This window comes from Emys orbicularis, chromosome 11 (assembly GCF_028017835.1).
Source record: "Emys orbicularis isolate rEmyOrb1 chromosome 11, rEmyOrb1.hap1, whole genome shotgun sequence".
Taxonomy (NCBI): Eukaryota; Metazoa; Chordata; order Testudines; family Emydidae; genus Emys; species Emys orbicularis.
In genome coordinates, this window is record NC_088693.1 from 833,090 (window position 1) to 1,081,132 (window position 248,043).

Here is a 248,043-nt window from a genome sequence, read left to right on the forward strand (position 1 = left end):
TCTGGTTAGGCCTCAGCTGGAGTATTGTGTCCAGTTCTGGGCACCGCATTTCAAGAAAGATGTGGAGAAATTGGAAAGGGTCCAGAGAAGAGCAACAAGAATGATTAAAGGTCTTGAGAACATGACCTATGAAGGAAGGCTGAAAGAATTGGGTTTGTTTAGTTTGGAAAAGAGAAGACTGAGAGGGGACATGATAGCAGTTTTCAGGTATCTAAAAGGGTGTCATAAGGAGGAGGGAGAAAACTTGTTCACCTTAGCCTCTGAGGACAGAACAAGAAGCAATGGGCTTAAACTGCAGCAAGGGAGGTCTAGGTTGGACATTAGGAAAAAGTTCCTAACTGTCAGGGTGGTTAAACACTGGAATAAATTGCCTAGGGAGGTTGTGGAATCTCCATCTCTGGAGATATTTAAGAGTAGGTTAGATAAATGTCTATCAGGGATGGTCTAGACAGTATTTGGTCCTGCCATGTGGGCAGGGGACTGGACTCGATGACCTCTCGAGGTCCCTTCCAGTCCTAGAATCTATGAATCTATGAACCCCGAGGTTGGGGGCTAAGTTCCCTACTCCCCAGAAGGACCTGACTGAGGGGTCCTGTTGATGCCGACAAGCTCTGGTGTGGACTGTGTTCCTGTCGTCTAATAAACCTTCTGTGTTACTGGCTGGCTGAGTCATGGGTGCAGGGCCTTGTCTCCCCCAAACTACGTGACAAGGGGGAACGTGCCCGGGGGCCGGGCACGGAGGGAGGCTGCCCCCGCCCAGCTGAGGGGCTCCTGTCTGAGTGTCTGCAATGGGCTCTGGGCAGTGTGACCCTCCACAGAGCTGTGACCCCTCCCTGGGGCGGGGGTGGGGGTGTGGCTGGGGGTTGTGCAGGACTTGGGGAGGCACCACAAGGAACTGGGGTGCAAGGCCTTCTTAGGGGGTGCAGAACGGAGGGTGCAGAATGTGGGGCACAGAAGAGGGGTCCTGGGGGCACAGAACAGGGGGTCCCAGGGGCACAGAATAGGGGGTCCCAGGGGCACAGAACAGGGGCCGGTGCAGGAGAGGTACAGGGGCTCACGGGGCACAGCACAGGGGCCGGAGTGTTACCTTCCACCAGGATGCGGGCGGAGTCGGAGCACTCCCCAAAGGTGTTCTTCACGGCGATGGTGTAGCGCCCCAGGTCGGCCAGCCCACCGTCCCGCACCACCAGCGCCACGATGTCGGGGTCCTCGAAGATGTAGCGGTACTTGGGCCCGTCCTTCAGCTCCTGCCCGTCCTTGGACCAGCGGATGAAGGGGTCGGGGAAGGCGCTGATCCGGCACTCCAGCCGGGCGGCGCTGCCCTCGATCAGCATCACGTCCTTCAGCTCCTGCAGCACCCGTGGGGGCCCCTTCTCCTTCAGCTCCTTGCGGGACCTGGTGGGAGGTGCTCACGTGGGTCCCCCGGCCCCCCCAGTCCCGCAGAGCCCCTCCAGAGCCCCCTGTGCCCCCCCACGCTCAACTTTCCCACGGCCCTCCCAGCCCTCCGTGGTCCCTTTGCCCTCCACTCTCCCAGAGCCCCCCGCACCCACCTTGCCCTCCATCTCCCTGCCACCCTCAAGGGCCCCTTGCACCCCCCAGGTTCCCTTGCCCACCAGCCCTCCCGGTCCCCCGTGGTTCCCTTGCCCCCCCACTCCCGCCCAACCCCCACCGCCCGCTGCCCCGTCCCCCAGGTCCCCCGTGGTTCCCTTGCCCTCCACCCCCACTGTCACCCCTAGGGCTCCCCAGCAGCCCTGCCCCAGCCAATGCTGGCAGCAGCCGGCAGCGCCCAGAGCCCCGGCCCCGTGGTGCCCGGGTGCAGCTGCAGAGCCGGGCACAGGCCCCATGTTACAGCTGGGACTCGCCCCCTCCCCGCCCCGGCCCCTCACCTGTGTCCCCGGTAGGAGGCCTGGATGCGGATGGCCGCGTTCTGCACCTGCGGGTCGTTAATGTCCAGGGTGCAGCCCGGGGGCGGCGGGGCCACCGCCTTCTTGGGGGCCGCTTTCGACATCTGCTGAGGGAGAGCTGGCTGAGTGCCTGGGTGGGGCCCCCAGGGACCCCAGAACCCCCCAGGGATCCCCTTCCCTCAGGCACCCCCAGGGACCCCAGAACCCCCCAGGGACCCCCTTCCTCTGGGGACCCCTACAAACCCCCCAGGGACCCCAGAACCCCCCAGGGACCTCCTTCCCCAGAACCTCCCTCAGAGACCCCCAGAACCCCCCAGGGACCAAACCCTAGAAACCCTTTCCTCCTAAAAAACCCTGGAACCTCCCCAAGAAACTCCCCCCCACTGCCCGCTGCCCCGTCCCCCCACTCCCGCCCAACCCCCACCCGCCCGCTGCCCCATCCCCCCCACTCCCGCCCAACCCTCCCGCCCGCTGCCCTGTCCCCCCCACTCCCGCCCAACCCCCACCCGCCCGCTGCCCCGTCCCCCCCACTCCTGCCCAACCCTCCCGCCCGCTGCCCTGTCCCCCCCACTCCCGCCCAACCCCCACCCGCCCGCTGCCCCGTCCCCCCCACTCCCGCCCAACCCCCACCCGCCCGCTGCCCCGTCCCCCCCAGTCCCGCCCAACCCTCCTGCCCGCTGCCCCGTCCCCCCCACTCCCGCCCAACCCCACCGCCCGCTGCCCCGTCCCCCCCACTCCCGCCCAACCCCCACCGCCCGCTGCCCCGTCCCCCCCACTCCTGCCCATCCCCTACACTGACCCCTATCCCCTTACTGTCCCCACCCTCTCATTGCCCCATCCCCCCACTTCCACCCATCCCCCACTGCTCCCCACCCCCTTGCTATCCACTTACTACCATCCCCCTATTGCCCCTGCCCCCTCACTGCCCACTACCCGTCCCCCCACAGCCTCCCACCCCCTCACTACCTGATGCCCCTGTCCCCTATCCTCCCACTGCCCCCACCCCCTCACTGCCCCTGTACCCCATCTTCCTGCTGCCCCTGCCCCCGCACTGTCCCTTTCCCCCCACCAGACCCCCACGCTGCCCCAGCCCTGGGTCCTGGGGAAAACGGGGCAGAGCCGGGAATGGCCCCACCCCCCTGAGCAGGGCTGGGGCCGGTGCTGGGGGGCTGAATGCCAGGTGTCCCTGCTTCTGGGGGGCCGGCTCTGCCCCATGGGGGGATTGTGCCCCACTGGAACTCCCTGGGACAGGTTGAACTGTGTCAGGCCCCCAGGTCCCCCCCCAGCCATGGGGCAGGCAGCTCCGGGGCGGCAGGGGCTGCCCAGGTCTCTCCTGCGACGGGCGGGGGGCACTTACCAGGGCGCCAAGAGCTGCTGTCGGGGCGGGAGGGGACTGGCCAGGCCTGGGGGTGACTGGAGCATCCCCATCAGGCCTGGCTTTATACCCCGGCCAGGGCGTGGCGCCGGGCCCCCGGGGCAGCTTCCCTGAGCCACCGGCTGCATTCCCGGCCTGACGTCGCCTTCTTTGGCCAGTCAGGGGCCCCCTCCCGCTGCGGCCTGGCCGGGGCCCCCCCACGCCCCAGCCCTGGCATTCCTTATATAGCCTGGCCACGGCTACCGGCGGGAATTGGGCCTGGCCGGATTGCAGCCTGTGCTGGCTCATCGCATACCGGCCGTCCACTGGGACCCCCCGCAGCAGCTGGGCAGCCCTGGGCCGGCTCTGCCGGCCGCGTGTGTGTGTCTGTCTGCTCCCCAACCCCCCCTCCACCCCCTAGCCAGCAGGGCTCCCCACCCCCCACCCCCCACTGCACCCCTCAGCCAGCAGGGCTCCCCATCCCCCGCCCCCCCCCACATCCCCAGCCAGCAGGGCTCCCCAATCCCCGCCCCCCACTGCACCCCTCAGCCAGCAGGGCTCCCCATCCCCCGCCCCCCGCTGTACGCCCCCACCCTTGTGCTGCTCCCCGCCCCCCACTGCACCCCCCAGCCAGCAGGACTCCCCATCCCCCGCCCCCTGCTCTACGCCCCCACCCTTGTGCTGCTCCCCAACCCCCCATCCTGCCGCCATCCCACACCCCAACTGCTCCTCAGCTCCAGCCCCAGATGCAGCTGGGACGGAGCAGTGCAGTGTCGGGAAGGGCGGGGGGGGGGGGGGGGGGCTGGGTGTGTGGCTATAGCAGCCCAGGGCCCCTCCCGCTTGGTTCGCACCTCATAGGGACCTTTGGGGGGAGCAATGCTGGTTCTCTCCCTGGGGGGGGGGGGCTGTGCAGCAGCACCAGCCCCATAAACAGCTGTGTGGGGGGGTGTCACGGAGTGTGGGGGGACACAAGGCCCTGCACCCCCGGCTTCCTGTGATTCACCATGACTCTCAGCCAGCCAGTAAAGCAGAAGGTTTATTTAGACGACAGGAACACAGTCCAAGACAGGTCTTGCAGGTACAGACAACAGGATCCCCCCAGTTAGGTCCATCTTGGGGTCCCCGGGCACCACAGCCCCATTGGGAGGTCAGAGCCCCGTCTGCCTCCCAGCCATGTCACCAGCCAGCCCTCAACTCCCCCTCTAGCCTTTGTTCAGTTTCCCCGGGCAAAGGTGTCACCTGGCCTCTAACCCCTTCCTGGGTTCTCATGTTACATGCTCAGGTATTCTCCGTCGGTCAGTCTCCCATCCCCCAATGCAGACTATCCCAGCCACACTCCCCTGTCAGCATTCACAGACCACAGTCAGAACAGTCCCAGTACGTGACAGGGGACAATACCAACAGGGTCACAGCTGGAGTCCCAGGCACATCTCTGCAGGGACAGACTGAGCCCCAGGGTCCACCCCCTCCTGTTCCCCCAGGGTCTTCTCCCCGCTCACCGTCCCCCCCACCACAGTGTCTCCTCCCCCCTCCCTTTCCCTGCCTGTCCCCCCCGCGCCAGGCTCCCCCCTCGCCCCCTCCCCACCGCAGTGTCTCCTTCCTCCCCCCAGCAGCTGTGCGGGGCAAACTCCCCCATTGTGATCACCTGGGCTGGCCTGGCCGGACCTGCCCCAAGACCATCCCTAGGGCAGAGAAACATCCCTGGGGGCGTTGTCAGGGGCGGAGAATCCGCCAGTGGTTTATCCCCTCCCTGCTGGCCAGGCTGAGTGCGTCTGGCTTCAGCTCCCAGCCCTGGGACGCATCAGACCCTCCTCTGCCCGGCTGAGCAGCCCGGGGCGAAATCACTGATCCCCAGGTGGGATCGTCAGCCCTTCGTGACGCTAACGAGACGTCGCTCCATGAGTCTCTCTCTTTTCGAACCCTTTAATCACTCGCGGCTCTTCTCGGCCCCTCTTCGATTCACCAACATCCCTCTGGAATGGGGGCACCAGAACTGGGCACCGGACTCCAGCCGTGGGCGCAGCAGTGCCACATACGGCGGCCAGATAACCTCCCTGCTGCTATTCCAGGCAGCTTGTGCAGCTCAGGGTCGCGTCAGCCCTTTGGCCCCTGCATTGCATGGGGAGCTCTTGTTTACCTGATTATGCACCACATGAGAACATCTGACCGGCCAGACTGGGTCAGACCAAAGGTCCATCTAGCCCAGTATCCTGCCTACCAACAGTGGCCAATGCCAGGTGCCCCAGAGGGAATAAACAGAACGGGTAATCATCAAGTGATCCATCTCCTGTCTCACATTCCCAGCTTCTGGCAAACAGAGGCTAGGGACACCATCCCTGCCCATTCCGGCTAATAGCCATTGATTGACCTCCATGAATTTATCTAGTTCTTTTTTGGATCCTGTTATAGTCTTGGCCTTCGCAACATCCTCTGGCAAGGAGTTCCACAGATTGACTGCGCGTTGTGTGAAGAAATACTTCCTTTTGTTTGTTTTAAACCTGCTGCCTATTTAATTTGGTGACCCCTAGTTCTTGTGTTATGAGAAGGTGTAAATAACACTTCCTTATTTACTTTCTCTACACCATGATTTTATAGACCTCTATCATATCCCCCCTTAGTCGTCTCTTTTCCAAGCTGAAAAGTCCCAGTCTTATTAATCTCTCTTCATACGGCAGCTGTTCCACACTCCTAATCATTTTTGTTGCCCTTTTCTGAACCTTTTCCAATTCCAATATATGTTTTTTGAGATGGGGCGACCATATCTGCACACAGCATTCAAGATGTGGGTGTACCATGGATTTATATAGAGGCAATATGTTTTCTGTCTTCTTATCTATTCCTTTCTTAATGATTCCCAATGTTCTGTTTGCTTTTTTGACTGTCGCTGCACACTGAGTGGATGTTTTCAGAGAACTATCCACAATAGTTCTAGTTATATTCCCGCAGGTAAGTGGGGAACATGGAGACCTGGGAGATGGGTCGGAAACGAGAGGGAGTGTGGGCTATATTGGCAGAGAGAAAGGAGGGTCAGGACAAAACTGGGAGGAAAGATCAAACCAGTATCTTCGATGCCTATATACAAATGCGAGAAGTATGGGTAATAAGCAGGAAGAACTGGAAGTGCTAATAAATAAATACAACTATGACATTGTTGGCATCACTGAAACTTGGTGGGCTAATACACATGATTGGAATGTTGGTGTGGATGGATACAGCTTGCTCAGGAAGGATAGACAGGGGGAAAAGGGAGGAGGTGTTGCCTTATATATTAAAAATGTACACACTTGGACTGAGGTAGAGATGGACATAGGAGATGGAAGTGTTGAGAGTCTCTGGGTTAGGCTAAAAGGGGTAAAAAACAAGGGTGATGTCATGCTAGGAGTCTACTACAGGCCACCTAACCAGGTGGAAGAGGTGGATGAGGCTTTTTTTAAACAACTAACAAAATCATCCAAAGCCCAAGATTTGGTGGTGATGGGGGACTTCAACTATCCGGATATATGTTGGGAAAATAACACAGCGGGGCACAGACTATCCAACAAATTCTTGGACTGCATTGCAGACAACTTTTTATTTCAGAAGGTTGAAAAAGCTACTAGGGGGGAAGCTGTTCTAGACTTGATTTTAACAAATAGGGAGGAACTCGTTGAGAATTTGAAAGTAGAAGGCAGCTTGGGTGAAAGTGATCATGAAATCATAGAGTTTGCAATTCTAAGGAAGGGTAGAAGGGAGAACAGCAAAATAGAGACAATGGATTTCAGGAAGGCGGATTTTGGTAAGCTCAGAGAGCTGATAGGTAAGGTCCCATGGGAATCAAGACTGAGGGGGAAAACAACTGAGGAGAGTTGGCAGTTTTTCAAAGGGACACTATTAAGGGCCCAAAAGCAAGCTATTCCGCTGGTTAGGAAAGATAGAAAATGTGGCAAAAGACCACCTTGGCTTAACCACGAGATCTTGCATGATCTAAAAAATAAAAAGGAGTCATATAAAAAATGGAAACTAGGACAGATTACAAACGATGAATATAGGCAAACAACACAGGAATGCAGGGGCAAGATTAGAAAGGCAAAGACACAAAATGAGCTCAAACTAGCTACAGGAATAAAGGGAAACAAGACGACTTTTTATCAATACATTAGAAGCAAGAGGAAGACCAAAGACAGGGTAGGCCCACTGCTCAGTGAAGAGGGAGAAACAGTAACAGGAAACTTGGAAATGGCAGAGATGCTTAATGACTTCTTTGTTTCGGTCTTCACCGAGAAGTCTGAAGGCATGCCTAACATAGTGAATGCTAATGGGAAGGGGGTAGGTTTAGCAGATAAAATAAAAAAAGAACAAGTTAAAAATCACTTAGAAAAGTTAGATGCCTGCAAGTCACCAGGGCCTGATGAAATGCATCCTAGAATACTCAAGGAGCTAATAGAGGAGGTATCTGAGCCTCTAGCTATTATCTTTGGAAAATCATGGGAGACAGGAGAGATTCCAGAAGACTGGAAAAGGGCAAATATAGTGCCCATCTATAAAAAGGGAAATAAAAACAACCCAGGAAACTACAGACCAGTTAGTTTAACTTCTGTGCCTGGGAAGATAATGGAGCAAGTAATTAAGGAAATCATCTGCAAACACTTGGAAGGTGGTAAGGTGATAGGGAAGAGCCAGCATGGATTTGTAAAGAACAAATCATGTCAAACCAATCTGATAGCTTTCTTCGATAGGATAACAAGTCTTGTGGATAAGGGAGAAGCTGTGGATGTGGTATAGCTAGACTTTAGTAAGGCATTTGATACGGTCTCGCATGATATTCTTATCGATAAACTAGGCAAATACAATTTAGATGGGGCTACTATAAGGTGGGTACATAACTGGCTGGATAACCGTACTCATAGAGTTGTTATTAATGGTTCCCAATCCTGCTGGAAAGGCATAACGAGTGGGGTTCCGCAGGGGTCTGTTTTGGGACCGGCTCTGTTCAATATCTTCATTAACGACTTAGATATTGGCATAGAAAGTACGCTTATTAAGTTTGCGGATGATACCAAACTGGGAGGGATTGCAACTGCTTTGGAGGACAGGGTCATAATTCAAAATGATCTGGACAAATTGGAGAAATGGTCTGAGTTAAACAGGATGAAGTTTAACAAAGACAAATGCAAAGTGCTCCACTTAGGAAGAAAAAATCAGTTTCACACATACAGAATGGGAAGAGACTGTCTAGGAAGGAGTACGGCAGAAAGGGATCTAGGGGTTATAGTGGACCACAAGCTAAATATGAGTCAACAGTGTGATGCTGTTGCAAAAAAAGCAAACATGATTCTGGGATGTATTAACAGGTGTGTTGTGAGCAAGACACGAGAAGTCATTCTTCCGCTCTACTCTGCTCTGGTTAGGCCTCAACTGGAGTATTGTGTCCAGTTGTGGGCACCGCATTTCAAGAAAGATGTGGAGAAATTGGAAAGGGTCCAGAGAAGAGCAACAAGAATGATTAAAGGTCTTGAGAACATGACCTATGAAGGAAGGCTGAAAGAATTGGGCTTGTTTAGTTTGGAAAAGAGAAGACTGAGAGGGGACATGATAGCAGTTTTCAGGTATTTAAAAGGGTGTCATAAGGAGGAGGGAGAAAACTTGTTCACCTTAGCCTCTAAGGATAGAACAAGAAGCAATGGGCTTAAACTGCAGCAAGGGAGGTCTAGGTTGGACATTAGGAAAAAGTTCCTAACTGTCAGGGTGGTTAAACACTGGAATAAATTGCCTAGGGAGGTTGTGGAATCTCCATCTCTGGAGATATTTAAGAGTAGGTTAGATAAATGTCTATCAGGGATGGTCTAGACAGTATTTGGTCCTGCCATGCGGGCAGGGGACTGGACTCGATGACCTCTCGAGGTCCCTTCCAGTCCTAGAATCTATGAATCTATTAATAACTCCAAGATCTTTCTTGAGTGGTAACAGCTAATTTAGACCCCATCATGTTGTACGTATAGGTGGGATTATGTTTTCCAATGTGCATTACTTTGCATTTATCAACTTTGACTTTCATCTGCCATTTTGTTGCCCAGTCACCCAGTTTTGTGAGATCCTTTTGTAGCTCTTCACAGCCTGGGACTTAACTATCCTGAGTAGTTTTGTATCATCTGAAAACTTTGCCACCTCACTATTTACCCCTTTTGTAGATCAGTTATGACTATGTTGAATAGCACCCATCCCAGTACAGACCCCTGGGGGACCCTGCTATTTACCTCTCTCCATTCTGAGAACTGGCCATTTATTCCTACCCTTTGTTTCCTGTCTTACTCAGTTACCAATTGTAACAATGCTGCTCTGGCGGGACACTTCTGAGAGTATCAATACAGGCCAAATTGCTCAGAGCAGGGCAGTCACAGTCCAAGGTTGGGGTCCTTCACTACTGAGGCAAACCAAACCAGCCAGACTAAGAGGACTTCGGTCTTACCCCTCTGGCTAACCACAAGTCACACAAGCAATTCCCTCAGACACTCCAGTTCCCCAGTATCACCACCAGTGCCACTCGTTATGGGGACAAATGGTTATGAAAACCAATACCCCAGTAAAAGAAAAAAGGTTCTCCTGATCCCAAAGGATCAAGCCCCAGACCCAGGTCAATCTACAAATCAGATCTTACCCACAAATCACGCTGTTGCCAATCGTTTAGAATCTAAAATCTAAAGGTTTATTCATAAAGGGAAAAAGATAGAGATGAGAGTTAGAATTGGTTAAATGGAATCAATTACATACACAGTGATGGCAAAGTTCTTGGTTCAGGCTTGTAGCAGTGATGGAATAAACTGCAGGTTCAAATCAAGTCTCTGGAACATCCCCAGCTGGGATGGGTCATTCAGTCCTTTGTTCAGAGCTTCCGTTTGTAGCAAAGTCCCTCCAGAGGTAAGAAGCAGGATTGAAGACAAAATGGAGGGGTTTCCAGGGCCTTTTATATTCTCTGCCCTGTGGAAGGACCCCTTCGTTCTTACTGTGGAAAATCCCAGTAGCAAGATGGAGTCTGGAGTCACATGGGCAAGTCACATGTCCGTGCATGACTCAGTTTGCAGGCCGAGGCCATTGTTTCCATGTTAGTTTGAACGTTCCCAGGAAAGCTCAGATGTGGATTGGCGTCTCCCAAAGTCCATTGTCAGTTCAGTGTTTCTTGACTGGGCACTTACTGAGAATTGTCCCTTCTCAAGAAGCTGAGCAAATGCTTCCCTGAGGCTACTTAGAATCAAACACATTGAGATACAAGTACAGAGTCAATATTCATAACTTCAGCTACAAAAATGATACACAAATACAGACAGCAGCATCCTAACCAGCGAATCATAACCTGTCCATAGACACCTTACCCGACAACCTTTGTACAAGAGTTGCTGCAAATATATAACAGTGGTTGCAACAATGATCTATACCAGTGGTTCTCAAACTTTTTTTACTGGTGACCCCTTTCACATAGCTAGCCTCTGAGTGCAAAAACATTAAATTAAAAACACATTTTTTTATATATTTAACACCATTATAAATGCTGGATGCAAAGCAGGGTTTGGGATGGAGGCTGACAGTTCGCGACCCCCCCATGTAATAACTTTGTGATCCCCTGTTTGAGAACCCCTGATCTATACCATCACAGGTTATGTCATTAACGTCACACCGATCCATGAGAGGACCTTCCCTCTTATCCCATGTCAGATTACTTTGCTTAAGAGCCTTTGGTGAGGGACCTTGTCAAAGGCTTTCTGAAAATCCAAGTACACTATAGACACTGGATCCCCCTTGTCCACATGCTTGTTGACCCCCTCAGAGAATTCTACTAGATTGGTGAGGCGTGATTTCCCTTTACAAAAATCACATTGACTCTTCCCCTAAAAATTATTATCCCCAAATCGTTTTCAGATTCCGTGTTTTCCAGGACAGAGTCCCCCATCCTGTGAGTGTGGCCTGCAGTCTGTGTTCCTAGTTGTAGACATTTACATTTGGCCATATTAAACACATATTGTTTGCTTGCACCCAGTTTACAAACCAATCCCAATTGCTCTGAATTTGTGTGTCATATTTCCAGGTCATTGCTAAAAAGGATAAATACCATAGGGCCAAGAACCAGTCCCTGTGGGATCCCATTGGAAATATACCCACTCAATGACGATTCTGCATTTACAGTTACATTGTGAGACCTATCAGTTAGCCAGTTTTTAATCCATTAATGAGCCATGTTAATTTTATATCGTTCTAGTTTTCTAATCAAAATGTTGTGCGGTACCAAGTCAAATGCCTTACAGAAGTCTAAGTACAACACTATTACCTTTATCACCCAAACCTATAATCACTTCAAAAAAAGATATCAAGTTAGTTTGAGAGGCTCTATTTTCCATAAACCCTGGTGATTGGCATTAATGATACTGGACACCTTTTAATTCCGTATTAACTGAGTCCTGTATCGGCTGCTCCATTATCTTGCCCGAGATCCATGTCAGGGAGACAGGCCTGTAATTTCGCAGGTCACCCATTTACCTTTTTAAAAACTGGCCCGACATTCGCTTTCTTCCAGTCTCTGGGAAGTCTCCAGTGCTCCAAAGCTTATTGACGGGCCTGTGAGCTCCTCAGCCAGCTCTTTCAAACTCTTAAATGCAAGTGCGCTTGAACCCCTGATTTAAAAAGTGTCTGACTTTAGTAGCTGCTGTTTAACGTCCTCCAGAGACACGAGTGGGATGGGAAGAGTGTTATCACCATATGATGAGACTATATGATCTGTTTTTCCCCCATATACAGAACAGAAACATTCACTGGACACTTCTGCTTTTTCTGCATTATTATCGATAATTCTACCTTTTCCATCTAGTAATGGACCAATACCATTGTCAGAATTCTTATTATTCCTAACATATTTTAAAAACTCCTTATTGTCCTTAACTCCCTTGGCCAGAGAGTTCTCCTTGTGTCCCTTGGCTTCCCTTTTCAGTTTTCTACAGTTCCTAACTTCTGATTTGTATTCATTAGTATCAACTTCCCCTTTCTTCCATTTGTTTTATACATATATAATTTTTTATAGCTACCTTCATTTTCCCTCTAAACCAGGCCGTCTTTTAACCAGCACGGCCTTCTTCCTCAGCTGTGGGATGGTGGCTTTGGGAATCTAGTAAGTGCTCTTAAATTAATCCCAATTATTATTCCCATTTTCTAATTAAATTTTCCTCCCAGGTGATCTGGCTCATAACTGTTTGCAGCTTTGTGGAATTGTCCCTAGTAAAGCTCCCAGTATCTCTCTCACTGCTCTGGACTTTATTCTGCTCACACATTACAAAGGTGATCAAGTCAGGATCACTCGTCCCTAAGCTCCCATTACTTGTAAGTGCTGTGATCGGCTCCTCTCTCTCTGCCACGACAAGGGCTCAGAGAATCCCCCGTTGGCTGCACCGCATCTCGAGTTAGCAATCGCCATCTGTTGTATGGAGAAATCCCCAGGGTGTTTCAGGGCCGGCAGCACGCGCCCCCCAGCGTGTGTTCCTCAGACCGAAGTCCCCCCCGATCGCGCTGCTTTCCCCCTGCACGGTGTAGATGGTGCGGAACGATCGGCTCAGCCTGGTCCCCAGGGGATTTGGGCTCCGGGGCAGACACCAGCTAACAGCCCCTCATGAGCGTTATCTGCCCGGACACTGAGCCAGGCGCATTCGAGGCCATTTTCTTCTGGGTGAGCAGCGCCTGGGACACAGGCACGGCCATTTCTGACAGTGCCCCTCCCCTTCTGCCCACACCATCCTAGGTCCTGAGCAGCGATTTGAACCCTCCGACCGTGTGACTCACCCACCAGGTTCAGTGACACCAACTAGATGGAATTTATGCTCCTCGATGAGCTATTCCAATTTGCCGTTTGCTCCCTGGCTCCCAGCGCTGGTGTCCAGGCAAGTCACAAATTTCTTCTCTCCAGGTCCTTTGGCTCCTCGATTTTCTTCGCAGCGTCTGGAGCTTGTGCTGGCCGAGTGCTTGGATCTTCCCTCTCTTCACCCTCCCCGTGGGCTCTCAGGAAAGCCCTTCTGGCTTCAGGCGGGGAAGAGAACACGCCACGTCCATTGCAGGACCCCACCACTGTCCTGGCGCATGTAGCTGCAGCTGGGAGGAAAGTCTCCCCACGCCCTCTCTCAGGTCGGCCAGCGTGGGTCACACCCATGGTCCTTCCCGGCCAGTGGGAGTGCGGAGCCGGTGCTCGGGGTGGGGGCAGCTTAGCCCACTAGAGCCAAGGCCAGCAGTGGTCACCCAGTCTGGGTAGTCCAGGCGAGACCTGCCCTGGATCAATTCCTGTCTGAATCAGAACAGCCAGGCTGGGCTCAGAGCTGCAGCCGGTGCTGGAGAATCCGCCCAGGCCTCGGGCCACTGGCCAATGTTTTATTGCTCTCGCTGCATCGCTGTAAAACCTGGCAAGCGTCACGCCCGGTGTCACAGCGAAGCAGCACAGCCTGTCCCAGCAAACCAGCCGCGATTAGTCACCTGCAAACCAGGATAGTGGGGAAAAGCTGAGCTCCTGTGAGCCTCCAGCCAGCAGCATCCGCTGCCCCTCTGGCCCAAAGCCCCCAGGATCCAGCCCAGTTCTTAGCCCTGAGTCCTGCGGGCGTGAACAGCGAATGCCTGGACCTGGGTCCCCACGGTCTCTCCCACGCAGCTCCAGCCACATGGGGACTGTTCTCGATAGTTCATTGCCGGCTGCCTACGGGACTCCTACCCAGTGCCCTGTCCTGGAGGAGAAATTAACCCCTTCACACCCACAGTGCAGAGTGAGTGGGGAAACTGAGTCACCTTTTTCATAAAAATATTGCAGAAATTTCCCACATTCTCCAATCCCCCTATTCCCTCCTCCCCACCCCCACCCCCATTCTTATCTGTGTGAGTTTCTGCCTGGGAGACAAGCTGCGCAGGGCGCCAGCACGTTACACCCCCCGGGGCGGCTGGGCAGAGCGGTGCTGGGTGCTGTTCAGCTGGAAGGGGTCAGTGGTTTCCATCAGCCGGTTCTTTGGTCTCCAGACAATGGCCGAGGTGGCTCAGCTGGGCCCCTGCTCACCAGCCGCTTCATGTCCCTTGTTCCACCCCCTGTCCCCGCCGCCCCAAAGCTCAGCTGGGGGCTGCCCGTCCCTGTGCTGGCCCCGAGTGGCGGCCGCATTGGGAGCTCTTGATGCGAGCAGGCCCCGCGTCGAGCACAGGATCTCACTTCGCGGCATCAGACATCGGGGCCTGTCGGGCTGCAGCGTCCAGCCACTGGCTCTTCCTGCCCGGCTCCACTGGGTTAAAGGGCCCCTTAGCGCCGGGTGTTTTCTGACCACAAAGGTCCAGAATCACAGCTTCCTGGCAATGAGGGGCTGGGGGGGGCCCTCGAGAGATCATCACGTCCAGCCCCCGGCGCTGAGGCAGGGCCAAGTAACCATAACCCAGCCGGACAGGGGTTTGTCCAGCTTGTTCTTCAAACCCTCCAGTGCTGGGGATCCCACAGCCTCCCTTGGACGCCTGTTCCAGAGATTAGCTACCCTGGGAGTTAGAAAGCTTTTCCCGATAGCGAACCTCAATCTCCCTGGCTGCAGATTAAGCCCAATACTGCTTGTCCTGCCTCCAGAGGAACATAAAAACACAAGACTGGCCAGACTGGGTGTGACGTTATGAGTGTGATATAATATCTCATTGAAAGGTGGCAGGGCTAGAAAGAGTTAATCAACTCCCAGACTGACCTGACCCATGGCCCAACTTTAGAGGAAGATCTGTAAATGAACAAAGCTTTGAAATGCAGCCAGCATTGTTAGAGGTAGAAGGGGAGATGTTTGCTCAGGGCTTGTGATGTAAGCAAACAAGTCTGTCTATTGCTATAGCTTTGATTCAAAGATCAAAAAAGGAATATCAGTATTTAGGAAGACACTTGAGGGAAATAGTAACAGGAGTACTTGTGGCACCTTAGAGACTAACAAATTTATTAGAGCATAAGCTTTCGTGAGCTACAACCCACTTCTTCGGATGCATATAGAGTGAAACATATATTATTGTCTCTATGTCTCTTTGAAGGTTGTGGTAACCTGTATCTGAACTGTTTCATGGCTAAATTACCCTGTGCTAATTGCCAGGATGTTTGGAAGGAGAATTAAGCCTATTGTTTTCTCAGGCCAAAAGGCTGCTGGAAATGTATAAGAACCCGGGGACACGATCCTGCTGCATCTCAGATCTGCTTTGGCTTTCAAGAGGGGGAAACCTTAAGCCACAAGGATTGAGATCCCCAGTCACTGACTGGAGCCACCCTGAACATGGACATTGGACTATAACCTCTGGACTATTTCTAAAAGGACTTTTGGCAACTACAGGTTCACCTCTGCTATGCATCTGAACCTCAAGAATTGAATTCAAGTCTGTCTGTATATTGATCTTTTAACCAACACTCTCTCTCTTTTCTTTTTTAATAAATTTTAGTTTAGTTAATAAGAATTGGCTATAGCGTGTATTTTGGGTAAGATCTAAGTTATAATTGGACCTGGGTATGTGGCTGACCCTTTGGAAGAACTTTTCTTTTATATGATGAGATAAGATTTTCAGTAATCATCATCATATCTGACAGGTGTGTCTGGATGGAGGCCTGAGGCTGGGCACTTTAAGGGAACTGCGTTGTTTGGACGTCTGAGTAACCAGTGAGGTAATACAGGAGCTGTTCTGTGCTGGTTGGTAAATCAAAAAGTATTGGAATATCCACCAGCGTTTGGGGTTTGTTTGCCCCGTCCTGTTTGCAGTTCACCCTGATTGAGTGACCTCAGCTGGCTCCCACGGGCAGCACCGTCACACTGGGTCAGACCAATGGTCCATCCAGCCCAGTGTCCTGTCTTCCGACAGTGGCCAGTGCCAGGTGCCCCAGAGGGAGTGAACAGAACAGGGAATCATCAAGTGATCCATCCCGTCGCCCAGTCCCAGTTTCTGGCAGTTGGCGGTTTGGGAATTAGGGACTTCCAGAGCATGTCCCTCACCATCCTGGCAAATAGCCATTGCTGGACCTATCCTCCAGGAACGTACCTAGTTCTTTTTTGAACCCAGTTATAGTTTTTGCACATGGAGAACAATCAATCCCTGTCCTTTCTGTAACACCCCTTCGCAGGTGGGAGCCTGTTCTCGGGTTCCCCCTCAGTCGTCTCTTCTCCAGACTAAACATGCCCAGGTTTTTCACCTTCCCTCACAGGGCAGGTTTTCTAAACCAACCTTTCCAGACAACTGTACCTCTTGCAGGAGGCTGATTTGTCCTGCGTACCCCCAAGTTTCACCTCATTGAACTACTCAAAACTCTTCTCAAAAACCTCAACATTGACTCGCTTACAAAATCAGACCTAACATACAGAAGTGTCACGGCACACGGTTACTGACAAATTGCTGACTTCCCCATATAATTATCAAATCAATGGATTGGAATGTAACTGTTGTACTTACATTGCAGCGTGTGGTATGTAGAGCAGTGGAAACAAGTCAGTGTCTGTAGGAAATGTTAGTTTGCACTGACATCGCTAGTGCTTTTCTGTAGCCAGCTGTAAAACTAGGCAAATCCCTAGATGAGCTGATGTCCCCCCCGGAAGACCCCTGCATGCCCCCAGGGTACGCGTACCCCTGGATGAGAACCACGGCTCTAAACCTTGGATCAGGTTTGTTGCTCTCCTCTGGACTCTCTCCAGTTTGCCCACATCGTTCCTGAAGTGCAGGGCCCAGAACTGGCCACAGGGCTCCAGCCGAGGCCTCCCCAGTGCTGAGCAGAGTGGAACAGTGACCTCCCATGTCTTACATACGACGCTCCTGTTCATACACTCAGAATGAGATTCGCCTTTTTCACAGCTGCATCACATTGCTGATTCATCTTCAATTTGTGATCCACTGTAACCCCCAGATCCTGTCCAGCGGTACAACCACCGAGCCAGTTAGTCCCAGTTTGTACTTGTGCATCTGAGTTTTCCTTCCTACGTGCACTTCCTTCCTGAGTGTACTTAGAATCACAGAATATCAGGGCTGGAAGGGACCTCAGGAGGTATCTAGTCCAACCCCCTGCTCAAAGCAGGACCAACCCCAACTAAATCATTCCAGCCAGGGCTTTGTCAAGCCTGACCTTAAAAACCTCTAAGGATGGACAGGGCCGGAGCTTCCACTAGGCGACCCTAGGCAGTCACCTAGGGCGGCAGGATTTGGGGGGGGGGGTGGCATTTTGCCGTCCTCGGCGGAAATTCGGTGGCAGGTCCCAGAGCAAGTGAAGGACCCGCCGCCGAATTTCCGCCGAAGACCCGCAGCGGAAGGACCCCCTGCCACCAAATGCTCAGAGGAGGAGCGCTGCCGCCTAGGGCGGCAAAAACCCTGGCGCCGCTCCTGAGGATGGAGATTCCACCACCTCCCTAGGTAACCCATTCCAGTGCTTCACCACCCTCCTTAGTGTAGATAAATCTCTGATACTTTTCATATGACTTTACATTGTGCCTCTTCAGATAACCTTGTAGTGGGTCTACCCACGTGTGACCTGTTTTCATGAGACTTTGTATCAAAGCCTCATATAGAAACCTTGTATTGATGAGCCTTGGTATATGGAAACTTGGTATCAAAGCCTCATGTAGAAACTTTGCATTGCCCTTGGTATAATGTTATAGCCCCGAAGGATAGAATAAGATAAAAGGAAAATGTCTCTTCGCTAAGAATAGACTAAGATTCCCCCCCCCCCCCCCCCATCAATTGCCCTGTTGAATGAACGAGGTGTGGATGAGGAAGGCGGAAGGCAGCACCTCCAGACAGCTGCAACAGTTGGAGAGGGGATGGAAGCCAGACCCAAGGACAATAAAACTTGTCAAGTGGGCTCACTGAAGAAGCTCAGACATATTGATGGCCTCGGGGGTTAGAAGCCAGCACCTTCCTTTGGAAACACCCTCTTTGCAGCATTGGGACAACACCCAGAGGGAGCAGCACAAAGGACCAATGGACACAGACACAGATTTTGGATCTGGTACAGATTTGCATGAGAGGGAAGCTGCTATAAATGTGAGGTGTCTTGCAGAGGACCCCGGGTCTCGTCTTGTCAACATGGGAGCATCGATCCGGATCGGCAGAAGCCTGGCTCCACCCTTCCCCCATCTAACTCACCTGGCCAGTGCAGTTAAGGGGAGCAACTAGTTGGTAACAACAACAAGATGGAGTGTGCTTGTGTGTGTGAGTGCATGAGTGTAATATATCTCATATGCATATGATACAGTGTTGATTGATACATGTAGTGTTGATTGATACATGATACATGAGAAGGCTTTGGATTCTTTGACCATGGGATGGTGTTCCAAGAAGGAGGAGTGCTAGACAGAGACGGGCTCCACCTAACGAAGAGAGGGAAAAGCATCTTCGCAGGCAGGCTGGCTAACCTAGTGAGGAGGGCTTTAAACTAGGTTCACCGGGGGAAGGAGACCAAAGCCCTGTGGTAAGTGGGAAAATGGGATACCGGGAGGAAGCACGAGCAGGAGAGTGCAAGAGGGGAGGACTCCTGTCTCAGACTGAGAAAGCGGGACAATCAGCGAGTTATCTTAAGTGCCTATACACAAATGCAAGAAGCCTGGGAAACAAGCAGGGAGAACTGGAAGTCCTGGCACAGTCAAGGAACTATGATGTGATTGGAATAACAGAGACTTGGTGGGATAACTCACATGACTGGAGCACTGTCATGGATGGATATAAACTGTTCAGGAAGGACAGGCAGGGCAGAAAAGGTGGGGGAGTTGCATTGTATGTAAGAGGAGTATGACTGCTCAGAGCTCCGGTATGAAACTGCAGAAAAACCTGAGAGTCTCTGGATAAAGTTGAGAAGTGTGAGCAACAAGGGTGATGTCGTGGTCGGAGTCTGCTATAGACCACCAGACCAGGGGGATGAGGTGGACGAGGCTTTCTTCCGGCAACTAGCAGAAGTTACTAGATCGCAGGCCCTGGTTCTCATGGGAGACTTTAATCACCCTGATATCTGCTGGGAGAGCAATACAGCGGTGCACAGACAATCCAGGAAGTTTTTGGAAAGTGTAGGGGACAATTTCCTGGTGCAAGTGCTGGAGGAACCAACTAGGGGCCGTGCTCCTCTTGACCTGCTGCTCACAAACAGGGAAGAATTAGTAGGGGAAGCAAAAGTGGATGGGAACCTGGGAGGCAGTGACCATGAGATGGTCGAGTTCAGGATCCTGACACAAGGAAGAAAAGAAAGCAGCAGAATACGGACCCTGGACTTCAGAAAAGCAGACTTTGACTCCCTCAGGGAACTGATGGGCAGGATCCTCTGGGAGAATAACATGAGGGGGAAAGGAGTCCAGGAGAGCTGGCTGTATTTTAAAGAATCCTTATTGCGGTTGCAGGAACAAACCATCCCGATGTGTAGAAAGAATAGTAAATATGGCAGGCGACCAGCTTGGCTAAACAGTGAAATCCTTGCTGATCTTAAATGCAAAAAAGAAGCTTACAAGAAGTGCAAGATTGGACAAGTGACCAGGGAGGAGTATAAAAATATCGCTCAGGCATGCAGGAGTGAAATCAGGAAGGCCAAATCACACTTGGAGTTGCAGCTAGCAAGAGATGTTAAGAGTAACAAGAAGGGTTTCTTCAGGTATGTTAGCAACAAGAAGAAAGTCAAGGAAAGTGTGGGCCCCTTACTGAATGAGGGAGGCAACCTAGTGACAGAGGATGTGGAAAAAGCTAATGTACTCAATGCTTGTTTTGCCTCTGTCTTCACGAATAAGGTCAGCTCCCAGACTGCTGCACTGGGCAGCACAGTATGGGGAGGAGGTGACCAGCCCTCTGTGGAGAAATAATTGGTTCAGGACTATTTAGGAAAACTGGACGTGCACAAGTCCATGGGGCCGGATGCGCTGCATCCGAGGGTGCTAAAGGAGTTGGCGGATGTGATTGCGGAGCCATTGGCCATTATCTTTGAAAACTCATGGCGATCGGGGGAGGTCCCGGATGACTGGAAAAAGGCTAATTTAGTGCCCATCTTTAAAAAAGGGAAGAAGGAGGATCCGGGGAACTACAGGCCAGTCAGCCTCACCTCAGTCCCTGGAAAAATCATGGAGCAGGTCCTCAAGGAATCAATTCTGAAGCACTTAGAGGAGAGGAAAGTGATCAGGAACAGTCAGCATGGATTCACCAAGGGGAAGTCGTGCCTGACTAACTTAATTGCCTTCTATGAGGAGATAACTGGGTTTGTGGATGAGGGGAAAGCAGTGGATGTGTTATTCCTTGACTTTAGCAAAGCTTTTGATACGGTCTCCCACAGTATTCTTGCCAGCAAGTTAAAGAAGTATGGGCTGGATGAATGGACTATAAGGTGGATAGAAAGCTGGCTAGATGGTTGGGTTCAACGGGTAGTGATCAATGGCTCCATGTCTAGTTGGCAGTCGGTATCAAGCGGAGTGCCCCAAGGGTCGGTCCTGGGGCCGGTTTTGTTCAATATCTTCATTAATGATCTGGAGGATGGCGTGGACTGCACCCTCAGCAAGTTTGCAGATGACACTAAACTGGGAGGAGTGGTATATGCTGGAGGGTAGGGATAGGATACAGAGGGACCTAGACAAATTAGAGGATTGGGCCAAAAAAACCCTGATGAGGTTCAACCAGGACAAGTGCAGAGTCCTGCACTTAGGATGGAAGAATCCCATTCACTGCTACAGACTAGGGACCGAGTGGCTAGGAAGCAGTTCTGCAGAAAAGGACCTAGGGGTTAGAGTGGACGAGAAGCTGGATAGGAGTCAGCAGTGTGCTCTTGTTGCCAAGAAGGCTAACGGCATTTTGGGCTGTATAAGTAGGGGCATTGCCAGCAGATCGAGGGACGTGATCGTTCCCCTCTATTCAACATTGGTGAGGCCTCATCTGGAGTACTGTGTCCAGTTTTTGGCCCCACACTACAAGAAGGATATGGAAAAATTGGAAAGAGTCCAGCGGAGGGCAACAAAAATGATCAGGGGTCTGGAGCACATGACTTATGAGGAGAGGCTGAGGGAACTGGGATTGTTTACTCTGCAGAAGAGAAGAATGAGGGGGAATTTGATAGCTCCTTTCAACTCCTAAAAGGGGGTTCCAAAGAGGATGGAGCTCGGCTGTTCTCAGTGGTGGCAGATGACAGAACAAGGAGCAATGGTCTCAAGTTGCAGTGGGGGAGGTCTAGGTTGGATATTAGGAAAAACTTTTTCACTAGGAGGGTGGTGAAGCACTGGAATGGGTTCCCTAGGGAGGTGGTGGAATCTCCTTCCTTATAGGTGTTTAAGGCCTGACTTGACAAAGCCCTGGCTGGGATGATTTAGTTGGGGATTGGTCCTGCTTTGAGCAGGGGGTTGGACTAGATACCTCCTGAGGTCCCTTCCAACCCTGATATTCTATGATTCTATGATTCTATGTATTACCAATGAATGTAGGGCTTTGCCTTATTCCCCCTGAAAATATCCTGTGCAATACTTTAAGTACAACACTAGGGAACCCATTCCAGTGCTTCACCACCCTCCTAGTGAAAAAGTGTTTCCTAATATCCAACCTAGACCTCCCCCACTGCAACTTGAGACCATTACTCCTTGTTCTGTCATCTAGTACACAAGAGCACACTGTTGACTCATATCCAGCTTCTCGTCCACTGTGACCCCTAGGTCCTTTTCTGTAGAACTGCTGCCTAGCCACTCGGTCCCTAGTCTGTAGCGGGGCATGGGATTCTTCTGTCCTAAGTGCAGGACTCTGCACTTGTCCTTGTTGAACCTCGTCAGGTTTCACACGGCGATTCAGTCACCTCTTCTGAGCACTAAAGGGATCGAGCTCTTTACGTCTCTCACTGTCAGGCATTTTCTCCAGCCCACAAGCCATTTTTGTGGCTCTATTCAGCACCCTCCCGTTTTCAAAATCTTTTATAAAACGTGGACACCAGGACTGGATGCAGGATTCCCCAGTGCTGTATGCAGAGGTCAAATCCCCGCCCTGCTCCTCTCGGTCCCACAGCCCCGGATCCCAGGCCTCTCCGACAGCGCCGCCTACAATTCACCCAGGGATTTGAGATCAGCAAATCCTTCCCCAAACAATCCAAGAGAAATGCTACAACCGCAGCCCCCAGCACCTTCTACATGGGCCCCAGGACTCTCGAACCTGGGACCCAGGCAGACCCAGCGTATCTGGCCCCACACTGTTACTGAAGGGGCATCAGGGCACCTAGAAACCAGCCTCAAACCACTCACCACACAAAGGGCCAGGACACAACCGACTTCCTCCCGAAACTCTGCAGCATTAACAACCTCCCCCAGAACACCGTCCTGGCCACCATGGCTGTCACCTCCCTCGACACCCACGTCCCTCACAATGGCGGCATGGCTGCCTGCCTCACACAGCTACGAGACAACGGACAATGCTCAGATCTCCACCCCAACCATGTCGCCAAACTCAGCCACTTCATCCTCACGCAGAACAACTTTACATTCAACAACAAAGGCTTTGTCCAACCCTGGGTCCTAGGATGGCTCCTCAACACGCCAACCTCTTCATGGGCACCTGGAGAAAGAATTTCTGAACAAACGCACCCTGGACCCACTGATATACCTGAGGAACATCAATGGTATTTTCATCCTCTGGACAAAGAGCCTGAACCCCCTCGTAGATTTCCACCACGCCTTCAACAGCCACCACCCGGCCATCACATGCTCCCACGCCGGCATCAGGTTCCTGGGCACCAAGATCAGCTTCAGCGATGGAACCCTACAGACAACTGTCTACAAGAACCCCCCGGATCACCCCACCTCCCTTCATCGCTCCAGTCACCAGCCCAGCCACACCGAGACCTGGTAGCTACAGCCAGGCCCTCAGACACCACAGAACAAGCTCCAAGGAGAAAGTCCGGGATATACACCTTAGAACCACCGTCACCAAACAAGGACACTTCCCCGTGGAAATAGATCACATTATGGAACGGGCCCAGCACATACCCAGAGAACCTGCTTCAGTATATGGGAAAACCCCCCAAAACAAACCCCCAGTCGCACAGTCACCTCCCACCCCACACTGGAACCTGCACGGGGCATCATCGAACAACTGCAAGCCCACACTCGATGGAAGAAATCTTTCCTGAGCCCCCCTCTGGCCTTCAGACGACCCCCAGCCTCTCCACGCTCAGCATCAGCAGCAGGCACCCGCAGACCAGGGCACACCCACCACTCAGAGCCGTGCCAGACCCTGCCAGAGCAACGGATGCAAAACCTGCCGCCATAGCTCCGCTGCTACGACGGGCAGCACCCCCCCCCCTGACCCACCTTCCAAGATCCCGGGTCCTACACGTGCCTATCACAACCCGAGGTGCCCCCCACCCAGCGCTCTCAATGCCCCAGTAACAGCCACGTGGGTGAAACCAGCCAATCACTGGGCTCGCCAAGGAACGCAGCAGCAAATGACCCCTGGCCCTGAGGGTGAGCACTTCTCACAACGCGGTCGCCCCATGTCTGACCTCTCCCTCCTCAGCCTTAGCGGAAACCTGCCCCACACCTGCAAAAGACCAGCCCGGGAGCGTCAATTCATAGCAGGGACCCTGGATTTATGGCTCATTGCAACAATCCACAGGGTTAGCACCCACCAGCAGCCGAGCTCCCCCTCCCCCCAGCGCTTCCGCCCCCCAGCCCCCTCCCACCCACCGCGGCTCAGCTGTTCCCTGGCGTGTGGGAGGGGCGTGCTCGGGGGAGGGGGCAGAACTGGGCAGGAAGAGGAGGGGCAGGGGAGGGCAGGGGTGGAGTGGGGGCGGGGCCTGGGGCTGAGCCCACTCCCCCCCCCGGGAAAACGTGGAAGCAGGTGCCTGTGCAACACTCTGTAACCCCCAACGCCCCCCTCCAGCCGCTCCCCCCCTTTTCTCCCGCCGTCTGGAGTGCGAAAGGCCCTTCCCCTCGGACGGGCCGTAGGAAACACACTAACTACGTCTGCTACACAGCCCCGCAGGAGAGCGCGGGGGGGGGAGGGGCTCCAAACTCGTCTCTGCCACCAGCCGAAGTCGGTGCAATAAAAGCGCTGACCTCCCCCAGCCTGGTCACCACGACGATCCCCCACTGAGATCCGAGATCAGCCAGGTCTGAACCCCGAGCATCCGCTCCAGGGACACTGGGGAGGGCGACTGTTTCCCTCACATCGACGCCCTCCCCTTTACCAGCCACCGAGTGCCACCGCCTTGGTCTGGCAGGCCCTGTTTTCCACAAAGCCTTGTCAGCTGCCATTAATTCCCTCCACAGCCTGAATCCTGCATCGGCTTCTCCGCTGTGGTGCCCGGCAGTGAGGTCAGGCTAATCGGCCTGTCGTTAGCCGGCTCATCCCGCCTGGAGCACTGGCACGCCCGTCGCACCCTGCCAGCCGTCGGCACCTGCCTCGCTGGTCCCAGTGATTAACACTAACGTCTGCAGGCGGCAGAGATCCCTCAGCCAGCTCCTTTAGAGCTCTTGGCTGAAAATGCTTCACCAACCGCGCAATACGAGCGCCTTGTCCTGCTTTCCAAACACAGACCAGCAACATTTCCGCGTTCCCTGCACCACCGGGCCTGGTCTCACCATCGACTAATGGGCCGATCGCTTTTCCAGGACTCATTTGGTTCCCTCCCTGCTGCTCCACACCTCAGAACGGCTCGTTTGGGGTCTCGTCCCCCTTTGTCCCAAGTTGCTCTTTTGTTTCCAACTGCTGCCTTCCCGTCTCCCGGCCGGCTTCTCGGCAGGGTCACGCGCCGTCTCTGCTGCGGGATCCCGGCTCCTTGGCCGGCTACGAACGCTTCAGGAAGGACAGCTCCTTTTCAGTCACAGTTTGTAGCCTCGGCGTTAGGCGCGTCACCTTTGAAGCCCGCCTGGAGCACCCGGCTGGGTCTCTGCCCACACTGACTGTGAGCGGGGGGGGGGGGGGGCGGGGGTCTGCCAGGCCCCCCCAATAACCACACGGAGCCAGGCCGGGCTGCTCAGGGCCTTTATTGCTTCTCAGGCACATGGCTCGTCCACACCCGAGCAAGTCCAGCCCCAAACTCAGAGCGCAGCAGGAGGGGCAGGGGGACAACGGATGGGGGAGGGACAAACGGGGGGGGGGGGAGCAGAGACACAAGGGAGGAAGAAACCTTGTCAGCAAGACAATAAATACGCCCTGTCGCTACAGCAGCATCTGTGCAGCAGCCGGGGTGGGGCTCCCTTCCCCGGCCCCCAGCCCCGGGCACTGGGCATAGCCCTGGCCGGCTCAAGGCCAGTCTCACTGTCCAGCCAAGGCGCAAGGGCAGCCAGGCCGTTCCTGCCCCCCAGCCAGCAGTGCCCCCGGGGGGAGATGCACCTGGGACACCTGGGCTGGGCTGGAGGCAGCGGAGCCTGCCCGGCAGGGGGGAGAGGACAGGCCCATGGAGGGGGCAGGGGAGAAGCCAAGAGCCCCTCCCCCTCCCGTTCACACGGCTCGACCCCTGCAGGGCACCTCGGGGCCAGCGAAAGCCCAGGGCCGCTGAGGCCTCGGCCAGTTCATCTGCAGCAGCTGCCCCCCCCCAGCCCCATACCCCTGGGGCAAGGCCCCGAACCTGGGAGGGGCGGAGGGGCAGGGCAGCGGGGAGGGGGTGGGAGCGCTGGGTGGCTCCGAGCAGGGCGCTGGGTCGAGATCCCCAGGGCAGGGCTCCCAAGTGAGCTCCGCCATGGGTCCCGTCCGGCTCCACAGCGCCCAGGGAGCCGGGGCCATTCATCCCCATCCTCCAGCCTGGCAGGACCCCCCCCAGGAGTGAACCCAGCCCCCAAGAGCGAGTCCCCCCCCCCCCCCCCGGGACTGGACAGTGGGGCACACAGAGCGAGCGCCCCCAGCCCGGCTCTGTGCTGGTGGATGGACCCCGGCCTGTGAGGGGAAATGTGCGTACATGGCGCTGAGTGGGCCTGGGGGCGCACACGTCGCTGGACGGGGGGGTCGGATGTCTGCGGGAGGGAGGGGTGGGGGGAAATTGTGACCGATGCTGCCACCCCATGTGGTATCTCTGGGGGCCGCAGTGCCAGGGTCCAGCCGAACCCCCGGGGAGGAGGAGGGGGACATGGGCCCCGCGCAGAGCGAGGGGATGGCTGGCGCAGAGACCTGGGAACTGCCTGGCGCTGGGCGTCGCAGGAAGGTGTATGGGGGAGTGTCGGTCTGTGCCGCCACGCTCCTTGTGGGTGTGCGCGTGCATGGGAGTGTATGGGAGTGTCGTGTGTATATAGGTGTGTCACTGTGCATGCATAGAGCATTGCTGTGTGTGTGTACAGGTGTGTCGCTGTGTGTGTGTACGTGAGTACAGGCGTCACTGTGTGTGCGTGGGATGTACAGGCGTGTAGCTGTGCGTGTGTACAGGCATGTGTGTGACGTAGAGGTGTGTCACTGTGTGTGTACATGTGTACAGGCGTCGCTGTGCATTCATAGGGGAGTCACTGTACATGTGAACAGGCATGTTGCTGTGCATGTGTACAGGCGTGTCACTGTGTATGTGTACAGGTATGTACAGGTGTGTGTGTACATGTGTACAGGCGTATGTGTGTACGTAGATGCGTGTTGCTGTGTGTGTACAGGTGTCACTATGTGTGTACAGGTGTCATTGTGCATGCATAGGGGAGTCATTCTACGTGTATACAGGCATGTGTGTGTATGTAGAGGCATGTCACTGTGTGTTTGTGGGGCATACAGGCATGTAGCTGTGTGTGCATAGGGGAGTCACTGTACATGTGTACAGGCGTGTCGCTGTGCGTGTGTACAGGCGTGTCACTGTTTGTGTGTGTACGTACAGGCGTGTCGCTGTGCGTGTGTACAGGTGTGTCGCTGTGTGTGTGTACAGGCGTGTGTGTACGTACAGGCGTGTCGCTGTGCGTGTGTACAGGCGTGTCGCTGTGTGTGCATAGGGGCACATGGGCTCTGCATGTCAGACTGTGGCCGCAGACAGCAGGTGACTCCTAGCAGCTCCCCAGGTGGGTGGGAAGGGGGGGGGGGGCTGCTCAGTTTGCCCTCATCCATAATGGCCACCAGCTTCCCTGACTTCCCATGGAACTGAAGCCATGGGCTGCCCTCAGTCAAAATGGCCACCCCCCCTCCCTGCAGTGAGGCCTCCCCCTCCCTGCAGTGAGGCCTCCCCCTCCCCCCCCCCCCCCCGGCTGGAGGACACCCTACGCCCCCCCCCCCGCCCCATGCAGGTGGGTTGTGGCCACTCTCTGGGGCCGAGCTGCAGGGGGGCGGAGGGGGGGGGCAGGGGGCGCTGGAGGCTGGGGATCACACAACCAGCTCAGCCATATTCAGCAAATGGCCTGGCAGCCTGGGGGCGTGTGGGGCAGGGAGGGAGCCCAGCGGGGGGAGAGGACGGCGAGTGGGGCCGGGACTGGCAGCCAAACCGGGGCGACAGCGCCCCCGAGAGGTGCAGGAGGCCGTGAGCACCACGGTGACACTAACGCCGGGGGTTTTACCCACGTCCGGCATGGCCGGGCGCTGCCAGGGGAGCTGCTGCCAGGACCCCCGAGAACGCGGCTCTGCTCCTCCCAGCTCCGGTTACAGGGCACGTGGGCAGCGTGGCGCTGGAGGGAGAAGGCATGCCGAGCCGGTTGCTGGCGGTGGAACCCCGCGGGCCGGGCCGGGCTCCCCCAAACTCGGGGGAAACATCTCAAAGGGCAAGCGATGCTGGTGGCTTCCCATCATCACGGCTCCTGTTTCCTGCCCCCCGTCCCTCCATCTCCCCCCTTCACAGTTTCACGCGCCGCAGAGGTTGCTGCTGGGCTCCCGTCTCCCCTGCCCCCCAGACACTCCCCTCCCCCGGCAGCCCGCCAGCCCCTAGTCTTGGAAGTCCAGCTGTTTGCGTAGCATTTCCTGTCCTCAGGCACAGCAAAACAGGAAGTCCCGCCCCTTGCAGCAGGCCCCCCGCAGGAGGAGCGGGAGCAGTGAGCCCCCGGCGGTGCCAACTCTGCTGGGCGGAGGGGCCCGTGGTGCCCGGGTGAACGCTCCTCTGCGGTCCCGAGCGGCCAGGCTCGCGGGGCGGACGCCAACGCACGTCCCGGCGGTTCGCTTGACCCCCGTTCCCCACCTCCGGGAACCTGCCGCCGCGGGCCCAGCCCCTGGAATGTTCCTTCGACTCCTCCGTCGCCGCAGGAGGTGGCGGGGCTACTGCGTGACCGGCGCGGGGGGCGGCTGGCTGCCGGAGCCGTGGTAGGAGCGGAGTAAGACCTTGTGCTTGGTGACGGCCTCGCTGCGCCGGCGCTGGTGCTCCACCAGGAACTCCTTGAGCCGGTTGGTGGTGAAGGTCAGGGTCTGGCGCCGCAGCTTCATCAGGTAGGCGTCCTGCAGCCAGGGGTTGGCAAAACAGTCCTTGATGGTGGGCCGGCTCCTGCAACAGCCAGGGAGAGCCCGGGGGTGAGGGACTTGCCACGTCTGCCGCTGGGGAGCCCAGGCAGAAACAGGGACTGGCTGCTCATCCCCCCGGCCCAGGCGAGGGAAAGGACAGGCCCCAAGCCCCAGCCAGGACTAGAACCCAGGAGTCCTGACTCCCACTTCCCCTGCAAACCCACTAGCCCCGTGGTTCTCAACCGTTCGGCCCGGTGACCCTTTCACAGAGCAAGCCTCTGAGTGCGACCCCCCTTATCCATTCAAAACACATCTTTGTATATTTAACACCATTATAAATGCTGGAGGGGAAGCGGGGTTTGGGGTGGAGGCTGACAGCTCGCAACCCCCCAGGTAATAACCTCACGGTCCCCTGAGGGGTCCTGACCCCCAGTTTGAGAACGAACCCCTGCTCTAGACCCCACTCCCCTCCCTGAGCTAGGACAGAACCCAGGCGTCCTGGCTCCTAGCCCCTCTCAGTAACCTCAGGACCCCCTGCCTGCACGTCGCCCTGTGCCAGCGCCCAGGCACGGTGCGTGCGGAGAGGCAGGCCGGGGCCTGGCATGTGGGGCTGGGCCGGGGCCTAGCGGGCGGGGCTGGGCCGGGGCTGGCTGGGGCCAGGCGGGAGGGGCTGGGCCGGGGCCTGGCGGGTGGGGCTGGGCCGGGCGGGCTGCGGCCTGGCGGGCCGGGGCCTGGCGGGTGGGGCTGTGCCGGGGCGGGCCGGGGCCTGGCAGGCGGGGCTGTGCTGGGGCCTGGCGGGTGGGGCTGTGCCGGGGCGGGCCGGGGCCTGGCGGGCGGGGCTGGGCCGGGGCCTGGCGGGTGGGGCTGGGCCGGGGCGAGCCGGGGCCTGGCGGGTGGGGTTGGGCCAGGGCCGGCTGGGGCCAGGCGGGTGGGGCTGGGCTAGGGCCTGGTGGGTGGGGCCGGGCTGGGGCCAGGCGGGTGGGGCCGGGCCGGGGCCGGGGCCAGGCGGGTGGGGCTTGGCCGGGGCCTCGCAGGTGGGGCTGTGCCGGGGCCGGCTGGGGCCTGGCGGGCGGGGCTGTGCCGGGTGGGGCGGGGCCTGGTGGGTGGGGCTGGGCCGGGGCGGGCCGGGGCCTGGCGGGTGGGGCTGTGCCGGGGCCGGCCGGGGCCTGGCGGGTGGGGCTTGGCCGGGGCCTGGCGGGCGGGGCTGTGCCGGGTGGGCTGCGGTCTCCCGGCCGGGCGCTCACCAGGGGTAGATGCAGAGCAGCTTGCGGATGAAGAGGGCGGCGCTCTGCGAGGCGTTGGGGTACAGCTTGAAGGCGTCGAAGCGCCCGGCCAGGATCCTGTTCTCAGTCTCGATGGGATCCAGCTCGAAGAACGGCGACCGGCCGCTGAGCCTGGGGACCGGCAGCAGAGTGGGTGAGGAGCCCCCCGGGCACTGCCCAGGGCCAGCGCGGCCCCAGCCCACCTCGGTCCCTGCATCACAGGGCTGCGGCCCCGGCTGGCTGCCACGGACACAGCCCAGCACTGGTGCTGCTGTCAGCCCAGGGCTCTGCTTCGACCCACTGGGGGATTAATGCTGGCGTCCCTTGAACCCAGGGCCAGGTCAGAAACAGCCCCAATCCCGGAGATGCCTCAGACTTTAAATGCAGGGTGTGAAGGTGCTGAATCCCCCAGGGACACCACCCCCAGGCTCTGCCGGTGCCCCTCACTCCCGACCCGCAGCCCCTGCTAGCCCAGCCCTGGGGCCTCCCCCCAGCTCTGCCGGTGCCCCTCACTCCCGACCCGCAGCCCCTGCTAGCCCAGCCCTGGGCTCCCCCCAGCTCTGCCAGGGCCCCTCACACCCGACCCACAGCCCCTGCCAGCCCAACCCTGCCCCCCACAGCTCTGCCGGTGCCCCTCACTCCCGACCCGCAGCCTCACTCTCCTGAACAGGAGCTGCTAACGATTGTGCCCTGCGTTAGACGGGGACCAGGTTGTACCCTGCCCTGCGCCTCGTTCCAGGGCATTAACCCCGCACCCCAGCTCCATGGGCGCCCTCAGCTTGTACGTCCACACTCAGCCCCCCAGCCCCGGCCCCCCCCCCGCGCCCGAGGGGACTCACATGATGTAGGTGAGCACGCCGACCCCCCAGATATCGGCCGCAGAGCCCACCGGGTCTCCCTTCACCATCTCCGGAGCTGCGGGGCAGAGAAAGGGGAGCGGGTCAGCCTCCGGCCGGGCGATGGGGGGGCGCAGCGGCAGGCGGGGGTCACTCACCCCCTGCACTAGCACTCACACATGTACTCCAGTGTGCCCACGCGGCGCCCCAGCCTGCGCAGCACCAGCGGGTTGTAGGTCTGGGCGCTGCCGAAGTCGATGATCTTCACCGCGTTGCCGTGGGCGACGACCACGTTGTCGGGTTTGATGTCCAGGTGCACGATGCGGCGCCCGTGCAGGTACTCCAACCCCTGCAGCAGCTGCAGCACGTAGCCGGCCACCTCGTCCTCCGAGTAGCGGAACCTGCGGGGAGGGGGGGTCAGCGCCCGCCCCCCCCCCCCCACTGGGCCCCCCCTGCAGGGCCCGTTTCCCCCCCACGCTGTGCTGGGCACACCCCCAACCCCCACTGGGCCCATCCCCACTGCTGTGCAGGGCCCAGCCCTGCTCCCCTCCCCATTCTGCCCCCCCCCCCAGCACAGGGCCCAGCCCTGCTCCCCTCCCCCTTCTGCCCCCCCCCAGCACAGGGCTCAGCCCTGCTCCCCCCCAGCCCCCCCCGCTGCGCCCACCCCCCCCCCCCGATGCACAGAGCCCAGCCCTGGTCCCCTCCCCCTTCTGCCCCCCCCAGCGCAGGGCTCAGCCCTGCTCCCCCCCATCCCCCCCCCGCTGCGCCCACCCCCCCCCGATGCACAGAGCCCAGCCCTGGTCCCCTCCCCCTTCTGCCCCCCCCAGCGCAGGGCTCAGCCCTGCTCCCCCCCATCCCCCCCCCCGCTGCGCCCATCCCCCCCCGATGCACAGGGCCCAGCCCTGCTCCCCCCCAGCCCCCCCCGCTGCGCCCATCCCCCCCCCGATGCACAGGGCCCAGCCCTGGTCTGCCCCCCACCTGTCGACGAGGCTGTAGAGGATCTCCTTGCCGGCGCAGTGCTCGGCGATCAGCACCAGGTAGCGGGGGGTGATGTAGGCCTCGTGCAGGCCCATGACGCGTTCGTGGTGCAGGCCCTTGAGGATCTCGTATTCCTGCAGGACGCTCTGCTTCTTCTCCGCCTCGTAGGGAATGATCTTGGCCATGAAGTGCTTCCCCGTGGCGTTCTCCTTGCACTCCCGGAGCACCCCGAACCGGCCCCTACGGGACAGGAGCCATCGGCACCGGCTGCGCAACGGGGCTGGGCCAGACCCTCTGCCGGGGGGAGCGCAGCCCTGTAAGGGGTCCTAGCCAGGGACAGCCCCCGGGCGCCTCTCTGGGCACTGCTGTGCGGACGCTGAGGGAAGGCAGATTCGCCAGGCTCCCCAGCTCCCCCCAAGTCTGGCCCCCTTCCCCCCCCGTGGGGATTTTCTTAATGTTGTGTGTGAATACTGTGTGTGCCTCAGTTTCCCCATGTGCTGCACGTTTGACTGGGGGAGGGGAAGTTGTTTAATCTCTGCAGAGACCCAGGTGTGATTGACGCCTGGATATCTAGTGCCCAGCAACTCCCGACCTGGGAACACCCACCCCTGTGCCGGAGACTGGCCCGTTCAGAGCAGCTGGAGAACAAGGGGCTGAGGTGGAGGCCAGGACCGTGGGGGGCAGGTTGGGTCTGCTGGGCGCAGGGGCACATCTGGACCGGGGGCTGCGAGAGCGCTCGGGGCTCTGGCTGCACTTTCCCGCTCCCTGGGCTGAGTTCCAGAGAGCTGGCAGCCCCCATTTACCGCGCTGGCCGAGCGGCACTTGGGGGGGGGGGAGGGGGCTCCTGCCGTTCTCACGGGGCAAACTCAGCCCTGGCCCTCCTGCCGGGCCCCACTGGCAGCAGGGAGCTCGGTGCTGGCCTGGAGCCTGGGGACACAGTGGGGTGGGCAGCCCCAGGGCCAAGTGCCCAGGAGGGGCCAGAACTGAGCTGGGGAGATGCAGGAATGGGGCGATGCCGGCTGGTTCCGGGGACGAGCCAGACCTCACCCAAAAGCTACGGGAAGAACCAGGCTGGGCCTGGGGGGATCAAACCCCAAACCCAGCAGGGAGCTGCCTCAGTGACGCCCAGCAGCAGGTGGGCAGCCAGCCGTGCCGGGGACGTCTCCTGGCAGTGACTGGAACCAGGACCTGCCCCACCCCACAGCAAGACCAGCCCAGAGCCAAGCCCAGTGCCTGGCAGCTGCTCCCCATGCCAGCGAGCCCAGGCTGTGGGGCAGGGCCTCCAGGGCAGTGCCCAGGAGCAAGCGGGGAGTGGCCAAGGGGGAATCGCTGGTAATATTTTTATGACCCTGTGCCTCAGTTTCCCCAATAAGCTGCATAGTTACGGGGGGGGGGGGCGGTTTGCTCCTGGGGAGGCTCACAGACGTGGGTGTGAATGTCGCCCGGGAGGGGTCATTAACAAGGACTGGCCCAGCCCAGCCCCGTCTCAATGGGGAATCCCAGCAAAGCCAGTCACAGGACACACGGGGGGGGGGGGGGGGATTTCCCCGCCTGTCCCCAGGGGGGCTGGGCACAATCCCCCAGCCAGCGAACAGAGGCCGGGGGGAGGTCGGAGGTGGGGGATCAGAGCTGGCTGCTGGCAGGAGTGGGGGCTCTCGGCTGGAGCCCACCCAAGGAGGTCAGAGACAGGGATAAAAGCCCCACGGCTTGGCTGCAGCTGGCCCGGGTCAGCTCGCTCGGGCTCGGGCTGCAGGACTAAACATTGCTGTGACCCATCAGGGTCGGGGCCCCAGAGCCTGGCCTCCCGCCGAGCCCCACGGTCTGCACAGCAATTCTTCAGCCCGGAGACCTGGGCCAGCCGCCGGCCTGGTATCCCCGCATGGGGACAGCTTGGGCCATGGGGCTCACTGCCTGTGGCTGGCCTCTGCACGATGCTTTAACCTCCAATCTCCGGGCTCCCCAGGGCTCCCTGGGCTGGTCCAGGTGACTAATAACCCGCCTGTCGGCCGGCGCTGGTTGCGTGTCCCTGCAGACGCTGGCAGAGGGGGCGCTGCCCCCCAAGTGGTACAAGTCTCCGTCGGGGTCTGTCTCAGGAGGACTCGCTGCCCGGGGGCAGCAGAGGGGCTGCAGGCCCAGAGGTCCAGCCCCAGGAGGCGATGAAGCCGCGTGGCTTCCCCTGGAGGAGGTGTGAGACCCCTCGGGGGCCTGGCCCACTGACGGGGCCTCCCAGAGCCTGTCCCCACATTGGGGCCGTGGTCCCGCTCCCGGGGGTCCGTGATGCCGGGACATAGGGTCAGGTGGGCCCCTCTGGATCGCTCTCTCAGACCCCCCCCCCCAGAGGCAATGCAGAGCCTGGCACACTGCAGGGGACCCCGGGAGCTGGTCTGGCCGAACCCTGGTGCCCGGCACTAACCTCGCTTTCTCCTCCAGGAAGGTGTAAGGCTTCTGGGGGACCCCCTGGCGCAGCGCTGTGCCCTCCTTTGCCTCTGGAGCCCCCGGCCCTGTGGGGCTAAGCCTGCTCGGGGTGGCACTCCGGCCCAGGAACCGCGTGGCCGATGGCACCACCTCTTTGGGGAGAGGGGACGGGGCGTCCGTGGGGGGCGTCGCAGCCGGCATGGAGACAAAGGAGGTGACCATGTACATGGGCGCCGCTTTGGGGGAGGGGGACACGGGCGTGGCCGATGCTGGAGAAATGGGGGAGAGTCGGGCAGGGGGCTGGGCTGGAGGGGCGGGCGAGCCCTGCACCGCCTGGCTGGTTGTGTGGGCAGCGGGGGGGCGAGGAGGCGCAGCCCTGGACGGCGTTAACACCAGCTCTGGGGAGCCAGACCCAGCAATTGCTGGAGGGGTGGCAGGGGGGCAGAGCTGCTCTTGGGGGGCAGGCTCTGCCTCGGCGCAGGGAGGCGGCTGGATGGTGGCAGAGGCACCCCCGGGAACAGGCGCCTGTGGTGCCCGGCCAGGCATGTGCACGACCCCTTTGTGCTTGCGGGGCGGGGTGGGGGGAGGGGCCCCCGCGGTTTGGGGCACAGGCTGGGCAGGAGGGGTCTGGGTGGAGCGGCTGGAAGCTGCTGTCTCGGGGGCAGCCACGTCCTTCTGGGCAGCAGGAGCCGAGTGGGCAGCGCTGGGATCTAGACAGGAAGCAAAACAGAGCAGTCGGCCAGTGAGTGCCCCACCCTGCCCCGCCCCTGGGGAAATGGGGGGCAGCCAGAGCCAGGGGAGCAACCAGGGCAGTAACCAGGATCCCACCCCCCAGCAGCCATGGAGCAGGGCAGCTGGGAGCCCCCCACCCCTCCCCACTGAGGCCAGCACATGCCCCCCTTCGGTGCAGGGCCCCCCGCCTGCTAGGGGAACCCCCTGCTTTAGTTTGGTCCACGACACACAAACGGGCCCCAACACCACCCAGTGCCCCACGATCCCCATGTCGGCGAGGACCAAGCCTGCGCCGGGGGTGGGGCTGGGACAGGGGCCCCCAGGAGCTCGCTCACCATCTGTCTCGATGGCCACCGTCTCCGAGGGGTTGCTGTAGGGCCCCTGGCCGGCCTTATTGATGCAGGCCACACGGAACCTGGCCGTGCTCCTGGCGGGCAGCTCCGTCACGTTGAAGTAGCAGTCGGCGATGCCCGAGCTGATGGTCTTCCACTCACGTTCCCCTGGGGAGGGACATGCAGCCGTCAGTGCCCGGCTGAGCACTCGGGCACTGGCTGCGGTGGGAGATCGACGCAGCGCTGGGATCTGCAAGGAGATGGTGCCCTAGGTCTGGGCAGCACGGGGCCCTAGCAGGGTCCCCAATCCCATCCCTGCAGCCCCCCCGATGGGCAGCAGGGGCACGAATACTGCCTGGGCAGGCACCCGGAGGTGCTGCTGGGGGCTGCCAGGTGCTCTCCAGTGTGGGGCCAGTATCGGGTGCTGCCTACAGATCCCAGAGCGGCGCAGGCCCCGAGGCTGCAGAGATCCTGTGACACACTGAACCTCCAAATAACACCCTGTAACCCCCATAGGCTTCATTCATATGCGGGTGCGATATCTCACACAAAGCAGGCCTTGTAAGCTATGATGTGAACGGTCGTGATCTGCTGCACCCCATTGTTCAGTCCGAATACACGTATCGTTAGTGAGTATGAAGTGAGGAGCTTTTGCTGAATGGTTGTTCCTGAAATACGCTGTAAACGTGAGAGTCTCGGCTCCCAGGAGTGTTCAAGGATCACTGATCAGCAGGGGAGTGGGACTCTGTGACGAAGTGGGACTGTTCTTAATGTTTCCTCTGAATACTGTGTGGGTGCCTCAGTTTCTGACCGACCCTCTGTCTCCTGGCAACTAATGGCCAGGCCCTTCCCCCCTGCAAGGGGATGCTAAAGGTGTGGGAGAACAAAGAGGTCAGGTGACCTCCTGGCCCGGGAAAGGGACAAAGCCCAGAGGAGGAGGGGCTGGAGGGGGTTTCAGTTTAGAGCTGGCTGGGGACGGGGAGTGAGGGCAGATGGGGGTGTCTGGCTCGCAGGACCCCAGAATGGACCCGGCTGAGGGGTCCCATTCTCTGTACCTACAAGCTCTGTTTTAGCCTGTGTTCCTGTCATCTAATAAACCTCTGTTTTACTGGCTGGCTAAGAGTCACATCTGACTGCGAAGTGGGGGGTGCAGAACCCTTTGGCTTCCCCAGGACCCCGCCTGGGCGGACTCGCTGTGGGACGCACACGGAGGGGCATATGCTGAATGCTCCCAGAAGAGACCCAGGAGGTGAAGCCGTGTGAGCTTCTTGCCCTGAAGACGGTCTGCTCCGAGGGAGAGGAGGCTCCCCAGAGTCCTGACTGACTTTGTGGGGAGCAGTTCCAGAGCATCGCCCGGGGACTCCATGACAGACTCAAGCAGTTACAATTCAATGACAATTGTGTAAAGCACCACACCGTGGGACTGCTCAGCCCGGCAACTCAGCAAAGCCCACCAGGCCTGTCTGGGCACACGGACTGAGGATATAAAATCGGGGGAGGGGGGGGCATCATGCCCTGGCCTTTCTCCTCCCCCACCTACACTGGAAGCCACAAGAACACGGAGAAGACAAAGACTTCAACTGAGGAGACTGGTCCCAGGCTGGAGAGAGAAGCCGGCGTATTGAGAATGTAACATCCAGTGGGGTGAGAAAACTGCTTGATCTAAATGCTGCCTGGTGTAGTAAGCTGGGCCCTACCAAATTCACCGTCCATTTTGATCAATTTCACGGCCAGAGAGTTGAAAAATTGGTTAATTTCACGTTTTCAGATAGTTACATCTGAGGTTTCACGGTGTTGTAACCGTGGGGGTCCCAACCCGAAAGGTCCCCAGAGGTGGGTCTGATCCCCCCTGCCCTGAGCAGCTGTGCAGGGGAAGGACAAGTCCTGTCCCTCCCCAGCCTGGCGGACTCGCAGCTAGGAGCCCCGCGGCTGGGACGCTCCCAGCGGCCTGGCGGAGAGGAGATTTCACAGGGGAGGGCTAATCTCCGGGCCCGTGACATTGACAGGGCCTAGTAATAAGGGTTAAGGTTTAGACTGGGCGCCTATCGGTTCTTTTCTCTGGTACCTGTCGCTCACTTTGTATGCCTCCCACTTCTAATCACGTCTAATCGACCTTCCTGTAGTGAATAAACCTGCTTTATGCTTTACCTAAACCAGCGCTTGGGAAATCTCAGCTCTGGTTACCAAGGCTGGTGCGTGTCCTCTGCACACTGAGGGAGGGCGACTGGGCAATGAACTTACACTGGTCGGGTGTCTGCCCGGGGCAGGATGGTGCAGCTCCGGGGTGCAAGGCTGGGAGCTGGGGGGATGGGCTGGTGCCTCTCTCTATGTGACCGGCTCTGGGAGATTCATGCAATCCAGCGGGGTGTGGGGCTCCACAGGCTGGTGGCTGAGTGATCACAGCACCTGGAGGGGTTTGCTGCTGGTCACTAGCAAGGCCTTGTGGGAGACAGCCCAGGCTGGGGAGTTAAGGGGGCCCAGCGGTCTCACAGTCCCAGGTTGTACCCCGGGGATCCGGTCACAGGCTGGGATCCAGCACCAGTCATGGGAGAGCAGCGGAGGGGGCAGCACAGGGCTGAGGGGTGCTGAAGAGGGGACTGACTAAGGCCCTGCCCATGGGCCCAAGCGGTGCCGGTTGGGCACGGGAGGCCTCGTACCGTTCATTTTGCACTCCAGGATGTAGGTGCAAGGGGCCCGGCTGTCTGCAGGCTTCCACAGCACCAGCACCGTGTTCTTGTACTTCTGAGGTATCTCCGGGGTGCCCGGCTTCCCCGGCAGGCCTGGCAGGGGAGACAGCGCGACCTGTAATGGGGCTGGCACGGGTGAGAAACTGGGCCAAGGGGGGAGGCAGGGAATGGAGAGGGGACAGGGGTTCGGATGGGGTGGGACAGAGCGGGGTCAAGGAGGGGGCCGGGCCAGCCCAGGGTCACCAGCAGCACTGATCCGGTTAGTGGCACTGGTGGCACCGGAGAGCTGGGGCCCTCTCAGGTAACTAGCACTTGCCAAAGGCCCCTGGGCTCTGCACTGTTGGCATTTGCCTCGTCTGCAGTGCGGGGGCCCCAGACAAACCCTCCATCCCTCGGCTCCTGCCCGAGTGCCCTGGGGCAGTGGCCGCAGGGGGGCCTGGCAGACAGGGCCTGGCTGTCCCCCCCACACCCCTGGAGCGCTCCCTGGACAGGAATGGGGCGCCTCCGATCCCGGCCGCCCCACAGGAGCTGCTGCAGCCAGTGCCCTCCCATGCCCAGGGCCCTTACGTGCCACGGCCAGAGTGCACGAGCTGGTGGCGGTGCCCAGGGCGTTGGCAGCGGTGCACTCATACAGGCCTGCATCCTTCTTGCACGTCCTGGGGATGGAGAGCAGCTGGCGGCCGTCCTTACACGAGACGATGTTCACCGCGGCGTCGGACACCAGCGACCGCTTGTCTGTGGGGAGGGAGGATGAGCAGGGCCGGCCGGCCACCCCCGCCACTCGCCCGTAGCGAGACCCCAGCCCCCGGCTCGGTCCCAGGCTGCTCGGCGTTCAGAGCTGAGCAGCGGCACCCCACCCGATGGCAGGCCTGGTACCCAAGCAACTTCCACCTGGGCATCAGAGCGCCCGGCAGGCGCCGGCCCGAGGGCCCTTCCGTCTGCCTCTGGCACTGGTCCTGCAGGCTTGGGTCTAAGGGAGATTTTGGTCCCTGAACAGAGCGATTGTCTTTACAGTGGATGACTCCAGGGACCGGCAGCACGGGATCACCGGGGAGAGGGGCTCAGAGAAATGGGCACCAGCCCAGGGCAAGGTCCCCAGGTCTCAGCCAGACGCTGACAGACAGGGCTGGGATCTGCCCGGCTCGCCTGCGGGTTACCAGCGATCGGACAGGGACCAGAACCAGGGGTAGCGTCTGGACTCTGTCGAACGCCTGCCTTAGTCTCACTTCCCCCGTCTGTTCCCGTGGGGCCGGGCTATCAAAGCGGGCACCCGGCAGGGCATGGACACTGATGGAAGAGCTGCTCTCCCACAGAAATGTTTATGCCCTCCCTGAAAGAGGAGACCCAGCGACAGCAGCCGGGCTAGGCTTGGATCTCAGAGCTGGGAACTCCCCACATCCGCATGGAGAAACCATCAACAAAAGGCCTAAAGACTCGTCTTGTTCCGTTCTCCTCCCCGAGAGCGACTCCACACATCCCTGAGAGCACCCGGCAGCGAACCCCAAACCAAAGGGACTAGGTGTGACAACCTGGGAATTCTTTTGTAATATTTTCATGAAGCCTATGCGTGCCTCAGTTTCCCCTATGTGCTGCAGTGACCTCGGGGATAGAAAGGCCTGTCGCTCTCTGGGCCGGCTAACACAGGTGTGACGGGCTCCCAGCTGTCTGGGCCCTTAGGTCCCATAGCAGTGGAGCTCTGAGACGACAATGGCAAATCCGACTGTCCAGACACGGACCCCAGCAACCAGCGACCCAGAGAGATCTGCACCCCCCACCACTGGGCAGGGGGCTGAGCCACATCCCCCCGCTCGGCTGGGGAACAAAGGGCTGGGGGGGAAGGGGAGGGGAGAGTTAAGTGTGGGCTGCAGGCAGCAGTCCGGGCACCTGGCCTGGGACAAGGTCAGAGGGACAGACGGGGCTTTGGGCTCCCTGGGCTGGTCCAGGTGACTAATAACCTGCCTGTCGGCCCGCGCTGGCTGCGTGTCCCTGCAGACGCTGGCGGAGGGGGCGCTGCCCCCCAAGTGGTACAAGTCTCCGTCGGGTCTGTCTCGGGGGGACTCGTCCCGGAGCTCACGGGGGGGGGGGGGGAGCAGGGGGGCTGCAGGCCCAGGGGTCCAGCCCCAGGAGGCTGTGAAGCCGCATGGCTTCCCCTGGAGGGAGAGCGAGACCCCTTGGGGGCCTGGCCCCTGACAGGGCCTCCCAGAGCCTGTCCCCACACTGAGGCTGGGGCCCCGATCCTGGGGGTCCGTGACACTGTGCTGCTTGCACTCAGTGTGTGTGGGGAGGTGTTTCAGAGCTAGCTGATCACAGCCCCTGTTGGCGTCTGTAACTCGGGTGTGTGGCTGGGCTCAGCTCGCTCGTGACCTCGACCCGGACGGGCCACAAGGCCTAAAGCGCACCTGAGCTGGGGTAAGTGACGGGCCGTGGGGCTGGAGGAACCTGAGCACCGCTGGATTCTTGGGGCCAGGAGCTCCGCTCCCCTGGTGAGAGGGACGGGCCGTGAGGAGTTTTCACGGGGTGCAACGTACCCTGAGACATCGCCACCGGGGCGGTGTGTGCCCGTGTGGGGAACACGTGGGACACTTTACAATAGTGTTGACACCTATCTCCTAGAACTGGAAGGGACCCTGAAAGGTCATTGAGTCCAGCCCCCTGCCTTCACTAGCAGGACCAAGTACTGATTTTGCCCCAGATCCTTAAGTGTCCCCCTCAAGGATTGAACTCACAACCCTGGGTTTAGCAGGCCAATGCTCAAACCGCTGAGCTATCCCGCCCCCCAAATTGTACAATTGCACGGAACGTGAGCAGAGCGGCTGTGAGGGGCCTGCGACAATCTTCCCAATTGCCAAGGCCGAGGAGCTTGTTTCTACGTGTGTCACTTTGTACGGCGAGTTATAGCTACTAGGGTAGGTCTGTGGCCCCCCCAAACTGGCATCAGCACTGCCTGGCCTGCTTGGCGGCCCATCGGCCGTACAACGACCCGTTGAAAGGAGCCGGGGACGCGCCTGAGGAGTCAGCAAGGCAGGGCAGGCCGGTGGACAGAGAAGTCCAAGGCTTTTCCAGGCCATGTGCTGGGCAGCTTGTTTGGGACACAGGAAGTACCAGCCACATGGCAAAAGGGCAGCTGCATCGTCCCCATTTTGTCTTCAATCTGCTTCTTACCCCGGGGTAACTCCCACAAAGCTCTGAGCAAAGGACTGAGTGACCCATCCGAGCTGTGGGTGATTCCAGGGGGACTTTCAAGCCAGCAACCTCCCCGCACTGCTAGGAAACTGAGGTGTAGACTGAAGTCTCTGTGATTGCTTCACCCGTTAACAGCTCCGCTTGTTCGTTCGTTTTTCTTTATAATAAACCTTTCGTTCGAGAGGCTGAAGGACGGGCTGCCCTGGCGACGTGGTGACCCTTTGGGGTCAGAGGAACATTTGGTTGAGGTGAGCAGAGTTTTCACACGACTTCTCCCTGTGCTGGACCTAGGTGCTGCCCGGGAGCCTGGGACTGGACGGCAGTGGCTGTGTGATTTCCCGGGCAGCGGCGGGATACCCAGTGTGGAGGATCAGATGCACGGCGTGTGACTGGCTGGGGAGCTTAACTTCTGCATTACCCACCTGGTTTGGGAGGAGCTGCTCTCCCTTTCACAGCCTGCCCTGAGCTTGGCATTTCCAGTGAGGGCTGCCCCAGGCACCCTGGGGCACATCCTGGTCTGCAGCAGCCGCCCTGAGGTCGGGGCTCATGCTCTTGCGTCCCCGCTGCGAGTGATACTGGGGGCACCCAGCCCTGGGGGTCACAGCGCTCAGCTCCACAGCATGCACCGCACCCAGTCCTGCAGGCACAGAGTCCCCAGAGCCTGGGCCCCCGGGCACCGGTCCTGCGGGCACAGAGCCGCCCCCCCAAGTCCCAAAGCCCCCCCCAATCCCATGCGCACAGAGCACCCTCAGAGTCCTGGCCCCTGGGCACCGGCCCTGCGGGCACAGATCCATGCCCTGGCCCCCAGGCGGCAGATCCCAGACCTACCCTTCATCCAGAGGATTTTGGGGGACGGGCTGGCAGCTGGCAGGCAGAACAGGGTTGCCGGGTCGCCCTCCAGCAGCACCTGGTCCTTCAGCTTGATGTGGAAAACGGGGGGAAAGTCTGGGGGAGCAGAGGGGACACAGCAGGTGTGAGGGAGGGTGGAATGGGGGTTCCCGGTGAGCACGGTCCCCCAGAAGGAGCGCATGGGGCTGCCAGCTGGGCCCCTGGCTCAGCGTCTCTCCCACCCCCATTGCTGGCCCAGGAGTGGCCCTGAGGGGCCCTGGAGGGACAGAGCCCTGCTCCCACTACTGGCCAGGGGCCTTGGTGGGGGGAGGGGATAAGTGTGGGACCCCCAGAACACAGATCGGCTGCTCCTCTGCTAAGTGCCCCCCAAGTCCCCGGCCTGGCCCCCCTCCCCTGCCCCTGCCCTCTCGTGTGATCGCAGCGGGACACAGACCACCCAGCGTGGGAGACAGAGCGCCGGGGCCGGGCGCCGCAGGGCCCGCTCCGCTGTGGGGGGCTGCCCCAGGGCCAGGCCGGACACTGGGGGGCCAGACCCTGCCCGGGACGAGGTGGGGAGGCTGCTCAGAGCAGGGCGCCATGAGCCCAGCACCCCGTACCCGGCGACCGAACACATGGGGCACTGCCTGGTGCCCAGCGCTGCCTCGGGCAGACTGTCCTTCGGGCCCCGCAGCAGTGCCGGGCCTGGCTCCGGAGCGCGGGTGGCGTCGGGTGCAAGGGAGCCAACATGGCATCTTTGCAGCCTTGGTTTCCCGGCTCTGCTGGGCTGCAGGGCCCCCCGCACAGTGCTCCTCCCGGCCAGGGGGGGCTGTGGGGCTCTGCCCCCTTCCCCTCCCCACACCTGCTCCCCAGCCACCTGTCCCAGCCAGCTGCCAGCCCCCCGAAATGGCCTCTCCCCAGACCCTCCGCCACCCCACATCCCCCGGGATACCCCTAGATCCCTGAGCCAGCCCCGCAGACCTGCCCGGCCCAGGACACGGGCGCAGCCGGACCTACCCGATGCGTTGCGCACGTACTGCCTGCCCACGATGGTGCCGTCCTCCTGCAGCAGGCTGGCCGGGATGTTGGGCTGCGAGGCCACCTTGTCCCTCTTGGCGCGGGACAGGCCCCAGCGGTCCCACCGGGAGCGTCTCTGGCCCTCGCTGGGAGCTGCGGAGAGAGGGGCCGAGGCCATGCTGACTACGCCTCGCCCAGGCGCCACCCGCGGTGCCACCGGGTGGGGGCCATGTGTCGGGACAAGCCCTGCCAGGTGCCCGCAGGTAACAGTGTACACGACCACCGCCCGTGCTCCCGGCCGGCCCAGAGAGGGGCTCTGGCTGCAGGCTGGAGGGCTGAGAGTGGGGGCTGCTCACACAGGGACCCCCCAGCCTGCTCCCCAGGGGCCCAGATCTGCCATGCAGGGGTGGGACGGTGCACAGCGGCCGGGGGGGCCAGGAAGGTCAGTTTCTGGTTTGCCCCAGGGCCAGCACAGGCCCCAGCCCTGGCAATGGGGTAGAGATGGCTGCCAGCAGGCACATCCCCAGGGGCCCAGTGGGCTCCGGGCCCCCTCCGCAGCCCCTGTCCCCGCTCACCTCGGGCACCCGCCTCCGAGCGGGTGCTGCTCTCTGACTGGAAGGACTCGGCGGAGGGCGCCAGGGCTGACTGTGCCGCCAGCTGGTTCTGCGGAATCCCCATCTTGCGCAGGTTCTCCCCCTCTGAGTTCGATCTCCGCAGCAGGGCGAGCAGCGGGCTCCGCTTCCCGGGCCCCTCTGCCTCCCCCCTGTCATCCGAGGGACTGCGCAGCCGCTGGGAGAGGCGCTCCATGGTGGAGCTGATCTTCCGCCTCATGGCCACGACGGGCGACTCCGACCCACCCTCACTCCTGCCTGGCTCCGATTTCAGGCTCGCCGAGTCCCGCTTGTCCTTGGAGCTGCCCAGACCCAGGCTCCAGGAGAGACGGCGGCCCCGGCTCGGGGGCTCGCGGCCCGACTCCTCCTCCTTGGGCTGCTTCCTCTCCATGGGGGGCGTGCGCCAGAGGCGCTGGGACATCCTGAGGATGAAGCTGGCCTCCTCCGGCTCACGCAGGTCCTGCACTGACTGGGCCCGCTGGGCCGGGCCCTTGGCGAGCTCCAGCGGCGCCCCGGCCGGGCTGGGCCGGTACATCCCCTCCTCCCGCACCAGCGGGCTGGCCAGGTGCCGGTCCTCCGAGTGGGGCCTGGTGAGCAGCTTCAGGCCGCGGCTGAGCGAAGACTCCCGGCCCCGCTTGAACTTGGCCTCGAAGACTTCCTCCGAGTCGATGTCCTTGATGGCCAGGGCGCTGCTGGAACGCAGCGGTGCCGCCTCCTCCGCGGGCACCTCCGCCTTGGCACCGCCCGCAGCGTGGGCTGGGGAGGGTGCGGGGTGCGGCTGTGGGCGGGCAGCGGGGGGCTCAGCCCGGGCAGGCTCCCCGGGCGCGGCGGGGAGCTGGATGGACTGTATCACCTGTGCATAGGAGGAGGGCTTGGGGGCTCTGGAGTCCAGGGCAGGGGGCTCTGGCAGGGCTGCTCTGGGCTTGGGAGCTGCCTGCAGGGGGACCTGGGTAGGTCTGGCAGCTGCGGGCCGCGGCAGACGCTTTTCTTGAGGCCTCTCGGCTGGAGGCTTCTTGCCCACAACTGCCAAGCTGGCTCTGGGCCTGGCAGTGTCCCCCGGACCAGGCCCCTGCTCGGGGGAGGCCTCGGGCAGCTCAGGGCCGGGTGGCTTGGAGGAGCTTTCCCGCGGGGTCTGGGGCCGGGACTCCGTCAGGGCGGAGAGCGAGGGGGACTCCTTGAGCCGCTGGGCTTCCAGGTGAGTCACGGGGATCTCCAGCGGGGCGCCCGAGCGGCGGTGCACCGTCACCGGCTCCAGGTCCCCCTGGCTGAAGGAGCTGCTCTTCTGCAGCAGGCGTGGCTTTGGGGGCGGGTGCTGCGGGGCTGCCTCGCTGGAGGCTGCCCGCACCAGCCTGGCCCCCGGGGGCGGCTGCTTTGTGGGCCGGGGGGGCCGCACCTTCTTCTCCAGGGTCTCCAGGAGCGGCCCCCGCAGGCCGCTGACCCTGGGCTCCACGGGACCGTCCCGCAGCAGGCGCTGGCGCACGAGCTCCAGGCGCTGGGTGCGCTCCTCCTCGGCCTGCCTGCGGGGCGCACCCCCCGGGCTGGGGCTCCGGCGCGGCAGCTCCATGGACGCCGCCTTCTTCAGCGCCTTGGGGGGCTCCTCGCCCGCCCCGGCCTCCGCCGGCAGGCCCAGCAGGAGGGCGCTGTCCGCAGAGCTGCCCCGCCGCAGCTCGCCCCTCCGGCCGGCCGGGCGCCCCCCCTCCGGGGACTCCAGGCTGGAGCCCTTCTTCAGGGCCTTCCGGGGGCACTCGGGCCGCGGCTGAGCCTCGGCGGAGTCCTCGTCCGAGGAGCCGGGCCCCTCCGCCACCGTGGGCCTCTTCCGCGGGCCAGCGCCCGTCTGCCTCTTCCCCGGGCCTGCCACCTCCACCTGCCACTCCATGGGGGCCGCCTCCTCCAGCGCCCCCTCGGCCTGGCCCAGGGCTTCGTCGTCCGTGGGGATCTCGTTGAGGGAGACGCGGGAGCCGGAGAACTCCACCTGGTGGGGCATGGGGAGGAGGGGCAGCTCGTCCAGCTCCTCCGAGTCCGAGGAGGAGGAGAGGGCGGGCGAGTCCTTGAGGTGCCGGGGCAGGGCAATGGAGAGGTGGCTGGACGTGTCCTCCAGCAGCTCCGGGATGGCTCTCAGCACCAGACTGCCTTTGTAGCTGATCTGAGAGCGCTGCGGGCAGACAGACGGGTCAGAAGCTGCGCTGGGGCCTGCAGGGCCGGGGGGCAGGGTGGGCGGTTGGGTTGGGGGGAGCCGTGGGGGGGAAGGGGAGAATCGGACAGGGGCTGGGGGGAACCGCGGGGGGAAGGGGGAGCCCCCTGGGGGGGAGCCGTGGGGGGGAAGGGAAGAATCGGACAGGGGTTTGGGGGGAACCACGGGGGGAAGGGGGAGCCCCCTGGGGGGAGCCGTGGGGGGGAAGGGGAGAATTGGACGGGGGGAAGGGGAGAATTGGACAGGGGTTGGGGGGACTGCGGGGGGAAGGGGAGAATCGGACAGGGGTTAGGGGGGAACCGCGGGGGGAAGGGGGAGCCCCCTGGGGGGAGCCGTGGGGGGGAAGGGAAGAATCGGACAGGGGTTTGGGGGGAACCGTGGGGGGAAGGGGGAGCCTCCTGGGGGGAGCCGTGGAGGGGAAGGGAAGAATTGGGCAGGGGATTGGGGGGGGGGGGCTGTGCAGGGGGACCGGAGGCCCCTGAGCTGCCAGAGGGGGTGGCAGGGGCTTTGCCTCAAGCACCCCCACCCCACAGTCCCTGGGATGGGAGCACAGGGGGCTTGGCCCCCATGGGGCTGACGGAGGGACGTGTCCCAGCCCTGCCACAGACTCTGGGGGCCGTGGGCAGCCGCAGCCTGGCTCAGCACCGGGACGAACTGCTCCCCACTGATCTCGCTGGGCCTGGCGCGGGAGCCCCACACCCCTCTCTGCTCCCCACGCAGGGGCCCAGCCAGGCTCCATGCACCCGCCACAGGAGCACAGGCCTCTGCACGGGGGCGTCATCCCCACTCGCTCCATCTCCGCCCCATGGCAGCATCGCCTGCCCCCAGCCCTCCCTGGGCCTCGGCCGCCCCCGCCTTTACCTGCCACTTCCTGCGGCAGATGAAGAGCTTCAGGTGGTCGGTGTTGATGGATTTCCCCTTGGCCAAGGTCTGCGGAGAGCGGAGAGGAGCATCTGGGGGCTGCCTGATGCCTCTGCCCCCCTCCCTGCCCACCAACGCCCCCTCCCACACACACACAACGGGCCAGCCCCCTTCCTGCCTGCCAACACCCCCCCGCCGGGCTGCCTCTCTCCGTGCCCTCCGACCCCCGGCCCACTGGGCCACCCCGCTCCCCCCGATGGGCCCGTCCCGCCGACAACCCCCTGCCAGACTGTCCCCCTCCCTGCCCGCCAACGCTCCCCCTGATGGGCCCGTCCCGCCAACAACCCCCTGCCAGGCCGTCCCCCTCCCTGCCCGCTGATGTCCCCCCACACTGGTCCGCCCCCCCTCCCTGCCCGCCGATGCTCCCCACCTGGTCCGCCCCCCCTCCCTGCCCGCCGATGCCCCCCCCCACTGGTCGGCCCCCCTCCCTGCCCGCCGATGCCCCCACACTGGTCCGCCCCCCCCTCCCTGCCTGCCGCCACCCCCCAGATGCGAGATCCCTGCCTGGGCTGGACACAGCTGACCACTCACCTTAAACCAGGGGTGCTCCAGCGTCTGCTCCGCGTTGGGTCTCCTACAAACAGGGCAGGGCCTTGGTCAGACCCGGGGGCGAGTCCCCCACTCGGCTCACGCCGACGCGGCTGCCCGTGGGAGCAGGGCCAGGCCTGGCAATGGGGTTGGCATCAGGCCCCTGGCAGCAGCACCGTGGCACTGCCTGGCACGCTGCAGGTCAGGGTGGGACATCTCCCTCTGGCCGGGGAGGCCAGCCTGGGGCGGTTCTGGTCCCTGAGCACGGGGGGACTTGGCCTATGGTGCTCCCTGCCCAGCTCCACCACCCTGCACGTGGGACCCTGGCGTGATGGGGTGCTCCCTCCCATCACTCCCAGCCCGGCGGTGGCAGGAGGGAGACCTGACCAGCCTGGGGGACGGATGGGACCAGTCCTGGGGGGGTGTGGCAGGGCCCAGCGGGCACCCACGGGGCCCCCCCACTGGGGCACCAAGGCCTGGGCAGGGACGTGGGCTGAGCACCAGGCTCCGTCACCGCTCCGAGCCGCGGCCCAGGGATCTCGGGTACTCAAGTATCTAGGTCCTGTTTTGGCCGGGACGGTCCCGGTTTTAAGCTCTGTCCCGGCCGACCCGTCTTTTTTGACAAAAGTGGGCATCTGTCCCATTTGCCCTTGCCAACGCCAATGGGAGAAATGCCCCCTTTTGTCAAACAAGAGGGTGCGGGGGAACGTGCAGGGAGTGGGGGGTAATGCCGGCCCCACGCGGGGTGGGGGGCAGGGCTCAGATGAGCAGCTTGGACCAGCCCTGTGTGGGGACAGGGAGGATTTGGGCTAGCGCTAGCCCCACACGATGTCCCGTTTTCCCTTGGGGAAATACGGTCATGGAACGGGGGTGTGATCGTTGCAGAGACCCCCTGGGGCAGGTGTGACACCGACTGGCTGCCTGGGCACAGACAATGGCCGACACCCTGTATCCCGGCCACTGACGGCCCGGCCCCTCCCCTGCCAGAGCCAGCCGGAGGGGCTGGAGACCAGAGCCCAGGGGCCCTGTTTGCCAGGGAAGGAGACAAAGGCCGCGGGGGGGCAGCCGGGGGTGACTGGGGCTGGGCTGCTGGAAGCGAGTCAGTCGCCTGGTTTGGGACCCGGGGGGGGGGCACTCTGGGCCCTGGATCCCCCCAAGCTGGACTTTGCTGCAGGTCCCTGATTTCTGTGCTCACAAGCTCTGTCCTACCCTGGGCTCCCGACTAAGAACCCGTCTGTGTCCCACGCTGGCTGGGAGTCACGGCTGGCTGCGGAGTGGGGGGCAGGGCCCTTTGGGGGGGTGGGAGACTCCCCAGGGGTCCCGTCCAGGGGGACTCGCTGCGGGAAGCTCCCGGGGTGAGCAGGGGGCTGAACGCTTCGAGGTCGGACCCAGGAGGGGCTGAAGCCGGGCAGGCTCCTTGCCCTGCTGAGGGGCCCTGAGGGGAGACGCTGCCCCCGAGTCCTGGCTGGCTTCACTCAGCGCGGGGCCCGAGCCCCCAGCCCGCGACTCCGGGACAAATGGCCCAGAGGGTGGGGGCAAAATTGGGCTGGGGACTGCAGCGGCCTTGGCATGAAGGGATGTGGCTTGGGGGGATGTCCCAGGGCAGGGGGTGTGGAGGGGGACGGCCCAGGGAGGGGGAGACGGCCCAGGGAGGGGGGGCCCGCGGCCCGGGCGGTGGGGGGGACGGTCCAGGGAGGGGGGGCCCGCGGCCTTGGGGGGAGGCCCAGGGCAGGGGGTGTGGAGGGGGACAGCCCAGCGAGGGGGGGCCTGCGGCCCGGGCGGTGGGGAGGACGGCCCAGGGAGGGGGGGCCTGCGGCCCGGGCGGTGGGGAGGACGGCCCAGGGAGGGGGGGCCTGCGGCCCGGGCGGTGGGGGGGGACGGCCCAGGGAGGGGGGGGCCTGCGGCCCGGGGTACTCACAGCCGGTCGTTCACCAGCACTTTGATGAGGAAGCCCTTGGCCTCCCGCGTCAGCCCCAGGAACATGCTCTCCTCGAAGGCCACGTTGTAGTTGCGGATGTTCAGCAGCGTGGTCTTGTCGTTCTCGCCCACAAATGGGGAGATCCCCGTCAGGCTGCCGGCAAGGAGAGCCCAGTGACGCCAGCCAGCCGGGGCGCCCGCGGGGGGGACGGGGAGTCGGGCCCCATGGGGGGAGGGGAGTCGGGCCCCACGGCGCCCCATGGGGGGGGAGGAGGAGGGGGAGGGGAAGGGGAATCGGGCCCTGGGGCGCCCTGCGGTGGGGTAGGGGGAGTTGGGCCCCAAGGCGCCCCATAGGGGGAGGGGGAGTTGGGCCCTGAGGGGGGAGGAGGATTCAGGGGGAGGGAGAGTCAGGCCCCAGGGCGCCCCACGGGGGGGGGAGAGGGCGGAGTTGGGCCCCACGGGGGGAGGGGTACTCGGGCCCCACGGGGGGAGGGGTACTCGGGCCCCACGGGGGGGGGGGGAGTTGGGCCCCGGGGCGCCCCACGGGGGGAGGGGAGGAGGGCCCTGGGGCGCCCCGCGGGGGGCAGGGCAGGCAGTGGCACACACGGGAAGGCAGAACACCACCACCAGGCTGGCTGCCTGCACCAGGCCTGGCCCTTTGCCCAGAGCCAGCTTGTGCCCAGGGGAGGGGCTGGGGGCTGGCTGAGCCCTGGGGAGTGGGAGTGGGAGGGGGGAAGGGAGGGAGGCTGACCCTGCAGCCCAGCAGCAGTTCCCTGCACCGCAGGGATGGCTGATATGTGGGGGCCCCAGAGAGGGGGCTCCCCATAGGCACCTGGTCCAGCCAGGGGCTGCCTCCGTCGCCGTGGCCTGTTTCCATGGGAGCGGTGTGGGGTGATTGGCACGGGCGCTGCAGGGGCAGCCGGGGGGCAGGGGCCCTTACCATAGGTAGGCGATGACTCCCACGGGCCTGCCGAGAGAAGGCGATGGTTACAGGCCAGCGGGCGCCAGCACGGAAGCCCGAGGCCCCCAGCCCCATGACGGGGGGTGCACCTGCCCCAAGTGCAGCGGGGAGGGGTCCCGGACTCACTCCAGGGCTTGCCCCCCGCCATGCCCCAGCCCCCCAGGGTTCCTGAAGAGAAGCCCCTCTGTGTTTCCTGGGGGTGCAGGGTCCCCGACCTCACCCCAGCCCCTCCTGTGGGCGTCCTGCACCCACCCGCCTCCCGAGCAGGGTCCCATCAGGACAGCCAGGGTTCCCGGGGGGGTCAGCCCCCGCCCCAATTGGCTGCTGGCCGGGGGCCGTTACCAGACGTCGGTGACGATGGACACGGGGCTCTGGCTGACGATCTCCGGGCCCACGAACTCGGGGGTGCCGTACTTGCAGTACTGGGCCCCCTCCGGCGCCAGCCGCTGCGCATTGCCGAAGTCGCAGAGCCGCACCTGGTCGCTGCTGCCCATCAGCAGGTTCTCCGGCTGCAGGACAGCCGGGGACAAGGGTCAGAGGGAGACGGCCCAGGCGAAGGCCCAGCCGATACCGGGGGCACAGGGCAGGGCGAGGGCCCAGCTGGGGGGTAGTACCATGGGGGGCACGGGGCCCTGGGACTGCACGGCAGCCAAGCCATGACCTGCCAGAGCGGGGTGGGGGCAGGGGATGGAGCCCCCAGCCCAGGTGCCCTGGGAGAGCCCAAGCAAAGAGAAGCAGTGGCCCAGCACGGCACTGTAGGGGAGCCTGGAGCCAGCCCCACTTGGGCACCGCGCTCGCTTGTGGGGGGGAGCCGTGGGGGGGGGGGGGTTCTGCACTGCGCTTGCTGGGGGGGCGGAGCTCTGCACTGCACTCGCTGGGGGGGAGCCGGGGGGGGCTCTGCACTGCACTCACTGGGGGGTGGGAGCGGAGCTCTGCACTGCACTCGCTGGGGGGAGCAGTGGGGGGAGGGAGCTCTGCACTGCACTTGCTGTGGGGGGCGGAGCTCTGCACCTCACTCGCTTGTGGGGGAGAGCCGTGGGGGGGGGCTCTGCACTGCGCTTGCTGGGGGGGCGGAGCTCTGCACCGCACGTGCCGGGGGGGGCTCTGCACTGCACTCGCTGGGGGGTGGGGCGGAGCTCTGCACTGCACTCGCTCGGGGGGGAACCGGGGGGGGCTCTGCACTGCACTTGCTGGGGGGTGGGGGCGGAGCTCTGCACTGCACTCGCTGGGGGGGAAACCGGGGGGGGCTCTGCACCGCACTCGCTGGGGAGGAGCGGGGGGGGGGCTCTGCACTGCGCTTGCTGTGGGGGGCGGAGCTCTGCACCGCACTCGCTTGTGGGGGGGAGCCGTGGGGAGGGGGTCCTGCACTGCACTTGCTGGGGAGGAGCAGTGGGGGTGGGAGGGGGCTCTGCACTGCACTTGCTGTGGGGGGCGGAGCTCTGCACTCACTTGTGGGTGGGAGCCTTGGAGGGGGATTCTGCACTGCGCTTGCTGGGGGGGCGGAGCTCTGCACCGCACTCGCCGGGGGGGCGCCGGGGGGGGCTCTGCACTGGACTCGCTGGGGGGTGGGGGCGGAGCTCTGCACTGCACTCGCTGGGGGGGAGCCGGGGGGGGGGCTCTGCACTGGACTCGCTGGGGGGTGGGGGCGGAGCTCTGCATCGCACTCGCTGGGGGGGGAAACCGGGGGGGGGGCTCTGCACCGCACTCGCGGGGGGGGGGCTCTGCACCGCACTCGCTGGGAGGGGGGGACTCGCTCTGCACCGCACTCGCTGGAGGGGGGAGCCGGGGGGGGGGCTCTGCACGGCACTCGCTGGGGGGTGGGGGCAGAGCTCTGCATCGCACTCGCTGGGGGGGGAGCTGGGGGGGGGCTAGGGGGGCTCTGCACCGCACTCGCTGGGAGGGGGGCTGGAGGGGGGAGCCGGGGGGGGGGCTCTGCACTGCACTCGCTGGGGGGGGGACTCGCTCTGCACCGCACTTGCTGGGAGGGGGGCTGGAGGGGGGAGCGGGGGGGGGGCTCTGCACCGCACTCGCTGGGAGGGGGGCTGGAGGGGGCAGCCGGGGGGGGGGCTCTGCACCGCACTCGCTGGGAGGGGGGACTCGCTCTGCACCGCGCTCACCTTGACGTCCAGGTGCAGGATGCTACAGCGATACAGGTAGCTGAGCCCCTCCAGCAGCTGCCGCATGTAGGAGCGAACCTGCGGGAGACAAGGCCGGTGAGCCAGCACCGCCGGGGGGCAGTGGGCAGAGCAGGCCCCATGAGCAGCCCCCCACGGGCAGAGGACGGGACCCAGGTTACTGCCCCGGTGTGACGCTGTAGGGAGCCGGTCGGACTGACCTGGCGATGTCGTCTGCTTTTACTGGACTGTCTGCATGGGGGATGGGAGAGCAGGGGGTGACTTTAGGTGAGGGACAATACCTGAGCCAAGGGGGGGTGGGGCCAGGTGACACCTTGGCCCGGGAAACTGGACAAAGGGAGAGGAGGAGCCGGGAGAAGGGGAGTGAGATGGCTGGGGGGGGTTTCAGTTCTGGGCTGGCTGGGAAGAGGCAGGGAACCCCAAGCCAGGGATCTAAGCTCCCAGCCCCCCAGAAGGGTGACCAGACAGCAAGTGTGAAAAATCAGGACAGGCCGTGGGGGTTAATAGGAGCCTATATAAGAAAAAGACCCAAAAATCAGGACTGTCCCTATAAAATCGGGACATCTGGTCACCCTATCCCCCAGAAGGACTCGGCTGAGAGGTCCTGGTTGTACCTACAAGCCCTGCTTGGGATCGTGTTCCTGTCGTCTAATAAACCTTCTGTGTTACTGGCTGGCTGAGAGTCCCGGGGAATCGCAGGAAGTGGGGGTGCGGGGCCCTGACTCCCCCACACGCCAAGACACCCGGGCTCGAGCCTGGGCCCCAGGGCTGGGTGCGAGGTCCCTGCCCCTGCAGTTCCCGAGGTGACCAGCAGGTGGAACCAGCCGGAGGGTGACGGGCTCTGCAGGCGGCTCCCGGCCCCGCACTCACCTCCCACTCGCACACCGAGGGCTTCCTCGCCATCCTGTCCAGCAGCTCCTCCCCCGTGCAGCTGGGGGCCCGTCAAGGAGAACAACCACAGCCGCCCGCCCCGCTCGCTCGCGCCCTGCCAGGACCCGGCCCCGCGAGCTCCCCTCCCACGGCCGCACCCTGCCGGGACCCGGCCCCGCGAGCTCCCCTCCCACGGCCGCCCCCTGCCGGGGCCCGGCCCCGCAAGCTCCCCTCCCACGGCCGCGCCCGGCCGGGACCCGGCCCCGCAAGCTCCCCTCCCACGGCCGCCCACGGCCGGGACCCAGCCCCGCGAGCTCCCCTCCCACGGCCATACCCTGCCGGGGCCCGGCCCCGCGAGCTCCCCTCCCACGGCCGCGCCCTGCCGGGACCCGGCCCCGCGAGCTCCCCTCCCACGGCCGCCCCCGGCCGGGGCCCGGCCCCGCGAGCTCCCCTCCCACGGCCGCGCCCGGCCGGGGCCCGGCCCCGCGAGCTCCCCTCCCACGGCCATACCCTGCCGGGGCCCGGCCCCACGAGCTCCCCTCCCACGGCCATACCCTGCCGGGACCCAGCCCCGCAAGCCCCCCCATGGCTGCTCCCTGCTGGGACCCCGGGGCTGTGATCTCCCTGCCCCCTCACGGCCGCGTCCCGTCACTGCCATCTCAGACTGCACCACGTGGGTCTGCAGTGCTGTGAGCTTCCACAGAGCAGTGCCCTGCAGGTGCCGGCGGGGACCCAGGCAGGCCATGGGGCTGTTCCCATCCCACGCCCCGGCGGATACAGCTCCATGACGATGATCACGGCGTTTTTCTTCTCGAAGGAGTCGTGGAAGTAGACGAGGCGCTCGTGGTCCAGCTGGGACAGGATCTGCAGCTCCCGGCGCGCCGACTGCTTGGCCTTGGCCCGGCAGGGGATGAACTTGGCAGCATAGTCCAGCCCGCTGCTCTTCTCCCTCACCCTCCGCACGTAGGAGAAGGCCCCCCTGCAACACACGGGAAGCTGCAGCCGGCAGGAGGGTGGGCCAGGCTCGGCGGGGGGCTGGCAGGAGCCTAGGACATGGTGTGGGCACCAATGGAGGGGCCGGCAGGAGGGCAGGGGCAGGAGGCTGGGATACCGTGGGGGAAACTGTCTAGGGAGGGGGGAATCTAGGACCCAGGGGCAGCACGTGGCAGGGGCGAGGGGGGGGCTGAGCACTGGTAGGGAGGCTCAGGTTTTCGCTCTTAGCAGCGGGTGAAGAAGCTAAGAACAGCTACCATGGGTCAGCCCCATGGTCCGTCCGGCCCAGCGGCCTGCCTCTGACAGCGGCCAGGGCCAGGTGCTTCGGGGGGACTGAACAGAACAGGGCGATTATCGTGTGATCCAGCCTGTCACCCATGCCTGGGTTCTGGCACTGAGAGCAGGGGGCTGTACTCCCGCCCATGGATGGACTTAGCCTTCGTGAACTTAGCGAATACTTTTTTGATCCCTGTTATAGTCTTGGCCCTCACAACATCCTCTGGCAAGGAGTTCCACAGGCTGACTGGGCGTTGTGTGAAGAAACACTTCCCTATTCACTCTCCACACCCGCCATGATTTTATAGCCCTCTGTCAGATCCCCCCTTCGTCGTCTCCTTCCCAAGCTGAACAGTCCCAGGCTTTTTCATCTCTCCTCCCATGGAAGCTGTTCCAGACTCGTCATCATTTTGTTGCCCTTCTCTGCACCGTTTCCAATGCTAATGTCTCTTTTGGAGACGGGGTGACCAGCTCTGCCCGCAGTATTTTAGGGGCAGGCGGACTGTGGATTTAATAGCAGCATTATGGTATTTTCTCTGTCTTCTCTCTCCCTTCCCTAATGGCTCGAACGCGCCGTTCGCTTTGTTGGCTGCTGCTGCCCATGGAGCGGATGTTCTCGGAGAACAGAGATCTCCCATGGTACCAGCGAGCCCAGCCCCATGGCTCTGACTGGCTGGCTGGCCCCACATTTCCCGTGTCTGTCTTTGCACTGTCGACGCTCCGTGGGTCACCAGACAGCCAGGGCTGCAGGGCAGGGGGGAGCTCCCCACCTGCAGGGACACCCCCCCCCCCCGCCCCCTGTGACTCCAATCTCCCACACCAGCCTGGGAGGTGCTGAGTCGGGCAGCCTCTGACTCCTCCCTCCCCCAAAATGGGCCTGAGGAGCCCCGGGCCACGATTCCCTGACGCAGGGAGGGAAGCCCACCCGCTGTGGGTGGGACGAGCTGCTGACCCCCCTGGGCTTGCCAAGAGCCATCCCCATGGGGGCTGTTTGGGCCCCCCAGCCCCGGCACCGAGCACTGCCAGGCTCAGGAGAGAAGCTGGAGCCAGGCCATGGACATGGAGCTGCCCTGGGCTCCCAGCGGTGCCCTGCTCTGGGGGCTGAGACACCCTGTCCCTGCCCCGGCCTGGCGGGAGACCCAGTCCTAGTGCCTGGGAGCAGGGACTCAGGGCCGAGCCCAGGTGCCAGACCAACGGAGGTCAGTGCCCTGCAGTGCGACCGCCTGGGGACGGCCCCTCGTCAGAGGCACCCGCCTCACCTCCCGATCTCCTCGTGCACCTCGTAGTCGTCCGTCAGCCGCCGGGCCGCGTGCCCCTCCTCCGCCACCACGGCTGCTGCCTCCGGCTGGGCTGGAAGGCAAGGAGAGCCACGGCATGAGGAGGGAGGGGAACGGCCATGGCACCAAGGGGGGCAGGGTGCCGGTCGGGGTGACAAAGCAGGGGGTTTTCTTGTTTTTCCAGTGGGTTGCATGCAGAGGGGGTGGGACTCAGTGCCCCTGGGTGTTACTGGTTTAACGAGGTGAGGGGAGAGGGAGTTTGTTGTTACACAGGACCGGAGAGGGAACTTGGGACCCCAGCCGATGGCGTGGAGGATGGAGACCCCAGCAACTGGTGACCTGACGACCCGGAGGCCCAGCTCATGAGTCACAGCCGGTTCTGGCCAGTGGGAGGACAATGGACTGTAAAGAGAGGACCCCGGTGACCTGACCAGCCGGTTCCAGCCAGAGGGGCCAGAGGACAGATGCGAGGAGAGGAGGCCCAGGAGATCCGGTTTATGACCCTGTTTACCTGGAGAGAAGACAATGGACAGAGGGGGCTGGGGGTATCAGATGCCCAGCTGGGAAGCAGGGGGCTCGGGGCTGGAGAGGGGGAGCAGGCAGAGCCCACCTAGATGCAGGGGAGACTGGGATGTGCTGGGCTGAGGGAGGCCAGGCCTGAGGCCCTGAGAGTTTCCGGTGCTGGGTTCAAATGCCCAATAAACCCTCCTGTTTTACACTGGCTGAGAGTTGCTCCGGTCTAGAGAACAGGGGGGCATCATCCCCTTCGGGGGTGGAGGCCCCGGGGGCCCAGAGCGAGGGGACTCCCTGAGGGGGCCCACGGAGAAAGACAGACGTGCTAAGGCTCAGAGAGGTGCGGCTCCAGGAGGTGGAGGGACCTGACCCCGAGAGAGAATGGACCCCCGAGAAGGGCTGTCTCACTGAAAGGGGCACCCTCCCATGAACCGCACGGGGCCGCGGGTGGGCACGATCTGTGAGTCCGTGACAACGTGGCAGCAGAGGATGGTTGGCGGATGCACCCTGTAGACGGTTGGCTGCAGGCGTTTTGCAGTGAGTGGCTGCCAGCGATAAAACGAGGGAATTGAAGGAACCAGCCTGGAAATGGCCTAGAACCAGCTCCAAAAGAGGGACCTGGCCCGTCTGTGCAGGGAGAGAGGGCTGAGCGTGGGGAGGCTGTGCTAAATAAAGGGGCGGGGATAGCTCCCTTTGATGGACACCGAGCCAGCCAGCTAGCTGTAAAATCCCTCTTAGTAGCTGTTCTCTAATTACTTTACCTGTAAAGGGTTAACAAGCCCACAGGTAAAAGGAAGTGAGTGGGCACCTGACCAAAAGAGCCAATGGGAGGGTTAGAACGTTTTACAATTGGGAAAAAAAAACTTCCCTTTGTCTGTGTGTTGTGGTTCTCCGGGAAAGAGGGGAACAGGGAGCGGTTACGCTGTGAGAAGCTTTAAGCCAGGTGTGATCGTAGATCATCAGATCAGACCTAGAACTATGATTTGGAACCCCCAGATGTGTAAGTAGATCAGGAATGTTTAGAGAGACGCGATTAGGTTTATTTCTTATGGCTAGTGGACTCCTCTGTGCTAACCCCAGGTGCTTTTGTTTGCTTGTAACCTTTAAGCTGAACCCCCAAGAAAGCTAGTTTGGGGGCTTAATTTTTGGAATTGCTCTTTTAAAATCTAGCAAAAGCCTAAATTCCAGATGTATTTTCCTTCTTTTTGTTTTTAATAAAATTTACTTTTTTTTAAGAACAGGATTGGATTTTTGGTGTCCTAAGAGGTTTGTGCACATGTTGTTTAATTAGCTGGTGGCAACAGCTGATTTCCTTTGTTTTCTTTCTCAGCTCTTCCCCGGAGGGGCTGGGGGGTGGAAGGGCTTGAGGGTAACCACAGGGAGGAATTCCCAAGTGCGCCTTCCTGGGCTCTCAAGGGGGTTCTGCACTTGGGTGGTGGCAGCATCTACCCATCCAAGGTCAGAGAGAAGCTGTAACCTTGGAGTTTAATCCAAGTCTGGAGTGGCCAGTATTAATTTTTAAAATCCTTGCGGGCCCCCACCTTCTGCACTCGAAGTGCCAGAGGGGGAATCAGCCTTGACAGAGGCTCACCCAGGAGCAGCTGATTGCCCAGCTGGTAGAGAGTGACCAGTCCGAGGAGCAAGTTCCAGATCCCAGCAGGGCTCTCGGGATGCCCGGAGAGCCAGAGAGTAGCCAGGGGGGCAGTCAGTGTAGCAGTCGGGAGTCTATCAGACCTGACTCCCCAGTCAGGTTCCTCCCTAGAGGAGCTGCGGAGACTGGCACTGCAGCTGAAAGCAAAGGAGCTGGAGCTGGAGGAGCGGAGGCTGGTGGACAGAGAGAGAGAACGAGCGGACCGTGTAGAACAGCGGAAGCACGAGTTGGAGTTGGACGAGCGGCGGGCCAAGAGGGCCTGCCGCGGGGTAAGTGGGGAAGGGCCCCGAGACGCCAGTGGTGTGGGGAATCTAGACACCAAACTGCTGCCCCAGTTTGAGGGGGGGGGGCGATATTGAGGCCGACCTCACAGCCTGTGAGAAGGCTTGTGAACCGAACCAGACTGACCCTGCAGACAGGCTTCGCTGTCTGACCCCCGTGCTGGGTCCCAAGGCCATACAGGCGTTCAGCCAAATGGATGGTGTTGAGACGGGGGACTCTGACCTGGTCAAACAGGCTTTGCTGCTGAAGTTTGAACTGACCCCCGAGGCGAACAGGAAACGGTTCCGGGGTGTGTGCAAGGCCTCAGGTGTCTCTTACAAGGAGGTCACCAACCTGCTGGGGGAATATCTCCGGAAGCCCAAAGAGCTGCGCAGTGCAGGGGTGCTGGCAGATGAGTTCGTGGACAGCGGATCGGGGGCAGGAGGGAGACCCACATCAGGGACTCAGAAGGGGAGTCACCCAGAGGCCTCTCCAAGGTGGGACTCCAGGAAGCCCAACTCAGGGGTGCCCGGGACTGCCTTGTGGGACTTGAGGGACACGAGGTGTAATTACTGTGGCCAAAAGGGGCACAAGGTGGCCCAGTGCCTGAAGATGAAGGAAGTGGCAGCCAAGCAGAACCTGCGGGGTGTTAACCGGGGGGGGGGGGGGAGAGGGATAGCTCAGTGGTTTGAGCATTGGCCTGCTAAACCCAGGGTTGTGAGTTCAATCCTTGAGGGGGTCACTTAGGGATTTGGGGCAAAATCAGTACTTGGTCCTGCTAGTGAAGGCAGGGGGCTGGACTCAATGACCTTTCAGGGTCCCTTCCAGCTCTATGAGATAGGTATATCTCCATATATTTGAAGCCCACCGAGAGGGGGCACTGCCGGTGCAGGGGGGTGCAGCCGAGAGGGCTGTGCCAGGGGGAGGGGACCGCCAGGCCAGGCCAGCAGGGGAAGGCAGGGCCCCAGATCCAGAGCGCCCATACTCAATCTGCCGGGTGAGCGGGGGACAATCGCCACATCATCCCCACTGAGGTGGGGGGAAGGAGCGTCCAGGGGCTCTGGGACACTGGCGCAGAGGTGACGCTGACGCAGTCCGAGGGGGTGGACCCAGACCAGCTAGTGCCCGATGCCTACCTGACCCTGAGGGGAGTGTTTGGGCGCCCCGTCAAGGTGCCTGTAGCGAGGATACCCCTGAAATGGGGGGCTGAGGGCCCCAAAGAGGTCAGCGTGCACGATCACCTGCCTACCGAGGTGCTAATGGGTAATGACTTGGAGAACTGGCCGGATGGCACTCAGAGCGCCCTGGTCCTTACCCGGAGCCAGAGCCAGCGAGGGACACAGGACCTCCGGGGGGGGGGGGGGGGCGGGGCACCAAAGCACCGAGGGTAGGGCTCGACAGGGCTGGGCTGAGCCTCTTTCCCAAAGTGGGAAAACCGAGGCACAGCCAGCCAGATGGAGCTGCACGAGGATCCCTCCTTAGAGAAGCTGAGGGCCCTGGCTGGCCACGGCGGTGCAGGGTCCCAGGGGGAGGACCGCCGGGAGCGATTCCTGTGGGAGAAGGGATTCCTGTACTGGGAATGGGCTGGTTCGGGGCAAACTGAACCTTGGAAGGTCGGGAGGCAGTTGGAGGTTCCCCAAAGGTACCGCCGCAAACTGCTGTACCTGGCCCATGATATCCCTCTCGCAGGGCACCAGGGCATCCGGCGCACCAGGCAGAGGCTGCTGCAGAACTTTTACTGGCCTGGGGTCTTTGACGCTGTCCGACAGTATTGCAGGTCCTGTGGTGGCTGTGGACATAGTGGGGCCCCTCAGCAGGGTGACCCGGTCAGGGAAGAAATACATCCTGGTGGTGGTAGATTTCGCTACGCGCTACCCCGAGGCGGTGGCCTTGTCCTCTATCGAGGCAGACACCATGGCAGACGCGCTGCTGACCATTTTCAGCAGAGTGGGGTTCCCCAAGGAGGTCCTTACAGACCAGGGGTCCAACTTCATGTCAACCCTGCTCCAGTGCTTGTGGGGTCCGGCACACCTGGGCCTCCGCGTACCACCCTCAGTCCAACGGGCTGGTGGAGAGGTTGCTAAAGATGATGCTGAAAACATTTATGGACCAGCACCCGCAGGACTGGGACAAGTATTTACCCCACCTGCTGTTCGCATATAGGGAAGTGCCCCAGGAATCCACAGGGTTCTCCCCGTTCGAGTTGCTGTACGGGAGGAGGGTGAGGGGGCCCCTGGACTTGATGAGGGCTGAGTGGGAGGGGAAGGCCTCTCCCGATGGGGAATCAGTGGTAGAGTATGTACTGACTTTCCGGGAAAAGCTCGTGGAGCTCATGGGCTTGGCTAGGGGGAACCTAGCAAGGGCCCAGAGGAAGCAGGTGGTCTGGTACGACCGCTCAGCACGTGCGCGCACCTATGCTACCGGGGACCAGGTGATGCTCCTCATCCCCGTGAGGAAGAACAAGCTACAAGCCGCCTGGGACGGCCCCTTCAAAGTCATCAGACAGGTAAACGAGGTGAACTATGTGGTGGAACTGTCCAACCGGGCTCACAGCCACCGGGTGTATCACATCAACATGATGAAGCCGTACTGGGACAGGGAGAAGTTGGTGCTGGCTGTGTGTGGGCAGTGGGAGGAGAAAGGAGAGGACCCCCTGGTGGGACTCCTCCCTGAGGCTGGGGCTAACCCCTCGCTAGAATCAATTCCCCTCTCAGACCAGCTAACCCCTGCCCAGCAGGCAGAGATCAGAGCCGTGCTGCATTCATACCGGCAGCTGTTCTCCAGCCGGCCTGGGCTCACTAACCTGGCTGTCCACCGGGTGGAGACGGGAACCAACCCTCCCATCAGGTGTGCCCCATTCAGGGTCACTGGGAAAACAGCCCAGGACCTGGAGAGAGAGGTCAGGGACATGCTGGCTTTAGGGGTGATCCAGCTGTCCACCAGTCCCTGGGCCTCGCCCGTGGTACTGGTCCCCAAGAAGGACGGGTCGATCCGGTTCTGTGTGGACTATCAGAAGCTCAATGCCATCACCGTGTCCAATGCCTACCCCATGCCTAGGACCGATGAGATCCTAGACAAGTTGGGGGGCGCCCGGTACCTCACTATCATGGATCTTATCAAAGGCTACTGGCAGGTGCCTTTGGACCCGGAGGCCAGGGCGAAGTCCACCTTCACCACCCCAATAGGGCTCTTCGAGTTCCTGGGCCTGCCTTTCGGCCTCAAGGGGGCACCTGCCACCTTCCAGCGCCTGGTGGATCAGTTACTAAGGGGGATGGAGGGCTTTGCACTAGCGTATATTGACGATATCTGTATCTTTAGCCAAACCTGGGAGGAACATGTGTCCCAAGTGAAGAGGGTGCTGGGTCGCCTCCAGGATGCGGACTGACCATAAAAGCTGAAAAGTGCAAGGTGGGGATGGCAGAGGTTTTATACCTGGGCCACAAGATGTGGGGTGGCCACCTGAAGCCGGAACCGGCCAAGGTGGAGGCAATCAAGGATTGGCCGCTCCCCAGACTAAGAATCAGGTCCAGGCTTTCATTGGGATGGCAGGGTACTACCGGAGGTTTGTGCCCCACTTCAGCTCCCTGGCAGCACCCCTCACGGAGCTGTGTAGGAAGGGAAAGCCGGACAAGGTGGTCTGGACTGAGCAGTGCCAGAGGGCTCTCTGTGCGCTGAAGGGGGCACTTACCCAGGGCCCGGTGCTGGTGAACCCGGATTTTAACAAACCCTTCCTGGTGTTCACCGACGCCTCGGACACAGGGCTGGGGGCGGTGCTGATGCAAACAGGTACTAAGGGGGAGAGACACCCCATTAAGTACCTGAGCAAGAAGCTGCTGCCCCGGGAGCAGCACTGTGCGGCCATAGAGAAGGAATGCCTGGCCATGGTGTGGGCCCTTAAGAAACTGCAGCCGTATCTATGTGGGCGGCGCTTCACCGTGTACACCGACCATTCGCCCCTGACGTGGCTGCACCAAATGAAAGGGGCTAATGCCAAGCTGCTGAGATGGGCCCTGCTCCTCCAGGGTTATGACATGGAGGTGGTCCATGTGAGGGGGAGTGCCAACGTTATAGCCAATGCTTTATCGCGGGGCGGGAACCCTGAACTTCCCCAGGTCACTGGCTAAGTGAACCTGCTCCGTTCAGCCTCGAAGGGGGGAGAGATGTGACGAAGCAGGGGGTTTACTTCTTGTTTCCAATGGTTTGCATGCAGAGGGGGTGGGACTCAGTTTCCCCGGGTGTTGCTGGTTTAACGAGAGGAGGGGAGAGGGAGTTCGTTGTTACAGAGGGCCAGCGAATGGCCTGGAGAATGGATACCCCAGTGACTGGTGACCTGGGGACTGGGAGGCCCAGCACAGGAGTCGCAGCCGGTCCTGGCCAGCGAGAGGACAATGGGCTGTAAAGAGAGGACCCCGTGACCTAACCAGCCAGCTCCAGCCAGAGGAGGGCGGAGAGAAGAGGAGGCCCAGGCGACCTGGTTTACGACCCTGTTTACCTGGAGAGAAGACAATGGACAGAGGCGGGGCCTGGGGCCGGGGGTATCAGATGCCCAGCTGGGAAGCAGGGGGGCTCTGGGCTGGAGAGGGGGGGGCAGGCAGAGCCCACCTGGATGCAGGGGAGACTGGGATGTGCTGTGCTGAGGGAGGCCAGGCCTGAGGCCCTGAATGTTTCCTGTGCTGGGTTCAACGCTCAATAAACCTCCTGTTTTACGCTGGCTGAGTGTCGCTCCGGGCTAGAGAACAGGGCGGGGGGGGGGCATCGTCCCCTTTGGGGGTGGAGGCCCAAGGGGCCCAGAGCGAGGGGACTCCCTGAGGGGGCCCACGGCAGAGACAGACGTGCTAAGGCTCAGAGAGGTGCAGCTCCAGGAGGTGGAGGGGCCTGACCCCTGAGAGAGAGTGGACCCCCGAGAAGGGCTGTCGCACTGAAGGGGGTTCCCCCCACGGACCGCACAGAGCTGAGAAAGAGCACGAGTCCTGTGAGCCCGTGAGTGTGGGACCAGCCATGGCACCGAGTGGGGCGGGGTGCCGGCGGGGGTGGGACTGGCCGGGGGCTGGGTGCCGGGGCAGAAGAGGACTGGGGGTGGGGGGGTGGAAGGGCCATGGCAAAGCCCTCATCACTACCCTCTCCCCCACTGGAGACAACCAAATGTTCCACAGTGGCGCCTAGATGCCAAGGTGATGGGCATCTGGACAGAGGGATGCAGCCCCCGGCTCAGGCTAGCTGGCATTGCAAAGAGCCCCTCCCCAAGGCCTCCGGGCTGCTCCCCCTCCCCAGGCCTGGCACCATGCCCCAGAAGTCGAGGGGCTGGGGGACCTGGCAGGGCCCTACCTGCGCGCACCAGCAGCTCGGCCTTGCAGGAAACCTCCCCGGCCAGGTTCCGGGCGGTGCAGGTGTAGACGCCGCTGTCGCGGGCTGTGGCGCCCAGCAGCACCAGGGAGCACTCACTGTCGTCGTAGACAAAGGTCAGGCGGCTGCTCTCGGCCAGCAGCGCCTCGTCCTGGGGGGAGTGTGGGCGTCAGGCACCCCCAGCACAGCCACCCACTCCTGGGGCCCGCATAACCATTGGCCCAATGCCAGGGGCGCCACCACCTGGCGTGGCAGCCAGGGGTCCTGGCCCCCCACAGCTGGGATCCAGCCCCCTTCCAGAGCACCCGGGACCCACCTTCCTCCTGGAGAACCCTGGGTGACCAGGACCCCTGTTCCCTTGGGGGGGCAGGGCTGGCACAGCAGGGGGCTGCGGGTCAGGAGTGAGGGGCACCAGCAGAGCTGGGGGTGGGGGCCGGGGTGGGGTAGCAGGGGGCTGCAAATCGGGATTGAGGGGCTGGGGAGCCCAGGGTTGGGTGAGCAGGGGCTGTGGTTTGGGATCAGGGGCACCAGCAGAGCAGGGGGGCAGGGCTGGACTGGCAGGGGGCTGCGGGTTGGGATCAGGGGTCCCATCCATTGACTGGCGTCCCTGGCTCCCTCACGCCCCAGGGAGGCCCAGGGCTCACCTTGTACCACATGATATCGGGCAGCGGCTTGCCCTCCACCACCACGGCGAAGTGCGGCGTCTCACCCTCCCCGACCTCCAGGTCCTCCATGATGGACTCGAAGCGCGGCGCCTCTGGGGACCGAGAGACGTTCCACTCCTGAGCGCAGGCAGGAGCAGGTGGCTGCCTCCTCGCCCTGGCCTGCAGGGGCCCAGGCTCCGCCCCCAGGCTAGGAGGGGTATGGCCTGCAGGTGCCCAGGCTCCGCCCCCCAGCTGCTGTGTGTGACTGGCTCAGCCCAGGCTCCGCCCCCGGCTGGGGTGTGTCGCTGGCTCATGCCCAGGCTCCGCCCCCGGCCGGGACGCGGGATAAGGACCCCTCACGTACCTGCCAGCTGCAGGCTGATGGAGCAGCTGTCCGCGCCGTGCCTGTTGCTCACCTCGCAGGTGAGCTCCCCAGCGTCCCCGCGGTGCACCTGGCAGAGCCGCAGGCAGTGCTGGTCGTCGTCAGCCATGCTCAGCTCACACGCGCCAGCCCGCTCCTCGAGCGCCAACCCGCCCCTGCCGGGGGAAGGACACCCCGTCACCCAGCGCCCCGCCCCCACAGCGCCCCCTGCTGGGAGAGGCCGGGCTGGAGTCACTGGGTAGCCCCACCCCCCGCAGCCAGGCCCCTCCCCGCCCCCCACAGCGCCCCCTGCAGGGAGAGGTAGGGCTGGAACAGCCGGGGGCTCCCCTCACAGTGCTTCCACCCTGCCCCCCACAGCACCCTCTGCTGGGAGAGGCCGGGCTGGAGTCGCCGGGACCCCCCCCCCCCCCCCAGCTGTGTATACAATTCAGCAATGGTTCGGGGGTGCAGGGGGGGGATTGGAGATGCTCCAAGAGGCACCCCCCGGAGCGCAGGGCCACAGGGAGCCCCCAGGGAGACCCGCACGGTGCTGGCTGACAGAGGCCCCAGTCACGCCATGGACGGCCTGGCTCACGCGCCCTGGTGCTGCCAGAGCTGGGGCTGGCGAAGCTGCATCCCACCTCTTCCAGGTGACCGTGGCCTCCACGTGGTTCAGGGTCACGGTGACGGAGGCTGGCTGGTCCTCCACTGCGTACACCATGTCTGGCTTGTCCAGGATGACAGGGGCCTCCTCCAGGTATGGACCTGCCAACACAGCCCCTAGTCACTACGGCAACCGCAGCCCAGCCCGTGGGGCCTGGCCTGAGCCCCCTTCTCCGCCCCTCTGCCAAGGCCCAGAAAGAAACCGCCCCAGCAGGGCCTGCTCCCCACTACCCCCCTAGCTATGGGGTTCCTGATCACTGGGGACGTGCCCCCCCACCTGGTTCCCCGGCAGCCCTGCCTGCTGAAGAAGGGACGGGCCATTGTGCCACGTGCCCTCCCTGAACCTCAAAGCAGCACCCCGGAACCGCCATATTCACCAGGGTCGTGTAATGGTGATCCGTTTTACACAGCCGGCCATGTAAGATATCATAGGAAAGGTCATGAGCTCCTGTAACCCACTGTTCTCTCCGAACACGTATGCCTGGGGCTGCCAACTTTCTATTTGCAGAAAACCGAACACCCTTGCCCCGCCCCCTGCCCCTTTTCCAAGGCCACCCACCCTGCTCACTCCATCCCCCTCCCTTCGTCGCTCGGTCTCCCCCACCCTCACTCACTCTGGGCCAGGGGGCAGTGAGGGCTCCGGCTGCAGGTATGGACTCTGGGGTGGGGCCAGAAATGAGGGGTTCAGGGTGTGGGAGGGGGATCCGGGATGGGGGAGGGGGTTGGAGGGTGGGGTTGTGAGGGCTCTGGCTGTGGGCTTTGGGGTGAGGCCAGAGATTAGAGTTTGGGGTGCAGGATGGGGCTTCGGGCTGAGGCAGGGAGTTTGGAAGGGGGTGAGGACTCTGGCACGAGAGGGCTTCGGGCTGAGGCTGGGGCATGGGAGGGGGTACAGACTCTGGAGGGTGGGGTGGTGAGGGCTCTGGCTGCAGGCTTTGGGGTGGGGCTGGAGATGAGAGATTTGGGATGCAGAATGGGGCCGGGGTTTGGGGTGCAGGATGGGGCTCCGGGCTGGGGCAGGGGGTTGGGAGGGGGTTCGGGGTGGCTCTCTGTGCTGCCTGCACCTGCAGGCACCGCCCCCTCAGCTCCCATTGGCTGCGGTTCCTGGCCAATGGGAGCCGCTGAGCTGGCGCTAGTGCTGGGGGCAGCACACACAGCCCCAGTAGCCATCCCTCCACCTAGGAGCCAGAGGGAGATGCCGGCAGCTTCCCGGGAGTCGCACGGAGCCAGGTTGGGAGTCTGCCTGCACCACCGATCGGGCTTTTAACGGCCCAGTCAGCCCCGCTGACCGGAGCTGCCAGGACCGGGCGTTCCGGTCGAAAACGGGACACCTGGCACCCCTGTGTCTAGCGTTCGGGTGTAGGAAGTTCTGGGATTTTGCTGGATGGTTGTTACTGAAATATGTGGTAAGTTTGAGAGTCTCAGCAGGGGAGTTGGAATCAGGGATTTACAATTCAATGGGGGCTGCCCAAGCACCACACTGGGGGACTGCTCAACCCTGCGACTCAGCAAAGCCCATCAGGACATGTCTGGGCTCCTGGGCTCCAGGCACTGAGGGGATAAAATAAGGGACAATGGCAATCCAGGAAGTTTTTGGAGAGTGTTGGGGACAACTTCCTGGTGCAAGTGCTGGAGGAACCAACTAGGGGCCGTGCTCCTCTTGACCTGCTGCTCACAAACAGGGAAGAACTGGTAGGGGAAGTAGAAGTGGGTGGCAACCTGGGCAGCAGTGACCATGAGATGGTCGAGTTCAGGATCCTGACACAAGGAAGAAAGGAGAGCAGCAAAATACGGACCCTGGACTTCAGAAAAGCAGACTTTGACTCCCTCAGGGAACTGATAGGCAGGATCCCCTGGGAGAATAACATGAGGGGGAAAGGAGTCCAGGAGAGCTGGCTGTATTTTAAAGAAGCCTTATTGAGGGCGCAGGAACAAACCATCCCGATGTGCAGAAAAGAATAGCAAATATGGCAGGCGGCCAACTTGGCTTAGCAGAGAAATCTTCGGTCATCTTAAACACAAAAAGGAAGCTTAGCAGAAGTGGAAACTTGGACAGTGACGAGGGAGGAGTATAAAAATATTGCTCGCGCATGCAGGGGTGTAATCAGGAAGGCCAAAGCAAAATTGGAGTTGCAGCTAGCAAGGGATGTGAAGGGTAACAGAAGGGTTTCTACAGGTATGTTAGCAATAAGAAGAAGGTTAGGGAAAGTGTGGGCCCCTTACTGAATGGGGGAGGCAACCTAGTGACCGAGGACATGGAAAAAGCTGAAATACTCAATGCTTTTTTTGCCTCTGTCTTCACAGACAAGGTCAGCTCCCAGACTGCAGCACTGCGCAGCACAGCATGGGGAGGAAGTGAGCAGCCCTCAGCGGTGAAAGAACAGGTTAAGGACTATTTAGAAAAGCTGGACATGCACAAGTCCATGGGGCCAGATCTAATGCATCCGAGGGTGCTGGGGGAGTTGGCTGATGTGATTGCGGAGCCATTGGCCAGTATCTTTGAAAACTCGTGGCGATCAGGGGAGGTCCCAGATGATTGGAAAAAGGCAAATATACTGCCCATCTTTAAAGAAGGGAAGAAGGAGAATCCGGGGAACTACAGATATGTCAGCCTCACCTCAGTCCCTGGAAAAATCATGGAGCAGGTCCTCAAGGAAACCATTTTGAAGCACTTGGAGGAGAAGAAGGTGATCAGGAACAGTCAACGTGGATTCACCAAGGGCAAGTCATGCCTGACCAACCTGATTGCCTTCTCTGATGAGATAACTGGCTCTATGGATGAGGGGAAAGCAGTGGATGTGTTATTCCTTGACTTTAGAAAGCTTTTGATACGGTCTCCCACAGCATTCTTGCCAGCAAGTTAAAGAAGTATGGGCGGGATGAATGGACTATAAGGTGGATAGAAAGCTGGCTAGATCGTTGGGCTCAACAGGTAGTGATCAATGGGTCGATGTCTAGTTTGCAGCCGGTTTCAAGCGGAGTGCCCCAGGGGTCGGTTCTGCGGCCGGTTTTGTTCAACATCTTCATTAATGATCTGGATGATGGGATGGATTGCACCCTAAGCAAGTTTGCAGCTGACACTAAACTGGGAGGAGTAGTAGATACGCTGGAGGGTAGGGCTAGGATACAAAGGGACCTAGACAAATTAGAGGATTTGGCCAAAAGAAATCTGATGAGGTTCAACAAGGACAAGTGCAGAGTCCTGCACTTAGGACGGAAGAATCCCATTCACTGTTACAGACTGGGGACCGACTGGCTAAGCAGCAGTTCTGCAGAAAAAGACCTGGGGGTTACCGTGGACGAGAAGCTGGATATGAGTCAACAGTGTGCCCTTGTTGCCAAGAAGGCTAACGGCATTTCGGGCTGTATAAGTAGGGGCATTGCTAGCAGATCGAGGGACGTGATCGTTCCCCTCTATTCGACATTGGTGAGGTCTCATCTGGAGTACTGTGTCCAGTTTTGGGCCCACACTACAAGAAGGATGTGGAAAAATTGGAAAGAGTCCAGCGGAGGGCAACAAAAATGATTAGGGGGCTGGAGCACATGACTTATGAGGAGAGGCTGAGGGAACTGGGATTGTTTAGTCTGCAGAAGAGAAGAATGAGGGGGGATTTGATAGCTGCTTTCAACTACCTGAGGGGGGGTTCCAAAGAGGATGGATCTAGATTGTTTTCAGTGGTAGCAGACGACAGAACAAGGAGTAATGGTCTCAAGTTGCAGTGGGGGAGGTTTCGGTTGGATATTAGGAAAAACTTTTTCACTAGGAGGGTGGTGAAGCACTGGAATGCGTTACCTAGGGAGGTGGTGGAATCTCCTTCCTTAGAAGTTTTTAAGTTCAGGCTTGACAAAGCCCTGGCTGGGATGATTTAGTTGGGAATTGGTCCTGCTTTGAGCAGGGGGTTGGACTAGATCCCTCCTGAGGTCCCTTCCAACCCTGATATTCTATGATTTTGCCTTTCTCCTCCCCCACCTATGCTAGAAACAACAAGAATGATGGAAAGACAAAGACTTCAACTGAAGAGACTGGTCCCAGGCTGGAGAGAGAAGTCTGCGTATTAAGAACTGTAACATCCAGTGGGGTGAGAAAACTGCTTGATCCAAATACTGCCTGGTATAATAAGGGTTAAGATTTAGACTGGGTGCTTATCTTTTATTTTCTTTGGTAACTATCGCTGACTTTTTGTGCCTATCACGTCTAATCGACCTTCCTGTAGTGAATAAACCTGCTTTATGCTTTACCTAAACCAGCGCTTGGGAAATCTCAGCTCTGGTTACCAAGGCTGGTGCGTGTCCTCTGCACACTGAGGGAGGGCGACTGGGCAATGAACTTACACTGGTCGGGTGTCTGCCCGGGGCAGGATGGCGCAGCTCCGGGGTGCAAGGCTGGGGAGCTGGGGGGATGGGCTGGTGCCTCTCTCTATGTGACCGGCTCTGGGAGCATTCATGCAATCCAGCGGGGTGTGGGGCTCCACAGGCTGGTGGCTGAGTGATCACAGCACCTGGAGGGGTTTGCTGCTGGTCACTAGCAAAGCCTTGTGGGAGACAGCCCAGGCTGGGGAGTTAAGGGGGCCCAGCAGCGCCCAAGTGGTGGCCCGGAGTTCCCCCCGCCCCTCTTACCCCGATCCAGGAGCTGCACTGGCTCGCTGGGAGGCGAGGGCTTGCTGCTGCTCCTGGGGGTGGCCGTGAGCACTCGGAAGAGGTGTCGCGGCCCCTTGGCCAGGCTGTGCAACGTGCCGCGCGTCTCTCGCAGGCCGGTGGCCACGATGGTCCATTGGCTGGTGCCCAGCACCTGCTGCTGGATGGTGTAGGTCACCAAGGCGGGGTCTGCGCAGAGGAGAGGCTACTGCCATGCTACGTTCTCAGGGCTCCCAGCCGGCACCACGGCTACGGCCCAGCCCAGCCAGGCCCCACGGCTGGGGGGCTCCCCATGCGGCTCAGCTCTAAGCTCCACCTGGCCACTGGCTCTCCCAGGCACTGGGGGGCAGCCCTTCTCCCCCTCCCACTGCCCCCCCATCCCCCGCCACTGCCCCCCTTCCCAGTGCCCCACAGCCCTGCCCAGCCCTTCTCCCCCTCCCACTGCCCCTCTGGCCTGGCCCAGCCCCTGCCCCTGCCCCCTTCCCAGTGCCCAGATCACCTATGGCTGAGTCGAGCCACTTGGGCTTGTTCCAGGTCAGCGTGACGGCTCTGCCGGTCACGGCCAGCACAGTGGGCGGCCCATCGGGGGGAGTCGGCACCACGTCTGAAAGAAACAGGCAGGCATGGCACGGGTGGGCTCAGCAGGCCCCACAACCGCTGGGCAGGCAGGTCCCGGACCCACACGCATGGCGGGCATGTGTGCAGAGCAGCTGAGAGAGGGGACCACAGGCCATGTGGAGAGACACACGGGACGGGACAGCCACCCCTCCCCACCCACTCGCAGTGCTCTGCTCCCCGCGCCCGTCCTACCCTGGCAGCCACCGGGCCACAGCAGCTCCAGTGACTCCCCAGGGCTTCCGGGGCTCCGTGTAGGGGCAAGACGCCCGGCAGTGCCCTGAAGACACAGACCCGGCTGCCTCCAGCGGAGTCACCCATAAACCACGGACACGTCGGCACACGCCAGCCGCTCGTCCCCGTGGTCGGCGCACGCCAGCCGCTCGTCCCCGTGGTCCATCAGAGGAGCATGGGAGTGTGCGACGACGGGACGGAGCCACGTGGCCAGGCTCTGGGCTGTGGTCGTGCAGCAAGCTCCTGGGGACAGCTGGCCTTCGGCACGGCACTCCGCAGCCAGACGAGCGCGGCCACCTGCGCCCCGGGGCGGGCCCAGCCCTGTGCGGCTGAGCTCCGCCTTCTCCCCCAGGCCGCAGCAGGGAGGCCCTGTGAGCCCAGCCTGGGGCGCGGGGCCCTCACCTGTCACGTAGAGGTGAGCGTAGCACGTGGCCTTCCCCACTCGGTTGGCAATGACGCTTTTATAGACGCCGGCATGGGCGTGGCTGACAGCCGGGAACAGCAGGCGGTGGGTGTCCTTGTCTGCGGGGAGACGGGGCGGATGAAAACCACAGTTGGACAGATGATGCTGATGTGTTATGCTCCCGAGCAGCCAATCAGAGCAGAGCACCAGCTGGGCATGCTGGGAACCAGGGCACAGTGCGCAGGAGCTGATGGGAGCACAGGGGTCGCTGGGTGTGAGGGGAGCTCCCGGCTACGCCAGTCCCAGCCTCTCCCAGCAGGGGGCACTGTGGGGAGCGGGGCAGGAACACCGGCTGGGGGGGGAGCTCCCGGCTACGCCAGTCCCAGCCTCTCCCAGCAGGGGGCGCTGTGGGGAGCGGGGCAGGAACACCGGCTGGGGGGGAGCTCCCGGCTACGCCAGTCCCAGCCCCTCCCAGCAGGGGGCACTGTGGGGAGCGGGGCAGGAACACCGGCTGGGGGGGAGCTCCCGGCTACGCCAGTCCCAGCCTCTCCCAGCAGGGGGCGCTGTGGGGAGCGGGGCAGGAACACCGGCTGGGGGGGAGCTCCCGGCTACACCAGTCCCAGCCTCTCCCAGCAGGGGGCGCTGTGTGGGGCGGGGCAGGAACACTGGCTGGGGGGAAGCTCACAGTGACTCCGGCCCGGCGTCTCCCAGCAGGGGGCGCTGTGGGGAGCGGGGCAGAGCGCTGGGTGTGGGGGAAGCTCACAGTGACTCCAGCCCGGCGTCTCCCAGCAGGGGGCGCTGTGGGGAGCGGGGCAGAGCGCTGGGTGTGGGGGAGCTCCCGGTGACTCCGGCCCAGCCTCTCCCAGCAGGGGGCACTGTGATTCCATTTACTTTGACCCCAGTTCTGCTGGCGGGTCCCCTTGGAGCAGCTGGCCGAGGGGCCCCCCCGAGGGGAGCAGGCTGGGGAAGCAGCCGGGCACGGTGTGACACCCCCCCACCCCCCAGATGAGCAGGCCCAGCGCGGCGCGGCCGGAGCCCTACACTGGGTCATCTTGCGGTCCTCGGAGCTGCGGATCTTGGTGCCGTTGTGGAACCAGGTGATGGTGGGGTAGGGCAGGCCGGCCACCTGGCACTCCAGCACGGCCTCCTTGGACTCCACCACATCCAGGTCGTGCAGGGGGTGGAGGAAGTCAGGCATGGTGAAGCGCTCCACCTCGTTCTCCGGCAGCTCCGGCTCCTCCGGGATGGACGGCATCTTCTCCAGCTTGGAGCTGCAACAGCCAAGTCATGCCCGCTGCACCAGCTGGCCCAGGCCCTGCAGGGGCATCTGGAAGCCAGTGGGGCAAGTACAGCCCCTCCCACTCTTCTGGGCTCACCCTCCCCCCAGAGCTGCCCTTTGCCCCTCACCAGAGCTGCCTTCAGAGCTTGGGGGCAGCGTGGGGCGCTCTAAGGGGACCAGTGTGGGGGCTGACGCCCACACGCCAACAGAAACCCACAGATCTTCCCACGGAGCCAGGGCTCAGAGCACCCCGCCCAGGAGGGCCCCCCGGGTCGCTGATGGGAGCCATCGGGACATGGGGGCTGCTCCGGGCCGTGATGGGGGCAGCTCCGCTCCGTTCCCAAGGTGCCCCCGCTGGCAGCTGCGTGAGGTCTGGTTTCTCCCGCCGCCCTGCAGGGACAGGCGTGCTGCCCCCACCCTGGGCTCCAGCCAGCCCAGCTGCCCCACCTGTGACTCATTCCGTGGCCGAGGGCTGCTCTGCCCCACGCGCTTCTGGCACCAGGCCTGGTGTCCTCTCTGCCCTGGGGCAAGGGACGAGGCAGGGCCAGAGCACGGACAGACCCACCCCGGGGCTGGGCCAGGATCCCCACCCCCATAGTACGGCTGGGGAGGGGACAGGACCCGCCCCAGACCCCCAGCAGCAGAGCTGGGTAAGCACCCGGGAGTGCTGACTGCCAGTCCACACTGCTCCTGGGGTGCCCACTCCGGGTCCAGCAGCTCCTCCAGCTCCAGGGACCCCTCAGCCACCAGCCAACACCTGCCCCCACTGGGACCCTGCCTCCCCCAGGGCGCTGGGGGCCGGTCCCTGCGGACGAGGGGCCTACTGAGCACCCGAATGGCAGGGAAGCCGCTGCCCCCTCCCCACAGCTCTGTCCAACGCACGGGGACTTGGGGCCAGACTGCTCCTAGATAGATCGATTCATGGGCTACAGAGCCTGGGCCAGGCACCCGGCGAGGGACAGAGTCGCCCCTGGGGTAGGGGCAGGGACTGGGCCCAGCCCCAGAGGGAGCCCGGTGGGAGCTCTGCCAGCGTGCGGGAGGCTTGTGGGCTGTGGCCGGGAGCAGATCCGAGCCACAACGTAGCCAGCACTCCTGGGCTGCCGTGACTTGGCGCGTTCTTGAAGCCAGAGTCCTCTGCAGAGCGACAGCGACCGGCGGCTGGGCCAGCGTCCCAGGATTGCCGGGAAACGCCGCTGGGACGCCCAGCACTGGAGACGGCTCCCGGGAGCCCCGCACATGGGGCAGCGCCTGGCCGCGGGCGATGCTGCCGGCCCTGGCTGCCTGGCCACTGCCCCACCCCGTGGGGAACGCAATGGGGTTCTAACTGTACTATGCTGCTCCGCCACTAGGCGGCGCTGTGCCCCCAATACCGTGTTTAGACGAACCTCAGCCAAACGGGCAGAGCGGCCAGGTGGGTCTAAGCAAGCTCTGTAGTAGAGCCCTGCGGGGGACCGGGATCCCACAATAGCAGGAGCGGGTGGGCGTGAGTTTCGGAACAGTCCCGCACGGGGCTCTGAAGCCAGGCCAGGTCCGGTCCAGGAGCACGGCATGGTGCAGAGTTGGCCTGAGGACACCCACAGATGGACCCAAGCAACGAGCGCTGCAGGATCTCGTCCCCAGCCGCTCTTCAGTGCCCCCGAGAACTTCTGCTTTGACACCTTTCCGATGGGCAGCCTGGAAGCCGCACTGTGCATGGCTCCCAAGCTCCACAAAGAAACTGGAGCTATGCAGGTGCCTTCATTCAGGGAGGGGGGAGCAGGCAGAGCAGGTCTTTAAATCCTTTGACTACTGAGGAGAGTCACCGAGATGACTAGGGAAGGGTCTGGCTATGTCTGAGGCACGCTCCTGACCTCAGAGAAATGGCTCCAGGAAAGTGCATGTTTTCACCAGAGAACTCAAGAACCAGGGGGACGGGTTCAGGGTTTTATAAGAGCTCCACATACGCTGGCTGAAGACTGGGATTTAGGGAATGTAAAACGTGCACAGGCTGGTGGCTGGGTTAACAGACCCAAACCTTTCACAGCAGCGACAATGGAAGAGATTTAACCTTAGCCACGGCCAGCCAGACAGCGAAGCAGGAGCAACCTGAAAAACCTGAAACTGTAAACAGACACTTGGGTGTTAAGTCATTATCCTAAGACCCCTGAGGCAAGGACAGAGAATCCCAGGCTAAGAGGGACAAATTCCAGCCTATGTACCCAAGGTGTGGAAAAAGTCCTATCCCAAGAGATGATGCATGTCCAGCCAGAGACGCAGTGTGTACATTTTGCAGCCGTTTGCTGCACCAAAGCAGTCAGGGAGTTGACTCGTATTATGGACAATGAAGAGCCGTTGTTTCTGGGATCTATCACTTGGAAAGACAGCAAACCTGCCTGGAGAGTGAAAGTGAACATTCGCGGCCAGGCTGTCGTAGCCATGAGGGCCCCAGGGCATTAGAGAAAGCGACTGCAAGTCCCTTCTGAGAGGACCGTGAAGTCTGCTCCTGAGCCAATTCTAAAGTCAATAGTCTTGCCATGAAGAGACAGCCGAAGCGTCATCCATGTCTGACTGTTCAGTCCTCAGCCTCAAAGGGAACCTGCACGACGCTTCCCAAAGACGAGCCTGGGAGCTTACGTTCATAACTAGCTAGACACTAAAAATCACGGACTGACCAGAGACACTGGATTTATGGCTTCTTACAACAATCTGTCACCCACTAACCCCCTCCCCCAGCTGCTTCTCTCCAGCCCCCCACCCCGCATCCTTTCCTCCCTATGACTGGAGGGGTGTCTACACTACAAAACTAAGAGTATGGCTACACTTGCAGAGGTTTTGCACTGTCAGTTTCACCAGTGATAGTGAACCGGTGAAAGTGAAGCGCTGGTTTGTGTACTCACTTACTTCCTCAGGCGTCAGAGAGTGTTTCCATCGGGGATGAGAGCAGCGCTCTAGGGCAGCTGTCCCACAGTGCAGCTCGCTCCAGTTTGACGATAGGTTTTGTGGGAAGGGGGGAGGGTGATCGCAGGGCACCCTGGTCCCTGCAGGGCCCTCTCTCCCCAGACACTGATCAGCTCCAGGAGCTCAGCATTGCTCCAAGCAGGGGATCCTTTGCTCCGAGTTTCAAAGTTCCCGGGGCTTTCCAGGGGAGGGGTGGACGTCTGTTTACCTGGCCGCAGAGCAGCAGAGCTGCTGGCCAGAGTGGTCACCCAGGCACTCTGGGAGACCCTGCAGAGGCTAAACGCTCTGTAAACAGGAAGAACATGTCTTCACTTGCACATCACCGCAAAAGCAGCCCCGGTAAGAGCCGTCCGCCTCTCGTGGAGCTGGTTTTCTGTTTGCGGTGAAACTGCTGAGTTTCACTGCAAAAAGTCATTGGCAAGTGTAGACGCTCCCGTGGTTTTTGCACAAAAATGAGACTTTCCGCTTTCAATGGCAAGTGTAGACATGCCCGAAGTTGAGCTAATTCACACCGGTGTGCAGCGCCACAGTCACTCCAGCGCTCCTGCGTGGCCACACTCGCTCCTTGCGTCCTCCCCAGGAGCACTTGCACCGACTGTACTGTCCGCGTGGGGCGCTGTGGGAAGGCGCCTGCAAGCCAGTAACAGGCAACGTGAGCAGCGCAGCATCTCCACGGACGCTGCGTCAACCTACCTCCATTGACCGGGACTCTACCCCGCGCGGGGAGGCGGCGTAGCGGGGCAGTTAGCGGCAGCTGCCTTGTGACCTAACCCTATAGTGTGGGGCAGCCCTCCGAACCCTGCCCAGCGCTGAACAGGAGCTCGAAAGCTGCTCTCTCTCCCCAGCAGAAATTGGTCCAATAAAAGGTATCGCTGCCCCCACTGTCTCCCCACTCATGGCAGGGCTAGTGCCTTTGGAAGTGACCCAGGAGCTGATGTCAGTCACCCCCGAAGGGACTTGCAATCACCTGCAGCCCCTCCCCGAGCTGAAGTCACCGGACCTCGCTCTGACTGGCCCTGGCTGGATCCGAACTGCCCGGGCCAGGTCAGCACAGAGGTTTCAAAGACAAAACTTTGCATTCAGAGTTGTGCGTGATCAGGGGACCGCAGACCAGCAGCCTTCTCAGCCACAGCACGGCAGCCGTGACGGGCCCGGTGAGAACGGTGGGAGAACTCAACGGAGGACTTGATGATAGTGGACTTTTGGAAGGAGATCCAGTTCAAAACATACAGCGTGCGAACACCCTACCGGTCAGACCTGGGAAGAGACAACGCTGAGCCATACAGCGTGCGAACACCCTACCGGTCAGACCTGGGAAGAGACAACGCTGAGCCATACAGCGTGCGAACACCCTACCGGTCAGACCTGGGAAGAGACAACGCTGAGCCATACAGCGTGCGAACACCCTACCGGCCTGACCTGGGAAGAGGCAACGCTGAGCCATACAGCGTGCAAACACCCTACCGGCCTGACCTGGGAAGAGGCAACGCTGAGCCATACAGCGTGCGAACACCCTACCGGCCTGACCTGGGAAGAGACGAGCTGCAAGTTCATGCAGATTCAGAAGACAGCACTACTTGGCCATTGTGGATTATTCTTCCAGGTACATAGAAATAATGCACTGGAAAGCCATAACACGTCGCAGCGTTATCGGGAAATTGACGCGCACTTTTGCTCACTTTGGTATTCCAGAACAACAAGCGATGGACAACGGCCCACAATCCACTGCAGCAGAACTGAAGTCATTTGGATCCCATTTCTAACAGCACGTGTTCCCCACCAGCCAGTGGAGAGGCTGACCAGCCAGCTAAGGAAATCCGACAGCAGGAGGATCCATCCCTGGCTCCTCTGAGTTACAGACCAATACCCAGAGCAGCTCCCGATGGCCAGGCAACTCAGAGCTACTGGCCAACGCTGGAAAAGAGCCGATCTGCAAAGCGGCCAGACACGAAGACAGCAGCCAAATCGGATGAAAAGGCAAAAAGACTCTACGGAGGCTTTTACAACAGACGCCCCTCAGCTAGAGAACTGCCGGGCCTAGACCCTGGGGACCGGGCTGGTGTCAAACTGGATGGGGAAAAGGGATGGAGAACTCCAGTTGCTGGAACTCAGCTCCCAGATCACGTGATTGAGACCGACCGTGGAGGGTCCAACAGAAACCATCGACCGACAGTTTGTGCCTCAGAAAGAACCATCCCCAGAGCAAACTCTGCAGACGCCCGGTGCAAAGGACAAAGCCGACGGCTCACGGCTTCCTAACCGACCACAGCCGGTCCCTGCCCGATGGCCCAGCTGTCATGTGTCGGGGTCATGCGATTAGAAACCGGTGCGGTTCCGAGACGCAGACCAGACACTCACAGGCAGCGCAGCGGTGTATGCGCTGGGAACGGCAGGGACACAGGCCGGGAAGGGGGCGATGGGACGGGACGCTGAACTGGGTTATGCTGCTCAGCCACTAGCTGGTGCTGACCTGGGCCAGGCCTGGCCGAGCGCTGGCCATGGCTGGGGGTAGCAGCGAGCTCCAGAGCCGGGACAGGAACACGACGGGCAGGCCCAGCACTAGCAGGACCCGGTGCTCACGGCTGCCAGCATCCCGGCCTGGAATAGCACGTCCCTGTCCCCTGGGGGGCTAGGGAAGCGCCCCCACTCCCCCGAGCCCACCACTTCTATGGACAGCTGGGTGGGCCCCCAGGCCAGACGCCGAGCGGCGGAGCAGACCATTGGCTGGTACTGACACATGGCCCCTAGGGAGATCCCCATGCCCCCTGCCCGTTCCCCTTGGATCCGTCACCCTGAGGGTCCCCTCGGGCAGCCAGGGGAGGGGGTCAGGCCACGCCCCAGCCGGCTCTTACCTGTGGGAGGTGGTGGCCGGGCGCGGCTCCTCCACGTACAGCTCGGCGGAGCACTCCACCTGGCCTTGCTCGTTGGCGGCACAGACCCCGTACTGCCCCTCGTCCTCGCTGTCCGCGTGCGCGATGACCAGCGAGTGCAGCCCCCGCTCCCGCTGCAGCCACACGTTCTCGCCTTCCTCCACGGGCTGGCCTGGAGCAGGGGGCAGAGAAATCCGCGTCAGCGCCCCCCACGCCCAGGGGGAGCAGGGAGCAGGGGAGGGGAGGAACCCGCAGCCTGGAGCAGAGGCCTGGCAGCCAGCTGCAGCTAGGGACAGCCCAGGGCTGTGCAGCGCGGCGGGGACGCCACAGGCAGATCAGAGCCCTGGCCGCGTCCGGAAACGGTGACTCCCAGCCAGAGCAGAGCCGGGGGGGGAGGGGAGAGGGGTCTCCTGGCAGGGCCCGGGGCACAGCCGGGGGGAGGGGAGAGGGGTCTCCTGGCAGGGCCCGGGGCACAGCCGGGGGGAGGGGTGGGGTCTCCTGGCAGGGCCCGGGGCACAGCCGGGGGGAGGGGTGGGGTCTCCTGGCAGGGCCCGGGGCACAGCCGGGGTGGGGTGGGGTCTCCTGGCAGGGCCCGGGGCACAGCCGGGGGGTGGGGGGTCTCTTGGCAGGGCCCGGGGCACAGCCGGGGGGTGGGATGGGGTCTCCTGGCAGGGCCCGGGGCACAGCCGGGGGGAGGGGAGAGGGGTCTCCTGGCAGGGCCCGGGGCACAGCCGGGGTGGGGGGGTCTCCTGGCAGGGCCCGGGGCACAGCCGGGGGGTGGGGTGGGGTCTCCTGGCAGGGCCCGGGGCACAGCCGGGGGGTGGGGTGGGGTCTCCTGGCAGGGCCCGGGGCACAGCCAGGGGAGGGAGGTTGCTACCAAAGTGGGTCCAGGTGACGGTGGGCGTGGGGGTGCCGCTGATCTTGCAGTCGAAGCGCGCCGTCCGTCCCTTCACCACGGCCAGGTCCTCCAGCTTGCGGGTGAAGAGCGGCTGGATCGACGGGCGCACGGTCAGCCGGGCACTGCAGGTCAGCTCCTCTGCAAGGCAGGACAGGGCAGGCTGTGAGCATCAGCACAGACGCAGCGGGCGAGGGGCTGTGTGCCTGTGACGAAGGGGGACTGTTCTTAATGTTTCCTCTGAATACTGTGTGGGTGCCTCAGTTTCCCCTATGCATTTCTTAAGTCTCCAGGTGGTGGGATAAGGGGGTGTGATTGTTGCAGAGCAAAGGGCCAGTGCACATAAATGGCCGACACTCTGTCTCCTGGCAACTAAGGGCCAGGGCCCTTCCTCCCCTGCAAAGGGATGGCTAAAGGTGAACAAAGAGATCAGGTGACCGCCTGGCCCGGGAAAGAGACAAAGGCCAGAAAGGAGGGGCTGGAGGGGGTTTCAGTTTGGAGCTGGCTGGGGACTGGAAGTGAGGGCAGACGGGGTTGTCTGCCTCGCTGGGCCCCAGAATGGACCCGGCGGAGGGGTCCCGTTCTCTGGACCTACAAGCTCTGTTTTAGACCATGTTCCTGTCATCCAATAAAACTCTGTATTACTGGCTGGCTGAGAGTCACGTCTGACTGCGAAGTGGGGGTGCAGAACCCTCTGGCTGCCCCAGGACCCCGCCTGGGCGGACTCGCTGTGGGAAGCGCACGGAGGGGCATATGCTGAATGCTCCAAGGTCAGACCCAGGAGGTGAAGCCGTGTGAGCGTCTTGCCCTGAAGACAGTCTGCTCCATGGGAGAGGAGGCTCCCCAGAGTCCTGACTGGCTTTGTGGGGAGCAGTTCCAGAGCATCGCCCGGGGACCCCGTGACAGTGCCAGGCCCATGGATACGTGTGTGTGTGTGTGGGGGGGGGGGGGGCGCTGCATGACAGGGCATGTGCTGCGTGTTGGGGGAGGGGCTGCAAGGGGGGTTGGAGCCTGGGGGAGCCTGCAGCACCAGTTCAGGAGGGGCTCAGGGCTCCCCTTGCCTCCCGGGGCCTGACACCAGGAGCCACTGGATGGGCTCAGTGGGTGTTCTCCACTCCATGGGGGGCAGTGGCTGAGGTGGGGGAGTTAGTGGCTGAGGTGGGGGGGTTGCAGTTTGGAAGTTGCAGTTTGGAGCTGGCTGGAAAATGGAGAGGGGTGCCCTAACGGGGCTGTGGCCTCCCTGGGGCCCCCAGATGGACCTAACTAAAGGGGGGCCTGTTGTCTGTACCGGCAAGACCTGTCTTGGACTGTGTTCCTGTCATCTAAATAAACCTTCTGCTTTACTGGCTGGCTGAGAGTCCTGGTAAATCGCAGGAAGCCGGGGGATACAGGGCCTGGTCTCCCCCACACTCTGTGACGGGGCAGTGGCTGAGGTGGGGGGGTTACTGGAATCAATTTGCACTAATTGTATCTGGGCCCCATCCCAGCAGAGAGAACGAAACCTCTGGGCAGGCTCCTAGCCACAAAGGGCTGGCCAGGCCCTCGCTAGCCATGTGGCCCAGTCCCTGTGTGTGGCTCTTCTTTGTCCACGTCTCCTGAAATGTGGCGCCCAGAACTGGACACAATACTCCAGTTGAGGCCTGATCAGCGCCGAGCAGAGCGGGAGAATGACTGCTCGTGTCTTGCTTACAACACTCCTGCTGATACAGCCCAGAATGATGGTTGGTTTTTTTGTAGCAGTGTGACACTGTTGACTCAGATTTAGCTTGTGATCCACTCTGACCCCCAGATCCCTTTCCGCAGTGCTCCTTCCTAGGCAGTCATTGCCCATTCTGTATGTGTGCAACTGATTGTTCCTTCCTGAGTGGAGGACTTTGCATTTGTCCTTATTGAATTTCATCCTATTGACTTCAGACCATTTCTCCAGTTTGTCCAGATCATTTGGAATTTTAATCCTGTCCTCCAAAGCACTTGCAACCCCTCCCAGCTTGGTATCATCCGCAAACTTTATCAGTGCACTCTCTATGCCATTATCTAAATCATTGATGAAGATATTGATCAGAACCGGACCCGAACTGATCCCTGCGGTACCCCACTGGTTATGCCCTTCCAGCCTGACTGTGAACCACTGATAACGACTCTCTGGGAACGGTTTTCCAACCAGTTTTGCACCCACCGTATAGTAGCTCCATCTAGGTTGTATTTCCCTAGTTTGTTTATGAAAAGGTCACGTGAGACAGTGTCAAAAGCCTTACTAAAGTCAAGATATACCATGTCTACCGCTTCCTCCCCATCCTCAAGGCTGGTTACCCTGCCAAAGGAAGCTCTCAGGTTGGTTTGACACGATTTGTTCTTGACAAATCCATGCTGACTGTTACTTATCACCTCATTATCTTCTAGGAGTTTGCAAATTGTTTGCTTAATGATTTGCCCCGTTATCCTTCCGGGTTCAGAAGTTAAGCTGACTGGTCTGTAACTCCCTGGTTTGTCTTTATTTCCCGTTCTATAGATGGGCACTAGATTTGCCCTTTTCCAGGAGGGGAGCCAGCGCCCCCTAGAGGGGACAGGCCCCGTGTCCCGACCCCCATCACTAACGGGGCAACAGAGCAACGGGAGCCGACCAACACCGGAGCCTCCCTCAGCACTGGCCCAACCGGCCCCAGGCCTGGGCCACGCTCAGCTCCTGGCCCCCAGGAGCAAGGGACAGAAGAAGGGCAGACCCAGCCCAGGCGGGTCCCTCCCCACAGCATCAGCCTGTAACTGGGGGGGCCAGGGCACCAAACCAGAGCCCCTCTGGGCCTTCCAGCCCCACCCCCCCAGGGCAGGCTCCAGCGTCGAATAAGGGGTTCCCAGCAATCCCTGGCCGGGCCCTAGGGGAGATCCCAGAGCTGGGGCCCACCCCGGGCCTGGCAGAGGTGCAGTGGCTGGCGAGGGGAGCCCAGAGGGTCTCCACGGACGGTCTGGTCCCTCGGGGATACCAGGAGGTGGGTGTCATGCCCCCCGCGGGTGAGTGGTGACCCCGCCACGCCGGGTGCGGAGCCCCTTACCCTTGGCCGTGTTCAGCTTGCAGGTGTAGACGCCGCTGTCGTCCTCGTGCACGGAGGTGAGCAGCAGCTTGCACTTGTGCCCGTCAAAGTGCATCTTGCACTTGAGCAGGGCGGGTTGCAGCAGCCGCCCCCGTGAGAGCCAGTCCACATCCAGGTCCGGCGGGCCCGTCACCAGGCACTCGAAGAGCGCCAGCTCCCCGGCCCCGACCGTCACGTCCTGCAGCGGTGCCACCACGGCCAGCGCCTGGCTCGCGGGGTGTGCTGGGGAGAGAGAAACGCACCTGAGCCACTGAACGGGGATGAGAGGGGGTGGGGGGCAGGGCCCCAAGAATTGCAGGGAGCAGGGGGAGGTGCAGGGCCCCCAGGGGATGGTCAGGACCCCCAGGGCACACAGGAATGGAAGAGGGGCACAGTGCGCTGGGAATGGGGGGGATGGGCAGGGCTCCCTGGGACATGGAGGGAATGAATGGGAGAGAGGCAGGGTGCCTGGGCAAGGGGGGGCAGGGCCCCCCGGGGACACGCCGGGAGTGGGGGGGCAGGCCCCTAAGGGCCCCGTGGAAGGGGTGCAGGACAGTGAGGAGGCAGCGGAGGGCAGGGGCCGCCGGCCCCACAGCAGAGGGTGACAAGGGTAGGAGGATCTGACAGGGCTTGGGGGTCAGTGCCACGAACAAACCACACAGCGCTTTACCAAACACACTTTATTAGAGCTACAAAAAGGTCCCGGCCCCCAGCCCCAGCTCCCTGGGGCCGCTCCCCCCACCAGGAGCCCCCAGGCCTGGGGACCCCCGGGGTGCCGCAGCGGGCCCTGCCAGCACAGTGCATTGGGGGAGCCATTTGTGCTACTTCACAGCCTGCGCCCGATGCTGGCTGGGCAGAGGCTGCTCTCCGGGGAGGGGTGGAGGGCAGTGGGTCTCCTGCCCCCGCCCCCAGGCGTGTTCGTCCAGGGCTTGCGTGGTCTCTGCAGAGAGGCTCCCCGCTCCTTGGCAGAGCTGAAGGGGAGCAGCGGGACACAGAGACGCGGACACACGGACAGACCGAGAGACAGACAGCATCACGCAGACGCCGGGTGCGGCCCGGCTGGGCCTGCAGCGCCCCCTGGTGCCGTCACTGTGCTATGCCAGACTGGCCCCGCCCACGCCCCGCGGCTCCGCCTTGGTTCCGCCTCCCCCGCCGGCCAGCAAGCCCCACGCCCCACAGTCCACGCGTTAGCCTTGGAGCCCAGAGTCCAGAAGGTGGCGGCGGGTCGGGGGCCAGGCCCGGGGCACCAGGCCCTGCCCCTTGGTCACTCCGTCCCTTTGGAGCAGAAGGCAAGAACACAAGGCGAGGTCCGGTGCCTAAGAGGTGTGGTGCTAAAGAGCCCTGAGGCCGCGGCTCTGAGGGACGCGCCCCCTTATCGCACTCCCCCTGTGTACAGACAAAAACCGCAGTCAGCAAGCGGCAGGGTTAGTGAAGCCGAGACGGGCACAGGACACGGGCACACAACACGGGCACACAACACGGGCACAAACAACATCCCTGCCTGCAAAGGGGCTGGGCGTCTGCTGGGGCCTGGCCTGGGGCAGCAGGCTTCTAGTCTGCCCTAGGGGCCCAGGAGCTGCCCCAGCAGGACAGGGGCCCAGGAGCCGCCCCAGGGGCCCAGCAGGACAGGGGCCCAGGAGCTGACCCGGGGGTCTGGCAACCCAGCTCGGACGTTGGCTACTAACTAAACTCCACCCCAGCAGGCATCAAACAGGCTCCGTCTCGCCTGGAGCTGCCGTGTGACCCGTGCTGGGTGGGAATGGGATGGGCCAGGCCAGTGCACAGGCAGCAGAACTGTCCCCCCCCCCCAGCCGGCCGCCTGAGAAGGCCCCAACAGGGAGGCCTGGGCCCAAGCCCTGCTGCTGGGCTCCCACTGTCCGTTTGCCGTCTGTAAGGGGGCAGCAGCTGGCATGGCCGGGAGGTGCCAGGTCTCCCAGGGATTGGTGCCACAGCATCCCGCAGGGCACTGCGGGGGCAGCGAAGGAAACGCACCAGAGCAGCAGGGCCAGGAGCCCCCGCCATGCTCAGGCCAGCACGGCCCAGCGAGCCACGGGCATCTTGTGCACGGCAAGGCACACGGGGACGGGGGGACAGAACCTGGCTGAGATGGAGCCACCCGTGTGCTCATGGGCACAGCTCTCCTCCCAGGAGGGACGCCACGAAACTCCAGCAGCAGACCCCAAACCCAAGGACACCACGCGTCCCGGCACTACAGGGCTGGGGTTGCAGGGGGCTGTGGGTCAGGATTGAGGGGGACCAGCAGAGCAGGGGGGAGCCCAGGGCTGGGACAGGAGGGGGCTGTGGGGTCGGGATTGAGGGGCACTGGCAGGACTGTGGATGGGGAGCCCAGGGCTGGGGTTGCAGGGGCTGCGGGTCGGGATCGAGGGGTGTGACAAAGTGGGACTGTTCTTAATGTTGTCTCTGAATACTGTGTGGGTGCCTCAGTTTCCCCTATGCATTTCTTAAGTCTCTAGGTGGGGGGATCAGGGGGTGTGATTGTTGCAGAGCCCTAGGGGGCGAGTGTGATGGTGTCTGCACAGAGAATGGCCGACACCCTGTCTCCTGGCAACTAATGGCCTGGGCCCCTCCCCGGCAAGGTGCCAACTGAAGGTGTTGGAGAACAAAGAGATCAGGTGGCCTCCTGGCCCGGGAAAGAGACAAAGGCAGAGGAGGGGCTGGAGGGAGTCTCTGTTTGGAGCTGGCTGGGGAAATGGAGGGAGGTCCAACACCGGCGTCTCGGCTCCCTGCCCCCCAAGATGGACTGGCCTGAGGGGTCCGGGTTTCTGTACCTACAAGCTCTGTTTTAGACCGTGTTCCTGTCGTCTAATAAACCTCTGTGTTACTGGCTGGCTGAGAGTCACGTCTGACTGCGAAGTGGGGGTGCAGGACCTCTGCCTTCCCCAGGACCCCGCCTGGGCGGACTCGCTGTGGGAAGCGCACGGTGGGGCAGAGGATGCTGAATGCTCTGAGGTCAGACCCAAGAAGGTGAAGCCTTTGGGGGGAAGGATAGCTCAGTGGTTTGAGCATTGGCCTGCTAACCCCAGGGTTGTAGGTTCAATCCTTGAGGGGGCCACTTAGGGATTTGGGGCAAAATCAGTACTTGGTCCTGCTAGTGAAGGCAGGGGGCTGGACGCGATGACCCTTTGGGGTCCCTTCCAGCTCTAGGAGATGGTATATCTCCATATAAGCCATGTGAGCTTCTTGTCGTGGAGAGTCTGCTCACAGAGAGGAGGTTCCCCCAAAGCCCTGGCTGGGTACTTAGGGAGCAGTTCCAGCGCATCGCCCTGGGACTCCGTGACAGGGGCACCGGCAGAGCTGTGTGTAGAGGGGAGCCCAGGGCTGGGGTTGCAGGGGGCTGCGGGTCGGGAGTGAGGGGCACCGGCAGAGCTGGGAGGGAATGGCGGGAACAGGGGTCAGGACAGATCTGACTTTTCTCTCGGTTCTACAGAGCAGTTTGTCCATCTCCAGTGGATCCAACACCCCTCCCCCACCCCACCCGCGCCAGTGCCGCCCAGGCACCGGTCCCCGCCGAGGGCCGTGGAGACGCAGGGCCGGGCAGCAGCAGAGCCAGGCAGACGTGCCTCACCCTGTCCTGGGAGCAGCTCCTCTCTGGGGCCCCCCCAGCCTCCCAGCCCAGCGTGGAGGGGCGCGGCCAGGCCTGGGCGTTACCTCGGACCTGCAGCTTGGCCTCGCACTGCTTGGTGCCGTACTCGTTGATGGCTTTGCAGGCGTAGAAGCCGGCATCTGCGCGCTCTGCCGCCAGGATGTGCAGGGTGCAGGCGCCGCCCTCCCCTTCCGCCACGGAGAGCCGCCGGCCCACCTTCACCGGCTGCCGGTTCCTCAGCCTGCGGGGGATGTGGGGGGGACGGTCAGAGCCAGCCCCGACCCGGCGGGCGCGTCCCACCTGGCACTGACCGAACCCAGGACTCTCACCTGCCTCCTGCCTCACCCAGCCCCAAGCCCAGTCTCTGCTCCTGCCCTGGGCAGGATGGGAGCCAGCGCCCCCTAGAGGGGACAGGCCCCGTACCCCATTCCCTGCCCCCTTGAGCCATCCAGTCCCTGCCCCATGTCCCATTCCCCGCCCCCCTGAGCCAGCCAGTCCCTGCCCTGTGTCCCATTCCCATTCAGACTGTTGCTGTCCTGTTGCAGGAGAGTTCCTGCAGTAACACTAATGGCCCGGGGGCCCGGGACTCCCCCCTGCCCGCCCCCCGTGCCGGAGGACTCACCAGTAGATGATGGGTTTGGGTTCGCCCCGGACCCGGATGCTCATGCTGACGTCCTGCCCCTCCAGCACCGACTGGTCACACAGAGCCAGCTGGGACGGGAAGCACATGGGGGCGGGGGTCAGACAGGGCGCACAGCGAGTGTCCAACTGCCCACGGGCACCAGAGCAGGGCGTGAGGGGCACCCCAGCAGGGCAAGACCAGCCAACAGGAGCCGCTGTCCCAGAGCCCATGGGGCAGGGCGGTGTCCAGGCTACAGCAGGGCTCAGGGGGAGGGTGACCCCGGGGCACCAGGACCTGCGGGCAGACAGGAGGGGCTCCCACCCCGGGACCCGCCCACTCACCTCAAAGGTGGGGGCAGCCTTGAAGTTGGTCTCCACAGGGCTGCGGGCGGCGCCAAGGTCGACTTTGTGCTGCAGCTTCCCGGCCAGCCGGTGCTGGGGGGTCCCGGACGCTGGGAATTCCTCCAGGGGGCTCAGGTACTCCTCGTCCGACGTGATGGGGCTGGCCAGGGCCAGGGGGGGCAGCAGGGACCCCTGGCTCTCCGCAGGGGGCGCTGGCTCAGGAGAGAGCAGGCAACAAAGCCGGTTAAGGGTGCCAGGTCCCCTGGGCATGGCAAGCCCCTGGCTGGGATGGCAGCACCAGGCGAGGTGCCAGGGACAGGACGGGCAGCGGGGCACCCAGGGGGGCAGCATGCACAGGGCAGAGCAGCCAGGGCACCGCTCAGCTCCATCGCCCCCCCGGCCCTGCCGTCTCTCAGAGCCCAGGCTGGGGCCAGCCTCACCCTGACACCCCGGCCCGAGAGGAGGGGATGGATGGGACCCTGCAGCAGCGAGTGTGGGGTGCGGCTGCCCAGCCCAGCGTGGGGAGAAGGCCCAGCAGACGATAAGGGGTTGAGATAGGGGCCAGGCTGGCTCACGAGGCAGCCGCCGTCCGTCCGCCCGCCTGGCTCTCCAGAGCTGAAGGTGACATTGGCAGCGGTGCTCACGCCAGCGGCGGGGTCCTGTCCCCTGGACCGTGCCGCAGAGGGGACCAGGCCCCGCGCAGGCCGGGTGACCCCCGGGCAGGGACCTGGGGCTCGTCTCCAAAGGCTGCCGGGGGCGGCAGATGCTGCTGACGAGGAGGCTGGGCCTGGCAGGCGAGCCCCCGGGCACTCCCGTCAGGCACGGCCCCCGGGCTTGCCCAGAGCAGTTGCCCAGAGGCAGGTGCAGCGGGATGCTGAGGGGCAGGGGCTGACGGAGCATCGCCTGTCCAGGGGCTCAGGGCTCAGGCCTGGCTGCCAGGGCGGCCCAGAGACAGGGCAGCAGCCAGCCCCTGGGCTGGGAGCACAGACCCATCCCAGCCACTCCTGTGCCAGGGAGCCCTGGCCAGATACCAGGGTGACAGGCTCAGGCATCTACCCCACAGGACAGGCCACGTGCCCGTTGCTCTGGGGAGCCGGGTGGGGATGACAGATCAAGGGCGCCAGGCTGCCCTGCCCGCTGCCCCCCATGTGCTCAACCTTCCACCCCCAGTGGCTAGTACACAAGGGGCTAATCGCTGCCTTCCCTTTTGTAGCACAGGGCGGGGGGGGGGGGGCAGCCCAGGCTGGAGGGGGCGCCAGCTGCAGGAATAGTGGCCCAGGTCAGGGCCCCCCCCAGAAAGAGGCAGGGGGTGCCCAGCCCGGGGGCCAGGGGCTCTGTGGCCTGGAACCACCCTCTGGGTGCGGGGCTAGGAGCTCAGCGCAGAAACACCCCTCGGGGAACGGCCAGAGCCCCAAACATCACGGGCCCTCGGGGGCCAACACTGGTGCGGGCGGGGGGGCAGGGAGCCGGGCACCCCCAGCGCGGGCAGAGGGATCCGGGGGGTGGGGGGGCAGGGAGCCAGGCACACCCGGTGCGGTCAGAGGGGTCCCGGGGGGGGAGGGCAGGGAGCCGGGCACAGCCGGTGCGGGCAGAGGGGTCCCGGGGGGGGGGAGGGCAGGGAGCCGGGCACCCCCGGTGCGGGCAGAGGGGTCCCGGGGGGGGGAGGGCAGGGAGCCGGGCACAGCTGGTGCGGGCAGAGGGGTCCCGGGGGGGGGGCAGAGAGCCGGGCAGAGGAGTCCCTGGGGGGGGGAGGGCAGGGAGCCGGGCACCCCCGGTGCGGGCAGAGGGGTCCCGGGGGGGGGGGCAGGGAGCCGGGCACCCCCGGTGCGGGCAGAGGGGTCCCGGGGGGGGGGCAGAGAGCCGGGCACCCCCGGTGCGGGCAGAGGGGTCCCGGGGGGGGGGGGCAGAGAGCCGGGCACCCCCGGTGCGGGCAGAGGGGTCCCGAGGGGGGGGGGGCAGAGAGCCGGGCACCCCCGGTGCGGGCAGAGGGGTCCCGGGGGGGGGGGGCAGAGAGCCAGGCACAGCCGGTGCGGGCAGAGGGGCCCCGGGGGGGACACGCCCCCTCCCCCGCCCGGCCGGTATCTGCGGGGCCCCAGCGCCCGCGGGCCGCACCGCGACTCACCCAGGGCGGCGGGCGGCTCCCGCAGGGGCGGGCGGCAAGACCCGGCCGGCTCCATCCCCGCAGCGAGCCCGGCGGGGGAGCGGGAGACCGCTCCGGGCGGGGCCAGGTCCGACGCCGCGGGGATGGGCGCAGCCAGGCCGGCCCCGCCCCCAGCAGCCTCGGTCCGCCCCGCCCCCGCCCTGGGTCTGATGGGAGCTGGTGTCCCCCCCGCCCTGGGGCCCGCACCCCCCGAGGAGGGGCCATGTCGGTGCCGTCAGGCGCTACCCCCCAGTCCTGCGCCCCCAGCACCGGCAGGATGTACCAGGGCTGGGCGCCCTTCCCGGCCACGCTGGCACGCCCAGCCCATGGCAGCTTTCCCGGCCCTTCGCCCCCCAGCCCACCTTGGCACGGGCTGGGTGAACCTGCTGCTGGTGGCTTGGCGCCCTGGGGACCTGCCCGGCCTGGGCTGGGCGCAGGCAGGGGGCAGCCAGGCTCGGCGCCCTGGGATGCCAGGTAGCCCCTGGGAAGGGAGCGCTTGGCAGCTCTGAGGGGGGAGCAGAGGCTCCGGGGTTTCGCCAGGGGGTGCCCGCAGGAGCCCGGGGCAGGGCAGAGCCCCCCAAGGAAAGTCTCCCCGGGGCCTTGTGCTGTACAGCGCAGAGGTGCTGTCAGCGCGCCAAGGCGGCGGGGTGCTGAGGAGCAGGGCTGGGGGCGGCGGGGGCAGTGCCAGGGTGCTGGGGGGCACCGCTGGGGATCCATGGGTGCGAGGAGCCCAGGCAGGCAGGCAGGCAGGCAGCAGGACCCTCCGTGCTCCCGGCTGGCCGCACGTCACGCCCGGCTCAGACACAGCCTTGTAGGGTAAGGGAGCCTGGTTCCTGCCAGCGACAGCAGGAGTGGAGTTGGGAGCCTGCCCAGTGCTCAGCCTCCCACCCACTCACCCCGGCTCCGGCCTGCTGCTCCTCCTCCCTCGGGCTGAGCCGCCCCCCAAGGCCAGGCCTGCCCGCCCTCCGCGGGCCCCGTGCCCCCCCAGCACTTACCCGGCTGCACAGTCAGCCTGGCGCTGCAGCACGACTCCCCCACCTCGTTGGCCGCCGTGACCGTGTACAGGCCGGCGTCAGCCCCCCGGGCGCTCTGCAGCAGCAGGGTGTGGCGCTCACCCTCCACTTTGATGGGGCGCCAGGCGCTGCCCCTCAGCAGGACGCCGTCCTTCCTCCAGGACACTGGGGTGGGAGAGGGCAGGTCACGGGGGAGAGCGCCTGGGTGTCCCCGGGGGGACTGAGCCCAGCCAGAGCTCACTGCAAGGCCCTGCCGGGGGGCAGGGCGCCACGCGCCCGTCATCGTCAGGGCCCCCCCCATCGCTGCCGGGGGGCAGGGCACCACACGCCCATCGTCGTCAGGGCCCCCCTGTCGCTGCCGGGGGGCAGGGCGCCACCCGCCGGTTGTCGTCAGGGCCCCCCTGTCGCTGCCAGGGGGCAGGGCGCCGCATGCCTGTCATTGTCAGGACTCCCCCCGGCAGGGCGCGGCGTGCCTGTCGTTGTCAGGGCCCCCCATCAGTACACTGGGGCCCTGCGGGGGCAGCACCGCTCCCTGTTATTGCAGGGGGCACGTTGCCCCCCAGGTGTAGCCAGAATCCGACCCGCTGTGGTTCCTGTGACTCTCCTGCCCCCTAGTGGCTGGTCTGGAGATGCGCTGCTGCACATGGCCCCGCGCCGGGCACCCCGTCTCTCTGGACATGGCCAGGGAGCGCTGCCCTGAGAACAGGGGGCTCTGCTCCCTCCCCTTCCCCCTTGTGCCCCTGCTGCCCACACAGATTCCCCTGCGCCCCCAGAGGGTCAGCGAGGGCGGCAGGGCCGAGCCCCCAGGCAGCCCCCAGCCCAGATACAGACAGTGGCTGGGACAGAGACTCTGGCCTCCTGACACTGCCTCAGTGTGACGCTGGGCAAGTCCCTTTGCCAGCCGGGGCTTTGTTCCCCTGCCCCAGATCTCGGGTTGGGGCTGCCCATAGAGTGCTGCGTGCGGAGCCTCTCCGTCACCTGCTCCTCCCCCCCACCCCCCGCACACCCAGCACAGCTCCAGCTGGCATCTCGTGCCATCAGCGAGGCCTTTCCTCAGACCCGGCCGCAGTGTCCGGGCATGAGGGGCGGCTCCACAGTGCAGTCGGCCATCACGCAAACCCCCTCGCCAGGGCTGCGGGAGCCGCTGTGGCCCCGTCTCCCAGTCAGCCCCAGCCACACTGCCAGGAGGTGCCCGGGGGAGCGCAGGCAGGGCAGCCCTGAGCCCCGGCGGCACGGACCAGCCAGAGCTTCACTCCCGGAAGCACCTGGCCCTGGGCTCGGCGGCGAGCACCTGGCCAGCTGGGTGGCTTCGGCCGGGGTGGGTGGCACAGGCAGACGGCAGGAGAGACCGGCCCGGTCCCCGTCCAGGTCAGGATTCCTGTGGTCTGTCTGCCACACACAGTGTGAACGTGCGCTAGTGACCCCCCCACTCTGCCCCCCCGGGAGGAAGGGAAGGAAGAATCACGGGGTGGATGTGACGTTCCCCAGGCCACCCACCGAGTCAGTGTCAGGAGGGGGCAAGCTCCTGATTCACTAGGCCCAGCTGGCCGGCACGCCACCAGCCCCTCCCGGCCCTGCCCAGGGCTCCGGCAGCCTGCGGCGCTCACCTTCGGGCATGGGGTTGGCAGTGACAATGCACTTCAGCAGCACCTCTGTGCCCACCGTCACCACAGCGTCCTGGATGGGGATCTCGAAGACCGGGGCCTCCAGGGGATCCTCGCCGGCGGAGACGTACGAATCGTCGGATGACTCTGAGCGGGGAGAGATCAGCCCGTGGCACTGAGCAGGGACAGGACAGAGGCTGTGCGGAGCCCCATAACGGCTGAGCAGAGGGGGCAGCAGCAGCTATGGGGAGCCCCCAGCCCACCTCCCCCCAGCAGCGATTCATGCACCAGGGTGGGAGTTGGGCCCACTCCATTGGCAATGCTGTAGTCGGGCTCTGCCCTGGGGTGCAGCCATCTCTGCTCCGAGCTACGCAGGGGAGAGGCGTCTCCTGCTTTGCCCAACTCTCCCATTGCGCCTTTGGGCTCTGGGACCTGAAACGCCCCTGGACTCCCACCCCTCCCCTGCCATGGGGGGCATCCCTGAGCAGCAAGTGGCAGCGGTCCCCGTGTGACACCTTGGCCAAGGCCAGGGACTGAACCAGGGACCTGCACAGCTGGGCATGAGCTGCTCCAGCCAAGGAACTGGGCGCCCTGGCTGGGGCTTGGGGACCCCTGCTCCAGGGGGGCACATGGGGGTGTATTGGGCACAGAGGCTGGGGCTAGGGGACCCCTGCTCTGGGGGGACACATGGGGGCACATCGGGCACATGGGTTGGGGCTAGGGGACCCCTGCCCCAGGAGGACATATGGGGGTGTATTGGGCACACGGGCTGGGGCTAGGGGACCCCTGCTCTGGGGGAGCACATGGGGGGGGCGTCGGGCACACGGACTAGCTAGCTAGCAGGTCCCGCCTGCAGGAGAGGAGGGGATGGCACCAGGCGCCCCCAGCCAGACCCACAAGGCTTCCCGCTGCCAGGGAGACGCCCTCCTCTGGGTGCCCCCACTAACCCCCCGCTAGCAGCAGCCAGGTTTATGGGCAAGCAGTTCCTGAGCCAGCCCCAAGAGGGCGCCTCATGCAAGGGAGAATGGCCTTAGGGAGCCATAGAGCAGGGCACGAAGAGCAGCCGCAGCAGGGTCCCTGCAGCAGGAAAGGGCCATAGAGAGACGCAGCAGGGAGAGCGCCCCCTGGTGACGGGGGCTGCTCACTGCAGCGCAGTGAATCCCAGCTGGGGGGGGGCTGGGTGTGCCTGGGGGGGCGGTCAGGGGGGTCGTTCCCCCGGGTCTGGGCCCACGCGCGTCGGACAAGCTCCCCCGGGAACCCCCACGGCTCACTGGCAATGCAGCCCCGTGCTGCCCCAGCAGCTCCAGCCCCCCAGCCTGCGGGCAGGGCCTGGGGCTATTCCGCGGCCTAGAGCAGGGCACCGCCCAGAGCCAGGGCCTTGCGCCAGGGCCTCGGCGCCGTTACGTTCCCCGCTTGGCACGCGGGCCTTTCTCCGCCCGTCCCAACGAGCGGGCGCGAAGGGCAGCGTTCCCGAGCTCCTGGCACCGCCCGGCACTGGCAGGGGGGGAGCTGGGGAGGTGACGGAGCGGGCGTCTGGGCACTCATGGGCGAGTCGGCCTCAGGGACTGGCCCCCTGCCGCACCCGCTGGGAGCTGCGTTAGCTTCTCAGCCCGGCAGCGTGACCAGGCCACTCCCGGCCCCCGTGCAGGGCAGGGGGGTTCTCAAGGGATCTGCCCCACACTCCCCACAGCAGGGCCTCCTGGGGGTTCAGTGTGCAGCTGGGGAGGTGCTGGAGCAAACTGTGCCCTCTCTAGCCAGGAGTCCAGGGGCTGGCCTGGGCTCAGGGCTGCAAAATACTGTGCCCGGCCAGGAAGGCTTCAGGGTCGTGCAAAGCCCAGTGGGCGTGCTCAGCTCATGCGCTGGCCAGGGAGGGCCTTGTGCCGCGGTGCCAGCCCTGGGGGGGGGGGGGTGATCCGTGTGCCCAGCATGCAGGGCCCCGAACCAACACGGGAAAGGCCGCAGGAGGCAGCTCTGGGCACAGCAGGTGCCCACTGGCCCTTGGGGAGGTGGTTTTCATTGCTGCCCAGGGCATGGCGTGCCTGGGCTCAGTCCCCATTCAGAGCTGTCTGGCCTTTCGGTGCCGGGCACCGGGCAGAGCGAAGGAGACCCGCCAAGCCAGGAACTAGCCACGCTGCCAAGGGCTCGAGACGGGAGCTCAGCCTGCAAGTGGGCCCGTGGCTGGCAGCTGGGCACGGCTGATGTGCTGGGACGGAAGGGGGACAAGGGGCTTCTGCGTCCGCCCACCCCCCCCAGCAGGGAGTGGGGCGTTGCTGTCAAAGGGGCAGGAGAACTGGGTTCCGGGTGCCATGGAGCCCAGGCAGGGCAGAGCAAGGGACCGACACCTGCTCGGGGAAGCCAGGGCATGGGCCCTGACAGGCCGGGCTTCGGGGGGTCCTAGCCCTGGTGAGTCTCAGTCTTCGCAGTGACCCACAGGGCTCCCCATGCCCATCCCATGACTCCCTTCTGGGGAGGACCCTTAGCCAGAGACTCCGGACCCAGAGATCCCCTCCTGTCCATGCCCCGGGGAGCCAGCCCCTCCTGGCACAGCTCCCATCCCATCCCGCCGGGCCCCGCACCCCTGATCCCTGCCTGATTCCCACCCTGGCTCTGAACCCCCACCTCACGCGCACCCCTGCCGATGCTCCTGGCATTGCAGCTCACGTCCCGCTCCCCTGTTCCCTGGGGCTGTCCACTCCCTCCTCCAGATGCCTGCACCCACCCCAGTGAGCCGAGCCCCCAGCCCTCCTCTGCTCCGCCTGCTCAGAGCACAACGGTAAATAACGTTCCCAAAGCCCCCGGGGTCCCACCATCGGGGCGGGGCAGGGCAGAGCACGGTGTGCCCAGCCCCAAACGCACCGTCTGCACTGGCCGAGCTCAGGAGGGGAACCCCCCACCCCCACTCCAGGGCCAGGGCCCCTCGTCCCGGGTGCTGCCCAGACCCAGCCTGAACGTACGTGCCCCCCCTCACTGGTAACGCTCCCCGGCAGGGGCAACAGGGTGCATTGGTGCCCGCCCCACCCTGCTAGGGAGGGGCACGGCAGGGCCCTCTGGGCACAGGCTCAGGCTGGGGTGTCTGATACTGTTGTTGGCCTCTCCGGCTGGCACAGACGGGGAACCCCCCGGCCCTGGCAGGGCCCATGGGGCAGCCCAAGCAGTCAGCCTCTCTGCCTGAGGGACTTGTCCAAGGAGTCGGTGGGAACTGAACACAGGTCTCCTGCCCCCAGCTCTGACCCCAAGCGCTCGGCTCTTTGGGGGGCTCCTGGCTGTACGGGACCGAGGGGGGCTGGCTGGGCCCTGTGTGTGGGTACTGGCGGCCCCCACCCGCCCGCGGGGAGGACAGCGGCTGCCCCTACCTAGCTCTGGCGAGGTGGGCCGGGGCCGGCGGCCTTTCCCCTTGCTCCGGATGCTTCTCCCTTCCTGAGCCAGCCGGGCACCTTCCTTCTTCTCTGTGACCTTCAGCTGCCTTTGCTCGGCATCCCTGCCTGTGCCACGCGGCCCTGCCCTGGCCCCCTCCAGGCCAGCTCCGAGCTCCGGCCCGGGCTTGGCCCAGGGTAAGAACCGCACCTCCTGGCCCGCAGCCCGCCTCCTATGCGGCCCGTGCTGGCCTGCTGGCCTGGTGGTCAGGGCTTCGCTCCCAGCCCCGGGGGCCCTGCCATCGCGGCTAGCTCTCGCCCCGACCGTCGGGCCCCCATCCAGGCATGCGACTGCTTCGGGGGGCCCGGCTTCCGGCAGGTCCCCCAGCCCCAGCGGAGTGACCTGCGATAAGGGGCACTGCTCCACTTTCCTCTTGCCCTCAGCACCTTCCGGCTCCCCACTCCTCCTGGCTCTGGCCTCCTCCCGGGGCTGGCTGGTCAGGGCGCAGCTCCGGAGCAGTGGCTTCCGCGTGGCTGCTCGCTCCGCCCCGTCTCCGGGCCCCCCCAGCCCCACGCTGGCCAGGGCCAGCTGCTGGATGCCATGTGCGTTCTCCACAGGCGGCGGGGCCTTGAGCCCCTGGTCTTTCGGGGCCGCGGTGGCTTGTGCCTCCAGCGCCCGGGGGGCAGAGAGCTGGCTGGGGTCCCGGGGTGAGGGGGCCTTTGCCAGCTCCTGCGACCTCATCAGCTGCTGCTTGGAGACGGTCTTCTTGATACGGCTCAGCTCCTCGGAGAACCTGTGCTCGATGTCGCCGACCCGGCTGGCGAAGTGGCCCCGCTCGTCGAACGAGGCGGCCTTGTGGCGGAAGGCCTGGCGCCGGCATGTCGGGCCGCCCATCTCTGACCGCACCCCGTCCCGCAGCTCCTCCCGGGAGCCGTCCGGCGTGAGCGGGCGCTGGCCCAGGTCGGGCTGGTCGAAGGAACGCGTCTTGCGCAGGGGCAGCCAGGCGTGGACGGGGAGGGGGCTGTCGCTCTGCTCCAGGCTCCTCCGGCGCTCCTCGAAGTACTTCAGCTTCTCGAAGATCTTGGAGCCGGAGCGCGCCAGCTTGGGCGAGGGCCGCAGCACGGACACCCGGCTGGAGGTCTCGCTCAGCGGGGTCTGGGGCCGGGACTCCAGCGTGCTGGCCTGCGAGTACCCCAGAGACTTGGGCTTCCGGACCTTCGCCTCGTACTCCTCGGGGACCGTGTCCTGGTACTCCGCCGGCATCAGGGCCGTCTTGCGGGGCGTCAGGGGCGTGGGGGAGGGGACGCCAGGACCTCGGCTGGCCGGCTGGGCCGGGCACTGGCCCACCCTGGGAGACGGCAGGCAGAGAACAGGTGGCTTGGAGGCCAGGGGCTGGGCTGGAGGCCTTGGGGGGTCTGCACCAGGCTTCAGAGAGAGCTCCGAGGGGTCGTCTCTCCTGTACCCGCCCTGGGGGATGCTGCTGCAGGCAGAAGGGAAAGAGGGGGGTGTCAGAGCCAGCCTCGCTTACAGCCTGGCATGCAGCCCTGCCCCCCGAGGGCAGCAGAGCTGGTCTGCCCAAGGCGGGGACGGGGTGTGAACGCAGGCGACCCCGGGGAGGGGGCTATCGGCGTGGCACAGGAGCTGGAGCGAGGCTGGATAAACTTCAGAAAGACGGGGGGTGGGGGAAATCCGTCTGGGAATGTCCCCCATTCCCCCACTCCCCGAGGGAACCAGAACCGGCCTGGGACAGCCAGCCCTGCCCTGCCCTGCCCTGCCCTGCCCTGGGAGGGGGGCTGGAGGAGCTAATGGGGCGTCTCCGTCTCTGGGCCGCGGTCCTGGCCCCCCCGTCTAAAGCCCATCTGAGATCTGGCGCCCAGGACGGAGGCTGGCACCAGGGGGATAAGCTGTCCCACTGCGATACCACCCGGGCGGTGCCCAGCAAGCCAGGGGTGCTGTGGTCTTACCATGCCCGGCGTGGTCCGGGGGCACCTGGGCCTGCACTCTCCCTGGCTCCGGAGCAGGCACAGCCTGGGCTCTGGGGGAGCCCGACCAGCTGGAAGCGTCACGGCCGGGCTGGTACGGATGTGGGTGGCAGTGAGACCAGGACCTCCTGGGGCTCGCTGGGCGGCAGCCCCCGGGGCCTGGCACGGCCAAGGCAGCTGGGGGTAGATAGAGCTGGAGCCCTGCTGGGGGGCTGCGGCGCCCACGACCGGGGAGCAGGCTCGGGCGAACTATGGCAGTCGGGTTACTCGGCTCAACGGCCGCGCCCTGGGCAGGACCAGCAACGGGGGGGAGGGGAATTCACCCCCCGCTGCCGCAGCACTCAGGCAAATCTCCCCAGCCCCGGGTCACACCCAGCCACACGCACGCACGGGCATGCGCACCCACACACTCATGGGCATGCACACATACACGCACACGTGGGCACGCTCACACACACATGTGCACACACGTGGGCACACCCATACACACACACACGGACACGCTCACACACACACACATACATGCACATGTGGGCACGCTCACACACACATGTGCACACACGTGGGCACACCCATACACACACACGGACACGCTCACACACACACACGCATGCACATGTGGGCACGCTCACACACACATGTGCACACACGTGGGCACACCCAGAGACACGCTCACACACACACACATACACGCACATGTGGGCACACTCACACACACATGTGCACACAGATGTGGACACACCCAGACACAAGCACACGTGGACACGCGCATGCACACACTCATGGACACGTGCACACAGACGTGGGCACACCCAGACAAACACACACACACACACACGTGGACACGTGCATGCACACACTCATGGACACCCTCACACGCACATGTTGGCATGCTCACACACACATGCGCACACACCCAGCCACACGCACGCACGGGCATGCGCACCCACACACTCATGGGCATGCACACATACACGCACACGTGGGCACGCTCACACACACATGTGCACACACGTGGGCACACCCATACACACACACACGGACACGCTCACACACACACACATACATGCACATGTGGGCACGCTCACACACACATGTGCACACACGTGGGCACACCCATACACACACACGGACACGCTCACACACACACACACGCATGCACATGTGGGCATGCTCACACACACATGTGCACACACGTGGGCACACCCAGAGACACGCTCACACACACACACATACACGCACATGTGGGCACACTCACACACACATGTGCACACAGATGTGGACACACCCAGACACAAGCACACGTGGACACGCGCATGCACACACTCATGGACACGTGCACACAGACGTGGGCACACCCAGACAAACACACACACACACACACATGGACACGTGCATGCACACACTCATGGACACCCTCACACGCACATGTTGGCATGCTCACACACACATGCGCACACACCCAGCCGCGTGCACGCACGGACACACACGTGGGCATGTGCACGCACACACTCATGGGCACGCTCACACGCACACACACATGGACACGTGCACACACATGTGGGCACACCCAGACACACACACGCTCACACACACATACATGCACACGTGGGCACACTCACACACACATGTGCACACACACATGTGCACACCCAGACACACACATGCACAGACACGCACACACGGGCATGCTCACACACACATGCACACACAAACAGACACACATACACGTGGGCATGCGCACACGCACACACACACATTCACATGTGGGCACACCCAGACACACACACACACGTGGGCACACCCAGACACACACGGTCTCAGCGGGATGCCCACGGACCCCCGAGCCCCGTGGACGCGTGGGGATGACCCGGCTGTGCCGGCGGGCGGGGGTCCGCGGGGGCGAGAAGCGGAGCGATGAAGATGATACCCTGGGGGAGCCTCGAACACAAGACAGCGAGATGGAGGTGGCAGGAGCGGGCGGGATGGGGCCCCTGAGCACAGCAGCCAGCTGGGCAGACGCCCCCCCCACCCCCCCGCCCCTGGGCCAGGCAGGTCCCAGCAGCCCGGCAGGGGCCGCAGCGGGGCTGGAATGAGTGTCCCCAGGGCCCAGGAGGGCCCTGCCCGTGGATCCCAGCCAGGGTCCATACATAGAATAGCAGGGTTGGAAGGGACCTCAGGAGGTATCTAGTCCAACCCCCTGCTCAAAGCAGGACCAACCCCAGACAGATTTTTGCCCCAGATCCCTCAAGGAGTGAACTCACAACCCTGGGTTTAACAGGCCAAGAGGCTGCTCTGGGACAGCGGGAGCCAGCCGGGGAGCAGGGCGGCCATGGGACTGGGGGGACTGGAGAGCAGCTCGCAGAGTGGGGCTGCGGTGCTAGGAGGGCAGTGGCTTTGTCCCCGTGCTGGAGTCAGCAGAGCTGGGGGGTGGGCACAGGGAATGGGGAGGGGGCAGGGAGCGTGACACTGCCTGCCGGGCCCTGCCACCCACGGCCCAGGAACGAGGGCTCTTTAGCCGGGCTCCACCCCAGAGCAGCTCCACCCTAGCTCCTGCTGCCCGGTGCACAGCTCGGCCCCCAACCCTCCCCCCAGCCCCCCGGCAGGGCCTGCCGTGCTCAGAGGCCCCGGTCCTCCCACAGGGATAAAGGAGGCAAAGAAAGACCCCAGGCTGAGGGCTAAGATGGCTGCGGGGGTCGGGAGGAGATGGCCCCAACACGATGCCCCCTCCGCAGCCTCCCCCAGCTACTTACACATGGATCGAGAGCGCCCGTCCTCTGTACAGACTGAAGGCGCTGCCGTAGGGGTCGCTGGCCACCGAGAGGCTATCCTCCGACCCCCAGCTTGTGCCCACCAGAATAGCACGCGACGCCCGTAGCAGCGGCTCCACCCCCAGGTGCCTGACCTCGGCGCCGCGGGGGGCCTGCGCGTGTGCTTGCCTTGGGGTCCCCTGCGGCTGCCAGCCACCGGGGCACAGGTAGGGCCCCCTCACTGGGAGGCCAGGCTCTGTCTCCTTCTCCACCACGGTCTGCTGGCTGCCCGACCAGCTGGAGCGCTCCTCCGCCTGCGACAGGCCCAGCGCCGACGTGGTCATGGAGGTGTCCACCAGCGTGTTCGACTCCCCTGCGCAAAGGAGAGAGGGGTGAACTGGCAGGCAGCGCCTGGAGGGGTCCGGCCAGAGCCCCTGTCCGCTGCCACCGGCCAGGCCCCCGCCCCGACTGCAGCCAGGACTGGCCAGGACACCCCCTGTGACGTTATTAATATAAACTGGGACGGTATAGATCATTGTTGCAACCAAGGTCCCGTAGTGGCACCAAATCTGGTACGAAGGGGGTCAAATAAGGTGTCTAAGGACCTCCATTAAGGACCATCAGCTACACAACTGACCCATTGAGAGAAGGCAGATACGCCTTGTGACTCAGCAAGGCAGGGACAGGCCTATGGACAGAACTGTAAGGTTTTTTCATGCCATGTGCTGGGTAGCTTGTGTTTGGAACAAAGGAAGCAGAGACCACATGGCAAAAGGACTGTAAAAGGAAGCTGCATCTTCTCCATTTTGTCTTCAATCCTGCTTCTTGCCTCTGGAGGGACTTTGCTACAAACTGAAGCTCTGAACAAAGGACTGAACGACCCATCCCAGCTGGGGATGTTCCAGAGACTTGATTTGAACCTGCAGTTTATTCCATCACTGCTACAAGCCTGAACCAAGAACTTTGCCATCACTGTACGGAATTGATTCCATTTAACCAATTCTAGCTCTCATCTCTATCTTTTTCCTTTTATGAATAAACCTTTAGATTTTAGATGCTAAAGGATTGGCAACAGCGTGATTTGTGGGTAAGATCTGATTTGTATATTGACCTGGGTCTGGGGCTTGGTCCTTTGGGATCAGGAGAACCTTTTTCTTTTACTGGGGTATTGGTTTTCATAACCATTCATCCCCATAACGAGTGGCACTGGTGGTGATACTGGGAAACTGGAGTGTCTAAGGGAATTGCTTGTGTGACTTGTGGTTAGCCAGTGGGGTGAGACCAAAGTCCTCTCTGTTGGGCTGGTTTGGTTTGCCTGGGTGTGCTAAGGACCCCAGCCTTGGGCTGTAACTACCCTGCTCTGAGCAATTTGTCCTGAATTGACACTCTCAGTTGGGTCCCGCCAGAACCAGCATCGTTACCCCCCCGCCCTACTGGAGCCAGGACTGGCCACAGCTACCACCCCACTCACAGCCCCTGCAGAGCTACCTTGAGCCCCCCAGCCGGCTCCCACTCACCTGTGGGGGAGCTGAAAGGCGTCTCGTCCTGGAGCTCACTGCGCTGCGTCCCCTGGGGGTCGCTGGCGTCGTCCTCGCCTGTCTCCGAGTCTGGAGCCGGACAGAAGCAGGCGGTGAGGGCGCAGGCTGGGCAGGCAGCGCCACTCAGGCCTCCCAGGCCGGGAACCCCCAACCCACCTAATGCAGGTCGGTGCTGGGAGGCGGGAGAAGGCGAGTGCCAAGGCCCCACCTGGGACGGGTGGGCAGAAGCAGACAGAGCCCGTCAGCCCCAGCGTCCCCAGTGGGGGGGCCTGAGCTGGGGGGAGCAGAGAGCAGCAGCAGGGGGGAGAGCCAAGCGCAGGGAGAGAGGAGAGCCAGCCGTGCAACAGGGGAGGGAGCAGCGTGGCCTGGAGGAGGGGGAGCAGCATGGGGGGGGTGGGGGTCCGGGGGGGGTGAGGCCGAGCGGTGTCCTACCGTAGCTTTGCTTTCTGCAGGAGCGGAAAACTTCGCTTCCATCGGGGCAGCAAGAGAGAGAGAGACATCAGCGCCGGTTATCGGCCCAGCCTGCCGAGCCATGGGCAGCCTGGCGGGGGCAGTGGGGCACTCAGCCAAGGGGGCGGGTCCCACGGGAAGCAAGGGCTGGGGGGGCGGGTCACAGACCCTGCACTCCCTGAAACACAGCACGCCTAGCCCCACCCTGGCTTCTCTAGTGAGTGTGTGCACACTCACAGACCTCCTGACACGGCCAGCCCCGCCCCGGCTCCTCTCACGAGCGTGTGCACACTCACAGACCCCCCCTGACACGCCCACCCCCCACCCTGGCTTCTCTAGTGAGAGTGTGCACACTCACAGACACCCCCCCTGACACACGGCACGCCCAGCCCCGCCCCAGCTCCTCTCACGAGTGTGTACACACTCACAGACCCCCCCCCCAACACACGGACACCCAGCCCCGCCCTGGCTCCTCTCACGAGCGTGTGCACACTCACAGACCCCCCGACACGCCCAGCCCCACCCTGGCTCCTCTAGTGAGCGTGTACACACTCACAGACACCCCTCCCCAACACAGCACACCCAGCCCTGCCCCAGCTCCTCTCATGAGCGTGTGCACACTCAGACCCCCTGACATGCCCAGCCCCCACCCTGGCTTCTCTAGTGAGAGTGTGCACACTCACAGACACCCCCCCGGCACACGGCACGCCCAGCCCCGCCCCAGCTCCTCTCACGAGTGTGTACACACTCACAGACCCCCCCCCAACACACGGCACACCCAGCCCCGCCCCGGCTCCTCTCACAAGCATGTGCACACTCACTGATCCCCCGACACGCAAAGCCCAACCCTGGCTTCTCTAGTGAGCATGTTCACACTCACAGACACCCAGCCCCGCCCCGGCTCCTCTCACGAGCGTGTGCACACTCACAGACCCCCCGACATGCCCAGCCCCACCCTGGCTCCTCTAGTGAGCGTGTACACACTCACAGACCCCCTGACACACGGCACACACAGCCCTGCCCCAGCTCCTCTCACAAATGTGTGCACACTCACAGACACCCGCCCCCTGCCCCCAACAGTCAGCTTAACTTCTGTACCCGGAAAGATAATGGAGCAAATCATTAAGCAAACAATTTGCAAACCTCTAGAAGCTAATGAGGTGATAAGTAACAGTCAGCCTGGATTTGTCAAGAACAAATCATGTCAAACCAACCTGAGAGCTTCCTTTGGCAGGGTAACAAGCCTTGTGGATTGGGGGGGGGAAGCGGTAGATGTGGTATTCCTTGACTTTAGTAAGGCTTTTGATACTGTCTCTACAAACAAACTAGGGAAATACAACCTAGATGAAGCTACTATACGGTGGGTGCAAAACTGGTTGGAAAACCGTTCCCAGAGAGTCGTTATCAGTGGTTCACAGTCAGGCTGGAAGGGCATAACCAGTGGGGTCCCGCAGGAATCAGTTCTGGGTCCGGTTCTGATCAATATCTTCATCAATGATTTAGCTAATGGCATACAGAGGACACTTATGAAGTTTGCGGACGATACCAATCTGGGAGGGGTTGCAAGTGCTTTGGAGGACAGGATTAAAATTCAAAATGATCTGAACAAACTGGAGAAATGGTCTGAAGTCAATAGGATGAAATTCAATAAGGACAAATGCAAAGTACTCCACTTAGGAAGGAACAATCAGTTGCACACATACAAACTGGGAAATGACTGCCTAGGAAGGAGTACTGCGGGAAGGGATCTGGGGGTCATAGTCGACCACAAGCTAAATATGAGTCAGCAGTGTAACACAGCTACAAAAAAAAGCAAACATCATTCTGGGCTGTATCAGCAGGAGTGTTGTAAGCAAGACACAAGAAGTAATTCTTCCGCTCTACTCCGCTCTGGTTAGGCCTCAACTGGAGTATTGTGTCCAGTTCTGGGCGCCACATTTCAGGAGAGACGTGGACAAAGTGGAGAAAGTCCAGAGAAGAGCAACACAAATGATGAAAGTTCTAGAAAACATGAGCTATGAGGGAAGATTGAAAAAATTGGGTTTGTTTAATCTGGAGACGAGAAGACTGAGAGGGGACCTGAGAACAGTTTTCAAGTATGTAAAAGGTTATTACAAGGAGGAAGGAGAAAAATTGTTCTTAACCTCTAAGGATAGAACAAGAAGCAATGGGCTTAAATTGCAGCAAGGGAGGTTTAGGTTGGACATTAGGAAAAAGTTCCTAACTGTCAGGGTGGTTAAACACTGGAATAAATTGCCTAGGGAGGTTGTGGAATCTCCATCTCTGGAGATTGTTAAGAGCAGGTTGGACAAACACCTGTCAGGAATGGTTGAGATAATATAGTCCTGCCATGAGGGCAGGGGACTGGACTACCCGACCTCTCGAGGTCCCTTCCAGTTCTAGGACTCTATGACACACGGACACCCAGCCCCGCCCTGGCTCCTCTCACAAGCATGTGCACACTCCCAGCTCTCTCCCCCCCCCCCCCGCCAGCCCTCCCCTGGCACCCTATACATGCCTCCCCTCCCCCCATGGTTCCCTTCACAGGTCTCCTTTCTGCCCCACGACAACCCCCCATATACACACACAGCACAGAGTACAGCCCCCCAGCTCCCCATACAGGCCCCCCCCACAGCACAGTATACAGCCCCCCAGCTCCCCATACAGCCTCCCCCATACTCACAGACCCCCTCGACACACGGCACGCCCATCCCCACCCCGGCTCCTCTCACGAGCATGTGCACACTCACAGACCCCCTGACACGTTGCACACCTGCCCCCGTCACAGCCCCACCCCGGCTCCTCTCACAAGCATGTGCACACTCCCAGCTCTCCCCCCACCCCCACCAGCCATCCCCTGGCACCCTATACATGCCTCCCCTCTCCCCATGGTTCCCTTCACAGGTCTCCTTTCTGCCCCATGACAGCCCCCCCATATACACACACAGCACAGAGTACAGCCCCCCAGCTCCCCATACAGCCCCCCCACACAGACCCTCCCGACACACGGCACGCCCATCCCCACCCCGGCTCCTCGCACGAGTGTGTGCACACTCACAGACCCCCTCGACACACGGCACGCCCAGCCCCACCCCGGCTCCTCTCATGAGCATGTGCACACTCACAGACCCCCCTGACACGTTGCACACCTGCCCCGTCACAGCCCCACCCTGCCCCACACCCATGCCGCGCTACCCCCGTCACAGCCCCAGCCTGCCCCACACCGGCTTCGCTCCCCACCACCAGGGAGCCGCTCCCCCCTGGCTGTCGCCCACATGCCCTGCCCCCCCCAGCCCAAAGCTCCAGCAGGGGCAATTCCAGGCTCACCCCCTTGCCCTGGCTGGTGGGGCCAGGCGAGTGCCCCATGGCTCAGCAGCAGCCCGGAGCACTCGGAGGCAGCGCTGGTGTTTGCCAGACCCACCCCCACCCCCCGGTGCAGCCTCACTCGGGGACCTGCAGGCCAGGGAAGGGACGTGGGGTCTGAGGGGGGCAGGGCCATCAGCACCAGCATCTTCCCTGGCTCCTTAGTCACTCCACACAGGAGCGGCAGACGCCGCCCCAGTGCGAGCGCCCCGGGTGGCAGCCGAGCTGGGGAGAGGGCCGGGGGTCCCAGGGGAGGGGTCCCAGGAACAACGCACCATGCGTGAAGCGCCCAAAGCGCCGCGAGTGGCCGGGTTTCTGCAAAGGAAAAGAGAAGAGCGTTACCGCCCCGGCGACAGCCAGCGCCCAGCCCCATGGCAGAGGAAATGGGGGCCCCCCAATGAGACGGGGGGTCCGGGGCAGTTCCCTCTGCAAAGCTCCTGGGAGCAGCTCATGCCTCCAGCGGTGGAGAGGGGCCCAGGACACCCCTCGGAGCCCATCACTGCAGCCCCAGCGCCCAGGCCGGCCGGGCCCCAGGGCTCGAGAGCACAGCGGGACACGGGCACAGCCGTGCAGGGCACTCGTGCCGCACGCAGGGAGGGCCCCGCACGTGGGCCCAGGAAGCCAGCGGAGAAGTTCGAGCTGGAAAAGCAGGTGGGGCCAGGGCAGTGACAGTCCCGGTGAGGGGGTCCCCAGCCTTTTCCCGGGGCCGATTCCCAGCCAGACCCAGCTCCCCGGCCCAGCTCGCATCCCCAGCTGGTTCTGAGATTCAGCCCAGGTCTCCGACGCTCCCTGCCCCCCCAACCCCCCGTGCGCCTGCTCCCAGGGCTGAGCTGGGGGTGAGACACTGGAAGTCGTCAGGGGGCCAATAACCCAGGTCTTTGATGTGCAGACAATTACAGAGGTGCCAGGGGCTCCGTGTCCCCCAGGCTGCCCGCCAGGGTTCACCCGCTGCGGCCGAGGACGGGCCCTGGCGTGCCGACATTGACCGGGGGCCGCGGAACAGAGACGCGCCGTGAGCTGAGTGCAGACCGGGGCATTCCTGGCCCATCCAGCTGGGCAAACAGCCACAGAGCAGGGGCAGGACGGCCAGCAGCTTCCGGGGCGGCAGCACCTGCTTTCCTAACCAACGCTGCTCTGCACGGCTCCCTGCGACGCGCCAGCAGGCAGAGCGAGCGGGCCGGGGGGGGAAGCTGGGTAACGCCAGTCCAGCTGCAAGGACGGGCCCGGGACTGGGAAACAGGCCCGGGGCTGCAGGGCGCTGCTTGAACTAGTGGTGCTATTCCTGAATGTGACAACGGCCTGTGTGTGTGTGTGTTACAGGTGTCCCGTGCGGGCAGGGATGGGTGTGTTACAGGTGCCCAGGTGTGTGCATGGGGTGGGGGGTGTTACAGGTGCCCTGTGTGGGCAGGGACGGGTGTGTTACAGGTGCCCTAGGTGTGTGCATGGGGTGGGGGGTGTTACAGGTGCCCAGGTGTGTGCATGGGGTGGGGGGGCAGGGATGGGTGTGTTACAGGTTGCCTAGGTGTGTGCATGGGGTGGGGGGTGTTACAGGTGCCCAGGTGTGTGCGTGGGGTGGGGGGGCAGGGATGGGTGTGTTACAGGTGCCCAGGTGTGTGCATGGGGTGGGAGGTGTTACAGGTGCCCCGTGCGGGCAGGGACGGGTGTGTTACAGGTGCCCTGGTGTGTGCGTGGGGTGGGGGGTGTTACAGGTGCCCCATGTGGGCAGGGACGGGTGTGTTACAGGTGCCCAGGTGTGTGCGTGGGGTGGGGGGTGTTACAGGGGTCCTGGGTGGGCAGTGATGGGTGTGTTACAGGTGCCCAGGTGTGTGCGTGGGGTGGGGGGATGTTACAGGTGCCCAGGTGTGTGCGTGGGGTGGGGGCGTGTTACAGGTGCCCAGGTGTGTGCGTGGGGTGGGGGGTGTTACAGGTGCCCCGTGCGGGCAGGGACGGGTGTGTTACAGGTGCCCAGGTGTGTGCGTGGGGGGGTGTTACAGGTGCCCTGTGCAGGTAGTGATGGGTGTGTTACAGGTGCCCCGTGCGGGCAGGGACGGGTGTGTTACAGTTGCGGGGTGTTACAGATGCCCCGTGCTAGGGTGACCATATTTCCCAAAGTGAGAACAGGACACTGTGTGGGGCTGGCCCGAGCCAGCTGGTGTCGCCACATGTTTGCCAGAAGCTGGGAATGGGCGACAGGGGATGGATCACTTGATGATTCCCTGTTCTGATCATTCCCTCTGGGGCCCTGTGACGAAGTGGGACTGTTCTTAATGTCTCCTGGCAACAAATGGCCAGGGCCCTTCCCCTCCCCCCCCAGGGGATAGCTAAAGGTGAACAAAGAGATCAGGTGACCTCCTGGCCCGGGAAAGAGACAAAGGCCAGAAAGGAGGGGCTGGAGGGGGTTTCAGTTGGGAGCTGGCTGGGGACGAGAAGTGAGGGCAGACGGGGGTGTCTCGCTCGCTGGGCCCCAGAATGGACCCGGCAGAGGGATCTGGTTCTCTGGACCTACAAGCTCTGTTTTAGACCATGTTCCTGTCATCTAATAAACCTCTGTGTTACTGGCTGGCTGAGAGTCACGTCTGACTGCGAAGTGGGGGTGCAGGACCTCTGCCTTCCCCAGGACCCCGCCGGGCAGACTCGCTGTGGGAAGCGCATGGAGGGGCATATGCTGAATGCTCCCAGGAGAGACCCAGGAGGTGAAGCCGTGTGAGCTTCTTGCCCTGGAGACAGTCTGCTCCGAGGGAGAGGAGGCTCCCCAAAGTCCTGACTGGCTTTGTGGGGAGCAGTCCCAGAGCATCGCCCGGGGACTCCGGGACGGGCACCTGGCACTGGCTGCTGTCAGAAGACAGGGTACGGGGCTAGATGGACCCTTGGTCTGACCCAGTCTGGCTGCTCTCATAATATATGGAGATATACCTATCTCCTAGAACTGGAAGGGACCCTGAAAAGGTCATTGAGTCCAGCCCCCTGCCTTCACTAGCAGGACCAAGTACTGATTTTGCCCCAGATCCCTAAGTGGCCCCCTCAAGGATTGAACTCACAACCCTGGGGTTAGCAGGCTATGTTGCCTGAGCCCCACACTGCCTGGGGTTGATCGCCTGAGCCCCACCACTGGGCGCCTCGTGTTACCACTCACCCCCCCAAACGTTCCTCCAGGCCCCCCTCCGGGGGCTGTAACGGAGCGGCCTCTGGCGGGACCCAACTGAGAGCATCAATTCAGGACAAATTGCTCAGAGCAGGGCAGTCACAGCCCAGGCTGGGGTCCTGCTGGAGAAGGAAGCTGCTGAAAGACAGAGAAGCTAAAGACGGAATGGCTGAATTGGAAAGAGCCGCTGCTGAGAGAGAGGAAAGGGCTCGTAGGGGCGTCCGGAGCGGCTGAGGAGCGTTCGCCAGATGCAACAAGAAACTGCCAGAGTTCAGCTCCAAGTCAAAAAAGCAAGGGAAGAACAGCAGAGACGGTATCCCCTTGGAGTCCGGTTTCTAGCAATGTTGGGATACTGGATAACTCTGGGCAGTTGTCTGTCTTTAACCATTGTGCTATGGCCAGGGGGAGGGGGACTCTAGCCTGGTGGGCAGTAGCTGTGTGTCTGTGCAGGAAAGCAGTGTGGCTGTGAATGGAGTTTCTGAATGTCTGTCTGATGTCTCAGAAGTGAATCTGGAATTAGATCAAGCACAGAAAGATCTCATTGGTCAGGAGAATGTTTCTCAGGAGCAGAGGAAAGTGGATGGTCAGGTGGAAGCCCTAACTGAGGGGGGAAAGGGTAGATTTTGGATGGGTGATGGATTGGTGGCTGTACAGCTCGTAAAAGTGAACCTGGAAAAGGTGACTGTGCTTTGCTGGAAGTAGCTCAGTGTAGTGTGGAGAACACAGTTTACCTGGTATGGAAGCTGCCCCACTCTTGGTATTTGTCTGTAACCAGCCCTGGGTTGGCAGGGAAAGTTTGGAGGAGCCTAGGCAGCCTTGTGAGCTGATGGCTTGGTCGAGTCAGCAGTTTGGGAAGGCCAGGAGAGTGGAAGATGAGTGTCCCTATCCCTTACCTGTTACCTGTGTGGAGAATACTGATAGTGAAGGAAATGTGCCTGTGTCTGTCAGGGGTATTGACTTGCCTATGGAGGAATCTACCTCGGTCTCCAAGCAGTTGTCTGGGAACAGCCCTGTGTGCTGGGACAAGGAAAATGAAATCCCAAACTGTGTGTCTAGTAAAGGAAAATGTGTCTCCAACTCTTCTTTGTCTGTGGAGCAGACAGAAGGTGCCTTTCAGCCTGTGATGGTTGAGAATAGTGCAGTTGTCTCAGAGTTGGGTCTGAATTCAACTCAAGCCCAGGAAGGGAATGGTCCTAAGTCTGTGTCTGCTGGGGAGAATGGCACTGGAACTAGGTTGCCTCCAGTTAGTGTCCTAGTGAAATCCCACAGACCAAACGATTCGGGTACTGTTGCTTTGCCTGTTGCTAGCGTGTGGCTGGAAAAGGGTGTAGCAACTCTGTCTGATCAGGGTGATACCGTAGCCAGGGCACAAGGAGAGCAGAAAGGTGATTTGATTGTGTTACCCACTGACGGTGTGGAAACTTGTAGCAAGAAGGAAAAGTTTCCTGAGCTTGTGTGTGGCAAAGGGAAGGAGAAGGCTTCTGACCCTTTGCCTATGAAATCGAGCAGTTTACCGGAAAGGGGATTGTGTAGGAATCCGCCTGATGGGCCAGAGGTGATTCTGGGTGTAAGTGAAACTCAGGAATTGGTAGTGGCTCAGCAGAGCGATACTTCTGTGGAGCACGGTAAAGGGGAATTGGTCCTTAGAAGGATTCCTGAAGAGAAGAATTTTCAGGGTAGGCTTTGCTGCAACTGAAGGGTGTGAAAGTGATTTAATCAAGGAAGTTTCAGTTCCTAACAGCCAGAAATGTTCTGCTGTAAATGGACTTTTGAAAGATCCAGTGTGGGTAGCTTTGAGAAGGTCTCAGATGGAGTAAAAGCTGTTAAGAAAGTTGAGCAGCCCTATAACCAAGTGGCTGTGCTTGGCCAGCTTGTGGGGAAGACAGTGGTGTTGGGACAGGACTGTGTCCATGCTGATTCTTTGAGTGAGGCGTCTGTAACTCAGGTACAGAGCAGAACAGCCTTGTGGCTGAACTCACAAGGATGCAGGGGAGAGCAGGCAAACGCTCACCCGTAGGTACTTGGAATTGGTTTGGTATCTCTTTAAAACAGAGTCCAGGCTCTAGATTGCTGGTGGTGGTAGATTCACAAGCAAGCAGACAGGAGAGTGTCTGTGTAGATGTTCATAGCACAGAGGGGCTGCAGTTGGTGAACACACCTAGCCAGCAAAGGAATTCCTGTGAGCAGGCGTGACGTTACTGACACGAACTGGGACCGTACAGATCACTGTGGCAACCAAGGTCCTGTAGTAGCACCAAATCTTGTACAAAGGTTGTCGAGTGAGGTGTCTATGACAAGGTTCTGGTTTGCTGGTTACGATGATGCTATCTGGGTGCATGGATCATTTTTGGATTTAAAGTTATAAGTATTGGCTCTAGACTGTCTGTATTTCAAACTTGTGCTGTGCTTCTGGGTGACACCCCAGACAATTTGGCGTCAGCTCTGCCTAGCCTGCTTGATGGCCCATTAAGGACCATCAGCGACACAACTGACCCACTGAGAGAAGCCAAATACACCCTGTGACTCAGCAAGGCAGGGACAGGCCTATGGACAGAACTGTAAGGTTTTTTTCATGCCATGTGCTGGGTAGCTTGTGTTTGGAACAAAGGAAGCAGAGACCACATGGCAAAAGGACTGTAAAAGGAAGCTGCATCTTCTCCATTTTGTCTTTAATCCTGCTTCTTGCCTCTGGAGGGACTTTGCTACAAACGGAAGCTCTGAACAAAGGACTGAATGACCCATCCCAGCTGGGGATGTTCCAGAGACTTGATTTGAACCTGCAGTTTATTCCATCACTGCTACAAGCCTGAACCAAGAACTTTGCCATTACTGTATGTAATTGATTCCATTTAACCAATTCTAGCTCTCATCTCTATCTTTTTCCTTTTATGAATAAACCTTTAGATTTTAGATGCTAAAGGATTGGCAACAGCGTGATTTGTGGGTAAGATCTGATTTGTAGATTGACCTGGGTCTGGGGCTTGGTCCTTTGGGATCGGGAGAACCTTTTTTCTTTTACTGGGGTATTGGTTTTCATAACCATTCGTCCCCATAACGAGTGGCACTGGTGGTGATACTGGGAAACTGGAGTGTCTAAGGGAATTGCTTGTGTGATGTGTGGTTAGCCAGTGGGGTGAGACCGAAGTCCTCTCTGTTGGGCTGGTTTGGTGCAAAGGACCCCAGCCTGGGGCTGTGACTGCCCTGCTCTGAGCGATTTGTCCTGAATTGATACTCTCAGTTGGGTCCCGCCAGAGGCCGCTTCGTTACTGTAAGAGGTCAGAAGCAGGATTGAAGACAAAATGGAGGAGATGCAGCTGCCTTTTATAGTCCTTTTCCCAAGTGACCTGTGCTTCCTTTGTCCCAAGGACAAGCTACCCAGCACATAGCATGAAAAAACCTTACAGTTCTGTCCATAGGCCTGTCCCTGCCTTGCTGAGTCACAAGGCGTATCTGCCTTCTCTCAATGGGTCAGTTGTGTCGCTGATGGTCCTTAATGGGCCATCAAGCAGGCTAGGCAGAGCTGACGCCAAATTGTCTGGGGTGTCACCCAGAAGCATAGCACAAATTTGAAATACAGACAGTCTTGAGCCAATACTTATAACTTTAAATCCAAAAATGATCCTTGCACCCAGATAGCATCATCCTAACCAGCAAACCAGAACCTTGTCATAGACACCTTATTTGACCCCTTTTATACAAGATTTGGTGCCACTACAGGACCTTGGTTGCAACAATGATCTATACCGTCACAGTTCATAATAACGTCACAGGGGCACACCCCACTTTTTTGGCAAAACTGGGCATTTGTTCCATTTGCTCTTCCCAACTCATACAATACTTAATTTTGCCAAAAAGGTCAGGACATTCGGGCCAGGGCTTAAAAAGGGGACTGTCCCGGCCTAAACGAGACATATGGTCACCCTACCACATGCGGGCAGTGATGGGTGTGCTGCAGGTGCCCAGGTGTGTGCATGGTGGGGTGTTACCAGTGCATGCGGCGAAGGGGTGTAAATGCACATGGTGCCCAGGTATGCGCGGTAACGGGTGTGCGTGTTGCAGGTGCCCAGGTGTGTGCGTAGGGGGTGTTACAAGTGCCCAGGTGTGTGCATGGGGGGGTGTTACCGGTGCATGCGGCGAAGGGGTGTACATGCACATGGTGCCCAGGTACAGGCGGTAACGGGTGTGCATGTTGCAGGTGCCCAGGTGAGTGCGTGGGGGGTGTTACAGGTGCCCAGGTGTGCGCGTGGGGGGGTGTTACCGGTGCATGCGGCAAAGGGGTGTGCATAGGGTGACCAGATGTCCCTATTTTATAGGGACAGTCCCGATATTTGAGGCTTATTTTTATATGGGCTCCTATTACCCCCCACCCCCGTCCCGATTTTTCACACTTGCTATCTGGTCACCCTAGGTGTGCATGCACCCAGATACGCGCGGTAACCAGTGTGCGTGTTGCAGGTGCCAGGTGTGTGCGTGGGGGGTGTTACAGGTGCCCAGGTGTGTGCGTTGGGGGGTGTTACCGGTGCATGCGGCGAAGGGGTGTGCATGCACCCAGATACACGCGGTAACGGGTGTGCGTGTTGCAGGTGCCAGGTGTGTGCATGGGGGGTGTTACAGGTGCCCAGGTGTGTGCGTTGGGGGGTGTTACCGGTGCATGCGGCGAAGGGGTGTGCATGCACCTAGATACGCGCGGTAACGGGTGTGCGTGTTGCAGGTGCCAGGTGTGTGCGTGGGGGGTGTTACATGTGCCCAGGTGTGTGCATTGGGGGGTGTTACCGGTGCATGCGGCGAAGGGGTGTGCATGCACCCAGATACGCGCGGTAACGGGTGTGCGTGTTGCAGGTGCCCAGGTGTGTGCGTAGGGGGTGTTACAGGTGCCCAGGTGTGCGCGTGGGGGGGTGTTACCGGTGCATGCGGCAAAGGGGTGTGCATAGGGTGACCAGATGTCCCTATTTTATAGGGACAGTCCCGATATTTGAGGCTTATTTTTATATGGGCTCCTATTACCCCCCACCCCCGTCCCGATTTTTCACACTTGCTATCTGGTCACCCTAGGTGTGCATGCACCCAGATACGCGCGGTAACCGGTGTGCGTGTTGCAGGTGCCAGGTGTGTGCGTGGGGGGTGTTACAGGTGCCCAGGTGTGTGCGTTGGGGGGTGTTACCAGTGCATGCGGCGAAGGGGTGTGCATGCACCCAGATACGCGCGGTAACGGGTGTGCATGTTGCAGGTGCCAGGTGTGTGCGTGGAGGGTGTTACATGTGCCCAGGTGTGTGCATTGGGGGGTGTTACCGGTGCATGCGGCGAAGGGGTGTGCATGCACCCAGATACGCGCGGTAACGGGTGTGCATGTTGCAGGTGCCAGGTGTGTGCGTGGAGGGTGTTACATGTGCCCAGGTGTGTGCGTTGGGGGGTGTTACCGGTGCATGCGGCGAAGGGGTGTGCATGCACCCAGATACGCGCGGTAACGGGTGTGCGTGTTGCAGGTCCCAGGTGCACAGGGGGTGGCTGTGTGTGCGTCAGGGCATGTTATGCAGGAAGCAAAGCCACTCAGGGGAGCACAGCCCTGGGGCCTGACCCTGGGGCGCACTCTGTGATGCCTGCGAGGTCCAGAGGCAGCTCAGCACCCCCGTGGCGAGGCCGAGGGGGAGCGCTAGGCTCCGGCCAAAGAGGCGGAGGACAGGAGACAATGCCCTGCGCTCCAGGCCACGGCATTTCAGTCTGCAACGCGGTAACTTTCGTCCTTGCCCCACACCACTCCAGGACTGGCAGGAGCGTCCTGGGCATCCAGGGGAGGAACGGGACAATGGGGACACATGGAGCCCCTGGCACCTGCCTCGCAGACCCCCAGCTTCCGCCACCTCTGTAATGGCCTACAGACCAAAGCCCCGGCCCCGGGACTCCCTGCACGTTCGAAGGCCCCTTTCCTGTCTCCCCGGCAGCTCTGGCTCCACGCAGCCCAGAGCCGGGCAGGCAGGTTCCCACTCCCCTGCCTTCTGCCGTTCCAGCCCCTGTGCCAAACAGGGAGAGACAGACAGGCAGTAGGGACAGACACAAAGAACAGTGTCACCCACACGGAGGCCATGTCTCAACATCCAGGCGTCAGTATCCAGGCCCCTAACTCAGCCGATGCCCCGAGGTCTCCCAGCACCAGCCGCTGCCCCCAGTGCACTAGAGTTTTTACAGAAAGCTACAAACTGGGAGAAGGTGCCTGGGGAGAGAGTGAGTCACACCCACACATGCACACGCCCACGCACACCCACGCATGCACACACGCCCATGCATGCACGCACGCAGACCCACACATACACGCACACATGCCCATGCACGCATACACACACACACCCATGCACGCACACACACCCACGCACATGCTCACCCACGCCCACTGGCATGCCGGGAAGAACTAGCTAGGCAGCGGCTGCTTAGTGGGGAGGAAAGCTAATGTTGTGCTGATTTTTAAACAGGGTAAAGAGGACGACCCAGGTAATCATGGGCCTGTCGGCCTGACATCGATCGCAGGCAAGAGAATGGAGCAGCTGATACAAGACTTGACAAATAAAGAATGAAAGGAGGGGCAGGTAATTAATGCAAAGCAACCTGGGTTTATAGAAAATAGATTCTGTCAAACTAACTTAATAGCTTTTTTGGATGAGATTCCAAATGTGTAATAAATGATAAAGCCAATGGCGTTGACATAATAGACTTCTCTAAGACATGACATTTTGATTAAAAAACTATAACACTATAAAATGAATCCAGCACCCATTAAATTGGTTAAAAACTGGCTAACTGATAGGTCTCAAAATGTAAGTGTAAATGGGAACTCATCATCGAGTGGCTGTGTTTCCAGGGGGTCTGTCATGAAGTGGGGATTTTCCCTTGGTAGGTTCTATGTGAGCCTATGTGAGTCTTACTGTTCTGCATGAATACTGTGTGTGCCTCAGTTTCCCTGTGTGCTGCAACAATATCTCGGTGGTGGGAATAGAGGTGGGTGACTTTTCCTGAGGCCCTCGGGGGCAGGTCAGGCTGCTCCAGCTGCCTGCACGTATGCTATGACCGGTGCCCTTCGTAACCTGAGACCCAGGAGGGGGATGCGACCAGGTGAGGACCAGGTGACTCTATGCCTGGAAGCGAGACAAAGACAAAGAGGAGGCGCAACGGGGGTGTCTGAGATCAGAGCGCAGGAAGCTGGCAGTCTGCTGTGGGGGACTGGAAGGGGGGGAAGGTCAGGGCATCTGGCCCAGGATTCCCCCAAGATGGACTTGGCTGAAAGTCACTGATTTCTGTGCTAACAAGTTCTGTTCTACGCTGTGATCCTGTCGACTAATAAACCTTCCGTTTTACGCTGGCCGAGAGTCACGTCTGACTGCAGGGTTGGGGTGCAGGGCCCTCTGGCTGCCCCAGGAGCCCTGCCCGGGTGGACTCGCTGCAGGAAGCACACGGTGGGGCAGGGGATGCCGAATGTGCCGGGGTCAGACCCAGGAAGGTGGAAGCTGTGGAAGCTTCTTGCCCTGGAGCCAGTCTGCTCCGAGAGAGATGGCTCCCCCGAGTCCTGGCTGGGTAATTATGGAGTAGTTCAAGATAAGGCTGTCAAGCGATTAAAAAAATTAATCATGATTAATTGCACAATTAATTGCACTGTTAAACAATAATAGAATACCATTTATTTAAATATTTAAATATTTTTGGATGTTTTCTACATTTTCAAAGATATTGATTTCAATTACAACACAGAATACAAAGTGTACAGTGCTCACTTTATATTTATTTTTGATTACAAATATTTACACTGTAAAAAACAAGAAATCGTATTTTTCAAATCACCTAATACAAGTACTGTCATGCAATCTCTTTATCGTGAAAGGTGAACTTACAAATGTAGAATTATGTACAAAAAATAACTGCATTCAAAAATAAAACAATGTAAAATTTTAGAGCCTACAAGTCCACTCAGTCCTACTTCTTGGTCAGCCAATCGCTAAGAGAAACACGTTTGTTTACATTTGCAGGAGATAATGCTGCCCGCTTCTTGTTTACAATGTCACCTGAAAGTGAGAACAGGCGTTCACATGGCACTGTTGTAGCCAGCATTGCAAGATATTTACGTGCCAGATGCGCTAAACAGTCATATGCCCCTTCATGCTTCAACCACCATTCCAGAGGGCATGCTTCCGGCAGAAAGGGATCTAGGGGTTATAGTGGACCACAAGCTAAATATGAGTCAACAGTGTGATGCTGTTGCAAAAAAAGCAAACATGATTCTGGGATATATTAACAGGTGTGTTGTGAGCAAGACACGAGAAGTCATTCTTCCGCTCTACTCTGCTCTGGTTAGGCCTCAGCTGGAGTATTGTGTCTAGTTCTGGGCACCACATTTCAAGAAAGATGTGGAGAAATTGGAGAGGGTCCAGAGAAGAGCAACAAGAATGATTAAAGGTCTTGAGAACATGACCTATGAAGGAAGGCTGAAAGAATTGGGTTTGTTTAGTTTGGAAAAGAGAAGACTGAGAGGGGACATGATAGCAGTTTACAGGTATCTAAAAGGGTGTCATAAGGAGGAGGGAGAAAACTTGTTCACCTTAGCCTCTAAGGATAGAACAAGAAGCAATGGGCTTAAACTGCAGCAAGGGAGGTCTAGGTTGGACATTAGGAAAAAGTTCCTAACTGTCAGGGTGGTTAAACACTGGAATAAATTGCCTAGGGAGGTTGTGGAATCTCCATCTCTGGAGACATTTAAGAGTAGGTTAGATAAATGTCTATCAGGGATGATCTAGACAGTATTTGGTCCTGCCATGCGGGCAGGGGACTGGACTTGATGACCTCTCGAGGTCCCTTCCAGTCCTAGAATCTATGAATCTATGATGAGTGGTTCTGCTCGATAATGATCCAAAGCAGAGCGGACCGACGCATGTTCATTTTCATCATCTGAGTCAGATGCCACCAGCAGAAGGTTGATTTTCTTTTTTGGTGGTTCGGGTTCTGTAGTTTCTGCATCTGCGTGTTGCTCTTTTAAGACTTCTGAAATCATGCTCCACACCTCGTCCCTCTCAGATTTTGGACGGCACTTCAGATTCCTAAACCTTGGGTCGAGTGCTGTATCTATCCTTAGAAATCTCACATTGGTACCTTCTTTGCATTTGGTCAAATCTGCTGTGAAAGTGTTCTTAAAATGAAGATGTGCTGGGTCATCACCCGAGCCCTGCTATAACATGAAATATAGGGCAGAATGTGGGTAAAACAGAACAGGAGACATAAAATTCTCCCCCAAGGAGTTCAGTCACAAATTTAATTAACACATTATTTTTTTAATGAGCATCATCAGCATGGAAGCATGTCCTCTGGAATGGTGGCCAAAGCATGAACGGGCATATGAATGTTTAGCATATCTGGCACGTAAATACCTTGCAATGCCAGCTACAAAAGTGCCATGTGAACGCCTGTTCTCACTTTCAGGTGACATTGTAAATAAGAAGCGGGCGGCATTATCTCCCGTCAATGTAAACAAACTTGTTTATCTGAGCGATTGGCTGACCAAGAAGTAGGACTGAGTGGACTTGTAGGCGCTGAAGTTTTACATTGTTTTATTTTTGAATGCAGTTATTTTTTGTACATAATTCTACATTTGTAAGTTCACCTTTCATGATAAAGAGATTGCATGACAGTACTTGTATGAGGTGAATTGAAAAATACTATTTCTTTTGTTTATCATGTTTACAGTGCAAATATTGGTAATACAAATAATAATATAAAGTGAGCACTGTACACTGTGTATTCGGTGTTGTAAAAGACATCAATATATTTGAAAATGTAGAAAAACATCCAAAATATTTAATACATTTCAATTGGTATTCTATTGTTTAACAGTGCGATTAATTTTTTTAATCAGTTAATTTTTTTGAGTTAATCGTGTGAGTTAACTGTGATTAATTGACAGTCCTAGTTCCAGAGCATCGCCCCAGTGACTCCGGGACAGGGTCCCGCAGGGATCAGTTTTTGGCCCTACACTAGTTAACATTTTTATCAATGACTTGGAAGAAAACAAAAACTCATCATTTGACAAAGTTTGCAGCAGACACAGAAATTGGGGGCGGGGTGAATAACGAAGAGGAGAGGGCACTGATACCGAGCGACCTGGATCACTGGTAAACTGGGCGCAGCAAACAATGTGCATTTTAATACAGCTAAATGTCAAGTGCAGATCTAGGAACAAAGCAAGTCGGGCAGACTCACAGCCTGCGGGACTACCCTGGGAAGCAGCGACTCTGACAAGGATGTGGGGGTCATGCTGGATAATCAGCTGAATGTGAGCGCCCAGTGTGGCGCTGGGGCCAAAAGGGCTAATGCGATCCAGGCCTGCCTAAGCAGGGGCATCCCGAGGAGGAGCAGAGGTTATTTGGCCTCTGTATATGGCACTGGTGCAACGCTGCTGGAATCCGGTGCCCAGTTCTGGGGCCGGCAGTTCAAGGAGGCTGTTGATAAATTGGAGAAGGGGCAGAGAAGAGCTGTCTATCACCTTAACCATAGAAGGTTCAGGGGTGACTTGCTCACAGCCTCGAACAATCCAGTCTGGCAGAGGAGGGTCTAACCCGACCCAAGGGGGGAGTCGAAGACTGGAAATATGATGTACATTTTTCACAGCGAGGGAATTAATCACTGGAACCATTTCCCCGGGTCGTGCTGGATTCTCCGTCACTGAGCATTTTAAAATCAAGACGGGATGTTTCTCTAACGGCTCTGCTCTAGGAATGATGGGGGGGGGGGGCAGGTCTCTGGCCCATGCTCTGCAGGGTCAGACCAGATGCTCGCGATGGTCCCTGCTGGCCTTCGCACGTAGGAATCTGTGACTCTGTATTTGGCCTGAGCTGGGCTTCCCCTCCCCGGTCACTGACTGCGCTGGCTCTGGCTGGGAGCCCAAGCTCCAGGCCCGGAGAAGATGTATGAGCAGATTAACTGCACCGTCAATGGATCATTCCTCCATTTAAAAATGAAAATGCAATCGCGTGCCATTAACAGGCGCTTTCCTGGCTTCCCTGGGGCTGGCCTGCCCACCTCCCCCTCGGGGACGGGGAAACACGGAGCAAGCCCAGCCCTGGCCCAGCCCCACAGCATCTCTCCCCGCCGCCCGCCCCCCGTCACAAAAAGCCCCTGGGAGATGCCAGGGCCCTGCTTTGGCAGTAGCTGGGGAGGCCACAGGCCAGAGCAGCGTGCGCCAGCAGCCCACGCAGGGCCCAGTGCTCAGGCCAGGCACGGGGCTGGAGCAAGGCCACCAGCCCCCACAGGAAACCCGCAGAAAGCTCCTCCGGCCTTCTGGGGGGGGCCAGGAAAGGGCTCCGGAGGTGGGCAGGGCAAAGCAGGGCAAGGGCCAGGCCCAGGAGCTGGGCACCCGACAGGCCCTCCCGGCGGGGACCAAGGTCCCACAAGTGCAAGCGAAGGCTGGATGAGACTCTGGGGTGGGTGCCTGGCGGGGCCCTCCCCCGACCCCTGGCCAGCTCTGCCAACAGGGCCCGTGGCCCTGCCTCCCGCGGCTCCACTCCCCGCCAGCCAGGGTGGCGAAGCGCCTTGAGCCCTGCCCACCCTGCCCTCCACCACCGGCCCGGGGCCAGGCCACACGCAGGCCAGCTGGGGTGCCAGCTACCTGTGCCGGGGGGGGGGGGGAGGGAGTCAAGGGCAGGGCAAGGACCCAGGCGTCCCAGCGTTGTCACTCGGGTAACCTTGGGCCAGACCCGTGCCTCAGTTTCCCCTGCAGTGCGAGAGGGGCTGGCCCGCCCAGGGCGGGGGAAGGGCTGGCGGGGTTTGCACCCGGGATCCCAGACCCCAGCGGGGGGGCAAGTGCCGGCTCGTGGGGCGGGACCCCGGGACCCGCTGCCCGCCCGGGGACCCGGCACCACCGGGCCGCGGGACGGACCGAGCCGAGGCGCCCGCGGGAGGCACCAGCCCGGCCCGGCCCGGCCCCGGGAGCCGATCTCCGCGCTGAGCCCGGCCCGGCCCCGCAGCACCCTGGAGAGCGGCCCGGCCGCGGCCTCACCTGCGCCCGCTTCTTCCCCCAGCGCCGCTTCATGGCCCGGCCCGGCCCGGCTCGGCCCGGCTCCCACCGCGCACCGAGCCGCCGCCGAGCCTGCGCAGGGAGCCGCGAGCGGGGGGGGCTGCCTCCGCCCCCCACCGACAGCCGGGGGGCCGGGGGAGGGGACAGGCGGGGGGAGGGGAGCAGGCAGGCGGGGGGATGGGAGGCAGGGAGGGGACAGGTGGGGGGGGGGGAGCTGGCAGGCGGGGGGAGGGGATGTATGATGGGACAGGTGGGGGAGGGGAGCAGGCAGGCGGGGGGAGGGGATGTATGATGGGACAGGTGGGGGAGGGGAGCAGGCAGGCGGGGGAGGGGATATACGATGGGACAGGTGGGGGAGGGGAGCTGGCAGGCGGGGGGAGGGGAGGCAGGGAGGGGACAGGTGGGGGAGGGGAGCAGGCAGGCGGGGGAGAGGATATACGATGGGACAGGTGGGGGAGGGGAGCAGGCAGGCGGGGGGAGTGGAGGCAGGGAGGGGACAGGTGGGGGGAGGGGAGCAGGCAGGCGGGGGGATGGGAGGCAGGGAGGGGACAGGTGGGGGGGGGGGAGCTGGCAGGCGGGGGGAGGGGATGTATGATGGGACAGGTGGGGGAGGGGAGCAGGCAGGCGGGGGGAGGGGATGTATGATGGGACAGGTGGGGGAGGGGAGCAGGCAGGCGGGGGAGGGGATATACGATGGGACAGGTGGGGGAGGGGAGCTGGCAGGCGGGGGGAGGGGAGGCAGGGAGGGGACAGGTGGGGGAGGGGAGCAGGCAGGCGGGGGAGAGGATATACGATGGGACAGGTGGGGGAGGGGAGCAGGCAGGCGGGGGGAGTGGAGGCAGGGAGGGGACAGGTGGGGGGAGGGGAGCAGGCAGGCGGGGGGAGGGGAGGCAGGGAGGGGACAGGTGGGGGGGAGCTGGCAGGCGGGGGGAGGGGATGTATGATGGGACAGGTGGGGGAGGGGAGCAGGCAGGCGGGGGGAGCGGATGTATGATGGGACAGGTGGGGGAGGGGAGCAGGCAGGCGGGGGAGGGGATATACGATGGGACAGGTGGGGGAGGGGAGCAGGCAGGCGGGGGGAGTGGAGGCAGGGAGGGGACAGGTGGGGGGAGGGGAGCAGGCAGGAGGGGGAGGGGATATACGATGGGACAGGTGGGGGAGGGGAGCAGGCAGGCGGGGGGAGTGGAGGCAGGGAGGGGACAGGTGGGGGAGGGGAGCAGGCAGGCGGGGGAGGGGATATACGATGGGACAGGTGGGGGAGGGGAGCTGGCAGGCGGGGGGAGGGGAGGCAGGGAGGGGACAGGTGGGGGAGGGGAGCAGGCAAGCGGGGCGAGGGGATGTATGATGGGACAGGTGGGGGGGAGCTGGCAGGCGGGGGGAGGGGATATACGATGGGACAGGTGGGGGAGGGGAGCAGGCAGGCGGGGGGAGTGGAGGCAGGGAGGGGTGTGACATTATTGATATAATCTGGGACCATATAGATCATTGTTGCAACCAAGGTCCTGTAGTGGCACCCAAATCTTGTATAAAGGGGGTCAAATGGGGTGTCTAAGACAAGGTTATGGTTTACTGGTTATGATTAGGCTGTCTATATGTGTGTATCATTTTTGTAGTTGAAGTTATGAATATTGGCTCTGTACTGTCTGTATTTCAAACTTATGCTGTGCTTCTGGGTGACATCCCAGACAAACTGGTGTTAGCTCTGCCTAGCCTGCTTGATGGCCCATTAAGGACCATCAGCTATACAATGGACTCATTGAGAGAAGGCAGATATGCCTTGAGACTCAGCAAAGTATGCAGGGACTGGCCCATGTGACTCCAGGCTCCATTTTGCTGTAATTTTCCACAGTAAGGACAAAGAGGTGTTCTTACACCTGGAAAAGACTATATAAGGCTGATGCCTCATCTCCATCTTGTCTTCAATCCTGCTTCTTACCTCTGGAGGAACTTTGCTACAAGCTGAAGCTTTGAACAAAGGACTGAGGACCCATCCCAGCGGGGGATGTATTCCAGAGACTTGATTTGAACCTGCAGTTTATTCTATCGCTGCTGCAAGCCTGAACCAAGAACTTTGCCATCACTGTATGTAATTGATTCCACTTAACCAATTCTAGCTCTCATCTCTATCTTTTTCCTTTTATGAATAAACCTTTAGATTTTAGGTTCTAAAGGATTGGCAACAGCGTGATTTGTGGGTAAGATCTGATTTGTATATTGACCTGGGTCTGGGGCTTGGTCCTTTGGGATCAGGAGAACCTTTTTCTTTTACTGGGGTCTTGGTTTTCATAACCATTTGTCCCCATAACGAGTGGCACTGGTGGTGATACTGGGAAACTGGAGTGTCTAAGGAGATTGCTTGTGAGACTTGCGGTTAGCCAGTGGGGTGAGACCGAAGTCCTCTTAGTCTGGCTGGTTTGGTTTGCCTTAGAGGTGGAAAAACCCCAGCCTTGGGCTGTAACTGCCCTGTTTGAGCAATTTGTCCTGAGTTGGCACTCTCAGTTGGGTCCCGCCAGAACCGCATTGTCACAAGGGGACAGGTGGGGGGAGGGGAGCAGGCAGGCAGGGGGAGGGGATGTATGATGGGACAGGTGGGGGGAGGGGACAGGGGAGGCAGGAGTAGGGAGGCGGGGGGGATGGGGGGCAGGGCTCTCCCCACCCCTTGAAGCTGATGGCAGGAGCTCCCAGCTCAGAGCAGGCAGGGGGCCGGGCTGGGTGCCCAGCGAGCTCAGGGCTGGGGGGGCCCCGTTCCCTTACCCCTGCTCACTGCACCTGTCCTGGAAGCGGGGGGCTGGGCCGGGGATCTCTGCCCATCCCGCTGACCAGTCCTGTCTCGCTGCTCCCTAGTGCTCCCCCAGCCGCCTGGCCCTGGGGGCTGCGTCTCGGGGAGCTGTATGGGGCAGGGCCTGTCTCTGTCTCTGTCTCTGTCCAGCCCCTGGCACCATGGGGCCTGCCGCACGACTGGGGCTCCCAGAAGCGACCGTAACACCCACCGTGAATCACAGTAACACCAGTGACAGTGCAGTGTGGGCATAGCCACACCCCTCCCGGCCCCACGCCTGCGCCAGCTGTCCTCACAGCCCACACGACCCCCAGAACAGTCACGCTCCCCCCAGCCCCACCGAGACAATCCTCCTGCGCCCCACTCCCACAGAGACCCCCCACACACACGGAGACACCTCCATCCTCGCCCCTCAGCCATGGGATCAGCACAGCTCCACGCCTAGTCTGATAACCGCCTGCCCCGGCCACCACCCATCCCACCACAGCCGGACACAACATCCTCCCCCGGTGCCGTTGTGTGTCTGCCCACAACAGACAGACAATAGCGATCAAATTCCATCCACCCACAACCCCCTGACTGCCCGGCACACGCCACCCGCCCAGCTCCACCAGGAGCATCCCCCTCAGAACCCCAGAGGCAGTAAACCAACACCCACAGCCATCCAACCCCGGACAGGTCACGTGCCACACAACGCCAGCAGCCAGCAGGCAGGGCACTAGGGAGCGCCCGCAGGGATCAGGCCCCGGAGCCCATTGCTGCCCCACGGGAGACGGAGCGAGCAGGACTCCTGGGTTCTGTTCCCTGCGCTGCCAGACTCGCCGGGCGCCCAGGTCAGCCCCTCTGTGCAATGGGGCAGTGACTGACCCTCAGCCAGGGGGTTCCGGGGGTCGTTGGCAGGAGCCAGGGCCAGGCCCAAGCGACATCCAGGGCTCCCATTCCGTATATTAACATGCCGGCTCCAGCCCCGCAAGCTCCGGGCTCAGGACCTGTCCGTAACCCCCAGCCCCGTTCATGGCAGCGAGCGGCCCCACCAGAGTCAGTAGCCTGGGAACACGCCCGCCCTACGGAGCCAGCTCCCAGGCTCCGGCGCGAGAGGCTGGCTGCCTGCTGGCACTGAGGTTTCTGTCCTGCCCAGGAGGCTCGGCCCTGCAGCGAAGCCTGTGAACCAGGCACACTGCGCGGGGCGCTTGGACCTGCCAGGGCTTCCCGCCCCCTGACGCTCTGGGCACAGCCAGGGCTCGGCGCGGGCGGCTCGACCGGACGTGCCAGAGACGGGGAATCACGAGCCGTTACCAACTGGGCTTTGGGGTCATCCTCAGGGGCAGCATGGGAACACGAGCTGCAGGAGCCGAAGAGACTAATGCCTCCTCCCCCGTGTACCCAGGCCAACCCCATGGGCCACGTCTGGGCTGGCGCGGTAGCTGCTGCCCGGTGCACTGCTGACGTGTGCTCTGCCACAGAGAGCCCAGCAGTCTGCATGGCTCTGGCCAGGCCGTGGAGGGGGATCCGTGAGCCAGCGAGCCGGACGTGGCTGGAGCCCATGGCCGGACGTGCAGGAGTGGGAAGGGAGGGGGAAACCCATCACTTCTCCGGCCGGCCCCAGCCCTGAGCGCTCTGGCCCGTGGGGAGAGGCGAGGGTGCCCGGCCTGCAGCCCGAGTGCTATATTTACCCCCCCCCCCCCCCCCCCGCGGGCCGGGGTCTCGCTCTCTCCCGGCATGTAACACAAGAGCCTGTTGCCCCGTTAGAATCGGAGGGGCTGGCACATTCCACGGCAAAAATAAATCCAAGCAGCGCAGCAAGAGTGACTGACTGGACAGCTGCAGGGAGCGCAGATCACAAGGAGGCCGGGCTGGCCGGCCCCAGGCACAGCACGCGAAGCACCCCGTGCAGCCGGCACTAGTCCCGCAGGCCCAGCGCTGCCCCCTGCCTGAGCCGGGGCTGCCGGGGCGCCTCCATCCACCGAGCCAGGGCCCGCCGTGGAGCTGCTGCGCTAGGATGGAGCGTGGTGGGCAGGGCCGAGTGGAGCCCCACAGCCAGGGGCCGGGCGCCCCCACCCCCCTCACGCCCTGCCGCGCTCTAGCTCTTCCGCAGCCCCCCAGCCGTAGCACCAAGCTCAGCCGGCCCATCACGCGGGCCCCCAACAAGCCCCCGCTGTCTCTGCCCTAGGAGGAGCACACAAGGCGGCCGAGCGGCAGAGGCCAGACGGGTCAAGGCCACGTCCTCATCCCGGGGCAGGGCAGGACAGCCCCTCTCTGCAGGGTGCCTGGCGATACTGCTCCTCTCACCAGCAGATGTACAAGGGGTGCGAGGCTGGCGGCACTGAGAGGTGGTGGCGGGGAGGGAGTCTCCTGTGGGTAATTCACTGCCTGAGCAGATAAGAGAGAAGGTTCTCTCAGGGACTGGTAACTGGGTAAAAGACAGGACACAAGGGTAGGAATAAATGGTCAGTTTTCAGAATGAAGAGAGGTAAATAGTGGTGTCCCCCAGGGGTCTGTATTGGGACCAGGCCTATTTAACATATTCATAAATGATCTGGAAAAAGGGGTAAACAGTGAGGTGGCAAAATTTAGTTAAGTCCCAGGCAGACTGCGAAGAGCTACAAAAGGATCTCACAAAACTGGGTGACTGGGCAACCAAATGGCAGATGAAATTCAATGTTGATAAATGCAAAGTAATGCACATTGGAAAACATAATCCCAACTATACATATACAATGATGGGGCTAAATTAGCTGTTACCACTCCAGAGAGATCTTGGAGTCACTGTGGCTAATGCTCTGAACACATCCCCTCACTGTGCAGCAGCAGTCAAAAAGTGAACAGAACGTTGGGAATCATTAAGAAAGGGAGAGATAATAAGACAGAAAATAGCATATTGCCTCTATATAAATCCATGGTATGTCCACATCTTGAATACTGCGTGCAGATGTGGTTGCCCCATCTCAGAAAAGATATATTGGACTTGGAAAAGGTTCAGAAAAGGGCAACAAAAATTATTAGGGGTATGGAACAGCTGCCGTATGAAGCGAGATTAATAAGACTGGGACTTTTCAGCCTGGAAAAGAGATGACTAAGGGGGTATATGATAGAGGTCTATACAATCATGACTGGTGTGGAGAAAGTAAATAGGGAAGTATTATTTACTCCTTCTCATAACACAAGAACTAGGGGTCACCAAATGAAATGAATAGGCAGCAGATTTAAAACAAACAAAAGGAAGTGTTTCTTCACACAACGCACAGTCAACGTGTGGAACTCCTTGCCAGAGGATGTTGTGAAGGCCAAGACTATAACTGGGTTCAAAAAAGAACTAGGTAAGTTCATGGAGGATAGGTCCATCAATGGGTATTAGCCAGGATGCGCAGGGACGATGTCCCGAGCCTCTGTTTGCCGTGAGCTGGGAATGGGTGACGGGGGATGGATCACTTGATGATTCCCTGTTCTGTTCATTCCCTCTGGGGCACCTGGCATTGGCCACTGTTGGTAGACAGGACACTGGGCTGGATGGACCCTTGGTCTGACCCACTCTGGCCGCTCTGATGTTATGTTCTTATCCCTGCACCGTCCCGGAACCCGCTACCAGGAATTGCTGCCGGCCTGCCCATGGCTGGGCACATGGAGAGGGGGAGATGAGACTAACACTGGGTCACTCTGCTCCAAAGGCAGCACCTTGGTGGGTGGTAAGAAGAAGTGCGGCCGGCTGCAGTGCATGACTTGTAGAACTCACTGCTGCAGGATAGCACTGAGGTAAACCCCAGGCAGAGTGGGCCAGGTCCTGGCTGGCAGAGCCCCGCCCCACTGAGTGCTGGGGGCAGGTCAGAAAGCCCTGGGAAGGCCAGGGTTACCCAGCAGGGCCAGGAAGCAGCTAGAGCCTGCTAGCCTTCCTGGGACAGCTTCCCCGGGCTGAGGGCAGGCTGGCCCAGGGCAGTCCGAAGGGCAGAGCGGGAGGAGGCTGCCTGGCCTCGGAGGCCTGAGACATCTCCAGAGAGCGGGCCGGGCTGGAGACCCCCTCCCCTCCAGCCCTGCATCCCAACAGGAAGGGCCCAGAGGCCCCATGGGGCAGTTATGGGATAACCTGCCCAGACGGGGCGGCTGCCTACCCCAGGATCCAAACACCCCCACAGCGTGCGCGGTGACACCAGCCGGGCGCGGAGTGACCAGGGCTGTCAGTGCTCGTGCTGCAGGGCCCGGCCGAGCCGGCCCCCCGGCGGGGAGGTGCATTGGGGGAGGGTACAGAAGCACTGGTGTCAAACAGGAGAGCAGAGACCAGGAGCCCCTGGTCGGCCTGGGGTGGCAGGGGTGGCACATGGGCCTGGAGAGCTGCTGGCGGCTGCAGGGAGGGGAAGTATCAGACGCAGGCCAGAGCTCTGCTCCCACGCAGCAGGAGGGACTCGCTGCCCACCGGGCTGCAATCGAGTGAAATCCCATGTTCCAGACGTGGCCATGGGGGGCTGTCTCCACTGACCAGGCGCAGTGATTGGACCCGACCCGGCTGCCCGCCTGCGAGAGCAGCGAGCTGCGGGGGTGGCAGGAGAAGTACACGCCCGAGCCAGGGCGCTGGGTCACAGCCAGCCAGGCCCGCACTCGAACACCTGGCCGGGGCGTGACAGGCAGAGGGGCACAGCCGGGAGCCTGGCTGGATTCCCGCCGGAAGCTGCCGTGGCGCCTGCGAGACAGGGAGGCTCTCCGGGAGCGTAGCCCGGAGCAAACCGGCAGCAACGTCCCCATTGGTTATAGCCGTGTGCAGAATGAGTGTTGATCTGTGCACCAATATGGAGGTGATGTGTGGTAGGGGTGGGGCCAAGGGGTTTGGGGTGGGGGGGGTTCAGGGCTGGTGCAGAGGGTTGGGGTGCAGGGGGGAGGGTTAGGGCTCTGGCTGGGGGTGAAGGCTCTGGGGTGGGGCCGGGGATGAGGGGTTTGGGTGCAGGAGGGGGTTCAGGCCTGGGGCACAGGGTTGGGGTGCGGGCTGTGGGGTGGGGCTGGGGATGAGGGGTTTGGCATGCAGGAGGGGGCTCTGTGCTGGTGCAGAGGGTTGGGGTGCAGGGGGTGAGGGCTCTGGCTGGGGGTACAGGCTCTGGGGTGGGGCTAGGGATGAGAGGTTTGGGTGCAGGAGGGGGTTTAGGGCTGGGGCAGAGGGTTGGGGTGCAGGGGGTGAGGGCTCTGGCTGGGGGGTGAAGGCTCTGGGATGGGGCCGGGGATGAGGGGTTTGGGGAGCAGGCTGTCCTGGTGCTGGGGCCAGAGGACTCCCCCCCAGCCCTCTTTTGCCGGCAGCAGGAGCTCTGGGGGAAGGGCCCCCCTCTCCCCAGGGCCGGCTCCAGGCACCAGCCCACCAAGCATGTGCTTGGGGCGGCACCTGGAGGGGGGCGGTGCGGCGGGGCCCCGGCCGGGCTCGCCGCCCTCCCCCCGGCGCTCTGGCTGCCGGGGAGAGCGGAGAGCCCCGGCCGGGCTCGCCGCCCTGCTCACGGCGCTCCGGCCGGTCGGGGATTGCGGGCCCGCGGCTGGGCTCGGCGCCCTCCCCTGCCACGCTGGGGGGGGGGGGGGGCAGCGGGTGGCTTTTTTGCCTAGGGCGGCAAAAAAGCCAGAGCCGGCCCTGCCTCTCCCCACCGGCAGCAGGAGCTCTGGGGCCGGGGGAGCGGCCCGCAGCACCCCTGCATGCCCCAACTTGCTCCCCGTCCACCCCCTACCTCTCTCCTCTCCAGGCCCCTGTGGCTGCGCGGCCCTTTGTAGCCGGCTGTCCAGCCGCGCAGCCTAGAGGGAACCAAGGGCCCCGGGCAGCAGGCCCAGGCAAGCGCGTGGCACAGCCATCACACCCCAGCCAGAACACCCGAGCTGGGACCAGCTCCAGGCAGCAAAGCCGACGCGGCACAAGTGAGGGCTGCTAAGGGGGCGCAGGGCCGGCCGGAGCAAGGCAGGACTAACCAGGAGCCAGCGGGGGGATTGGGCGAAGCTGGTGCTGGCGCTCAGGGCGGCCGGGGAGGAGCCGGGCAGGAGGGCAGCTGGCAGCGAGCTCTGGCCAACCCCAGCCAAGCGGGGAGCAAGCGGCGGACCCTCGGGACGCTGAGCATGCCCAGCCATGCTGCCACCTGAAACAATCCCCTTGGTCCGAATGTCCCACGTCACGCCCGAGCGAGACCCCGCGCCGGAGAGCGACAGGGCCCACCAGGCCAGGGGATCGGGGAACAGAGCCCGCCTGCAAACCACAACCACTGGCGGGACAAGTCAGCAGGGCCGGCTGGGGGGGGCGGTCAGGGAGAGGAGCTGGCACAAAAGGGTGCCTGGCGTTCAGGTGTGGTTAGATTTGCGTCTGAGCTGGAATTGGAGGCCCCCTGAGGCTCTCCCCAGCCAGCTGGGGTCCCGCCCTCAGCTCCGGACCCCACCGCACCGGAGACGCTGACAAATTCAGATTCAGAAACAAGCGAGAGGAATCACAACTAGGGCTGGGGAGACAGGCGCTAACTGGGTCTCGCTGGCTCAGCAGCAAGTGGGGGGACCGTGGAGCGGGCGTGCAAGGAGCTGAGGGGGTGACCCCAAAGGGAGGAGGGAACGAAGCACTGGAGGGGACAGGCTGCATGGCAGGGCCCTTTCCCTAGCACGGAGGTCGTCTGTGCCCAGAGAACAGCAGCCTGCAGCCCAGGGGACGATGTGGGAGCTGGGTAAGGAGGGGGGCAGGATCAGTCAGGTGCGCCCCATGGTGCGCAGGGTGGGGTGCTCACCCCCAGGAGCTGGGGGGTAGATCAGCTGGAATGGACCAGGCGCTCCCTGAGAGCAGGGGCAGCAGGGTCCTGGACAGAGGGACCCACTCGGAGAGGGGGAGCGACCTGCGAGCCCCACGGAGCAGCCTGGGGAGTCAAGTCCTTCAGGGAGCGTTGTGACGAAGGGGGATGTTCTCAATGTTTGCTTTGACTCCTGGGTGGGGGCCTGTGACGCAGCAGGGAGGGGGGAGTATGGACCTGGGCAGGTTGCAGGGGAGTTTGGCTGGGACTGGCTGCATTGGGGGATGGGAGACTGGCCTTGAGGGAAGATACCTGAGCAGGTAACATGAGAACCCAGGAGGGGGTGGAGCCAGGTGACACCTCTGTCCGGGAAACTGGACAAAGGCTGGAGGAGGAGCCGGTGGGAGGGGGGGCTGGGTGAGACGGCTGGAGAGTTTCAGTTTGGAGCTGGCTCTGGAAATGGAGGGGAGCCCAGATGGGGCTCTGGCCTCCCAACGGGGCTCTGACCTGCCTGCCCCCCAAGATGGACCTAACCGAGGGGTCCTGTTGTCTGTACCTGCAAGACCTGTCTTGGACTGTGTTCCTGTCGCCTAAATAAACCTTCTGCTTTACTGGCTGGCTGAGAGTCCTGGGGAATCACAGGAAGCCGGGGGTGCAGGGCCTTGTCGCCCCCGCACTCCGTGATTAGTGTCAGGGGCCCGTCCCCATCCTTGTGCCCCATCCCCTCAGCCTGGCTCCTCCCTTCCTGGAGGCTGCTGCCTCCAGCGTGTGCCCCCCTCTGCCCCCTTCCCAGCAGTGGGACACGGGAGCGGGGGGCAGTCTGCCCAGCACCGGAGGGGAAGCCCTGCTCCGTCCCCACCAGGTGCCAAGAGGCTGCAGTGGGGGCTCCCAGGAGCCCACTCCCCTCTCACACACTGGAGGGCTCTGGCTCCAGGTCCCCTCCAGCCCAGCCTCCCGGCTCGCCCAGGCCAGGGGCTGGCCCGGCAGTAATTCCCAGAGCAGCTCGCTCTAAAGCTGGAGGGCTGGAGAATGCACCCGGCCCTGGTCAGTGACTGTCGCCGATCAGCACAGCCGCCCGATGCCCTGCCGGCCGTGCCCAGCCCTGGCCGGGCGGCAGAGCCCCTGACCCGGGCGGCCTGGCCCAGGAAGGGGGAAGCCCTGTCGGGTTGGGATGCCGGCAACTTGCCTGCTCAGAGCCCACACGACGCAGCCCGGGCAGGTTCCTGCACCAGCCATGGGGGGAATGGGCTGATCTGACCCCCAGCCCCAGCTGTCTCCGGATCGCCCAGCACAATGCACTGAACGGGGGGTGATGGGGCAGGGCCTGAGGGCTGAGCGGGCAAAGGGCCTCTCCACCAGGCGTTAGGCACCCGCAGTACGGCCTGAGGGAGGCACGGGCTGTGGGGGAGCCAGGGTCTGCCATGGGGCCAGCCATGGGGGTTACCGACCCCCAGCTGCTGGCCCAGTCCCAGTCGCCCATGGCAGGCAGAGCCTGCAGGTAGACGCGCTCCAGGGAGCTGGCGGGTATTGGAGCAGGCTCCTGCTGAGGGTGTTCACAGTGCCTGGGCCAGCGTCACCGCTCAGCGCCCTGCGCTGCCAACAGGCTGCCAGGGACGGACACCGCAGGGCCACAAACTGCAGGGCCCTGGGGCAGTAACGGGGGGGGGGCAGGGACAGGGCCCTGGGCAGTAACCGGGGGGGGGGGGGGGGCGAGGACAGGGCCCTGGGCAGTAACCGGGGGGGGGGGGGGGGGACGAGGACAGGGCCCTGGGCAGTAATTGGAGGGCAGGGCCCCGGGGCAGTAACGGGGGGGACACGACAGGGCCCATGTGCAGAAGGTGGCACTGAGCCCTGGCACTCAGGCAATGTCTGGCCCTGCAGCTGGCCCGCTCTAGGGTGCTGGCAAAGGGCCCGACAGCCCCTGGGGCGTGTGTCACTGGGGGCAGAGCAGGCCCAGCGAGGAAAGGGCCAGGGCCAGGCTCTGGAGGCTGGGGGGAGACGTGGATTCCACCTGGCCCCTGCCCCCAAGGATTGACGCTGCAGCCCGGGAAGGGGACGGGGAGAGGCAGACCCGGTAACTCGCCCTGTCCCGGGTCTAGGACCCGGTGGCTGCCGCTCCCTAAGCGGGACCTGCCAGCCTGGCCCACGCATCCCACACCGAGAGCCACGAGGTGGGCACGTCTACACCCACCCTCTCCAGGCAGCCCCCCAAATCAGTCCGGGGGAGACCGGGGGTCCCAGCCTCCTACCTGCCACTTTGGTCTCATTCAGCCCAGACAGGGAGCGGGTCGAAGGCACGGGGTGAGCGAGGGCGGAACTCCCCGCTGGGAGCACAGGACGCTCGCTGTGCCCAGGTGTGAGCGGTGCCCACGGCGCAGGGCCAGCAGAATCAGGCTCCCCCCTTCCGCAGGCCAGACCCAGCCCAGTCAGACACCAGCTGAGCTCTGCCACACACCGGAGAGGGGCACGTCTCCAGGCGTTTGCCAAGGCAGGGCATTCCCTACATCTCCCCCTGGCTGCCACCCGGCGGCTTCATCTCCGCCTCCGTCAGCTGGGGGGCCTGCAGACGAAAGCGGGGGGGGGGGGCGTGAGAGGAACCCCCAACCCAGCACCAGCTCCGCCAGCTCTTCCAGTAAACAGCACCGGCATCGGCCCGGCCCCTGAGCCCTTCCTCCCCACCACTGTCCCCACTGCCCACGGGCACCACAGCCTCCACTCGCACTGGCTACCGCAGCTCCCTTCTCCGCAGCCTCCGGCCCCCCCAGAACGGGCAGGGCACGGCTGCTGCCGCCTTCTCCCGCCCATTGCACCGAGCAGCACTACGTCCCGTCGGCCCCTGCGCCTCTCAGGAGCTCGGCGTCCGAGCGCTCCATGGATTCCGCCAGCCCCCGCCCTGCCTGCGGCCCCTCGCTACCCCCGGCCCTTCACAGACCCCTCCATGCTCCACGCAGCCCGGGGCCCCCTTCTGAAGCAGCCACCTGCTGTAACGTTGCCAACCTGGGAGTCTCAGGCGTTAACGACCAATCTTGAATTAAAGATTACGTCACGTGATGAAATCTCCAGGACTCTGTCCAGCCAGGATTGGCCCCCCTAGCTGCTGTGATGGCTTCTCGCTCCGTGCTGGCAGGTGCCCGGCAGGCCCAGTTCTCAGGGAGAGTGGCCAGGCAGGATGACTTTCAAAGCCCACGTCCCGGCTGCTCCGCTCCTCAGAGTTGTGGCTCCGAAGGGCCACCTCACCGCGTCACTGGCTCACAATCCTGAGCGAAGGCAACTGCCCCAGGCCAGTGGGAACTGGTGTCAGGGGACACCACGCAGCGTCGCCCGGAGCCGTGAGGGTGAGGGGGAACCAGGCGCACACAGCACCTCAGGGAGAGCCGTCTGCCTCCATGAAAGGTGCCCCCACCCACAACAGACCGGGCGTCTCCTCCCCGCCGTGCACACAGAGCTCACAGTAACAAGCCCCCTCAGAGCCCCGCATGGTTCCCCCCCCCCGCTTCCTCCACACTGCAGGCACGGTCCCCCCCACGACACAGGGCCACACGCGGTCCCCCACACTGAAAGCACGGTCCCCCCAAGACACAGGGCCACGCACGGTCCCTCTGCACTGCGGCACGGTCCCCCCATGACACAGGGCCACGCACGGTCCCCCCCGCTTCCCCCACACTGCAGGCACGGTCCCCCCATGACACAGGGCCATGCACGGTCCCCCCCGCTTCCCCCACACTGCAGGCACGGTCCCCCCACGACACAGGGCCACGCACGGTCCCTCTGCACTGCGGCACGGTCCCCCCACGACACAGGGCCACGCACGGTCCCCCCCGCTTCCCCCACACTGCAGGCACGGTCCCCCCATGACACAGGGCCACGCACGGTCCCCCCCGCTTCCCCCACACTGCAGGCACGGTCCCTCCATGACACAGGACCACGCACAGTCCCCCCCGCTTCCCTCACACTGCCGGCACTGTCCCCCCATGACACAGGGCCACGCGCGGCCCCCTCACCCCCCACGACACAGTGCAAGGCATGGTCCCCTGCAGTCCCCCCAGTATAACAAGCCCTCCTGTCAGACTCCCCAAGGCAATACAGTCATCCCCTCCCCCACTAGATCCAGACTAACTGGGGCCCCACCAAATTCATGGTCCATGTTGGTCAATTACACGGCCATAGGATTTTAAAAATTGTAAATTTCACAATTTCAGCTATTTAAATCTGAACTGTCACCGTGTAATTGTGGGGTCCTGACCCAAAAAGGTGTTGTGGGGGGGGGGGTCGCAAGGTTATTGTGGGGGGGGGGGTCGCAAGGTTATTGTAGGGGGGGTTGCGAAACTTCTGCCCTCACTTCTGCGCTGCGGCTGGCGGCGGTGCCGCCTTCAGAGCTGGGCAGCCGGAGAGCGGCGGCTGCTGGCCGGGATCCCAGCTCCGTAGGCAGAGCCGTCGCCAGCCGCAGCGCAGGAGTGAGGGTGGCACGGGATGGGGTATTGCCACCCTCACTTCTGCCCTGCGGCGGGCAGAGCGCCGCCTTCAGAGCTGGGTGCCTGGCCAATAGCCGCCGCTCAGCTCTGACGTCAGTGCAGAAGTAAGGGTGGCAATACTGCAACCCCCCTACAATAACCTTGTGACCCCCCCTGCAACTCCCTTTTGGGTCAGGCCCCCAATCTGAGGAACGCTGGTCTCCCCCTGAAATCGGTCTAGTACAGGGTAGAAGCACACAAAAGACCAGATTTCATGGTCTGTGACGCGTTTTTCATGGCTGTGAATTTGGTAGGGCCCTAAGAATAACCCTGCAGCACGTGGTGCCCCCCATCCTCCCAGCGCCAGGCATGCTCCCACCTGCCCCACAGCGTAACAGTGTGAAGCGGTTTCCTCGTCCCCTCTCTCCAGTACAGCGCCCGCCCCACAGCCCGGCTCCCTGCAGCCCTGCCCCAGGTGGGCACCCCTCACTTCTTTGCCCGTCTCGGGGCGCAGCAGGCCTGCGATGGCTCTGTGCCAGGGTGCTATGTCCCTCCCGCAGGCCGACCCTCCCCGTAGGGAGCTCTGTGCGGCTGAGCCACGACCCTGCCCCGTTGCCCATCTCCTGAGGCCAGGCACTGGCTGCAGGGACACCCCAGACTGGCCCCCCTCGGGCTGGGGCTCTGAGCTCCTGCCCAGCAGGCCAGGCCAAGGCAGGGCCCAGTGCAGCCCCACAGGGAGCCACCAGGGCGGGGCAGCACTGCCAGGGCCTGTGCCACCCTGGGAGCCGAATCCCCCGGGGTCCCCAGGCAGCGGGCACAGGGGTATTCCCCACATGCAGTCAGGGACCCTGCGGGGAGGGGCTGGGAGCCTGGGACAGGGGCATGGGGGCGTGAGGTAGCGCTGGGGCTGGGGGGCCTGGACCCTCCACAATCCTGCCCCTTCACGTTGCCATGGTGCCAGCAGTGTGGTCAGCGAGGCAGAAGTTGCCCCCACCTGTTTCCACATCAGCCCCCATCGCTGGAGGAGTCACTGGGGGGGGGGTGAGACCAGGCATCGGGGCACGACCCCTAACCCTGCCATGCCCCATTTGCTCACCAGGCTCCCAGCTGCTCAGCGTGGCGGGCACAGCCCCAGTCCTGCTCCTCACGCCGGCTGCAGACCTGCCAGTGCTGGCTCAAAGCCAAGGCACTGGGCCCAGGCAGGCTGGGGGCAGCCAGCTGCCAGGGAAGGGGGCTGCGCCAGGCAGTGCCAGGCCTACCTGTGCCGGACTGGGCCTTACTCTGAGGTACACCAGGGTCCCGCCGTGATCCCCGAGCCAGGCAGGAGGCAGGCCAGGGCCCTTCTCAGCCAGCCGCAGCCCCTGCCAGCCCCAGACCGCTAGGGGCCGGGTGTCTCGGGATCTCAGCACACAGGGCCCAGCAGCCCGCTTCCCTGACACCCGGGGGGGGGCGGGTGCCATGTGCCCCCTGGGAACACTGGGCACTGCGAGCAGCTGACCGGTGGGCACGGCCCACTGCAGTGAGCCCCTCCCCCACTGTAACTGACCAATGGGCACGGCCCACTGCAGTGTGCCCCTCCCCCACTGTAACTGACCAATGGGCACCGCCCACTGCAGTGACACCCCCTCCCCCACTGTAACTGACCAATGGGCACCGCCCACTGCAGTGACACCCCCTCCCCCACTGTATCTGACCAATGGGCACCGCCCACTGCAGTGTGCCCCTCCCCCACTGTAACTGACCAATGGGCAGCGCCCACTCCTGTGAGCCCCCCCCCACTGTAACTGACCAATGGGCAGCGCCCACTGCAGTGTGCCCCTCCCCCACTGTAACTGACCAATGGGCACCGCCCACTCCTGTGAGCCCCCCCCACTGTAACTGACCAATGGGCACCGCCCACTGCAGTGTGCCCCTCCCCCACTGTAACTGACCAATGGGCACCGCCCACTGCAGTGTGCCCCTCCCCCACTGTAACTGACCAACGGGCATGGCCCACTGCAGTGTGCCCCTCCCCCACTGTAACTGACCAACGGGCATGGCCCACTGCAGTGTGCCCCTCCCCCACTGTAACTGACCAACGGGCATGGCCCACTGCAGTGTGCCCCTCCCCCACTGTAACTGATCAACGGGCATGGCCCACTGCAGTGTGCCCCTCCCCCACTGTAACTGACCAACGGGCATGGCCCACTGCAGTGTGCCCCTCCCCCACTGTAACTGACCAACGGGCATGGCCCACTGCAGTGTGCCCCTCCCCCACTGTAACTGACCAATGGGCATGGCCCATGCTGGTTCGGGCCAATGGGCTCTGCTGTCTGGCACTTGTCTCAGCCCCCATGCGGGTGTTAAACCCCCCCCATGGCACCCAGCGCCGGTAGCTCAGGGTCGGGGGGGCACCGTGAGGTGCACGGCCTGGCTGGGACTCACAGATCAGGGTTTGGTGCGCAGGCCTTGGCCAGCAGTGGCAGAGGCGGGGGGGCTCGTTTTCCAGAAGGGCCCCCCCCGGGCATTGCTGCTCTAACTGGGGCAGCTCCGAGTGGGGCTCAGCTGGCCCCACCCCCCTCGCCGTGCCAGCTGGAAGGTGCATTGGGGCTGCGGTGTCTGGCTGGCACCGCTGGCTTCCCCAGTAACTGCTGCACCACGCTCTCTCTCTCTCTCCTGCCCCTGCGCTCGGCTCTCCAGCTCCCAGCACCGGCCCCCCAGGTCCCCTTCCCCCACCCCTGGGCTCTCCCAGTCTCTGACCACAGTCCACCCACACGGCTTCACCACGCCAGCGCCCCCATCTCCAGCCCCATAGGGCCACATTCACCAGTATGACAACAGGCCTCAGCCCTGCCCCGGGGCACCTGCTCCATCCCCACCACGCCAGGTGCTCTGAGCTCTCCCGGGGCATCGCCTGCAGCTTATGGACCTGTGGCTGTGGTGCAAATTCACATGGCAAAGCTTGGCTCCAGCAGTTCCACTTGGATACCCAGTGTGGCCATGCGGCTGGTAAGAGGAGTTGTGTCCCACCCCAGAGGCAGCTGCATCGGGCAGGGTCCCCTGTGTATACACACGCTCACCCTCTTCCCAGGGCCTTGGCCTCAGACCCTGCTCCCCTCTAGCTTACCTTCCATGTCAATGATGGCCAGCACGGCGCTGGTCATGGTCTCGCCCTGCTCGTTCTGGGCCACACAGGTGTAGACGCCGGCGTCCTCCAGCTTGCTGTCCCGGATCCACAGGGTGCCGTACTCCTCTCCCCGCGGGGGGATTTGTGCCCCGTTCTTGTACCAGCGCAGGCGGGGCTGGGGGCTCCCAACCACAGCCACTCGCAGCCGAATGTCGCAGCCGGGGCCAATGGCCGCATTCTTCAGCTTCCGCACAAAGACTGGGGCTGCTGGGCGAGCTGCCCCCGCTTCAGGCACCGCCGTGACCTTGGCGCGCTTCGGGGGGATGCCGGGGCTTGGAGGGGCCGCTCCGGGCCTCCCCAGCGTGCGCGCCAGCCCCCCGGCCTCCTCCCCAGCCGTGCTCGGCTTTGCTCTGCGCCTGGGCTCTGCGCATGGCTTGTGGCCGCTGAATTCAACCCTCACTGGGTTTCCACTTGCAGCCCTGCCCCCTGCCGAGCCTGTACCCAGGGCCCCTGGACTCAAGGCAGCTGCAGATGGACCCCCGGGGCCAGCGCCCCACGATCCGTTTCTCCCTCTTGCCGCACAGGCTGCCCCCCGGCTGCTGGGCACGTGCCAGGGGGCAAGAGAGGAGAAAGGGCCGCTGCCCTGGTGCAGGTGGCGTTCGGTTCGGTGCCTGCCCAGCCGGACGAAGCCCCGAAGGTCGCAGCTCCGGGGGTGAGGGCAGGGTTATTTTTAGGCTGGGTCTCAGGTTGCTGCCTGCACAGTGGAGCCAGACGTGAGCAGAGGGGGCCCACGCCGCGACGCCAAGCCGGGAGCTGCACCGTGCCTGAGCTCAACCCCCAGCTCCGCTCCGTGACCCAGCACCTGCTCCTCTGCCTACCTGGGGCGCGGCTCCCTGCACCCCCGACGGCTCCCGCAGGCTCCCTCTGGCCTCCGACCTTGGCGTCCCCCCCCTCCCACTCCGTGGAGCCCGGCAGAACCGAGCTGTCTCTGCCCCCTCTCCTGAAGTAGCAGCTGCCTTCTGATGTGTCACATTCCTTGGCCTGGCTCCCCCCACTCAGAGCCGAGTGCGTGGCTCCGCACGGCTCAGCTCCACTTGCAAAGATAGCCAGGGCCCCCGGCCTTTCCATATTAGAGCCGCCAGGCCGAGAGGGAGCCACTGCGGCCCCAGCCCCCTGGCCGGCTCCGAGAGGCAGCTGCAGCTCCGTCACAGAGCCGCGAGGAAACATGCGAGGGGAACAGACACCGCACACTCCCTGCAGTGCGAGAGCCCGGCTGGGGGAACACGAGTGCCAGGCCAGGCACCAGACGCCCTGCTGTGCCGACCCTCACACCCCAACACCTACTGCACGGGCGGGGCTGGCTGGGGAAACCCAGCGCTCCTGGGAGCTTTTCCCATTTTCCCCCCAAATCGGCCAGTTCCCCGGCCTGGGGGCGTGCGAACCACAAGAGAGCACAGATCCTGAGTCAGAGGCCCAGGAAGCCGAGATTAGCCCCAAAGTCCAGAGCTTTTAAAAACCCCATCAAATGATCTGGTTAGTCGGGCTTGGCTTTTTCTCTTCCCCCCCATGTCTCGGCCAGTGCGGTGCGCATTTCGCGTTGGAAAGTCAACTGTTCCCACACTCCCAGAATGCAGGCCCAGTCAGCGACAAACTACGAGGGCTGGGAATTAAAGCTGGAAATTAGCACCCACACTCCACAGCCCCTCGCGAGCCTCCGCTCTTCCAATTAGCTTTCAACAGTCGTGTGAGCTGCAAAGACTGTGGGGAGAGCCCCAGCACCTCGCTCCCTGCTGCAAACCCCCTCCCCCAAGCAGGTTTTATGGAAATAGGTCTTGTCAAACAAACCTGATTTCACTCTTCAATGAGCTTACAGGGCTGGCTGATAAAAGGGAACTGCACAGACGTAATGGACTTTGACTTTTGTAAGGGCATTCGGCTTGGGGACGGCGTGACATTTTGATTAAAAAGCTAGAACGCTATAAAATTAACATGGCCCACAGTAAATGGATTAAGAGCTGGCCAAATCATAGGTCTCAAAATGTAATTATAAATGGAATATCATCACTCAACATGTTTGCTTCTCGTGGGGTCCCACCGGAATGGGTTCTTGGCCCTGCGCTATTTAACATTTTTATCAGTGCCCTGGAAGAAAACCCAAAGTCATCACTGAGGAAGTTTGCAGCAGACACAGAACTCGGGGGGCAGGTAAAGACTAGGGCCAGAGCGACCCGGATCGCTTGGGAAGGAAGGCACATGTCGAGGTCTGCGTCTAGGAGCAGAGAATGCCGGCTGTGCATACAGGGCGGGGGACTCTTGCCTGGGAAGCAGGGACTGAAAAAGATTTTGAGGTCATGGTGGAGAATCAGCTGAACATGAGCCCCCAGTGCGACTCAAAGGGCTCATGCGATCCTGGGCTGCATAAATGGGAATCTCGAGGAGGAGCAGGGAGGTTCTTTTACCTCTGTCCTTGGCACTGGTGTGACACTGCTGGAACCCTGCGTCCGGTTCTGGGGCCCACAGTTCAGGAAGGATGTTGATAAACTGAAGCGGGTTCAGACAGAGAAGATGGATTAAAGGATTAGAAAATCTGCCTCTAGATAGAGACAAGAACCCAGTCCATTTAGTTTAACAGAGACAGCTAAGGGGTGACAAGGTCACAGTCTGTAAGGACCCATATATACGGGATGAATACTGGACATTGGGCTCTTCAGTCCCAGCAGTGGAAGGTCAAACATGATCCCAAGGCTGGAAGTTGAAGCTAGACAAATTCAGACTGGAAATAAGTGCACATTTTTTTTGCGCGCAGCGTCGAGAGAGAAGCCCATAGCTAGGACACTGACAAAAGCGGCCGTTGTATTTGCCTTCAGAAGTTCATGCATGGTGACCGATGCAGTCTCTGTGAGAAGCCTTTTCTTTCCTTTATTTTTATGAGATAAGAAATGTGTTCCTGTGATCAGCATAATGAATATTCAAGAATTATATATTATTCAATGTCACAGAGTGTGGGGGAGTCAGGGCCCTGCACCCCCACTTCGTGCGATTCACCGGGACTCTCGGCCAGCCAGTAACACAGAAGGTTTATTAGACGACAGGATGTAACGATGCTGGTTCTGGCAGGACCCAACTGAGAGTGCCAATTCAGGACCAATTGCTTAAAACAGGGCAGTTACAGCCCAAGGCTGGGGTTTTTCCACCTCTAAGGCAAACCAAACCAGCCAGACAGAGAGGACTTTGGTCTCACCCCACTGGCTAACCGCAAGTCACACAAGCAATTCCCTTAGACACTCCAGTTTCCCAGTATCACCACCAGTGCCACTCGTTATGGGGACAAATGGTTATGAAAACCAATACCCCAGTAAAAGAAAAAAGGTTCTCTCGATCCCAAAGGACCAAGCCCCAGACCCAGGTCAATCTACAAGTCAGATCTTACCCCACAAATCACGCTGTTGCCAATCCTTTAGCATCTAAAATCTAAAGGTTTATTCATAAAAGGAAAAAGATAGAGATGAGAGTTAGAATTGGTTAAATGGAATCAATTACATACAGTGATGGCAAAGTTCTTGGTTCAGGCTTGCAGCAGCGATAGAATAAACTGCAGGTTCAAATCAAGTCTCTGGAACATCCCCCGCTGGGATGGGTCCTCAGTCCTTTGTTCAAAGCTTCAGCTTGTAGCAAAGTCCCTCCAGAGGTAAGAAGCAGGACTGAAGACCCAATGGAGATGAGGCATCAGCCTTTTATAGTCTTTTCCAGGTGTAAGAACACCTCTTTGTTCTCACTGTGGAAAATTACAGCAAAATGGAGTCTGGAGCCACATGGGGCCAGTCCCTGCATACTTTGCTGAGTTGCAAGGCGTTATCTGTGTAGCTGATGGTCCTTAATGGGCCATCAAGCAGGCTAGGCAGAGCTGACACCAACTTGTCTGGGATGTCACCCAGAAGCACAGCACAAGTTTGAAATACAGACAGTATAGAGCCAATATTCATAACTTCAACTACAACATTGATACACACATATAGACAGCATAATCCTAACCAGCAAACCAGAACCTTGTCTTAGACACCCATTTGACCCCCTTTATACCAGATTTGGTGCCACTACAGGACCATGGTTGCAACAATGATCTGTATGGTCCCAGACTATATCAATAACGTCACACAGGAACACAGTCCAAACCAGAGCTCGTAGGTAGAGACAACAGGACCCCCTCTGTCAGGTCCATCTTGGGGGGTGGGGAGCTTAGGACCCCAGCCCTGGGGCTCCCTCCGTTTCCCCAGCCAGCCCCAAACTGAAACCCCCCTCCAGCTGTCTCACTCCAACCCCCCTCCCTCCAGCCTTTGTCCAGTTTCCCGTGCGGGCAAAGGTGTCACCTGGCCCCACCCCCCTCCTGAGCTCAGCTTACTGGCTCAGGTACCGTCCCTCAAGTGAAGTCACCCCCTGCTCTCCCATCCCCCATGCAGACAGTCCCAGTAAAAACTCCCCTGCGACATCCCCAGGTCAATCTGCCCGCTCCCTGCCTCCGTCACATTCAAAGATTCAGAAATATAGAAGTATCTGATCTTACCCTGAATGTGCTGCGTAACAAAGACTGGTCACTGAACTGAAGATTACGTCTTCTTGGATAATAGCCTCTGAATTCTTGCCCAAAGCCCACCCGGTTCAGTTCTGAAGTCAAACCACTTACATATGAGAGGAGAATCCGGTTTCTCTTTCTTTCCTGGCTCATGCGCATTGGTCATCGTGATACAAATTATTTTCAAAGAGAAAAGGAATTCTCACAAGCTGCAGTTAATGCTCCAAACAACAAGACCAGGATAAACATTTCCAAAATACACGGGAAAGCCTCCGTTCATTGCTTGGCATCACCCACAACTTCTTCAAATTCTTTGCAAGTGCTCTTATCAGGGGTTTAAATCCAGCCGAACTTTGAACTTTCCCCTTCCCAATCTCTAAGCCAAGCGAGTCCCTCGAAGCCTGCAGCCAGCCCGGGTCCGAGGCGCCCGGAGAGCTGGTGGGTGGATTGCTGATAACTTGGAGCTTTTCTCCAAAAATCGCCTTGTAACTCACCACTGGGTTCGTCAATCAATTTCATGGTCAAGCTGGGACCTCTGGGGCTCATTTGCATTTGGGGATCCTGAGACGTGCCCCGTGACTAGGGCATCTGGAACATTTTGGGGCAAGACCTCAGTTTGGTGGCACAGTCACTGTCCAATCGCGGTGCCATCCAGACGGGGGGGGGGGGGGCGTCACCGCCTGCCCAGTGACCCCGGCTGTAGCTCCCCGCCCGGGCCGCTCGCTCACCACCAGCCTGCCAGCACGCAGGGCACACCCAGAGTGAGTGTGGGGAGCTCCAGCCGTGGGCCAGCAGCCTCTCTCAGCCCCATTCTGGCTTCCCCCCAGCCGGGGTTACTGCCAGCAGGGTGACCCCCACACACTCCCAGGCCCCAGCTTTCTCCGCCCCGGGAGCTCTGCAAGCTCCAGCCCCTCCCGGGCAGCTCAGAGAAATACCCAGGGGTCCTTGTTCCTTTAGAGACACAAACGCACAGCACGGCTCAGTGACTGCCCTGGCTGGAAAACACCCGGCCCTTCCCCACGCACTGCGCCGGCGCACGGAAAAACAAAAATCAATGTACTAACACAGTAGACACAGGAGTAAGTTCAAGTGTAAGGAGTGACACTGGAAAGAGTTACAAGTAAAACAAAGCAAAGCAAACGCTTAAAACAAAGCAAAGCAAACGCTTCTAAAAGTCTAAAACGTCATCTAGCAAGATGTTAGTCTCTAAGGTGCCACAAGTACTTCTGTTCTTTTAGCAAGATACAGGCTTTGTTCCCAATGGTTTCTTTCCTGTTGCTCTCCTGCCAACCCGGACCTTCCTCAACACACACAGCCCCTTGGCTGCAGGACCCAGTTTTCTCAGCTCACAAGAGCTCTGTGCCCTTGTGTCTGTCCCGTGATGGGGGCCAGAGACGGCTTCTCTCCTTGCTTGTATCGTCTAAAGTTCAATGACTTTGTTTCAAGAGGCAGGTGACCCCGGCCCGGGGGCTGCCCATCCCCTGGACGGTTTCTGTGCCAATGGGAATCCCTTTGGTTGATTCCACCGTGTTTCTTTGCCCTCGGAGCCAGGCAGAGCGCTGTGCCGGCCCCTGCCTGGGCAGCCGCGTTTCAGCGAGGATCCCCAGTGCCTCTCGGAGCGTTAATCCTGGTGGTTCATATCGTTGTGAATCTACGTGTGTCGTTAGCGCTCAGACCTCCCGCAGTGCACTCGTATAGTACAGCAACGTTGGACACTCCGATGATTATCGCTTGAGGTTCAGCCCCCATAGGCGCGGGAGCTAAGGGTGCGGGGGTGCTGCAGTACCCCCAGGTTTTACGCAGGGCTCTGCTCCCAGCTCTGCATGCGGGGTCCCTGCTCCACGCCCGGGGCTCTGCTTCTGGCCCCCAACGCGAGGTCCCGGCTGCTGGCCCCACGCCCAGGGCTCCGCTCCCAGCCCCACATGCAGGGTCCCAGCACCGTGCCTGGGGCTCTGCTATAGGCCCCACATATGGGGTCCCAGCCCCGCATAGGGTGTCCTGGCTGCTGCCTGGCACGGACTCACAGGTCGTGCCCACTCTTGGCCCCGTGCGGTCTGTGGGGGGAACCCCCTTCAGTAAGACAGCCCTTCTCGGGGGTCCACTCTCTTTCGGGGTCAGGCTCCTCCACCTCCTGGAGCCGCACCTCTCTGGATATTAGGAAACACTATTTCACTAGGAGGGTCGTGAAGCACTGGAATGCGTTACCTAGGGAGGTGGTGGAGTCTCCTTCCTTGGAGGTTTTTAAGGCCCGGCTTGACAAAGCCCTGGCTGGGATGATTTAGTTGGGAATTGGTCCTGCTTTGAGCAGGGGGTTGGACTAGATGACCTCTTGAGGTCCCTTCCAACCCTGATATTCTATGATTCTATGATTCTATGAGCCTTAGCACGTCTGTCTCTGCCATGGGCCTCCTCAGGGAGTCCACTCGCTCTGGGCCCCTGGGCCTCCACCCCCGAAGGGGACAATGCCCTCCCCCCCCCCCGCCCTGTTCTCTAGCCCAGAGCGACTCTCAGCTCGAGAGGGTTTATTGAGCGTTGAACCCAGCACAGGAAACTCTCAGGGCCTCAGGCCTGGCCTCCCTCAGCCCAGCACATCCCAGTCTCCCCTGCATCCAGGTGGGCTCTGCCTGCTCCCCCTCTCCAGCCCAGAGCCCCCCTGCTTCCCAGCTGGGCATCTGAGATCCCCGGCCCCAGGCCCCACCTCTGTCCATTGTCTTCTCTCCAGGTAAACAGGGTCGTAAACAGGGTCACCTGGGACTCCTCCCCTCGCTTCTGTCCTCTGTCTGGAACCGCCTGGTCCGGTCACCGGGGTCCTCTCCCCGCAGCCCATTGTCCTCCCCCTGGCCAGAACCGGCTGCAACTCCTGAGCTGGGCCTCCCGATCCCCAGGTCACCGGTCACTGGGGTCTCCATCCTCCAGGCCATCGGCTGGGGTCCCAAGTTCCCTCTCCGGTCCTGTGTAACAACAAACTCCCTCTCCCCTCACCTCGTTAAACCAGTAACACCCAGGTGCACTGAGTCCCACCCCCCCACCCCCACCCCCGCATGCAAACCATTGGAAAAACAAGGAAAAAAACAAGACAATCCCCCACTTTGTCACACCACCCCACGCCCAGGGCTCCACTCCCAGCCCCACACACGGGGTTCCAGCTGCTGGAAAGGCTTACTGGGCGGGGTGAGTTTCTTCAACAGCCCGTTGTGAGCCGAGTGTCCTTGATGGGCCATGAACACACAGCTGTCTGGCCCTGCTGTAAACCCATCCAGGGGCGTCACCCAGGAACAAAACGCCGGCTGGAGACACATGTCCACAGCCAGAACTTCCGCTGCGTGGATTTCACCCGGATAATTGCCCAGGATGGATTGTAACGTTTCCATTGACACTTGGGATGAGATTGATGGAAATGGTGTAGCAGTGCTAACAACAGTGATATAAGTGGCCACAGCATCCCAGCGTGCATCCATCACACCCGAACACCGGTGATCAGGGAGTTGTTAGTTTCAAGCAATGCCCCACAAGGCACTTTACTACAAGAAGGGGGGGGTAAACACGGGACGCTCAGTGGCACAGGCACGTCTTAATGTTGATGCTTCAGCACATGCATCTTTCAAAACAGGGGCTTGGATGAAACCTCAGAGAAAAGTCTTCCAACATCTCCCTGTGGTCGGGAAGTTCTCCACAGACAACAGTCTTCAATTCACTCCATTAGCCAGGCACGTTAGTTCCTTGGGAAGGGAATTGTTCACAGGAGCAAAAACTTTCCAAAGCATTCTCAGAACATCAGCGAAGAGCAAGAATTTGGATGAGTCTGCAACTTCCAACAGCCCTCTTGTTTCAACAGCCGAGTCGCCAGACCCATTCACAGAGCCCGACAGAATCCTCGGACTCTCTTCCCAATTACTGAGGGTTATTTCCAGTCCACCCAAGTCTTTGCAGGTGCTGGCCTTTGTACCACACAGTCACTTCATGCCTGCACAAAAAGTTGCGTAGAGACTTACAATTTGAGAGCACACAGCCCTGGCACTGCTAACCTCTTCTCACACATGGGTAACCACCTGGCAACTGGCGATTCAAGCAGTGTGTGGAAGGTATTTGCTTGTTTAATTTCTTTGGTAGAAGCATCTGTACCCCACCCGCCCCCTTAGCACCCCCCTGGCAGAACTTTGGCATCAAGCAAGAACACAAAGTAGTTTCAGAGTAGCAGCCGTGTTAGTCTGTATCCGCAAAAATAACAGGAGTACTTGTGGCACCTTAGAGACTAACAAATTTATTAGAGCATAAGCTTTCGTATGCATCCGAAGAAGTGGGTTGTAGCCCACGAAAGCTTATGCTCTAATAAATTTGTTAGTCTCTAAGGTGCCACAAGTACTCCTGTTATTTTTACAAAGTAGTTTGAGGGTCAAGACCCAGTTTGTGGAGGTCTTTCAGAATGAGTTGTGTAATATCTTCAGCAGTGAGGCCTTGCAACTGGGCTACTCCATACGTCTCTCCTTGGCTTTGCCACCAACAGAGGAGAGGGAGACGGGACGAATTTAGGACAGTCACAGCATCCCTTGGAGTGTCACGTTTCAGGCAGAAGAACTTGAATATCTTCAGCTCTATCTTTTCAGACCACCTTCCTCCCAGCAGCGATCTCACTCTGAATTGCAGCAGGCGTGTGCTTTGCCATTTTCGGGATGGTTTGCAGAGCAGCCTTGGATTTTGGACATTGGCCTGCAGTAAACAGAAGTAGTTTCATGATCATTTCTGATGAATTACTGGGAGTGAGAGCTGGGTCCTTGACGCTTATGATCTCTCAAGCTTCTGTCAGATGCAACTCAGGGATCATAGCAAACTGGGCAATTTTTGCTGAGGTTTGACATCGTTCCTGTTTCTTTCTGTTTGTGAGCATGACACCAAAGCAGCAGTTGTGGCACCTGAACCAGGAAGTTATGATCCATAAATATCAGATTCGCAATTCAGTAACATTATGAGCAAACGAATGAACTGAAATCACAAAATGTTTCGTACGCTGGATCCACCACGTCGGGCTTTGAAGCGTCCCTCGAGACGCAGGCTTCCAAGTTCAGAGGGGCTGGTGAAGAAGGTGTCGGAAGGTCCAGGACGTGGTGATGTGTGTCAGATTTTGTGCAGGACGAGGGTCTCTAGACCCCCGAGTTGACATTATGTGGCAAATCTCAACAGAATGACATGAAAATATACATGTGAAACCTAGAAACAAAGAATTATCTAGAGCTTCTCCTCTTGCTGCAGTTCTATCAGCCTCGCATTCGAGTGGACGAAGCAGTTTTCAGGTTCGATTTCCTTTGCTTGGAGAAAGTGCATTTTTCCAACTGCAAAATCCAGATTCGATACAAACCAGATCCGCTCCCATCCCACGGGCATTGCCAGGGTGCGTCCGCCGAGGCAAACAGCGATAGCAGAGTATTCTATGGCCAGTTCACCCCCCCCCCGCCCCCTTTCCACAACAACAATGCAGCACCTCCCCGATTGGTTTCAGGATAGTTCATTTCTGTCGAGCTGGTGTGGGAGCGCTGAGATCCGATGGTATCGAGGAATCGCTCCTGTACATCAGTAACCTCGCTGGGGCCTGTCTTACCCTCCGCAGCCGCCGGGGAGCTAGGTCGAGTTTCTACACAAGGTGGACGAATCACAAACGTGTCCCTTTTGAACCCTGTTTTGAAACTGCTCCCCCAGGTCCGAGAGTAGGGTGACCAGACAGCAAGTGTGAAAAATCGGGGCGGGGATGGGGGGTAATAGGAGCCTATATAAGAAAAAGACCCAAAAATCAGGACTGTCCCTATAAAATCAGGACATCTGGTCCCCCTATCCGAGAGGGGCTGTGGGCAGCGTGGTGTTAGCCTGCTGCAGGGGAGATGAGCTGGTGGGTCTCTGCAGTGAGCCCGGGGCCAGGCTCCAGAGGGTGTCTGGGAGGAAGGAAACCAGCCAGCAGGAGAGCTCTGGAGGGGGGTGGGAGAGGTGAATTTCCCCTCCAGCCCCTCTACTGAGTGGCAGCGGCTGCAGCTAACAGCTGCCGACTCCCCTACCCTCCTGGGGTCTCCTCCTCCTCTGGGGGCCCCTCCAGCGTCTCCAGCCCTCCCGGGGGGCTGCCGTGTTCCGATACCCGTCGGCCAGGCTGAGGCCACGTCCCCGACCCCAGAGCACAAGCGACTTCGTCTCCACTCCAAGGGCTCTGCCGGGAAAGCAAAGCCAAGTGCCCACAGGGCTCCACACCCCACCGTTCTCCCCACCTGCGGCCCATCAGCCTGGGACGCCCCCGACTCCGCAGCAGGACACAGCCCCTGGACCGTCCCCCGGAGGGGCTCTAGGGAAGCGTTCCCGGCGCGTCAGCCCAGCCACACTCCCTCGCCCTGCTCCAGCACAGAGCCTGTGCCCGATGCCGCCCCGCGCCGCCCCTCTCTGCGGCACCGGCTCACCGGGGGTATCGGGCTTTCTGCTCCCTGCTGGGGCGCCCCCTTGTGGCTCATCTGGGGATTAGCTCTCGGCTGCTCCGAGGCCCCCTCCTCCGGTCGCTCGCCGTGGTCTCTCTCTGCACTCGGTTGGTCCCTCTTCGTGGTTCGTCCCACCAGCCAAGTCACTCTAGTCCTCCCCTTCCGGGGTGTCAAAGACCCACTGGGCGACTGTCCCAGGCAGTCGTCTGGTCCACTGCCCGTCTGTGCCTTTCCCAGCGGCTGGGGGGGGAACCCAGCCTGCCCTCTGCTCCGGGTTCCAGCCCAGAGACCCTCTGCCCGGCGCCACCCCCTGCTCGAGCTCCCACCTCGCTGCCGTTCATTGTGCTGACCACCGGCTCTGCCACGGGTGGAGTGGACACCCCATTGTCCAGGGCTACACGGCATTTACTAGAGGAGCCAGGCATCGCTTCGCTGAAACACCGTCAGAAACTCACCCCGGCCCCCAGCCAACAGAACTGGGACAGCTGGTCCATGGCCCCCAGGCTCCAAGCACTCAGCCTAAAACTGGGGAAAACCCCAAAACAGTTTATTTCTGCCGGGGGTGGGGGGTCTGTGTCCCAGGGGCTCTTGGAAAAGTTTGCAAGGGCCGTGCTGGGTTCTCCATCCCCGACTGGTTTTAAATCGAGACTGGCCCTTGTTCTAAACAATCTGCTCCAGGAACGACCGCGGGGCCCTCTCAGCCTGAGCGACGCAGGAGCCAGTCGATGATCACGCCTGGCCTGGGAAGCTGCTCGGTGCACGAGGGCCGTCCCCGGGGTCGTGCCGGGCTCTTCAGCGGAGCGGAGCCGGGCAGACCAAGAACCAAGGGCCGGCAGCTGCAGCAAGCAAATCCCATGAGAAACGAAGCGATTAACCTGAGGAACAAGCTCCTGGGGTCGGCCCCTGGGCTTCTCCACCTCCAGCCCCTGGGCTTCTCCACCTCCTGGGACTGACCCTTGGAGGCGGAAACCCCCATCCGGTCTCTGAGTTGGACACCTGAGACTTGTCCCCCCAAAGGGAGCAACCCCCCCCCCCCAGGCTCTGCAGTGACTCTCAGCCAGCGGGTGACAGCAGAGGGTTATTGGGCGTCTGGCACAGCGCAGAAAGTGCTTGGTTAGCCCAGAGAACAGCAAGTCACAGCCTGGGCCAGCTGGGGCAGTTCAGCCAAATTGTCTTCTCAGATTCGCCCCAGACGTGGGGCCCAGGCCCCACACAGCTGGGCATTCGGCACACCTGTCTCCCTGGGACTCTGCAGAACATCAACAACCTGTTCCCGCCACCTAGTTAACATTGCAGCATAGAGGGGAAACTGAGGCACACACACTATTCATACAAAATATTACAGAAAATTACCACTCCGTCACAGGGGGAGCCCAGGGCTGGGCTAGCAGGGGCTGGGGGTCGGGAGTGAGGGGCACTGGCAGAGCTTGTCGGGGGGAGCCTAGGGCTGGGCTAGCAGGAGACTGTGGGGTCAGGAGTGAGGGGCACGGGCAGAGATGGGGAGAGGAGCCCAGGGCTGGGCTAGTAGGAGGCTGCGGGTCGGGAGTTTCAGCGTGCCACACTGCCACCTGCTGGAGATGGGCTGCACTGCCACAGCCACCTGCTGCCAGGCCCCCCTCCCCACCCCACCCCCCAAGCACTCGCCCCGTTAGTAACCCTGCTATAAATAGCGGCCGCACCCGCTCTGTGGGAACACATTGGCCACGTCACCGCGGGGTGAGCGTCTGCTCTCTGCTGTCACCCCACAGCTCTCCCCCTCCCCCGGCCGCTGGCCCCCATGGGCTCTGACCCTGCCCCCTGGGTCTCTGTGCTGGAGCAGGCGCCTCCCCGAGGGCCCCGTCTCTGGGGATCCCCAGCCCTGCGCCCCCCCTCCCCCCCAGCCTGGCAGCTCGGCAGCGCAGACCCTGTGGCCAAGTCGCTGTCAGATCATCTGCTTTGAAAACAAACTCCGTCTGCGTACTGGCACCTGGAGGGGGAGCCAGCGTCACGGCTCCCCGGCACCTGTGCTATGGCCCAGCTCATAAACAGCCCCTTGGCGGTTCCCCGGCAGCATGGCAGACCCCCCGTACCCCCTGCTCCTCCAGGACGTGCCGCAGCCTCAACGCCACCGACATTCCCGGCTCCTTCAGCCTCTGGGCAAGTCTGCGGCAGCTGCATGGAGGTTTGGCCTGGCTCCCATTTCCTGCTCCCATGTATTCACCGTGCCCACAGTTTCAGTGTGGCACAGATTCCAGCGCTGGGGGTTGGTCATTATCATTAGGGTTCAGAGTTAACGTACACCACGAGGCAACTCAGAGCAATTGTTCCAGGCTGCTGGTGATGAGGGGGGCAGAGGGAACAGCCTCAGCTGGGATGTGCCTGGGACACTGGAGTTCACACCTCCTGCCAACGTCTCCCAGGGTCTCCAGCAAGTCCAGCCGCAGCACTGCGGGAGCCCAGGGCTGCACCCGGGGAGGGACGGATGCTGCCGCAGTCGCAGCTTCTCCTCCCCTTTGCAGCCAGGCGGGGCGCCACGCTGGGCGGTGTTTGGGCCCGGGCTCCTTGATCCCTGGGCATCTGGCTGGCAGAGCAGGCCCCCTCATGCCCCCCATTTGGAGGCCCAGTCCCTCCAGCCAGCTCCTGGAGGGGCCCTTCCCCCACCTTGGTACCCGCAAGAGGGTGGGCACCCGTGTGGGGCCCTGGGCTGCGATTGCCAGCTGCTGGGCTCCCTGGTTAGCAGCACCGCTGGCTCAGCCCCGTGGCCCAGGCGCGGCGGGGCCGGAGTCACCCGAGGCAGATGCCCGGGATGCTGCGTGCAGTGCAGGGGCCGTGCCTGGCCACAGCCCTCTGCTCACTCCCTGCCAGCTGCGTTCCTGGGCGACCCTCAGCCCGGCCCTGCAGGCGCTCGCTGCCCCGCGGGGACCCCAGCACCAGGAGCTCCCGGCTCAGCAGGGCCCAGTTCCACGCGCCTGGCTGGGGGCGCATCCCCCCCCCTTGCGACTCAGCTCCCCAGCCAGGTCATTCAGACCCACCCGCCTGGGGAACACGGAATCGAAACAAAACCCAATGTCTAACGACCCGGCCTGCAGCCCGTGCCCCGCACCCCCACGGCTCACGCTGCTGTCCTGCAGGAACCGGTGGGGAACCCAGCACCTGGTGTTACGCACGTCTGGCCTGCGCCTCATGATCCCTCGTGGCGGCTCCCGCCTCAGCCTGTCTGCGAGCCCCTGCCACAGCCGTGCGTTGCCCCTTCCACCCTGGAGCCCTACGGCCCACCCAGCCTCCTCCTCCTCCGCTCCTGTAGGACTTCGCCCTGTCCCTGCCCAACTGCAGCCCTCTGGTGAACTGGCCACTGAGTCGCAGCTGTAGAAGGATCGAAGCCCTCAATTACCCCTCATCAAGCGGGAATATTTTTTGAGTTTGGTTTGTGCCTCAGTTTCCCCTATGTGCTGTGCTGTTATCCAGTGGGCAGAAGGGGGCTGTTTGCTCTCAGAGCAGGCCAGGAGACGTAGGTGTGGGTGTCACCGAGCCGCCAAGGGCTAGGTCCCCATAGCAATGGAGCATTTGAGGAGACAATGACAAATCCAGTCAGTGTAATGGCCTGGCACCCACCTCTCACAAGCGCCCCCTTCTGGTCAGGTGTGTCCCCGCCCCGGTATCGGGCCGGACGCCCAGGTGTCACCCTCCTGGTCTAGTCTGGCCCCACTCTTCAGCTGGGCCCTAAGGAGTTCAGACCCCTTCTGGGAGGGGTTAATCGCTGTCCAATTGTAGGTCACTTCACTGAGTGGCCTATGGGGGGAGCCAGGCCCACCCCCTTCTCTGGGCCCCAGCCCAGGGACCCTAAAAATAGCAGATACACACCACTGTGTCCCTTAAAAAAAACCACACACAACTGCTTTCAGCTCCCGGGGCCACTTCCTCGCAGCCCCAGCCTTTGCCCCTGCCCCACCCTTAGCTCAGGGCCCAGCCAGCCAGGGGGCTCCTCCTCGCTGCCCTGGTCCCTGCCAGCACGGAGCTGCCCATGGTGCCACAGCTCCCTTTGGCCAGCCAAGCACCCCACCTGCACTCCTCTAATTTCAGCAAGGAGCTGCCTCTAGGCCGCACTGCAGTGCCTTTTGTACTGGCTTGCAACCCTCGGATTGGCCAGGCCCTCCTAGCCGCCCCCTGATTGGCGGCTTCCTGCAGAGTCTCTCTAGGCCGCTGGAGGACTTAGCTCCACTGCTCCTTTCCTGGGACGGATGTGGCAGGATCCTGAGGCCTCCAGCAGGGAGCTCCTGGGCCTGGTCCACCCTGTCACACCCCAACACTCACACCTCGCAGCCAGCGCCCGGGAGGTGACGTTATTAATATGAACTGGGACCGTATAGATCATTGTTGCAATCAAGATTCTGTAGTGGCACCAAATCTTGTATAAAGGGGGTCAAATGAGGTGTCTAAGACAAGGTTCTGGTTGGCTGGTTAGGATTATGCTGTCTATATGTGTGTATCAATTTTGTAGTTGAAGTTATGAATATTGGCTCTATACTGTCTGTATTTCAAACTTGTGCTGTGCTTCTGGGAGACAACCCAGACAAGTTGGTGTCAGCTCTGCCTAGCCTGCTGGATGGCCCATTAAGGACCATCAGCTACAACTGACCCATTGAGAGAAGGCAAATACGCCTTGTGACTCAGCAAAGTATGCAGGGACTGGCCCATATGACTCCAGACTCCATTTTGCTGTAATTTTCCACAGTAAGAACAAAGAGGTGTTCTTACACCTGGAAAAGACTATATAAGGCTGATGACTCATCTCCATCTTGTCTTCAATCCTGCTTCTTACCTCTGGAGGGACTTTGCTACAAACTGAAGCTCTGAACAAAGGACTGAGGACCCATCCCAGCGGGGGATGTTCCAGAGACTTGATTTGAACCTGCAGTTTATTCCATCACTGCTGCAAGCCTGAACCAAGAACTTGGCCATTACTGTATGTAATTGATTCCATTTAACCAGTTCTAGCTCTCATCTCTATCTTTTTCCTTTTATGAATAAACCTTTAGATTTTAGATTCTAAAGGATTGGCAACAGCGTGATTTGTGGGTAAGATCTGATTTGTCTATTGACCTGGGTCGGGGCTTGGCCCTTTGGGATCGAGAGAACCTTTTTTCTTTTACTGGGGTATTGGTTTTCATAACCATTTGTCCCCATAACGAGTGGCACTGGTGGTGATACTGGAAAACTGGAGTGTCTAAGGGAATTGCTTGTGTGACGTGTGGTTAGCCAGTGGGGTGAGACCAAAGTCCTCTCTGTTTGGCTGGTTTGGTGCAAAGGACCCCAGCCTGGGGCTGTGACTGCCCTGCTCTGAGCGATTTGTCCTGAATTGATACTCTCAGTTGGTCCCGCCAGAGGCCGCTTTGTTAAGGGAGGGGGGGGGGGTTCCCCACCTCTCTCCAGGGAAGCTGAGCAACATCCCCCAGCTGAAGAACAAAGGCTGGGGGGGGAATCAGAGCTGGCTGCTGGAAGGAGTCGGGGCTCTCAGCCGGGGGGGGGGGTCAGAGCTGGCTGCTGGGAGGAGTCGGGGCTCTCAGCCGGGGGGGGGGGGGGGATCAGAGCTGGCTGCTGGGAGGAGTCGGGGCTCTCAGCCGGGGGGGGGGGGGGGTCAGAGCTGGCTGCTGGGAGGAGTCGGGGCTCTTAGCTGGGGGGGGGGGTCAGAGCTGGCTGCTGGGAGGAGTCGGGGCTCTCAGCCGGGGGGGGGGGGGGGATCAGAGCTGGCTGCTGGGAGGAGTCGGGGCTCTCAGCCGGGGGGGGGGGGGGGATCAGAGCTGGCTGCTGGGAGGAGTCGGGGCTCTCAGCCGGGGGGGGGGGATCAGAGCTGGCTGCTGGGAGGAGTCGGGGCTCTCAGCCGGGGGGGGGGGGATCAGAGCTGGCTGCTGGAAGGAGTCGGGGCTCTCAGCCGGGGGGGGGGGGATCAGAGCTGGCTGCTGGAAGGAGTCGGGGCTCTCAGCCGGGAGGGGGGGGGATCAGAGCTGGCTGCTGGGAGGAGTCGGGGCTCTCAGCCGGGGGGGGGGGATCAGAGCTGGCTGCTGGCAGGAGTCGGGGCTCTCAGCCGGGGGGGGGGGGTCAGAGCTGGCTGCTGGAAGGAGTCGGGGCTCTCAGCCGGGGGGGGGGTCAGAGCTGGCTGCTGGGAGGAGTCGGGGCTCTCAGCCGGGGGGGGGGGGGGATCAGAGCTGGCTGCTGGGAGGAGTCGGGGCTCTCAGCCGGGGGGGGGGGGGTCAGAGCTGGCTGCTGGGAGGAGTCGGGGCTCTCAGCCGGGGGGGGGGGATCAGAGCTGGCTGCTGGGAGGAGTCGGGGCTCTCAGCCGGGGGGGGGGTCAGAGCTGGCTGCTGGGAGGAGTCGGGGCTCTCAGCTGGGGGGGGGGATCAGAGCTGGCTGCTGGAAGGAGTCGGGGCTCTCAGCCGGGGGGGGGGGATCAGAGCTGGCTGCTGGGAGGAGTCGGGGCTCTCAGCCGGGGGGGGGTCAGAGCTGGCTGCTGGAAGGAGTCGGGGCTCTCAGCCGGGGGGGGGGTCAGAGCTGGCTGCTGGGAGGAGTCGGGGCTCTCAGCCGGGGGGGGGTCAGAGCTGGCTGCTGGAAGGAGTCGGGGCTCTCAGCCGGGGGGGGGGAGGGGGATCAGAGCTGGCTGCTGGGAGGAGTCGGGGCTCTCAGCCGGGGGGGGGGGGGGATCAGAGCTGGCTGCTGGAAGGAGTCGGGGCTCTCAGCCGGGGGGGGGGGTGGAGGGGGGGATCAGAGCTGGCTGCTGGGAGGAGTCGGGGCTCTCAGCCGGGGGGGGGGGGGATCAGAGCTGGCTGCTGGGAGGAGTCGGGGCTCTCAGCTGGGGGAGGGGGGGATCAGAGCTGGCTGCTGGGAGGAGTCGGGGCTCTCAGCGGGGGGGGGGGGATCAGAGCTGGCTGCTGGAAGGAGTCGGGGCTCTCAGCCGGGGGGCGGGGGGGGGGGGATCAGAGCTGGCTGCTGGGAGGAGTCGGGGCTCTCAGCCGGGGGGGGGGGGTCAGAGCTGGCTGCTGGGAGGAGTCGGGGCTCTCAGCCGGGGGGGGGGGATCAGAGCTGGCTGCTGGGAGGAGTCGGGGCTCTCAGCGGGGGGGGGGGGGTCAGAGCTGGCTGCTGGAAGGAGTCGGGGCTCTCAGCCGGGGGGGGAGGGGGGTCAGAGCTGGCTGCTGGGAGGAGTCGGGGCTCTCAGCCGGGGGGGGGGGGGATCAGAGCTGGCTGCTGGAAGGAGTCGGGGCTCTCAGCCGGGGGGGGGGGGGGGGATCAGAGCTGGCTGCTGGGAGGAGTCGGGGCTCTCAGCTGAAGTCTGGCCAAGGTGGTCAGGCGGAGTTTGAACCAAGAGGTCACTGCAGCTGGGCTGGGCTCTGGGCGACCAGCATGGATAGGGTTCCATATTTTAATAGTCCAAAAAGAGGACACTCCACAGGGCCCCGGCCCCGCCCCAACTCCACCCCTTCCCCAAAGTCCCCGCCCCAACTCCGCCCCCTCCCCTGAACGCTCCGCCCCCTGCTCCTCCCCCTCCCCTGCTTCCCGTGAATCAAATGTTCGCGGGAAGCCTGAAACAGGCAGGCAGCAGGTAAGCTGGGGCGGGGGCGGGGGTAAGGAGGCGCGGCCCAGTCCGGCCCCCCCAGCCGAGCGGCTCCCTCCGGCGGCCGGCCCCGGCCAAGAGGCTCTGGTCCCGGCATCTCCGGTCCGGCTCGGCTGGGGCCCTGGGGCGCCGGCCCCGGCCCTGGCCGAGCGGCGCCGGCCGGCAGCCGAGCACCCCCAGCCCCGGTCCCAGCGGCTCCGGCCCGGCTCGGCTCGGGCCCCGGTTCCGGTCGAGCGGCCCCGGCCCAGCCCCAGCCCCGGCCAAGTGGTGCCGGCTGGCGGCCGAGCACCCCCAGCCCCGGTCCCAGTGGCTCCGGCCCGGCTCGGCTCGGGCCCCAGTTCCGGTCAAGCGGCCCCGGCCCTGGCCGAGCGGCACCGGCCAGCGGCCGAGCACCGCTGGCCCCAGCAGCTCCGGCTCCGGCCCCAGCGGCTCCAGCCCGGACCCAAGCTCCACGACCCCTCCCTATTTTCCCGGACATGTCCGGCTTTTTTGAATTTCCTCCCGGACGGGGATTTGAGGACCAAAAAGCCGGACATGTCCAGGAAAATCCGGACATATGGTAACCCTAAGCATGGACCCTGCTTTAGCCTTCATTCCAGGGGGCCCCCCGCAGCCTCCCGGGGCTGGGGCTGGGTAACGGCTGCCCCGCCTGTTCTGCCCATGCTGTGCGAGTGCCCCGGCAGACACCGGGCGAGGTGCATTAGTCCCTGAAGAGCGGCCAAGTCTCCCTCGGGGTCTGTCACGCGGGACTCCCTGGGGGGGATCCAGCCCCAGGAGGCGATGAAACCACATGGCTTCCCCTGGAGGAGCAGCAAGGCCCCTCGGGGCCCTGGCCCACTGATGGGGCTGCCCCGAGCCTGTCCCCATGCTGGGGCCGTGGCCCCGCTCCTGGGGGTCCGTGACATACCCCTTTCTTGGCTGCTGTAGTGTGGGGCCTTTAAATCCCTCCACAGTCCATTGGCAGGGACCCCAGCTTGGGGCAGCCATGTGCTCTGGGGACCTGCCGATTATCTGGGGGCTTGGAGAGACTGAATATTCCTGGTTGATTTCACCAGTCACACACTGAGGGGAAACCCCCGCGTACTGCGAGGGGGCGGCGGAGATGCTGCCGAGACCGCACTCGAGCCGACTTTAAGGACAGGCCCTCGGGGTGTTTGTGTTTTAAAGCTTTAACTGTGTGAATAGCGACAGCGACCGCCATTAAGTAGTTACTGTCCGACCCCCCCCTTGCCCGACTGCCATGTCTGGGAGCAAAGGAGGCAACCCCCCGGGGACCCTAGAAAGGGGAGGGGGTTGGGGGAGCCCGGCAGGCCCCACTGAGCTGCTTCCCAAGCCGGGACAAGCCAGCTCCCCGGGGCGTGCCGGGAGATGCTCAGCTCCGGTGTGGGGAGCCACGGGCTGGCCGCTCCGGCGCTCCCAATCCACCTCTGCGAGCGCGGGGCCCTTGGGTGCCCCCCAGCTGGCTCGGCTGCCCTGTCTGGAGGGGGCGAGTCGCAGGGTTGCCCCAGGAGAGGGCTGGCCCGGGGGTGCCCGGAGATCCGCCAAGCGGCCGGCAGGCAGGCGAGTCCGCCTCCGCAAGCAGCACTCAGAGGCGGGGTCGTGCTCCATTGTTTATTTCAGCAGCCTGGGGGAGTCGCGTACACGCTGCGGGGCGGGGGCCGGGTGGGGGTGCGGTGCCCCCAGCCCCTTGGCCTCTGTCCATCTCTCTCGGCCTCTCTCTCCCTCTCCTGCTTCCTTCACTTACACGGATCCTCTCTAGGCTCCCGCGGGTCCCACCGCACCCTGCTCCCGGCCCGTGGGGAGCCTCCTGCAGACTCCCCCAGCCTGTGCCTGGCACACACTCCTGGGGGGGCTGGTCCCCCCATCCTCGCCATCCCACGGAGCCTGCAGCAGCCCCAGTTCCCCAGGCGATGGGCACTACTGGGAGCTCCATGGCTTTGGTCCAGGCTGGGGGACGAGGGGGGCTGGCCAGTCTCCGTCTCCCCTCCCAGGCTGAGCAGGGCCGGGCACCACTGCGGTCTGCCCAGGAGAACCGCCAGGCCCTGGGGGTGCGGGGAAGGTGCGCGTGAGTACAGGGGGCACGGGGGTGGGATGCAGAATCTGCTGCTGGGAGCCTGCAATGGCCCCCCATTCCCCCACCCCTGAGCCACGGCCCTGTGTCCCCCTGCTCCCCACACCCAGCCCCACTCCTGACTCCGGGGGCCCCGGGCAAGCTCCCAACCCAGCACTTCAGAAGCAGGAGAGAGACGGGGGTGTGGGGGGAGACGGGCGTGGGAAGTTATGCCCTGGGGACAATGGAGGAGGGGCTGGGGCAGGAGGGGGCGGGACGGGGGCGTTGACGGGGACGGACGGTGCCAATCGTCTCTCCGCAGCCGCTGGGCCGGCGCCGTCTACAGCACCTCGTGCTTCTGCTCCGTGGCCTCGCTCACGACCTGCTCGGGAGAGAGCCCTGGTGAGACGGGAGCCCCAGGGACTGGCACGGGGCTGCCCTGGGGGCTGGCGCAAGGGGCAAACGCCACCCTCCCTTCCGACCGGGTCGCCCTGGATCTCCGTCCTGCACAGAGACTGGGGACAGCCCGCGCCAGCCGGCCGCGCTGCCTGCCCACGCCGGGCCCAGGCACATGGGTGGCAGGAGCCTGGATCCCGGCCGAGGAGTCTGATTAGGCGGGGGGGCAGCACCGAAAACCCCCACTGGAGCCAGGAGCGACCCGGCTTGGGCCAGGACAGATCCAAGCACCCCACCCGGAGCCCAGAGAGCCCCCACTCCTTAGGCGACCTGTGGGGAGTTGGGGCTTCTCACCCACCCCACAGCCATGGCTAGAGCCAGGTCAGCCCCTGCCCACGTGCACGGGCCCCTGCTCACCTCCCCATCACGGGTCTCTATGGTCTTGATCATCACGGTCTTCTTGGTGTGAACCTCTGAGCCGCGCTGCTCTGGGCTGGTCTCTGCAGGTGGGAGGAGAGTCAGCCTGGGGCAGGGCAGGGGGAGGAGTGGCCAGGGGTGGGGGCAGGGCTGGGCCCTGGGACGTACGGGTGTGACGTTATGAGTGTAATATAATATTTCATTGGAAGGTGACAGGGCCAGAAAGAGTTAATTAACTCCCAGACTGACCTGAGCCATGGGTGAACCTTAAGGACTGGTTAGGAAGATCTGTAAATGAACAGAGCTTTGAAATGCAAGTCTGTATTGTCAGAGGTAGAAGGGGAGATGTTTGCTCAGGGCTTGTGATGTAGGCAAACAAGTCTTGTCTATTGCTATAGCTTTGATTCAAAGATCAAAAAAGGAATATTAACATTTATGATGATATTTGAGGGAAATAGTATTATTGTCTCTATGTCTCTTTGAAGGTTGTGGTAACCTGTATCTGAACTGTTTAATGGATAGATTACCCTGTGCTAATTGCCAGGATGTTTGGGAGAAGGAGAGTTAAGGTATTGTTTTCTCAGGCCAAAAGGCTGCTGGAAATGTATAAGAACCCTGGGACATGATCCTTCTTCATCTCAGATCTGCTTTGGGTTTCAAGAGGGGGAAACCTTAAGCCACAAGGATTGAGATCCCCAGTCATTGACTGGAGACACCCTGAATATGGACATTGGATTATAACCTATGGACTATTTCTAAAAGGACTTTTGGCAACTAGAAGCTCACCTCTGCTATGTATCTGAACCTCAAGAATTGAATTCAAGTCTTTCTGTAAATTGAGCTTTTAACCAACACTCTCTCTCTTTTCTTTTTTAATAAATTTTAGCTTAGTTAATAAGAATTGGCTATAGCGTGTATTTTGGATAAGATTGTGACGAACTGGGACTGTTCTTACTGTGATCTGTAAGTGCTGACAGGGGAGTGTGGCTAGGATGGTCTCCATTGGGGGATGGGAGAATGACTGAAGGGAAATACCTGAGCCTGTAACATGAGAACCCAGGAGGGGGCTGGGGCGAGGTGACACCTTTGCCCGGGAAACTGAACAAAGGCTGTGGGAGGGGTCGCTGAAGGGAGACTCGGGGAAGCTGGCTGGTGAGGTGGCTGGAGGCAGGGGGGGCTCTGACCTCTGGAGGGGGCCTGGGGTGCCCGAGGACCCCAAGATGGACCTAACGGAGGGGTATCCTGTTGTCTGTGCCTGCAAGACCTGTCTCGGACTGTATTCCCGTCATCTAAATAAACCTTCTGCTTTACTGGCTGGCTGAGAGTCACAGTCGATCTCAGGAAGCCGGGGGTGCAGGGCCCTGTGTTCCCCCATACTCCGTGACAACTGGTGGCAGCGGTGGGATCTACTGCACCCCGTGGACGGCGCTTCCTGCAGTAAGTGACTGGGGAGAAGTAAAACGAAGGGGGATTGACGGGGACCAGGCGTGCTGAGGAGTCAGAGAGAGACGGTTATCACCCCTGGGAGTGTGTGACCAGCGAGAAGGACTTTTGCAGTAACAGGGTCCCCCGGGGGATCGCAGCGAGTGGTCCCAGGGGCGGAGGAGTCTGCAGCTCGACCCTGGCAGAGAGGTGGTGACCTCGAGAAGGGCTGGCACACTAGGGGTCTCCCTGGAGACTGTGGGGAGCGGTGAGCACACAGGCCTGTGAGTGGCCAGCAGGAAGATGTATGCCAAGCGGCTTAAGAGCGACCTGGTGGAGCTGTGCAAGCAGAGGGGGGGTGCACATTGGGAGGCTCACCAAAGAACAGCTCATTGCCCAGCTGGAGAAGGGAGATCGCGCGAATGAACTGATCCCTGTCTCTGAGGGAAGCAGTCTGGCAGATGCAGCGCAGGCCCCAGTGTCTGTCCCATCTGGGAGTGGTCAGCCGGCTGCTGAGGGCTTCCCGAGACCCCTCCTTCCTATGCCTAGGGGAAGGGTGGGGAGGAGCCCAGCAAATACCGAGGGCGCAGGGACCCCCCCGGCCAGCAGGGGATTCTCCCGGCAACGCTCGCCGGCCAGCAGGGGATCCTCCCGGCCACGCGCAGCATCCGTGGAGCGGAATGGGCTGGAATGGGAGAAAGAGCTAAAACTGAGAGAGCTGGAGGATCGTGAACACGAGAGACAGCATGAACGGGAGGAGAAAGAGAAACTGAGGCAGCATGAACGGGAGGAGAATGAGAGACAAAGGCATCATGAACTGGAACTGGCGAGGCTGAAGGGCCGCGAGCCCCCGGCTGCGGTGAGTGAGGGGGGACCCAGGACTGCACGAAGCTTTGATAAGTGCATCCTGGCCCCACGTAAGGAGGGGGAGGACATGGATGACTTCCTGGATGCCTTTGAGACGGCCTGCGAGCTGCACCAGGTTCATCCTGCAGACAAACTCCGGGCTCTCACCCCCTTACTGGACCCCAAAGCCGTGGCCTTGTACCGCCAACTGGAAGAGGCGGAAAAAGGGGACTATGAACTATTCAAAAAGGCCCTGCTACGTGAGTTTGGGCTGACTTCTGAGATGTACCGGGAAAGGTTCCGGAGTCAGGATAAAACCCCGGAGATCTCATATCTGCAACTAGCCGTCCGCATGGAAGGATACGCCAGCAAGTGGGCTGCTGGGGCCCAGACAAAGGAGGACCTGGTTAAACTGCTGGTACTGGAGCAACTGTATGAGCGGTGCCCATCCAACCTGAGGCTGTGGTTGGTGGACAAAAAGCCAGAGAACCCGCGACATGCAGGCCGGCTGGCCGATGAGTTTGTAAAGAGCCGGTCAGGGGCTGGCAGGGAGGAGTCCCAAAGGAACAGTCCCACCTCAATGCAGAGCGAGAGTCACCATGGGCCATCCCAGCGGGAAAATGCGGAGAAACCCCACCAAAGGGGAAGATCCAGCGTCAGGTCCATCCAACCCACTCGAGGGGACCCCTGGGACATGGTCTGCTATCACTGTGACCAAAGAGGTCACATACGGGCCCAGTGCCCCAGGCTCAGGGACAGACTGAGCAGACCGAACCCACAGAGGGTTGACTGGGTAGAGACCCAGCCGGGCGAGAGGCAGCATTCCCAGGGAAGGAGGGCTGGCAGAGTACCACCTGCTAAGGAGGGAGGAGAGCTCCAGGCCTGCTCCTCTGCGGGGCGGGATGCTCCAGACTCAGGGTTTTTGGTTTATACGGTGGGCGCGGGGCGGTCCCTCCGGAAAGAGTACCTCGTTCCCCTGGAGGTGGATGGGAGGAAGGTCGATGGATACTGGGATACGGGCGCAGAGGTGACGCTGGCCCGGCCCGAGGTGGTGGCCGCAGATCAGGTGGTGCCCAACACCTACCTGACCCTGACGGGGGTGGGCGGGACACCAGTCAAAGTGCCCGTGGCGAGGGTACACCTGAAGTGGGGGGCCAAGGAGGGCCCCAAGGATGTGGGGGTACACCCGTATTTGCCCACTGAGGTGTTGATGGGGGGGGACCTGGAGGACTGGTCAAGCAGCCCACCAAGTGCACTGGTTGTGACCCGCAGTCAGAGCCGGCGAGGGGCACGGCGCCCTGGCCTTGGGGAGGGTGCCTTGCCTGAGGCGCAGGACCCTAACCTGGTGGGGAGGGAACACCCAGGGACACGGCTCAGGGAGGCTGCGGCCTCAGACCCAGCCGGCGAGAGAGAACAGGTGGCCATCCCTGTCCCAGCTGCTGAGTTCCAGGCCGAGGTGCAGAAAGATCCCTCCTTACGGAAGATAAGGGACCTGGCCGACCTCGGTGCGGTACAGGCCATGGGGAGAGGTGGCCGGAAAAGGTTCCTGTGGGAGAAGGGGTTCCTGTACCGAGAATGGGCTCCCCCAGGGAAAATGGAGTCAGGGGGGTTCAGGAGGCAGCTGGTGGTACCCCAGAAGTATCGCCGCCAGCTGCTGTACCGGGCCCATGACACCCCCCTCTCAGGGCACCAGGAAACCTGGCGTACCCAGCAGAGGCTGCTACGGAGCTTTTACTGGCCTGGGGTCTTTGTTACTGTCCGGCAGTACTGCCGATCCTGTGACCCCTGTCAGAGGGGAAGGAAGGCCCGGGACAAGGGGAAAACGGCTTTAGGACCCTTGCCCAGCATAGAGGAGCCTTTCCAGAGGGTGGCCAAGGTTAAAAGGGGGGCTCTGAACCAAGAGAGCCCGAAGCACAGACCTCCAGACTGGAGCGCTAGGAGAAGACCGCAGCCCAGTTGGAACCCCAGGGGTATTGGGGTGGGAAAAGGGCACAGGCCGCATAACCCTTCCCCCATGCGAACTGCAAATGCCCTCGAGCACCCCCAACCTAAGGGGGGGAGTGAAACTGGAGGGGCCTGGTGTAATTCTCACCCAGGAATGGGAGGGATGCGGGGGCATCCATGGGAACGGGGGTAGGTTCGAACTTCCCCGGGTCACTGGCTAAAGTGACCCCGCTCAGTTCGGTCTCGAAGGGGGGAGATGTGACGAACTGGGACTGTTCTTACTGTGATCTGTAAGTGCTGACAGGGGAGTGTGGCTGGGATGGTCTCCATTGGGGGATGGGAGAATGACTGAAGGGAAATACCTGAGCCTGTAACATGAGAACCCAGGAGGGGGCTGGGGCGAGGTGACACCTTTGCCCGGGAAACTGAACAAAGGCTGTGGGAGGGGTCGCTGAAGGGAGACTCGGGGAAGCTGGCTGGTGAGGTGGCTGGAGGCAGGGAGGGCTCTGACCTCTGGAGGGGGCCTGGGGTGCCCGAGGACCCCAAGATGGACCTAACGGAGGGGTATCCTGTTGTCTGTGCCTGCAAGACCTGTCTCGGACTGTATTCCCGTCATCTAAATAAACCTTCTGCTTTACTGGCTGGCTGAGAGTCACAGTCGATCTCAGGAAGCCGGGGGTGCAGGGCCCTGTGTTCCCCCATACTCCGTGACAAAGATCTAAGTTATAATTGAACCTGGGTGTGTGGCTGATCCTTTGGGATTGGAAGAACCTTTTCTTTTATAGGATGAGATAAGATTTTCAGTAATCATCATCACATCTGACAGGTGTGTCTGGACGGAGGCCTGAGGCTGGGCACTTTAAGGGAACTGCGTGGTTTGGACGTCTGAGTAACCAGTGAGGTACTACAGAAGCTGTTCTGTGCTGGTTGGTAAATCTAAGTATTGGAATAACACCAGCGTTTGGGGTTTGTCTGCCCAGTTCTGTTTGCAGTTCACCCTGATTGAGTGACCTCCCACGGGCAGCACCGTCACAACGGGGTGAGGGGCTAGGGGCAGGGCTGGGCCATGGGGGGGACGGGGTGAGGGACTGGGCCATGGGGGGTATGAGGTGAGGGGCTGGGGGCGGGACCATGGGGGTACGAGGTGAGGGGGTGGGGGCAGGACCTGGGCCATGGGGGGGACGGGGTGGGGAGATGGGGTGAGGGACTGGGGGTGGGGGTCAGGGCCTGGGTGGGGGGCTGGGCCATGAGGGGGATGGGGCGATGGGCTGGCCACGGCGGGTAAGAGGGCGGGGCACAAGGCGATGGGCTGGGGGCAGGCGGGGACTCCAGCACTGGCTGGCCTGGGTAAAGCAGCAAGCCGGCGGGCTGGGCCAGGCCAGGGCTGGCCGGGAGCATAGACAGCAGCCATGGGGCCCTCCCGGCTGGGGCAGCCCAGCTGCCTCCTGCAGCCCGCCCCACTCGCCCCATGGCTTATGCCAGGCATGCCCCACCGCAGGGGGCTCAGGGCGCCCCCCATGCTGCCCTGCCTGGGCCCTGCCCTGCACTCACCCCGGAAGTTGAGCGCCGAGAAGGTCTGGATGGGGAGACTGATCCTGCAGCACATGGAGAAGGAAAAGGGGTTAGTGCCGCGGCCACGGCTGAGAGAGGTCCCCTGGGTCCCACAGACACCGGGGTGGGCTGGCTGGGGGCCCCCCGTCCTGGGGCTCCCCGGGGTGGGCTGACCAGGAGCACCCGCCGGGAGCTCCCCGCCCTGGGCCAGGGGGCGTTGCTCCCCCAGTAGCCGACGCCTGGGGCGGCAGGAGCAGGGGCCAGGCTGGGCAGACGCACGCTCACCGGCTCTCCTCGCCCTCCAGCAGCTTGCGGTAGGTGGCGATCTCCACGTCCAGCGCCATCTTGACGTTGAGCAGGTCCTGGTACTCGCGCAGGTGCCGCGCCATCTCATCCTTCAGGTGCCGGATCTCCTCCTCCAGCCGCGCGATGGTGTCCTGGTAGCCGCTCGCCTCCCCGGCAAAGCGCTCCTCCAGCTCCCGCATCTGCCGCATCAGGGAGTCGTTCTGCAGGGACAGCCCGTGTCAGAGCCGGCACCGCCAGGGGGGACAGTGGGAATTTTACATCATCATCGTACGAAGCCTGCGTGTGCCTCAGTTTCCCCTCTGTGCTGCAGTGTCACCTGGGTGGGGGGAAGGGACCGCTTGCACTCGGGGCAGGGTAAGACACAGCTGTGCATGGCGCCCGGCTGTCTGGGGCTAAGTGGGTCACTGAGAAGGGACTGGCTGAGGCCGACCCCATATCAGTGGAGAATCCATGGGGACAACGGCAAAGCCAGTCACCCGGCCCTGGACACCAGGCAGCCAATGACCGTGGCTGGCCCCCCCTCTGCAGGACACCAGGCCGAGAGCAAAGGGAGCAGTCAGGCACCCCCGGGGGTCCAACAGAGGAGATCCGACGGATGGAGCTAGAACCGAGGGGTCCCTGCAGTGTGGCCGGGCTCCGGGCCACCAGCATGGCCGATGCTTTAACCTCCATTCTCCGGGCTCCCCAAGCGCTCCCTGGGCTGGTCCAGGTGACTAATAACCCGCCTGTCGGCCCGCGCTGCCTGCGTGTCCCTGCAGACGCTGCCCCCCAAGATCGTACAAGTCTCCATCGGGGTCTGTCTCAGGGGGACTCGCTGCCCGGAGCTCACGGGGGGAGCAGGGGGGCTGCAGGCCCAGGGGTCCAGCCCCAGGAGGCGATGAAGCCGTGTGGCTTCCCCTGCAGGAGGTGTGAGACCCCCCCGGGGGCCTGGCCCACTGACGGGGCCTCCCAGAGCCTGTCCCCACGCTGGGGCCATGGCCACGATCCTGGGGGTCCGTGACGGGACAGAGCCAGGGGCAAGGAGACAGGCTACGGGGGGGTAGCCCCATAGGGATGGGGCTGTGTATGGGGGGTCACCACACAGGGACATGGTTGGGGTGTGTGTTACCTATTCATTTTGAATCATGTGGGAGCTGGTGGGAGCTGGTGCAGCTGAACGGGTTGGTGGATGTGTTGAAGTGGGAATGTTCTTAATGTTTTCTCTGAATAGTGTGTTGTGACGGAGCAGGGAGCTGAGCAGGGAGCGAGCGGACTGACCTGGGAATGTTGCAGGGGGTTACATTGGGGATGGGGGACTTCCCTTGAAGGGAGCTACCTGAGCTGTAACCTGAGCCAGGAGGGGGGTTGGGAGAAGTGACGCCTTCTGGCCAGGAGACGGGACAAAGGAGAGGAGGAGCTGGGGGGGGGGGGGGAGAGCTGCTGGAGGAGTTTTTAGTGCCAGTTTTGTGCTGGGTGGTGGAACGCAGGGAATCCCGAGGCTGGGGTGTAAGCTCCCTGCCCCCCAGACGGACTTGACTGAGGGGTCCTGGTTGTAACTACAGGCTCTGTTGTAGCCTGCGTTCCTACTGTCCAATCAACCTCCCGTGTTACTGGCTGGCTGAGAGTCACAGTGAATCCCAGGAAGAGGGGTGCAGGGCCCTGACTCCCCCACACTCTGTGACATGTGTGTGCCTCAGTTTCCCCTGTGTGCTATTCCAGTATCTAGACGGTGGGACAGGGGGTGTGATCGTTGCAGAGACCCCTGGACTGACACCCTGTATCCTGGCAACTGACGGCCGGGCCCCTCCCCTGCCAGAGCCCCCGCGGGTGCTAGAGACCAGAGCCCAGGGGCCCTGTTTGCCCGGGAAGGAGACAAAGGCTGCAGGGGGCAGCCGGGGGTGACTGGGGCTGGGCTGCTGGAAGCGAGTCAGTCGCCTGGTTTGGGACCTGGGGGGGGGGGGGCGCACTCTGGGCCCTGGATCCCCCCAAGCTGGACTTTGCTGCCGGTCCCTGATTTCTGTGCTCACAAGCTCTGTCCTACGCTGGGCTCCTGACTAAGAACCCGTCTGTGTCCCACGCTGGCTGGGAGTCACGGCTGGCTGCGGAGTGGGGGGCAGGGCCCTTTGGGGGGTGGGAGGCTCCCCAGGGGTCCCGTCCAGGGGGACTCGCTGCGGGGAGCTCCCGGGGCGAGCAGGGGGCTGAACGCTCCGAGGTCGGACCCAGGAGGAGCTGAAGCCGGGCAGGCTCCTTGCCCTGGTGAGGGGCCCTGAGGGGAGACGCTACCCCCGAGTCCTGGCTGGCTTCAGTCAGCGCGGTGCCCGAGCCCCAGACCGTGACTCCGGGACAGTACAAGGCTGATGGGACTGGCACAGGGCTAGTTTGGGGGGGTCGGACCCAGGTGTGGGGGGGGCGAATCGCTGGCTCTCTGCCAGTGGGGGCTGGGGGCCGGGCGCCCCTGGTTGCTCCGCAGAGCCTGGATTCCCCAGCCGGGTCTCCGGCCGCTCCCGCCCAGGACCGTGCCCACACTGTCAGGCTGTCGGCCCCCGGGTGGCGCCAGGGCTGCCAGGGACCTGCAGCGACGGAGGGCCCGGAGCAGGGAAGGCGAGTGGGTTCTGCGGGGGGCTCGCACCCCACAGCAGGAGCGCGCCCCCAGGGCTCAGCAGGGACAGGCCTTTCCCCTGCCTTTCACTTCTCTGGGGGCCGTTTGCCTGGACAGCGGGTTCATGGCCAGCTCCTGCCATCCAGCCCGGCCCTGCCCGGCCCTGCCCGCTGCTCACCGTGCCCTTGAGGGCGTCGATCTCGCAGGTGTAGGACTGGATCTGGTGCCGATACTCCATCATCTCCTGCTTGGCCTGGCGCAGGGCGTCGTTGTTCTTGTTGGCGGCCTGGGTCAGATCAGACACCTGCGGGGAGGGGCCCGGAGAGGGCAGCTGAGCCGGCAGCCGGGACACAGCTGGGGCTCACGCTACTGCGGGCGCTGGGCTGGCGCTGCTCTGAGCTCACTGGCGGGCAGCAACTCAGCCCCAGAGCCCCACACTGTGACCGGACCCCAGCCGCCCTGCCCCGGACTGGGAGCAGCTGGGAGCCCGGACCCAACTCCGGGGGCACAGGGCAGTGGTGTGAACAGAGGTCCCCAGCCCAGCCCCCGCCTCCATGGTCAGCAGAGCCCAGCCTCTGGGCCAGCGCAGCCCCCCAGTCACCCCCCCAGGCCCAGCGCAGCCCCCAGTCACCCCCAGCCTAGCGCAGCCCCCCAGTCACCCCCCAGGCCCAGCACAGCCCCCCAGTGACCCCCAGCCTAGCGCAGCCCCCCAGTCACCCTCCAGGCCCAGCGCAGCCCCCCAGTGACCCCCAGCCTAGCGCAGCCCCCCAGTCACCCCCCCAGGCCCAGCGCAGCCCCCCAGTCACCCCCCAGGCCCAGCACAGCCCCCCAGTCACCCCCCCAGGCCCAGCGCAGCCCCCCAGTCACCTCCCCCCAGGCCCAGCGCAGCCCCCCAGTCACCCCCAGCCTAGCGCAGCCCCCCAGTGACCCCCCCAGCCTAGCGCAGCCCCCCAGTCACCTCCCCCCAGGCCCAGCACAGCCCCCCAGTCACCCCCCCAGGCCCAGCGCAGCCCCCAGTCACCCCCAGCCTAGCGCAGCCCCCCAGTCACCCCCCCAGGCCCAGCGCAGCCCCCCAGTCACCCCCAGCCTAGCGCAGCCCCCCAGTCACCTCCCCAGGCCCAGCGCAGCCCCCCAGTCACCCCCCCAGGCCCAGCGCAGCCCCCAGTCACCCCCAGCCTAGCGCAGCCCCCCAGTCACCCTCCAGGCCCAGCGCAGCCCCCCAGTCACCTCCCCAGGCCCAGCACAGCCCCCCAGTCACCCCCAGCCCAGCGCAGCCCCCCAGCCACCCCCCAGCCCAGCACCGACTCCCAGTCACCCCCCAGCCCAGCGCAGCCACCCCCAGCCCAGCACCCCCGCACGGTGCCAGCGCAGCCCCCAGCGCCGCCTGGCCTGACCTTGGACTTGTACCACTCCTCGGCCTCCGAGATGTTCTGGGCGGCGATGGTCTCGTACTGGGCGCGGATGTCGCGCAGGGCGGCCGTCAGGTCTGGCTTGGACACGTCCATCTCCACCTGGACGTGCTGCTCCTGCAGCTGGGCCTGCAGGTCCCGGATTTCCTGGAGCCAGGGGGCAGCGTCAGAGCAGTGACCCCAGCCCCAGCCCCGGCCCCGGCCCCAGCCCCAGCCCCAGCCCCAGCCCCACTGCCCCTCACGCCCTGGCCCTGGGTCAGCAGCGAGCACAGGCCATAGCCAGCCCTGACTTGGGGACCATCCCCACCGGGCAGGGCCCCAGGACACAAACCAGGGGGGTGGAGGCCCAGGGCAGTAACCTGAGGGGTGGGGGCAGGGCCGCAGGGCAGTAATTGGGGGGGGACGACATGGCCCTGGGTCAGTAACCGGGGGGGTGGGGCCCCAGGACGATAACCAGGGGGTGAGGCCCCAGGGCAGTAACCTCAAGGGGACAGGGCACCAGGGCAGTAACTGGGGGGATGGGCGGGGCCTGGGGCAGTAATCGAGGGGTTGGGGCCCTGAGGCAGTAATCGGGGGGGCGGGGCCCCAGGGCGGTAACTGGGGGGATGGGCAGGGCCCGGGGCAGTAACTGGGGTGATTGGGCAAGGCCCTGGGGCAGTAATTGGGGGGGTGGGCAGGACCCCGGAGCCGTAATCGGGGGGCGGGGCCCCAGGAAGGGCAGGGCCCTGGGGCAGTAACTGGGGGGATGGGCAGGGCCCTGGGGCAGTAATCAGGGGGGCAGGGCCCCAGGGCAGTAACGGGGGGGGTGGGGCCCCAGGGGGGGCAGGGCTCAGTGGAGTAACTGGGGGCCTGGGCAGGGCCCCGGGGCAGTAATCGGGGGGCAGGGCCCTGGGGCAGTAACTGGGGGGATGGGCAGGGCCCGGGGGCCCGGGGCAGTAACGGGGGGCGGGGTCCTGGGCCACTAATGGGGGGCAGGGCCCGGGGCAGTAATCGGGGAGCGGGGCCCTGGGGCAGTAACTGGGGGGATGGGCAGGGCCCGGGGCAATAATCGGGGGCAGGGCCCGGGGCAGTAACTGGGGGCGGGGCAGGGCTCTCCGTGGACCTACCTCCTCATGCACCTTCTTGAGGAAGGCGATCTCCTCCTGCAGGGCCTCGATGCGTCGCTCCAGGTCGATACGTGACAGCGTGGCCGCGTCCACGTCCTGCCGGCCGAGAGGGAGCCGGGCTCAGAGCGGGGAGCCGCAGGGCCCTGCCCGGGTGGGGGGGCCGCAGAGGTGCTGACACCAGTGGCACCGCACAGGGCGGGCGACACCGTGCCCGGGGGGGGGACCTGGCATGGGGCCAACTGGGGGCGCCTGGCTGCCAGTGGTCACCCACCGGGTGTGGGGGGTGTGGGCAGAGCTCTGCCCCACACGCTAACCCTGCAGCCACGCTGCTCTGTGCCCACGGGGCCCCCCTGCTGGCGCTGGGCTTGTGGGCGGGGCAGGAGCCCCACCTGCTGCCAGTCGGAACAGCTGAGCCCTGGGTGCTGGGTGCCCAGGCCGGCCCAGCCAGCTGGGGGGGGGGCGTTGGAGACACGGGGCGAGGGAGGGTCTCTGGCCTGGGGCTCTCGGCTGGGGAGGGGGCAGGGAGCCCGATTCTCTGGTCCGCGCTCACCCCCCGGGGGGGTCCCCAGCCCTCCCCCTCCCCGTGGAGAGGCTGCAGACGCTGGCACTTACTGCTCGGAAGGCAGCCAGGTTATTCTCAGCTTCCTCCTTCAGGTGGATCTCCTCCTGCAGCCTGGGGGCAGAGAGGGGGCGTCAGGCGGGGGGCTGGGGGGCAGGCAGGGCGAGCCGGGGCAGGACCGTCCATGGGGCAGGTGGAGGGGCAGCCCAAGGCCGGAGGGATGAAGCAGGGCCAGGCAGGCTGCCACGGGAGGGGGCTCCCTGCCCTGCGTGGGGCCTGGGCCGGCACAGCCCCCAGGCGCTGGAGGGCCCCTTGTTCCGCATTCCCGGCGCTGGCTGGGGGCCAGCGGCCTGGCCTCCCGTTCCCTATTATAGTCAAAACCAGAGCCCAGCACAAAGGCTGAGGTCACCCAGCGACGCACGCCTGCCCCTTCCTTATAGGGGAGCTGGCCGAGGGGCTGGGGCCGAGCACAGCACGGCGGGGGCATGGGGGGGGGGCTGGGGGATCCGCAGGGGTAGGATGCAGAGTTGGGGCTCCAATACCAGGGGCAGGGAGAGGAGATTCAGGGACACAGGGCTCCGATATGGGGGGAGGGGGGCACCTGGGGCTCAGGGACCCCGGACGCGATACGGGGGGTGGAGGGTGCAGGTGGTGGGGGTCCCTGGGCAGTGAGTTGGGGGGCACACGGGGCTCAGGGACCCCGGACGCGATACGGGGGGTGGAGGGTGCAGGTGGTGGGGGTCCCTGGGCAGTGAGTTGGGGGGCACACGGGGCTCAGGGACCCCGGACGCGATACGGGGGGTGGAGGGTGCAGGTGGTGGGGGTCCCTGGGCAGTGAGTTGGGCGGCACACGGGGCTCAGGGACCCCGGACGCGATAGGGGGGGTGGAGGGTGCAGGTGGTGGGGGTCCCTGGGCAGTGAGTTGGAGGGCACACGGGGCTCAGGGACCCCGGACGCGATACGGGGGGTGGAGGGTGCAGGTGGTGGGGGTCCCTGGGCAGTGAGTTGGGGGGCACACGGGGCTCAGGGACCCCGGACGCGATACGGGGGGTGGAGGGTGCAGGTGGTGGGGGTCCCTGGGCAGTGAGTTGGGGGGCACACGGGGCTCAGGGACCCCGGACGCGATACGGGGGGTGGAGGGTGCAGGTGGGGGGGCGCTGACGCCAGCTGTTCCGGCCTGCGGGGGATGGGGGGGCGCTGACGCCAGGTGTTCCGGCCTGCGTTTGGTTCGGTGACGTTCAGCCCTGGCGGTGCCCAGAGACAAGCGCCCCCCCCAGCCCAGTCCCCCAGCGCGGCGCATGGCCGGCCCTTGCCTGGCAGCGCCTGGAGCTCTAGGGCAGGGGAGCTGGTCACCAGGGCTTTGGGTCTCTGCTCCGCTTCCTTTTGGAGGAGATGCCGCCGGCCCCTCAAGGGGACGGGGAGGAGGCTGCCTGCACGGCCCCCCAGGCCCTGCTCTCACGGTCCCCTCTGTCCCTGCAGCCCCATGGTGCCAGCCCTCAGGGACACCCAGCGGCGGACGAGACCGGAGGTCTTGGCACACCAAGGCTGAGCGGGCGGGGGTGGCACAGACCCGTCGCTGGGTTGAACACGGATCTTCCAGCCACGTGGGAGGGGTTCCCCCGCCCGCCCTGTGTTGCTCTGCCAGGCCTAGACATTGCTGTGGTGCCCCCCGGGCGTGGGCCTGATCCTGAGGGCCCTGTCTGTGGGGTGGGCCCCACACAGTGACACAGGGGGCAGGACGCTGCCTAGTCTGCCAGTCCCACAAGGTCTCCCTTTGCTGCCCCTTTCCAGACTCGCCCCCTTAGAGCCAGGGCTGGGTGTGGCATGGTGCCAGGGCTGTCTCCCTCGCCTGTCCTGTGCGCTCAGCCTGTGCCTGTCCAGCACCCCAGCCGGCCAGCCCAGCTGCTCTGTGGAAGTGGGCACCGGACCGGCCTGACTCAGAACCTGCCCGGATCACGAGCCATGCCGCTGGGGGCCCAGTGCCCACCCTGACCCACAGATCTCGCCCTACGAGCTCCCCTGCCCGAGCCAGCCACCAGCAGATCATCAGCTGCCCCTGGTGGGGGCTGTGGGATCAGCGCAGGGAGCCCCTCTGAAAGCCAAGTCCTCCTCTCCATGCCCCACAGTGTGCAGGGCGGGGCTCCCCCCACAGCATGCAGGGCGGGGCTCCCCCCACCGTGTGCTGCTCCCCCCACAGCGAGCTCCCTCTGTGCCTCTAGCTGCGCTGGGACTGGCCACCCCGAGAGCAGAGGCATCCTTCCCCTTGCACGTCCTGGAGCCGGCTCAGGGTTCACGGTTCCAGCTCCCCCCCACACACACACACCTGAGTTCTGTGGGGCAGGGCAGAGCTCCAGCAGCCCAGCCTGCAGGCGGGGTGGGGCGGGGCAGAGCTAGGGGTCCAGACAGGTTTCCAGCGCTGCATGAACCTGATGGTGCCTGCCGGGACCCTCCCCCAGAGCCTGGCCCCCACACCCCACGGGGCTCGCTGCCCTCGGCTCCTGGTGGTCTGGCTGTGCGGGCCTGGCCCCAGGGCAGCTTGTGGGCTGCATTCCCCCCCCCCTCCAGGAGGGCACGAGGCAGCCCCGAGAGCTGAGAGCGTGTGGGGCCTGGGGAGACGAGCAGTCCCAGCATGCAGTGCGGCCAGGCCAGCCTCTCTACTTAGCCCCAGCGCCGCTTGGCACAGGAAGGTGGGGGGGGGTCTCTGGCATAAATCACAGCAGCCTCAGGGCTGTTGCTTTTCACAGCTGAAAGGAGCCAGCCCCCTCCTGGCATGGCCCCGGCGCTAGGGGCTGCAATGGGGCAGCTCTGTGCCAGGTAGGGAGCCCCCCTATGCCTGGGGCAACCCCTGCGTAACGGCACCGCTGGGGGGGGGGAGTTTGGCCCAAAACACCCAGGGTGCGGAGGAGCAGAGAGCAAGCGGGGCCCGGGGTGCCCACGGGCTGCCCCAGGGATCACACTGCCCTGCTCGGGTGGGCAGCATCGGGCACCGCCACACTCTCCTCTGCGGGCACCGGCTCCTCCCTCCCCCCAGCACCGCTGCACCGCGGCCCTGGGCTGAGGGCAGCTGAGTGCCACGGAGCTTGGGGTCAGGGTAGGGGCAGGGGGCTCCCAGGTACCCCCCCTTTCCTGTAACCTCTGGGGCCCCAGGGTCCCAGAGCCAGGGGTCCCCGGGACGAGGTTTCAGAGGGTGACATCCCCGCACAGCCAGGCCCCGGCATCCTGGGAAAGCGGTGAGCTTGGAGAGCGAGTGCCAGTGGGGCCGAGCCACGCCACGGTCCCAGGGAGCAAGGGGCCGCGGGGCTCCCGCAGCAGGACGTGCCACCTTGCCCCCTGCGTCCTCGCTAGATGGGAGGGGGAGGGGTAGGTCGGACGGTGGAGACAGACAGAGGCAGCTGGGAAGAGCCCTGGGCATTAGGGACGGGATGGTGCTGAGCTCTGGGGCGGGTGCTACGCTGGGGTGGGTGCTGGGTGGTATGCGGGTGCTGGGGCGGGAGAGGGTGCTGAGCTCTGGGGCGGGTGCTGAGCTCTGGGGTGGTTGCTGCGCGCTGGGGCGAGTGCTGGGGCGGGCGCTGGGCCGAGAGGAGGTGCTGAGCGCTGGGGCGGGTGCTGGGGCGAGCGCTGGGCCGGGTGCTGGGTGCTGGGCCGGGAGAAGGTGCTGAGCGCTGGGGCGGGTGCTGAGCTCTGCGGGTGCACGTTGACCTCTGGCCTGGTTAGCCCTACAGCTTGTGGCAGTGGGCTACACATACTGCGGGAATGGGGGCTGGCGAATGGGGCTGGGGGCTCTGTCCCCATCTCTCTGCCCTGCCCAGAGCCGGCCGGGCTGGCCCAGACGGGGGGTGCTGGGCCAAGCCGCCGTGGGGCCAGGGCTGCAGGGCTGCTGCTAATCTAGCCACTCTGCCCCCTGGCTGGGAGGGGCAACCGAGACCCCCGAGGCTGGAGCTGCCGGGGGAAGCCCTACTGCAGCCAGCCCCATTGCTACTGGTGGGGTGTCCCAGCTCCCCACAGCGGCTGCCCAGCACCGACCCCCGGGGGATGCCTGTGGCCTGGGACTCCCAGGGAGAGACCTGCCCCCTTCGCAGTGTGGATGGGACAGAACGGCTGGGAATGGAGCCAGACAGAGAACAAACCGGGGAGCTGGGCCACCGAAGTTGGGTCATGTGAGGGGCAGTGACTGGGGTGCGGGACACAGGGACGTGGGGGTGGGGCACAGGGACGGGGCGCAGGGATGGGGGGTAAAGGGATGGGGCGTGGTGACAGGGTGTGTGTGGGGCTCAGTGACGGGGGTATGGGGCGCAGGGATGGGGCTCAGTGACAGGGGTGGGGCACAGGGACGGGGTGCAGGGATGGGGCGCGGTGACAGGGTGTGTGTGGGGCTCAGTGACGGGGGGTGGGGCGCAGGGATGGGGCGCAGGGATGGGAGTGTGGGGCACGGGGATGGGGCTCAGTGATGGGGGTGCAGGGATGGGGCGCAGTGATAGGGTATGTGTGGGGCTCAGTGACGGGGGTGGGGCACAGGGATGGGGCACAGGGAAGGGGGTGTGGGGCACAGGGATGGGGCTCAGTGATGGGGGTGCAGGGATGGGGCGCAGTGATAGGGTATGTGTGGGGCTCAGTGATGGGGGTATGGGGTGCAGGGATGGGGCTCAGTGACGGGGGTATGGGGCGCAGGGACGGGGTGCAGGGATGGGGCGCGGTGACAGGGTGTGTGTGGGGCTCAGTGACGGGGGGTGGGGCGCAGGGATGGGGCGCAGGGATGGGGGTGCAGGGATGGGGCACGGTGACAGGGTATGTGTGGGGCTCAGTGACGGGGGTGGGGCACAGGGATGGAGCGCAGGGATGGGGGTGCAGGGATGGGGCGCAGTGATAGGGTATGTGTGGGGCTCAGTGAAGGGGGTATGGGGCGCAGGGATGGGGCTCAGTGACGGGGGTATGGGGTGCAGGGACGGGGCGCAGGGATGGGGCTCAGTGACGGGGGTATGGGGTGCAGGGACGGGGCGCAGGGATGGGGGTGCAGGGATGGGGCGCGGTGACAGGGTGTGTGTGGGGCTCAGTGACGGGGGGTGGGGCGCAGGGATGGGGCACAGGGACAGGGTGTGGGGGGGCGCAGGGCTCAGGAATGGGGGGGCTGAGGGCCCAGGACCAGGCGGGTCCCCAGGCTGGTCCCCCCCCCCAGCCCACCGGGCCCCGCTCTCACCTCTGCTTCAGCTTCTGCAGGTCGTCGAGCAGGTTGTCGCGCTCCACGTCGGCGCGGGCCCGCTGGCTGGTGAGCGTGTCGACCTGCAGCCGCAGGGAGCGCAGCTCCTCCTCGTAGAGGTGGGCCACGTGCGTGGGCTCCTTGCCCTTGAGCCGGTTGACCTCGGTGACCAGCAGGGCGTTCTGCTGCTCCAGGTAGCGCACCTTCTCGATGTAGCTGGCGAAGCGGTCGTTCAGCTCCTGCAGCTCCACCTTCTCGTTGGTGCGGGTCTGCAGGAACTCCTGGTTCAGGGCGTCGGCCAGGCTGAAGTCCAGCAGCTCCCCGCCGCCCTGGTAGGAGCGCAGGGGGGCCACGCGGGTGACCCGCATGCTGGACAGGCTGGGCACGGCGGGGCCGCGCGACACCTGGTAGACCCGGGAGGAGACGGAGCTGGCCAGGCCCTTGCTGCCCACGGAGGAGCGGGAGTAGGCCGGGGAGCCCCCGCCGAAGGTGCGGCGGTAGGACGAGACCCGCTGCTGGCTGGAGGAGTACGACTGGCTCATGGTGGCGGCTGGAAGGAGCCCAGGCGGAGGCTGAAGCTGGGGTGGCTGCAGAGGCTGAGCGAGCGGGAGCCGAGTGAGAGGAGTCGGGGAGGGACCCACGCTCCGGCTATTTGTATCCCTCTGACATCAGCCGGCCCAGCCCCGCCGGGCCGGAGTGACAGCGCAGACAGCTGGGCCTTCCAGGGGGGGCAGGGCCGGCCAGCGGGGGGGGGGGGGGCAAGGGCTGGCCGGACAGTACTGGAACTACCACTGGGCCCCGCTGGCCCCTCACAGCTCGGGGTCCCCCCCGCAGCCCAGTGTCCCCAGTCCCCCGCAGCCAAGAGCCCCCGGTCCCCCGCAGCCCAGTGTCCCCAGTCCCCCGCAGCCAAGAGCCCCCGGTCCCCCGCAGCCCAGTGTCCCCAGTCCCCCGCAGCCAAGAGCCCCCGGTCCCCCGCAGCCCAGTGTCCCCGGTCCCCCGCAGCCCAGTGTCCCCAGCCCCCCACAGCCAAGAGCCCCTGGCCCTCACAGCCCAAAGCCCTGCCCACCCACCCCACCCCCGCTGCCCGGCGTTTCCGGGGGCTGCCTGGGTCTCCCCACCCATGGGTGCTCTTGTCTGGAACATGCAGCTTGTGCTGGGTGCCAACCACTCCTGCCCCGCCTCGGCTGGGCTCATCCCCTCCCCTACCCGCCCTGCGGGGGGGAGCCGGGACAAGCCTCCTGCAGGAGGTGAGGGGCTGGCGACTGGATGGTCCTGTGCGGGAGGGGGTTGCTGCCAGGGTCCCCAAAGCGCTGCAGACCCCACATGAGAGGCTCCCCCAGGGTGATAGCCTGCCCCAGCCGGGCCAGGGGAGTGGGATACTCCCAGCACCGCAGGCTGCCTGGGCCTTGGGCAGGCGCTGGGGCTAATGCAGCCCCACGGGGGAGAGTCGCTGGGCAGGACACCCCAGACCAGGCGGGGGAGGTGCGATGAGGGGCCTCGCTCTCCGCTCCCCATAGCGCCCGTCATTGGGGGGGCCCTCGGGACGTGGGCAGGGGCCTGGGCCAGCCCTACCCCACGGGTCCGGAGACCGACCTGCTCCCCGGCACCAGGCTGAGTCACTCTGGGACGGGTGACAGGAGCCCTGACGCGGGCCCTGACGCCATCCCCAGTGCTGCCCCCGCGCCACATCAGGAGCCGCTCCCCGGCCAGCACATTCCCAGGGCAGACGGCTCGGGACCGAAATAGCCAAGTGGCTCAGACCAGCCCCACGCCCGGTATTTATAGCCCAGGAAACTGATGGGCTCGGGGCCAGTTAACCCCTCCTGCTCCCTGGGCGTGAGCGCCAGGGGCCAAGCGGCTGGGCCTTGTTCCCTTCCCCAAAGGACGAGCGGGCCCATGGCCTAGTGGCCAAGGCACAGGCCTGGGGCTGGGGCTCCTGCTTTGTACCCACGCACCGCCACTGACTTGCTAGGTGGAGAGGGGTGAACCTCCCCTCCCCTCGACCTGGCCCCTCAGATTTCGCCGTCTGTGCCGAAGTGGGGGATTGTCTTGTTTTTTCATTGGGTTTCCAATGGTTTGCATGCAGAGGGGGTGGGACTCAGTTTCCCTGGGTGTTACTGGTTTAACGAGGTGAGGGGAGAGGGAGTTTGTTGTTACACAGGACCGGAGAGGGAACTTGGGACCCCAGCCGATGGCCTGGAGGACGGACACCCCAGCGACTGGGTACCCGGAGGCCCAGATCAGGAGTCACAGCCGGTTCTGGCCAGTGGGAGGACAATGGGCTGCGAAGAGAGGGGACCCCAGTGACCGGACCAGCTGGTTCCAGCCCGAGGGGGCCAGAGGACAGAAGAGAGGAGAGGAGGCCCTGGTTTACGACCCTGTTTACCTGGAGAGAAGACAATGGACAGAGATGGGGCTTGGGGCCAGGGATCTCAGATGCCCAGCTGGGAAGCAGGGGGGCTCTGGGCTGGGGAGGGGGAGCAGGCAGAGCCCACCTGGATGCAGGGAGACTGGGATGTGCTGGGCTGAGGGAGGCCAGGCCTGAGGCCCTGAGAGTTTCCTGTGCTGGGTTCAACGCTCAATAAACCCTCCTGTTTTACACTGGCTGAGTGTCACTCCGGTCTAGAGAACAGGGTGGGGGTGGGGGGCATCAACCCCTTCGTGGGGGCGGAGGCCCCGGGGCCCAGAGTGAGGGGACTCCCTGAGGGGGCCCATGGCAGAGACAGACATGCTAAGGCTCAGAGAGGTGCGGCTCCAGGAGGTGGGGGGGCTTAACCCCGAGAGAGAGTGGACCCCCGAGAAGGGCTGTCGCACTGAAAGGGGCACCCCCCACGGACCGCACGGGGCCAAGAGTGGGCACAATCTGTGAGTCCGTGACACCGTCACATGGGGCTGACGACAGGAGCTTTGAGAACAGACGATGCTGCGGCTGGGCCAGGCCAGGCACCCTCAGGAACAGCTCAGACAGGTCCAGATGGCAGCACACCAGGGCTTGGTGCCGGGCTGCGGGGGCTCTGCCCGTGGCCCCCGGCTCGGTGCTGGGCTGCGGGGGCTCTGCCCGTGGCCCCCGGCTCGGCGCTGGGCTGCGGGGGCTCTGCCCGTGGCCCCTGGCTCAGCACCGGGCTGCGGGAGCTCTGCCCATGGCCTCCGGCTCGGCGCTGGGCTGCGGGGGCTCTGCCCGTGGCCCCCGGCCCAGCACCGGATTACGGGGGCTCTGCCCATGGCCCCTGGCTGGGCGCCAGATTACGGGGGCTCTGCCGTGGCCCCCGGCTCAGCGCCGGATTACGGGGGCTCTGCCCCTGGCCCCCGGATCGGCACCAGATTAGAGGGGCTCTGCCCGTGGCCCCCGGCTCAGCACCAGGCTGCGGGAGCTCTGCCCGTGGCCCCCGGCTCAGCACCAGGCTGCGGGAGCTCTGCCTGTGGCCCCCGGCTCAGCACCGGGCTGCGGGAGCTCTGCCCGTGGCCCCCGGCTCAGCACCGGGCTGTGGGAGCTCTGCCCATGGCCCCCGGCTCAGCACCAGGCTGCAGGGGCTCTGCCCGTGGCCCCCAGCTCGGCGCCGGGCTGCGGGGGCTCTGCCTGTGGCCCCCGGCTCGGAGCCAGACACCCCCCCCCACACACACATCAGGCCACACCAAGCGCTTTGTGCATCCAGGTCACTATCCCCACCTGGGCTGAGCGGTGAGACATCAGGAGCCGCTGCTCTGTGCCCTCCCGGTATGCAGAGGAAAGCTGACCTGGGTGCAGGGAGCCCTCATGTTGCTCCTCGCTCCCCCCCAGCCCCCCAGGGCAGCTTGAGCAACAATGCCAGGTGCTGCACCCAGGTGAGTTTCCCCAGGTGGGCGCAGGAGGGGACCCCAGCTACACAGCCCCTGCCCCCAGGGACCTAGCGTGCTGAGGGGAAAACCCCACCGCACCGGCAGCTTGGGAGGCTTCTACAGCCAAGGAGGCAGGGGACCCAATCCTGCCCCCAGGGAGCGTCTGGAGCCCACCCCACACCCCGCCCCAATTCCCCCCTTCCAGGGGAGCTCAGTGTCACGGAGTGTGGGGGAGACAAGGCCCTGCACCCCCGGCTTCCTGCAATTCACCGGGACTCTCAGCCAGCCAGTAAAACAGAAGGTTTATTTAGACAACAGGAACACAGTCCTCCAAGACAGGTCTTGCAGGTACAGACAACAGGACCCTCTCGGTCAGGTCCATCTTGGGGGGCCAGGGGAGGCCAGGAGGTCTGTCTGGGCTCCCAGCCAGCTCCAAACTGAAACTCTCCAGCCCCTCCTCTACCTTTGTCTCTTTCCCCGGGCCAGGAGGTCACCTGATCTCTTTGTTCTCCAACACCTTCAGTCGGCACCTTTGCAGAGGAGGGGCCCAGGCCACCAGTTGCCAGGAGACAGGGTGTCGGCCATTCTCTGTGCAGACACCATCACCCTGGCCCTCTCGGGCTCTGCAACCATCACACCCTCCTATCCCCCCACCTAGACACTTGAGAACTGCATGGGGGAAACTGAGGCACCCACACAGCACTCAGAGAAAACACTGAGAACATTCCCACTTCGTCACACTCAGACAGCAAAGCCCTGCCCCAGGGCGATGCGCCGCACCCCACACCCTGGCTTGTCATTGTTGTGGGTGTAGGGCAGGATCCTGGAACCTGCCAGCCAGCTCCAGGGACACTGAGGCACGGAGCGGTCCCGGGCTAGCTTCAGGCCACACACTGAGTCAGTGGCAGCACCAGGCAGAGGACCCAGGAATTCGGGCGCAGAGCCGGTGCCTCAGTTGCTAGAGCATCCCCGTTCCCTGCACCCCTGTGCACCCAGGGGGGAGGCGTGACTGCTTCCAAACAGCCTGCACTCACCCATCCTCGCCCCGGGATCCTTGCCCCCGGACCCGCCCTGCAGGGGCACCCCAAGGGGCGAGCTGGAGCCCCTGGGCAGCCAGCCCCCACCCCCGAGCTGGCGCCCCTCCCAGGCCGGGAGCGGATGGCGTAATGCTGCAGCTCCCGGGGGGGGCTGGCCCTGCCTGAGGGACGGAGACGGCCTTTAAAGGGAAGGTATGTCCAGATGGGGGAGGGGGTCATCCCAATACCAGGGGGGCAGGGGGGCAGGGGGGAGAGGAAAAACATCGAACTGTCTGAGGGAGAGAATCCGTCCTGCCCGCCCCACGCCCAGACTGCCCACCCCCGGCCCCCCACGCCTGCCCCTGCCCTATGATCCAACCTCCCTGCTCCCATGCCTGCCCTGCCTGCCTGCCCCCAATCCAACCCCCCATGCCTTCTCCACAGTCTAACCCCCTGCGCCCCACACCTGCCCCACGATCCAACCCCCCCAGCCCCCTACGCCTGCCCCTGCCCCTGCCCCACGATCCAACCCCCCCAGCCCCCATGCCTCCCCCCAATCCAACCCCCCATGCCTTCTCCATAGTCTAACCCCCTGCGCCCCACACCTGCCCCACGATCCAACCCCCCCGGCCCCCCACGCCTGCCCCTGCCCCTGCCCCATGATCCAGCCCCCCTGCCCCCAGGGCTTCCCCATGATCCAAACACCTGCCCCCCGCCTGCCTGCTCCCAATCCAACCCCCTTACCCCCCATGCCTGCCCCACAATCCAACCCCCCTTTCCCACTTCGTCACTCCCCCACTCCTACCCCACAATCTAACCCCCCTGCGCCCCGCACCTGCCCCATGATCCAACCCCGCCTGCCTCCCCACCTGGCCCAGCTCCTGCTCCCCACAAGGCATAGGGGGGACAAGCAGGGTCACCCCCATGGGGGAAGCAGGTCCCTGCACAGGGGCCTCGCCCTGCGGGGATCACTAATCTCTGGGAGGCGAGGATGGGGTGTCAGCATCACCCCAAGCCCTCTGCTCTGCCAGCCATGGGGGCCAATTCCCGCCCGGCTGCCCTGGCCCCGGCAGGCTGCCAGCTCCAGCACCCGCAAAGAGGCAGCTACCAGGAAGCAGGCCCCAAAGCACGAAGGCCCATTGCAGCCCTGCGTCGCGGGGGGCGGGGCACTGCTGGGCAGGCAGGGCTGGCAGCAGTGGGTGCCAGGGGCTGGGCACTGGGGTGGCCTGGAGCTGCAGGAGCGAGCAGGGAGCCGGCTGGCCCTGGGGTGGGCAAACCCCGCAGCGATGGGCAGCGTCCCGTCCATACCCGCCCCAAACTTCCTCCCGCCAAGCGGTGCCCGCCCAGCGTGATCCCTGCGCCCTGATCCGAGCCCTGGGCCCACCCCTTTGGTTACGCTGGAGCCACCCGGGGGTGGATCGGGCCCAGGGAGAGCTGAGGCACTCGCTGGAGAGCTCGGCGGGGTCTGGTCACGGGGTCGGGGCCAGGGCAGCCTGGAAAGGAATCGGAGAAGCGGGGAGGCAGCTGGCAGGGTGGAGGGAGCCCCGGTTGCATCAGGCAGGGGCTGCAGATTCTGACCGGTGCTTCGGGATCTGCCTGTAGCGAGGAGAAGGGAACCTTGGGAGACCAGCGTTCAATGGAGCAGCCGGCCTGACCCCATCAGCGGGGTTGGCCAGCCCTGCCCCAGCACAGCCTGGGGAGCAGCCAACCCGCCCCCCCCCATGCCCCACAGGGATTGCGTGGAAGGCGCCAGGGGTCAGTGAGATCACAGGAGGGAGGAGGGATCCCGGTGTCTCAGACCCCCCAGGATCGGGGCCACGGCCCCAGCGTGGGGACAGGCTCTGGGAGGCCCCGTCAGTGGGACAGGCCCCCGAGGGGTCTCGCTTTCCCTCCAGGGGAAGCCATGCAGCTTCACCGCCTCCTGGGGCTGGACCCCTGGGCCTGTAGCCCCCCTGCTCCCCACCATGAGCTCCAGGCAGCGAGTCCCACGGAGACAGACCCCGATGGAGACTGTGACTGAGTAGGGAGCAGGGAGTATTAACCTGGCAATGGTGCATGGGAGTTTTACTAGTTTACTGTCTTCTGCTAACACAGGGCGTGCCTCAGTTTCTCTGGGATGCTGCACCAGTACGAGATGGGGATGGGAAATAAGGGGGGGACTTCACTGCAGGATGAGACTTGATGGCCAGCACGTAAGGGATGGCGGCTGCCTGGCTGCCCTTCGTAACCTGAGCCCAGGAGGGGGTTGGGGCCAGTGACACCTTCTGCCCAGGTGGGGTGGGGAGGGGGAAACTGGACAAAGCCTGGAGGAGGGGCCGGGGGGAGGCTGGGTGAGACTGCGGGAGGGGGTTTCAGTTTGGAGCTGGCTGGGGAAACGGAGGGAAGCCCAGAACTGGGGACCAAGAGGGACCTGACTGAGGGTCCTGGTTGTACCTACAAGCCCTGCTTGGGACTGTGTTCCTGTCGTCTAACAAACCTTCTGTGTCACTGCCTGGCCGAGAGTCCCGGGGAATCGCAGGAAGTGGGGGGTGTGGGGCCCTGACTCCCCCACACGCTGTGACAGAGACTTGTACCATCTTGGGGGGCAGCGTCTGCAGGGACTCGCAGCCAGTGCGGGCCGACAGGCGGGTTATTAGTCACCTGGACCAGCCCAGGGAGCCCAGGGGAGTGAAGGTTACAGCCAAGTCCCTCCTGGTCAGCCCAGAGCCCAGCCACGCTGCAGTGACCCCTCGGTTCGGCTCCGTCTCTCTCTCCCTTTGAGCTCCTTCGTCAGACTCCAGGACGGTCCAGCAGCCAACGCTTATCCCCCACCTCACCCCCCGCAGCCCTTTGTTCCCGACCGGGGGCGATGGGGCTCTCTGGTCCTTGGTTGCGAGTGATCGACCTCCAGGCATTTGGATTGGCCATTGTCTTCTCAGCGCCTCCACTGCCATGGGGCCCATGCCCCAGCTAGTTGGGCGGTCCCCATGGCTATGTCGCTTTGCCTGCCGGAGAGCTAGCAGCCCTTTCCCACCCCTGGGTAACAATGCAGCATGCGGGGAAACTGAGGCACGGACTGGACTCATAAAACGATTACAGAAAATTCCCACTTGTTCTGCTCTTCGTTCCTGGGCTCCCTGTGTCACTAGCACTGAGCTGGAGGGACGGGGAACCACGAGCAATAGGCCGCACTCCGACAGCTCGATCCAGGGCCAGACGGGACCTCCTTGGCCATCCAGATCTCCTGCATCCCCAGAGCCCCCATGCCACGATTCCCACCGCTGGCCCATTGGCGGGTGGCTGAGCCCGAGCGGGGTGACAGACCCCCGTAGCCAGGGCAGGCTCAGCGGTGTGGATGTCAGTCCGTGGGCCAGGACGGCGTCCCCCGGCTGGAGCACGTGGCAATGCACCGTGTTCCTGCCGTCGTGCCCGGGGACCAGGCCCTGTTGTGCACAGACAGAGGGAGGGGGGCCCTGCCCCGAAGACCCACAGGGCTGGGGGGCAGGGTCTGGTGGGGACTAGCCCGTAAGGCCCATCTCACTGGCCCCGCTCTGCCAGTGGCAGCCCCCAGCCTGGGAGTGAGGTTCCCAGAGGGGAATGCAGGGAGCCGGGGGCCCCTGCGAGCGTGGAGCGCTGGTCCAAAGGGCCCTGGGGAGCCGGGACCTGAGCAGAATCAGGATCTTCCACGAACGATGAGAGGTGGCAGCCGGGGCGACCCAGGGCAGCCCACTCACCACACCAGGGAATCCTGCCCGAGTGACGGGGCGCGCACAGGCCATGCTGAGACCGGCCGGGGCACCGGGGCGCTGCCTGTGTCTGACTCAGCTCAGAGACAGGGGAGTGGGGGGTAACAGGACACAGCTGTGCGGGGGGACCCCAAAGGGGGTGGCATTGCTGGGCATGATGGGGCAGGGCCTGGCGTGGAGGGGAGGGGGACCACCTCCTTAGGGAGTCGGGGGGAGGATACACATGGCTGAGCCCCCAGCAGGGTGCTGGAGGGGTAGGCACCTCTCCCTGGGTCAGTGCCAGGCCCAGCCCCACTCCCCCTTTGACCCACTGCCGAGCTGTACATGCCTGGGAACCACAGCTCGGCCCCCAGCCCAGGGCCCAGCTAGGAGGGGGCTGGAGGCCTGGGATGCTGCGTCAGAGGCTGGATTTCAGAGGGGTCAGGGCCCGACTTAGACATGAGTGAAAACAGCTGCATTCAGGCAACCTCCCCACCCCCAGCTGCCTGACCTCCATCCCTTCCCCCTCCCTGCCCCCAGCCGCTGACCTCCATCCCTTCCCCCTCCCCACCCCCAGCCGCCTGACCTCCATCCCCCCACACACATCCCTCCTCACCACCAGCACCCCCCCACAAACAGAGAGCCCCCTGTCACGGAGTCCCCGGGCGATGCTCTGGGACTGCTCCCCACAAAGCCAGTCAGGACTTTGGGGAGCCTCCTCTCCCTCGGAGCAGACTGTCTTTAGGGCAAGAAGCTCACACGGCTTCACCTCCTGGATCTGACCTTGGAGCATTCAGCATATGCCCCTCCGTGCGCTTCCCACAGCGAGTCCGCCCAGGCGGGGTCCTGGGGAAGCCAGAGGGTCCTGCACCCCCACTTTGCAGTCAGACGTGACTCTCAGCCAGCCAGTAACACAGAGGTTTATTCGATGACAGGAACACGGTCTAAAACAGAGCTTGTAGGTCCAGAGAATGGGACCCCTCAGCCGGGTCCATTCTGGGGCCCAGGGAGCCAGACACCCCCGTCTGCCCTCACTCCCCGTCCCCAGCCAGCTCCCAACTGAAACCCTCTCCAGCCCCTCCTTTCTGGCCTTTGTCTCTTTCCCGGGCCAGGAGGTCACCTGACCTCTTTGTTCTCCCACACCTTTAGTATCCCCTTGCAGGGGGGGAAGGGCCCTGGCCATTTGTTGCTAGGAGACAGAGTGTCGGCCATTTATGCACACTGGAGACTTAAGAAATGCATAGGGGAAACTGAGGCACCCACACAGTATTCAGAGGAAACATTAAGAACAGTCCCACTTCGTCACCCCCCCCCCCCAATGGCCCTGGGTGCTGGGGGAGCCAGAGACCTGGCTGCTCAGCTCACAAAGGCTCAGCTGCTGCTCGAGAGGACACGTGTGTGGGGCGAAGCAGCAGATCCATTCCCAGGACCCCCTGCCCCATTCCCTGCAGCACCCCCGCTTGGGGGACAGGAACTGGCCTCTCCCTGTGCATCCCTGCCCCCAGTCCATCCCTCCCGCATTCTTGCTCCATCCCAAGGATCCATCCTTGTGTGATGAACACAGAGGCTGGGAACGTGGCCCCCCACTGCCCCCCCGGCCTGTCTGCTCCAGCGCGCCCGGCTCCCCGCTCCTTTTACAGCCATGCGGCACCGAGGAGCCTTTCTCCTAAGTAGGAAGAACCCGCCGGCCCGTTCCCTCGGCTCAGTGCGTCTTATTGTCTAAATAGGAGATTGTTCTGTCTTGGCTGGCGCCCGGCCCGGCCCGGCCCGGCCCCCGGCCTCTGGGCCCTGGCAAGGGACACCCAGAAAGCGCCTCTTGGCCCAGGCTGGGCCCCTGAATCGGCTGGACCCAGGTGGGTCCAGGGAGCCCCAGGGGAAAAGGGGCTCGTGGCTTCTTGATCCATCACCTCCGACCGTGGCCGGGCGCCCCCAGCCCATCGCACAGGGCTGGACCTGGCTAGCTCGCTGGGCTAAGAAGGGCCCGGCCCGCTGTGACCCATGGACCCCCCTGGCTCTGCTGGGGGCACTGATGGGGACCCATGGGAGAGGGCCAAGCGCCGGGCTGGGAGCTGGGCTCCATGCGGGGAGTTTAACCACTGGCCAGGCCCCAGCAGGATGGGACATTTCAGGCATCCTGGCGGCTGGCCCGGCCCAGCGTCAGTGCACGGGAATCCGCTTTACCCTGCTCCAGCGCTTGGCTGGGAGAGCTGGTCCCCCCCTCCCCGCCCCGGAAATCCCCTTTCTCCCAGCTCCAGCTCTGCAGTCTCGGGGCGCCCAGCCCAGATGCGCTGGGATCTTGGCCCTGCTCCACCACCAGCTGGTTTGTAGAATCTCTCCTTGGACGGCTCGTGCGGTTAACCCCCGCGGGGCCGTCGCCCTTCCTGTTACCAACCCCCAGAGCCCGTAACCCCCGCGGGGCAGTCGCCCTTCCTGTTACCACCCCCCACCCCCCAGAGCCCGTAACGCCCCCCGGGGCCGGTCCCCTTCCTGTTACCACCCCCCACCCCCCATAGCCCGTAACCCCCGCGGGGCCGGTCCCCTTCCTGTTACCACCCCCCACCCCCCAGAGCCCGTAACCCCCCCTGGGGCCGTCGCCCTTCCTGTTACCACCCCCCACCCCCCGTAGCCCGTAACCCCCGCGGGGCCGGTCCCCTTCCCGTTATCACCCCCCCACCCCCCGTAGCCCATAACCCCCGTGGGGCCGGTCCCCTTCCTGTTACCACCCCCCACCCCCCGTAGCCCATAACCCCCGCGGGGCCGGTCCCCTTCCTGTTACCACCCCCCACCCCCCGTAGCCCATAACCCCCGCGGGGCCGGTCCCCTTCCTGTTACCACCCCCCACCCCCCAGAGCCCGTAACCCCCCCCTGGGGCCGTCGCCCTTCCTGTTACCACCCCCCACCCCCCATAGCCCGTAACCCCCGCGGGGCCGGTCCCCTTCCTGTTACCACCCCCCACCCCCCAGAGCCCGTAACCCCCGCGGGGCCGGTCCCCTTCGCATAGCCCGGGACCCGTAACAGCCATGGGGGCTTGTTCTGGAAGCTCCTGCCCCCCCCATCTCAGAATAGCCCCTGGCGTGGGGCCGGCCCGTGCCCGGTCTGGGCCGAGGGGTGAACGGGGAGGGGCCGCACCCGCTGCTGCCACTCAGCCGGGGCAGCTGCAAATAGCTTGTCCCACGGGTGCTGGAAAACAGCTGATCTAATTGTGTCCAGCCCTGGGGCCGCCACACCCTTTCCCAGGGCCCCACGGGGCCCAACCCCCCTTCCAGCCCCCTCCTGGGGACCCATGGGGTTCAACCTCCACAGCCCCCTCCTGGGGACCCCCCCTCCAGCCCCTTCCCAGGGCCCCACGGCAAACCCCCCTTCCAGCCCCCTCCCGGGGACCCATGGGGCTCAACCTCCCCAGCCCCCTCCTGGGGACCCCCCCTTCCAGCCCCTTCCCAGGGCCCCACGGGGCCCAACCCCCTTCCAGCCCCCTCCCGGGGACCCCCCCTTCCAGCCCCTTCCCAGGGCCCCACGGGGCCCAACCCCCCTTCCAGCCCCCTCCCGGGGACCCATGGGGCTCAACCTCCCCAGCCCCCTCCTGGGGACCCCCCCTTCCAGCCCCTTCCCAGGGCCCCACGGGGCCCAACCCCCTTCCAGCCCCCTCCCGGGGACCCATGGGGCTCAACCTCCCCAGCCCCTTCCTGGGGACCCCCCCTTCCAGCCCCTTCCCAGGGCCCCACGGGGCCCAACCCCCTTCCAGCCCCCTCCCGGGGACCCCCCCTTCCAGCCCCTTCCCAGGGCCCCACGGGGCCCAACCCCCCTTCCAGCCCCCTCCCGGGGACCCATGGGGCTCAACCTCCCCAGCCCCCTCCTGGGGACCCACGGGTCCAAACCCCCCTTCCAGCCCCCCCACGGGGCCCAACCCCCTTTCAGCCCCTTCCCGGGGACCCACAGGGCCCAGTCCCCCCTCCAACCCCCTCCCCGGGACCCACGGAGCCCAACCCCCTTCCAGCCCCCCCACGGGGCCCAACCCCCTTTCAGCCCCTTCCTGGGGACCCACGGGGCCCAACCCCCTTTCAGCCCCTTCCCGGGGACCCACAGGGCCCAGTCCCCCCTCCAGCCCCTTCCCAGGGATCCACGGGGCCCAACCCCCCTTCCAGCCCCTTCCCGGGGACCCACGGGGCCCAACCCCCTTTCAGCCCCTTCCCGGGTACCCACAGGGCCCAACCCCCTTCCAGCGCCCCCCCCCCCCCCCCGGGGGCCTACGGGGCACCCGGAGTCTCGCCAGGTTCCCAGTGACAGCAATGGACTGCCCCGAGCTGGGGGAGGGGCTGGGCCGGGGGAGTGCAGGGCTGGGAGATGTCCAGGGATCCCACCGTGCCGCGGGAAACCTGCGTTGGTGGCTCTTGTCCTTGTGGCGCGAGGGGGCGCTGGGCTGCGGGGGGGCTCTCCCCTCACAGACAGCGCTGACCCCAATGCCCTATAGCGCTAGAGGGCACTGGGCTGTGGGAGGCTCGGGGGGGGCTGTCCCCTCACAGCCAGCACTGACCCCAATGCCCTATAGCGCTAGGGGGCACTGGGCTGCGGGGGGGCTTGGTGGGGGGCTCTCCCCTCACAGCCAGCACTGACTCCAATGCCCCATAGCGCTAGGGGGCGCTGGGCTGCGGGGGGCTGTCCCCTCACAGCCAGCACTGACCCCAATGCCCCATAGTGCTAGGGGGCGCTGGGCTGCGGGGGGCTGTCCCCTCACAGCCAGCACTGACCCCAATGCCCCATAGTGCTAGGGGGCGCTGGGCTGTGGGGGGTTTGGGGGGGGGCTGTCCCCTCACAGCCAGCACTGACCCCAATGCTCCATAGTGCTAGGGGGTGCTGGGCTGTGGGGAGCTCGGTGGGGGGCTCTCCCCTCGCAGTCAGCGCTGACCCCAATGCCCCATAGCGCTAGGGGGCGCTGGGCTGCGGGGGGCTGTCCCCTCACAGCCAGCACTGACCCCAATGCCCCATAGTGCTAGGGGGCGCTGGGCTGCGGGGGGCTGTCCCCTCACAGCCAGCACTGACCCCAATGCCCCATAGTGCTAGGGGGCGCTGGGCTGTGGGGGGTTTGGGGGGGGGCTGTCCCCTCACAGCCAGCACTGAACCCAATGCCCCATAGTGCTAGGGGGCGCTGGGCTGTGGGGGGTTTGGGGGGGGGCTGTCCCCTCACAGTCAGCACTGACCCCAATGCCCCATAGTGCTAGGGGGCGCTGGGCTGTGGGGGGTTCGGGGGGGGGCTGTCCCCTCGCAGTCAGCGCTGACCCCAATGCCCCATAGCGCTAGGGGGCGCTGGGCTGCGGGGGGGTTCAGGGGGGGGCTGTCCCCTCGCAGTCAGCGCTGACCCCAATGCCCCATAGTGCTAGGGGGCGCTGGGCTGCAGGGGGGTTCGGGGGGGGCTGTCCCCTCGCAGTCAGCGCTGATCCCAATGCCCCATAGCCCTGGGGTCTCCCCGCAGCTGTCGGGCTGGGCCCTGGCTCCTGGGGGTCATCAGTGCCGTGCCAGCTGTTGCTGGGTCTGTGACGCTCGGGGCCTCTTCTCGGCCTATTCCCATCCTCTGGCCAGGGGCAGGGGCAGGGGGTGGCGTTTTCCTGCCCCGGCCCATGGGGGACATGGAGCTCCTGGCAGCGGTTTGTCTGCATAGCCGCCGGCTGGTGCGAGCTGCCAGCGTTCGTCGCTCTCCTGGAACCCCAGCGGGGGGGGGGGGGCCGCTGCACGCTACTGGGGGGGTGGGGGCTGTAAGTGGGGCACCCCCAGCTCCACGGGCTTCTAACCACCCGGGCGCCCTGCCAGACACTCAGTCACCAGCTCCGGGAGCTTCGCCGTGGGGAGCGCTCCCGGGACTGGGGCAGCTGGGGACTGACGCCCGAGCTGCTCCGGAGGGGCAGGAGGCGCAGCCGGGCCCGGGGAGCTGGGAGAGCCAATGCAGAGCCCCCCAGGGCAACACACGGCCCCCGCTATGTCCTCCCCCAGGGCACAGGCAGGACCTACTGCCAACCCTCTGGGAGACAGGGCAAAGCTGCTCGGCTCCCTACAGCCCTGGGAGGGACCCCCATCAGTGTGACGCCTCTCGCTGGGGCTAGGTCCTCTGGTCCCACCCCTCCTGGGACCACAACTCTGGGTGCTCTCCAGAGAGAGCAAAGCCCCCCCACCCCCACATGTCTAACTTGCCGTGACTCTCAGCCAGCGGAAAACAGGTTTATTGAGCGTCTGACCCCAGCACAGGAAACTCTCCGGGCCTCAGGCCTGGCCTCCCCCAGCCCAGCACATCTAGGTCTGACCCACATCCAGGGGGGCTCTGGCGGCTCCCTTCCCAGTCCAGCCGCCCCCTCCTTGCAGCCCATCATCCAATATCATCTCCCCCTACAGCTCCTCCCGTCCTTTGTCTGCAGTCCCTGGTAAACAGATCACCTGGGCCTCCTCTCTCCAGTCCTTTGTTCCTGGGCTCCCTGGAACACAGTCAGGTCACCAGGGTCCCTTTCTCCTCCCGCTGGCCAGAACCGCCTGGCTGCCAAGCTGGGCTGGGCCTCCCGGTCACCAGTCCCCGGGTCCCCCTTCTCCAGGCCAGTGTCTGGGGTCCAGGCTGCTGGACGAGGTCACACCTGGTCCCCTGCAACAGCAACCCCCACTCCCTCATTATACACGCAGCACACAGGGAAACTGAGGCACACATGCAAAACACTAAGAAAATCCCCCACTTCATCACATCTCTCCCCCCTTCAAGTCTGAACTGAACGGGGTCACTCCAGCCGGTGACCTGGGGAAATTCAGGTACCTCTCTCCGGGACAACGCATCGACTAGAACATTTGAACTTTTTATCAATATGGATCACATCCATCTCATAACCGTGGGGGATCAGACCCCATCTTAGGGCTGGGCATTAGCCCCTTTCAGTGGGTGCAGCCCAGCCCTGCTTCCGAGGCATCTGTGAACATCATGAAGGCTTGTCAGAGTCTGGGTTTACCAGCACCGGCCCCTGGATTAGAGCCTCCTTTAGCGCACAGAGCGCACTCTGGCACTGCTTGGTTCAGACCACCTTGTCCGGCTCGCCCTTCTTACACAGCTCTGTGATGGGAGCTGAAGAGGGTGCAAACCTCCAGTAATACCCTGCCATCCCATTAGAGACCTGGGCCTGGCTCTGGGTTTGAGGAATGGGCCAATCTCTGATCAACTCCACCTTGGCTGGCTCTGCCTTTAGACGGCCACTTCCCACCTTGTGGCCCAGGTTCTGGCCTCTATCATCCGTCCTGCATCCTGGAGGTGTCCCAGCCCCCTCTTCACCTGGGACACATGGTCCTCCCAGGTTGGCCTGAAGACACAGATATTCATAGACTCATAGAATATCAGGGTTGGAAGGGACCTCAGGAGGTATCTAGTCCAACCCCCTGCTCAAAGCAGGACCAACCCCAACTAAATCATCCCAGCCAGGGCTTTGTCAAGACTGACCTTAAAAACCTCTAAGGAAGGAGATTCCACCACCTCCCTAGGGAACCCATTCCAGTGCTTCACCACCCTCCTAGTGAAAAAGTTTTTCCTAATATCCAACCTAGACCTCCCCCACTGCAACTTGAGACCATTACTCCTTGTTCTGTCATCTGCCACCACTGAGAACAGTCTAGATCCATCCTCTTTGGAACCCCCTTTCAGGTAGTTGAAAGCAGCTATCAAATCCCCCCTCATTCTTCTCTTCTGGAGACTAAACAATCCCAGTTCCCTCAGCCTCTCCTCATAAGTCATGTGCTCCAGCCCCCTAATCATTTTTTTGCCCTCCGCTGGACTCTTTCCAATTTTTCCACATCCTTCTTGTAGTGTGGGGCCCAAAACTGGACACAGTACTCCAGATGAGGCCTCACCAATGTCGAATAAAGGGGAATGATCACGTCCCTCGACCTGCTGGCAATGCCCCTACTTATACAGCCCAAAATGCCGTTAGTCTTCTTGGCAACAAGGGCACACTGTTAACTTGTAGATAAATCGCTGCATTAAGCATCTTCACATAACTTTCATATGACTTTGTATTATGCCTCTATTTTCCTACAACTTTGTATCAGATCCTTATATAGAAAACTTTGTATTGAGCCTTGGTATAATGTTAAAAAAATGTCTTTTTGCTAGGAGTAGAATAAGATCCCCCCCCCCCATCCTTTTAATCAATTGCCCTGTTGAATGAAGGAGGTGTGGATGAGGAAGGCGGAAGGCAGCACCTCCAGACAGCTGCAACAGTTGGAGAGGGGATGGAAGCCAGACCCAAGAACAATAAAACTTGTCAAGTGGGCTCACTGAAGACAAGCAGACATACTGACGGCCTCGGGGGTTAGCCAGCACCTTCTTTTGAAAACACCCTCTTTGAACAGCATTGGGACAACACCCAGAAAGAAGCAGCACAAAGGACCCTTTTTGTATTTAAGCTCACCGAAGATTTCTCTGTTAAGCCAAGCTGGCCGCCTGCCATATTTGCTATTCTTTCTGCACATCATGATGGTTTGTTCCCGCCCCCTCAATAAGGCTTCTTTAAAATACAGCCAGCTCTCCTGGACTCCTTTCCCCCTCATGTTATTCTCCCAGGGGATCCTGCCCATCAGTTCCCTGAGGGAGTCAAAGTCTGCTTTTCTGAAGTCCAGAGTCCGTATTCTGCTGCTCTCCTTTCTTCCTTGTGTCAGGATCCTGAACTCGACCATCTCATGGTCACTGCTGCCCTGGTTGCCACCCACTTCTACTTCCCCCACCAATTCTTCCCTGTTTGTGAGCAGCAGGTCAAGAGGAGCACGGCCCCTAGTTGGTTCCTCCAGCACTTGCACCAGGAAGTTGTCCTCAACATGCTCCACAAACTTCCTGGATTGTCTGTGCACCGCTGTATTGCTCTCCCCGCAGATATCAGGGTGATTAAAGTCTCCCATGAGAACCAGGGCCTGTGATCTAGAAACTTCAGTTAGTTGTCCAAAGAAAGCTTTCTCTACCTCCTCCTCCTGGTCAGGTGGTCTATAGCAGACGCCCACCACGACATCACCCTTGTTCCTCTCGCCTCTAAACTTAACCCAAAGACTCTCAACAGGTTTTTCTCCAGTTTCATACTGGAGTTCTGAGCAGTCATACCGCTCCCTTACATACAGTGCAACTCCTCCACCTTTCCTCCTGTACCTGTCCTTCCTGAACGGTTTATACCCATCCATGACAGTGCTCCAGTCATGTGAGTTACCCCACCAAGTCTCTGTTATTCCAATCACATCATAGTTCCTTGACTGTGCCAGGACTTCGATTCTTCCAATTATCCATGTACGCCTGGGCACAGTCCTCCGCCCCCCTCAGTAACTGACCCACCCAGCGCTGGGAGGTGGCAGGTGCCCCCTTGAGGCGAAAGGTAGGACCAGGAACCCAAAGAGCCCCATAGGGGTGATGGGAGCAGATTCCAACCCAGCATCTGGGTCCGAAGGCGCCAGCCAGTAGCCCTTGGTGACATCCCTGGTAGTGCGGTAACACTCCCCCCCCCCCAAAAAAAACCCCTTGTCTATGATCTTGTCAGCCCTAGGCACGGTGACAGCACTGATATTCCGATAGTTCACACCGGGTCTGATCGACCCATCCTTCTTGGGGACCAGCACATCGAGCCGTCCTCAGGGACCAGCACCACGGGAGAGGCCCAGGGCTGGTGGGTAGCTGGATCACCCCTAAAGCCAGCATGTCTCTGAGCTCTCTCCAGGGCCTGGGCTGTGTTCCCAGTGACTCTGAATGGGGAACACCTGGTGGGAGGGTTATTTTCGTCTCCCCTGCCCCCCTCCCCAGCTAGAGTAGTCAGCCCAGGCTGGCAGGAGAGCAGCTGCGGGGAAGATCTCAGCCCCTCTGCTTCCTGCCTGCAGGGCAGGGGTGGGCTGGGCAGAGAGGGGAACTGATTGCAGCAGGAGGCCAGCTCCTGTCTCAGGGGAGAGACCCACCAGTGGATCTTCCCCCTTCTCCTCCTGGCCACACACACAGCCCAGCACCAAGGTAGGATTCGTCATGTCCACATGGTACACTCGCCCCGCCCCGCAGCTCCAGCAATGACTCACCTCCTTCCGCTGGTTCATGACTTCACAGGGCCCCTTTGCACTGAGCTGAGACCCCTCTCCTGGTCCCTGGTGCCTTAGGAGCCGGCACACGGTCGTACCAGCCCTTCTGCTTCCCTTGGGCCCGGGCTAGCTTCTTCCTGGCCAAGCCCAAGAGCTCAGGGAGCTTCCCCTGGAATGATAGTTCATACTCCAACCCCGATATCCCATTTATCTTCCCCTTCCATTCGTCTCTCATCAAATCCAGGGGTCCTCTCACGCTCCTTCCATACAACTCCAACAGCAACAGCAAAATAGAGACAATGGATTTCAGGAAGGCGGATTTTGGTAAGCTCAGAGAGCTGATAGGTAAGGTCCCATGGGAATCAAGACTGAGGGGAAAAACAGCTGAGGAGAGTTGGCAGTTTTTCAAAGGGACACTATTAAGGGCCCAAAAGCAAGCTATTCCGCTGGTTAGGAAAGATAGAAAATGTGGCAAAAGACCACCTTGGCTTAACCACGAGATCTTGCATGATCTAAAAAATAAAAAGGAGTCATACAAAAAATGGAAACTAGGACAGATTACAAAGGATGAATATAGGCAAACAACACAGGAATGCAGGGGCAAGATTAGAAAGGCAAAGGCACAAAATGAGCTCAAACTAGCTACGGGAATAAAGGGGAACAAGAAGACTTTTTATCAATACATTAGAAGCAAGAGGAAGACCAAAGACAGGGTAGGCCCACTGCTTAGTGAAGAGGGAGAAACAGTAACAGGAAACTTGGAAATGGCAGAGATGCTTAATGACTTCTTTGTTTCGGTCTTCACCAAGAAGTCTGAAGGAATGCCTAACATAGTGAATGCTAATGGGAAGGGGGTAGGTTTAGCAGATAAAATAAAAAAAGAACAAGTTAAAAATCACTTAGAAAAGTTAGATGCCTGCAAGTCACCAGGGCCTGATGAAATGCATCCTAGAATACTCAAGGAGCTAATAGAGGAGGTATCTGAGCCTCTAGCTATTATCTTTGGAAAATCATGGGAGACGGGAGAGATTCCAGAAGACTGGAAAAGGGCAAATATAGTGCCCATCTATAAAAAGGGAAATAAAAACAACCCAGGAAACTACAGACCAGTTAGTTTAACTTCTGTGCCAGGGAAGATAATGGAGCAAGTAATTAAGGAAATCATCTGCAAACACTTGGAAGGTGGTAAGGTGACAGGGAACAGCCAGCATGGATTTGTAAAGAACAAATCATGTCAAACCAATCTGATAGCTTTCTTTGATAAGATAACGAGTCTTGTGGATAAGGGAGAAGCTGTGGATGTGGTATACCTAGACTTTAGTAAGGCATTTGATACGGTCTTGCATGATATTCTTATCGACAAACTAGGCAAATACAATTTAGATGGGGCTACTATAAGGTGGGTGCATAACTGGCTGGATAACCGTACTCAGAGAGTTGTTATTAATGGTTCCCAATCCTGCTGGAAAGGCATAACGAGTGGGGTTCCGCAGGGGTCTGTTTTGGGACCGGCTCTGTTCAATATCTTCATTAACGACTTAGATATTGGCATAGAAAGTACGCTTATTAAGTTTGCAGATGATACCAAACTGGGAGGGATTGCAACTGCTTTGGAGGACAGGGTCATAATTCAAAATGATCTGGACAAATTGGAGAAATGGTCTGAGTTAAACAGGATGAAGTTTAACAAAGACAAATGCAAAGTGCTCCACTTAGGAAGAAAAAATCAGTTTCACACATACAGAATGGGAAGAGACTGTCTAGGAAGGAGTACGGCAGAAAGGGATCTAGGGGTTATAGTGGACCACAAGCTAAATATGAGTCAACAGTGTGATGCTGTTGCAAAAAAAGCAAACATGATTCTGGGATGTATTAACAGGTGTGTTGTGAGCAAGACACGAGAAGTCATTCTTCCGCTCTACTCTGCTCTGGTTAGGCCTCAGCTGGAGTATTGTGTCCAGTTCTGGGCACCGCATTTCAAGAAAGATGTGGAGAAATTGGAAAGGGTCCAGAGAAGAGCAACAAGAATGATTAAAGGTCTTGAGAACGTGACCTATGAAGGAAGGCTGAAAGAATTGGGTTTGTTTAGTTTGGAAAAGAGAAGACTGAGAGGGGACATGATAGCAGTTTTCAGGTATCTAAAAGGGTGTCATAAGGAGGAGGGAGAAAACTTGTTCACCTTAGCCTCTAAGGATAGAACAAGAAGCAATGGTCTTAAACTGCAGCAAGGGAGGTCTAGGTTGGACATTAGGAAAAAGTTCCTAACTGTCAGGGTGGTTAAACACTGGAATAAATTGCCTAGGGAGGTTGTGGAATCTCCATCTCTGGAGATATTTAAGAGTAGGTTAGATAAATGTCTATCAGGGATGGTCTAGACAGTATTTGGTCCTGCCATGCGGGCAGGGGACTGGACTCGATGACCTCTCGAGGTCCCTTCCAGTCCTAGAATCTATGAATCTATGAATAAACTCGCAGGGGTGGACCCTTGTGAATTTCTGGGGCAGTAAACGTTCTGCACAGCCCTCACCTGCTGCGCTGGCCCCCCAATGCGTATAGAGAGAGGGACATTCCACTGGTGGTACGTCTGAGGAACCGCCAGCTGCCCCCGATCCTGCCAGGTTCAGGGAGCCCTTTCCTGATACCAGATCCCTTTTCTTACAGGCCTCTTTCCCTGCAGTCCTCCCCCAGGGTCTTGCAACACTGGGGCCCACAAGGGCCCTCAGCTTCTTCAAGGAGGGATCCTTCTTCTGCTCGGTCTGGAATTCAGCCTCTGGGTTTCAGCCCAGCCCTCACTGGCTGTGGTCCGGGGTGCCATCCGGCCAGTTCTCCAATCCATCCCCCATCAGCACGTCCGCAGGTAGCTGATTGAGCACCCCAACCTCTTTGGGGCCCCCTTTGCTCCCCCATTTCAGATGTATCCTTGCTACAGGACCTTAACCAGGGGTCCGACCACCCCCCTCAGGGCTAGGTATGCACTGGGTCCACCCCCTTGGCTGGTGTCACCTCAGCACCTGTGTCCCAGTGGGGGCAGGCAGCAAACCATTGCTTCGGTTCCAGCATCAGAGCCAGCGTGAGCCACCTCTCCCCGGTGCAGGGCCGGCTGGTCACACTCAGCTCCAGGGGCTGGCTACAGACAGGCCGGTAACCGAGCTTCACAGAGCTTCCCTTGGGCTACTAGCCAGGGGAGAAATTCCCTCCTCCTGGCCCAGCGGAGCCATTCACATGCTCACTGGCTCCTGCCCTCTCCGCCTTCCGACCCAGCCGTTACTGGCCCAGGATTTGGGTCCTGTTTTAAAGAGACAGTCACCCAAGAGTATGTCAAAGCTGCTGCGCTGAAGGACCCCAGCTACCAGTCCCTCCCCCCCCCCCCCTTCCTGTGTCTGCACAGGGATCTGAGCCAGGGGCCAGGCGAATGGCTGTGTATTTGGGACCTTCACCCAAGTCATATAGTCCCTCAGCAGCTGGTGGGGTCGCATCACACCGACAAGAGTCTCTTGGCCCCAGGACCTCTCCCACTGTGAATGTTTCCCCGTTAACCACCCCGTCCACTCCCCTTGGGGGCCAGAGGGGCCTGAGCCCAGGGGTGCACAAGCAGACCTATCTGCTGGGCTTGGGGTGGAAGCCCATCTGCCTCCACCCCTACCCTGGCCAGCGCTGGCTGGGTGACTGCTTCCTCCAAAGGGACAGACGCACAGCTTCAGAGAGCCCTATTACAGGCCAAGGTTCTCTTCGGCCAAGATTTCCTTTATTTTGGGGCATTACACCACCTGGTGTCCTTTTTGTGCACAGCAATTACACCTCAGGTCCCACAGGCCCCATGGAGGGGTCTGCCTATCCAGCATTCATGGGCACCCCTGGACTGGGCTTCCTAGAGTCCACACTCCGAGAGGTCTCTGCGGGACTCCCCTTCTGAGTCCCCGACGTGGGTCTCCCCCCATTCCAGAGCTGCTGTTCATAAACTCGGTTGCCAGCGCACCTGCTCGTCACAGCTCTTTGGGCTTCCGGTCCACTAAGCACATCTTACGGTCTGGAGGACAGATGTTATACAGCCAGTCCAATCCCACCAGATCGTACACGTCCTCTGGGGAAGTGGCCCCCACACTCTTTCCCCACTTGCAGAGATATTCTCCCAGCAGGGTGGTGACTCCCGCTCGCAGCCAACTGTCTACAGGGTGCATCCACCAATCATCCTCTGCTTCCAAGTTGTCACGGACTCCCAGGACCCAGGCTCTCTCTGCTCCGTAGGGCCCCTGGGAGGAACATAAGAACGACCAGACTGGGTCAGACCAAAGGTCCATCCAGCCTAGTGTCCTGTCTTCTGACAGTGGCCAATGCCAGGTGCCCCAGAGGGAGTGAACAGAACAGGGAATCCTCAAGTGATCCATCCCCTGTCGCCCATTCCCAGCTTCTGGCAAACAGAGGCTAGGGACACCATCCCTGCCCATTCCGGCTAATAGCCATTGATGGATCTATCCTCCAGCAACTTATCTAGTTCTTTTTTGGACCCTGTTATAGTCTTGGCCTTCACAACATCCTATGGCAAGGAGTTCCACAGGTTGACTGTGTGTTGTGTGAAAAAAATACTTCCTTCAGTGCAAGAGCCCTTCTCGGCGCTCTACTCTCTCTTGGGGGTTAAGCCCTGGGCTCCAGCACCTCCTGGAACCGCACCTCTCTGAGCCTCCAGCCTGCCTGTCTCTGCCGTGGGCCCCCTCAGGGTGACCCCTCGCTCTGGGCCCCCAGGGAGCAATGTCCCCCCCCCCCCGATCTCTAGCCTGCCGTGACTCTCAGCCAGTGTAAAACAGGAGGGTTTATCGTATGTCTGAACCCAGCAGAGGCACTTCTCAGGGCCTCGGGCCTGGCCAGTCTCAGCAACATCCATCAGGGTCCGTCCCCGTCCCCGTGGGCTCCGGCTGCTCCTTGTCCCAGTCCAGCAGCCCTCTCCTTCCAGCCGAGCCCCCTGTATCCCCTCCCCCAACAGCCCCCCTCTGTCCTGTGTCCTTGGTCCCAGGCAAACAGGCCACCTGGGCCCCCTCTCCCGGCCTTTGTCTACCCTGCCCCATGGAACCGGCTGGTCAGGTCACCGGGGTCCTCTCTCCTCAGCCCTTTGTCCTCCCCCTGGCCAGAACCGGCTGGGCTGGGCCTCCCGGTCACAAGTGGCTGGGTCCCCAATCTCCAGGCTGGTATCGGGGAACATAGGGCAGCCCTGGGTGATCTGTGGTGCAGGCCAGGGGGCCTATGGGGTGATGTGGGGACATGGGGCAGCCCGGGGAGGTCGATAGGGCAGTGGGGAGACATGGGGCAGGCTGGAGGGGGGGGGGTCTGTGGGGCAACGTGGGGGGTCGATAGGGCAGTGTGGGGACACGGGGCAGGCTGGGGGGGTCTATGGGGCAGTAGGGGGACACGGGGCTGCCCTTTGGGGGGCAGGCTGGGGGGCCTATGGAGTTGTGGGGGGACATGGGGCAGCCCGGGGAGGTCGATAGGGCAGTGGGGAGACATGGGGCAGGCTGGGGGGTGTGTCTGTGGGGCAACGTGGGGGATCGATAGGGCAGTGTGGGGACACGGGGCAGGCTGGGGGGCCTATGGAGTTGTGGGGGGACATGGGGCAGCCCGGGGAGGTCGATAGGGCAGTGGGGAGACATGGGGCAGGCTGGCGGGGGTGTCTGTGGGGCAACGTGGGGGATCGATAGGGCAGTGTGGGGACACGGGGCAGGCTGGGGGGGTCTATGGGGCAGTAGGGGGACACGGGGCTGCCCTTGGGGGGGCAGGCTGGGGGGCCTATGGAGTTGTGGGGGGACATGGGGCAGCCCGGGGAGGTCGATAGGGCAGTGGGGAGACATGGGGCAGGCTGGGGGGGGTGTCTGTGGGGCAACGTGGGGGATCGATAGGGCAGTGTGGGGACACGGGGCAGGCTGGGGGGCCTATGGAGTTGTGGGGGGACATGGGGCAGCCCGGGGAGGTCGATAGGGCAGTGGGGAGACATGGGGCAGGCTGGCGGGGGTGTCTGTGGGGCAACGTGGGGGATCGATAGGGCAGTGTGGGGACACGGGGCAGGCTGGGGGGGTCTATGGGGCAGTAGGGGGACACGGGGCTGCCCTTGGGGGGGCAGGCCGGGGGGCCTATGGCGTTGTGGGGGGACATGGGGCAGGCGGGGGTGGGGTGGGGAGGTGTCTATAGGGCGGTGCGGGGACACAGGGCAGGCGGGGGGGCGGGTCTATGGGGCACGGGGCTGTGTTTGCTCCTCCCGGCCCACAGGGGGCCCCGGAGCCCGCCCCGCCCCGCCCCGCTCGGTCTCGGTGTCCGGGGCGGGGCAGCGGGAGCCGGGCCGGGATCATGCAGGTACCGGGGGGGGGACGGAACCGACCCTTGCCCCCCCCCCGCGCTGCCCCGGGGGGGGGGTCACAGGGGGGCTCGGGCTGGGTACGGCCAGGAGCTGCCCCGGGGGGGTCACAGGGGGGTCGGGCTGGGCACGGCCGCCCCGGGGGGGCTGTCACAGGGGGGCTCGGGCTGGGCACGGCCAGGCGCTGCCCCGGGGGGGCTGTCACAGGGGGGCTCGGGCTGGGTACGGCCAGGCGCTGCCCCGGGGGGGGGGTCACAGGGGGGTCGGGCTGGGTACGGCCAGGCGCTGCCCCGGGGGGGGGGGTCAAAGGGGGGTCGGGCTGGGCACGGCCAGGCGCTGCCCCGGGGGGGTCACAGGGGGGCTCGGGCTGGGCACGGCCAGGCGCTGCCCCGGGGGGGGGTCACAGGGGGGTCGGGCTGGGTACGGCCAGGCGCTGCCCCGGGGGGGTCACAGGGGGGCTCGGGCTGGGCACGGCCTGCCGTTCGGATGAGGTTGATTCCGTACCCATCGGTGCCACTGAGCTCTCGGTTTGGGGGTGAGTCCGTGGGCGATGCGCTCGGGGGGCCGCCTTGGGGCTGTGCGCCATGGGGCTGTGTGAGCACGGTATCGCCTCGCCAGTGAGTGGGGGGCCGGGGAGGGGGTCCCTCCGTCTCTGTTTGCCACAGTAACGCGCCCCTTTGCCCACCAGGCGGCTGTGGCCAAAGACTCGGTGCAGGCGGCGGCCCAGAAGTTGCTGAATTTTGTGAATCGGGGCCCCTCCCCGTACCATGGTAAGGGGCTGGGGGGCCGGGGGGGCCTGGGGGAAAGGGGTTTGCAGCCCCCTGAGCCTGCAGCTCCTGCCCTGTCCGGGTTTTCACCACGTCCACAGAGAGCTGCCCTGGCGCTGCCCCCTGGCAGGGCCTGTTGGAGCTGGACAGCAACACCCAGCCACCCCACAGTGCAGTGCCCTACCCGCACCCCTCCGGGGTCCCTTCGCCCCCTCCCGGCTCAAACCTGTATTCCCATGGGGCGGGGGCGGGTAGCAGAGACTCCCCAGCTGGTGGGGTGTGGTGGGGGGACATACTGGCCAGGCTGGGAGGGCACCAGCTCACCAGGGTGTTAACCCCGGGATATCGCTGCCCACACCCAGCTCCTGGGCACCGGGCCTGTTTTTCACACTGCCCTGGCACAGCTCCCTCCGCACGCTGGAGTCCCGACGTCTGTTCTCCTGCCCCATGCTGCCCCCGCCCTCCCAGCTGACCTCTCCCCCTGCCCGGAGCCTGGGCCTGCATCCAGGAGCTTCGCGCCCGCTGGCAGCCAGGCAGGGGACGCGGTAGGGCTGCAAGGAGCCAGCGTCCCCACTTGTTTATCAGAAGCCTGCGGGACGCTGCAGCGTGCGGAGTTCCCCTGCCCCCCCCCCCCCCGGTGTGCAATTCGGGGCGGGGGGGGGGGAAGGTTTGGTGACAGAGCAGGTTGGGAATTGCAAGCCAGGAGGGCCAGCTGCCCAGCCCTGCTGAGTGCATGAGGATCCGGGGGGGTGGGGGGGCTGCCACCTCCTTCCTCCTCACTCCCTGCCCCGGAGCAAAGTCCCCTCCTGGACTCTTATCAGCACAGGCCAGGCCAACTCCCCAGGTGCTTGGCACCCGAGCCAGGCGCTGTGGGGGGAGCTGCCCTCTTAACTGCCTGCCCCATTCGGGAGCTCTCACCCCGACTGGGGGGTCTGCGAAATCCCTGCCCTCCAGACAGTGGGGCTGGGGGGCCGAGCAGGGATGGTGCAGGGGGGCGGGGGCTGCGATGCCAATGCACTGCTCTGCATGGACCCTTCTCAGACCCGCTCGGGCACAGCACCCTGGCAAGGAGCAGAAGCACTTTCCTGTGGTCGGTGCCCACTGGCCCTTAGTGGGTGAGGGGCTGGCTTGGGCCGGGGGTGGGGCTCAGTCTCCATGCCGCCCGTTGTGACGGACTTCCCCGGGGTGCAGCCTGGAACTGGGGTACCGCTGAGCCCTCTGCCTCACCAGCCTGGACTCCCTCTCCTACTGTGCTGCTGGGACGAGCTGCAGACCCCTCCAGATCCTGCACTCACGCAGCCACGCACTCAGCTGAGTGACAGGAATGCTTCTACGCACTCAGGAACCCTCATTAGAGCGGCCCCCGCCAGTCCCCCCAGCTTCCCAGCCCTGCACCCCAGAGCTGCACCAGCCGGCCCTGGGCAGGCGCCTGGCCAGTGTGCGTTATGACCCTGTCCACCCCCCCGCCATGTGGAGAGGTCACACGCCAGCCCCTCTTCCTGAGCAGATTTCCCTTTGCGCTTCAAACAGCGCCCTGTCTTAGGTACAACACAAAACCCATTTATTAACGACAGAAAGGTCGATTTGAAGTGATTCTAAGCAATAAGTGGACAGATCAGAGTGGTTACGTAAGAAACCAAACCGCAAGCTACATGTTCTAAACTAGACAGGATGTGCACCAAGCAGTGTCTCGTGCTGCTGGTACAACCAGCTCACCAGTCTTCCATACACAGGCTGGGACCCCCTCCCCCCGCCTGGGACCCCCTCCCCCATGCAGTCCTTGGTTTTCCAGACTTCTTCCCAGGAGCTGAGTTGGGGAGGGGGGAGTGAGGCCAGTGATGATGTCGCTTCCCCCCTTTTATGGCTTCTTCCAGCTTGCTGGAAAGATCCTTTGCTCTGAGTCCAACAGTCCCCGTTGTGTAGTGCTCTCTCCGACAGGTTTCCACGGGACCCAGTTCCTGGGGTGCGCCCTGTGAGTGTGTGTTCCCCTCCGTGGGCCATCAACACCGGTTGGCCTTTTTATTGCTGTACCTGAAAGGCTGCTGGTGGATGTTTTTAACCCCACGGCATGGTTCAGTGACTCACCCAGATACAATTCTAACTCCAGATACCATGACAGCACGTACAATCCAACGGGAGATTAATGGGCAACAGATCAAGCCTTTTAAAATGACACCTCCCAAGGCCGACTTTGTACCAAACACCTCATCATCCTATCACCACGGGAAATCTGGGGGGCAGGGTGTTGCTTTGGGGTACAGACGGTTTGTGTGGTTCCCCGCAGTGGTTGCCGAGTGCCGGAGCCGCCTGCTGCAGGCAGGGTTCCGGGAGCTGAAGGAGGCGGAGCACTGGGACATCCAGCCCGAGCACAAGGTAGGGCAGGGGGCTGCCTGGGGCACGGGCTGGGGACATGGGGTGCTCTTTGGGGGCACAGTGCATTTGTGGGGGGAGGGGGCAGCTTGGTGGTGTGGGCCCGACTTCTCCCCACCCCCAGGAAAGGGCCGAGGGGGTCCTGGCCCCGATGCCGAGGGGATGGGCTCAGGCGCTGCCACTGCTGCCTCTCCCCTTTTCTCTCAAAAAGAACAGGAGTACTTGTGGCACCTTAGAGACTAACACGGTTATTTGAGCATAAGCTTTCGTGGGCTACAGCATGCATCTGATGAAGTGGGGTTTAGCCCACAAAAGCTTATGCTCAAATAACTGTGTTAGTCTCTAAGGTGCCACAAGTACTCCTGTTCTTTTTGCGGATACAGACTAACACGGCTACTACTCTGAAACCTTTTCTCTCAGTACTTCCTGACCCGGAACTACTCCACCCTCATCGCCTTCGCCGTCGGGGGCCGGTACCAGCCTGGCAACGGCTTCAGTCTGATCGGCGCCCACACGGACAGCCCCTGCCTCAGGGTGAGGGACCCCTCGCACCCGGGACTCCGGCTGCCTCCTCTGGACCCGCGCTGGTTCCCTTGGGACGCGTCCAGCCCGACCCGACCTGTGCTGGTTCCCCTGGGGCGCGTCCAACCCGACCCGACCTGCGCTGGTTCCCCTGGGGCACGTCCGACCCGACCTGCGCTGGTTCCCCTGGGGCGCGTCCAACCTGACCCGACCTGCGCTGGTTCCCCTGGGGCGCGTCCGACCCGACCTGCGCTGGTTCCCCTGGGGCGCGTCCAACCCGACCCGACCTGCGCTGGTTCCCCTGGGGCGCGTCCAACCCGACCCGACCTGCGCTGGTTCCCCTGGGGCGCGTCCAACCCGACCCGACCTGCGCTGGTTCCCCTGGGGCGCGTCCAACCCGACCCGACCTGCGCTGGTTCCCCTGGGGCGCGTCCAACCCGACCCGACCTGCGCTGGTTCCCCTGGGGCGCGTCCAACCCGACCCGACCTGCGCTGGTTCCCCTGGGGCGCGTCCAACCCGACCCGACCTGCGCTGGTTCCCCTGGGGCGCGTCCAACCCGACCCGACCTGCGCTGGTTCCCCTGGGGCGCGTCCAACCCGACCCGACCTGCGCTGGTTCCCCTGGGGCGCGTCCAACCCGACCCGACCTGCGCTGGTTCCCCTGGGGCGCGTCCAACCCGACCCGACCTGCGCTGGTTCCCCTGGGGCGCGTCCAACCCGACCCGACCTGCGCTGGTTCCCCTGGGGCGCGTCCAACCCGACCCGACCTGCGCTGGTTCCCCTGGGGCACGTCCGACCCGACCTGCGCTGGTTCCCCTGGGGCACGTCCGACCCGACCTGCGCTGGTTCCCCTGGGGCACGTCCAACCCGACCCGACCTGCGCTGGTTCCCCTGGGGCGCGTCCAACCCGACCCGACCTGCGCTGGTTCCCCTGGGGCGCGTCCAACCCGACCCGACCTGCGCTGGTTCCCCTGGGGCGCGTCCAACCCGACCCGACCTGCGCTGGTTCCCCTGGGGCACGTCCGACCCGACCTGCGCTGGTTCCCCTGGGGCACGTCCGACCCGACCTGCGCTGGTTCCCCTGGGGCGCGTCCAGCCCAACCTGACCCATGCTGGTTCCTCTGGGGCGTGTCCAGCCTGACCTGACCCAGTTCCCCTGGGGCTCCCTCCTTGCCTGCCCCATCACCCGCTCCGCCTGGCCCTGCCCGGAGCACTCCCTGGCCTCTGTCTGGATTCCTTCCCCCAGCCCCCTGGAGCGCCCCCTGCCCTGCCAGGCTCCGAGGCCTTGCCCAGGCTGGGATTGCTGTGGGGCAGTGTCACGATGCCGCCCGTGGGAGCCAGCTGAGGTCACTGACTCAGGGTGAACTGCAAACAGACCGGGGCAGACAAACCCCAAACTCGGGTGGTTATTCCAATGCTTAGATTTACCAACCAGCACAGAACAGCTCCTGTATTACCTCACTGGTTACTCAGAAGTCCAAACAACGCAGTTCCCTTAAAGTGCCCAGCCTCAGGCCTCCGTCCAGACACACGTGTCAGATATGATGATGATTACTGAAAATCTTATCTCATCATATAAAAGAAAAGGTTCTTCCAACCCCAAAGGATCAGCCACATACCCAGGATCAATGATAACTTAGATCTTACCCAAAATACACGCTATAGCCAATTCTTATTAACTAAACTAAAATTTATTACAAAAGAAAAGAGAGTGAGTGCTGGTTAAAAGATCAATATACAGACAGACTTGAATTCAATTCTTGAGGTTCAGGTACATTGCAGAGGTGAGCTTGTACAGTAACTCCTCACTTAGAGTCGCACCGGTTAACGTTGTTTCGTTGTTACGTTGCTGATCAATTAGGGAACATGCTCGTTTAAAGTTGTGCAATGCTCCCTTCTAACGTCGTTTGGCAGCCGCCTGCTTTGTCCGCTGCTTGCAGAAAGAGCAGCCTGTTGCAGCTAGCTGGTGGGGGCTTGGAACCAGGGTGGACCGGCAGCCCCCCCATCAGCTCCCCGCTCCCCTAAGTTCCCTGTGCGGCAGCTGCCCAGCAGGCTACCAATTGCCAGGCAGGTCAGCTGTCCCTCCCCCCACATAGAGACAATAATACTATTTCCCTCAAGTGTCTTCCTAAATGTTAATATTCCTTTTTTGATCTTTGAATCAAAGCTATAGCAATAGACAAGACTTGTTTGCTTACATCACAAGCCCTGAGCAAACACCTACCCTTCTACATCTAACAATGCTGGCTGCATTTCAAAGCTTTGTTCATTTACAGATCTTCCTCTAAAGTTGGGCCATGGGTCAGGTCAGTCTGGGAGTTGATTAACTCTTTCTGGCCCTGTCACCTTTCAATGAGATATTATATCACACTCATAACGTCACAGGCGGGATCTCAAGGAACCTCGCTCTCCCACCCCCAGGGCCTGGCTTCATGTGTCTGTGTCGTCATCCCTCCCCCCCTCTCCCCCCCCCGGAGCCCTGTCCTTGGTGGCCTCCCCGCTGCTGCTGCCGGTGCCCGGGTGGCTGTGGCTGAGCCGGAGGTGCTTGTTCGTGGGCAGAGCCCGGCCTCGCTGGCTGGTGACCTGCTGCTGCTCTCACACAGGTGAAGCGTCGCTCCAAGAGAGGCCAGGTGGGCCTGGTGCAGGTGGGCGTGGAGACCTATGGAGGTGGGATTTGGAGCACCTGGTTCGACCGGGACCTGACTGTGGCCGGGCGGGTGATCGTAAAGGTGAGTCTGGCCTGGCCCGCAGCTCCATGTCTGCAGCTCTCAGCTCATGGTGGGATCTGCTCCCGTCCACGGGTCCCGGATCCTAGAGTCTGTCCGTCCGTCCGTCGCACCCACACTCCCCCTCGGAAGTCAGCAGGTTCCGACTCCCTATCCCGCGCGTGGAACACACACCTCCCCCGTCTGCAGGGATATGGGGGTGGGGGTCCTGCGCTGCCGCCCTCTTCACCCCACATGGTGGGCGGCTGGGGGGGCAGGTGCAAAGGGAACACCCCAGGCAGGCAGAGACCCTCACCCCGTGGATTGCTGGGGGCCAGGCCTGTCCTTCCCCTGGACGAGGGCTGACTCCTGTGGGTGGGGACAGGGGAGGTCCCTGGGAAGGGCTCGCTGACCCGCCTTCCCCGCTTTGTTTCAGGACCTGGCTGCGGGGCGGCTGGAGCAGCGGCTGGTGTGGGTGGAGCGGCCCGTCCTGCGCATCCCCCACCTGGCCATCCACCTGCAGCGCAGCGTTAACGAGAGCTTTGGGCCCAACACGGAGCAGCACCTGTGAGCCCTGAGAGTCCCCATCCCATGCCAGAGCCTGGGCGCTAACGTTCCCCGTGCTCTCCCCAGGGGCCTGGCCCGGCTGTGTGCCAAGAGGCCTCCCGCGGGCTGTGTGGCGGGGCCCTCCCCAGCCGGCTCACAGCCCAGGTGTCCCTGGGGCACATGCTGTCAGGTCTGGGGGGCTGCCTGCGAGGCACAGGGTACCGTGGCGGGCACAGAGATGGGCGGGTGGATGGCAGGCCTGGGGCAGGACTTCCCCCTCAGTCACTCCCAGGGGCATCGACACCCCTTTCTCTGCCAGTCGGCTGGTGGGCCCCCGGGGAGCAGGGCGAGGGTGCGCCCGGGGAGGGGCTCACTCTGGCGATTCCCCCGGGATGCGGGAGCAGCCGAGCGGGTTGGAAATGCCCAGGTGACTGACCGAGCCCTTTCCCCTGCAGGGTGCCCATCCTGGCCACTACCATCCAGGAGGAGCTGGAGAAGGGGGCACCCAAGGCTGGGGCTCCCTGCGCTGCTGATGCCCAGGTGAGGCAGGGCCCCTGGGGGTGTCAGAGCACAGCTCCCCACCATGGGGGTTTGTGCACCGAGTGTCCCCTGCTGGGTGGGCCGGGGGAAACCCAGCCAGGAGCTGCAGTGTTCCTGGGAGAGCCGGGGGGCCGGGCGGTGCTGCCCTGGGGGAGGGGGGTCTCGTGGCCTGTGCAGGGCATTCACCTCCCCTGGGGGGCTCTGCTCTCTCCCCAGACGGAGCGGCACGCCCCCGCCCTGCTGTCCCTGCTCTGCTCCCAGCTGGGCGTGAAGCCGGAGCAGATTGTGGAGATGGAGCTGTGTCTGGCGGATACGCAGCCAGCGGTGAGTGCCCAGGACCCAGGCTGACTGGCACAGGGCTGAGCGGCCCGGCCCGGCCCTGCCGGTGAGGAGCTGCCCGGGTCGGGAGGAGGCAGGGACCATCCTTCATGTTGTCACAGACCCACAGGATCGGGGCCATGCCCCCAGCTCTAGGTCAGTCCCTTGGTGTGATGTGCCAGACCCCCCAGGGCCCACCCTTCCCCCGTCTCCTAGACTGGACCTGTGGGCGCCAGACTCCTGCTGCACCCGGGCAAGTCCAGCTGAGACACCCCCTGGGAGGGGGAGGGAACAGGGTGCCTCCCCCCTCCCAGTCTGTTGGTTTGGAGCTGGAGGATTTGCTCAGCCTGGGTGCCCAGGGGTGGGGAAGTCCTGGCGTCTGGCTGGCGACCACCTTGATCTGGGTGGGTCTCAGCCAGTTCCCTAGCGAGTCCTCAGTCCGCCCAGACAGGGCTCGTCTCACTGCAGATGCTGCGGTGCTTCCGTGTAGACGTGAGCTGCGTGCCAGGCGGGGTTCTCCCCTGGGTGCCGGCAGTCGCCCCCCAGCGCAACAGCCGCATTCGTCCATCCCCCGAGCGCTGGCTGCACTGGAGCCAGCTTCACTCCGCCACTCGGGGGCTGGGTTTTCCCAGCTCTTCCCGCGGGTACGAGACCCCGCCCTGGCCCTGGCCACGCTCTGTCCCTCCCCGCTGGGGCCTCTCCGCCCTGGGCAGGGCAAACCCGTCTGTCATGGAGTCCCCGGGCGATGCTCTGGAACTGCTCCCCACAAAGCCAGTCAGGACTCTGGGGAGCCTCCTCTCCCTCGGAGCAGACTGTCTCCAGGGCAAGAAGCTCACACGGCTTCACCTTCCTGGGTCTCTCCTGGGAGCATTCAGCATATGCCCCTCCGTGCGCTTCCCACAGCGAGTCCGCCCTGGCGGGATCCTGGGGAAGCCAAAGGGTTCTGCACCCCCACTTCGCAGTCAGACGTGACTCTCAGCCAGCCAGTAAAACAGAGGTTTATTAGATGACAGGAACATGGTCTAAAACAGAGCTTGTAGGTACAGCGGCGAACGGGACCCTTCGGCTGGGTCCATTATGGGGTTCAGAGAGCCAGACACCCACGCCTGCCTTCACTCCTAGTCCCCAGGTAGCTCCAACTCTGAAAACCCCCTCCAGCCCCTCCTTCTCCTGGCTTTGTCTCTTTCCTGGGCCAGGAGGTCACCTGATCTCTTTGTTCACCTTTAGCTATTTCCTTGCAGGGGGCGAAGGGGCCCTGGCCATTTGTTGCCAGGGAGACAGAGTGTCAGTGATTTATGCACACTGGCCTTTCCCCACCACCTAGAGACTTAAGAAATGCATAGGGGAAACTGAGGCACTCTCACAGTATTCAGAGGAAACATTAAGAACAGTCCCACTTCGTCACATCTCTCCCCCCTTCGAGACTGAACTGAGCGAGGTCACTTTAGCCAGTGACCTGGGGAAGTTCGAACCCACCAACGTTCCCATGGATGCCCCATCATCTCTCCCATTCCTTGGTGGGAGTTACACCAGGACATTCCAGTTTCAGGCCCACCCGTGGGTCTGTTGTGGTTGATGGCGTTTGCAGGCTGCATGTGGGAAGGTTTATGTGGCCTGTACCCTTTTGCCACCCGAATACCCCTGGGGTCTAAACTGAGATTGGGTCTTTTCCCAGCGCTCCAGTTTGGAGGGCTGCAATTCGAGCTCCCTTGGTTAAGAGCCGCCATCTTGACCTTTGCCACCCTCTGAACAGGTGTCTCTGTCTCCAGCAGCTCGGCATCAGCCCCTTGCATGTGACGCCGCCCAAAACAATACAGCTGCAGCTTTCTAAGGGCCTGCACCATGGCCGGGCATTTCTTCTCTGAGGCCGCATAGTTCTGCTCCCAGGGCAGCAGTTTCTTGCTCAGGTACCCGGTGGGGTGTCTCCCGCCCTTAGCATCGGCTTGCATTAGCACCATGCCCAGCCCTGCGTCTGAGGCGTTGGTGAACACTGCAAAAGGCTTGGCAAAGCCTGGGTTTACCAGATTTACTGGGCCCTGGATTAGAGCCTCCTTCAGTATACAGAGAGCCCTCTGGCCCTGCTCAGTCCAGACCACCTCGTCTGGCTTACCCCTCTCACATAGCTCAGGGGTGGGCCAGCTAGGGATCTAACGTGGGGTACAAACCTCTGGTAGCACCCCGCCATCCTGATAAAGGCCTGGACTTGTTTTTTGGTCTGAGGAATGGGCCAATCTCTGATCATCTCCACCTTGCACTTTTCAGCTTTTACCATCAGTCCTGCCTCCTTGAGGCAGCCCAGCACCCTCTTCACCTGGGACACATGTCCCTCCCAGGTCTGGCTAAAGACACACATGTCATCGATGTACGCCAGGGCCAAGTCCTCTATCCCCCTCAGCTTGTCTAGAATCTCCCCAGGCCTAGGCGTGGGGTAGGCATCGGACACTGTGATGACTTTAAGCTTCCAATAGTCCCTGCAGAACCAGATCATCCCGTCTTCCTTGGGGACCAGCCCCACGGGTGAGGCCCATGGGCTGTTGAACGGCTGGATCACATCTAAAGCCAGCATGTCCTTGACCTTTCTCTCCAGGTTCTGGGCTGCTTTCCCAGTGACTCTGAACGGGGAACACCTGATGGGGAGATTGGCTCCCACCTCAGGGAAGAGATCCACCCAGGGGTCTTCCCCCTTCTCCTCCCAATCCTCCCTTTTCAGGTCCAGGGTCCCCTCACTTTCCTCCGATACAGCAGCTCGAAAGGGAAGAACCCTGTGGATTTCTGGAGCACCACCAGCTGCCTCCCGATTCCCCACAGTTCTACTTCCCCTTGGGGAGCCCATTCCCGGAACAGGAATCCCTTCTCCCACCGGACTCTGTCCCTGCAGCCTTCCCCAAGGGGGTTTGCAGCGCTGTGGCCAGCAAGTTCCCTCAGCTTCTCCAAGGAGGGATCCCTCTGCAGCTCGGTCTGGAATTCAGCTGCTGGGGAAGGGAGTGGGACCTGCTCCCTCTCGCTGGCTGGGCCTGGGGTCACAGCCCCCCTGTCCCTGGTAGCTCCCTCCCTGCTGTGTAATCACTTCCCAGCAGCACGTCTGGACCAGGCAAGCCTGGTTGGCAGCCGACCTGCCCTGCCTGTGTGTCCCCCCACTCACCTGGGGTCTCAGCTCCCACCGTGCCCAACACTGTCCTTGTTGTCCTAGTGGGGGCAGGCAGCGAGCTCTCTGCTCTGGTCACAGCATCAGAGCCAGCATGAGCCCCCTCTCCGGTGTGCAGGGGGGTGGGGAGCATCTCTCCCTCCCACTCAGCCCCAGGGGTCTGGTTACAGATAGGCAGGTATTCTGAGCCCAGCAGCCCCTCCCTCCTGCCAGCCAGGTCATTTGCATTTTCACTGACCATTTCCCTCTTAGCCAATTGGTTAGCGGGATTCAAATTCAAACCCTCGGCCGTTACAGGGCCAGGGCCTGGATCTTGTCCCAAAGAGACACAGTCACCCCCCAACAGGACCTCACAGCCGATATCCTGGAGAACCCCAACGACCAGCCAGCCCGACCCCTCCTGGGTCTGCACAGGGATCCGGGCCGTAGGCAGGGTTAGGGCCTTCATCCCGGGGACCTTCACCCAGGTCATACAGCTCCTCAGCATCTGCGGCTGCACCACCCGGGGCCTGACAACAGTTCTCTCTGTCCCAGGGTCTCGCCACCCCGGGCATGTCCCCCCATTGACCGCCACCTTCTGCTCCCACTGGGGGTCCGAGGGGCCTGAGCCCAGGAGACTCCATGCTGACATATAGGCCGGGGCCAGGAGTGGGAGCCTGTCCACCACCCCACCCATCTGGCTGACGGCGTCTATGGCCTTGGGACCCAGCAAGGGGGCTAGATACCGGGGCTTTTCCGCAGGGTCCCCCTGGTTCAAATCACCCGCCTGCGTGAAGGCCGTGTGGTGGGCATCCACATCCCCCCCGTCCTTAACCAGGGGCAGCAATTTAGTGTCGAGGCTCCCTGCGGAACTGGCAGCCCGGGGTCTATCCCCACTCACCCCTGGGGAGCCCCCTATGCCTCTCCGCTCCACCATCGCCAGTCCATGCTGCTGCTGCTTCTCCTGCAGCTTTTCCTCGGGCTCTCGCTGTCTCTCACGGTCCTCTCGCTCTCTCGGACTCAGCTCCAATCCCATCCGTCTCCGACCCCCTGATGGGGAACCCGATCGTGAAGACCCCCGTCTGGTTGGGGACCAGACTCTCGGGGATGCCTGGCTACCACTTCAGCTGCTCCCAGATCCTCTTGTAGCCCCGTCTGGGTCAGGAATCTGCTCCTTAGAGCGGTCCTCGTCCTCCAGCTGCACGATTAACTGGGCCTTGGTGAACTTCCCAATGCGTAACCCTCTCTTTTTGCACAGGATCACAATGTCCTTCTTGAGGAGATGGTGATAGGCCATCACTCCGCTGATCCCAAGTTGCTTTGGACTCACAGGCCTGTGTGCTCTCAGCTCCCCCACGGTTTCCAGGAAGAAGCCCTAGTGTGCCAGCCCTTCTCGTGGTCACCACCTCTTTGCCAGGGTCGAGCTTTAGACTCCTCCGCCCCGGGACCGCTCGCTGCAATCCCCAGGGGAACCCTGTTACAGCAAAAGTCCTTCTGTCTCCCAGGGTCGAGCGGCAAGCTCCTCCGCCCCTGAGACTGCTCGCTGCAGTCCTCAGGGGGACCCCGTTACTCCAACAGTCCTCCTCGCTGGTCACACACTCCTAGGGGTTAATCGCCCCCTGAAACCGTCCCCCCTCTGTTTTACTGCTCCCCAGTCACTTACTGCAAGAAGCGCCATTCACGGGGTTCCGGACATCCCACCGCTGCCACCAGTTGTCACGGAGTCCCCGGGCGATGCTCTGGAACTGCTCCCCACAAAGCCAGTCAGGACTTTGGGGAGCCTCCTCTCCCTCGGAGCAGACCGTCTTCAGGGCAAGAAGCTCACACGGCTTCACCTCCTGGGTCTCTCCTGGGAGCATTCAGCATATGCCCCTCCGTGCGCTTCCCACAGCGAGTCCACCCTGGCGGGGTCCTGGGGAAGCCAAAGGTTCTGCACCCCCCACTTCGCAGTCAGACGTGACTCTCAGCCAGCCAGTAAAACAGAGGTTTATTAGATGACAGGAACATGGTCTAAAACAGAGCTTGTAGGTACAGCGGCGAACGGGACCCTTCGGCTGGGTCCATTATGGGGTTCAGAGAGCCAGACACCCACGCCTGCCTTCACTCCTAGTCCCCAGGTAGCTCCAACTCTGAAAACCCCCTCCAGCCCCTCCTTCTCCTGGCTTTGTCTCTTTCCTGGGCCAGGAGGTCACCTGATCTCTTTGTTCACCTTTAGCTATTTCCTTGCAGGGGGCGAAGGGGCCCTGGCCATTTGTTGCCAGGGAGACAGAGTGTCAGTGATTTATGCACACTGGCCTTTCCCCACCACCTAGAGACTTAAGAAATGCATAGGGGAAACTGAGGCACTCACACAGTATTCAGAGGAAACATTAAGAACAGTCCCACTTCGTCACGTCGCCCTGCCCTGCCGGGAGCTCCCCGCGCTCAGCCGGGGGCTGGGGCTGGGGCTACACCAGACGTGGGTTTAGCTCCGTGGCTCAGGGCTGGGAAAACTCCCCACCCCGAGCGACCGAACCCCCAGGTGGACAGCTGGGGCGGGGGCGGGGCTGCTCCCAGCAGCCCCCCTCCCCCCGCAGAGGCGGAGTCACTAGCTGTCAGCAGCTCTCCCACTGGTGCAGGAGCATCTTCAGGGCGCTGCAGCACAGGAAGTGTAGGGCTGCCCTCGGCTCCTCCCCCCCCCCCCCCCCCCCGGTGCCCGCCCGTGTGACTCACGTCTCCCGTGGAGCTGGGGGGGGGCCGCCCGATCCAGGGCTCTTTCCTTCATGTTACCCCCCGGGGGAAGGACCCTCCCGCTCCCTGCGTTTCACTGACTCCCCCCTCTGGTGCACACCCTGGGCTGGTGCAGAGACAGGGGCTGAGCTTTGTCGTACCCTGACCCCGTCGTTCCCCATGAGGACGTCCGAGCTGATGTCCTGGGGACCCCCAACGACCGGCCCCCCCGGGGTCTGTCCGGGGCTCTGAGCCAGAGGCAGGGCGAATGGCTCCATGTTTGGGGCCTTAGCCCGGTCACAACCCTTCAGCCTTTGCGGGGCTGCACCACATCGGGTCTGACAAGGGATCTCTCCACCCCACTGCCCACCCCTTGCCGCTCCTCTGGGGGTCAGATGTGCCTGCGCCCAGGGGAGTCCAACAGGCCACGTGCTGGGCCTGGGGTGGGAGCCCCGAGGAGCTGGCTGGCTGCGTCCCTCCGACGCTCAGTCGCATTGTTCGCGCTCTGGGCCCGAGCTGCAGGCCGCCGTGGCTGGGCAGAGGAGTTTGCCCCTCCGCCCTGGGCAAACCCTGTCATCCAGGCCCAGGCAGCCTGCCCCGTCTGCCCTGGTTCCTACAGCTCTCCGAGCCCCCATCAGCTGCTCCCCCTGCTGGCCACTCCCCTGAGCCCCACTTCTGGGGACCCCGCTCCTCAGGGACTGGTGCACCTCAGCCAGGATTTGTCCCTCGGCGGGGGGTTAGTCACCTGGGCACAGCAGAGGAAGCTCTTAGGGAGGTCAAAGCTCGGTCCGTGCTGTCGCCCAGAGCGCTCGGGAGCCTGGCATGGCTGGACGACCCGCGGCTCATCCACACCTGCCCAGCCGAGCCAGCCCCCAGCTTGTGCCCTCCTCCTCGGAGGCTGCCCCCCACTCCCTGCAGCAGAGCCCCAGGGCAGTCCCCAAGTAGGGCTGGGGTCAGTCCTCAGGCGGTGTGTAGCTGGGGCCGGAGCCGACTCCCCAGGGCACCGGTACCCCTCAGCCCTGCTCCCGGAGGGCGGTGCTTGCCCAGGGCGTGGTGGGGCAGCGCCCGAGCATCTGGCTCTGTGCGTATGTGCAGGGGCCCAGGGCCCAGAGCCCTGCTGGGATGGGACTGCCCAGCTCCGCCAGCTCCCCCAGCCTGGGTGACGGGCCCCGTTTGCTCGTCTCGTTTCAGACGTTAGGTGGCGCCTTTGACGAGTTCATCTTCTCCCCCCGCCTGGACAATCTGCACAGCTGCTACTGCGCCCTGCAGGTGAGTGGGGGGGGCTGCACTGGGGGGTCATGTCGTCCCCGGCCCTGCTCTGCGCTTCTCTCTGGGGGGCGGGGCATCAGCAGGGCCCTGTGGGGACTCCCCTTCTGGCAGGACGGCAGCGGGGCTGGGCACATGTCGGGGTGGAGGGGCTGTTTGCCCGGCGCTCGCTCGGCGGGTGCTGTGGCTCTGGGGGCTCTGCCCCCAGGAATGCGCCAGCTCAGCCCCATGTTCTGTTCCCTGCAGGCCCTGATCGGCTCCTGCGAGTCTCCCGGCTCCCTCTCCCAGGAGCCCAACGTCCGCCTGATTGCGCTGTACGACAACGAGGAGGTGAGCGGAGGGGGGCGGTGACGTGCCCCAGGTAGAACTGAGCTGAGGGGCGGGGAGATTGTGCGGGGGGGGGAACCTGCGCCCTTCCCCCTCCTCATGCACTTCACCGCATAGCACCCCCCCCAGCGGGGCAGGGACTGGGAGGGGCAGATCCAGCTTCTTTTCCCCCCCACCCCCCACCTCCAGAGATTCCCAGTGCAGCCACTGCCGGTGCCTTTCCCTGCACCAGCAGGGGAATAGCCCAGGCACCACTCACCCCATGTTGGGTGTCCCAGACCCCCAGGATCAGGGCCAGGGCCCCAGCATGTGGACAGGCTCCCAAGGGGTCTCACTCCGCCTTCAGGGGAAGCCACACGGCTTCACCGCCTCCTGGGGCTGGACCCCTGGGCCTGCAGCCCCCCTGCTCCCCCCCCGTGAGCTCCGGGCAGCGAGTCCCCCTGAGACAGACCCCGACGGAGACTTGTATCACTTGGGGGCAGCGCCCCCTCCGCCAGCGTCTGCAGGGACACGCAGGCAGCGCCGGCCGACAGGCGGGTTATTAGTCACCTGGACCAGCCCAGGGAGCCCTTGAACCAGGCCAGAGAACTAAAGGTTAAAGCATCGTCCGTTCTGGTCAGCCAGAGCCCAGCCCCACTGTAGTGAACCCCATTGTTCAGGCTCCGTCTATCTCTGTCTGGCCTCCTTGGGCAGAGTCCAGGTGAGCCCCGACTCCTGCCAGCAGCCAGCTCTGATCCCCCACCTCACACCTCCCCAGGCCTCTGTTCTCCAGCTGGAGGATGTTGCCTGTGGGGAGGTGGGGAAATCCCCCCCCTCTCTTGGGCGCAGGTTGTGGGTGTCGGTTTCCTGTGACTGGCTTTGCCGTTGTCTTCTGGGATTCCCCACTGATCTGGGGTCAGGCACCACCAAGGTGTTTTAAGGACCCATCCCTGCTCAGACAGCCGGGCGACATTCACGTCGATGTCTCTTAGCCTCCCTGAGAGCAAACCGTCCTTCCCCCCACAACTCCTGGGGGAATTCTGCGCCAAAAAATTACAAATTCCCTGCACATTTTAAAATTCTGCATATTTTATTTGTCAAAATAACACAATATAATCACACCAGTTTCAATTATTTTTGGTAATTTATTTCAAAATACCTGTCTGTAACAATACAGACAACAAAAAAGATTCAGGAAATGTTTTTTGACAAATAGATTCCTTACTAGGCATATTAATACAGGACTCTGTGTAATAATTCATTTAAACTACAATACAGAACCGTATTTCCCGCACCCCTCAGAAGCAGTGCAAAGGCTTGGGGGAGTCAGGGGTAACGGAGGAGCTGAGGGAGAGGGAAGTAAATTGCTGGGAAGGATCCTGGGTGTGAACTTGGAGGGTTGTTGAGTATGGGTGTGAAAAGTATGGAACAGGTTTTTTGGGGGGGGGCGGGGAGAGATTGTTAGGGAGTTTCCCCCATGCAGACCCTGGCTAACCCCTAGCCTTTCCCATTCAGTCAGGCACATGTGCCCCTGTCCCCATGTGGTCCTGCACCCCTCCCCATTTAGCTCTGTACCTCCTCCCTGTCCCCATGTGTCTCTGTGCCCCCACTCAGCCACCTCTGTCCCTATGTATCCCTGTACCCCCTCCCCTGTCCCCATGAGTCTCTGTGCCCCCCCAGCCACTCCCCTGTCGCTATGTAGCTCTGCACCCCCTCCCTGATCACCATGTAGCCCTGTACCTCCCTCCCCCTGTGGCCCTGTGCCTCCACTCCCATTCAGCCCCTGCCCCAGTCTGTTCTCCCCCACTAGCCCTTATGAGCCCCTATATGACCACCCCCCAGCACCCCACGCTGTCTGTCTCCCCACAGCCCCTGTCTCCTGACCTGGCCCACTGTGAAGAAGGTGGGCTCTTTCTCTTCCCTTGCTGGCCGGGAGCTGCTGCTGTGTTCTATCGCCACAGCACCTTCTGGTGGGAAAAAGGCAGAACTGCAGCAACATTTTGGCAGAAGCTTTTTTCTGCACAAAAAAATTAAAAATATGCATGGCTCATTAATTATGCACACACAGTTCTGTCCATAGGCCTGTCCCTGCATGCCTTGCTGAGTCACAAGGTATCTGCCTTCTCTCAGTGGGTCAGTTGTGTCGCTGATGGTCCTTAATGGGCCATCAAGCAGGCTAGGCAGAGCTGATGCCAAATTGTCTGGGGTGTCACCCAGAAGCACAGCACAAGTTTGAAATACAGACAGTCTAGAGCCAATACTTATAACTTTAAATTCAAAAATGATACATGCACCCAGATAACATCATCATAACCAGCAAACCATAACCTTGTCATAGACACCTTATTTGACCCCCTTTATACAAGATTTGGTGCCACTACAGGACCTTGGTTGCAACAATGATCTATATGGTCCCAGTTCATGTCAGTAACGTCACGGGGGGATCCCAGGGCTGGGCTAGCAGGGGGCTGCGGGTCGGGATTGAGGGGCACCGGCAGAGTTGTGTGAGAGGAGCCCAGGGCTGGGCTAGCAGGGGCTGTGGGTCGGGAGTGAGGGGCACTGGCAGGGCTGGTGGGGGGAGCCCAGGGCTGGGAGAGCAGGGGGCTGCGGGTCGGGATTGAGGGGCACCGGCAGAGCTGTTGGGGGGAGCCCAGGGCTGGGAGAGCAAGGGCTGCAGGCCGGGATTGAGGGGCACAGTAAGAGCTGGTGGGGGGGGAGCCCAGGGCTGGGCTAGCAGGGGCTGTGGGTCGGGAGTGAGGGGCACTGGCAGGGCTGGTGGGGGGAGCCCAGGGCTGGGAGAGCAGGGGGCTGAGGGCCGGGATTGAGGGGCACCGGCAGAGTTGTGTGAGAGGAGCCCAGGGCTGGGCTAGCAGGGGCTGCGGGTCGGGAGTGAGGGGCACCGGCAGAGCTGTTGGGGGGAGCCCAGGGCTGGGAGAGCAAGGGCTGCGGGCCGGGATTGAGGGGCACAGTAAGAGCTGGTGGGGGGGGAGCCCAGGGCTGGGCTAGCAGGGGGCTGAGGGTCGGGATTGAGGGGCACTGGCAGAGCTGTTGGGGGGGCCCAGGGCTGGGCTAGCAGGGGGCTGAGGGTCGGGAGTGAGGGGCACTGGCAGAGCTGTGTGTGAGAGGAGCCCAGGGCTGGGCTAGCAGGGGGCTGAGGGTCGGGAGTGAGGGGCACTGGCAGAGCTGTGTGTGAGAGGAGCCCAGGGCTGGGCTAGCAGGGGGCTGAGGGTCGGGATTGAGGGGCACTGGCAGAGCTGTTGGGGGGGCCCAGGGCTGGGAGAGCAAGGGCTGCAGGCCGGGATTGAGGGGCACAGTAAGAGCTGGTGGGGGGGGAGCCCAGGGCTGGGAGAGCAGGGGGCTGAGGGTCGGGATTGAGGGGCACTGGCAGGGCTGGTGGGGGGGCCCAGGGCTGGGCTAGCAGGGGGCTGCGGGTCGGGATTGAGGGGCACCGGCAGAGCTGTTGGGGGGGCCCAGGGCTGGGCTAGCAGGGGCTGCGGGTCAGGATTGAGGAGCACCGGCGCAGCTGGGGGAGCTGCGCTAGCCGGGGGCTGCAGCCCCTTTCCAAGGCAGAGCAGGAGGCTGGCGTTGCAGCCGCAGAGGGAGGCGCGTTCCCATGGAGCGGGGATCTGGTTTCTGCTGGGAAGTGGCGCCAGGAACAGCCTGGGGGAAACAGGGTGTCGTTCCCATGTGGTCCTGGGGCAGGCTGCGAATGGGCTGCCCTGGGGGTGGGGTGGGAGGCCCCCCTGCTGCCAGCCGCGCTGACCAGGCCCTCCCTGCAGGTGGGGTCGGAAAGCGCGCAGGGCGCCGAGTCCCTGCTGACCGAGCTGGTGCTGCGCCGCATCTCGGCCACGCCCCAGAACCTGACGGCCTTCGAGGAGGCCCTGGCCAAGTCCTACCTGATCAGCGCCGACATGGCCCACGCCGCACACCCCAACTACCTGTGAGTGACCGGGGGGGGCGGCACGTGAAGCCCTCGCGGGGGGAGGGCAGTTTGCCCCCTAGGCTCAGGACTGGCTGGGGAGCAGATGGGGCCTGGGGGCGGCCCAGGAGTAACGTTCAGCTTCTCTTGCAGGGACAAGCATGAGGAGAATCACCGGCCGGCCTTCCACAAGGTGAGCACAGCCCCCTCCCAGCAGCTGGGACTGGGGGCTCCCTCAGGGCGGGGGCTGGGGGGGGGAGCTCTCCCTGCACCCCCTGCCAAGAGCCAGGCTCTTCGGATCCAGGGCCCTTCCCCAGCGCTCGCCTGGCTCCGGCCAGCTGCCTGGGGGCCCCGATCCCGGCTTGGAGCGAAGCCCCATCTGCAGGCTGCTCAGAGAGCCCGTCGGCCTGTGCTGAGCCTCGAGCCAGCCCCCGCGGGGTTCCCGGGTGCGTGGCTCAGCCAGTGCCCCATGGGGGGGGGGGGGGGGGGCTGTGGAGCACGGGAGCCCTGGAGGGTTGGGGAAGGACCTCATCCCTGCCAGTCACGGGACACCAGTGCCACGCCCCTGCTCAGGGAGGCTGAGGGCAGGCAGCTTTGCTGGGAGCTGGGGCAGATCCTGCTGCCAGGGGGCGCCACCCTCCCAGCTGGGGGTCAGCGCCAGGCTGAGTCTGGGTGTTTGCGCAGGGCCCCGTGATCAAGGTGAACAGTAACCAGCGCTATGCCTCCACGGCCGTCACCGAGGCGGTGATCCGGGAGATCGCGGGCCGTGTCGACGTCCCCCTGCAGGTAAGTGCCCTGGTTCTCGTGGGCTGGGACCATGTATGGGTCACACCCCTGGTCGCTGGCAGAATGGCCTCCCTGCCTGGGAAACCTCCATGTCAGGGAACCACAGGGTCTGGTCTGTGCCCAGCCTCCCAGGAGCGCCCCATGAGGGCCCCAGGCCTCCCCCCCCCCCCCACTTCCACAGGGACGGCCTGTGGCTTCCACGACTCCCAGACTGGGCCTTCGGGCACCGGTGACGCCCGCTCTCTGCGTGGCTCCCTGCAACGAGTCCAGCCGGGCCAGACACCCGCAGGAGGCTTTGTTCTCCCCTTTGGGGCGCAGTGCTCCCAGCCAGTGTCTGCAGTGACGCCTGGCAGCCCTGGGGGGCGCAGTGCTCCCAGCCAGTGTCTGCAGTGACGCCTGGCAGCCCTGGGGGGCGCAGTGCTCCCAGCCAGTGTCTGCAGTGACGCCTGGCAGCCCTGGGGGGCGCAGTGCTCCCTGCTGGTGTCTGCAGTGACACCTGGCAGCCCTGGGGGTGCAGTGCTCCCAGCCGGTGTCTGCAGTGACGCCTGGCAGCCCTGGGGGGCGCAGTGCTCCCAGCCGGTGTCTGCAGTGACCCCTGGCAGCCATGGGAGTTCAGTGCTCCTAGTCAGTTTATGCAGTGACGCCTGGCAGCCCTAGGGGGTGCAGTGCTCCCTTCCGGTGTCTGCAGTGACGCCTGGCAGCTCTGGGGGGCGCAGTGCTCCCAGCCGGTGTCTGCAGTGACACCTGGCAGCCCTAGGGGGTGCAGTGCTCCCTGCTGGTGTCTGCAGTGACACCTGGCAGCCCTGGGGGTGCAGTGCTCCCAGCCAGTGTCTGCATTGAGGCCGGGCAGCCCTAGGGGGCGCAGTGCTCCCAGCCAGTGTCTGCAGTGACCCCTGGCAGCCCTGGGGGGCGCAGTGCTCCCAGCCAGTGTCTGCATTGAGGCCGGGCAGCCCTGGGGGACGCAGTGCTCCCAGCCAGTGTCTGCAGTGACGCCTGGCAGCCCTAGGGTGCGCAGTGCTCCCAGCCGGTGTCTGCAGTGTCACCTGGCAGCCCTAGGGGGCGCAGTGCTCCCAGCTGGTGTCTGCAGTGACCCCTGGCAGCCCTGGGGGGCGCAGTGCTCCCAGCCAGTGTCTGCATTGAGGCCGGGCAGCCCTGGGGGGTGCAGTGCTCCCAGCCGGTGTCTGCATTGAAGCCGGGCAGCCCTGGGGGGTGCAGTGCTCCCAGCTGGTGTCTGCAGTGACCCCTGGCAGCCATGGGAGTTCAGTGCTCCTAGTCAGTTTATGCAGTGATGCCTGGCAGCCCTGGGGGGCGCAGTGGTCCCAGCTGGTGTCTGCAGTGAGGCTGGGCAGCCCTGGGATAACAGGTGACCATATTTGGGGCACCTGGCAGCAGTTGGGTTGGCGTGGGAGAGGCAGGCTTAGGATCACAGCAAAGAGGGGCCCTCGAGACGTCGTCACATCTCACTCCCTGCTCTGGGACTGAACCAAGGGAGCCTGGAGCATCTGGGCAGGGGTTTGTCCAGCCTGCTCGGACGACGGGGATTCCCCAGCCCCCCTTGGGAGCCTGCTCCAGATCATGATTCCCCTGAGCGTTGGAAAGCTTTTCCCGGTCGCTAACCTCAGTCCCCCTGCCTGCCTCCCATTGCTGTTTGTCCTGCCTTCACTGGACACAGAGAACAACTGATCCCCGATCTCTTTAGAAGAGCCTGCAACGTACTGGATGCCAGTTCGCAGGCCCCCCAGGCTTCCTTTCTCCACACTGGGCATGTCCAGGCTCTTGAGTCATCTGCTTCTAAACCTTTGATCGGGTTTGTTGCTGTGCACTGGACTCCCTCCAACTTGTCCCCATCTCTCGTAACGTGCGGCTCGCAGAGCTGGGGACAGCACTGCCGCTGCGGCCTCACCGTGCCAAGCAGAGCAGAACCATTACCTCCAGGGTCTTACCTACGACGCCTCTGTTCAGGAGATCTTGCAACTGCATCGCTTTGTTGACACACTTTCAGTTTGTGATCCACTGTAACCCCCAGATCCTGTCCAGCAGCGCTGCCACCGAGCCAGTTAGTCCCCAGTTTGTACTTGTGCATCTGAGTTTGCCTCCCTAAGTGTGGTACTTTGCACTTGTCTCTATTGAATTCGTCTTGTTGATTTCAGACCAGTTCTCAATTGTCAAGGTCGCTTTGGATTCTGATCCTGCCTCCAAAGTGCTTGTGACCTCTCCCAGCTTGGGGTCGTCTGCACATTTCATAAGCATCCTCGCCACTCCATTATCCACGTCATGAATGAAAATATTGACTGATACCGGACCCAGGACTGACCCCTGCAGAACCCCACTAGATACACACTCCCAGTTTGACAATGAACCCTGGATAACTACTCTTAGGGTGCGGCCTTTCAGCCAGTTGTGCACCCACCGGATAGGAATTTCACCCATTGCCTTAGTTTGTTTAGGAGAATGTCACGTGGGACTGTACCAAAAGCCTTACTGCCATCCAGATATATCACGTCCACTGCTCCCCCCAGCCACGGGCCAGTGACCCTGTCAAAGGAGGAAGTGAGGTTGTTTGCCGTGATTTTCTTGCCAAACCCATGCTGGCTGCTCCTTCTAACCCCATTAGCCGCTGGGTGCTGACAAACCGATTGTTTCATAATTTGTTCCAGGATCTCCCCAGGTCTGGAAGTGAGACTGATGGGTCTGTAACCCCCCGGGTTCTCTTCCTCAGACTGATGGGTCTGTAACCCCCCGGGTTCTCTTCCTCAGACTGATGGGTCTGTAACCCCCCGGGTTCTCTTCCTCAGACTGATGGGTCTGTAACCCCCCGGGTTCTCTTCCTCAGACTGATGGGTCTGTAACCCCCCGGGTTCTCTTCCTCAGACTGATGGGTCTGTAACCCCCCGGGTTCTCTTCCGCAGACTGATGGGTCTGTAACCCCCCGGGTTCTCTTCCGCAGACTGATGGGTCTGTAACCCCCCGGGTTCTCTTCCTCAGACTGATGGGTCTGTAACCCCCCGGGTTCTCTTCCTCAGACTGATGGGTCTGTAACCCCCCGGGTTCTCTTCCTCAGACTGATGGGTCTGTAACCCCCCGGGTTCTCTTCCTCAGACTGATGGGTCTGTAACCCCCCGGGTTCTCTTCCTCAGACTGATGGGTCTGTAACCCCCCGGGTTCTCTTCCTCAGACTGATGGGTCTGTAACCCCCCGGGTTCTCTTCCTCAGACTGATGGGTCTGTAACCCCCCGGGTTCTCTTCCTCAGACTGATGGGTCTGTAACCCCCCGGGTTCTCTTCCTCAGAGTGATGGGTCTGTAACCCCCCGGGTTCTCTTCCTCAGACTGATGGGTCTGTAACCCCCCGGGTTCTCTTCCTCAGACTGATGGGTCTGTAACCCCCCGGGTTCTCTTCCTCAGACTGATGGGTCTGTAACCCCCCGGGTTCTCTTCCTCAGACTGATGGGTCTGTAACCCCCCGGGTTCTCTTCCTCAGACTGATGGGTCTGTAACCCCCCGGGTTCTCTTCCTCAGACTGATGGGTCTGTAACCCCCCGGGTTCTCTTCCTCAGACTGATGGGTCTGTAACCCCCCGGGTTCTCTTCCTCAGACTGATGGGTCTGTAACCCCCCGGGTTCTCTTCCTCAGACTGATGGGTCTGTAACCCCCCGGGTTCTCTTCCTCAGACTGATGGGTCTGTAACCCCCCGGGTTCTCTTCCTCAGACTGATGGGTCTGTAACCCCCCGGGTTCTCTTCCTCAGACTGATGGGTCTGTAACCCCCCGGGTTCTCTTCCGCAGACTGATGGGTCTGTAACCCCCCGGGTTCTCTTCCGCAGACTGATGGGTCTGTAACCCCCCGGGTTCTCTTCCTCAGACTGATGGGTCTGTAACCCCCCGGGTTCTCTTCCTCAGACTGATGGGTCTGTAACCCCCCGGGTTCTCTTCCTCAGACTGATGGGTCTGTAACCCCCCGGGTTCTCTTCCTCAGACTGATGGGTCTGTAACCCCCCGGGTTCTCTTCCGCAGACTGATGGGTCTGTAACCCCCCGGGTTCTCTTCCTCAGACTGATGGGTCTGTAACCCCCCGGGTTCTCTTCCTCAGACTGATGGGTCTGTAACCCCCCGGGTTCTCTTCCTCAGACTGATGGGTCTGTAACCCCCCGGGTTCTCTTCCTCAGACTGATGGGTCTGTAACCCCCCGGGTTCTCTTCCGCAGACTGATGGGTCTGTAACCCCCCGGGTTCTCTTCCGCAGACTGATGGGTCTGTAACCCCCCGGGTTCTCTTCCGCAGACTGATGGGTCTGTAACCCCCCGGGTTCTCTTCCGCAGACTGATGGGTCTGTAACCCCCCGGGTTCTCTTCCTCAGACTGATGGGTCTGTAACCCCCCGGGTTCTCTTCCTCAGACTGATGGGTCTGTAACCCCCCGGGTTCTCTTCCTCAGACTGATGGGTCTGTAACCCCCCGGGTTCTCTTCCTCAGACTGATGGGTCTGTAACCCCCCGGGTTCTCTTCCTCAGACTGATGGGTCTGTAACCCCCCGGGTTCTCTTCCTCAGACTGATGGGTCTGTAACCCCCCGGGTTCTCTTCCTCAGACTGATGGGTCTGTAACCCCCCGGGTTCTCTTCCTCAGACTGATGGGTCTGTAAGCCCCCGGGTTCTCTTCCTCAGACTGATGGGTCTGTAACCCCCCGGGTTCTCTTCCTCAGACTGATGGGTCTGTAACCCCCCGGGTTCTCTTCCTCAGACTGATGGGTCTGTAACCCCCCGGGTTCTCTTCCTCAGACTGATGGGTCTGTAACCCCCCGGGTTCTCTTCCTCCCCCTTTTTACGTGTCTGCCCTTCTCCAGGAGCTTTCAAAGATCGTCCCTAACGGTTCCGATTGCTTCAGTTACCTCGGCTGAATGGCACAGCCCCTGCCGACCTGAATACGTCCGACTGCTCCAGATCGTCACTAACCTGCCCGTTCCTTCCCCCTTGCTGCTCACAGGAACTGTGTGGAGTGTCTGGTCACCGTGAACCTTTCTAGTGACGCCTGAAGCCAAATAGACATTAAACACCTCAGCTTCTTGAGCACCAGTTATTGGCTCCTTCCCCGCTCAGCAGAGGACCTGCCCTTCCCTTCGTCTTTCTCTTGCCCCTCCTCTTGCTGCCTGTCATGTCCCCTGCTCCGTGAGCTCAGCCCGTCTGGCTCAGGCGTGGGCTGGTCCATGCTCCTTAGTCATTCGCTTGGTTCCACTTTCTGTAGGATTCGTTCCTGTTGATGGAGCCCCCGTGCCCGGCTGGCCTCCCCTGCCGCTCTAGCCTCTCTTCAGACCCTTCCGCCTTTCTTCTCCAGCTCGGCCTGCAGAGAGGCATGCAGGGCAGTAACTTGCCGTAGGCGGCAATGTTCAGAGGTGCTGGTTCCAGCCCAGGCAGCCCCAGCGGCTGTCCCCCGAATGCCTGGCCTGATCTCCGTGTTCTGGGGAGCCCAGCAGTTCTTTCCCGCCATGGGGGGGCGCTGCCGAGGAGATAGGCCCAGAGCTGGAATATTCCGGAAGGCACCTGGGTGACCATCTCATCCGACCCCCTGTCCGGCACAGGCCGGAGAACAGCCCCACGGTCGTTCCTACAGCAAGCTCCAGAACATTCCCACACTTGTCCGCAGGGGGCGCTGGCGCACGCCCCTTGCTCCCCCAAGCAGGACGGCAGGGCTTGGGGACCCCCCTCGCCCGTGGGTGTCTGTGCCGCTGGCTGCCGAGCTGAGATCCCCAGGGCTGAACGCAGGGCGAGGGAAAGGACGCCCCAGCCCGGGCCAAGGGCTGGCAGGGAGGGAAGAGATGGGGCCAGACGCCCCCCGTTCCCCAGGGGCAGGTTCACCGTGCACTGCCCCTTCCATGCCATCCCCTCCCGCCTTGCTCACCATTGGCCCCAGGGTTTCCATGGCAACCAGGAGGGGTCTGAGTGCCCCCCCCCCGCCCGAGTCCCTCGGGTAGCAGGGCAGGCCAGGGAAGCCCCCCAAACGAATGGCTGCCTGGCTTGGAAGCTGCCGCCTTGCAATGTTGCCCCCTCCCCTGGGGCAGACCGGAGCCCGGGGCGGGAGGGGGCAGCGCTGAGGGGCGCACAGCCCGTGTGCTGGGCCCTGGGGGCTCATCTGCTCCAGCATATCAGGTCTGCACTGAGCCCCGAGGGTCATTATCCGGGCTCGTTAGCGGAGTGCCAAGGCTGTGGTTAGCTGGGAGCCCAGCCTGTCTGGGGCTGCCCCCCAAGGCGCTGATGGGAGCTGGGGAGTTGGGGGCATCGTCCTGACCCCTGACCCCACCCCCCACCCCTTTCCTTGCCCTTCTGCCCATCCCAGGAGTTCATGGTGCGGAATGACGTGCCCTGCGGCACCACCATCGGGCCCATCCTGGCCTCCCGCCTGGGGCTGCGGGTCCTGGACATCGGCTGCCCACAGCTGGCCATGCACTCCATCCGCGAGATGTGCTGCACCTCCAGCGTGCTGCAGAGCATCACCCTCTTCCAGGTGAGAGCACGCCCTGCGCCCCTGCACCCCATCCCCCCCACCCCTCTGCCCCCATCCCCCTGCACCCCTACAGCTACAGGGACTGCAGAGTGTCACCCTCTTCCAGGTGAGAGCGCGCCCTGCACCCTGCAGCTCCCGCACCCCACCCTCTGCAGCCCATCCCCCCCCACCCCTCTGCCCCCATCCCCCCGCACCCCTACAGCTACAGGGACTGCAGAGTGTCACCCTCTTCCAGGTGAGAGCGCGCCCTGCGCCCCCCGCACCCCACCCCCTGCACCCCATCCCCCCCACCCCTCTGCCCCCATCCCCCCCGCACCCCTACAGCTACAGGGACTGCAGAGTGTCACCCTCTTCCAGGTGAGAGCGCGCCCTGCACCCCATCCCCCCCCACCCCTCTGCCCCCATCCCCCGCACCCCTACAGCTACAGGGACTGCAGAGTGTCACCCTCTTCCAGGTGAGACCGTGCCCCATCCTGCACCCCTACACCTCTGGGGACAGCAGAAGCAGGGGTCCCCTGCACTGAGCCCCCCTACCCCCCTGCATCCCTTCCATCTCAGGGTGCTTCAGGGTAAGTGCCGGGGTCCCCTGCAGCCCCCGGGTCCCCGCCCCACCCACGTGCTGACGCTCCGTGGACAATCCAGCCGGGTCCTGCTGCCCTTGCTCTCCCTGACCACCCCCCACCCCCACCCCCACCCCAGCCCCTCCCTGGCCACTTTCATCCCTGAATGGTTACCATAGCAACCTGCCATGGCCTTGAGTCAGTGATTGGTTACTATGGCAACATCATCCAGCACTAAATGACTAGCTGGTTGCCATGGTAACGCTTGTATATCTGAACCTGGAGCAGCTGTTCCCCTTCCCCACCCCACCCCCCGCGCGGCTCCCTGGCCGGGCTGACCCTGCCCTGGCCCCAGCCCTGATCTCTGCCTCTCCTTCTTCCAGGGCTTCTTCAGGCTGTTCCCGGAGGTGAGCCGCGGCCTGCTGGTGGACTGAGCAGGAGCAGCGTGGGGGCCTGAGCCGCCCGCGGGGGCTATTAAAGTGCATTCACCATTCACAGTGTGTGGCTCTGGGCGGGGCAGGGGGGCTGCGAACTTCCCCCCAGGAGTGCCGGGTGGGATAACTGGCATCCAGCCACGAGATCCAGACACCCTGAGCGGCCGGCCTCTCCGCTCTGCCTCGCCCCCCCACGTGTGTTTTGCCCCACACAGCCCATGCCGAGCTGGTTCAGCAGCACCTGGTCCCACCTGGGGGGGAGCAGGTGTTAGTGGGGACCCTCCTCGCCCTCAGGAAGGGGCAGTAGGGGAAGAAGAGCCCCCTCCCTCCCAGCCCCCAGAGGGAGAGGGGCTGGGGGAATGAGACTGAACCCTCTGTGCAGAGACACCCCCCCCCCCGGGACCCCCTTTGGAGAGGGAGGGGGAGATCAGCCTGGCCTGGCTGCTGCGGACCTGACAGCTGCTCTCTGGGCTGGTTTCACCCAGGGGTGCTGGCAATTTGGGGAAGGGGGGGCAGCCCCTCTGGATTGTAGCAGCTCCTGGAGCTTTTGAGCTTTCGCTGGACCACAGCTGCAAGGGCAGAGCCTGCCCCTCTGGCCAGGCCCAGGGCACAAGGCGGGGCGCCTGGCTGCTCCCCCGAGCTGGCCGGCAGCAGGGAGGCGCCGTGGGGAATGGGACATGATTGGCTCTCGCTGATCCGCCGGCTGGAGCCCCGGCACGGGGCCGTGGCTTCCCCTGTGGCTTCAGCAGCCCGGCCCCTCCCCAGGGCCCAGCTGTGAACCCCCCCCCCCCCCCCCGCGCAAACCAGGGGCATCACCATGCATTGCAGAGACAGGAGTGGCTGGACCCAAAGTGAGACATTCAGGCAGGAAAGAAGTTTTACGGGTGAGAGGAATTAACTTGGAACTGCTCCCCGGGGCGCTGCGGGTTCTCCATCCCAGATGGGCTGTCTCCCTAAACCAGCTGCTCTGGGGTGATTCTGGGGCAGGTTGCTGGCCTGTGCAGGGCTCAGACCACATCCGCAGTGATCCCTCCCAGCCTTGCAATCCGTGTCAGTCTCTCTAACTCTGGAACCTAATGACGACAGGCGAAAAGACAATTGTTAGCTGCTGCTCCTGGTGGCAGAAACCTCCAGCTCCAGCAGGGGGACGAGGCCGCAGCAAAGCGTTCAGTCCCTAATACAGGAGGGGGGAGTTGGGGAGAAGGGAGCGAGGGTGCCTCTGCTCAGGGGGAAGCGGAAGGTCCCTGGGTCATTGTGGGGGGTCTCAGACAGGCAGGGGCTGCACGGCTGGAGGGGAAGATCTTGCAGAGCTGAGCTGGGAGGGGAATGTTTGTTTCGAACTGCCCCAGGAGCCGGTCCTGCTGCAGTGCCAGCGTTGGGGGCTGCTCGCCCTAGGCTCGTGGCTTGGCCCACCAGGGGCAGAGCAGGTGAGGGCCCCTCTTGGGCAGCACCCCATGGCAGAGCTGGCAGGATGGGGCGACCCACAGCTTTTGCTGGGCGATCTGCTCCCAGAATGACCATCCGCCTCCCATGCGGGGGGGGGACCCTGGCTTAGAGCCCCCTTGGGCCGCATGCTAGGTTGATGTCCCAGCAGCCAGGGCTTGGCAAAGGGCCGAAGGTTTCCCCTTTAGAGACGCCGCCTCGTCCCCCTGGGGCCCGGAGGTTCCCGCTCCGTGATCAGGCAGGGATGGGGTGAGCCAAAGCTTCTCCGCTTCGCTTGGCCCCAGCTCCTGGTTCCGGCTGCTGGGAGCAGCCCTAGGGCGGTGAGCTGTGGGCCCCGCAGCACATGGGCTGGGACCTGGCGTGCAGGCTGTGGGGCAGGGAGAAGAAGCCAGGAGGGTAGCTGCCTGCTCCTTGACCCTTCTGGGCTCTTGGCTGCAGGTCTGATCCCCGGAGCATGGCTTGCTGTGAAGCCTCCTCGGCCGGCTGCTTGCCCTGACCTGCCCTGCCCTGCCCCAGCCCAGCGCTGTGCTCGTGAAGGAGCCGGGGGGCTGCAGCTCAGTGCTACGGTACCGGCCCCCCGGGCTCCGCAGGGATCTGGCCGTGGCCGTGACGCTCTGTCCTGATGAAACCGGCAGGGCGCTCTGCCGTAACGCAGACAGACAGCAGCTGCTGTGGGGAGACGCTGCTCTCCTTGGTCGAAGCCTCGTCTCCTAAACCAGGGGCGTCCGGCTCCTTGCCTTGGACAAACCCCTGGCCGGCGAGCTCAATGGGGCAGGGCCTGGCTGTTCTGCGAGGACCTCGTCCTTCAGGCATACGCCCAGCGGTGGCGGACGTGGCGTCCTGCCTCGGGTGCCGTTCGCCGCCCACAGTCCCGAGCAACGCACCACTCGGCCGGGGCCAGGCTCTTGGGGGGTGTGGCTTGGCAGCGCCTCGCCCTGTGCCCCCAGATGCAGGGGGTGGCATTGCCCACTGCCAGGGGCATTCGCCAGCCAACAGCCCCCGGGGTAAGTGTTGAGCTGTGGGGCGACCCCCAGCCCAGCCCAGCTGCTTGTGGGGTGCCAGGTCAGCGCAGGCCCGAGCGGCCAGCACATGGGAGCTGAAAGACGTTTCTGCCTTTAACTGCTGGAAGGGAGCCAAGAGCCCCCCCCCCCCCAGCTGAACCCAAGAGCCCCCCTCCCGGTACCAAGACTGGCCACCAGCCCTTGGCACTGGAGCCCCCCTTGCCCAGCCCCCCCAGATCTTACCTGGTGGAGCCTGATCCAGGCTTTTGCTGCAGAGAAACAGGTGGGTCCCAAGCCCAGCTGAGAGGCCGTGTGCCCCTTATTGCATGGTGCTGGCCCCACAGCTCTGGGGAGAGGCCCCTAGGATCCGATGCTCTGTGTGAGGCAGCGAGATGGGACCCCAGAGGCCAGCAGCATCGCGATCCGGCAGGGCAGGGGGGCTGGTGCCTGGCTGCATCGTAGACAGCTGGGTCCTGCTCCTTTCCCCCTGCAGAGTGGGGTGGGGCTGCGGGGGGCAGGGCAGAAGCTCTGTGGGGCAGCAGGGGTGGCAGGGAGCGGCTGCAGGCCGAGACTCTCCTGTCTAACAAAGTTCCTTGGTCATGTTAGACGAAAGCTGCTTTCGGCGATTCCTCCCATCGCAGGGCACCGGCTCGGCCGAGCCAGCCCTGAATGGCTCTGCCAGCTGCTGGCTCTAAACCTGCCTCCAGCCACGTGCCAGTGTTCGTCCAACGTGACCAGCCTGGCTTCTCTGCCCGCCTCTGCCACTGCCTGAGCTAGGCCATCGCCTGTGCGTTACAGCCCTGGGGGCGAGGAGCCGTTGGCTACTGTTTGTAAAGGGCCAATTCGTTCAGTAGAGCGGCCGCCCTGCCCCAGGGAAGGCTGTTTCCGGCTCTAAACTCCTCATGTTGATTCAGCTTGCCGTGAAAGGGGCAGGAGCTCCCCGGGGGTGCAGGGTCGGGGAGGGGTCCGGCTTTGGGGTCCTTTGAGCAGGGGGTGTCTGAGCTACATTCCCCTAGAAGCACCGTGTTCCCAAATCAATTGGTTCTGCTTTGTGCACCCGGCTGGAGCTCCAGCTGCGGCTCTAATCAGCCCCCAGCCGGTCTCAGTCGCTTGGCGTTTCTCCCAGCCGCCCCTCTGGGCGAGCAGTAAAGGAAGAGCCTGGCTCCTAGACCAGCCCGGGCTGGAGACTGGCATCGTGCACAAAGCCGAGGCGAGAGGGTTTCAGGCAGGCTGTTGGCACAGGAACTGGGTGGCTCAAAGGACATGCTGTGGTTCTGGAACCTGAGCTGCCCCCATGTGCTGTGAGTTCAAACCCTCCCTGGGGCAGATATTGGCCAATGATCTGTGGATACCAGCGAGTGGTGCTGGCCTGCACTGGGCGTGGGACCTGCTAGGATCTGTATCAGGATCTAGGCGTGAGGTGGCCTATGGTTTAATAGGGATGAAGCTATTTATTGAGATCACTGCTTTTGAGCCCTCGTCATGCAGCAGGCCCCCCGTCCGCCGTACAGACACAGAGCAAAGGGGCAGGTCCTGCCCCCATAAGCTGACGATCTGAGGATGAGATAAGAGGTGGGGTGGACAGCTGGGGAGTGGAGTGCCAGGAGCGGGGCAGCTTGGCAGGCTGTGGGCTCAGCACACTGCGGCCAAGCCGAGGTCGTCTCTGTCGGCCTCTTGGCGAAGGAGTGGTTTGAGGAAGGTGGACAATGAGGTAGCTTTGGGGGTGTTTATGGGGCGCACCTCTGTGACCCAGGGACCACTTGGTGCCAACTGGCAGGGGGCACAAGGGGTGCACAGGGGTTTGCAGGTGTCCTCTGGGTCTGACGGCTCCAGAATAGTGCGCCGAAGGGTGGCGTGGGTGGGTAAAGCTCTGGTCACCCCAGTCAGTGTGACAGGTAGGTACGGCTAGTCACAAAGCTATGTATCTACACTGAAAGCCGCGTCCGTAAGGGGTGCGAATTCAGACAGGTCACCAGCAGGTGACAGAGGAGTAGGAGACACTCCTCTCCCTGGCTGGTCCTTGTGCACTCACAATGTCAGTCTATCCACACAGGGAACCACCAGCTAATCAAGATTGCGAAGTTGGCAAGAGACCACAAAACTGAGTTATTGACATGAACTGTGACCGTATAGATCATTGTTGCAACCAAGGTCCTACAGTGGCACCAACTCTTGTACAAAGGTTGTCGGGTGAGGTGTCTATGGACAGGTTATGATTCGCTGGTTATGATGCTGCTGTCTGTAGGTGTGTATCATTTTTGTAGTTGAAGTTATGAATATTGACTCTGTACTTGTATCTCAATGTGTTTGATTCTAAGTAGCCTCAGGGAAGCGTTTGCTCAGCTTCTTGAGAAGGGACAATTCTCAGTAAGTGCCCAACCAAGAAACACTGAACTGACAATGGACTTTGGGAGACGCCAATCCACATCTGAGCTTTCCTGGGAACGTTCAAACTAACATGGAAACAATGGCCTCGGCCTGCAAACTGAGTCATGCACGGACATGTGACTTGCCCATGTGACTCCAGACTCCATCTTGCTACTGGGATTTTCCACAGTAAGAACGAAGGGGTCCTTCCACAGGGCAGAGAATATAAAAGGCCCTGGAAACCCCTCCATTTTGTCTTCAATCCTGCTTCTTACCTCTGGAGGGACTTTGCTACAAACGGAAGCTCTGAACAAAGGACTGAATGACCCGTCCCAGCTGGGGATGTTCCAGAGACTTGATTTGAACCTGCAGTTTATTTCATCACTGCTGCAAGCCTGAACCAAGAACTTTGCCATTACTGTAAGTAATTGATTCCATTTAACCAATTCTAACTCTCATCTCTATCTTTTTCCTTTTATGAATAAACCTTTAGATTTTAGATTCTAAAGAATTGGCAACAGCGTGATTTGTGGGTAAGATCTGATTTGTATATTGACCTGGGTCTGGGGCTTGGTCCTTTGGGATCAGGAGAACCTTTTTCTTTTACTGGGGTATTGGTTTTCATAACCATTCATCCCCATAACGAGTGGCACTGGTGGTGATACTGGGAAACTGGAGTGTCTGAGGGAATTGCTTGTGTGACTTGTGGTTAGCCAGTGGGGTGAGACTGAAGACCTCTCTGTTGGGCTGGTTTGGTTTGCCTGGGTGTGCGAAGGACCCCAGCCTTGGGCAGTAACTGCCCTGCTCTGAGCAATTTGTCCTGAATTGATACTCTCAGAAGTGTCCCGCCAGAGCAGCATCATTACAAGGGGTAGGAGACATTTCTCTCCCTGGCGGGTCCTTGTGCACTGTGTGTCTCACACAATGTCAGTCTATCCTCACAGGCAACCACCAGCTAATCAAGATTGCGAAGTTGGGAAGAGACCACAAAACCGCCAGGAAGAAACACACAACGGGAGGGTGGCCGGTTTACGGCAGGTCAGCGACTCAGGCGTCTGCAAGGAGACACTCGGGTCCCTGCAGTGAGAAGCCAAGCTGAGCGCATGGCAGTTCGTGGACGAGGGATCCCAGCTGTTGTGACGAGCCGCGCTGCTGAGCAGTGCTACAGGACGTGGCGGCAGCAAGTCGAGGTTCTAGGATGCGTGGGATGGTTTCATTTACCCTGGTATTGCTTTCCAATATCTCCACTTGCTATTGAAATCGCGGCTCTTTGGTCAATAAACTTTTCCTTGTTTTCACTCCAACCCTAGCCAGGGGCTGTGTGTCAAACAGAGCAGTGATCCCGAGGCGCCCTGGCACGCCAGGGGCTGTGCAAGCCGGGGGCAACCAGTGGTGCAGGAGCTGAGCACTGCGGGGGGCTGCTTGCTGGGCTCCAAGGTTGTTGTGTGCCCATGGCTAAGCTGGAGAGGGACAGCAGGGCCTGTGAGGCCTGGAGGGCTGGGCTGGTGGGGTTGGGGGCTGACCCCTAGCAGGAACAGCCGTGGCTTCCCCACGCTAAGGGCAGGTGGCAGCGAGGGGCCTTGCAGTCCTGGGTGCCCTATGAAGTCACAGTGAGGGCAGCATGGGGGGAAGCACAGAGGAGCTCGTTTGAGAAGTGGGTGATGGAGGTTGGCGTCACAGGCCCATCAGAGGCAGGTACCCGCGGCCCAGGAGCGAATGGGAGATGATGGGGGGGCGGCTGTGATGGGCCAGACAAGTAGCTGATGTTGGACGCAATGGAGAATAACCGTTGCCGGATTTGGGTGGCAGCATTACGCTCCAAACCCGCTCGGGGTGGGGAGGTGCTGACGCTGGCTGCACTGAGTGCGAGGAGCCCTCGCTGCTGATGGGTCCTGGGCCACTGTCGGCCGGCTCGGCAGGAAAGGTCGAATGCCGATTTCAGCGGATACGCGCACCCAGGAACACACAGCACCAGCGACCATCCCCGGCAGGCCCAGCTGGGCCCCGGGGGAGAAACGCGGCCGGAGAACGGACCCCAGCCTGAGCAGAGACTGGTCCCCTCAGACAGAGCCACGTGATGCCCACAACGGGCGTGGGAGTGGTTACAAAGCGTTAGCAGCCACTCGCAACATCCAATAATTATTGTCTGACCCCCGCATTCCTCACCCTGCTCCATTGCCTGTCCTGCCCCACCCTGCCCCATTGTCCGCCCTGCCCCATTGCCTGTCCTGCGTAGGGTGACCAGATGTCCCAATTTTATAGGGACAGTCCCAATTTTGGGGTCTTTTTCTTATATAGGCTCCTATTACCCCCCACCCCGTCCTGATTTTTCACATTTGCTGTTTGGTCACCCTAGTCCTGCCTCATTGCCTGTCCTGCCCCACTGCCCACCCTGCCTCATTGCCTGTCCTGCCCCATTGCCCCGCCCTGGCCCACTGGCTGCCCCACCCACCCCATAGTTTCCTGCACCCCTGAGACAGTGAATCTACCCCAGGGGCAAACAGGTTTGGGAAGGGCTATGGTCCCCCCTGGGAGTCCAGACCACAACCATCCCATTGGCCCACCTGGTGTGAGGGCGTGTCCCAGGGCTGGGCTGTGATTGGTCTGTTACCCAGGGGGCGTGTCTCTAGTAGGGAACAGACCTCCACCTGGGTTGTGGCTGGTGTCACCGGCAGTGGGCGTGGCTCCTCAGAGAGGGGCGTGTCCTATGACCAAGTGTGATTGGTGCAGCCCCAGGGGTTAACCCCACTTGCGAGATGTGGTTGGTCCTTGTGTCGAAGGGCGGGTCTCTGGCTAGCGCCCTGATTGGTATATCCCTAAAGGGGCGGGACTATTTGCAAGGGGCGTGTCCCGGCACAATTTAGTTTAGTCGGAGGGGCGTGTCCGAGACATGGGTTGCGATTGGCTCCCCGCTTGGGGGCGTGTCCGAGTGGCAGGCTGCGATTGGTGGCCCCGGAGGGGGCGTGCCAAGGCTCCGGGCTGTGATTGGCCCCTCGGGCGGGGGCGCGGCCGGCCGGCCGGCTCAGGGTGCGGGCGGCGAGCGGCCGGCGGGAGGCGCTGGGCTGCGGGCCCGGCATGGTGCGGCGCTGAGCGGCCAGGATGGGGCGGCGGCTGCTGCGGGCGCTTCTCTGCCTTCTGCTCGTGGCCGGCCGCCTGCTGCGGGCCGGGGGCGCCGGGCCCCACGGTGAGGGCCGGGCTGGGGGGCGCCGGGACCCATGGGGGGCTGGGGGACTGGGCGAGTCTGGGGGGCGCCGGGCCCCACGGTGAGGGCCGGGCTGGGGGGCGCCGGGACCCATGGGGTGCTGGGGGACTGGGCGAGTCTGGGGGGCGCCGGGCCCCACGGTGAGGGCCGGGCTGGGGGACTGGGGGGCGCCGGGACCGATGGGGGGCTGGGGGACTGGGCGAGTCTGGGGGGTGCCGGGCCCCACGGTGAGGGCCGGGCTGGGGGACTGGGGGGCGCCGGGACCCATGGGGGGCTGGGGGACTGGGCGAGTCTGGGGGGCGCCGGGACCCACGGTGAAGGCCGGGCTGGGGGGCGCCAGGACCCATGGGGGACTGGGCGAGTCTGGGGGGCGCCGGGACCCACGGTGAGGGCCGGGCTGGGGGGCGCCGGGACCCATGGGGGGCTGGGGGACTGAGCGAGTCTGGGGGGCGCCGGGACCCATGGGGGGCTGGGGCTGGGCGGGTCTGAGGGGCGCCGGGACACATGGGGGGGACTGGGGGACCGGGCGGCGCTGGGGGGCGCCGGGATCCATTGGGGGCCGCCGGTGGAGCCGGGACCTATGGGGGGGCTGGGCCGTGCTGGGGGGCGGCGGGGCTGGGGGGCGGCGGGATCCATGGGACGGCTGGGGGACCGGGGGGCGCTGGGGGACCCATTGGGGGGCGCCGGTGGGGCCGGGCCCCGTGGGGGACCGGGCCGTGCTCGGGGGCGCCGGGATCCATGGAGGGGCTGGGCTGGGGGGCACTGGGGGACCTGGCTGGGCTGGGGGGCGCTGGGACCCAAGGAGGGGCTGGGCTGAGGGGCGCTGGGGGACCAGGCCAGTTTGGGGGGCAATGGGACCCATGGGAGGGCTGGGGGCGCTGGTGGGGCCAGGACCTATTGGGGGGCTGGGCTGGGGGTTGGCCTGGGGAGGGGGTGCTGAGCACCGGGGAGCCAGACTGGTGGGGGTGAGGCCCACCACGGTGTGGGCTGGGCCAGGCTGGGCTGGAGAGAGTTGAGTTGAGGGGGACTGGCCCAGCTGGGATCCCCCTGGGCTGGGGGAGCCAAGGTTTGGGGGAGACAGGCTAGCGGAGCAGCGTTGGGTGGGAAGGTGGGAAGCCGGGAGGGGGCGGTCTGGCTGGGACCGGGGCTGGGGGATGTCGGGTTACAGCCAATGGGGGCTGTGTGAGGTGCCGGTTGGGGTTGCTGTCTGGGCACCCTGCCTCTCCTCTCGGCTGGACCCCCATGCACGGGGCGCTGCTGCTGCTTGGACCCCAACTATAGAGGCTGTGGGGGGGAGAGAGAGGCAGTCTCTTTTCCTCCCCCTCTGTGCACTGGGCCCCCCACTAGTGCATGGATTGGGGGGGCGGCTGTACCCTATGCACCTGCCCTGCACACCTGGGCTTGGGGGTGCTGGCTGTGTTGCTCCATTGTGGCTTTTGGGGGGTCACTGTGCATGTGGTGGGGGAGGAAGTGGGATCCCCTCTGTGATGTATTGGGAGTCCCAGGGCTGCACCCGCCAGGCTCCCTGCACTGCTGTTCGCTTCCCCCTCGGGGAGCAGGCCATGGGGGGTCAGTTCAGTGGTGGTTTCATTCTCCCATCCGGACAGGGACGCTTTCCCTCCCTGGCCCCTGGGCTCTGCTCCTAGGCTCATTCCATGCTCTGGTTCCATCCCAGGCTGGCTGTAGGAGTGACCCCATGGGCTGCACCTGGGAACCCTAATCCTGCTCCCCCGAGGGCTGGGAGCATCGGCTGCGCTGTCAGGGATGGGGGTCGGGGGGCTGGATCCAGCCGGAGGCTTTGCAAACAAACCCCCAAGGAATGCAGCTAGGAGCACAAACAGAGCCCAGCCCTTCCCCCCCCCCCCCCCGCCCCCCATCCCAGGTATCTAGCTGGACCCCCTGCTTCTGGCAGGACGATGATGTCACCCCTTTGCGTGGCTGCCTGTCACGAGGCACGTCACGGAGCTCGCAGGCCCAGCCCCACGGCCCCCCAGCTCGCACTGCTCCGTAGGATGCTAATCTCCTGTCTCCGGCATTATTCCTCCTCTGCTCAGCTGCAGACGTCACTCGGTCCCTGGTCCCTGCCTGTCAGCGCTGGGGAAATGCCTCCCCTTCGCCGCTGACGCCATCCCAGCTGCTTCCTTTTCCAGCCCGGCTGCCTGTCCTGGGCTGCCGACCCCCTGCCCATCGGTTTCCTGTGCCTCTCCTGCCCAGGGTCCCGCTTCTTCCCCTTTGTGGTGTCAGCTGCGGGGTCCAGCTGGGCGCCTAGAAGGAGAGAGATACGCAGGCTGGTACCTTCCCTCGCCGGGTGAGATCTCTGGAGTCCCAGGGGTTTCATGGCAGGTGCCAGGGATGTGCTAGATGCCCCCTCCCCAAGCAGCCTCTCCTCTCCACCCCCCACCTTGGGGCTCTTGTGCCTTGGGACCCCACGGTGAGAGCCGGGCTAGGGGATGCTAATATTTGGGTTCCCCGCAGTAGCAGGGCTGAGCTGGGCTTCCTGCATTTCCCAGGCCTGCTGCTGGAAGGGCCCAATCCGGAGTCCCCTCCACGACGCTAGGGCAGGAGCCAGAGATGCTCAGTCTGCCCGCAGGCTGGGGTGTCCCCGTTTGGGCTGGGGCTGGCTTGGGGGCTCTACTTGTGCCCCAGCGGGGTTGTTCCTGCACTGCCCAGCTCTGCTCCTTCCTGTAATGCATTGGCCAGTAGGTGACAGGGGGCTCCCCCGAGGGCTGCCCACTGCCCAGGGAGTGCCGGTTCCCGGGGTAGGAGCTGCGCTGGCATGTCTGGGACCCCGGGACTCAGCGCCCCTGCGTGGATCCACCTACAGCCCTCCTGATGGAGGGGTGCCTCAGTCCTGAGCCAGAGGGAGGCAGCAGGGATGGAGGGCAGAGGAGGGCTGGCCGGAGCTGGGATCTAGAGCGCTTGGCCGCCAGGGCAGCTCTGAGCTGGATGCAGCGGGTTTGTTGGGGGCGCGGGCGTTGCCCACGGCAGTCCGTCAGCGCAGGGTTGGGATCGCAGGCAGAGGTGCGGCTGGAGGCCAGGCTGTCATGGGACCCGCGCTGGGCTTGGCAAGGCTCCAGCCTCTGGCGAGGACAGAGAGAGTTGGGTGGCGGCTGGGGCCTGGGTGGTGAAATGTTCCATGTCCCGTTGGCCCTGACGCCCGCCCACCCCCACCCGTCCCGCTAGCTGGGGGTGGAGCCAGGCAGCGAGAGGAGTGAAGATGGGTCCTGACGCACATGCCCCTGGGCAAGGGGAGGTCTCTGCCCAGCACACCAAGGGTTCCTTAGAGCCCTCGGGAGGGGGGTGAGGCTTTGGGGCACTGGAGGGGGGTGTAGAGAGGCCCCCCTGTCCCCAGCAGGGAGCGCTTGGGCAGGCCCAGGGTGCAAGGTGCCAGCTCCAAAGCTGCCCTGCACTTTATCTTCTTCCTCCGGGACCTTGAAGCCTCTAAAATCCAAATATTTTGTACATGAAGCACAGCAGGCTCCAGCCGGTCTGAGCGAGGCCAGGGACTTGGCGTATCCAGGCTGTGTAACCGTGGTGCCCACCCCATGCCTGGCTCTGCCCCTGCAGCTTCTTCTGGAGCCATTCCTCCTCCCCTGCTGGGGGGGGTCGAGCTGTGTTGGCTCCCGTGGGAACGAGCACGGGCCCCCCTCGGAGCCTGGCACAGAAGGTGCTGTGGGCCCCACGGTTGGTGTGAGGCCGGGCTGGGGGTGTTTGGCAGCTGAAATTGCTCTAATGTCCTGTAGTCGGTTCTGGTGCCCTGGGGTGTGTGGGAACGAAGGGCCGGGGAGCCCAGAGGATGCAGTGGCCTCTCTAGACTGGGGGGCCCTCGTCTCCAAACGGCACCCAGGACATCGGGAGGCCCTGGGACCTTACGAAGGTCGGGGAGGTGCTGTGCTAGTGACACCGAAGGGCAGTGGGGCTCCGTTCCCCCCAGGCTGAACACCGAGCCCCTAGCCCCTGCACGGAGGGCGTGAGCAGGCTGTGGGTGCAGGCTGTGGCCTTCAGCCCAACCCCCTCCCAAAGCCCCAGGGCTGGCCGGGTGAGAGAAGTGGGCGTCTGGACAGCTTGCAGCCGCCCCCAGGCCCTGTGCGCTGGGACAAGCCAGCTGGGGGGGCTGCAAGCTCCTCCCTGGCTAGCTGTGAGGTGACTAGAAAAGGGACATCTTCCAGGTCGTGCAGCCTTTCCCTGTCCAAGGTGCGTCCTGGCACCCTCACTCTGTCTTTGGGCTGGCACAAGCCCTGGGGCTGCGGTGGGAGGCTGGAGCCAGCGTCCCTGGGGCAGGACGTGCCCGAGTGCAGCTCCCGGAGCCCCGTGGTGCTCCCCTGACAGAGACGCTGCGGTGGGGGGCGGTGAATCCCTGTCCTGGGGTGGAGGTGGGTGGCTGTGCAGAGCACGGTCAGCCCAGCTGCCCCATAGCCCCCTGCTGTGCTGGGCTGCCAGCCGCGGATTCTCCTGCCTCTGGAGGCCGCTGACTCACGCTGCTGAGGATGTCACAGCTGATGCTGCCGTGCGTCTGCCTGTGACTCACCAGGCCCTGAGCACCTGGGATGCTGCACGGTCCTTTCTCTTCGCTGCTCAGCTCTGCCCTGCCTGCTCGCGAGGGCTGCCCAGTCCCAGGTCCGATCTGATCCCAAACAGGGCTAGCTCCCTCCGAGGGACCTGCCCCACTGCCGAGCCATCTGCTGCCCTGTGCCTCGCTCACGTGGGGCGGCTGTCTCCTCTTCCACCGGGAGCTCAATGCCACCACGGCTGTACGGCTAGCCTGCCCCGTGCCCGCCTGGCACAGGAGCCTTCGGAGGGAGCTGTCCCCGGGCAGGGAGGGGTTGTGCCTGCGGGCTGGGTGGGGCGACTGACTAGGGGGGTGCACCTGCATTCTGGCGGGGTTGTGCTTCTCCTGGTGGTTTGGGGGTTTCTGTGCGGGGGCTCATGGGGGCTGGGAGCAGTGCCCCGGTGGGGGCTGGGGCAGGGTCTCGCACTCGGCTGGGGTGGGCATGTAGCTCTGTGCTTTGCTCTGGCTCGGCGCACCTAGGTCACTCGATAGTTCGCTGGGCTGGCTCCGTGGGGATGGGTGCAGGGTGTGTCTGGGCTGGTGGGGTGGGGATGCAGTTGTGGGGGGGAATGGGCTGGTCTCTGGGCTGTTTGGGTTGGGGGGACGTAAGGGGAGATCCCTGCAGTACCCCAGGCCTGCAGCAGTCTCAGGGACTCGGTGTCCTGTGGAGCCTCCTGGGTTCTCCCTCCCTGCGGTGGGGGGGGGGGGGTGTCAGGGCTCCCCTGTCTGGGGATTCGCCTGCTCCTGGCGTGGCTTCCCCTCCCCCCTCGGCTAGAAGCAGCAGCGGAGCCGTGGGACCGGGAAGGGGCCATCTCCCTGGGGGGTCAACGCAGACTGTCCCTGTGGCCACCTCCCAATGCCCAGCTGGCAGCCCCAGTGGCCTGTGCCCCCCTCATGCCCCAGCTCTCTGGGGGCAGGGGGCAGTGAGCTGGGCCCTGGCCTGGCACAGGCAGAGCTGTGGGGAGCTGGGGGCTGCGTCAGCAACGTGCCAGGAGCCCAAGGGCCACCCGAGCGGAGCGGGTTGCAGCCCCCCCCCCCCCCCCGAGAGCGTTGTGGCCTGCAGATTGCTGCTCCCAGCATGCAATAGCCCTGGCTGATTGACCGTGCTGGAGCATTGCATGCTGGGATCTGTAGTCTGGGGGGGGGGGTGCACCCCTATGCTGGAGATGAGGCGACGCTGCTGGATGCTTGGTCAGGTGCATTTGGGGCCCCCGTTGAAGGTTCCTGGTTCAGGAGGTGTGAGCGGGCAGCTGGGTCGCACTCTGTGCCAGCCCCCCACGTGAGCTCGGCTAGCTCAGGAGAGTAGCCGGCCCTCTTCCTGTGCGGCCAGCTCGCTGCCCCATCCGGGGCGTGCCTGCCGGAGATGCATGAAGGGGCCCTGGCGGACGGGTGGAAATGTGGCCAGGAGGCGTCCATCGGAATGGAGCTGAGGCTGCCCAGAACCCCGGCTTGGGAGATGGCTGGGACAGATGGGTCACCCCCGTCCCCAGCCCTGCCTGGGGCCGGTGCTGGATTTTGATGGGTCTAGCAACATGGCTCTGGGAGTCGGAGGCGCAGCCGGCTGCCACTTCGCTCCTCCTGAGAGTCCATCGCAGTCCCTGATGTGCAGTCTCCCCCCACACTGCCCCAGGCGCCGTTCCTGCCCTGAGGGGCACCGGCCGGGCCGGGTGTGTCAGGAGGCGCGTGGGACGGCCGGAAGCTGCTGGTCTTTGCAGAAGGCCTCCCTGCAGGCGGGTCCAGGCTGGGCCAGTCTGTCGTGAACCCGAGGCAGCTGCCGGCACCCCAGGCCCTGCCGCTGGCTTTGGTTCGTGGGAGACTGGGCCTGACCATATGGGGTCTGCCCTGGGGCCCCTGACTGCCTGGGCTCCTCCCAGCCTGTGTTGTGCAACCGAATACCCCTAGTGCGAGTCGTGGTGTCGCACACGCACCCAGAGCTGCGGCCCCGCGTGCAGCATGTGCTGTAATGGGGGGGCTGAGTTACTGGTGACGCAGGAACCGGGGCTTGGACGTTTTAGTGACTCTGAGTAAATGCCAGGCAGGCAGCAGGGGCTGGATTGGCCTCCCTGGAGTCTGACGCTCTACGGCCCAGACAGGCTGGGCTCGGAGACTCGGGAAAGTCAGGGTCGGGTCCCAGCTCCAGCACAGGCTCCCCGGCTGAGACCCTGCATGGCTCCGTTCCTGGTTCCCAGCTGCCTTGCCAGCTCTGGCACAGGAAGTGTCCCTGTGTGTACAGGGCCTGGTGCGATGCGCTGGGCTGTGTTGGCAGAGTGCAGGCCATCCCAGAACAGGGCCAGGGACTCAGCGCGGGATTTAGGGGCCTGCAATCCTGGGCTGTCCGGAGAGGGCAGTAGGAGCAGGGAGGGGATTTACCCTGAGGAGACCTGCCCCCCATTCTGCTGCCCACGTCGTACATAGGTGGTGGTGGGAGGCTGGCAGACGCGCCGGCCGGCGGGAGAGTGAGGCTCAGTCTGTTCAGTTTGTTGCAAACGTTGCGGGGTGACAAAAATGATTCGGGGGCTGGAGCACATGACTTATGAGGAGAGGCTGAGGGAACTGGGATTGTTTACTCTGCAGAAGAGAAGAATGAGGGGGGATTTGATAGCTGCTTTCAACTACCTGAGGGGGGTTCCAAAGAGGATGGATCTAGACTGTTCTCAGTGGTGGCAGATGACAGAACAAGGAGCAATGGTCTCAAGTTGCAGTGGGGGAGGTCTAGGTTGGATATTAGGAAAAACTTTTTCACTAGGAGGGTGGTGAAGCACTGGAATGGGTTACCTAGGGAGGTGGTGGAATCTCCTTAGAGATTTTTAAGGTCAGGCTTGACAAAGCCCTGGCTGGGATGATTTAGTTGGGGATTGGTCCTGCTTTGAGCAGGGGGTTGGACTAGATGACCCCCTGAGGTCCCTTCCAACCCTGATATTCTATGACTTGGTGGCTCAGTGTTCGCGGGGAGAGACAAGCGGGTGCCAGGGGCTCTTTAGACCAGCGGAGCCGGGCAGAACAAGAGCCGGGGGCTGGAAGCTGAAGCTGGACAGACTCCAGTGTTACCAGGGCAGGTGGTTGATTTTAGCCATTGGAATCAACTAGCCAGGGCAGTGGTGGGTTCTCCGTCTGCAGGTGTCTTCAAAGCCAGACTAGGGCCTTTCTGGAAGGTGCCAGGTCAGTGGCTCCATACAGGGGGCTGGGTGCAGCCCTAGAGATCAGGCCGGATGGTCTTGTGGTCCCTGTTGGCCCGAAGCTCTCTGCGTCCTGGTGTTTTCATAGATTCCTGGAGTCCGAGGCCAGCAGGGCTGTTGTGGTCAGTTGTGATTCTCCTGCCCCTTGTGTTTGCGTTGCTGTCCCGCTGCTGCGTTCACGGCCTGGTTTCCTGCACCCTGCCGGGGAGGGAGCGCCGCGGTTCAGGGCAGCGGTCTGTTTGCTGGGGCTGTGGTAGCGCGGTGGGGCCCTGCGGTGCTGGGCGCTGCACGTCACTGAATGGAAGGGGGGGTCCCTGCCCCAGAGGGGTCGTGGCTGGGCCCTGTGGGGCTGTGGTTGTTTCACACGTGGCTGGGGCGAGGGAGTTGGGCATTTCAGCACCGTGGCCAGCTCCCGCTGCGGTTCCTTTGCCTTTAGACAGGCTGGGAAGCGCCCCTGCCCCCCACCCCGTCAGTTCCTGCCCCTGGCTTGGGGCCCTGCATGCACCGCACCGCAGGGCGGGGCCGCGGCTTCGCCTGATCTAGGTCCAGGCTGCAGGGAGGGGCTGTGCCCTGCACTGATACCCCAGGGGCGGGGGGCACGGGGGCTGCCCCGGGGCAGACGGGCCCTGCTGGGACGCTCAGCAGCCGGAGTGCCAGGCCTGCGGTGTGTGTCCTGTTGGGAGGGGAGACGGGGGAGATGCCCGGGTGGGGGGTCAGCACAGACCGGAGACCCTGGGAGATTGATCCAGGGCAGGGTCACTGCACCAGCCCTTTCCAGGGGGCCCGTTTGCTGCCCCTTCCCTTGGGGAACGTTTCCCCAGCCGGCTCTGGCTCCTGGCCGGGGCAGCCGGGCCCCCAGCCCTTCCGGCAGGGAATCGCCTCCAGGGGATCCCGCTCCCTGGGAGCTGCAGCTTGAATTTCCCAGTGCCCCGGCTGTGTCTGTCCCTCCCTCCCTTGCCCTGTTTCCCTCCTTGGAGGGCCCCCCCGGGGGACTTGCAGGCTCTGTCTGTGGGGATGGGGCCCAGCTCGTCCTGCCGGCGGGGACAGGGCTGTGCATGGAAGCCGTGCCGGGTTTAGCCGGCTCCCAGGTGAGGGCAGCCCCCGCCTGGCTGCGGCAGAGGGGCGCTTTGCTCCAGGCCGTTGGGCCAGACCCCTCCCGCCAGCTGCTTCCTGGCCGCTGTGTGGCTGAGTCATCGGCTGCTGCTGGGCTGAGGGAAGCAGCAAGGGGGGGGGACGCCCACCAGGCCCGTGTTGTGCCCCCCCGCCAGCTCCTGACGCTGCTGCTGTGAGGGGGCAGAAGGGAGTGGGCTGGGCTGGCAGCTTCTGCGGCAAGCGGCAGCTGGTGCGTTGTAACTGCCCCTCCCCATCCCTGCGTCAGGCCCCCCCTCGTGCTGGGCCAGCAGGCTACCGAGTGATGCGGCATGTGTGGGCCAGGCCTTGGGAGCAGCCCTGCAGCGACCCCGAGCCTGGCTCCCCTCCAAGGTCCAAACCCTCTGTGTCCCCACGTCTCTCCCCAGCCCCGGCCTGCTCTGGCTTCCCCATCTGTGTCCTGTCCCCTCTTCCCACCCGCCCTTCCCTGCAGCTCCACGTGCTCCCCCTTTCCAAGCCCGGGCCTGCCCTCCGCCAGCGTCTCCCCACACCGCCCCTTGGGGTAGGCCCTGTCCAGCCTGCCTGGCGGTGCCTTGGGCACACTGGGGCATGTCTCGTCTTGGCCCTGCGGGGAAATTTGGGGGTTGAGCCCCCCAGGGCCAGCCACAGGCCTGATGCCCCCCCTGTCACCAGTCCTGCTGGGGGGATGGTTCTCACGCCCTTCGTTTCTCTTTCGCCTTCTGCCCTGTACTGACCTCCCCAGCTTGGGGGGGAGCGGGGGCTCTCGAGCCGTCTAACGCTGGGTTGGGCTGAGCCCTGGAGTCCATCCTGCCTTGGGGCCTCGGACACTGGGGCCCCCCTCGTTGGGCACTGTCACCAATCACAGGGTCAAGGCTCCGCCCCCAGCTTTGGGACCGTCTCTTGGAGGACCCCGTCTGTGTGCCAGACCCCTCCAGGGTCAGCCACGTGCCCTCCTGTGACTGATCCTCTGGGGCTCCAGGCAGCAAGCCCCACCGCGACCGACCCTGGGCAGGGACTTGTCCGCCGCGCAGGGGTCCGGGCCCCCCGCCCAGCAGCCAGGAGTCAGGTTTGTTACTCACCTGGACACAGCACAGGGAGGCCTGAGGTCACCCCGGGGAAAGGAAGGTTAAAGCACCGGCCACCCAGGTCAGCCAGAGCCCAGCCACCGTGGTGAGCCCGTCCGTCTCGGTCAGTTCCCAGGTGAGAGCCCCCAACTCACCCCTCCCCCAGGCCGGCCTTCTCCAGCTGGGGGATTGTGCCCCGCTTCCCTGCAGAGAGGTGGGACGGACACACACACCCCGTCCGGTGACTGGCTTTGCCGTTGTCTTCCCGGATTCCCCATTGATACGGGACTGGGCTGGGACAGTCCTTGTTAATGCCCCATCCCAGCTCAGGCAGCCAAGCGACATTGACACCCATGTCTCTGAGCCTCCCCGAGAGCAAACCACCCCCCCTCCGCCTGTAACAGTGCAGGATATCGGGACACGTCCCCTGCAGGACTGAACAGCGCAGGGTCACACTGAGCAGTGACCTGGGGCAGTTTGAACCCACCCATGTTCATCGGTGCCGCAGGATCTTCCCCCTGCCCTCGGTCGCTGTCCCGCCCGGCGCTTCCAGGCCTCTCGCAGCCCCATTGCTAATCACTGACCCCTACGCCGCTCAGAGCAGGGTCACGTCCCCCCTCCGGTCAGTCTGGCCCATGGCACCAGCAGGGGGCACGGGGGGAGTTTTCATGCAGTCCCCCAGCCCTTTTGCCACCCCAAAACCTTTGGCTTTGGAACTGGGCTGGGGACCTGCCACTGCCCCCCCCCCCCGTCTGCCAGAGTGTGAGGGGGCAGCAACCCCCCCGCTGTCCTGGCTGCAGTGTGCAGGGTCCTTGCCCCTTGGCTGGAGCATTTGGTCTTGCCCCAGCCCTGTCTCCGGGGCTCTGGTGCCCCTGGGGCTGAGGAGGCCGGGGTGCAGGGTGTTCCCCCACATCGGCAGGCCCCCGAACCCCAGGGCTGGGCCTAGGCAAGTCGGGTTAACCTGCTGCTCTCGCCCCCTCTCCTGGTGAGCTGGGATTTGGGGTCTCTTGGGGAGAACCTGCCATGGCCCCCCTCTGACCAGGCCTCGCTGGTACCAGCAGCAGCCTCACAGCTGCTTTACCCTTCCCTGTTGCCCCTCCGGTCCGTGTGACCCCTCGGCGGGGTCGGCTGCTCCCCCACCTTCAGGTTTACTCGAATCCTGCTTCTGGGATGCCTGCGCTGGGTCCCTTTCCCTGGACCCAGGCTTAGGCCAGTGCCTTTGGGTCTTTTTATCCCCGGACCTGCTGTCCCCAAACTCCTCTGCCAGCTGGCCGGCCGGCCCTGCCAGACCCTCGGGCTTCCTGGCCACATGCTCAGCTCGTGGGGACGGATCTCAGAGCTGCTCCAGCCCAGCCAGGTTACGCTGCTCCTCCGGCGCGGTGACCCCCGCACCCTGACCCCGTGTGCAGAGAGATTCTCCCAGCAGGGTCGGGGCTCACATCTTTGCACACCCCAAATCCGTTCCCCATATGCCCCAGGGGTCCATTCCAACCTAAGCACGGAGCCTTTGTGATCAGCTCCTAGTCCCCTGTCTCCACCCATCCGTCTGGCCGTGCACCCCAAGTCGGGGGTGAGACAGCAGAGCCCATCCGCAGGGTCAGCCTGGTTCAGAGCACAAGCCAGTGAGGTCGGTATCGAAATCTCCCCCCTTAAACTGGGGCAGCAGTTCAGTATCTAGGCTCCCTGCGGAACAGGTATCCCGGGGCCTTTCCTCGGTGGGGCCTCTTGCCCCTCGGCTGCTCCAGCCCCAGTTCAGGCTTTTGCTGGTTCTCTTGGTTCTTCCGCCATTCTCCCTCATGCTTTCACTGCTTCTCACGGTCAGCGAGCTCCTCTGCTTCAGCACTCACCGCTTCAAATCTATCAGTGGGGAGCCTGGTCCTGAGGACACCCGGCTGCTGCCTCTGTCGCTCTCGGATCCTCCTGGAACCTGCTTTTGGACTAATGCGCCTTGTTGAGCTTCCCCACGCATAACCATCTCCCTGCACGGGTTTACGATGCCCTTCTTAGGGAGGTGGTTATAGGCCATTTCCTTTGACTACCCTTGTTTTACTGCTGCAAGTCCCTTATTGCAAAACACTGCTAGTGCATTCAGCATCCCACTTCTGCCACCAACAGTCATGGATCCACAGGATCAGTGCTGCGCCCCCAGCTTTGGAACAGTCTCTTGGAGGAACCCCTTCCATGCGCCAGACCCCCTGGGGGTCTCATTCTTCCTTCAGGGTAAGCCTTGCGGCCTCACCGGCTCCTGAGACTGACCCTCTGGGGGTCCCGCCCTCCTGCTTCATGCTGAGCTCTGTTCAGTGAGTCCCACTGAGGCAGACGCTGTCCACTCTGCGGCGGTTAATGCACCGCAGCCAGTGTTTGCAGTGACACTCGGGCAGCGGATGTCAGCACAGTCGGGTGGATGTATTAGTTAGCCGGGACACAGCACAGGCTGTCTTTGAGCTCTGCTTTAACCTTCAGTTCTCTGTGCTCCCCTAAGTCCATCCTGGTCAGCCCAGAGCCGAGCCCAGCCCAGCTCTGTCTGTGTCTCCATCTCACCTCCCTGGTCAGATCCCAGGTGAGAGCCCCTGACTGCTTCCAGCAGCCGGCTCTTCTCCCCACCTCGCCAGCCCT

General features: G+C 62.6%; 4 protein-coding genes across 9 annotated transcripts in view; 1 reads left to right on the forward strand and 3 right to left on the reverse strand.

Annotated features, from left to right (window-relative positions):
• The window catches only part of SPEGNB (SPEG neighbor), a 3,355-nt gene extending 1,347 nt beyond the window's left edge, over window positions 1–2,008 (reverse strand). The window contains exons 1-2 of the mRNA XM_065412921.1: window positions 1,887–2,008; window positions 1,088–1,395 (exon numbers count right to left, since the gene is read on the reverse strand). Of these exons, the coding sequence (XP_065268993.1) occupies window positions 1,088–1,395; window positions 1,887–2,008 (430 nt within the window). The remainder of the gene's footprint in view (window positions 1–1,087; window positions 1,396–1,886) is intronic.
• Window positions 2,009–28,359: 26,351 nt separating this feature from the next.
• Window positions 28,360–137,281, reverse strand: SPEG (striated muscle enriched protein kinase). The gene is given in 42 exon segments (XM_065413383.1): window positions 28,360–28,582; window positions 29,784–29,933; window positions 30,641–30,716; window positions 30,815–31,038; window positions 31,616–31,855; window positions 34,029–34,740; window positions 35,098–35,262; window positions 37,752–37,874; window positions 38,349–38,516; window positions 41,793–41,909; window positions 42,807–42,959; window positions 43,382–45,569; window positions 46,470–46,538; window positions 47,061–47,103; window positions 48,976–49,128; window positions 49,915–49,941; window positions 50,278–50,444; window positions 52,053–52,130; window positions 52,941–53,001; window positions 53,719–53,919; window positions 55,469–55,559; window positions 63,237–63,405; window positions 63,899–64,011; window positions 64,263–64,435; window positions 64,901–65,024; window positions 69,537–69,743; window positions 70,054–70,158; window positions 70,806–70,925; window positions 71,848–72,077; window positions 77,875–78,064; window positions 78,770–78,928; window positions 81,835–82,095; window positions 85,522–85,697; window positions 86,079–86,167; window positions 86,420–86,631; window positions 89,555–89,737; window positions 91,180–91,323; window positions 94,530–96,010; window positions 99,266–99,635; window positions 100,780–100,869; window positions 136,851–137,256; window positions 137,258–137,281. Coding segments are annotated over 42 exon segments (10,455 nt in total).
• Window positions 137,282–157,838: 20,557 nt separating this feature from the next.
• DES (desmin) lies at window positions 157,839–175,768 on the reverse strand. Of its 6 annotated transcripts, none has more exons than XM_065413793.1 (9): window positions 175,227–175,768; window positions 170,089–170,146; window positions 169,474–169,569; window positions 168,353–168,514; window positions 167,137–167,262; window positions 164,360–164,580; window positions 164,075–164,118; window positions 158,312–158,394; window positions 157,839–157,880 (listed from the first exon to the last, which is right to left on the reverse strand). In XM_065413793.1, exons 1-9 carry the CDS (start codon window positions 175,766–175,768, stop codon window positions 157,839–157,841), a joined length of 1,374 nt encoding a protein of 457 aa, XP_065269865.1. The 6 variants fall into 6 exon arrangements, with proteins under 6 accessions (XP_065269865.1, XP_065269867.1, XP_065269866.1 ...); XM_065413795.1 differs by having other exon boundaries at window positions 164,360–164,511; window positions 170,086–170,146; XM_065413794.1 differs by having other exon boundaries at window positions 164,360–164,559; window positions 170,086–170,146.
• Window positions 175,769–200,736: 24,968 nt separating this feature from the next.
• On the forward strand, window positions 200,737–227,564 carry DNPEP (aspartyl aminopeptidase). The gene is made up of 15 exons (XM_065413655.1): window positions 200,737–200,769; window positions 200,841–200,922; window positions 203,204–203,292; window positions 203,710–203,823; window positions 206,415–206,540; window positions 206,953–207,083; window positions 207,518–207,602; window positions 207,819–207,926; window positions 214,945–215,022; window positions 215,266–215,349; window positions 219,105–219,265; window positions 219,398–219,437; window positions 219,929–220,030; window positions 226,354–226,521; window positions 227,465–227,564. The coding sequence occupies exons 1-15, from the start codon at window positions 200,737–200,739 to the stop codon at window positions 227,513–227,515; spliced, it is 1,452 nt and encodes a 483-aa protein (XP_065269727.1). The 3' UTR covers window positions 227,516–227,564.
• The last annotated feature ends 20,479 nt before the right edge of the window (window positions 227,565–248,043 follow it).

Bases quoted from the DNA above. Each gene is read 5' to 3' on its own strand.
- DES (XM_065413792.1), bottom strand. From the start codon at position 175,768: ATGAGCCAGTCGTACTCCTCCAGCCAGCAGCGGGTCTCGTCCTACCGC. The intron at 168,515-169,473 runs GTAGGTCCACGG...CCCTGGCTCCAG, and splicing joins TCAAGAAGGTGCATGAGGAG to GAAATCCGGGACCTGCAGGC. The intron at 164,119-164,359 runs GTGAGCGTGCGT...CATGTGCTGCAG, and splicing joins CTGGAGGGCGAGGAGAGCCG to GATCAGTCTCCCCATCCAGA.
- DNPEP (XM_065413655.1), top strand. From the start codon at position 200,737: ATGGGGCTGTGTGAGCACGGTATCGCCTCGCCA. The intron at 200,770-200,840 runs GTGAGTGGGGGG...TTTGCCCACCAG, and splicing joins AGCACGGTATCGCCTCGCCA to GCGGCTGTGGCCAAAGACTC. The intron at 203,293-203,709 runs GTAGGGCAGGGG...CTTTTCTCTCAG, and splicing joins ACATCCAGCCCGAGCACAAG to TACTTCCTGACCCGGAACTA.